Consider the following 288,358-nt stretch of genomic DNA (forward strand, 5'->3'; position numbering starts at 1 on the left):
AGTTCTGTATGAGTCTCCCCGAATCAGTGAATTTTCCCCATTGAGCTTTCTGCTTCACTCCTGCCCCCACATACAACATTGAGATCCGCTCCCGCATGCACTTCCACACTTCCTGCCAGTACACAGTGCCAAGTCCTGCAGACATGTTTGGCAGGTATGCTTGGAGCAGGGCTTTTTCTTCCCAGTGCGGGCTGTGCTACAATCGACTCTGGGTATTGGTGGAGGCGGTAAGTGGCAGGGCCAGGTCTTGAGAAGAACAAGCCGTGGAGAAGGGAGTCTTTCTGGGCCGGAGGATTCAGAGGATTTGAAGGGTCAAGATGCTCATCCATCAGGATGGACATCCCTATCCCAGGTCTCAGGGGCCTGCTCTCCCCATCAGGGTCTAACTTTGCCACGGAAGCCTGTGAAGGCTACGCCTTTAGTGTCCTTTGCAGTTCTACTGCCTTGTGACCAGGTCCTGGGCTTGATTTTAAATCCATCCTATCGTGGCAGGAAATAAATCTCTCTCTTACAGTTGCCACGGAGGCGCTCTGGCTTCCAGAGCATTCCATGAGTTGGTAATTAGCTGCTCTGAGCTTGTCATTGTTTGTTTCCAAGGTCTCTGGTACCTTATAATTATCATTATTTCCAAACTGAGTGAATGCCACAGCTACTTGATCTCCTGATGCCTTGCTCTCCACCCAATCAATGCACCCCAATTAAACACAAGTGAAAACTGTGGTTATTGTGTATCAGAGTTATTACCACCTCTCTTATCACTAGCAAAGGGGTCTCCATTGATTACAGACAGGTAGGAAATACAACGCCAAAGTCCGTCCTGAGAATTTGCTTTCTAGAGCCACTGGTGGAACCAATTGTCTGAGCTCAGTTTCCCTAGGAAACAGAATCTGAAGCAAAGATTAAGTCTGATTGAGTCAGCAGCAAGAGAGCGAAAGGGGACATGGGGTAAGCCAGGATGAGATGCAATGCAAGGTGCTGTTATCAGGCAGGTAAGTTCTTTATGACCAGCATCAAAGAGCCATGGCAGGTTCCTCGGTAGATACTTCTGCTCAGACAGGCTGCGTTGGAAAAAACCATGACTCCAAACGGTCCATAGAACAGGGGAAGGAAAGAAAATGTATCTGCCCAGCTCCCTCCCATCTCCTGTTTCTTATTGGTCAAAAAGCTCCCCATAGGGAATTAATTTCCTCGGATGCATCATCCTGCCCCTTTGGTGGCTGCTTAAAAGCCACATCCTGTAGTGTGGCATTTCCTCTGAGTCCAGAAGTAGTGGAGGGGTCAGAATTCCAGACATGTGGCTGGCCAGCCTGGCTGTGCAGCAGCAGCCAAGAAGAACTTGGCTGGGCCAGTGACTAGTCAGTCCCTGGTGGCTGAGCTGCACAGATTTAATTGGCTGTGAAGGTAGCTGTGGAGCCAGTAGGAAGACAAGGTCTAGCCAGTGTGAGGAAGCACAGAAGATGTGTCTGATATGCTCATTAATAGGTTATTAACATCAACAAGTGCTGGAGCTAGAAAAATGATCGGAACAAAAGCTGGCACTGAAAAAGAAGATGCGATTTAAACTCAGTTTTTCCTGTTCCAAACCTTCCCACTACACATCTCTGCTATACCAGTTGTTATGCCAATGAATGGAAGCGACTATGCCCTCAGAGGCTGAGCATGTAGTTACCAGGCGTCCCTGTTCAAATCACGAGTTGGCTCTGTCCCAGTATGTGCACATATGGCTACGTCAGTCTTACTAACTACCTGAACATTCAAAACCCATAATCTGTCAGGCCTGGGTTCATCTGCGCGTTCACTTGAGCACAAGGAAAGGAAGAACAGAGTTGGCCGGTCCATGCAACTAGCCCAACTCTAAAATGCAAAAGAATTCTGGAAAGAATCCCTTCACTGGGGCAGCACAGTTCACTTCAGACGGCTTTTGGGAAAAGCAGCTAAATCTCACAGTTCTTTTCATGTCACTTGGCTCCCCACTGCACCCCACCACCAGGGAAGAGGAAAACAGAAGAGGAGAACAGACAGACGGAATATTGGACATGAACAACCACAGTTTTTCCCTGAACTGTCAGGGAGTCCTGACGTGCCTGGGGCAAGAAGATGAACCGATAACCTACTCTGGTCCCTCGGATTTTGATTCCGGCAAAGCAGGATCCAGGCCTTGGTTTAACAGGGTGATAGTAGTTGTTTGGACTTGGCCTGAGTGAGTGGGGACACTGGGAATTGATACGAGGGAAGGTGACACTTGCCAGACATTCTTCGATGTTCACCAACTGGTCCGATCACTTGAGCTTAGAGCTCAGTTTTCTCCCGAGGGATTGTGAGGCCAAATTCCCCTCCTCTGCACACAGATCTTCATGCTGAAATCCTAGTCTCCTGGACTTGGCAAGTGTGGAGAAAGAGATCGATCTGAGAGATGAGTGAGGAAGGAGGGAGGAAGGACGTTTGAGATGAGAAAATGGCTCGCACGCTGAGGCATGTTTTCCTTTTATCAGGAAATGAAAACTGAGGCAATTATATGGTGGGAAGATAATTTTTTTTCAGTTTCCTAATGTTTTTCAGGTTTACTTATTCCACTTGAATTATTCAGGTTATTTCCTGAATGGGCCCATTTCCTTTGTCTCTGTGGACCTATGTTATTCTTACTGTTGAATTTATAAGATCCTAGGCATGGGCTCTGTCTGCAGTCATGCAGGACTGGTCCAGAGTCAAGGTCTCCTTGCCCAAGTCCTGGCTCTCAGCTACACTCCAGGGGCCTTTGCTGGTACTGGTCCCTCACCGCCCCCTCCCATTGAAGGGAAGTTCCAGAAACTGATGTCATCAGTGGTCTTTGTCAATTGCATTCTTAATTCTAGCTTAACTCAGCATCGCTATCACAACTGCTTCACTCTGCTGGCGTGCTGGCTTGGAGTTTAAAGAGAAAGGATATCATGGCCAGGTTCCTAAGTGCCCATGAGAGAGGAAGTCAGAGCATCACAGAGGGACAGACCTTGGAGAGTGAGGGGCCTGCTCTCCTCGTTCAGAAAGAGAAGTTAAGGTCCAGAACAGGCAAGCGGCTTGTCCTGGGTCACCCAGCTTAGCCAAGTGACAAGCCTGGACTTAGTGTCAGCTATCGGGTCAGTAGTCTGGTGTTCTTTCCCACCTCACTGTGCTCTTCTCTTTCTTTAAGGCGGTAGGGGTGGGGTGGAGGGGGCTGGGGGTGGGGAGGAGAGGGGGTGAGAAGGCCTTCAAGGAAAAGGTCTTTTAGTAGAGAGTGTGGAAGGGCCTCCCACTGCACCATGGCTTTGAAGCAGCGCTTTATCCCCTCCTCTAATTCTGCAGCTGTGACAGAACTGTCAGGGCCTGGCCGACCTCCCGGGTTTTAGTGTTGCATATCAGCTTGGGTTTAAATGGACTTTATTAATCATGACTAGCGTCAGAGGACACATGCCTGTGCTCCCTTGTTAGTTTTGGAAAATTTGTAATGCGAATTAAAAAAAAAAAAAAAGATTTAGTTTTGTCCCTTCATGTGGGCAACCCCTGCTTGACCCATCCAGCGTCCCCTGGTAGCGGCAGGTGACTGCGTCCAGCCTTCCTCAGGGAATGATCTTCCAACGACAAGCTTTCCTCTACCTCAGGGTCACTTCTCTGGTGACTTTACCTCTCTTCTGCTTCCCACGGTTGCAAACCTTCACAGCACCACGACTCCTGGGAAACTCTGTCTTAAGTCCCTAGGACAAACGCTCCCGCTCGGAGGGGCTCCCGGGGCACGACAGCGATCGGATTTCGCGTGGCCGCGCAGCGCCCCCTACTCCTCTCCCCTCCCGCCCGGGAACCCGCGGAGCCAATCAGAGCATCGCGGAGCTCCGGGTTGTAGAGTCCCGAGTCCCGGACCCGCCCCTCTTTGTTGCGGTGGCCAATGGATGCGTTCGGAACATCGGCGGCTGCCCGGGTGACTCGGTTATATGTCACAGAATAACATTCGAGAATGGGACATGGAATGAGGGGACGGTCGCAGCAGCCCCAGCAGCCCCAGCCCCAGGCCCAGCAGCAGCAGCCCCTGCCGCCCCGAGAGGCGCCGCAGCAATGAGGCCGAGCGTCCCGAGGTAGGGTCCCAGAGCTGCGGCGCGCGTCCCGCGCCCCGCCTGCAGCCTGTCCCCCCGCGTGCTTGGCGCGGGAACTCGGGGAATGGGGGCGGGTGGGGCTATGTCCACGGGAGCCTGGGAGCTCTGCGAGGGCTTCTTTGAAGAAACGCGGCCGCCTTTGCAAACCCAGGCTGCTCTGCGCCCTCGCGCCGACCCCTGGCGACCAAGCACTGCGTGGAGCCTTGCGGGGACCTCCTGTTCCCTCACGCTGCACGAGCTGCCTACCTTCCCCCTACCCCGTCCACTCCGCATCCTCCACGTTCCTTTATTTCCCTCCCGGTGTTTAGGTGTGCGTGAAGCTCTGTGGCAAAGGTCCAGTCGCCTTTCGAGGTAATTGCAGGGCTGGAAGCTCGTGTTCCAGTCCTGGGTGAAAGCGGAGCGGGGGAGGGGGGGTGTCTGTCAGCGCTGGGGGGAGTGACGTGGGGACACTCCGAGGCCCTACCGCCGTTGCACGCGGTTCCTCCGGGTGTCCACTTACCGCGGTGTGTGCTGTGTCTCCACTGATTTCAGGCACGGTCCGTAAGCAGAGCTCCCGCCGCCGCTCCCCCTTGGCGCGTCCTGCGGCAGCGCGAGGCATGGAGGCGGCGGCCCCCGCGGGGCGCTGATCCCCGCGCGGCGCTCGCACGCACACGCCCCCCGCCGCCGCCGCCGCCACGCGCCCCCCGCCCCGCCCTCCCGGCTTCGGCCCCAACATGACCGGCTCCGCGGCCGACACTCACCGCTGCCCCCACCCCAAAGGCGCCAAAGGCACCCGGTCCCGGAGCAGCCACGCGCGGCCGGTGAGCCTCGCCACCAGCGGGGGCTCGGAGGAGGAGGACAAAGACGGCGGGGTGCTGTTTCACGTTAACAAGAGCGGCTTCCCCATCGACAGCCACACCTGGGAGCGCATGTGGATGCACGTGGCCAAGGTGCACCCCAAGGGGGGAGAAATGGTGGGCGCTATCAGGAACGCCACCTTCTTGGCAAAGGTCAGTGGCTTCCAAGGAGGGGGTGGGGTGGGCAGTGATGGGACCGTTTCAGCCTGTGCAGAGCAAATAGAGGCAATTTTCATCTTCTGGTCTCCTACAAACTCCCTTTTACTCCCCGGTCTTCCCCACAGCCCTACCCCCTTTGCTTTATTGAGACGTTTGTCTTGGAAGCCTTAGAAATGGGGGAGGGGGAGGTGGGTGCTTGCTGTCCTGGGACTGTATGGTCAGGTTGTGCCAAGGTTTCTCTGAATCTCGAGCCAAAGTCTTATTTATTTACTCACCCGCATGTCCACCCTCCTTCAGCCAGAGCTGTAGCACCAGCCATGCCAAGAATGCATAGGCCCCTAGGGGTCCCATCCTGCTTTTCCTGTCTGGAGTTCCTCCCCGCTTCCCCCGCCCCGCCCCCCTTGGAAATGATTTATTAGACTATGAATGAATTTGCACTCAACCAGACTTCTCAGCGTGAATCATTTCTAGACTTTTTGCCAATTTTTTTCTCTTTTTTTAATGACGGTGACTTTCACCTCTGAAACTTGTGAAACAGTGAATTCTCTCTTTTCCTGGCTTATCTGGGCTCCAAGAAAAAAAATGGAGCTTTGGCTATAGCTTTAAAAAGGACTGACTTTCCAGACATGATGAATTAGTCTCACTGGACAGGGAGAGAGGCCCAGGAGTGAAACTGTCTACCTTGGAGAAAAGCCAGTGAGCTGATTTGGTTTGGTGGCCAAGGATAACTTAGAAAAACGAAGGGAGGGAGAGATGTGCAGGGGTCACTATATGAAACATCAAAATGCAAAGTGGGGGAGAAATGCTGCAGAATCTGGGGGGCTCGTAGCGTGGCAGATGGTTTCCCCTGCACCCTGGGGACACTGGCATGGCTGAGAAAGTTCCTCAGCTAGTCTAGGAATGCCAGACCTGAGACTTGGAAGGCCATCTGGTTGAGTCCCCAACCTGGAGCATCTGGTGACCTGAGGATCTGAGCACTGCAGGCCAGAAAGCTGTGTGTGCCCTTGAGGGAAGTGACAGAGCCAGTAAGCATCCTGCTGCAATCAGTAATTGTGTTTTATTACTCTTCTGGTCAAGGAAATCTTCACTGTGCCCAACAGAGTCTTGCCTGCTTTAGTGTCAGCCGTAATAACCCTTACCGAGTCTTCCTTGAGCATCTGAACAGCACTGGTCCTGGTGTGCCGCTATGACTTCTGGATTTGTCTTTACTTAAGTGAGTCTTTCCTTGCTTAAGGAGGAGATGGCAGCCCTTAAACCTGGAAGAGAGGTGACCACAGGGGACAGAGGCCTTTTCCTACTGTCCTGTGCTGCTTTTCTAACTGAACGCCCTCAGTACTGACCATGCTTTTCATTGTGGCTTCATCCTTTTCCCAATCTTTGGTGTGAGGACCCCCTTCTTTATGGGAATCAGGGACTGTGTGTGCTGGTGGAGACCAGTTTCCCACCTTTCAGCAGAATTCCTTCCTCTTTCTGAAGACCTTCTGGGAAGGGGCAGGGGACAGGGGAGCAGCTCATCGTCTCACGGGGCAGCTGGTCCCAGGCCTGGCCAGATTTGATTGGTGAGAAACTCTTAGACTGAACAGAAATCTTCCTTCTCCGCACCTAGTCACAAGTCACCACTGATTCTTGGGTCGCCCTTTGTACCAGGGTAGCATGTGTCGACGTCCTTTGCTACTCACAAACCCCTTTGAATGTCACGAGATGGGGCTCTTGGAGTAAAGAAGGGACTGAATTTCAGTTCTGGCTGTGTTGTTACCTCTAGCCTGTGGCCTTGGCCACTCGACATCCTTGGCCTCAGTTTTCTTATCTTTAAAATGAGAGTAGATCAGACATCATGTAAAGTTCTTTCAACTCTCAAATCCCATGATATTCCGACCCTTGAGTCTCTGGTCTCTAGTTCTGACCCGCATGACACTAGACATGTCTGTGTGACACTGGAGGTGCAATGAAAATTGATTCCTCAGAGCTGTGACTGTCAATCTGCATCTTCCTTTAGTCTTCTTTGTCCACAGGCAACCCCTTTTACCTCTTATTATGTGTCACAGTTCCCCGATCAACTCACTCTCCTCATCCTCTTTCTAGAATAATTGCTAGTTTGTCAGCAATTAATCCCCTAAAATTAGCACATATGACACACAATATTCTAAATGTTGTCCGTGCCGCTTAGGACACAGATCACTATTTTCTGAGACTTGTACTCGATGCTTCCATTACTATGGCTGAATGCTGTGTTCTTAAAAAAGAGTGGCCCCTTTTTTTTTATAGAGTGGCCACATCACATTGCGACCTGAAGGTCACATGTAAACTCCGGCCAAGCCAGGACAAGCCCAGCTTAACCTAGGCACTGGCTTTTTGGACCTAAGAACTTAATATCTCTCTCTCTCTCTCTCTCTTACATTGCATCATATAACCATCCTCAACCCCATCATGGCATCCGTCTGTCCCTGGTCCCAACATTCCCCAAACTGACCCCTATAGGCTCTGAGATGGGGACAGCTTCAAAAGCTCTTGTTTCCAGGGGCCACTCCTGTCTGATTCAGGGGCTATTCCTGCACTGGGCTTGGCAGACTGTTCCGTCTTGTGCCAAGTTCTTTGCTCCTTTAACCAAATCAATGTCTTACTGAAGACTTTGCCCAGAAGAGGAGTGGCCCGTAATGGTGGAAGGGTTGGAGAGTTTTAGGGAGATTAAGCTTTTTTGGTAGTTGAATTTGGCAAGGAAGTGGACAGGGGAAGGTGTCATAGGTCTAAGTGGAGGACTGATTGATACTTCCTTTGATTGCTAAACATTCTGCTAGCAGCCATGGTTAAGTTCTGCCTGGAGGTTCAGGTGCTCACACCTAGTGGGGAGGGGACCTACCTGCTCTGCAATCCTCCTCAATTTGTGGCCTCTGGTTACTGGGTCTGAAGTTCACAATTAACCTGGTGAAGGCCAGCGTTTTTCAGGGATAGTACAAGAAAGCAACTCCAGTCCGATGGAGGATGATGGAGGCTGGAGTGAGGGGCAGAGAGGAGCCCACGCTGGGGTTGTTTCTTGCGGACGTCACATCCTTGTGCCTCGTGCTTACATTGATCACAAATGTAATCAATCTACTTCACATTAGAGGATTCAGCTTTGCCCTTGTGAAGTGTGAGTGCTGTGGGGTGAGGCTTTGCTGCAGTCAGGGCTCCACTCCTGCTGGTTCGCTCCACAGCGCCCCCCCTCCCCTGTCCTGCATTCCTCTGCTTTTGCTGCTCCTCTGGAGGTTGTGACCCCTGGGCCTTTGTACCAGGCCACTACCCACAGATTCCTGGCTGCCCCTGATGCAGGAGCCGGGGGCCCATCCTGGGCTCACGAGTGATGTTCCGTGCTCTCCAGGATGCCGCAGGAGATTCTTCTGCCTTGTGCCCGCCCAGTGTATTTTTCAGAGCAGGGAGGGCAAAAGGCTTTGCTTTCTCCTTGTTCTTTATTATCAAAGATTCCCGATGCCAGGGGCTCTCGCTGCCCTGGCTCCCTTCTGGCTTCCCCCTTCTCCCCCACATGGTGATGCCATGGCGATGATACACACTTGTGTCCATCCCCATCCCTTCCCCTTGCACACTTCTGACAGGTCATCATTGTGTTTGGCAAGAATGGGGTGACAGAGAGCTTGTCTACAAAACCCTTGCCTGCGGTTTGTTTCATTGTTCTTGACTAACCAACTTCCTGTCCCCTCCACTCTCTCCTTCTACAACCCCATCCCCAGGTCCCCCACCCCTGGCCGTAGGCACAGTGCCTGTGTGGAGAAGGCGGTTTCGATCTGTGCCCTCTAGATTCCGCCTTCATCAGCGGGGCTGTGGCCTGAGGGGGCTGGATGCAGGTGGCATGAGGCAGGAACCTTGAGGGGGAGGGTCCATGGAATAGCTCGGTTAGAGTTTCAGGGGAAATAGGGCAGGAAAATAACACAAGGGACTTTCAGGATCCCCATTAAGGAGAAGACAAAAGGAGTGTGCCCTGAGATCTTCATAAAGAGGTTCCTAACCTGCCGTATGAGAGTACCCTCACCAACAATGAGTATCTACATATCGGAATATCTCTGCTAGTTGGAGAGGTGAAAAATGACATTTTGCTTTAATTTGTACTTCTTAAAGTATCAGTGAGCTTGAATAATTTTTTCAAACATTTAATCACTATCGCATGTCTCCTTTTGTAAATTGTCTTTTCATGGCCATTTGAGAAATTATGGTAAAATATGCGTAACGTATAATTTACCATTTTAACCATTTTTTGGAATGTACAGTTCTGTGCAATAAGTACATTCACGTTGTTGTGCAACGTCACCTCCTTCCATCTCCAGAATCTTTTCTTCTTCCCCAGCTGGGACATTGTATTCATCAAACACTAACTCCCCATTTCTCCTCCCTCAGCCCCCGGCAACCATCCTCCTTTCTGTCTCTATGAGTTTGACTACCGTACGAACCTCATATAAGAGGAGTCATACAATATTTGTCCTTTGTGACCAGCTTATTTCACTTAGGATAAGGTCTTTGAAATTGATCCATGTTGTGGCATGTGTCAAATATCCTTCCTTTTTATGGCTGAATAATATTTCATTGTGCGTATTCACCCCGTTTTATTTGTGCATTTATCTGTTGGGTTGCTTCCACCTTTTGGGGCCATTTTTTTCTTTGCGGCCTGAAGACTTTTCTTATCACCTTGTGTGAACTCTTCATGACTTAAGAAGATTAACTCATGGTGTCAGGGATAAGTGGATGTTCTCATCCTCTTTTTTGGGCATAAGGAGGTGTCTTTGTGATGCTCCCCATGTCCAGGGACTCAGGCGCTGCCAGTTCTGTTTTCCAGTTGCTGGAAAGGGAAGACCTTTCAGGCTTCCCCATTCTAGACCCCCGAAAACACACTGCTGGTCAATAATAACACAGCTAACACTTAAAGAGCACCGAGCGCCAGGCCCCAAGTTGTTTGCTTTATACATTATGCCATATAATCCTCATAACCAGCCCAGAAGGCTTGAAGTAGGTGCTATTCTCCTCTTTTATCACAAAGGAAATGAAGGCTTAGAGAGGTCATGCAGCTTGACCAGGGTCTACAGCCAGCAGGTGACAGAGCAGGGACTCAAACCTTGTTGTGTGGGATGTGTAATCGCACCCCCAAGGAGCCCACCTGGTTAACAGTCCATCGTGTCGGGGCACTGGCAGCTCAAGGGGCTGGTTGGGAGCTGAGCCGCAGCCTGAGCCCCAGGCAGGGTGGGTGGTGGCGGATGACATCAGCCCCTCAGCAGTCTCAGCTCCTCTCTCCAGGGCTCTGCTCCCCAGCTGGGGTTTGGGGAATGTGGCCGCAGCTCCTGCACTCACTCTCTGCAGGGGCTGAGGTAACCAGGCAGCTGTTTTTAAAAGCCCTTGGGCGCCACAGAGCTGCTAGTCTAAGGACCAGCTGCCGCCTGACTTCTGCTCCACCATCCTGCTCTTGTGGTCTCTGTTGGGCTTGGGGGAATCAAAATAATTTGGAGGTCAGCCCCCACAGCCGACTCAGAACCCCGTCACTCTGGCCACATCAGGGCTCTGGCCAATGACACCCTGCCTCTCGGGATCCCTCAGGTGGCCTGTGATTTTATGGGGCATTTCCCCATGCTTATCAGATTTTCTATTAAATAGATACCAACAGCGCTTTTCTTGTAGAAATATGCTCATGCCTTAATGAACTGTGTCATCTCCCCGCCCCATGTCTGTGTCCCCTCCCCCTTTGTACTTGCTCTAGGGCTTGCAATATACGGGGTGCTGAAGAGTTGTTCATTCACATCTCCCCCGTCTCCTCACTTCTCTGTAAAATCTCCAGAACGTTCTAACACAGAATTCCATGTTTGGGTAGATCGGTGGACGTTACCGCAAAAAAAAAAAAAAGAAAAAAAAAAGACAAGCCAGATACTTCCTGGTGTTTGTTAGGGCAGAAAACAAAGGATACTCTTCATTCTTTGCTGGGGGTGGCAGTTGAGCAAATGTTCAAATTAGAACATTTTGCTCCCAAAATGACTCTTCTAGGCAGGAATGTGATTTGAGTTGATATGTTGTAATCAAATGTAGTTCACAGAACAGCTGTGTGTGTGCACACACACTCTTACATTCACACGTACACACACACACACGCGCGCGCGCGCGCGCGCGCGGCACCTTGGCTGTGAAGTGGGAAGTGCGACTAGTTTCCTTTCTGTCGAAGGGGCAGTAGGAAGTTTCAGAGACGAGAGAGAACAGGCACCGAGAGGTGGCATTTTACGCGGATGCAGCGCGCAGCGCAGGGCACAGGGGTGTGTGAGCGCCCCGCCCCTCAGGCCAGGTGGGGGCGGGGGCGAGAAGTGGGGCAGGCGCCCTGCGGCTTCACTGCGGGCCCGAGCCCTGAGCCCTGGGGTCCGGAGAGCTCTGGTGCCGGCCATGCTGCTCAGCACCAGCCCCACGTCTGTCCATCAGCAGCTTCATCGTCCATCAGTTAATCCCTAAATCCCCAGGGCCCCCCTTCCCTCTCCTCCTGGGATAGAGCTAATCTGTCCCGAGGCCCCTTCTGCTCCTCCCTAAGCAGCATAAGCCTGGAGGGGCCTCCTCTCTCCATCCTGACAGCAGAGCCGCAGTGGCCAAAGGCCCACGTGGGCTGAGTGTCTCTGTCCCCAGCAGTCCCACCCCACCAGAGAGGCAAGGTAAAGAGACAGACACACATAGGGGAATAAAGCAAACGCCGCCCCTCGCTTCCCAGCAGCCGTCTGGTGGGCAGCCCGGGCTAGTTCTCGATCGCGGCCGCCCCGCCGGCAGAGCTGCTCAGAGCCAAGAGGTGTCTTAGCTCGAAGTTCCAGACCAGAGGCATTTACTGCCCCCTCCCCGTCGTCCTTCCCTGCATTGCTCCTTTCTCTTCCCTTAATGCTGTACTCAAATGCACTCGGTGAGTGTCCACTTAGTGGCAGACTAGGAAACGAGGAGGTGACTGAGCAGCCAAGAGGGGTAAAAGGCTGAGATCTGCTCATGAGTCAGAGGAGCCCCACGTAGCTGGGAAGAGTGGGGGCGGGAGGGGAATTGTTACTAATTCATTTGGGGCCCGCCTTGGGGAGAGGACACGGTGGGGGCGTTGCAGGGGGTGGGAATGAGGAGAAATGGCAGCCCTGGTGCCATGCTGCATTTCTTCCGGGCACCATTCACCCCGTATTCAGTGGCGCCCTGGAGTGGAGCACGTAGGGTGGGTCACGCCAGCCATGCAGCAGAAGGTGTAGATGTGCAGTAAGTGGGAGGCTTAATGGCACACCTCTGCCAACATCCTAGTCCATGCTCAGGGACAGGGGGTGGGGTTGGGGGAGGGGATACTTTAGGATGTGGTCATGCTGAGGCTCCCATGGGGAGGTCGGTGGTGTTTACACTCATGACACAGAGGGCCTTAGAGAGCCATCGTGACCTCGGGTGTGACCTCGGGCCGAGTGTGTGTAGTTGGAATGCTGAGGGAGATTTTTGGCAGGAGCTCACAGGTGTGGGAGGACCTTGTTCAGGTGGCACCGCTTAGCAGGTGACCATGCCAGGGTGGCCACCTGCTCTCAGGAGGAGCTCTCTAGTGGTCTCCGCCCTGGGCCTGTCCCCAGGCCCTGGCCCTCAGAGCGTCTCCTTGATAAAAAGGTCTCTCTCTACTTCTCTGCAGCCTTCAGTGCCCCAGGTTCCAAACTACAGGCTGTCGATGACCATCCCAGACTGGCTCCAGGCAGTCCAGAACTACATGAAGACACTACAGTATCCTTCCAACCAGGGTCTGAGCAGACCCAGCCAGGGAATGGGCGTGGTGATCACAAGCTTGGTGGCATGTCTGTCCCCAGCTGGTCAGCAAGTGCTCTCTAAGGTTCGTGAGGGCGGGCACGGAGGGATGTTCCTACGTGAGAGCCTAGAAGGAGCGATCGTAGAGGATGTAACTGTGATGATAGACCCTTCTCCCTTTAGGCGGGATGGCAAGAGGGCAGTGGGGCAGCGGGGGGCCACCTTGAGCCCAGAGCCTTCCATCTCCTCCTCTTTCTCCACCTCCTCCTTCTGGTCGTCTTTCCCTCCTCTCTTTCTTTACTATCTTTCTCTGTCTTCACCCCTAGTCTTCCGTTCCTTTTCTTTCTCCTCACTTTTTGCCTTCATCCCGACCGCTCATAATCTCCATGAGGCCCACTTGCCTTTGGCCCCCCAGCCAACCCAGACTGGTGGCCTTGCTCCATTCTGCATGAACGAGTGAGGCTTTGGGATGGGGGCCCTCTCCCCTCACTCGAGCTTGAGGAAGGGCCAAGGAGCCCTGTGGATCCAGACTGCGTTCAATCCAGACCGTGGTTCTTTTCTCCGCCATTGTCCTGAGGTCATGTGCAGGCAGGATTAGATCAGTTCCGAGGGCCCACGTGAGCGACACTGTAGAACATAGGGGCCGAGGCGGATGGTCTGCTGGCCGGTTCTGGTGTTTTATCAGGAATAGGAGTCAGATGGGAGCTGGGCAGGCAGAGGTGAACGTGAGCGGGACAGGCTATTTGCCCAAGCAAGTCAGCAGCATCTCAGAGCTAAGCCAGCATCAGACGCCCTGCAGAGGCAGCTGCCACCGCCCAGGCCCTCAGCGCATTGTCCTGGAGGTCAAGCCTCTGCTGACCTCTGTCCTTCCTCCTCAAAGAACTAAGCAGAAAGGATTTCATGGGGGCGCTGACACATGTCCACAAGCCCCAGAAGCGGCCCCTCCTCTTGGTGCCATAGGCAAGAATCTTTCCTGTGGATTTCTCTGACTTCCCTGAAGGGACGGGTCCTGCTAGCTGGGAATAACACCGGTTCCTGCTCTTTTGAGTAGGCAGGTGACTTGATTAGCCTCCCAGTTCCCACGTGACAGATTACGAACTCCCCTACGTGGCCTCTTCCCAGTGGACTCTGAAGCAGTATTCCAGGGAGAAGGTAGCGCCAGCCTCCAGGTGTGGAGCAGACAGCCCCAGCCATGGGATGGCTATCTGGCGTGCTGGCTCCCAACTGGAACCTCACATGGGGAGCCCCATGTGGTCCGGGAGCACCAACTGCTGCCAGGGTAGAAGACCTGGACCCCAAGAGCTGAGCCTTTCTGGATGTGACCGAGACCTCACAGAATATTCCAGAAAGTGACAGAAGTTAGAAGGGCTCCCCATTTCTGCCTAGGACACGGTCTTCACAAGGACCATTGGGCAGAGATCAAAGAGAGCGAGCCTGGCTGGAAATGCACCGATGGGAGCAAATCCGCGTGCGCCTTACGCATCATCTGCTCTTTCTCCTATAAACCCTGCAGCATGTGCTCAGCCGAGTTTTCACTGTTGTCCTGAAGCATCTGCTTTTTAAATTTATTTTCTCTTCTCTGATGGGTTATGACGGTCACTGACCTAGATCACGGACTGTAGAGAGGGCGGAGAAGGGAGAGCATCAGCAGGCTGCTGGGACCGTGCTCCCTGTCACCTGGCCACCAGGGCCGCCACACAAAGGAAGCAGAGTGTGGCCTCTTGTTCCGCCTTCTTACATTTATTTAGTTCCTTGGGACTTCCTACTGCTTTGTTCTGAACACAGTGACTGGTGCTAGAGTATGGGGACCTTAGGGCCAGCCCTGACTGTAGATGTGCTTGGCTGGCCGTGGGGACATGAGAGGACAAATCCTGCCTTTCTGACAGCTTCAGATCATTGGCTACCAAGAGTGCTGATCTTGTCTGGGGTTCTGGAAAGAGGTGCCTCCTGAGCTCCGTGTGGGAGGAGCCTTCTGAGCGTGGACCTGGGCTCAGTGAGTCTCTTACCCTGAAGGTGATGTTTATAGGAAGCATTCTTCCCAGCTCACTTTCAGGGGCTACTAACTGTTAGTAACAGAGGAAAGATGGCCAGGTAATTTTTTATTATTTTATTGTAGGTTTGTCTGACATTATGCATTAGATATATAAACTACATATATATAAATAGGGAAAGTTGGGCATATACCTTGATTTTTTTGGCAATTGAATTCTATTTTAAATATATCAGGAACCTCACTGTTTCAATGAAATCTTTTGTACAGTAAAAAAATAAAATATAAAATAAAATAAAATTAAATTAAATAATAACTCTACAATGAGACTAGGTAGCTCCTCATTTTTCTCTTTTACTTCCAGGGGTTCGTATATTATATTTTTTAAAAGCCGGGCAAGCCTGAATTTGTTCCTGGTTATTATTATGGCCATGCCAGTAATTTCCAGACTGCTGGTGAGCTTGTTCAAACTAGCCGCTGGCCCTTATCCTGGAGCTTCTAATTCAGCCATCCGAGATGGCGTGACTCTGAATGGCATCTAGGGTTAAAACCATGACCTGAAATCAGAATCTTCGGGAGTGGAGCCCAGAATCTGCTTGTAACGAGCTCCTCAGGTGGTTGTTATATGTGCTTGTGTCTGAGTGGAATCCCAGCCCGTCTCAGGAGGGCGTGCAGTGTCTTTGGGTGGTCAGCACCACCCGCCTTCTGCATTGCCTCTACCGCTGTTGGTGGGGGCACACATCTAATCTCATACACCCACTGCATCTGGGTTACCAGTTCATGTTTCATCAGCACCTTCCCAATATGCACTTTCCTATGGGATTTTGTTTGAGGCAGGATAGGGAAACATGCAAAGCAAACTTTATTTAGGCTCTGAAAAATTAAGATCCACTCTCAGAGATCATGGCATCAGGGAATCTTTGGTGTCCTTAGGGTGACCTGGTGCAGGCTTGTCGGTCCCCGAGACCTTCTAGGCATCCAGCTAAATCCCAGATTGTGGATAATGTTGTGATCTTCTCAGGTTTAGTAATCAATGTCAAGTGTTCAGGCCAGGCATGGCATGAAAACGATGTCTCCAGAGTAAGCTCTATTGCAGAGTCTGTGTGCTGCTGAGAAACCCTATTGCCACCCATCCATCCTTCTATCCATCATCCTTCCATTTCTTCTATTTCATCCATCCATCCATCCATCCATCCATCCATCCATCCATCCATCCATCTATCCATCCATCTACCCATCCATCCATCCACCCTCCCACCCACCTTTCTGTCTATCCATACAGCCAGCCCACTTTCCATCCATCCATCTTCCCTTCCATTCCATCAATTACATTCATCCTTCCTTCCTTTAATCTATCCATCCATCCATCTATCCTTCCATCCATCCACTTACCCTTCCATGCATCCACACATTTATTCATGACCTGTCCACTCATCCCTCATTCATTTAATAATATTTGCTAACCGGAATATGTTGGCTTGTGCCAGGCCTTATGGGTGATATGAAGATGAGAAATAAATGGTCCCAACTCTCAAATGGCTTGTAGTCTAGTTGGTGAATTAAGACATGTATTCAACTAACCAGAATCCAGAGCAGGTTGAAAATAGTTATTATAAAGGTCCGATGTGCTCTGGGGCCAAAGTGAGGAGTTAAGTTTTTGGGGCAGGACAGTGAGGAGTCAGAGGCTGTTGACCGCCTCTGGCTATTGGACACTATCTGGGAAGTCGGCATTTCCTCATCCCACTGAGAAACCAATGCATCGCTTCCTCTGCTGGATTCCCGGGAACTTCGGAGTTTTCTGTCACTTTCCCTTTACATACTTCACACAGATACAATCATACAGGGACCCAGTTCTTTGAAATTAGGAAAATGAGACCGCTGAGTGGGTAAGTGGTGCATGATCCGCGGGCAAGGCGACCTCTCTCCTACCTGAGAGCCGCCAAGTCTTCCTACGCTCCCACCCTGCATCTCAGGGCTCAGATATCCTACCTAGTCTGTCGGGGTGGAGAATGAAGGGTGTCTAGGGCCATGCTGGAGGTGGGGCTGGGGTCCAGGCCACTCTGACAGCTAAGCTCAGTGGTGGAGACTAACTCTTCCAGGGCTCGCGGGAGACCTGTGAAATTTGTTTCCTGTGGCCCCCTTTACTTGCTTTGTGTCGTGCTCCGTGTCCTGGGGCATGTGGGAGGAGGCTATGGGACATGGAACATCCAGGAACTAGCTCTTGAAGAGGGAGGGGCAGAGAATTTAGGATTTGGGTTGTGCTGAGAGCAGATGCTCCTGCGAGATGTTCTTCCTTTCCCTCCGTTTTCCTGCATGGTACCTGGTGTGGAGACGGGCATGATGATGGCTTGACAGACCACCTGCATCAGTAAATAAGTCCTGAGATCCTTTGCTGTGCTCTATCCTACAGGTTGATGGAAACAGCGAAAGAAATGACTCGAGAGTCCTTGCCTATCAAATGCCTTGAAGCTGTCATCCTGGGCATGTATCCTTTAAGTTATGTTTGCTTAAGTTTACTCCTTAGACAGTGGTCTCATTATGAGGCTGGTTGTGCCTTTAACATCCTAGATCCACAGAAATGATGGCTGTTGTCTCCTTGGAGGAAAGTATCAAACTCTCCTGATGCTTCTCTTTAACTTCCACCATCTGGAATTGAACGAAATCAGAGCTTGGCTCCTTGGACCATCATCAGTGTAACTTGTTAGCTAAGGCCTGCATCAGGGCCAGCTCTCAGGCCAGCCTCGCTAGTCATAAGGAGACTTTTAACTTAGAGGAAATAGAGTTTATATCATTGTTTTTTGCATTGACCTGGCATTGCAACAGGAAAGACACTTAAGGGGAAATGAGACCCTCCAAACCCATCTCCAGAGGAAATTCTGAGAGCGGGTTGTGGAAGAGACCATGCAAAGTCCTGACTCTATGGGACGCAGAGCTGAAACAAGGATCTCATCTCTCCCACACTTTCTGTCCTGACTCCTGGACAGATTCAGCCTGAGGTGAATATGGTCCAGAAAACTGTGACGGTGCTGACTTATTAGTGGTGATGGCAGTAGAACATGATCTGATGGGAGAGCCCAGTCCTTTGGGGTGGATGCCTGGAGGGGACAGCGACCAGGGAAACATGGCAAGTCATGGGCTTGAGAGGAGGTTCCAGGTAAGACCAGTTCGGTCCTTAGTGCTATGCTAAGTGTGACCTTTTTCCAAAAGGCATTGGGCAGTCCATATGACACTTCAGAGAGGTAGCTCTTGGTGCAGAGAGGAGGACAGACTGGCAAAGGCTGGGGATGGATCTGCAGAGCCAGTTAGAAGCTGTTACATGATGGAAATGGGGATGGGAAATGGGGATGCCTGAACCGTGGTCCCGGCAGTGGGAATGGGTTTGAGGGGACAGTGTCAAGAAAGATGGAGGCAGTAGAATTTACAGGACCTGGAGGCCAGCTGAGTGTATTTGATGAGGAAGGCGTCATCCCACGTTTCTGGATCCGATGAGTCTGGAGGACGGGCTGCAGAAACGAGAGCGACAGAGAGGTGAGGTGCTTCGGCATAGACCCGGACTAAGACGGCAGCAGCGAAGGTGGAGGGAGGGAGCCGGAGGTGTCAACACCACCTGCAGACTTGTTCGATGTGAGGAGTTAGAGGAGACAGAGGCTGTGACTCCACTTTTCTGGCTTAGAAAACTGGGTGATCGGGTAAAGATGCCAATCTGAGGGAAGGCCTTACAATGGAGGATCAGATTTATGGGGAGGTGAGTTCAGATTTGCATGTGTTGAATTTGAAGTTCCTGTGGATATCGGGGTGGAGTATTTCCAGTGTGGAGCTCAGGACGGGACTCCGTGCTGGAAATACAAGTTTGGGAGCTGTGAGTGTTTAGGGGATGGTAGATGATGTTCAAGGAGTGAGCAAAGATGAAATCTCACTATTTTTTCGTCTAATTGGGCACAAAATGCCCATGCATGAGACTAAGAATGGCTCAAGAGGTAGAAGGAAAACCAGGAAAGGAGATGCAGCAGTCGGCAAAGGGATGGACGGCTCAGAATCAGACTGGGGACAGTGGGACACACCAAGTCTGCTTTCCTGGTCTCCTGGACATTTTTTATGGAAAGAGGAATTTCTGTGCCTCTGTGGTCCAGTCCGCAGAGCACTGGCAGCCCTGATCCAAAACGGTTATCCCCAGGTGCTCGGGCTGGCATTTGGAAAAAGGAAACTTGAGCCTTATTGAGGCCCCTCCCTAACCCACGTTTCAGACCTCCTCTTTGCTCCCAGCAAAGGAGATGTACCTGGGGAGGCCAGCGGGATGGCTGGGGGCAGCAGATGGCTCAGCTCTCCCACCTGGTGGCAGGAGTCAGCCACAGCTGTTGGGCAGGGCCTCCTGCAAGTTTAATAGGGTTGAACTATATCAATCTTTGGGGATTTGCTGGTGGAGATCAGTGGGGGTGGATCACAAGCGCAGGCCCTTCACCAGGTGGACCAGCTCATGCCAGAGCCGCTGCTGATGGATGTCTGAGTGCAGCTGGACAGAGGTCGTCTTGCTTTATGTAGCAGTCGTGTGCATAGTAGTCTTGTGTCTGCAATTTTAGAAATCCGAGCCTTGCAGTAGGTTACAGGAATTACCTAAAACTTTGTGGGACCGTAGGGACAGACCCGTGACCAGCCTTGGCCTGTCCAAATCCGAGGACAGTGTGTGTTCTTGCTTTCCCTTTTTCCTTACCGGTGTGACATTTCGCTAAAGTGCAGGGAGGGTGGAGAGGCCCAGCTCGCGGCGCTGAACTCAGGGAAATTTGACTCTTGGACACAGACAGGAAACAGACCTGAATTCTAAAAGTTACAGCCTCTTCGTCTTTGCTCTTTGCTCTGTGTCAGCATCTCTGTGCCCTGCTTTCTTCTCGGGCACAGTGAAGGACATGACTCAGGTCCTGGGAAACAAGTGGTGACAACCCCGAAACAGGTCTACTTGGCGGCTGCTTGAAAGCCCACGTCCTTCCTTGTTCTCTCTTGGTCGACGTTAGCCCGGAGGTCAGGATTCCTTCTCGAAGAGCCTCTTCTTTTTTTCTTGCTTGAGTGCACGTGCACTTTCGCATGTGTGTGGAGAGAGAGAGAGATCTTTGGTTCCAGATAGATTATCTTCCAAATTCTGGCAGTCCTTTGAGGGCTGTCGCTGACCTTGGTGGGGCCTAATCGTGGTCCTAAAGTACTATAGTTTGCTCACGGAAGACGTACGTTAGTGGAGGCAGGTTACACACACCCCTGGCAGGCTGGACGCGGGCAGGTCTTCCCGGAGCTTGGGGCTCGGCTGTTCCCCCTTCCGTAGGAAATCTCAGGTGGAGTCCCCGTCCTCGTCCACCCTTCCTCTCCCCTCCCTCTTGGTTCTCGGTTGTCCCCAGGCTTTACTGATGGCTCTAGTGATGGAACACATTCTAGAGATTGGTGACTTGTGACGGATCGTCTCTCCTGTCTCCTCCCCACTCCCACTTTTCCATAAGGCTGATTTTTGGGCCTCTCCTCTCTTTGAGGTCTCCGGGCTTGTCTCTTTACAGCATATATCACGTTTTGTGTCTGTGTGTGTTTTAGGTTTAATGAGATATAATTGACGTACAGCGCCGCGTAAATTTAAGGTGCACAGCATCATGACTCGACATGCATATGTTGCAAATGTGGGATTTTAAAATTGTGATAAGATATTCATAACGTAAATTTACCATTTCGATTATTTTTAAGTGTATAGTTCAAGGGCACTGAGACCGTTAACTGTAGTGCAGCCATCACCACCATCCATCTCCAGAACTTCCTCTTCCTCGACTGAAACACCACGCCCACCAAACACCGACCCCCAGTTCCCCCTCCCCCCAGCCCTTGGCAACCACCATTCTACCCTCTGTCTCTGTGAATCTGACGACTCCAGGTATCTCATAAAGTAGAAGTATATAGTATTTGTCTTTTTGTGGCTGGCTCATTTCACTAAGCATAATGTCCTCAAGATTCATCTGTGTTGTAGCAAGTGTCAAAATTCTCTTCTTTTTTTTAAGGCTGAATCATATTTCATTGTATGTGTAAATCACATTTGTTTATCCATTCATTCATCCATGGACATTTGGGTTGTTTCCGCCTTTCGACTATTGTGCATAATGTGGCTATGAACACAGGTGTGCAAATATCTGTCCAAGTCCCTGCTTTTAATTCTTTTGAGGATACACCTAGCAGTGGAATTGCTGGATCATAAGGTAACTCTATGCTTAATTTTTTGAGGAACCTCCATACTGATCATCGTGTGTCCACTTTGAGTCTGTCTCCCCACCAGACTTCCAGAAAGGGACTTCGTTCTTTAGTGCCCAGCCCTGCCCAGCAGGCCGTCGGCACAGGAGCCACCCACTCAGGAAGTGTCTGTTACACTGACTTAAACAACTCGGGAATGCCCTTATTCCAGCCCCAAAGAACTCGTCCCAGAAAGCAAGAAAGAATTTAGGTAAGAGGGCTCAGAAGGATGTGATTTCACTCCCTGACTGCCAGCTAATCTCACATGATGAAGTGGAGAGAAAGCAGGTAACCGCTTTTACAGAGCGGAGCCTCTGTGATTACATTAAGGGCAGAGGACAAGGCTGACTTCATGGCTGGATTCTGTCAGCTGCTTTCTATTAAAGGTACTGGGATGAGCCCCCTGCTGAGTGCAGTCCTTTTGAGTAAGGAAATGGATCCTTACCATCTAAGGTTCCTTCCCTCAGCAAGCATTAACCAAGCACTTCTGTGTGCCAGGATCCTGCTATGCCCTTTGGATGGAAAGATGCGCAATTCCAAGATACAAACAAACAATGAGAATGCTGGGTGAATAGGAACGAGTGCTATGCTATCGGAGTTTTTGCAGGGGCGGTGGTGGTGGAGGAAATACCTCCTGGGGGCGAGGAAGGTCAGGGAAGGTGTCACACCCAGCAATGGATATCAGTGGGGCTAGGCTGGTCCAGTCGGGTGCAGCCTGTGTGAGCCCCGGGAGTAGAGGGAGCAAGCCCACAGCATCCTTATCACTCAGGATTCTCAGGAGACCCCAGAGATCTCTGCCGGGTTTGAATCCCCCAACTGTAAAGCTGTTGTGTGAGTGAAGCCATAAAAGAAGTCCTGCTAGAGCAGGGACATAATGTAGTATAGGGTGTGTTTAGTGGCATGTTTTTTTTGAAAATGTCATAGATCACTTTGATCTCACAGCTTTGCTATGTAAAGGTCATTTAAACGTTGTTTAAATTTTTCAGTTATATTTGGCCTTGTATTATGAGGGAATATGTATGCCAAGGGCAGTGGACACAGACCTGTGATATTTTTCTGGTCTGGCGTATCCTTCAAAAATGTCACAGGTCTGCTGTAGGTCAGGGTGCTAGGCCAGGGAGTGGGGGAAATGAGATGTACGAAGAGTGACGAGCAGGGACTGAATCATGGCAAGACTTTGCTAAGGGATTTAATTGGCTCAAGTCCCGGAGAAGATGAGAGACAGTGAAAACTTAAGCAGTAAAGTGACATGTACTGAATGCCTTCAATAGATCATTCTGGCCGCTGTGTGGAAAGTAAATTGGAGTAAGAGCAAGAAATGGTGAAGACAGATTCTCAGAGAGTGAAGAACTGTACCCACGTGCCGAGCACTAACCCTGCAGAAGCCACCCTTTTAAGCACCTGGATGATTATTTATCATAGGAACACTCGCGTGTGACCAAAGATTTTCAGCAGATGAGTGACTTTACGAGTTTCCAGTTTTCCTCTCCAGAGAAGCTGGGTCCTCGTGCCACCGCGGCCTTGCCAGGGCTGTCCAGGCACTTCGAGATGGTCTTGCGGATGTGGTGCCTCTTGTCTCTTGTCCCAGGACATGGAGTCAGTGGGGCAGTTACTGGGAGCTGCGCCCTGAAGGGTTACTGGGCCTAAACTTGAGGTATCAGTGAAGAGCCTGGGTTACTCCATCCAAAAGGGGCAGAAACGTGGAGAGATCTGAGCGGTGACGCCAAGTGTGTTGGGGACGGAGGGGAGCCTGAAGTTTGGGTGTTACAGACAGCGTTCTGTGTGGTACCCAAAGCTGCTGTCATGGCTGTGACGGGGCCAATGGGAAGAGCAGACGAGGTGCATGTATGACCCATTCTGATACCTTTCTGTCCCTTACCGTCTAGAGAATCAGCCAGTCTGTCTCCTTTACAGCTCCGTTGCCTTGTCTTGATTCTGTTTGTCGTTTCTCCCCTGAACCATTGCGGAGACCTTTAATTCCTGGTCTGTCCCACATACTCCGGCCAGAATTCACATGTCATCCCAATTGCACACACAAAAAACCCTTTAATAGCTTGTCATCCCCTGTAGAAAACCAAGGGAGGCAAACGTACCTTGTTACTGTTATGTTTTACCTTTATTTAGTTACTAAAGAAGATGGCAAGTTTTTCCTCTTTGCCCCATATTAATTTGGCTTTGGCTTGTACCATGTCGTATAGGTACTCCAAGATGATCGAGTGAATGTTTTACAAGAGGAGTAGTCAGGAAAGGTTAGATGTGGGCCTGCTCAGAGGCAGAGGAGTGGATTCGCTCACCTACGGGCCACTTTCGCTTCCCGGGAGTCCAGGCTCTGAATTTTCAAGGCCTCCTTTCTCTTCCTTAACTCGGATTGTCTAAGATACTTAACCAATGGACAGCCTTCCATTGAGCGCTTCCCCATCAGCTTTAAAACCTACTTCTCAGGAAACTACTTTCACCATGTTGTGCTGGGGATTTACTGCGACGGTCGCTATGGCTCCCTGGGCATGAGCCGAAGGGCCGAGCTGATGGACAAGCCATTGACTTTTAGGACTCTGAGTGACCTTATCTTTGACTTTGAAGACTCCTACAAAAAATACCTGCACACAGTCAAGAAGGTCAAGATCGGGCTGTACGTCCCCCATGAGCCTCACAGCTTCCAGCCCATCGAGTGGAAGCAGCTGGTTCTCAACGTCTCAAAGATGCTGAGGGCCGACATCAGGAAGGAGCTGGAGAAATATGCCAGGGACATGAGGATGAAGGTAGGTGCCAGGAAGGTAACTGAGCGAGTGATGCGAGGGAGCTCTCGCCCCATCTCTCCCCCTCTCCCTCTCCTCCCTCCCTCCTGCTCTCCCACCCCTTGCCCAACGCACCATTTTTCTGGGATGGTCAAAGGTGCTTGAGGTTATCTTGCTTGGTAGCCGCCCTATTAAAACAAAAAGATAAAAGTCATTTGCTGTTTAACATGGGCTATTAAAGTCTCTCTTTGTATACATTACTTCAAACACCGGGGTGAAAGTCAACTTAGATGTTATATTTAAAGCAGTGTCTTGGCCGGCGGTTCCTTCTGTGAAATCAATCTAAAATGTTAGTCACTTTATCTAGGGCTCTGGTTTTTGTCCTCTTTGGTTCTGTTTTGTTTTTCTGATAGAGTGGCCAATCAACCCAGTTTCCTTGAAGCTGAAAGGTTTCCTAGGACATGAGATTTTCATTCAGTACTTGAAGCCAGGGAAGGCCCAGGCAAACCAGGATGAGTGGGGCTCCCTGCTTTGTTACCTGTTTCAGAGCCACATTTTACTTCTGCTTTGCTTTATGAGTTGCAAAGCCCTTTGGCAAAAAATTCTGACCTGGTGTCACAATACCAACCAGAGGAGCGTGTGCCGTGCCGGCTGTACATAAACTGCAGTCATAAGCCCTTCTTCCCCCCGACCATGTCACTTCCAAGGTGACATGATGCCTGCTTGTCCGTGTCCCTCCAGGGCTTGTGGAGTCACTGAGAGAAAGCTTTTGTGGACCCTGAGGACCACAGGGGAAAAGGATTATCTGAATTCAGGCTTGGTTATGTTTAGCACATGAGGACTTGTCATCTTCGCTCTGCGGGACCTGGAGTGGAGATTCTTGATAAATTGAAACCACTCTGTGCGTGTGTGTGGGTGGCAGAGTCAGGGGAAGAACCAGCTGGTTTCTGGGGCACCATAGCTGGGACTTTGCCTTCATGAGAGAGGAACTTGCTGAGCAACCAGACACAGCCCCCCGAGGCTGAGGCGCTGGGCTCTGTGCCTCTCTCTGCCATGGAAAAAGGGGCACAGTGTAATCACGTCCCCTGGGAAGTGGTCCCTTTGCTTCTTGCCAGTGCAGAGCGAGAGAGGAACATGTGTGTCTTGACCTCCTCCTGGAGGTCTTCCAGCTCAGCGCCCTCTAAGCCATGGGATTGTGAGTGGGCCGGGGGCTGGGACGTGAGGGTGGGCTCCATTAGGAACCGGTGTGGTAATTCGTCATATCTCCTTCAGATCCTGAAGCCTGCCAGTGCCCACTCTCCAACCCAAGTAAGAAGCCGGGGAAAATCCTTGTCCCCCCGAAGGAGACAGGCAAGCCCCCCGAGACGGCTCGGCAGGCGAGACAAGTCGTGAGTAGTGTCTCCTCAAAGCCCAACTCGGGGCCCAACGCACACATTCCTGGGGTTGTCCTGGCCCGTGGGGACAAAGCTGGGTCTCGGATGGGGCGTTTGAACCAAACAGGAGAGGACTGCCTCTCTTTCCAGGGACATCTCTTATGGGAAAGGATCCACCACATCACCCCCATTGCTCTCGCTCTACCGACCGTGAGCTGTAGGCACCGCTGGAGGGATGAGCCCCAGACAGTGAGAGATGATAGTAGCCCGAAATCCTGGCGGCATGACAGGAGAGCCGGACTGAGAATTAGGAAACTGGGTCTGGAGCCAGCTCAGCTACTGATGAGCTACGCGGCCATAGGCGTGTTGTGAAACCTTTCTGAGCTCAAGTTCTCTCATCCCAAATGTGGGATTGTTACAGTTGATAAACCTTCCTAAAATTCTGTAGCCATCTGTGCCCAGCAGAAAGTGTGACTGCCCTCTGTGGGTGGTGGCATCATAAACCCCACAGGCTCATCCTCTTCCTTGGCCGACTCTACCCTCCCCTGTTTTAGCCCCGAGGCCAGTGATTCCACGCCTCCTTTTTAGGTCAAAATGACCCATTTAAGAAATGACAGATCGGAGATGCTGAGGATGCCAAAAGTAACCAGAGATAATCCACTGGCAAATGTTTGGGCCATAATTATACTGAGAAAAAATAATACTTTTATTAATAACGGCAGCATACTGAGTCACATGAGGTTCTCACTGTGCTGGGACCATGTGGCACAGTGCACAGAGGTCCAGGTGAGCGGCCTGGGCATGTCCTTCGGGAGCCCTTGTTTTCTCATGCGACTAAGGGCATAAAAATTCCTTCCCTACCTATCGCACAAGGTGTTGTCAGCAGCACGTTAGAAGATGCAATGAAAACAACTTTTTAATGATGAACTGATTTTACATAATATTTTTGTCACATCGGCCCTGTGGAGTAAGCAGGTAGAGTTTTATAATTTTCATTTTCCAGCGAAGAAACCAGAATACAAAACACGTTTGTTATCTTGTCCTGAGTCTTGTAGCTGGTCAGTGAGGGAACTGGGGCCAGAACTCAGCTCCCCGTCTCTGGGAAGGTGGGGGTGGGGGAGGGGAGCGTTGGTTCTGTCTTTGGAAGAAGAGGACAGGAGGAAGTGTTGTCCCTGCTAAGGACGCTTCCCTGTTTGTCTCCGTGACGGCTCCCACTGCCGGTCCCAGGTTCCGATTCTACAGCCAGGAGGGCCTGGGCTGAAATGCCTGGAGTCCAGGGTTTGAAAGGGGAGAAATGAGGAACTGGGAGGGTTGGGTGGTCCTATCGCAGGAGAAGCTGGAATTCAGGATGATTTCAGCATCGGTTTCTCCTTTTAGGGAGCAGGATGGCTTCAAACATTTCATATCTGGCCTTGACCCTAATCCCGCCCCTGATGTTGACCACTGCCCTTGACCCTTGACCCTGATCCTAACCCTGTCTCTCCTCCTTTCTGGATTCAAACATTCCTCTGTTGCTTTCACTGAACAAAATAGCAATTGTCTTAGAGGACTATAAACATGCAAACTCTCCCCAGAGGGCCATTTAGCATGGAGTGAGTGACCCAGAAATAGGAATCTGGTTGCTCATGAAGCAAGGGAGGGGGGCCTTTAATCTGATTTATTATCCTTTCTGCCTGAGGAGGGCTGAGTCCTTCCCTTAGGAGCTCCCAATCTTCAGCAAACGTTGAGTAGTCCACAAAGCCCTGAGAACATGCTGTTCTAACAGGCTTCTAGGTGCTGCCGATGGGCTGGCCCAGGGACCACACTCGGCGATCCACCGTTTGATCAGTCAGAATGGGAGAACTGGAGGTTGGCCTTAAAAAATAACAATGTCAAGATGAAGGTCTGCTGGTCTGCTGAGAGGGGCAGATGAGGCTGTCAGGGATTCAGGGGCTCAGCCCCGCCCAGCCCTGCCTGGGGCTCTGGATAATGAGGTTGCTGAGGTGAACTTAGAGAGAGCGTGCTCCAGGCCTGGCCGGGACCGACCGCATGCTTGGGACTCGCTGAAGTCGCTCTGGGAGGAGCCCAACTGCTCTTTTTTCCCGGGGTCCAGCTAGAGAAACCTGGCTCCCCGTCCTCCCGCAGGTCACACGCATACCCTAATCTCTGGCTGCTCTGTCATGCAGCCAGGGCAAGTGTCCCTGCCTGTGCCCACGGGGCCAGCTGAAAAATTGCTGCAGCTGTGAGTGCAAAGCTTCCTTCCAGCCTTGGGCCCCACTGCCCTCTCCCCTCCTGCCCCGCCCCCCAGGCATGGGAGTAGGCCTAGGAATGGGGGAAAGATGAGGGGGAGGGCAGCAGGCTCCGGAGTGACCAGGAAGGAAGACTAGCATTGAGGGGGGGCTTTACCTCCACCCCCCTCCTCCCTCCATGCCCAACAGAGAGGCCCAGGAGCACAGAAGTGATGGCTCACGGTTCACCCAAAACAAAAACTTTTCCAAAATGGTGAACCACCAGCCCCTGAATCCCCCAGACCCACACCCCTTCCTCACAGTCCTTTCTTCCAGGCAGAGCCCTAATTCTCAGGACTTCTCCTTCATACACTTCTCAATGGGTTAGAATTTGGGGATTTTTCCACCCCCCACAACTAGAACCAGTTGGGCGTGGGAAGAGTTTGACCATCAAGGGAGCCCAGGTGGCTTGTGGGTAACTGGACAATTTGATATGAGCAGACCCAGTAAGACCACGGTTATTCTTGGGGGCAGAAGCCCCTGCCACTTCTTTTCTCTTCTCCCCACGCGTGGAGCTCCAGAGGGGAATCCAGAGGGCAAATATCTTGGCTGAAGTTTCATAATAGATTGAGGTGTTACAAGCAGAGAAGATTCTCCACACCCCCCGGCCCCACCTAGTTCCTCCTATATCCCAACTTCTGAGCTGCGGGGCTGGGTAAGGGATTACAGGGGCTGCCGTGTAGGAAGAGAGGGAAGAGAGAGAGGGAAATGAGAGTAAAACGAAGGGCTGCGAGAGGTGGGGACCGCAGGAAGGACCCAAAGACCGAGGCCCGCCCTCCCTCTCCGGATCCCTGCGCCCGCCATTGCTACACGCCAGGAACCCGGGGCGCCCTGGTTCCTGGGGGTGTCTGGAGAAAAGCAGCTTCTCAGCTTTTCCCCGTGGCCGCCTCCAAGCAGGCTTTTCTGCAGGTGATCTTGCTTTAGGTGAGGACACAAGAAAGCGACAAATTTGGTTCTGACCCAACAACTCCACCAAACTCTGAGAATCCTCCTGTAGAACGGTCAGGACTCAGAAGAGTTCGGTGACTCTGTCACTGTCTTATTTTAGCATTACGTAAGGCCATCGAGTCATTTCTAAATGTGTTGGGTACCATAACGAAGCTTAGGAGTGGCCCAGAGAGTGGAAAATTACTATAACAGGCAAGAGGCCCGTCAGCTGTGGGGTCCCAGCCCATCTGTGTGTGGATCATTTTAGTGGCGTTATATTCCTCACCCCCCTCCTCCCTACAGCTAGAGCTACTTCCAGCCTTGCATTCCTCTCCATTTTTGCACTTGTCTGAATAATCCTTCTGGAAAGGAGGATCAGTGTCACTGGGTTGACAAAAGAGCCAGCTGAGTGGGAGGGCAAGTAGCAATGGCTGCACTAGCGTCAGCTAAGACAAAGTTCGAAGAGGGAAATAGGGACGTCCCCGCTCTGTCCGCAGCCTCAGTGGTTCTCAGCAGGGGCCAGGACGCCCTCTGGGGGAGAAGCGCTAGAAGCGCAATGCGAGGAGAAGCGAAGAGGAGCGCCCCCCCCCCCCCGCCGCCCCGGGGCCCAGGGGCCAGGGGCGCTAAATGGCCTACAGAGCTCAGTAAAGAACTCCCACCGAAAGTGCAACGGTGACCCCGCTGAGAACCCCAAGTGCTCTCTGGGGTCCTTTGCATCGCCGACAGCCCGCGGCTCTTGGCCTGCTGCCTGCGACCTGAGCCTGGGAGAGTAGGCGTGAGTGGACGGTGTTTTTCTGGCTGGACTGCTTGCATAAGCGTGGAGCAGCTCTTGCCGGTGGGGTGACCACGTGGGTCATTCTTCTCACTCGGAGCAAGCGTCCCTGTGAGCGCATGACGACCCGTCTGCTGTCCCATCAGGCTCCTTCTCCTCTGTCTCTCTTCCTCTTGTCTTTGCTGTTTATGATTCTTTTCCTCTTTTTTTCTTCCTCTTTGATTTGCGCTTTTTTTTTTTTTTTGTCATCTCTCCTTGTATGGAAGAAACCCAGTTTTTTATCAGTGTAAGGAAAACCCCCACAGTTCTTCCCTGCCGTTTCTCTCCTGTGTGTGTCCTTTACTAGTCACACAGAACACTTCATTTCTGAAACTGCTGGTCACCAAACGCATGGAGGATTTTCCCCCACACCCAGCAATTCTCTGCGACACCCACTGGGTGTCCTGCAATTTAACTCAATTCTGACGCCGTCTATAAGGAGGTAGTGTCAGATCCCACAGGTAAAGGACTCAGTTCTATGAGACTGCCTCCGCCCACCCCCACGTCAGATGCCTGTTGAGTGCTCAGGTTGTCCCTGGTGCTTCTGACTGGCCAGCTGTAGATGGGAGGTTCCCGTGACCCCATCTCAGGTTCAAGTAATTCGCTAGAGCAGCTCACAGAATTCAGGGAAATACTTACTTACATTAAGCAGTTTATTAAAGGGTATTGTAACAGATACAGGTGAACAGCCAGATTGAGGGGTACGTAGGGCAGGGTCTCAAGTGTGGAAGCTGCTGTCCCCGTGGAGCTGGGTGTGTTGCCTCGGGGGGTGGGGAGGATGTGTTCACTAGCCCGGACGTTCTCTGAACCTTGTACTTTTGGAATTTTTGGAATTTTTATGGAGATTTCATCATGATTCCTTTCCAGCCCTTCTCCCCTCTTTGGAGGATGGGATGCAGGGCTGAACATTCCAAGCTACTCATCATGGCTTGGTCGTTCCGGTGACCGGCCCCCATCCAGGAGCTCACTCAGAGTCACCTCATTACAATAAAAGATGCTCCTAGTGCTCTTATCACTAGGGAATTTACAAGGGTTTTAGGAGCCCTGTGTCAAGACAGAGTCAGAGACAAAATGTTAGAGTTAAGAGCTACTCCTGGTGCTCTTGTCACATAGGAAGTCCCAAGGGTTTTAGGAGCTCTGTGCCGAAAACAGGAATGAAGATCAAATGTGTGTTTCCTATGATAAATCACAATGTCACAATCTCTGTGGCAGGTCGTGGCTCTAGTGGGCCTTGCTCACCCTGCTGGGGACCCTCAGGGTTGCAGAGGTCAATAAGCCCCACCTTAAGATAAGGTCTCCCTTTCACTACTGGGTCATAAGCTGGACAGTGGCACTGCCGCTTCGTCCCGTCGTGAAGGGTCAGGAAGCTGTGACCAGGCATCTGGTCAAGTGAGGGCGAGGTCTGGTGCCGTTTAATGAATCAGGGAGAATCCAGGGTTTAATCCCACTGAAGACATTTTGAATGGGGCCCAAGAAGTCATTCTCTTTAGATCTCAAATGAGAAATTGTCCGCAAGGGTGGAAAGGAGAAAATTTCCGTGGCATGAAAGGTAAAGGGCAAATGAAGAGAGAGAGAGAGAGAGAGAGAGAGAGAGAGAGAGAGAGAGAGAGAGAGAGAGAGAGAGAGAGAGAAGAAACTAAAAAGGCTATAGAGGGAAAAGTAAAACCTCCAAGATGATATGGAGTTTCTTTGCAGAAGCCCAGAGAAAGCAGTTTCTAACTCAGAGGACTGCCCAGCTTAGTTCCCCCGTGGGATTTCACCTGGTCCAGGGTCCATGGGGATGCTCAGAGAAAACGAGATGGAGCGAGGGGCCTTACAGGAGAGACTGCCTCAAACAGAGTGAGCCGAGGGCCTCCAGAGCTGACTGCTGTCTGTGGTCAGGGTTGGGGTTCCTGGAGGGGTTCTGCTACAGAAATGAGAGGTGAGATCAGAGCCCTGAAGCTGTGCCCTGGCACCTCAAGCAGTGGGTCTGTGGCTCTTGGTCTCTGGCTAAAGCCTCCCACTTGGGGAGGGCTTGACAGAAAGGGCAAAGGGCTGGAGAGTCTCTTCTGAGCCAAATCTCTCTTGGCCGAGACCTATTTAGATAGCGGGTCCAGCTGCCTGTCCTGTCAGCGGTCAGCAGTGGGGCCTGCAGTCCTGGGAAGTAAGGAATGTGGGTGAAGAGACTGCTGGCCTTGGATGAGGGTGACAGGTGTGAAGGAACCACACTCCCACACCAGTGTTCCTCTAGCTGAGGCCTACCCAAATAGGCCATCAATCCTACCTCAGGGCCTGGCCTAACCTGACACCTTCCAGACTAGACAAGAGAGGAGGGCCGGGGGTTAAACTTGTAAATGCTGGGCCAACACCACCCCTGATATGATCTGTTCCACATGCTTAACAGCCTAGAGCTGTTAAGCTTAACCCTAATGTTAGGGTTGCACCTTTACTGCACATCTCTTTCCAGAATCATGACTCCACAGAGAATATAGCTGAAGTGTGTGTGTGTGAGAGAGTGAATGCATGTGAACACATGGTCACGTGCACCCCCACCCAAGGGCTTGTGACCTCAGTGGGGACGGAAGCTAGAAGCATGGATGGATTGTGCGAACCCATCAGGCAGCCCTGAATGGACGCAGATGGGCTCTGTCCGTGAAGTGTCTCACACCTGAAGGGGAGAAGCAAGAGGTAAATTTGCATCAGAAGAAAGAGAATGGCTTTTAGCTCTGTTGAGAGCAGGAACTGCTGTGTCTTAGTGACCCCAAGACCTAGAAGGTTCCTTGCACAAAGTGTTGCTTAGTAAATTCTCGTGAGTGAATAAGTAGCAAGCAAGTTTCAGGAGCCCTGCTTTCCTGGCTGCCACTCGGGCCCCCTGAGCATCCTGCCAAAGGAGCGGGTTGGGGCGAGGGGGAGGTGTCGGGAGGCGAGGAGAGCTGAGGCCCCAGCACAGCCTGTAGTCAGAGGTGCCAAAGAGGGAGAGGGCGGTTCAGGGGGAACCATGCAGGATTTCCTTCCACTGAACCGCTGCTTTTCTTAAACCCAGCCTCACATACACACAGACCAACTTGTATGTTCAGCCCCAGGGTGCGATATCGCCTTCACCTTAGTTCTCAACATGCTGTCATCGCCCTCTGGTTTTGAGGCTTCTCGTGGCTTCCCTGACGTCAACATCCAATCCAGCCAAGCTCTTCCACTGCGCTGAGGCTGCCTCAGGGTGTGTGAGACTCATGGGGTGCCTGGCATGCTAGGAGATGGTTCTCTCTCTCCAAGCTGTCAAAGGTCTAGGGAGCGGCGGCGAACACCAGTCACATTTCCCACAGACTGCCTTCTCTCTGGACCCACCACCTGTCCTTCCCGACTTACCCTCCCATCCCCCCGGCTCTGAACGGCCTCTGTCACAGCCGACCCTGGAATGCAGGCCTGACGTTGGGGTTCAGGGTAAATTTGGAATTAGACCATCAAGCAGTCACCCTAGTTCACCCCGGATGCATTGATGTGACAACAAACGAGGCTGGGATTTTCCCTTCGTGTGCCCCCTTCCTCCTCCCACCACGTGCATGAAAAGAAAGTCCCCTGTCCCTCTTCTCCTCAAGCAGAAGGCGGCCTGAGGGCCTCTCAAAGGGAAAACCCCTTGATTTCTTTTTCTTGTTTGGACTGGGGAGGGGTTTGGAGAAATAAATGGTTCAGTCTAAAATAATCCCGGATCTGATGAGAGGCTCCGGGCAAGTGCGGACCCGGCTGAATCATCATCCTGGTGCTCGTTCCCTAAAAATAAATCCCTTTGCAATGTTCTAATTATAGCCGGGGGAGCCCTTGGAAGACGCCGCTCCCCACACGACAGCTCGCCCAGCTCTGGCCCTTGAGGTGCTGGCAAGGACTGAGCAGTATTTCTGGCCGGGCCGCACAGGCAGGTGGCATGCTGTGATAACCCACTTCTGCCCCTTGCCAGGCCGGAAAGTGGCAGCCAGTGACTCTATGAAAGAAGAGGGTTTCGTCTTCCAGGCAGCTCACCAGGCGTCTCAGTTTAACTCATTTCCTGCCAGTATTAGCCTTTTTTCCCCTCATGTAGGTTCTGGGTACCCAGGGGGCGGTAGGAGGGGAGAGTTCATTTCCTCTGGAAGCCCTCAAGCCACGTTGTTATAGAACTATATTCAGCTTCCCAAGTAGGCAGGTTTCCCAAGTGGCTTTCAGAGGTTAGGTAGAGCGTCTCCGACACAGAAGAAAACAATATTCTTCCTACTTGTTGATTCTTAGAAAGTTGTCATGGTGACTTGAATTCCTAGCTTAGGATTTCTTCTCCGTTAAAATAAAAAACAACCCACCATAAGGTAACATAATGAAGCCCAATCAGCCATTTACACATTAGTGAGAACTTAACCAAAGTTTATTGAGAGGCTCAGGATATTCAGCCATGGGGATCCATAGATGAGTTTACCTGAGCCTGCTTTCACAAGGATTAGGAACCTGCAGGATTCTCGCACAGACGTACAAAAAGAAATGCCGTAGGAGACAGAGCAAGGAGCAGTGGGTTGTAAGGGAAGGAAGTCAGCAGTGGTATTTGGGCTGGACCTTGAAGGGATGACAAGGAGACATGGGGGGAGGGCATTCCGCAGCGCAGGTGCGGAGGCAGGAGCGGCTGTGCTGGCATTCTCAGGTGCTCGGCAGGATGCTGTGTGGAGTGCGGGAGGAAAGGGGGCAGTTTGTCTGCGGACAGCCTCTGGCTCTCCCACTCGCTGACCATGTGACTTTGCTTTGAGCAAGTTCTCTGTTTTCTCCTCTGTAAAATGCGTAGTAATAGTATCAATCCCATAAGGTTTTCATGAATATTAATTAATCCATAGACCCCTCTTAGAACAGGTAGAAAACATACAAAGAAGGTTCAGAAACTAGGTGAGTGACTGGGCAGGTACTGCAAGGACCACGGAACAAGGGAGCCTCTTGTTAAGCACGGGCATTACTTCATTTTCAGACAATGGGAGATCTAAAGAGCTACCATGGCTTAGGTCCTACAGGGGACCTAAAGGTTCCAGGGAAGAAGATTGACCCTTAGAAATGAGTCTCTGGACTTCACTTGAGTGTGGTTGTTTATCTTGAGTGGAATTATAGAGAACTTGCTAGAAACATGTTCTTCAAACTCCACATACTAACTTACCTGAGGCCCCCCGCTCCTGGCATCGTGTCCGATCTAGCGTCGTATGAGTGAGTTAGTGGAAGAAAATGGGACCAGTTAGGTTGGCTTTGGTTATGGGGAAGGTTAGGTGGAAGCTGTGTCTCGACCATGATTCGCCAGAATGTGAAAGCAGCTCGAGAGGTAGCGGGGGCTTCTTACTGCTCCGCCTCTTCCGTGTGCCACCTCGAGGGCCCCAGCCGTCAGTTCCGCAAGAAAGAAGAGAAAGGGGAAGAACAAGATGAAGGGCACATGCCAGCTGTCATCTGAAGAGGTGTCTTGGTAACTGACAGCCACGCCACACTTCCACTTCAATGTCATTGGCAACAACTCGGTCCAAGGCCATGCCCGGCTTCAGGGAGGCTGGGAAATGTAGTTTGTATCCTAGGGGACAGTGGGTGTTCAGGGGCAACTGGCAGACTCTGTCACTTACTTAAAGATATCAGCTAAAAACATCATCCAATTCGAGTGTAATTTATACTTGAGTAAGGAATATGTTAACAGTTACAATACCAGGAGTAGTATGGAAATCATATTTTAATTGCTCTAGGAAATGACTCCCATTTAATCCTTTTCCAAAGCAAGGAATAGACAAGTACTTCAAGCTTAATCTTTGAAAAACTGAATTTTTGATTACTGAATTTTCTAAAAGTAGGGCACATGGAGAACACACAGATGCTTAGGTGTAGTTGTATATTGGAAAGTACTTTACAAAACGCGTTTAGGGGAGAGTGATGTCTTGCCACTGAATGAATCTGCACATTGACATGCTTTTTCAGATGAATGCCAAAAGGGTCACCCTGAGTTTATGCACTCAAGTCTGGGATAGTAACCCTCTCTCCAAGATAGAAGCCTCTCTCCAGGTGTCTCTTAATCACGAGCTGCCTTGTAGCTGCTGGGCTTCCCCCAGGACAAACACTAGGAAGCCAAAGTTTCAAGGAGAATGTGGCTCAGATTTTTAGTTTTACTGTAGTATATGCTACTGTTTAGACCCTTGTAAGTTTCACAGATAGTGGGTTTCAGTTATAGTGTGACCAAGTTCAGGCTCAAAGTTGGAACAAACTCATTCGGCAACCTGTAAATTGTTTTGAACTCTAGATTGAAAGCCTATTAAAATGTTCCTTAAAACCTAGAAAGATAGATTTACAAACAAGAGCTGGGAACTAAGGCTGGTAGGGGTGGGGCAGATATCAGAAGAGTTGGGGAAACTGAGCAGAGGCCTCTGAAAATATGAAATGTTCTTTCTCCAACCCATCTCCTCCCCACCACTCCTCTCTTTCCCCCTCAGGCCCGCGCTGCCTGAGAAGAAGACTGATCTCAGCACTCTGAATGAAGTGGGCTACCAAATCCGAATTTAAGGCAAGCCATACCAGCCAGCACGAGGGCGTCGATGGTGCTTCTCTCTGCACTTTACCCAGCATCTTCAGGAGGAACTGTAACTATTTATTAAGAACTCGTGGATTTTATTTTTAAGGATTCACTTTGAAATAGAATCTGAGTGGGTGGCAACAACTTTAGAAAATTCACAAAGGGGGCGACCATGTAAAGGCTAATGTCACAAACCCCACTGGGGTTGGACTGCCTCCCCTCCAAATGGAAAGGATAAGACCCTAACTGTAGCTTTATATTTTCCCACTTACCTACATTCTTTTACTTGCTTTGAACATTATGTTCATTAACTCCTCCCTTCCACTTTTGATATAGTAAGGTAACTCAATCAGTATTAATGTTTTTGCAGCAATAACAGAGGCAAAGATTGGTGGGGTTTTTTTAAGCAGTCAATATTACCTCAGCATCTTGACATCAGATATGCAAACTAAATGGTGTTTTGTTTTGTTTTGTTTTTATATTCTATTTGTATTATTTCCCCAGTATTTCCCATGGGGATCTTCACAAAGTTTGGAATTTTTTCCTGGTGCATACATGTGATGAGATTTAAGGTATTATATGCAAATGTTTTGCTAAAAAGCACTGAAATTCTGGCAATACGGGAAACCATTTTCAGAATCTTAGAGTTACTTTTTTCTTAATCTTTCTTAAAACATTCACTAACAGCAGTTTTTGTTCTTTCAAAACAAAACAAAAAAGCACATTAAGAAGCTAGTCTATGTCCTGTCATTAACATTTAAACTTTGCAGACTCTAGCAAAAAAACACAACAGGCCATGAGCTATCACAAAAATTTAGCAGTATTACAATTACTTCTGACAATAACAACTCAGTAAGGTCTTGAGAAAGAGATAACCTTTCTGTTCACATTTCACCTGACTTTTAAACTCTGAATCTGGCCTTGATTCTGATTACTATTAGAGACATGCTCTGATGTCTTATATTAAGACCAAATGTGGAGTGATGCGATTTTCCAGTACCTGGTCTTTTGGTACCACTTCATGACACTTAGAAACTGGTGCTGGAAAGGGCAATGAATTAGAGAAGCAGAACCTTTTTTTAAATGGAAAAATATTCAAGTAAAATATTATTCCCTACAGAGTGACTTAGTCCATGAGGCACAGAATGACTGTCTGGCCTATAGTTACAGTGTAACTTCCGGCTGCAGACCACACAGAATAACAGTATATTAAGTCTGTATGTTATCCAGAGTACAGCTTCTATTTCATTTGTTTTTCCTAGTAACCATGCCAACCCATGAGACCAAAAGGCATATTTAAGTGAAGTCTGCTAGTCAACAAAGGTTTAGTCACAGTGCTTCCCTCCGGCTTTCTTTGACCGAAGGGGATTTTAGGAAGGGAGTAAAATAATAAGAATCTGCTCATTGAGCTTCTTTACCTATGAGGGAGAGCAAAAGGACTTCATCCTCTAGCCATGTGCACATGAGCCCACTTTACCCTAAAAATCAGTATTATTACTAGAAAGTACTGTTTCTTGAAAAAGAACGAAGTCTAATATCCTTTACATGAATAGGAACGAGTAAGTCTACATCTCAATTAGATTAAAATACAGCGTAAGTTAAAAATTCTGAACGTAATCACTTTCTTCAAGTTAGCAGAGTTTAAAATGAGTTGTCTTTGTATATTCTGAGGCAAACCCATCTGCAGCCCCATGGCCACATGTATTTAAGATATTTGTAGTAATCGTTCATTCTCATTCTAATACTGACTCTTCTCTAAAAGATATATAAATATATATGTGTATATATAATATATATATCTTGTTTATCAATCTGAAACTTTATTATATCCAGTAAGTAGACTGCTTATAACGTTGCAGTTACTCTAAGAGCTTGGAATAGGATTGTCCAAGCATTACATAGGTACTATCCCAACTGAAATAAAGTCAATAGTTGCATAGCCTTGTTTCCCACCAAAAAAAAAAAAAAAAAAGAAAAAAAGGGAACAATAATAGGAATACAAACAGTTTCTAATATACTGATGTATAAGCCTTAAAGCTGCCAAATGGCTTGATGATTCAATTAAGTAACCCAATTTCTTCCACGCAAACTTCTGTTTTAAGATTCATTTTCCCAAAGCAAGAGTTAGTCGCAGGAACATGAAAATTCATTGAAAATGTTCTTAGTTGTCATTCTATTTTAATGCCTATGGAATGTTAATTTCTAAAAGATAAGAGAAAGGCACCAAACTCCTAAATTCTACTGCAGTAATTCAAATGATACTAAGGCAAAACAAAAAAACACTATGACATGCTTTACCACCCCAAATTGATTTTTAAACTGGCTATAATTCAAAAGATTGAAAATAAAATTATGAAATGATTTGAAATCTAATTTGGAAGTTATTAATGCAAGAGAAATCTGATGCTTAAGCCATTACGGCAATATATGCAAAGTTTAAATGGTGACAGGAATCTTGATTTTAGACTACATGTTGTGCTGTTTTGAATACTTTGTTTCAGAAAGCTGTATTTAGTATTTTCTAAACACTCTGAAATCATGAGCATTTCACTTTTTCTAAGTAAATTATTTCATAAGGATTTTATTAATAGATATTGGTAAATAGAACTTTGGAAATCTTAATTCTGTATTCTTACTATACCCAAGGCTTTTGTAAAGTATAGTTTTATGTACAACCTTGTACAGTTTTTTTGACATACAATTCAGAATCTTGTTTATTCTCCTGGACTTTGTTCTGGCCAATACATTTTTTTTAAATCTTTTAAGAAAAACTGTGATTGTTTTAGTGGGTATTTTTCTAAGTAAATGAAAACTTGTATAATGGTATTTTAGAGAATGCCAGATAGTGCATGTTTCAGGTTAATGTTTTTCTCATCACTCGTATGTTTATACAGCATGGGAATTTAATAAAACCATTCTGGAAACTTAAGGATTGTTTTTCTTCTAAAAATGTAAGATGGTGTAATCTTTTTTTCTTGTCTTATTATATGCTTGTCCTAGTAAATTAACTTAATCACTCTCTCACACTTGTGTTCTTCCACAATTTTCAGACTCTATATTAAACACCACTCTATTTCAGCACATCTTAATTCACTTACATTTTAGCATCAGCCTAAGTAATAAAGGCTGAAAAGGGTAATGAAATAGTTTAAAATAGTTTAAAAGAAGCAACAGGCAAGCTTACACAGCTTAGTATGCCTACCACAAAACCTTCAGGCACAGGTATACTAGTATAAGAATTTATTAGGTAATTTACAGGTACAAAGTGCAAATGATGACATCTGTTTCCCCAATCCCTCAAACTCTCTGGATTCTAAGTTCATTTTTTGGGAAAGCAAAGGGTTAAAAGCAGACAGTTGCTAAATTTTAAAAAAATAAGATAAGCTTTCAAACATGCATATTATCTTGATATCAAAAGGCATAGTCAACCCAAAATTTCATTACTCCACAATATCCCTTTCCATTTAAAACTTGGATAGTGTAGCACTTGAGGTTGTAGGAGACTTGGTTTTAGTGATTAGCTAGATTTAATTGCTTTTTGGCAGGTAAACACAAGGCCCCAACACAGAGTTACCAACTCTTCTGACCAAAAAAAGTAGACAGGTAGATAATTAATTTTAGTGGAGTTTTAAAAACCTATGACAAAGTTACATTGACCCTTTGGCCTCTAGTCCATAAAATACTACTTCAATGTGTAAGCTAAAGTAGAAAGCAATTTAATGGATTAACTCTATCAAAGTGAAGCACATGAAATGGGCCTAAAATCACAATATATTAATCAGGATGTAAAAAGCTAAATTTTCAGTTTTTCAGGGATGTGAGTTTGTCAAATAATGACCTTTATATAAAGTTATTTGTTAATAAATTCACATAACACAAAGCAGTAATGATGAATTTTCATTTTTCTTTCCCTAATACTAAAAGGGGATAATTATACTATCTGTTATTATTTGATAACAATATCTGCTAATTAGAATATATCATAATATTCTGAAAACTGTGACTAGAAAATAGAAAATCCAAGGATATAGTTAATACCGTAAGTAAAAACCTCAAAAAAGTGGGAAATTAAACATTTAAAAGTTTACAATTTTTACTAGGCAAATCCTTATAACCCCACATGCCTTTTTGGGATAGTCATCTGTTTTTCTTTCTTTCTTTTTTTTTTAAATAATAATAGTAAACATTTTAGTACAAAACCTTTTAAAGTCCAAGACTATAAAGTAACTACTGCTCTCTACTTTAAGATGAAGCATTAAGAAAATGCTTATAAAAACGTTTATAATTCAGGCTAATACAATATAAAATTACTTAGTAAAAATCACATAATTCTTTGATTCTCATACCTGAAAAGGAGGAAATTTTCCCTTCATGTTTTACAGTTTTTGATTCAAACACTCATATAGAGCTAACTACAGAATTATTAGGCCCGCTCTTAACCACTTTATAAGAAAATATCAGCATCATCTCACCCCGCTGCATCATGATAAAAAAAAAAAAACAAACATTTTAGAAACAGAACCACTAAAAACAGTTGTAATTTCTACTAAAGAGTATTAGGTCTCCAAGTTGGTATCTCCCCACTAGAGTTTTGCTGGCTTTCTCAAATTTCTGAGACAAAACAGAAATATAGCTGCCACTTTGTTCTAAAGACAAGTTTCCTAATGAATTTCTACAGAGTTGGGTCACTAAAATAAAATCTCTCAAAGGCATAACCCCAAGCTTCTCTCTCTTAAGCATTCTGTAATGGGGTGTCTGTCCAGGATGGAAAGAGTGCACTTGTGTAAAGTATTTATTGTGATGACCTATAATTCCCCAACAAAATGCAGATATATTACATAGCTTGGGATAGTAATAAGATGGATTAAGCAATTTGTACAATTTTAAAAAGCATTATCGAGCCCCCTCAGAAACAAATGAAAATGGTTGGTTGGACACTTGGGAATGACCCAATGAATTCTAAGATGAACTAATTAGGTCTCAACAAACATATGGTTCTCACAGCTTTCGGGAAGAGAAATGAGTTGTGGTTGGCGAGAACTCAAAAATATTTTAGATCCACTGTTAAAACTTGCCAAAAACATGAAATTCTTTACTAAGAGGACTAAATAAGATGCACTATATTTAAAAATCACTGTCAATTTTACTGGGATTTAGAATAAAAAATATATACAAGCCTTTTATAGTAAACAGCATTTAGATCTCACTTGTCAGGAAAATATTCTTTCATTATTAAAAAAGAAAATTGTTGTAAACTTGCTGCTTCTGATTAACATAACCTCTTCAGAAACACTACAGCACAAAAATAAACAACATGCAAACTCTTAAGAACAACTTTACATTCTTTGAAAAAGAACATAAATTGGAAAGAAAAGCACGTATGTAATCAAAGAAGAGTCAGAGCTCAAGTCTGAACTTAGCCAATAAAGGGAGGTGATCTGAAGAGTTGTTTTCATTTGGAAGTCCATTGACAGTCCATAAGTCTTGTTCTGTAAGAAGTGACAGTCTACCTAGAAGTTTCAAGCCACCAACCAAAGCAACTTCAGCTCCTGTGTTAAAGAAACACATACCCATTCAGTGAAACTGTGTCAATAGGTCTTTGTAAATTAATCATACAGTTCTTTTTTTTTTTCTTTCTAAACAATGATATAGAACTTGAGACCCCTCTGGAAGTCTAATATGAAAGGTTTCAGAGTATGATTAAATTTTTACTGAGTAAAAGCTAACTATAATTCTCAAATACACAGCGGTTTCGGATCCTTGTGTTTTTCTATTGCAGAATTTTTTCTAGTTCAAGTTCTGGTAATAATCTTTAGAAGAAAATGTCAATGTTATACATAAGAATGTTTAGAGTAATTTGAGATTGACAACTACATAAGAAATTCATCCATCAACCATTTGACAGTTGTATAATAACAAACAGACCCAGCCATAGCTAAGAAGGGAGTTTATAAGGTGACTGAAGCACAAATTAGCATAATTTGGTTCCAGAGTCAGTACCCACAAAGAAGAGTAAAAGAAGACATATTCTTAAGGTTAAAATTTGAGACGCGGGTCCATGACACACTTCAGCCACCTAGTGAATATTTACGGCACAACAGCTACCAGAACCTTACTGCAAATTCAAAGCAGCATATTTTGTAGAATCTATCCAGTGGGGAGGAGTAAGCCTGAGTATTACTAGTAAGATTATCCCTCAGCAGAAAGGAAAGAACAAACAAAAGGAGAAAAATAGCATAAAAAAAATGGAAGATAAAATGAAAAAAAACAAAACAGCTGCCCACATTTTGGACTTCCAAAGTTTTCCGAGTGGTATTTTTTCCTTTTCAGATATATGAAACCTCATTCTCTTTTCCACATTAAATCCTTTGGTTAATATTACAAACCTTACTTTCATTGAATCATTCAAGGGAAAGTGTTTTATTGCCTTTGTGTTTTGAAAGCTCAGTCATATTATAGACATCTCTTTCCAGAAAATCCAATATTCCAGAGTCAACATGACAAAACTGTCTATTGTTGGCAGTATAAGCAAGGTGCTACAATGAAGGCAGCATGCCTTAGTAAGATTTAAGTATAAACTATATCACGTTGCTGTCAAAAGAAAATAGTAAATTTATGGCAAGCAAAACCAAAGAGGGAGGGCAACATGAAAGACCCAGAACTCAGGAGGTGACTGGAATTGGGAGGATACAGCAGAGGATATATAGTTCTTAGGCCATAATTTGCTTTGAGGTGTTTCACTGCCTGCATCTTTTACAGGTGATTAACTGATTTATTCAAATACATTACCAATCTGTCAAATATATTACCAATTCAAAAATATTTTTAATTAGAATCTAGAACTTCACCTAGATGCTGAGCCAACTTTCTCGACTTTGGCCTTGTTTTGTTATTGTTCATTCTCAAGTAGAACTTAAGATTACATGCATTCTTTACCTGGCTGCCCAGCGACATCTTCCTTTTCAGCAGAATAGAAAATATAATCCACGGTTATGGCACTTCGGGAATGACAGGTGGTCACTTCTGGAATTCCAGTGTCAGGAAAATAATGTGAATAAACAGACGACAAGCTGAAATGGTGCTGTAAATTTGAAGATAACCTAAATTGAAAAGAAAAAGTACTTGGCATCCAAGTTTTTCATGATTTATAATCCCTCCTATTAAAGCACTTTTTCATTTAATTTCCAGACAAAGCCAGACATTAGGACAAGCATTATTTAAATAGACGACATAACAATCTGGCATTCATTTATTCATGCAGTGATATCCTTAACCCTTTAACAAGGCTGTGAAACATGGGGGAGAGAGGGAAAGCTCAATAATTAACATACTGTGATTTTTAAAATTAATTATGACATATTTGATAGCCTCCATTTACTAATAAACGTATGTGCCGACGCTTCATAAATGGAACAAAGCCTGGATGACAGCATATCTATTTACATTGTTTATAAAATATTTTACTCCCACTGTTGTGACTTATTGCTCAGAAGATTCCTTTCGAAATATCACTGCTATTGACAATGTACCTGATCACGCATGAGCTCTGATGGAGATATACAATGATTCATGTTTTCGTGCCTGCTAAAAGCATCCATTTTGCAGCCCATAAACCAAAGAGCAACTCCAACTTTCAAGTCTTCTCATTTAAGAATACAATTCCTAAGGCTATGGCAGCCACAGGCAGTGACTCCTCTAATCGATCTGTTGAAAGTAAATTAAAAACCTTCTGAAAGGATTCGCCATTCTAGATGTCACTGAGAATACTTGCGATTCATGGAAAGAGATCAAAAATCAACATTAACAGGAGTTTGGAAAAAGCTGACTCTAGCCCTCATGGATGACTTTCAGTGGTTCAAGACTTTAGAGAGGATTTAACTGCAGGATTTAACTGATGGAAATACCAAGAGAACTAGAAGTAGAGCTTGATGATGTGACTGAATTGCTGCCATCTCAGGATAAAGCTTGAATGGATGGGGAGTCGCTTCTTATGGATAAGCAAAGAAAGTGGTTTCTTTCTTCTTTCTTCTTCCTCTTCTTCTTTCCTCTTCCTCCTCCTCATCCTCTCCTTCTTCCTCTTCTTCTTCTTCTTTTTTTTAAAATAAGAGTTGATACAAGCCAAAGTGACAAGAAAGTTGTTTCTTGAGATGGAATGTACTCCTGGTAAAGATGCTACGAAGACTGTTGAAATGACAGAAAAGGGCTCAAAATATTACATCATCTTAGCTGATAAAGCAACGGCGGGGTTTGAGAGGACTGATTCTAATTTTGAAAGAAGATCCACTGTGGGTAAAATGCTATCAAACAGCATTGCATGCTGCAGAGAAACTGTTAATGATAAAGTCCATTGATGCAGAAAATTTCATTGTTGTCTTATTTTAAGAAACTGCCACAGACGCTTGAACCTTCAAGAACCACCATCCTGTTTAGTCAGCAGCCAACAATAAGGAGGCAACACTCTCCACCCACAAAGATTAGGACTCACTGAAGGCTCAGAAGATGATTAGCATTTTTTAGCAATAAAGTATTTTTTAAGTAAGGTATGTACATTTTTAAAGACATAATGCTAATGCACATTTCAGAGACTACACTATAGTGTAAACACAACTTTATATTTTGGGAAACCAAAATATTCATTACTCACTTTGTGGTGATCTGGAACAGAACCTGCATTATCTGTCAGGTATGCCTGTATAGCTTTTTGTTATTTTCAAGAAAGAAAAAGTGGCCCTTAGGAATGCTATTTATATCCACCAGACTTTTGATGTCAGAGGGGCCAAATTCTTCTATGATTATTCTTGCTGTGATATATGAGATAATTTTGTACTGCACCTTAAAATAGCTTCTATAATGGTTTACATTTACCCCCCCACCACAAATACATGTGATATTACAGGTAAAGGGTTTAAAAATCATTTCCTACTAACATTTCATAAATTTTGAGGATCTTTTATGTCATGAAAGATAACGAAGTTAAAAAAATTTTTTTTGACTCATTCAACATTTACCAAACGCCCTAAGTTCTATGTTAGCTGAGGATCCACAGATGTTGTTGCCCTGGTTTTAAAGAGCTCCTATGTCAATGAACAAAGGTAACTGCTTCGAAATGTCCCTACTTCCAAGTTTTAGAAACTTTTTATTTCTAAGGACTTATATTTACAATATTATTAAATGTAAAATAGGTATCTTGCAAACTATTATCTTACTACTAACTTTTCAGTTTATAGATTTAAACTGCATATAAGCATACTGTATTTACGTATGCTTTTAAGTATTACAAGATACTTAAAAGTATCATCGTATTCCCCATTTTGTTATAAAAATCTTAGAATTACTCAAAACTAAGTCTGTTTGTAAGATTAGCTTTTTTATTAATCTTACTCAGGGAAGTTTTAACTATTTGAAAGGTTTAATCAAATTTTAAAGTACTCTTATAAAAATTCAAAAAATTTTACTAGATTCTTAAATATGAGAGAGTAATTTCTCGTAACAAAGTATAGAAAATAAAGTAAGACTGAAAAAAAAGCAGATAATATAAATGAGAGATGATTCTAATTTTGTCCCTAAATTTAAATAAAAATCAAAACTGTAAAAGTCACAATATAAAACAATTAAGACATTTAAAGAATCTCTCAAAGAGACAAGATTTAAGTCTCCAAACTATTGTATTAACATACATCTGTTTTCAACCATAGTCTCATTCATGCTTCTTTAATAATAAGGAATCCAGGAATCTTTGCCCCTCTACCTCTGATGACCTTTTCTTGTAGTTTAAGAGATAAATATAAATAATCATCTTTTCTACTGACATATTCTCTTTTAGATTAATTCTCTGATAAATTGTTTTGAGATCCGGGAAGTCAAAAGGATCCTCTTGAAATCTGAAAAACATTTTTCTGTGATCTTGACTTTGTTTAAATATGTAATAGCAATAAATTTCAAAGAGTACTAACTTGCTGGTCCAGGCCCATGGACAAGCTGTTTTCTTTAAATAACACTGCTTAAGTACACACTATTTGTCAAATATTGAACATTACGTGCTTTGTCTCATGTAATTCTCACAACGACCCAAATTATAGGTAAGGAAACTGAACCTCAGAGATGTTATGTTTCTTGCTCAAAGTCACAAAACTAAAAAGCAGCAAAGTCATGATTGGAACTGGGGTCTATTTGACTTAAGAGCCAGCATTCTTCAGCAGCACAGAATGTCTTCATTTTTTATCCAGGTGATTTTTGAGAAATGATCAATAAAAGTCAACAAAAGTTTACTGCTGCTTTCCAGAACTCACTTTTCAGCTGTCACTAGGACCTCTGTCTTGTCCAGCTGTGTTTGTGTCTGATCACTGTCTGTAAGAACAAAGAGAAACATTTTAGTACTATCACTATATTGTTTTGTTCCAGTTTGCCTTAGCACGGTCCTCTTACTCTAGAAAAATATTTAAGACATATCTAGTTCAGATAGATACCTAGTTAAATGCTCCATCTAGAATCTATTTTGATGAGCTCCAGAACTAGCAAACATAAAATGCGAACATTTCCAAAGTAACATGCAAGTAATTCATGCAAAGATAATTTTGGAAGTTCAACTTAAAAAAGGTAAATTTAGAGCTCTTTAAAAAAAGGAATGAGCAAACAACTATGTTTTTACATATGAATTTTCATTCCTGAGATGTTATTCCTTTAAAAATTTAGTTTTATGTCTTCAAAGGGAAACTTATCAAGAAGACTGCCAAAATGTACTGCAAACACTTACCTGTCTTTTCTACTTTTGGTACCTGCTGTACCTCATACACACAGTTCTGTGAGATACCTAGGTTTGGGGGCCAAATTGGAATAGATAAAATTCTTTGTCCCCGTGAAGACTGTTCCTGGCCAGATACCTAAACAAAATTTCAACAGGTACCTTAAGTGAATAGATTTAAAATAGTTTATATATTGAAAAGTTTATGTCTTAACTGAAGGGGAATCTAAGAATGGGAAATATTACCCTTTATTCATTATGTTGTTTATGAAATCTTGTTCAAATACAGTTCTGAAAGCACTTTTTACATGAAAATAGCAATCTTTTCCTATACTTGTTTTCATCTAATTTGGACATCTAAATGATCTAGAGCTTTGGACTAAGGCTTCCCTCCTTTTTAGCTACCTGTAATAAGTTCCTATTATAGAAAACACTAAGATGAACTCTTATTAAATTTTAAACTATCACTCAAAACTCAGTGCTGAAAAACTTATTTTGGTTAAATATGCTCAGATGATCTAAAGTAAACATAAGAAAGCACAAATAAAAACAAGATAAATTATAGTCAGCTAAGGAATTAAAATATTTATTATTAAGTCAAAGAAAATTACATAATAAAGTAAAATGAAATTATTGTTTTGCCAACTGTATTGCCCCTAGCCAGCATACAAAATTCTGTTCTGCCACCTTGTGAGTAGTTCCTTATTTATGAAATATTCATGTCAACGTTTTTTTTTCCTTCTCCCCCCTTTTGGGTTTTCTGCTGCCTGCCAATTCCTCCAAGCACAATGTTGCCACAAATAGATGGAAAAGATGAAATTTAACCAAGTGAATATAATGACTTATTTATAGTTGCGGGAAATCATCATAGCTTGGTAAAGTGAGAGTACTGGACCATCTGAGGTTTTCAAAGAGCCCTGTGATGACTATCCTCACGTTACAGTGAACAGAGGACTAGTCCGACTCTTAACAGTGATGAAGTGAGCACTTACCTTTCCTATGGCCAGTCCTTCATAATTCAATTTTCCTTCCTTTATGAAACTATAGAGCGGAGAACCAGGAACAGAATTAAAGTCACCACACATAACAATAGGGCAGAAGCTGCCATCTTTCTGATGAGCAACACTGGAAATCTCTGCTAGAAGCATTGCCAATTGGGTCAGCTTAATGTCACCTCGCCTTGGATTATACAACAGATGTGTGTTAGCTATACAGATTGCAGGAGAGGCACCACTTGCAATTTTGGGCTGCAAGAGTAACACTAAGCCAACATTGTCTCTGTCTAACAGAGGAACATCAGGGCGGTAGAATTCCACTGGATTCACTGATAAGAGTGAAAATTTGGAATGTTTGAAGCAAATGGCACAGCCATCAGGTTTCCTTCCTGTCCGAATCTTGTATTCACAGTGATAACCTATAAAAAAGAAAGAAATTTAAAACGAGGGACTGTTTTATGCGCGCGCGCGCGCGCACACACACACACACAAACACCAACACATAGCTCTTCTAATACTTCAAAAATGTATACCAAAGTATATTCTGTAAAACATTAGTAATGCGGGATGTTAATAAGTGTTGGAATCAAAAAAAGTTTAGGACTAATAGAGTTTACTACTCTTTTCTGGCAAACTTGTCTTAAACATGCTAACATGTATTATCATGCTCTCATTTCTATTCTAGTCAGTAAGTCAGTCTCGAAAAAGACAATAAGGCCTTATTAATAATCCAACTGCCACGAATCTCTGACCTTTTTGCCTCCAACTCTTCCCCCACTGCCTCTCTTGCTCCACTCCACACACAGGGCCCTCCTCACCTGCCTTAAATAACTCTAACCTCAGGGCCTTTCTCTTGCTATTTCCAGTCTGGAATGCTCCAGGCATGGCTTGTTCATTCACCTCCTTCAAGTCTTTGCTCAAATCTCACCCTCTCTGATCATTTTGTATAAAACTGAAAACTGACTCATTCCATTTTCCTGCTTTTCTCCAGAAAACTATCATTACCTTATGAACCATTTACTTATTTATTTGGCTTATGGTCAGCCTTCTTTACTAGAACGTATGCTCCACAAAGCAGAGACTTTTTATCTGTTTTGCTCATCACTGTATCTCCACTGCATTGCATGGTGTATGGTAGGCACTCAAAAAGTATTTGCTAAATGAATGAATGAAAAGTAGGCAGCATCTCTCAAACAGATAATCTGTTTCTAGAAGTGTTCATTCATCAAAGAGGTTTTTAGCTTCTATCCATTAACCCTGGTAGGCACTTGTGCTACAATGACCTAGACAGAATTGTCCCTGATTTCATGGAGTGCAGGATTTTAAGAGTTTACTGGTGGGCAGAGCCAACTACTGGAAAGGAAGCTATTAAGAGATTCTTATACACCCTTCCCTATGAATTAAAATTATATATCCACACAAAAGTTTCTACTTGAAATACCTCAATCTTTTCCTGACCTTTTAGAATTGACATTAAGTTTTTTCGAAATTAAGATTTTTGGCTCAAACATGCCACACATATTTGTTAGTAAGTTATGCTTTAACAGTACACCGATCTTCTAAAGAAAATTTGGCTAAAATAAAAGTTATTTTGTACCCAACGATTCCAAACTTGGCCTGATCTCTGTTCCATAATGATCTTCTTGAACTTCTTGCAAACAAAGTACCTAAAGGAAAAATATGGCATGAATTAAAACAAAGAGATACAAATATGAATCTTATGGTGCTTCCATCTTTAAAAACAGACTTCTAAAATTCTAAAAGCCTGATGAAAATAGAAGTGAAATATAAATCCTTTTTTCTTGTAAGTTATAGATCTATCAAATTAAGGTTTCCAAATCTGATCATCCCCCAAACCCTGGCCCTTTATCAGAAAAAACTTTTACTATCTAAAACTGTGAACCATTTAGTTCACAAACGAATCAGTTAACTCAACTTTCTCTTGTATGAAGAATTTTGATAATATTTTACACTTACATCTGCATCAAAGTGTTTAATTTCTTTCAGAATATTAGGAAACCTAAAACTCCAGTGTAATACTGGCCGCCGGCAGTGTCTATAGAGGTGTGAATTATCTTCCAGTAAATTTTGTGAAAGTATATTATAGGACATCACTGAAAAGTCAAACTTGTTCTCACTGTCTTCACATTTGCAGTCAATATTTTTGTCTCCTAGGATCTTCGTTTTTTCTTTATTATGGTTACATAGGTATTCCCAATGCCTTTTTATTGTGCCTGTTAAAACATATTGGATAAAATATAAAGAATTAATAAAAAACAGACCATATATTTTCCTGTAGGTAAGTATTTTCTTGCCTTTTTAAAATTCCCATAGGCAATGAAAAAAATGTTTTTCCCTGGGAAATGGATATATAGCACTGACTACCAAGTAGTTGTCATCAAATTGATTAAAAGGCAGCAAAATGATATACTGACTGACTGAGAAGTATACAACAGACTTAAAAGGACCTAGCAAATCATTCTGGAGCCTGAGAATGAGTATTAATAAAATAAAGACTATAGAGGGGTCATGGTTTCTCACTTGTTTATGGTTAAGAAGTGGCTCTGCCATACAGAAATTCTTAGCAACTTTATAACCATAATATGTTTGTATGTCACAACTGGCTTTTCAATAAGATAATTTCACATATTTTTATCCCCTATTACTAAGATAAGATCAAGTGATAAACAAGTTTCAGAAACAACTCATCTGAGAATTTTGCTTTAGACATGAATGAAGGGTGTGTAACGGCGATGCATGGAAGCAGTATTTAGTGTCTAGAACACTAAAGTGGAAAAGGCAAACAAAATGAACAAAAGAAATCTTTTTAACGCACATCAAAGCAAAAGTTAAGTGGAACATGGTTATAGGATGCTGGTAAATAGTAATGGCTGGTTGACATAGCATGTAGCAACCAGAAATGTGTGATGGTTTATGATCTGCAAAGACATCATGTACCCTGAAAAAGTGAAGAAAAGAGAATTGAAAAGCATGATATTTTGCAATTATAGGCAGTCCTCAACTTAGAAATGATCACTCTATTTGTGTACATATATATACACACATACATACATATACATGTATATTTCACCACTGATATTGTCTCTGTCACTCGACCCTCAAAGTGCACACTTATATTGCCATGGAAGTCATGAAGAATAATGTGGAACTTTTTGTACAATCCATGAGTTCAAACAAAAGAGGAAAAAGAAATGGGAAGAACTTGGAAAAACAGAATTGAAGATGGACTCCCAAGCACAGATTATATGAAGAAAAAAAAATCTCAGCCCTTTTCCTGCATGAAGGCTTTCACTTCACTGGACTACAATGCCTAAAATTCCACCAACTAAAAAATAAATTGAGGAAAAACATTCTATACGCAAGAGAAAATAAAACTAAAACAAAACACACCGGTATTTTCAAGAGTAGTTATCTCTGAAGGGTAGAATGGTGGAAGATTCTCCCATATTCTATACAATGATGATAAATGTATAATCAGAATACCAATACACTCTATAAAAATGCCAATGAAATAAAGTTTAAAAATACTCTATACTAAATGAGTTTAATCAGATTGCTTCCCTCAAAATCTAAATGGTGATATATGCAGCATTGAGGAAACAAAAATTGTGATCAAAGGACGGATGAGGAGGATAAGTTTTATGAATAGTGAGGTCTGAATGGAACAAGGGAGTTGGAGACTTATGATACCAGAAAGGTACTCAGAGCCTGAGAAGGGTAAAGAAAAAATAAAGGTGTAAGGAGAGAAAAGCGAGCCAAACAAAAGCCTTCGACTATTACAGAAGTTAGCTTAGAGCTTGTCCTATGCCCAAGAAAGGGAAGAAAATTATCTCCTTCCTTTCCCTTCAAAGAATAAGGAGAATCCTAACCCCGAAGGCCCAGAACTAAGGCTAATTGTACTAGCTCTGCAGAGCTACTTTGAGTTTTATAACAGAATTTCTATGGAGAAAACAGAACTAATGATCAACAACTGATTCTCAAAAACTGATGATCTAGAACACAACTCATTCATAAATTGGGGAGTGCCTATGATGTTTTTAGCCACAAATCATAAAGTCTTCATATGCATACAAGATGGAAAGTCATGCAAACAAGATGTAAGCTATCACCACAAAGTTATAGCATTACCCTGATATCGCTACCACATTCAAATACGAAAGGTGAAAGTGGAGAAAACCCATTTATAGTCTCTCGTAAAATATGTGTATGTAAAGACATACAAATGCATTAAGATTTTTATAGTCTTGGCAATTAAGCATTTGTAAGCCAATTTGTTTAGCAATTCCATTTTCTAAATGACAGAGACCATCAGATTATCTAATTAATACAGTGGCTTTTAAACTTCTAGAGCTTGTACAACCTTTGTCGTTACTTTTCAGGTCATGAACATCGAATCCTGGTATGCTGGGACTGGCGCTCAGATGATGGGGTAAACACATTTATCCCGACCACATTTGCTTTGAAAAACATAAAGAAATGTGTCTGAATGCTAGAGGTCCATGGAAGACAATCTGAAAACTATTGATGGAGTAAACAGTCTTTGGCCTTCATATACTTCACAACATAAATTCACACTACAAAAGATTATATACCTTCCATGTCAGGAGGAACAAGGTGATCACAGCAGAGAAGACAGATGAATCAAAGAAAGTAAGCAATAGGCCTGATCAGGTTTTTAGGGTGCCTAATTAAAAAGTCATAACTGTGTCACATAAATCCTTCAACTACCACTTTAAAGTGATAGGCAAGTTAGCAATGCTGTTCTCTTGATTGAAAAGTATTAGTGAAATATCAGAAGTCACAGATATGGCTTAACGAAGAGCATTTTCCTTATTCACAATACCTAGGAAGAATGGACACATAGAGTCAGGTTGCAATCCAAGATTATCAGTGTGTAAATGTAATTCCCCATCCATTAAAGGGAAAACAACATCACCACGATTTTCTGAGTACCCACTATGAAGCCAACAGTGTGCTGGGCACTTTGAATCTCATTTCATCTTTAACAGACTTTCAAAGTAGACACTGTTTCACACTAGGAGACCAAGGAGCAGAGAGGTTCAGTAACCTGTCCAAGTTCACACAATTAGTGGAGCAGAATAGGAGCAGGGAGAGGTTCCTAAGCCCATGCTAATGTCACTATGCCACAGCAACACCTGAGAGCTACCAGATCTACAAAAGGCTAAACAAGCGTGCTGACCTGATGAACAATGAGTATGTGAATGAAAAGCACTCATGTCATCATATAGTCCTAGATTTAGATTATGGATTCTTCTTAGAAACCTAATTTTAATGCCTCTAAATACACCTTTCATTCATTCAAACAATATTTGTTTATAAACACAAGCTGTGGTCAAGTACCAAAGAGATTTTTCACTTTTCAGTGCTTAGAATTCCTACTTAAAAGAGCAGTAGCAAATATTCTAGCTCTAACTTCCAAGTGAGACTCACCATGAACATTTTCTCTTGATAAACTTATGTCTACTCCCTACCCATTAGTACCCACACAACCTATTTCTAATATCTTTGGAGGAATTATCTTCACTGAAAACCATAGCTCAGTAAGAAAGACAATTCCAAATTCTACGTAGACAATTCATGCGGAGTGGGAAGTGGCCAGGACCGGTAGCACAGAGGAAGCCTAGTGAACTGTTTAAATACGAGAAAAATAGAAATAATTAGCATATTTAGAAAAAACTGTCAAAGCTGAATAAGATGTGGCACCCTTTTTAAAAACTTAAAACTTCCCACACTCTCAAGATTATATCTCTAGACCCCTGTATGAGAAATACAAATTGAATAACCTAAACTCTTATTCTGTAAAATATTTTTCATTTATGATTGTTTTTATTTCAAGATCTTTTGTCTTATTTTTAAAAGTTAGCATTAGAAAAATTAACATTAAAAATGAAAACAGAAAATTTAATTTTTTAAATAGCTCTGTGGACTCCCAGTAATATATCCACCAATTTCTAAGGTGTCTAAGAACCTTTGTTTCAAGAACACTGGATTTGAAAAATACTCTTAAATTAAACTTAATGTTTTAATCTAGTCCTCTATTCTTTTCTACCTTATTCTACATGCAGAGTCACTTCTATTTTTACTGCCAGATATACATAATTAAAGATAAAAATACAAACGTATTAAAAAAAATTATTTCCTTTTTCCTAAAAGAAAACTACTGGCTGAAAACAAACACCGAATGCCTCTAAAACCTGCAGGAGGTTTTCTTGAGGATTAAATATGAACGTTTCCATTAGTCTATGGCTTATGTCTACCTCTGCACCAAGATACATGTCACCTTTACCTTGGTGTTTTCTTCGTTTTGATGAAGGCTCATCTCCCTCAGAGTTCATGATGTAACTAGAGAGATGAATCAAAGATGTCTGGCTCAGGTTGTCAGGTCTCCAGTTCCAGTACTGAAACTGAGTTCCAGACTCAAACAAACAAGGTGGTCTCCAATTTAGTGAAAAATGCCTACTACTGAAGTACGGGTAAGGAGCACGAGAATAATGTCCAGGCCACCTCATACAACTAGAAATATGTCTGTTCCAGCAACACCTCTGCAGATTCTCCCACGGTGTAGTCCAGTCTCTGCCCAGACTCTTCTGGTGATGGGGTAACATGGGGTATCTAAAAGAAATAAATACACTCCTTGAGGCACCACTTTTTGTTCAGCTATCGTACATGAAATCTAAATCTGTTTCCTCAAGGGAGGACAATGTCTAATATTTAAAATCTGACTTCTAAATCTGTGGAGGACAGAGAGAAAGCAGCCATGATTTAACTATGAGCAGTGTATCTCAATACTCTCCCTGAACAACTATAAATGGTACTCTAAACAATTAACTTAGAATCCGCCAGGCTCCCGAAACACCACCTACACTTCAAAAAATCCACAGTTCAACTGAGAGATGAATCGACTATCAAACTGGTATTCAGAATAGCTCTCTAGCATCTAATAACACTCAATGGACAAATAAAATCCACAGCAAGTTAATACTCAAATCAAATATGGGACACGTACGCTGATTACAATTAAAGAGAATCTCTCCTCCAACTTGGGTTTGGAATAAAAACACATTTCTGAACAGTTTGTTTTTTTTATACCAAGGTTATATTTTCCAAACATTGGTATAACTAAGAAAACAAAAGCCTATCACAACTTCTCAAAACTACCTCTCTTGATAATCAGCAGGTGGTTAATTCATTTTTCCATCTTTTTTAAAAAAGCATGCTTCTCCTAGAGGGAAATGAAAGAGGATAAGTTACTTGCTAGGAATTCACCAACACTCCAAGCCCAACAGCACCACTTTAACCTATCATCCAAAATATCTTCAAACTTGTGGTGTTATGTTGAATAGAAGCTGCTCTCAAGATGTCTTAAGCACCATATTCTTATCACACTACTCTGGCAAAATGTTAAGATTGAGAAAGACTTCTATCATTTCCTCCAGAATTCAATAAAGGTATGTTTCAAGATAGTGTCAATATCTACTATTTCTATCACCAAAGGTAATACTGTATACTGTATTTTGTTATTTGACTTTTACATGTTCTTTTCAACAATATTAAATTTTATTAGTTCATGCATTTTCCAATTGATCTCTAAATTCAACTAATTGTAAGTCTTTAAAGGCATGACATGGGCAGACTATCCTGCTTTGTGACAATTCTGAAAGCCATAGAAATTTGGGCACTTGCTCCATACATTTTCTATCCCAATGAGGTACTGTATGAAAGTATACTACTTGTACTACGAAACTTCTCTGTATTTGCAGTTATTTATACAGATTTTTTTTTTTTCTCAAGATGATGAGCTCCTTCAAGGCCAGAACTTTCTTAATCCTTTTAATCCCAGTTTCTTCCCAACTGCCTAGCACAATGCCTGGCACACAGCTGGTACTCAGGAAAACATTGAACTGAATTGTCATCAAGTCCCAGGGGTATAGGAGTTAAAACCAGACACCCATAGCTTATGTAATACAGTGCTGTGCTTCCCATGTGTGGTACACCAGTCGGTTTCATATGGCACACAAACTTTTGTATTTAATATCTCAGTATTGATTTTAAAATGTCTTAGGAAAAATAAACCAATCAGTACATCAAACCCAAGATTTCGCAGATAACAGTTTAAGGCGAAGCCAATGCAGGCAGCATCTACTGAAGTGCTTTTTTTTAAGTGAGTCAATTTCAAGAAAAATATCCAGTAAACAATACAGGCGTGAACGGAAATTTGGTAGTAATCATAAAGGTTGGTATACAAGTGACTAAACTTTGACAGACACTAACACACCAACAAATCCCTGGGCGTGTGAGCAACGCGCGCGCCTCCCTCGGGGTCAGGCTGCCCCGGGACCTACTGCGACAAGCGGCCTCCCGCGTACGGTCAGCTCCCGGAAGGTGCTGCAGAACCTGGGGAGGAGGCCGGGGACCTGGAGCTCGGGGACCTGGAGCTCGGGCGGGCTTGGAGGTGGAGAAGGGGGAAGTGGGCCGGGGATCTAAGGCCAAGCCTGGACCGGAGGGAATCAGCCCGGCCAGTGGCGGATGCGCTCGGCCCCGGGCCCCGTCGGCCAAACGTCCCGTCGGCTACGTGCCGGTCTCCTTATCCCTCGAAATCTCCGGGGGCTCGATCGGTCGCACTACCGCCCGGACCCCTCTTCCTGCTCTTTCGTCCCCCAACCCACCCCGCCCCGCCCCGGTTCTCTCGGGCCGCCCGCCCCCGCCCCTGGCCGCGCCTCCCTCGTCCCTCCCGCCACCTGGCCCTACTGACCGGCCTCTCCCCACTACACAGCGGCCGTAGCCCCTCCTCACACAGCGCCACGCTTCCATCTTGTGGTTGTCCAGGTCTCAGGCCCCGGGCTTAACCTCAACCTTTACAACCGATTTAGCAGCCGAAAGCTCTAGGGACTCTCCATTACTACACCTCAGGCCTCCTGGCCCTGCTGCAAAGCATGCTGGGAGATTCAGCCTCGCTTGCGGCCAAGTCCCCATCTTGCGCCGCGAAAGCCACTGAATTGCCGCTACCCAGAATTGCGTTCGGGTAGCATGCGCAGAGCGTGTGAAGCATGGGCAGCCATTTCGGAAGAGGGCAAAGCACCCGCCCTCCTTCTTAAAGAGACACAAAGGAATAAACTGCTGACCAGCTTTAAGGCCTATGGCAGGATACAGTGTAGTTACTGTATGAGAGCTAAGAAGAAAAAATAAATATTTTCGCGTATTTTTATAATGTCCTTGAGAAATTCGGAAGGTGGATGCCCAGGTAGGGACATACCCGTCTCTGGGTTCCTATAGAACTGAGGTACATGTGTTTTTGCAATTAATTTTCCACAGAGCTCACTTTTAAATGTACCTGTGTGTTGCTTGTATCCATCTCTGTCATATTTGTTATAAGATTCGATACTCTAGATTCTTAGGAAACACTGTTTAAGTGGAGACCCTTCAAAGAGACAGAGTGAGGAAGAATAAAGTGGAGAGAGCAACGGGTTCAAGAGTACTGGAAGGCAGGACCACTGCTTTTACAGCTCCTGGGAGAACATGGAGTAATTTCTTGGGAAGGCTTATTTTTTTTTTTCCTTCTTATGTTAATAAGGCAATCAGATGCATTTGAAAAATACTTTTCCTTTAGTATTAATATATTCCCCTTATTTGAGATCAATATGTTCTACAAAGCTACCGCCAACACAATTAGTGAATCCTGAACCATTGCTCCTAGAGGAATACAGAGCTAGGTTCCCGTGAGCCTCTAGTCACAACACTTTAGTCACCTGATCAATACATAGCCTTGTTTTATGTTTGTTTAAAGATATTTTATTTAATATGTATTATTGATTCATCAACATTGAATTCATGGCCAATAGCACTGTAACTAATGTCTGAAGTTTATCTAATGCGTACATTTTTTCTATAAGGCACAACTTGCTTTTTATTCTCAACATCATATTTTAAGATTTACCCATATTTAGACCTCTAATTCTGGTTCATTCATTTTTCAGTGCTGTATAGTATTCCAAACACAAGCCACAATTTATTAATCCTTTTTCTGTTGATACACAATTTTTGTTTATTGGTTTTTTGCTATTTTCCTGTTATGAATATTGTATATCTCTCTGGTAATATTTGTGATATTTCTTTATATGTTCCCGAGGGTAAAATTATGGTGATACAGTCACATCTTTACTACATATTGCCAAATTACTCTTCAAAGTGGTTGTACTTCCACCATGTGTGTGTAAAAATTTCCATTGCTCCAAATACTGATTTTTATTTCTATTTCTAACGAAACTTAAAAATTTTGTGTCTATCCACTTTCTGACTTTTACTGGATTTTAATTTTTCATTAAATATTTTTGCCCATATTATTTTATTTTATTTTGTTCCCTCAAAATGAGTCTTTTAATAGTAAACTCACCAACATATCTGTAACAGTTTCTTTGCTCTTTGTTGTTTCTCCTTTTAGCAAATGTCTGTGGGTGTTAAAATCTTTTAGTTTTTCTGTCACTGATAATATCTTTATTTTGGTTTCTATCTTGAGTGATAATTTGGGGTTTGGTATAGTCTGAGGTCCATAGTTATTTTTTCATAGTACTTTTGGGATATTACTCACTGTGTGCTAACCTTTACTGCTGCTGATTAAAAGGCTGTTCTAGGTCTACATGTCATTCCTTTGCAGCTAAACTGTCCTTTCTCTTGTTAATTTTAAGATCTACATTGTATATATGGAATTGTTTTTCTTCATTCTGTTTGGCACTCTGTGTACTTTCATTCTGAAGATTAATGTTTTTTTGTTCAATTCATAAAATGCTGACTCCTGATCTGTTTGAATATTGTTTTTCCACTATCTCTATTATATTTTTCTAGAATTCCTATTAGGTCACTATTAAAGATGTTTAATTCTTTTTCCTCTTGATTACTCTTAATTACTCCTCTTCTTTCTCCTCTTTTCCTTCTCCTCAACTTCTCCTTTTTTTTTTTTTTTTTTTTTGTTGTTGTTGTTGTTTCTTTATCCAATCTCTCTATAATAAGGTATCTGGGTGAATTCTTCAGTTCTTTAAATTTACTATTTTTTCTTTAACCGAGACCAGTCTGGAGTGCATTTTGTCTAGTGAGTGCTTATTTCCCAGATCCCTAGCAGATGCTTTTGCACATCGACCTTTTTAAATATATGCTTGCTTTTACAATTCCTTGTTCTTTTTTTTTTTTACCTTTTAACTCTCTCAGAGACTACTAAAAATGCTTATTTAAAACTTATTCTCAGATTTTTCTGTTATGTTCATTTCATCTGGGATGAATTTATCTTCTCATTTTTAAATTTTGTTCGTTGCTTTTTTAAGTGTGAATTTCCTCATGTGTTTTGGAATTTTGATGTGCAGACATCCTGATAAGGAGATTTGTTTTTCTTTTCCCTCTCTCTCTGTTAACTCTGTCTTGATTGCTTCCATTACCCGACAAAGGACTCCCAGACTATAACCAGACCTTATATTGGTGGCTAAGGTCTATCTTCCAATGCCGTGGAGAGAGATCGCAAATCCAGTCTCTAAGCTACAAGACAGCTTGATCCAGGTCTTGGACATGAAACTCTGTCGCTTTTCTCCTGCTTCTCTAGGCCATGGTTCTGGAAGCAGTATTTATAGTTCTTTTCAACATTTTTTTTCATGTGTGAAGAAATTCTTGGTTTTAGCAGTGAACCTGAATCCATCTCTTCCTTTTCTTGGGAGAACTTTTGGTCTTCAGCGAGCAGGAGCAAAATTCCTGGATGGGGAGCCCCGTAGTGCTCAACTTTGGTGTTTCTGAGCCTCACTGAGGTTTATATTGGTTTTGAGCATTATAGTGTTTTTTGTTTTTATCTTGTTTCTTAATTTTTCTTGTTACATTTATCTCTCATTGCTCTGTGTAAAGCAGAGAACATCTTCAGTGCAAGAACTTATAAGATATCTCAACTGGAAATACAAATATATTGTATTATGTAATGTCCTGAAACAATTTCTTTATAAGTTCAAAATCTGTGCCTCAGGAATCATAAGGACATTGAGATTCAGTGTGGTACAGGAAATGGGAAGACTCTTGAGAGTCAAATAGACCTGGGTTTTAACACAGACCCTGACATTTGTCAGCTATGACATCGGCAAATAGATCACCTCTTTGATTGCACTTACTTCTTCTTTAAAAATGGAGATAATAGTACTATTGAAATATTGTGAGGATTAAATAAAATGATAACTGTGAAGTATCTAAGACACAGAAAAGCAGAAATGTGTTTTTTTTTTTTTGCATCAACTTTGTATGCGAAACAAACTGGAACACATATAATTGGCTAAATAAACTGATATACTGAGTAAATAATACACTTATAAAAAAAACTTTATGCAGACCCTTTGGGAAACTGTCAGAGGAAATAAAAACAAAATAAAAATATTGTAAAATTAAATAAAAAATAATATAGATTAAATATATATGGTTTCCATTTGATACTTTCAGGACTTTTAGCCAAGAATGGGTATGCTAATATATAATAGTCTATTTTGAACTATTGATATGAATTTCTCCTATTCCTCAAGAAACTTTGTATCCTTTGTTAATGAAAACCTCCCAATTAATGAAGTTACATAATCATATATGTATGTACATGATGTACATGACATTTATACATAAATATGGGGTATAAAAATTATTTTTGCCCTTTTGCTCTTAAAAACAGGATTTGGCAACATGTGGATTGCAAGGAGAAGCTAAAAAATAAAGATTAAGAATCCAAATTTAAAATGTCTCTCTACTCCCACACATACTTATACTTCACTCTCGACCTCCAAATTCTGGAAAATGTTTCTGTATAACCTACCAACTCTCACAATAAAAATATCCTAGGTTGTCATGGTGACATAGTTCTTTTCCCCTGCAGAACCTTGTAGTCTGGTGCAGTGGTTTCCTAATTCCTTATGGTTGTAGAATCTTTCCTTTTCTTCCTACTGTTTCTCAATTTTCCAGTCTAATACTACATCTCAGCCTGCCAGAGTGGTGACAAATTAAAGGTTTAATTAGGAACAAGGCAGATTTACTTAGTAGTCTTTTAATAGTAGATCAGTCTGGAAAGCTATGAAGTCCTCCATGAATATATGTTCTGTTCTGGTTCTCGAAGAAAACATTATAGCACTCAGTCCTTGCTACGATTTCTCATTTATTTCTTACCCTGTTCGGGCTGATTAAATGAAGAACTCTTGAGTCCAGGCTTTTAAAACAGTGGTGCAATGATAGGAACTTGATAGTCAGGATATAAACTTCAGGTTAGCCCTTCTCTTCCCTCTACCTCTAAATTCTTTCCTATCCCCGTTTCTAAACTCAGATCTGACAAATGATCTTGCTACCTGGCTTGGTCTGTTTTAGGGCTCCTAGAGTTGTCTTTTGGAGAAGGTATTCGAGAGCAAGTACAGGTCTCAGCAGGGGTTCCTTGGACACAGAGGGGTATGAAAAAATGGCACAGCAGAGGAAAGCATGAGAAAGCTGCATGTAAGAAAGAACAACATGCTCTTTGTGGTTGTCTATACCCATTTGAGAAGAGAAACCATGTCTTTTGTTGGTCGACACAATGAATAAATAAATGGCTATTTGGCGGTAACTTTACCTTGTATTTTGACTTTGCCCATGCCCAAACTAGACATTAGTTGGAAGCAATATATGTCCTTCATGAAGACTAACATCAAAGTGTAAGGTATGTGTTGCTCTATTCTCTTTAATGAATCTTTAGTTCATAAATAGTTATCCAGAAGTCTGGGATCCTAGAGGTCAAAAAGAGATTTAAGGGAGTCTTTGAGCTATGATGATATTTTGAAAAATCTAATAGAAATTGAAGGAAAGCCTGCAATAAGCAAAAGTTTACCAAAACCTCAAGTTTCTTTGCTTTTGACTGATAGTACATATGAGTCTAATATGGGTGAATTCGTTACTTCATTCTGGTCAGAAGCTGAGATCAGATGTCAATGACTTTGTTGACTAAGGTAAAAGAATAATTATAACTTAATATATTTACTTGGATTGGCAGGAAAAAAATCTTTAGAGCCTGAGTTCATGCATTCAGCAAATACATACCTTTTATCTTCCAGCCACTGAGACAGATACTGAGGATAGGAATACAAAGGAAGAATAGTCCCTGTAAGCCTTTAAGGAAATCACAGTATAGTGGGATAAAAACATATCAGTACTAAATTAGCCTGCATAACATTGCTAACCCCAGAATAGATGCTGTAGTTCAGATGTGGAACAGAGGCGTGGGAGCAGAGAAGAGGGAGCACCTAATTCTCCTTGACAAAGAAGATGGCGGCTGTGAAAGAGGGCTGCGGAGAGAGAGATTAGTCCTTGAGTGAGCCGATTCTTGAAGGCTAGTTTGGGGTGGTATGAGATGGGGATTTCAAAAGAAACCGATGGTTTGAAGATCTGGAGGTGAGAAATTGCCAAGTGTTTGGCCGAAATCCAGAGAAATGAGATTGAAAGGTGAGCAGGGACCAGACCTGTCATAAAAACTATGACAGAGAAATCGTGGCAACAGGATACCCTGAAGAATTGTACAGAGAAGTGACATAATGACATATGCTTTTAAATGGAAAGTTTTATTGGGACCACCACGAAGAATAGATTGGAGGCTAGGAAGACCAGGGGAGGTTTTTATTTCCTTATATTTTAAAAAAACTTATTGTGGTTCATATACACACTTAAAGTGCATAAATCTTAAATGTTTAGCTTGATAAATGTTTTCATATGTATGCAGTTATGTAACCACTAACCAGATTGTGAACTATTCCAGTGTCCCAGAGGGTCATGTGCTTCCCAGGCAATATCCATTGTATCTACCACTCCCCACCTCACATGCTATGGAGAGCCTCTATTCTGACTTCGATCACCAGAGATTAGTTTTAATTGTTCTTGACTTTATATAAGTGGAATCATAGAGTATGTAGATTTACATCTGGCTTCTTATATTCAACATTATGTAAGATTCATCCTTGTTGATGAGTATAGCAGTTCATTCTTTTTAGTTGTATATATTCCATTATGATTTTATACCACATTTAACTTATTCATGTTACTGCTGATTGACACTTGGGTTTTGTCAAATTTTTGGACCTTATGAATAATAGTGCTTAGAACTTTCTTAGGTGTCTTTTTTTTATTGGATACATCCACTCACTTTTCTTAAGTGTATATCCAGAAGTGAAATTGTTATTATCAGAAATGTTAGTCATTCTGGTACCATGGTTTGTTAGGTGGACTTTTGGAACATTTTCATTTTGGGGCTTTATTATGAATAAGGCTGCTATAAGCATTCACATATAGATCCTGTTGGGTAAAGGAATGATGTTGTTGGGACATCTGGTAAGTAAGTGTATGTTCTTAAGAAATTGCCGAACCGTTTCCCGTTATGGCTATATCATTTTGAATTCTCATTGGCAGTCTATGAAAGTTCCAGTTGCTCCTGTCCTTGTCAACATCAGGTAGTGTCAGTTTTTAAATTTTTAGCCATTGTCGTAATTCTAAAGTGATATATTATTGTACTTTTTTCACCACCACTATCTAATCACCAGTTCAGTAGTTTTACTTGCTATTCAAATGTTCTCTCTCTTTTTTTTTCTTTTTGAGCCAGTTTTGGTTTTGGCTTCAGCCAGTTTAGACATGCTTTCCTTTAGCTCTTTGAACATATTTATAACAGCTTATTTAAAGTTTTTGTCCAGTAAATACCAACATTTGGGATTTCTCATGGACATGTTTTAATTGATTTTTTTCCCCCATGTATGGGCCATACTTTCTTGTTTTTTAGGATGCCTCATAATTTTTAAAAATTATTTATTATTTATGCCTACAGCACCTGGTCTTCCTAGGTGGTCTCCCATCCAAGTACTAACCAGGCCCGACCCTGCCTAGCTTCCGAGATCAGATGGAATTGGGCTTGTTCAGGGTGGCATGGCCATAGACCATGGACTGTGGCTACACTGGGGTGTGAACCCAGGACCTTCTGCATGTAAAGCAGATGTGCTAACAGCTATACTATGGAACCACATACATAATATTTTGCTGAAAACTGGACATTTTGAATATTATTACAACTCTTGAAATCAAATTCTCTTCTCTTCCCAGAGTTCACTGTTACTATTTGGATAATTCCTACCTTTCTTTCAAGATTTATCCATAGTTTCCCCTCTATCAGAAAACCTTAGCTAATCTTTCATTCTGAATTAGATGTGCTCTATAGCTCTCCATATATACATATGTCATGGTACTTGTCACGATATACTTTAATTGTCTTGTTTTTTCCTACTGGATGGCATTAGAGAGCAGGAACTCTTTAAGTCCAGTGCCTAATTAAATGATGTCTGGCACATAGTAGATGAATTCCAGTTTAATGAATGAATGATAATTTTAGGCATATGTAGGCTGAGAAGAAGGAACCAGTGGTGAGGAAGAGATTACAGGTAGAGAAAGCAGATATTGATGAAACAATGTCTGCCGAAGAGCGTTTAGGTGCAGAGATGGAGTGATTAGTCTTAAAAATGCGGAAGGACTATGTCTGCACCTCACATGGGAATAGAAATGTGAGAAGATGGAGGGATTGTTACTAAGGGCTCCTTCTTTTTTCCCCTGTGAAGAAATGGGGGCTAGGTGCAAACAGTAGGCAGGCAAGACCAAGAGGAATGGAGGATTGAAGAAAATGGCAAAGACTTAGAATGACTGTTATGGGGAATGAGAAAGAATCCTGTGATCAGGAATGGTAAAGGAGTTACCAAGAAGTGGATAAGCAATCAATTGAAACGGGAAACTCTTATCTTCATAGTAGCTTTGAGAGGTTGTTTGACATTTTTTTTCTCCCCATCTCGACTCAGGGTCCCACTTTTGGAATCTGAGGGGATGAATTTTAAGATTGATGTAGTGTTGGGGCTTGCTGTGGAGGTAGAAAGACAGGAGCACAGATGGATGGGATTAGAAAGAAGGGTTATGTCTGTGAGAGTTCAGATGTTGTATTTAAAATGATAGACCGCAAGTAGGGAAGGAAAGAAGATGCTTGGCAAGGGTATCTTTCCATCCCTTTACAACTCCAAATAAGTGTGTACAAGGGCTGGGCAGTGGTGTGGAGGACCAAGCTCTCACCAGTGTGTAGTGACCACTACGACTGTCACGAAATACAGAAGTGAGGGAGCTAATGCACAAGAAGACTTAGTGGAGATGTCTCGGTTCTCCGAAGTAAGGAGAGCGGCGGTGCAACCACCTGGTGCATGCTGACTCGCAAAGCCCAGGGCTGGATGCTGGTCAGAATATAAATGAAGTCTCCGTCCTGCAGGATGCGCGATGCGGCCTGACCAGGAAGCTTCTCTGCCGACCCGGAAGTAGAGCTGTGCGCCGGCGGCGCAGCGGTGGAGCCGCCACACCTTCGGCGCTCTGCCTCCTCTTGGGGATCCCGGAGAGCTGCGGCGCCGGGTTGCCCTAATGGTCCCCGGCAGGCGGCGGCGGCAGAGGTGGCGGGAGGATGACCTCTCCCCGGGAGCGGGGTGCCGACCTGGCCCGTTTCTACACTGTCACCGAGCCCCAGCGACACCCGAGGGGTTACACGGTGTATAAGGTCACCGCCCGGGTGAGTGCCGGTGTCGGGCGGGGGTAGGAACCTGAACTGGAACTTGAGGGGCTCGGGTGGGGACCCTGTGGTGGAGGTACCTGACCACGGGTCACAGCCGAGGGTGGGACTGGGTGGGCCTCCTGCCGGTGTATAGGTCGGACGTGGGGACTTCAGGAAGGCGGGGGTGGGGACTGAATGTAGGATGCGCGAGACTCCACTGGAGAAGGTTGGGGTACTGTCCCCATTCCAAGGTGGGGCAGAGATTGATGGTTTTCAATTGATGACTCAGCCCCCATCCCATTTGGACTTTCTGTTCTGTGGCTGAGATTTGCAGAAGTGGTTTTGCTTGTTTCCAAGGTAGAATACAGGTTAAAGAAATAATTTATGTGTTATTTATGTAATAGATGATATCTCTTTTCTCGGTTATTTTTACAGCATCAGGTTTGCGCTGAGGCAGGCAGATTCTAGAGAAGGATGTCAGCTCTGGGCCACCAGCCTAGGACTGTTTTCTGTCTGTCTTTTTTGCTTTCGAGTAGGAGACATGAGAAATTCTGTTGAAGGTGTCTTGTGTGAGTTGTCTTGAGGGCATATTTAAAAATTGTGAGTCTTCTTTATATCAATTAACCGGTCCAGTTTTTAGTACCTACTTGTTTGTTTTTCATTGCCCTTGCTCCTTTTTAGGAGAGTTTGCATCTCCCTTCTTGGAAAATAAGAATAATAAGATTAAATAAGTCTATATGTATATAATGTATGTACGAGTATGTATGTGTATTAGGCATGTTGTACATATCACCCAATTTAATCTTCATCTTGATGAGGAAACAGGTTCAAGGAAGTTTTGTAACTTGCTGAATTTTACATTGCAAGGCAGAAGCACGTCTGGGATTTGAGGCCACTTCTGCTTAACTCCAAATTATATAAAAAGTTAAGAATTGACTTTATTACTATTATTAATTGTTAAAAAAGACAGGTGTAGATAGTAATAAATAATACAGTATACATTTGGAGGATGTAGTAAATTATGTGTGCTAGAGAGTTCAGCAATTAGCCCTTGAGAAGAAACTTACAGGTTAAGTAGATTTAGAGAAGCAGAATTTTGGTCAAGGTTTATGGAAATTGTGCAAAGTTAAGCCAAACATGAGAAGATGTGATGAACAGGTTTGTTTAAAGAGTTAGACCGGGGACAGCTGGATCTTCGGGTGGGGTAAGTGTCGGAATTAGAGATCGGCAGGAAGTGGGATCGGTGAAGATAAGTACTAGTTTTGGATTATGACTTGTTTTCTCACTTACCTTCTTTAAAAGAAGAATGTGGTGGCCATTAGCCTTTGTTTCTGGCATGGGGCTGGGAATGGCCTACTCACACTGTCAGTATGATTTCCAGTCACAATATCTTCTACAATATGTCAAAGAACAGGAGCAGTGACTTACACCTGAGAACATCCCAGTGGGAGGAAAGGAGAAATCATGTTTATTCCTCAGGAATACTCAAGGGCCCTGGAGTAAGCTGACGTTCTTCTGTACCAATTTTATCAGCAGTGCTTTAAACTTCAGCACACTGTTTATGTATTTGAAACCCAGTCTGTTTCTCGTTTTGTGTTTTCTCTCTGGAATTTGCAAGGAGGTGGTCTTAAAAGAAATAAACAAAAATAGGCAAAAAAAAAAAAAAAAAGAGAGAGAGAGACCAGGCCTGGCTATTGCAGAGGGCTGTAGTGAGACTAGAGGGCAATTTGCTACTCCCTATTTTGCAGGTTGTTATGTAGGTGTAGTGTTTTAGGTTGTGTAAGAAAATTTTTCAAAATTAAGGGGCACTTATGCCACTTTCGAAAGCTTTGTAATCATTGGGCCCTTCAAAAAGCTAGACTTAGTTTCTTAACACAATTAATGGAATTAGAACAGTTTTTAACATACATAATGTTTCCCTCATAGCACCTTGTTCATCCCTTATTATAACATTTGCCACAGTTTTGCTGTATTATCTGTTTATAGGTGTGTATCTCTAGTAGATTTAGAACAAGTGTCTATCATTGGTATTTATTTCCTTTTATAATACCTAAGGCAGGGGTGGATGGCACATAGTGTCTGAAAAACATTGTTGGATGTTTTCCTCTCCATTCTAGGCAACATGCCCAATAATAAACATTTAGTTCCAGGCACTAAGTGGTATGAGGAATACAGGCTGAAAAAAGTATGGACCTTTCTTTCAAGGATACTCGTCATAGAAGAGAGTATAAGACAGAAAGTGCCATAGGACTAGAGAAAAGAGCTGTGGGATTTCAGAAGACAGAGATTGCTTCTGGTGCCAGGGATCGGGGAACATGTACCTATTAAGATAGGTGTGAAAGATGGGAAGAATCCAGACAGGTGGGATAAAAGGAGAGGGCACCATACATGAGAGGGTATATAGAGGGGAGAGAACCCCTAAAGGCTTGAAGGTATACATGTGTGTGGAACTTGAATAGGAAACACCAAGTATGATAATTACTTGTATTCTTACTTTACAGAAGAAAAGGTTAACCCAATTTGGATCTTAAATATCTTTTCTTAAGCTGTGAACTGCTTACTAAACTTTTTATGACAGCAAGAATTGGAACATAAAGTGGCACATTGCATTAGAACTAACCAAATCCATATAAAATGCATGCTATGTATTACTGTAGTTATATGAACTTGAAAATTGCTTCACTGCCTTTTTTTCTTTGTAAATGTTTATGTCCTTATTTATTGCTTATGTTACAGATTTTAAGTTTAAGGTTTGAGGGTCAGTATAGATATATACTTAAAAATAACTGTGCTTAATATCATAAAGCAAGTAAAATATTGTTTTTTTAAGACTTAAGGAGAAAAACATCTTTCCTCAGGAGAATTAACCAGGTAAATAGTACTCTCCTGAGAGAACTTCATGATACAAATTAGGAGACTTCTCTGTGTCTCCTACTAGTGACTTACTTTTAGCTTTAAGGAATAATCTCTATATTCTTGATCCTTGCAGAGTTCTTTATGGAGGAGTATGGAGGAGTAGAATTAGAATCATTGAAAGTACCATTGTTGTTACATTTTGGGTAACATAGGAGCTCATTCTTCTTAAATATCCTTTATACTTTTTTTTTTTTTTTTCTCCCTCCACAGTTCTCTGGAACCTGGCAGGTTTAGATAACCCTGTGGCCAAGTTACAAGCTTATTGAACTCTGTGTTCCTTATTAATTTTCATTTAGAATAAGTACCTCTATTCAGAATTGGAAAATTCTTTTGTAGGTTTCCTATGAGTCTTCAGTTGAAGGCTCCAGGGATATTAAAGAACCAATGGCAGTTTTGGTTGTTTTATAACTCTGAGTTTACAAAATTTCATATTGTTATGTAGATTTCTCAACATTAGGTCAATGGTAATTCTTGCCTTTATTCTTGCCATGAGTGTGGAAAGCAAAAGGTATGCCTTTATTTAAAAGACAGTGTTGCCTTAACATTGGTTTTATTTACGTACAATAAAATTCACCAATTTTAAGTGTACAGTTTGATGATTTTGGACAGATATATACACACACGTATGTATGTGTGTGTGTGTGTATAGTTGTATAACCACCACCACAGTTTTCCCATATTCCTTTGTGGTCAGCCCCCTCTTCACTCCCTGTCCCTAGACAACCACTGGTTAGCTTTCTGTGTTAGAGTAGGTTGTATTTTCTAGAGTTTCATATAATTGAAAAAATTTTTTTTTGATCTGGCTTCTTTAACTCAGCATAATAATTTGAGATTAATCTTGTTGCATGTTTTTATTACACTCTTTTATTTCTGACCAGAATTCCATTGTATGGTTATACCACAATTAATTCACCCATTGATGGATAGTTAGGTTGTTTTCAGTTTTTGGCTATTATGAATACAGCTATTAGGAACATTTGTATGCAAGTCTTTGGCCATGTGTTTTCATTTCTCTTAATAGCACATAGCCTTGTTTACTGTAGCTTTATACTAAATCTTGAAATCATGTAGTCTAAGTCCTCTAACTTTTTCTTTTTGGCTATTCTAGATTGTTTACATTTTCACATAAAGTTTAGAATCATCAAGTTCTGTAAACATGCCTACCTAGGTTTTGATTGAGATGCATAGAAAATGTTGCTCAATTTCAGAGTTGTGTCTTAACAATAGAGTCTTCTGATCCATAAACATATATCTTCCATCTATTCAGCTCTTCATTTTTCTGAGCAATGTTTTTCAGATTTCATTGTGCAGGTCTTACACATATTTAAAGTAATTCAGGTTTGTTTTGAAAGTATGAAAATACAGAAGTCCTCATTTTGCATAGCTAATACTTGTTGAGTTATAATAGTAAACACTTATATGGTGCTTTCTATGAGTCAAGCACTGTTCTAAGCACTTTATGTTTTTCACTGCAATCCAGTGAGTAGGTGCTGTTATTTTTCTTACATTATCAATGAGGAAATTAAGGCACAGGGAGATTAAGTAACTTGCCAAGGATCACATAGCTAGCAAGTGGTAAAGTCTAGATTTGAACCCAGATTGCCTGGCCCCAGTCATAGTGCTTTTAATGGTAGTGCTATGCTGCTGAATACCTATATTATTTCATTAGATGATGTGGGTGTTACACAGGGACACCTGTTTATTCCCATGGGGTCTTACTATAGTTTGGCAAAAGGGATGGATATATGGGCAATACAATGACTATGATGATGTGAACAAAGGGGAATGAGTGGAAGAAGTACTCAGCTTGACACTTCTCTCCCTTACAGTATTTCTTCTTAGCCCCTGGCAACCACTGATCTCTTCCCGACCACTACACTTCTGTCCTTTTCGAGTATTACATCAATAGAATTGCATGGTATTTCACCTTTTGAGACCGTCTTTTGCCCATTTTTTTTTTATTGGGTTGTTTGCTTTCTTACTGTTGAATTTTTTTTTTAACAGAAAAGAAAAGCTTTATTAGAAGGGAAAGTACACTTCCAGATGTAGAAGCTGGCCCGAGCAAGAGAAGTGGGGCTCAAAAGGCCTGCTGTTGAGTTTTGAGAATTGTTTATCTGTTTTGGCTATAAGTGTTTTGTCAGATAATGTGCTTTGCAAATATTTTCTCCAAATATATAGCATATCTTTTAATTTTATTAACCGTGACTTTTGCAAAGCAAAATATTTTTACTTTGGTGAATTTCAGTTGATTATTTTTTCTTTTATGGAGTACGCATTTCATGTCATGTCTAAAAACTCTTTATTAGCCCTAGGTTACCAATTTTCTCTCTGTGTTTTATTTTGGATTCTGTTTAGCTGTATGATCCATTTTGAGTTTATTTTTGTATAAGATGTGAGGTTTAGGAAGTTCATTTTTTTTTTGTATTTGGATGTGTAATTAATTGTAACAAAACACCATTTGTTCAAGAAACTAGCCTTCATTGAATTGCCTTTGTATTCTGTACGTTGGCCACATATGTATAGATCTGTTTCTGGATTCTCTATTTTGTTCCATACCACACTGTCTTAATTATTGTAGTTATATAAGTCTTAAAATTAGAAATCACAAAAATATGATTCCTTCAACTTTATTCTTCTTTTTCAGAAAACTGTTTTGACTGTTTTAGTCCCTTTGCTTTTCCATATAAATTTTAGAATCAGCTTATCTGTATCTATAGAAAATCTTGATGGGATTTTAATAAGAATTGCATTAAATCTGTAGATCATTTTGGGGGAGAATTGACATCTTTACTATATTGAATCTTCAAATCTATAAGCAATTTGTCTTGCCATTTAGGTAGTCTTTGATAACTTTTATCAGCATTTTATAGTTTTCAGTATACAGATTTTGTACATGTTTTGTTAGATTTATTCCTTAGTATTTCTTCTTTTTGTAGCTATCGTAAATAGTGTGTGCTTTTTTTAAAATTTAGTTTTCAATTTTTTTATTGTTAGTATAAAGCAGTTTGGTTCATTTTTGTGTTGCCATTCTTTCCTGTTCATAGGAAAGTTCATCCTGTGAACTTTTCAGGGTGACTTTATTAGTTCTAGGAGTTTTGGTATGTAGCGTTCTTGTTTTTTTCTGCATAGACAATCCATGTTGTCTAGCAACAGGGATAGTTTTATTTCTCCCTTCCAATCTGTATGTCTTTTCTTTTTCTTGCCTTATTGCACTGGCTAGGACTTACATTACAGTGCTGAATAGAAGTGGTGAGAATGGACATCCCTGCCTTGTTCTTCATCTTAGGAGGAAAGCATTTAGACTTTTACCCTTGAATGTGATAGCCATTGTGGAGTTTTGTATTTGAGTGTCAGCATGTTGTAATTTTTAGTGTTGTTAGCTTTTTATTTTGAAAGTATAATGAATATTCATAAGCTCTTCAAGTAATAATTCAAATTACTTTAAAGGAATACAAGAACCCACCGAATTTTAACCCTTAACCTCTTACATATTCCAAATGGTGAGTGTTAAAACAGTAAGAATTAGTTGTTAAAACAGTAGGTCTAGGAAGATTTCTTGAAGAAATACTTGGTTTTGGTTTAATCTGGAGATATTTTCAGCAAATAGAGTAATCATGGTGGTAGGGAAGGAGATTAGTTCGTTGTAAAATATATTTATGCTTAAAAATTTTGAAAAATGATGGCTCTCAAGTTCAGTTTTCCCCCAGATTCCTGTTTTATTGTACTCTTTTTTTGTTTTTGACTCTTAGTAATGTTTTGTGGAAGATTATCTCATACACCAAAAATTTTAGTGAGTTTTAAAAAATTCCTTTTTAAATCTTGTTTATTGACACCTTGGATGCCCAGATATTAATATTTTATGTTAAACTGCAAACCTCTTTTTAACATTAGGGATTTTGATTTCCTTGAACTTTGATTGGAAAATAGTTTACTTTAGAGTGGTGCTATACTAATTGGTAAAATTTTAAGTGAGAAAACAACTTCAGCAAACATTTTTTGAGTATCTAGAGGTAACTTACTGTTAATAGCGTCTTTAATCTTTCTTGAGATTTTGGAATTTTAATAACGTCGAAAACAGCAGTTCCTTACTTTCAGTGTATTACTTTTGTAAAAATTATTAGGAAGTTGAATGTCTAAAACATGTCCCATTGACTTATCAAATTTAATGTGGAAGTTCTTTCACTCCATAGAACTAAAAATTGTAGAATGTCTAATTATAGTTTGTGCAGGTGCTGCCTCTTGGGTCCAGACTACCTGGCTGGTGGGTGACAGCCAACCCAAATATTCTTGCCAACCAGTGACACCTGCAGCTCTGCAGGGAAAAGAGGGAGAGAGGAGCTGAGAGGCAGGTAATGGGGTGGGAGGGAGGTCGAGTTTGGTAAAGGGACCTTTGCCTTTGTGAACTGTGTGCTTTCAAGTACCTATACTTCTTGCAAGAGTTGTTAGTATGAATGCAGTTTAAAGGTGTCAGTGTATTTATATAAAAGTAGAGATGTTATGGAAGTCAAATGTCTGAAAGTAAGGATTGCGTGTATCATGTTGATGAATGTGCCATTTGCTTCACCTAATCACCACAATGGGAAGTGTTCAGTATAGAACATTTTTGTATATCTGATTATACCTGTCCTACATTTGTACAGTGATATCTTTGAGAAATGAAGAGTAGGCATGGTCATTTTTGTGCATATTTGACTATTTGTATCTTGACACAGTTTAAAAAAAATATGTTACTTTTGTAAACACATTATCCTCTTAGCTTTACAACTAAACTAGCAGCTTAAACTAATAGTGAAACAGCCATCAGACGACAACATAATAAATTGCTCATAAAAGTACTTTCTTAAATGTATATACTTGTTTCAAAAGGGACTTATTTTATGATCTTTTTTGGTAGGAAATATAAAATTAGATTCGAATAATTTTTATAGTTTTGTTTTCCAGTACCTGTCTCTTAATCTTAAAACAATGCTTTTGTACATATCTGAGTTAAGAGGGTGATTTCAAATCATTATTATAGTGGTAATTAGATAAAGAATGCTTTCGACTTGATTTTTAAGGAAACTTGGTGATATTTATTAAGTAGATAAAATAAGTTAGCATACTGGAGAGGACTTAGAGGACTTAACGACAGTATAATCTGTTAATTATTGTGGGCTTGTGCTAGGCTAAGCCATAACATCTGGTCTTTGTTTTACAGATAGGCAAGAGAGCTCTTTTTTTAAAAAGAATTTTTAAATTTTCAGTTATAGTTGGCATACAATATTATATTACTTTTGGGTGTACAACATAGTGATTAGACATTTATGTAACTTACGAAGTGATCACCCTGGTAAGTCTAGTACCCGTCTGACACCACACATAGTTATTACAATGTCATTGACTATATTCCCTATACTGTACTTTACATCCCCATGACTCTTTTGTAACTACCAGTTTGCACTTTTTAATCCCTTCTCCTTTTTCACCCACCCCCTAACTTCCCTTCCATCTGGTGACCCTCAAATGTTCTCTGTATCTACGAGCTGGTTTTAATTTTGTTCATTTTGTTCTTTAGATTCCACATGTAAGTGAAATTATATGGCATTCATCTTTCTCTGTCTGACTTACTCTACTCAGCACAGTACCCCTTTGGTACCCCATGTTATTGCAGATGGCAAGATTTCATTCTTTTTTTCATTGTCTTTTTTATGGCTGAGTAATATTCCATTGTACATATGTACTACCTCTTTTTTATCCATTGATGCATTGATGGACACCCAGGTTGCCTCCATATCTTGGCTATTGTAAATAATGCTGTGATGAACATATGGACGCACATGTCCATTCAAAGTAGTATTTTGTGTTTCTTCAAATAAATACCCAGAAGTAGGATTATTGGGTTTTTTTTGGTCTTTTGTTAGAGCCTTTGTTTTAAAGTCTATTTTGTCTGGTGTAAGTATTGCTATTCCAGATTTTTTAATTAGTTTCCATTTTCATGAAATATCTTTTTCCATCCCTTTACTTTCAATCTCTGTGTGTCTTTTCATCTGAAGTGAGCCTCTTATAGGCAGCATATGAAAGGGTCTTGTTTTCTTATCCATTCAGCCTCCCTATCTTTTGATTGAAGCATTCTTTTATATTTAAAATAATTGTTGATAAATATTTAGTTATTGCCATTTTATTCATATTTTGGATTTTTTTTTCTTCATCTTAAAGAAATCTCACTGACATTTCTTGTAATACTGGTTTCTTGTAATACTGAACTCTTTTAGTTTTTTTTTTTTTTTGGTCTGGAAAGATCTTTATCTGTCTTTGGATTCTAAATGATAGCTTTGCTGGGTAGTTTTGGCTGTAGGTCCGTGCCTTTTATCACTTGGAATATTTCCTGCCAATCCTTTCTGGCCTGCAAAGTTTCTGTTGAGAAATCAGCTGATGGGAGCTCCCTTGTAGATAACGAATTGCTTTTCTCTTGCTGCTTTTAAGACTTTCTCATTGTTTTTAACCTCTGGCATTTTAATTATGATATATCTTGGTGTGGGACTCTTTGGGTTCATCTTGGGTTGGACTCTGCTCTTCCTGGGTTTGTATGTCTATTTCCTTCACCAGATTAGGGAAGTTTCCAGCCATTATTTCTTCAAATATGTCTTCAATTCCTTTTTCTTCTCCTTCTGGTACCCCTATGATGTGAATGTTGGTATACCTGATGTTATCCCAGAGACCCCTTAAACTAACTTCATATTTTTGGATTCTTTTTTCTTTTTGTTGTTTTGGTTGGGTATTTTCTGCTAGTTTATCTTCTAAATTGCTGATTCAGTCTCTGCTTCATGTAATCTGTTGATTCTCTCTAATGTATTCTACATTTCAGTTATTGTATTCATTTCCGACTGGTTCTCTTTTTATGTTTTCTATCTCAATCTTTATATTTTCTATCTATTGAAGTTCTCACTGAGTTCCTCTACTCTTCCCTAAATTCATTGAGTATCATCATAACCAGTGTTTTGAACTCTGTATCTAGTAGATTGCTTGTCTCCATTTTGTCGAGTTCTTTTTATGGAGCTTTGTTCTGTTCTTTCATGTGGGACATGTTTCTTTGTCTTCTTGTTTTTCTCTTTGTTTGTTTCTGTGCATTAGGTAGGGCTTCTAAGTCTCCTGGTCTTACTAGAGTGGCCTTATGTCATCGTAGGTGTGCTATGTGGGTCCCAGTGGCACTGTCTTCCCTGGTCACCTGAGCTGGGTGCTCCAGGTTTGTCTCTTGTATGGGTTGTGTATGTCCTCCAGTTGTAGTTGAGCCTTGGTTGCTGTTTGCATGTCAATGGGAGAGAATGACCAGGAGGGCTCATTTTAAATTTCCTTTTTCATTGCTTTTTTTACTGACCTGGTGAAAGAGCAGTTGATGGCTAGTGCTAGAGCCAGTATTCAGATTCCTTTTTTCTTAGTTCATTCTATCCTGCCAAAGTGCTTCTTCAATTTTGAATTTTTGATTAATTTACATTTCTTTATTAAAGACAAAATGGGTTTACCAGCAGGCATTAGGAATATTACTTGCGTACTTGGAATTTTAATCTCTAGGAGGGCCAATTTAGTTATGTCCTGGGAAGAGCACTTTATTTGGAATCATGGAGTTGTGAGATCTAGTCCTGTCCATTTTTGATTAATACGATTAGTATTAGTATGTTACTGAGTGCTCTTGGGCCTTGATTATCTCATCAGGCAAGATTGTTGTGATGATCGAATGAAGGAAAAGCTTTAGTTTCTTAGTACACTAAGAGATAGTTACCTTCACTATAGGCCCTTATTTGTTTTCCTAAATTCAGAATTTGCTTTTGGTATTAACAGAGGCAGATGGACTACAAACATTGCAATAGCATTCCCTAACTGTGTTCTAAATTTTAGTAGCTATCACACTAAATAAATAATGTTAAATAAACAACATATGATAAAAATAAAATGAGTGGATAGATGACCTTGGGAAATACTATATATCTTCCTTTCGGAGATTTACGAGGCATAATAATATATTATGTGTTTCTTTTTTAAACAAGCAAATTGAGTTCATTCTTAATCCTTTTCTTTGAGATCACTGATTTTAAAGAATACTGGTATTCCATATGGCATGGTTTGTGAAGCACTGCTTTAGGGTAATTTTCAAGATGACTTGGCAGTAGAATTCTCTCTCTCTATATATATCTTGAAAAATTTCAAGATATATATATATATGTGTAGTACTTACTGAGCTATAGAAATTTATTTGAAAGATACCACTGCTTTAAATTCCAACTTTTGTGGAATTTATTGGCTGATTTTTATGACAAAATACTGAAGTTTACCCAGAAAAAAATTACTAAAAGTTAGCAATGTATATCAGGATGAATTTAAGTGTTTTTGATTTAGAATTGATACTACTTCTTGAAATAATTGGTAATATAGTATTAAAAGTTATTAATATTTGGGTTTGAAAGAATAAATAAAACCTAATATTGACAGGGTTTTGTGGAATTAAATAAACTTAATTATTGCTGAAAATATCACAGATACATGGAGGGAGGCAGAGTACAGTGAAGAGCATTAGATCAGGAGTCAGAAAATCTCAGTTCTAATTTCGTATCTAAAGGAGAATAGCCATGTGGCGTTATACAAATCTCTGGGTCTTGTTTCCTTGTCTATAAAAGGGACACTCATAATTACCACTCCTGCCCAATTCATAAGTTGTTGAAGGAATAAAATGAATTATTGATGTAAAATGCTTTGTAAATGTAAATGTACAAAGTCAAGGTTTTCCCCTCTATGCCTAGCACAGTGTCTTGAATGGTATTAGCACTGATAAAGACTTTCGCTCAGTAATAAAAAACGGGCTAAGAAACAAGTCTAGGATTGATTCTTGGAGCACTCACAGTGTGTTGAGGGGTAGAGGGAGGAAGAGGAACCAAGAAAAGGGAAGCAAAAGAGCCAAAGAGGAAAAAGAAAGGAGAATCAGGAAAGTATAGCCCTGTACTTTCCAGACTTGATTTTCACTAAGCTTTGTTTATGCTGTTGGGGAAAGGGATAGTTAATACTCAGAAAACAGCTCTCATTTTAATATTCTGAACTCTACCTAAATGAATTTTCTTCCCTTCACTTGAGAAATATTTGAGGGTGAAGAGAGGTGCCTCTCGTAAGCTTAAAATTAAAGACCTTCACGTAGGTGGTTTAAAACTACTTAAACTTTTATTTTCTGTATTTCCTATAATAACTTAAATAACTTAGTATTATGAAAACATTAAAAGTCTTAAATCATTAAACTGTGTTCTCGACTGCTTCTGGGATGCAGTTTGCTACCATGATCTGAGCAGTGAGCATTCGTTGTCATTGGAGTGGTCTAGGATGAAGTACTTCCCAATCTGTTGCTTAGCGCACTCCTCTTCTCTGTGATACTAAAATAAGTTTGGGAATTACACCCTTACCCGCCCCATACCCACAGTCACCTGCACCACTAGACAGACTGTGACCATCGTGAAGGCAGGGACTTTGTTGCTGGTATCGTAGCCCCAGTGCTAGCAAAGTGTGTGGGCCACTAAGTGTGCATGAAACGTCATAATCAAACTGATTATTTCTGGTAAGCTGGTTTTAAAATTGTAGATATTGTTAGCGGATGGTTAATATATTTTCACCTATGAAGTACACATAAATTCGATTTCCAGTAATGGCTTACCCGAAGAAAATCCAAAATACAGTACTTCTAACATGTACACCAAACCAGGAAATAATTTCTTTTGTCATGAAAAGATTATTTGCACATGTAAAGGAAGATGACTTAAAATAGTGAGATACCTTAGTATGTTTATAAAATGATTGAGTTGTAAATTCAGGAAATCTATTAATTTTTCAGAAAAATTTAACTTGCAGAATGTAAGGTACACCTGAATAAACCTTTTCGCCAGTGATCATATGTTGACTGTTTTTGGTGGGTGGATTGATATCCCCGACTTTCTTCTCATTAGCTCATTTTATAAAAATGCAAGAAAAATTTATAAGACAAAATTACTTTATTATGTGAAACACCATGATTGGGAAAGTGTGTGTGTGTGTGTGTGTGTGTGTGTGTGTGTGTGTGTGTGGTGCGATGGGGGTGAGGTGTGTGGTATTTGAAAATAATAACTAAAATCTAATGTTTGAGTACTATATGGTTGTTAGTTAGCTATTCTAGCCTTTTATTCTAAATCTATGTTTTCTAATACGGTAGCTGTTAGCCATATGTGACTATTTTTAGTTAAATAAAATAAAAATTCAGTTTTTTAATCATGGAGTTCATGCTGTATTCTTTTTTGATGTCCACAACAGCCAAGTTAAGCAGGGAGTATTATCCCCATTTTATAGAGGGTATCAAGCCTGTCAGTAGAAGAACTATAATTTGAACCCAGGTATGTTAGACTTCAAATGGTAGTTTTTTTTGTTTTTGTTTTAGACCTCGGAAGTTGTGATGAGTTGATTGTAATACCTGGTTCGTGCTGTTATCACTAGTTATCAGAGAATTTTTCTTTCACCCATGGGCAACCATTTTTATGTGTTTGATGTCTTTTTGTTTTTGTTTTTGTAAAATGCATAGTGTGGCATTATGTTCATGAATTTTACATTTATATAGATTGCATTTTGTATATAATGTGAGATTTTCCCACTGTACAATGCCATTTGATGATTTAAGTACCCAGCCTTCTTTTTTTCAAAACTTATGTGCGAAAATCTTTCTAAATGGTGTTAGATTTTTAAAAATTTATTTATTTATTTAGGTGTTAGGGGTTTTGCTTTTGTAATTAGAGAAATCTGAAAGAACCCCCTCTCCTCTTTGCTCAGAGAATATAGATAGATATATATTAGGTATTCAGTGATTTCTTCTCACAGATATTTGTGTGGCTGAGCATTGTGGCTGCTTTTTTTTTTACTGAAATTTTTATCGAGCTAATTGTAGATTCGTATCCAGTTAGAAGAAATAATGTGGAGCAGTCCCTTGCAGACTTTATCCAGATGCAGCTGCTTTTTGTGCTTCTAATTTATATGGAGGGTGGAAAGGGGAGTAGACAAGTTTGGTAGAATTATGTCCCGTAAGTGTGAAGGCCTGAGGCATTCTTCTGTGGCTGTGATATGGGAACTTTGGAATGTGGACTTTATTTCAGCTCTGCCTTTATGCTTAATTTTTTAGTGTGTTTCAGATAGTGAAGTTATTATATAGCTGAATTCCATGTAAGTGATATAATATGGTATTTCTTTTCCTTTAAGCAAATAGATTTTTTTTTAAAAATAAAAATACTGTCAAAAGTACTTATACAAATGTGAAATCTTAAATTTTGATAATTAGATATTTCTTCTATGTATGTTTTGTTTCAGGTTGTTTCACGAAGAAATCCAGAGGATGTCCAGGAGGTAACATGTTTATCCATATGAGTTTTATTTTATATATTTGACAGAAATTTAATTAACCACTTTATTGTTGAAATGAATTATTTGTATGTCAGTCTGTATTTGTATGTTTGTGTGGATAATGTCTTCAGCTCACAAAACAGTAGTCGAAGTGTCTTATTTTAGACCTGTTAATTATGAGTTAAGTTTTAGTAGGTGTTAAATTATATAAATAAGAATTTGAGAAGTTACTCAGACCTATTAAGTATGTGTTAAATTTTAGCAAGTGTTAAGTTATTTAAATTAGCATTTCAGGACTTATAACGCTGTTAATAATGTTACTTTTTCTGATCAGTGGCACTCATAATAAGATTTCAGTATTAGTTAAGGGCCCTTATTTACCTGTTTGATGCTTAGTTAATAAAAAATGCAAAGTATTTGGTAAGTAATATTAATTTAAAAGATTATCATAATAAATGGGTTTCTTTCTACTTCCATTTTTATATTGAGTTGACATGTTGACATCTTGGAAAACTACTTTGGGTGTAGATGTTTCTCTTTAAAATTTTGTGATAAGTTCTTTTCAGAGTTTTCCCCTCTCTAATGATACCAGCTTGTTATGTTTTTGCTTAAAACTGTGGAATTCTCTATTTGTATTTACTTTGTGCTCATTATATACTTTTAGGAATCCTCACTGAGGAGCTTCTTTTAATGTTTTTTGATTTACTTTCATTTTAGTATTTGTTCATTTTCTTATTTGTTTTTTTAAAAATTAATATATTTTCCAGTTACTATTGACATATAATATCATATTAGTTTCAGGTGTACAACATACTGATTAGACATTTATTTATATACCTTGCAAAGTGATTACCCCGATATCAGTTTCACTAAGATTAGGATATATGTTGAGGACTTTTTTTTCTTACTAAAGTGTTTAAAACAGGCATTGCAAATTAGCAGTCTTGATTCTGCAAAAACACTTGTTTGTTTGTTTTGTTTTTTCCAATTGAATTTTAATATCTTTAGGTGGGGTATGTACTTTCTTTTTAGCCACAGCCCCATTACTACTCCTTATTGACAAATCTGGCCTGATTCATATAGTTAAGCTGATTGTTTGGTACTGGTGGATTTGAATATGTGACATCAGGTTTATTTATTTCAACTTTTATATGTTACCATTTCTTACTGTAGCTGGCCTGAAATTTGTTTTTGTCCTATGGTTAAAAATAGTTCCATAAAAGGCATATTTTTAAAATATTTCATATTTTTCCTTAGGGTTTTAAGATGTCTTACTCCCTCCACTCTATCCCTAGTAGCTCTGATGAGAATATTGTAATATTGTTATTTTGGAAGAATAGCATATATCTCTCTCTCTCTCTCCTAGAATGGCAGTGAAATTGCACTGTTGATTAATTAAAGTACTCTTCTTTACTTAAGTGTCAACTTGATTAGTGTGAACTATTCTTTAGAATTTAGAACTCTTTAGAATGTCGAATTAATAGTCAATACCAGGTTATTCTGCTTTTGAAAATTTACAACTCTGTTAAAATTGAAAGTGGGTTGTATTTCTTTTGAATACATTGATTGCTGTGCTGTAGTTTGTAGCTTGATGTTCCCCTTTTCCAGGGAGAATCCTGAATCAACCTATCCATGAACATACTTTCTGCCATTTCCTTAATCATTTTTTGGGAAAATCTCTTTTATAATAAGAACTGTTGGTGAACCATTCATCAGAAAACTCTTGTAAGTGTCCTTTAGTTAGATGATTGCATGGTCCTTTGTTAGAAATGCTATAAAATTAAAAAATAATGTCTTCTGTCTAACTAACTTCTTAAAATATAGAATAAACTGGAAATTATAATAGCACTTTTTATTTTTACACATATTTCCTTAAACATTGAAATTCTCATTTAGGAGAGGAATTCACCCCCTAGAATTTGTTTCCATTTTCTTTCACTTTCTCTTTCTGTTCTCTGATACATCTAGTTATTGTTTTAGAATGTAGTCAGGCTTCACAAGGGCTGTTGAGGATTAGTAGATGCACAGTTAGTCTAACCAAATACAAGGCCAATAATAGGTATTCCTTATAAAATGTTGCTGTTTTTTTCCCTTCATATGCCTGGGCACATGCTACCAGACAGCAGTGTTTTCTTCTTAAGAATGTTGAAATACTCACATGGAGTAAATAATTTAAAATTATCCAGGTACCTTTTTTTTATTTTTTTAAAATTCCTCTAAATTTTTATTTATTAAGAGCAGCATGGGCGAATCTGTCAAAGTATTGTTTCTCCATAGATAGTAAACCTCACTTGTGTCAGAAATGTGTCAAAGGAAAGAAAAGGCTCTTGAAAAAGGGAAAGGAAATCCATAAGCAAATAGTATGATATGATGTTGGTTGCCAAAAAGACGATCAAGCAAGATTTAAGTACTATAGGAGAGTAAAAAAGACAATTGAATTGAGTGGTTTTATGAAATACAGGAGATCTAAAGGTTTTTGGTATTACTAAATAAAATTATCTTAAAAGAAATTTTTTTTTACTGTAAATTCTTAAGAGAATGTTTTTAATGAAAATGAAGCTTTTATTAAATTTATAGTCTATGACTGTCACTGAATTAATATTTAATTGAGGAATTTTATTCAGATAACTTTAATGAATAAGAAATCTCTCTAGAGTTGGTTCAATAGAACAATAGCAATAGGAAAAAATCGATTATTAGAGAAAATGATTTTTGCATATATCTTTTGGTACTTTGTGTAGTCCAATTGTAAACATGAATACTTGCTGATGTAAGCGATGTTTGCTTCTGTTCACTTTTCTATTTTGAAGATTTCTAGAAATGTTCGAGCTTAGAAGGAGTAAGAAGAAAGGAAGCAGTGGATAGTGACATTTTGTGATGCTTTGGGTCCCCATATTTCTTGAGGGTTTATATTTGCTCTCTGATATTTCAGTTTTATATTTCTAGAGCTGAGAATAAAGAATATATGAGTGAATAAATTAGGGCATGGTGAAACACAGATGCTCACCTTGGGTCGAGGAGTTCTCATTCTTACCTGACAAGCTATCCACTGTTTTATGTACTATGGTGTCATTATCATTATTGTGATTACATTGTTAACTTTTGCTCCTTAAGTTCCTCTGCCTTTATTTTAAAATGACCCCATCTAGAATATAAATTTTATCTGCAGAGTTCGTTGTTTCCATGAGCTACAGTCCTTTGAATAGCTCTTATGTCTAGTTCATAATGGCTTTAAGGATGGCATAAGTCTATCACCTAGTTTCCCTTTAAGCCCTTGGTAATGTAGCACTACTATAATTTGATCTATTTTAAAAATATAAAACTAACATTTTTTTTTCCCATGACAAAATTACATTCATGAATTAAAATTAGAAACTATAGAGAAGCACAAAATATGAAAATTAAAATCACTATAATTTCACTAGCCTAGGACTTTTACTTTTCAAGTGTTTGGTTTGGCTCTCTTAATTTCTCTTTATCTTTTATTGGAATTACTGGTCTTTTGCTATCAACACTTGTCTCATTTACATCCATTTAAAAATACAGTCTCTTCTGTCCAGGTGGCCTGTCTCATGGCACAGCCAAGCTGCTTAACACTTACTTTGCTCTTGATTTTCTCTTTCCTACTTCTAGCTGGCCCCTCCATGTTAGAGTTCCCCATCATTCTGTTGTTAGGCTCCTTATCTTGTCACAAATACTGAGAAACCTTTCCTGAGTGATTGATTACCACCTCTCTGCTGATGACTCCGACATTAATACATCTTGCTTGGTTCTCGCTCTTGAACCCTAAACCCATCTATCCTGTTGGGACATCTCCATTTGGATGCCTCACAAGCACCTAAAGCAAATATGTCTAAAATTGAACTTTGTTCTTATCTCTGAACAGCTTCTTCTCCCTTGGCTTTTCATCTTAGGGAATAGCATCACCATTTATCCAGTTGCAAAAGCCAAAATTCTAGTAATTATTTATTTGGCATCTTGCTCTCCTATTAAAAACTTCATCGACAACCCCTTCTCTCTCTATTTTTGTTGGTCTGATCACTATTTCCCTTCAGACTACTCACCTAAGATAAAACTTTCTGTAAAGCCTTATTAGACCGCATGGCTGGTTGTAGGTGCTTTTTCCTTAACGGATATCCATAGGCTGCCCTTCCAGCATTTACCATGCCGCTGTCTTGTGATGTAGTTATTGTGTTGGCTTATTCTTCCTGACTGGACTGGGAACTCTTTGAAGGCAGGAATTATGTTTCTCATTTCTTTATCCTTTGTGCCAACGCAGTGTCTAGCACAAAGGAAGGCCATGAAAATATTTGTTTTGATGACTATTTTCGTTGTTGGTTACCTGCTTGGCTTAAGCTTTGCTTATTAACATTGCACTCTAATAGTGAATTTGTTAGAACTGAGGTAAGTGGGTTTTTTAGAAGTAAAGGCCCTAGTATACCAGGTGACAGAATTTAAAACTCACTTTTATTCTCTTTAGTGGAGACTGAAAGATGAATCAGTGATATCAAGGCCATGTGTCACATCCTTTTACTTTATAAAGATTTTTTTCTAGTTTAATCTCAACGAATTTAAATGATAATTCAAACTAATGAAGGTAAACTTTTAATTTTTTTTTTTGAAATATACTAGCTTTAATGGTTTTATGATCAGGAGTCACCTTACCTCCAGAAATCTTATTACTACTTTAAATTAAGATTTATATAATAAAGTTTATGTTAATTAGTTGTTGTAAGGCCATTTCTTCTTCATTGGTATTTACTTTATCCTTTTAGGCAAATATTGAGTATGTACTTCGTTTTGAAAAATGGTCTAGATTATTTTTTGTTTATTAACATGCTGTTTTTGCAATAGAATATGTATTTTGACATCCAGCTCATTTCTAGGCCAATAGTAATTGGCTTTCGAAGAGATTAAGTAACATTTTATGTAGTATAGGCTGTTGTATTAGAGTGAATATTTTTCTAGTATGAAGAAAACAGTACTTGTTTAACGACCAAAACAGAATATTTGGAGGAAGAAAAACTATTTTATATTTTTAAAGCAAATATTATTAATTTCAGACAGTTACCATATTGGTTAGAAGCAATATTTGTTTACCTTTGCATGACCATTTTGAGCACTTAAATGAAAAGATTATGTGTTGTTAGCTATCTGAACCTAAATATTTAGTTTCACTGTGAAATGCACATTTAATTTTCTTCTCTCTTCAGATAATCGTATGGAAGAGGTACAGTGACTTTAAGAAACTACACAAAGAACTATGGCAAATTCACAAAAACTTATTCCGACATTCAGAATTGTTTCCTCCATTTGCCAAAGGAAAAGTGTTTGGTACGTAATTATTTTGAAAGTGATTTCAAAATAATTTGTGATTTTAAAAGTGACGATTAACCAGTTATGCATATGTGCTAAACCCTGAAATACTGTGCTATAAATAAAGTCAGAAGCCCTTTTATTTATTAAGGTAATTCCTGTCATGCAACAAGCACCTGAAGTTGTTTTTCATGTTCTTGGTATAGATTCGCTAATTCAGAATGCATTTCCTTTTCCTTTCCATGAAACAGCAACACAACAACAACTCCCAACTCCAACCAATCAAACAAGTGAAAAAAACTGTAGGATCGTAAGAAAAGATAATGTTGAATTATAGTTTGGAATTTTTTTGATTTTTAAAATATGTTTCTTGCAAATGTTGACCCATTTCATTATACAATATCAAAAAATAGTTAATATTACAGATCTCTAAAGGAAATTTTTTAAATATTGGGGGGGGCTGGGTATCAAGTTCATGGTGACTTGACAGTTTGAATTCCATCATTGAAAACAATGCTACTGGTAGTTTTTCTTGAAAGGTCAGGTTTACTTTATTTTTGAGAAAATATCTGCCAGCTATCCTAGTCTGAATATTTGTTTTTTCTGTATACTTTTAAAAAGAAATGATCTCAAGGGTTGGGATTTAATAAACAAAATTAATAAATTTTCTGCTTCATCAAGTACATTCTTAATTGAAAGTGGCATTTAAAAAAATTTAATGCAAGTGAGTGGCAGTGAGGAAATACAACGATTACTAACAAGTATAGTTTGGTCTTGATTCATGCTAAGGTCAGCTGTTTTACTGCCATTGCTTTTAGATTATCAGTGCAAATGTCAATGTGGTGAAAAATGCAACTACTGCCTTAGGATTATGAAAATGGTTTTGACCTTGATATCTTGAAAGGCCCTTGAGGGACCCTCAGCAGTCTGTGGACCACACAGCCACACACATATGTACATACACATGGGTGTTCCTTGCAGCATTTTCAGTAGAATAAAACTTAAACTGAAATTTCTCAATATGTGATTGTATGGATGCACCATAATTTAGCCAATTAATAGACTCCTTCAGCTATTTGAGATCTGTCAGCATAGAAAGGTGTCCAAGATATATTTTTCAGAAACAGAAAACAAATGTTGCACAGCAGTATGTTTAGTAAGACCCCATCTATGTTTAAAATAGATTTGTGTGAAGACATACCTACACACGTTTGTATAATGTGTGAAATCTCTGAGGGCATGAAAAGTAGGATATTTTTACCTCTTAAACTTTCTGCACTGTGGAATTTAGCTGTGCACGCATATCTTTAAATTGAGCGTTGGAAGATACACAGCCTGGCTTCATACATAATAAGCTTGTTATTGTATGAAAGGAAATCGCTTCTAAATTGGTTCTTAGCTATTACTTCTGTTGCTAATGGATTATCTCCAACTTTCCCCCACATCCTTACATATTAAAGAGTGAAAGTTTTTTTTTTATTAATCTTAATAAGTAAGCAATTTATCACTCTCAGTAAATGGTACAGTCCATTTGTAATACTTGATAACTGCAGTGAACCCTGCAGGCAGCAGCTGTGGTCGTGTCGGGGGAATTGTTGGTTAGTCATCTGTTTTTTTAGCTACTCTCACATTTTTAGTATGTAAGCCTCAGCAGCAAGAGTCTTACTGTAATTTGCCGAATCATCAGATATGTAGTGAGTGTTCTGGTGTTACAGTAAAAAGAACACGCCTTTTGTAATTAGATAGATTTAGGCTCAAATCTTCTATCCACTATTTACCAGTGGTGTCATCTTGTACCAATTAATATGAGTCCCTTTTCTCATTGGTAAGATAGGAATAATACCTTCCTGTTCTGAGGATTTCATCTGTAGTATGTTTAGTGCTCGACGCATGTCGACACCTGTCGTTACCTATCATCTGTTGCTCAGTTTACCACACGCTCTTTAGTGTTGCACTGCTCCTCTGTGAGGTTTCTGGTTAGCCTCTCCCAGACTTGTAGCTGTCTCCTAGGAAGTTTTCTTTTTCCTTCAGGCTGAGTTAGTTGTTTCCTTCAGTTCTATATCTCACCAATATAGTACCTAACGTATTTTTCTCCAGTTTTTTTTTTTTAATTTGCAGAATTATCCAATTTATAGGAAAAAACCCCCCAAGAGAATAGTATAGTGAACACTTAAATAACTGTTGCCCAAGTTTACTGATTAACGGTTTGCCACATTTGTCTGTAATTCTCTGTGTGTGTCTAATTTTTTTCCTGAACCATTTGAGAATAAGTTGCAGATATTGTGACATTTCACCCCTTCTTCCCATATTTTCCCTATAACCATAATACCGTATCACACTGAAGAAATTTAACATCGATACAATAATATTATCAATTATGTAGTCCATATTCAGATAGCCCCAGTTGTCCTAAAAATATTTTTTTTAGGGTTTTTTTTTTTTTTTTTTTGTCTAGGATCAGGCCCTAGGTTTCTTTAATGTGGAGCATTTCTTATGCATTTTTTTCTTTCATGACATTGACATTGTAAAGAGTATAAGTCAGTTGTTTTGTAGGTTTCACACTCTAGATCTAATTGTTTTCTTATGATCAGATCTTTTTCCTTTTTTCCCTTTTTCGTTATATCTCTCATCATACTAGATTTCCTGTGAGAAAGAGGATAGCAGATCCTGACGGCTGAGAAAGAACTGGCCTGGCACTACCTATCCATTTGGCCTCTGGGTTTCTTAGAGTTGACCTGGCACTCACAGCTAGGCTGTGTTATTCTATTAAACCTAAACAGTTGCACAGAACCCGTACATTAGACAAGGCCACTCTGTGTCTTTGGATTAAGATGAAAACAAGATTACTTCATGATCATGTCTAAACACAGACAAAAACATGAATGTTGTTCAAGTCACAAAAATAAAGACACAGCTTCTTTATAAATGATAGCCTTAGCCTTTCTTCAATCTTCTTGCCTCATAGGAAGATTTTTTTTAAATCATAGAATTAGAATTCATAGTCATAGAATACCTAGACTTCCTGACAGCATCTAAACCAGGCAAAGCTCCATTTCTTTGAGCCTTTCCCAAAAGCACCCAACACAAGCCCAAGTCCTGTAAGTCCCTTCTAACACCTTCTTAGTGAAGTACCTCAGTGTTCCCAATAGTGTATATTCTCCCTAGTTACAAGGAGTAATAAATCTTGTTTATTTAATTAGAAGGGTGTTCTTGGTACTGTTGAATAGAGGGAATTCACAGCTGAGAACTTTGGCCTCTTCATTTTACTCTGAGTGAATTTTTGATATAGTTAAGAATCAGCATCAAGCTTTTCTGGGTAGTTTCATACTGGTTAAGGATAACTTAGTTGCATATAACCAGTTTTTGATCATTGACGTTTGCATTTTAAAAAAGTTATAAGCTCTGTTTTCTAGGAGTAATAATAGTAATAATAATAAAAACAGAGAAGATCCTGCAGTCAGCTTGTAAATCAAAGAAAGAGACTTATTTCCGATGATTTACCAGCTTTGTTAGAATGTTTGAATTTATCACTCCTTCCTTCAGCTTTTAATAAGCAAACCATTATTGAGTAATTGGAAGCGGTGGAATGGCTCGTATATAATATATATACACACACAAATGATATACATAATATATAACATTGCACATTAAACTTTCTCAGGAAAAATTGTTTTGCACTTTCTATCGTAAGTTATATATCATTTTTTGACTGTGTCAGCAGGAAAATAAACAATGACCCTATGAATGGAAATTTAAACTGATTAGAGAAGCACTTGATTATGATATCCCACTGTTTCTGCCTTTCAAATGAAAGTTTTGATGATATTAAGGGATTAACAACTAAAGAATAGAGTGTTGTCTACCATTAAGACGACTGTTGAATATTGCTACTTTTTAATTTACTTTTAAAATTAGGTGATTTTTGTTATATATTAGGGCCAGTAGTTATTGCATTAAAATTCATCTACCTTTTTTTGTTTATGTTACCAGTACTATTTTCTTTTATTCTGAAATCTTAGGAAGAAATAAGTGAGAATGTTCTTTTATCACATTTGTTCTGATGATAGGATTCAGTGTAATTGAACCTTTCAGTGCATAAGCCTTTATTTTTGGTTGTTCTCCGCTCTGAAAGATGTTTTAATTCATCTCTGCTTATCCAAGTTTAGTGGAATGGAAATGCAAAGATCAATAGAAGTTCTACAAAGGCATGCTTTTGCCATATATATTCTATTTAGGAGTTAATATACTTGTTGCTTAAGCATTTTAGTCTAATTTACCAGGAAGGTGGGCTGAGTCATTGATCAAATTTTTATATATTTGTTTCAGCTAGTAAGTAAGATTTTTTAAGAGCATCATCAAATATGAGGAAGATTTTTATTAAAATTTCTCAATAAATGGTTATGCATTTAAAGATAATACTATGTGGTCTTCTGGGTTGAAACATAATGTATAATGTGTGCATTTTCTGCGTTTCTGTTCTAGGGTTATAGATGCCCACAAAATTACTAATAGGCCCTGGAATTTACTTTTTTGTTTAAAGGATAAATATGTTTGGATGATAATCACAAGCACTGGTGCATACTTGATTTCCTACTTAGGAAAAAAAGGAATAATGGACGTTTAGCTGCCATTTTAACCTTTTTGGCTAGTGTATTTTCCCCAGGATTGAGTAATTTAGATTGTTTTCAGACCCGAGAATTTGCTCTATGTGTTGGGGCTCTCAGAAGTTTGTTTCCAGATAATATTATTGATAGGGAAGCCAGCAGTGTCGTTTAGATGTGCCTTTGTCATTGGGATAGTGGGTTTAATTGGATTGTTGGATATGAACTGTGAACTAATAGAAAAACATATAGCATAATGGATTCTGTTAGGTTTGGTTACTTGTGAAAAAACTTAAAATCAGACAGATGTTGGTTTTATACTCATGATATAAGATCTGGAGGTAGCATCAGGCAGGGCAGCTCCACAGTAGTCAGGAATCAAAGATCCTGCCTTGTTGCTCTGTCATTTTTTTAGCTTCCATTTCATAGTCCTTTTTGGAAAAGGAAAGGAGAAAGAAGGAGAGGGAGAAGGGGAAAGGTATATATTGGATGTTTCTTAAACAGATTTCCCTGCTGGGCTGCCTGTATCTAGTTAGAAATTGAGGATTCTTTTACTTCTAGGAATATATTGAGAACAGATTGAGATGGCAATTGGAAGCAGTATCCTGCATGTTGGGAATCCTCTAATAGACTTCTGTGTCCCTGCTAACCTGTACAGAGACCTGGGTTCTTTGGGGATGCTGATAAAAGTTATAGACTCTTTTCCTAGGAAATTGTGCCTATGGACATATGCATGGAATTTTGTGGGATTGTTATCTCCATTAAGCCTAGGGGGCTCTTTATGGACTTGTTATCACGATTTCTTATTAGTGAAAGATTACTGTCTTCTAGGATAGAATGTTCCACTAAGACAGTTCTTTTTGTTAGAAAATTTTTCTAAGTTTTCATTATTTACTCATAAAGTCAACAGAAGTTTATTAGCATGTTCTGTATGCTAGACACTGTATAATAGTACTTGAAGATTCAAAGACACCATTACTGATTTATTAAGTACCTACTGTGTGCCTGGCATGGAACTGGGAGCCTTAACTACATTGTTCATCTTTTCCATTTTATAAATTAAGAAATAATCTGCCTAAGATTTTATAGCTAGTGAATGATGGAGCTACTATTTGAATATAGGTCTAGTTATCATGAGATAGACACTTCACCGTAAGACTGCGACACACTGAGCTTGAGGTATTTAGAGGTTCAGTTTCAAATTCTTGCTTTGGGTAGTATACCTAGGAATCTTTTTGTTTTTTAGTTTTCTCTTAACATTTGGCAAGCCACTGAAACTATTTAAATATGTGATGATGCTACTCTTTTGAGTTTGTATTTTTTAAAAATCTGTATTGTATTCAGTATGAAACATGGCATGTGTCAAATGCCAATGGGTAATCTGATATGAGAGTAGTAAAGAATGATCATATTTGAAAATGTCTTGTCAGCATTCAAATTGTATATGTTATTTAAAGAATTCTGTGAAAAGCACCTTTCGATCACCTGGTAAACCAGAGCTCACTCGTGCCCTGTGTGTTCTCTTTTTTCCCACAAGCACACTGTCATACATGCTGCTGACAGCATTACATATGGAATTCGGCTTACGAGCTTTTTGCTTCAAACTGAGGCTATTGAACCCATTGATATACAGATGTTCTCATAATTTTTTCTCTTCAATTCCTTTATAAATCAAAAAAAGTATGAAAGGGGAAATTATATGAGTAATTACAGTATTAAATTACTATAGAAAACCGTCAGAGTTCTTTATATAATTCTCTTTTCAACTTCAGTTTCAAATCGCCAGTTTTTGAAATGGTAAGTTTCTTACATTGACAGGCCTTAGATTATGTTGGCAGCATTAATTTATCAGTTGACACCTTTGCCTCTTGCTTTATCTGAAACATTATTTTCTTTCCGGTGAGGGTGCTGCTGATTCCAGTTGTGGAGACAAGATTTAATTTGAGAAGATCGCGTAATTAGAGTAAATAGGCAGTGTTGTGATAGGCCTGCTGCTGCTCTTTATGCTGTGAACACGGACTATTATAAATCCATGTTTGAGTCTTCTCTACTTAAAGAGTTGATTCTTATTTAATTCTAGGACGATTTGATGAAACTGTTATTGAAGAGAGGAGACAGTGTGCTGAAGATCTACTGCAGTTTTCTGCCAACATTCCTGCTCTATATAACAGTAAACAACTTGAAGATTTTTTCAAGGTTGGTGGTCTTTCTGAAATATTTTGTACTTTATTAAATATCTTTGTTTTTTAATTCGTAGTAAAGTTTTTTAAACAAAAAGTTGTTTACTTTTGGATTTTATTACTCACTAAAATAAGCAGACAGTAGCTTAATAACAGTGTCTATGGCATGCTTTCTATTTGTAGTGTAGAAATGAGTTAGATTTTTGATTCATTGATTAAAAAAAATGATGCAAAGAATTTAAAGGTCATCTCATGCACTTCATCGTAACTGAAATACATTAAAAAATTTTAATTATAATGGAACTCCAGTAGTTACCTTCACTTTTTGAGATTTCTTTCAGTGATAGACTTCTTTTTGTGAGCGAAACCACTGTAAGTCCATATTAAATGTTATAATTATACTAATTTGTTTAAAGATAGAACAAAAATAGTCACTGTAGAATTTTAGAGAAGTAGGCTAGTACAGATTTTATTATTGGAGATCATTGGATCAGTGTTTTAAGTTTCTTGATGTGCCTTTATTCTGAGTTATTTTTAATAATAATTTTGAAATTTATTTTGAACTGCACCTGCAAGTCGTCAGTTGATTTCACTGTCTTTAACAACCACAGTTTTCCTATTGCATTTAGCCTTCTAGAAAAAGCTAGGTGATTGTGCCATAATTGTATTTTTTTTTCTTCAACTAAAAATCTACTCATTTATATAAATGTAATTTCTTAGACATGTAGCCAGCAAGGTATATGAGTAATGGGATTTGTTATTTTTCTGAGGCTAGTGGAGCTACAAAAGGAATTTATTTTTTATGACCTATTTTAGTATACTGAAGTTGATCTTTTGAAAGATATTATAATACAAACTTATGACATATAGTATTTAATAGAAATAGTAATAGAAGAGTTTGTGGTAAAATTAGAAATTCTACTGATTGACTTTTGTTGCTTAATTTTTTATTACTCTGCAATCTAGGCCAAGATGATGTATTTGGCTTCTACTTATGACCTAATGGAGATCTTTAGGCTCAAAGGCCAAGTCAAACTGATACAGTATTTAGCCCTTTGCTGTTCTTAGTTACAATCGATTCTAGGCAGCAAAGAGTATATACTTATAGAAAAAGGCAGCATTGTTAAGCAAGAAGATTATTGCTTTATAGAAATTGTGAAAGATAGTTATGTAAATTAACACATACCAAGAGCTGAAAAATTCAGTCTAGGGATGGATTTAGAAATCAGATCATAGACTTTGGACAATTTTAATGAAAGTTGTTTGTTTATTTTCTTTTGGATCTGGGAATTCTTGTTGGACGACACTTATTTTTAGGCTTTGTGAAATGAGAAAAGAAGGGGAAGAAAAGATTGGGAAGTTCAAGAGAAGTAAAGCTAACTCTCTCTATCTAGAGATAGTCGTTCTTATATCTCATTGGCCAGAACTGGTCACAGGACTATCCTTAGCTTCAGAAAGTCTGGACAGTGACTCAGCTTTCTAGTTTTGATTCTGGGTGAAGGTATGTAGGGGGGAGGTTTTTGAATAGCCAGTCCATAGGTTGTGCTATAATACGACAGTTTTTTTTTCTTTGTAGAAACACTGATGGTAGATACCTCATGAAAATAACCATATAGTCATTTGATTTGATTTTTCAAAATATACGTTAGAGTAGAAGGAATAGTGTAATGAGCCTCCATTACTTATTAGTCAGCTTCAATAATTAATATGTCACCAAATTTTTTTTTTATGTTGATAGAAATTCAATTTGTTGGCGTAAAATTGTTCATCGTATTTTCTTATAATGTTTTTAATTTTTCTAGGGATGGTTTTGATGTTCCTCTTTCATTCATGATTTTGGTAGTTTGTATCTGGTCTATTTTTATTTTTTTTCTTGGTCATTGTTGCTAAAAGTTTAATATTTTTTTGATCTTTTTATTTATCTTTTCAAAGGACCAACTTGGTTTCATTGGTTTTTCTCTATTTTTCTGTTTCATTTCATTGATTTATACTTTAGACTTTATTTTCTTTCTTTTGCTTGCTTCAAATTTTCTTTGTTCTTTATCTGATTCTTTAATTCCTTAAAGTGGAAGTTTAAGTTATTGATTTGAGATGGTTTTTGTCTAACATAAGCATTTAGAACTATAATTTCACTCTTGGCAATTCTTCAGCTTCAAATCCCGTAAATTTTTATGTTTTTGTTTTTATTCCATTCAGTGTATTCTCTAATTTCTTTTGTGACTTTTCTGTTGACTGGTTACTTAGAAATATGTTCTTTTATTTTTTTATTTATATTTTTAAAAACTAACAAATAGATTTTTTTTACTCTAATCTTAGACCAACAAATGTGATTACTTGTAAATACTGATAGTCATAAATTTTTTCTTTTATTAATGAAAGGTGGAGTTTAATATTTTTAATTTTTTAATTACAGTTGACATATGATATATTAGTTTCAGATGGAAATATTCATGGATTTTCTAAAGTCTTTCTATTGTTGATTTCTAATTTTGTTTTCTTGTGGTCATGGTCAGAAATCATGTTGTATAATTTCAGTTCTTTAAAATTTATTGAGACATGATTTATTTACTAGCATATGATATATCCTGGAGAGTGGTCTGTGTGTGCTTGAAAAGTATATGTATCTTCTTGTCAGGTGTTTTATGTAAATGTCAATTCAAGTTAGTGGTGTTATCTTCTGTATCATTGTTAATTTTCCATCTAGTTCTGTTAATTATTGAGAATGAGGTATTGAAGTCTTCAATTGCTGTATTTTCTATTTCTCCTTTCAGTTACTTTAACTTTTACTTTATTTTGGGGCTCTGTTGGCATGTACATGTATTTTATAATAGATATGTCTTCCTGATGAATTGAATTTCTTAGCCTTATGAAATGTCTTTCTCTGTCTCTAGTAATGTTTGTTTTAAAGCCTTATTTTGTATGATCTTAATGTAGCCACCCTAGGTCTCTTATAGTCACTGTTTGCATGGTGCCTTTCTTTACATTCCTTTGCTTTCAATCTCTTCGTGTTAATTGAATCTAATAGTTTGATTTTATTTATTTATCCAGACTGAAAACGGCTGTTAATTAGAGTATTTAGTTGTTTTATATTTAATTATTGATATGATTGAATTTTTGTCTGCCATTTTGCTATTTTATGTTTCATATTTTTGTGTTTTTTTGTTTATGCCACATTTTGTATTAAATAGATATTGTTTATTATACCATTTAAATTTCTTATGTGTTTTTTTAAGTTATATTCTTAGAGATTGCTCTAGGAATTAAAATATGCATTTTAATTTATGACAGTTTATTTCAGGTTTGTACGAACTTAATTCCAGCAAAATATAGAAAGTTTGCTCCATAAAGCTCTATTTACTACCCCCTCCTTTGTGTTATCATATGTATATACTTCAAATATAGTATAAACCCAACAATATATAGTGTTATGATCTGATGACTTTTCAGAAGTTAGAAGAAGAAAAGAGGAGAACGTATTTATATACTCTTTTATATTTATCTTTTTTTGGTGTTCTTTATTTGTTCAGGTAGATTTGAATTACCAACAGTTGTTACTTTCTTTCAGTTTGAAGGATTTCCTGTTGTTTCTTTTTGTGTGTGTATAAGGCAGGCTTGCCAGCAGCAGATTCTCTCAGTCTTTGGAAATGTTTTTGTTCACTTGGTTCTTTTTTATAATTTCTATTTATTTTTATTTGCTATTTCATGAGTCATAGTCCCCATACTTTAATTCTTTAATATGATTCCATTTTTAAAGGATAGTTTTGCTAGGTATATGGAATTATTGATTGGCAGTGTTTCTTTTAGCACTAGAATTTATCATCCCACTGCCTTTTGTCCTTCTTTGTTTTTTATGAGAAGTCAGCTGTTAATTGTACTATAGTTCCATTGTATAAGTCTTTTTCTATTACATTCAGAATTTAGCCTTTGTCTTTCTACAGTGTTAGTCTAAGTTATTGATCTCTTTCTGTTTATCCTACTAGGGTTTAATTTATTTTCTTGTATTCATATATTAATTTTTTTTTTTTTTTGGCCATATGGAAGTTTTCTGCCCTTATCTCTTTAAATGTATTTTTAGCCCCTTTCTTACTCTTACATTTGATACTTGTATTATATATAAGTTGTTATGTTTGATTTTATCCCACATTTCTCTCTGCTTCTCTTGATTATTATTTGTTTTTTGTTTCTATTTTTCACAGTAGATAGTTACTGTTATCTTCAAGTTCATTGGTTCTTTCTTAAATCTGTTGTTGAACTACTCTAGTAAATTAAAAAAAAATTGTTAAAATACCTTTCAACTCCAGATTTCCATCCGGTTCTCTCTTTTTTTTTAATTGAGATTAATTGATGTAACAATATTCACCATTTTAAAGTGTACTCTTCTATGGCTTTTAGTATATTCATTAGGTTACGCAACCATTATCACTATCTAATTCCAAAACATTTTCATTACTCCATAAAAAAACCCATTAATAGACCCATTAATTACTCCTTTTTCACTTGCCCCAACCCGTAGCAATCACTGGTCTACTTGCCATCTTGATGGATTTGCCTAGTCTGGACATTTCTCATGAATGGAATCATATAATACGTGGCTTTTTGTATCTGGCTGCTTTTGCAGAGCTTAATGTTTTCAAGATTCATCGGTGTTGTAGCATGTCAGTATTTCATTTTTTTTTTTTTTTATGGCTGGATAGTATTTTATTAAGTGAATGTGAATAGACCGGCCACATTCTGTTTATCCATTCAGTTGGTGGACATTTCGATTGTCTCCACTTTTGGCTCTATGATAATGCTTCATTTGGTTCTTTTTTATAATTTTCATTTACTTATATGTGCTATTTCATGAGTCATAGTCACCATACTTTAATTCTTCAATAATGATTTCTTTCAGTTATTTGAACATATTTATAAATAGCTGCTTTGAAGTCTTTGCCTTCTAAGTCCAGCATTTTTGCCTTCTCAGAGTTAGTTTCTGCTGACTGCTTTTTTTTCTCTCTCTATGGAGTGCATACTTTTTTATTTCTTTGTATATTTCATAATTTCTTTTTTATTGAAAACTAGAAATTTTGGATAATATAGCAACTCTGAGTTCTAATTTTTATTTTCCCAGAAGGCTGTTGCCATTGTTTTTTTCAAGTTTGTTTAGTAACATGTCTAAATCTATGGAGTCTGTTTAATGTGTAGTGTGTAACTGCTAATACTTATGCTGTTTTTAATTTTTTAATTTTTATTGCATTTTTAAACACCGTTTAGTAGGGATTAACCTTGTTATCATTATCGCTTAGTGGTCAGCCAGTGTTTAGTCTTGGCTTGTCCTTGAACACTTTGTTTCGTCACGTATTTCTCCTTATGCTGATGATTCTTTGTTTTCAAAGTTCAAGCAGTTTTTAAGTTTGCCTCCAATTTTACTTTCCTTTGGGATCTCTTCCATTCCTTCTGTGCATGTGTACCATCTCATGGTTTGCTAGAGATTTCTAAATAGCTTGATCCCTCCCTGGTCTCTTCTGCATGGATGGGTAGAGAGCTCATTGAGAACCCCTATTGCCGTGTTTTCTGGATCTCCCTAATAAATGTCTGACTAATGTGCTGGTCCTTTCTTGCTGCAGCTTCATGCTTGCTGAGCCGCTGTTCTTGCCATTTGTTTGGCACTGAGATCGCTACTATTACTGATAAGGCTCTTTGGGGTAGATTTTTTTTCTGTACTTCAGTCAAAATCATGCCAGCTTCCTCTAAGTGAATCTGCTGGGTTTCAAGCTTTGCCTTACTCTTGTATAATTACCATGGTAACCCATCTGGGATGGAAAATGGAAGTAACCCCAGGCAAGAATGCCATGGATTCCCACAGTTTCTACCTGTGGTTTTGTGGTTTTTCATGAGTAACCACTTCTTCATTTGCTTTATGTTTTTGGTCAATTTCCAGAGCTCTCAAATGGTTGTTTTGACAGTTTTCTCTAGTTATATATATTATTGTCTTTAGGGGAGAACATTTGCTGATGTACTTATTCCATCATACCTGAACTCTTCTCCTGTAGATTGACATTTCATTAAAAACTTTTGAGATGCTATGTAATAGAGTTTCTTTTTACTGCATAATCAGGAACACTCAAAGGTTAATTTTTTTGAACTAGAGATTTAAAATCGAATTGTGGCATGTTCTCCAACTACTTCCCTTGAGTTCTAAAGAACAGTTCTTTTTTTGTTTCATTAAAGATTCTTTATTTTGTATAATACTATTTATTTCTTTTGTATAATTTTTTTGTTAAATCAGGTAAATAAAATTTCTCTAGGATTAAGAGCCAAAACACTTTTTCACCTCTTAGTTTTTTGTTTTTATTTTATCTTATAAACAGATCTTGTATCAGCTAATGATAATAGTACCAAAAAATCACTGAGTGCTTACATTGTTCTAAACACTTTATATGTTCGAAATCTTTTAGTCCTTACGACTTCTTGAGTTACTTATAAGGATTATTTCCAATTTAAAGTCACTACACACCTGGCGTTGGAAAGGGAGATTAATTGAAAGGTACTTTCTGTTAAGTGAGATTGTAAATAAAATCAACTTTGTTTCTCAAGAATATTTGCTTAAATTTTGGTTTGGATGTTCAAAGGATGGCTTAATCTAGAAAAGATATTCCTCTTTTTGGAGAAAAATTCAGATCTAAGTTGTGATTTGAATATTTTAATAAAGAACAAAGTAATTCTTTAAAGAATAAAATAAATTCTTATTTCTAAAGAATAATTGTTTATAAAGCCTCAGTTCATTTAACCACTCTTGGAAGTAAAATTTTGTAATTTGAGAATGACCATTTCAAATTTCCCCTTATTAAAGATAAGCTGGCAGGGAGACTTGATTATGTAATATTAGTTTGGAATTCTTGGTGTTGATGTAAAGAGGGAATAGGGTCTGGTATTTCTTCTGGATTTCGCTATCCTATCCTGGAACTAGTGTTTAGGGGCACAGAACTGTTGGTGGAAGGAAAGATGTTAAGGAGCAGAAGAGCTATTATTTTAACTAGTTATAATTATTTAAGGATGATAAGCCCGTTCATGATTGGAGCAGTGCATAAGGTCACAGTGCAAAATCACACCACGACCACTTGCCTGATAATAGCATTCTCTTGTTGCATGTAAGAAGAAACGGTCTTTGAGGGGTGAATTTGTAAACCTAAATGTAGAATTAAAGTGATCACATTAAGAAGTCAATTTTGTATTTACTAAACTATGTCATGTCTCTTTAATAAAAATATCTTAAAATTACTTAGTTTTGTTTACATTGTATTTAAGTGGTTTTCAAATTTGTTTCTGGAATCTTCTGGAGGTGCTATGTGATATATTGTGGTTTTTAATTTGACAAAATTAAATGACTTCCTAATGGAGTTCATTTATCACTAATTAGAACAACCAGTCACTAATGATTCTGAATAATATCCGTTAGCTGGAAGGTGTTCTCTTTTTTTACATTTTTTTAATGAGTACTTTTGAGAGAGAAAAAAATACACTTTTATAAAGTCATGTGTTTTATAATATGATAATATTCCTATTGACTTTTTAAATAATAGGCTTTTTTTTAGAGCAGTTTAGGTTTACAGAAAAATCGTGCAGGAAGTGTTGTTTCCCCATATCCCTCTTCTCTCTTACAGAGTTTCTCCTGTTAACATCTTGCATTGGTGTGGTACATTGGTTGTAACTGATGAGCCAATATTAGTATTCCTATTGATTTTTTTAAAAGCAATTGTAATCTAGGTGAATACTTTTTGTAATCCTTATACATACTCAGTTGAAATAACTATTGTTTATTTATTAATGACTTTTTAAATATTCTATTTACAATGAAAGATAATTACTTTGCTCTCTTTAGGGTGGCATAATTAATGATGGCTCTGAATTGATTGGTCCCGTTGAAGCTTATTTGGATTCCCTCACTGATAGTTTTCCTGAGTGTAGTACAGAAGGTAAGAGATTAATTTTTTTTTCATTTCAGTGATTTTGATTGCAGAGGATTATAAATCATATTTGCATTGCAAAAAATAAATGGATATTGAATCCCTTGAGAGTATTCACTAATTCTAAGATGGTTTTTTTCTTTACATTTTAATATCACTGATATTGGGTGCATGATTTGGGTCAGTGGTATCTTCCATTTAATTGACAGCTTTTTTTCTTTCTTAGTGTGATATATAAAATAATCATTCCTCCTACAATTAATGGCACCTTCGATTTGATGAAACGCGATATAATGAGTTAAAAATTTGCATTCTATAGAATAAGAATGCCTTCCTTAAGTTTATTTGGCAGCATCTGACTTTTAGACAATTAATATCAAGACTGGCTTTAAAAGTTTAGTTATATACCCAGAAAGAATAAACTTAAAGCAGTTATAGTATTTTTGATATGTTTTATAAAACATGAATCTAAACCAAAGCAGTTTTTCTTTTAATCACTCTTAAGAATGCGTAATCTCTTGTTTTATTCCCTATTAAGCCATATTTGAATTTTTATGATTTAAAACATACATTTTTGTTTTTGGATTTCCTTAGCTAGTTTTATTCCAGGGAAGATTTTAAAATTAAAAAAGATTTGTGGATAAGGATGAGGAGAGTCTTTAAAAATAGGTAGATTTGTTTGATTTGGCTTAGATTTGATTTACATAAAAGTAAAATCATAGACTAGATATTTTTTGATCTCTTTCATAAGTAAGAGTTTATGGTAGAGAAAGATGCTTGGGAAGTAGCCATAATCTCATTGCAGTGATGTTTTTTGTGTGTGGATATATACTACTATCATATGTCAGCAGACATATTGACATAAATCTGTTGCAGTAAAGTCCCATCTTGATTTGGTAGGAACAACAGATTCCCATCTATTATGTAGGCTGATGCACTTAAATTGTATTTTTCTTTTGGTACTGCCATACTGAGAAGTGCTCAATTTTTCTTGTTGTATATGGTTGTTCATGTTGACTTAAAGGCAAAGCCTATTAACTTATACCCAGTGTCCTGTGTGATATATGGGGACCTCAGGCCCAGGGTTCCATCCTGAATCAGCCAACGTCATAGAAAAACATTGGTGACAGTAATTTTACTTTACAGTCCATCATGTTTTTTTGGAAAAATATATCCTCTATAATGTTTTGATCCGAGACCCTTGCTAGCTTTGAAAAATTTAGTCCCTGCTTGGGATCCCATGAGAATCTCTAATTAGATCTAGTTCCCTTGGAAGGTAACCTGTCTGGGATTACCTGATCTGGTTATTGCCTCAGAGGTACCCTTCTCTTGAGAAAGAAGGAAAGTGTGGTTTTTTTGCCTATAAAACGTGCTGATATGGTGACATCCAATAGAGAAGAAGTAGGAGAGTCAGAAATATTTATAGGAGGATATTCAATGAGGAGTACAGCTCTCGGAAATTGCCCAATGTTTCTTTCCTCTCTCTGGTTTTTGATACAGGCCTTTTTGGATGTGGGATTTGTGAGTGGTTATATATATGATATCTATAATAAGCCTTTATTACTAGGTGAGAGTCAGCCATGGTGAGAGAAGTATGTTTCGGGAGCCTATTTTAGTGTTAGGTAATCATGGATGGGTACAATGTGGAGGTCTTTTGTCCTTTGCTGCAGTCTAGGAGGGATGAAGAAGAGCATTATTATTAGGAAAAACTGTTCTTGAGATGGTGTTAAACAGATGCACAGCTGTTCTGAGTAAAAAGTTGGTTGTGTTAATGTTAAAGGAGATATAACCTAAAACTAGGGTGAGTTAGTGATTTATTGTCCAATCTGCGATGCTTCTTAGATTTAAAAAAGATACTTTGAACAAGTTCAGTAAGACAACAAGCATAAACCAGGACTGCCTTGGACGAACTGGGCAGTATGGGCCACCCTACCTAAAGCAGTTGTTTCAGAGTTTGCATTTGAAGTTTCAAAACGATGGGTTTTCCTTGGAAGAATTTCTCTTTTAGGAGTATGCTTTTATGAGAGAAATTGAGGGCCACAGTTTTGTTAAAAATATAGGAAAAGACTTATACTTAAAAGTAATATTGATATTTTATTCTTTCAGGGCATAGCTTAATTGTCCAGCTATATTACCATCTCTAAAATACACTGTGATCCATGAAGAATGAAAAACATGGAACTGGAAATGCTATCTATTAATGCTTGTGTTTTTTACCTCCTCCCTTTAAAAGCCTTTATGTTTGGCTAATCAGTCCTTCTGAAAGATACCTGTTGACAAAGACAGTTCTGAGTGTCAGACAGCTTGCAAAGTCATTGCTATTTGAGAGGGGAAATGACTTTTAAATAGCATGAGATTGTCTGGCATACTGGGCAAGCGTAAGATCTACCTTCATACCAAAAGGTCTGTAAACCCTGGAGACAACCACGGGAGAGGGCCTCTAGTAGCAAGAGCAGGAAAGCCAGCAGCCAGCCAGGCCCCACAGTTATGCAGTGAAACAGAGTTGTAGAGGGATTGTGGTTGGCAAATGCTTGTGGTTTGGGTTTAGAGCCAAAATGCAAGGAGGTGATTCACTCCATAACAACTCCTCTGAGTGTAGTATTTTAAATGGTGTTTTGAAGGTAGAGTTATTTTTCAGACTTGTAATTTAGTTTCCCAGTGGAATGAGCCAGAAGGGCAAATCTTAATATATAGTCTGCTGTTTCAAGGTTCTTCCGGTGGAGTTAGATTGGCATGGCAAGTGTGTCACCTGTCAGAGAACAGATGTAGAGGCTAAGTGATCGTGATTTTTATTAGTACAATAAAAATGCAATCAATAAATTTTAAGTTACCTTGAGAGAAAGTTTTCTGAGGAAAACATAAGGACCTGGATTAGTGGTTTAAAAACTTTACCATTATTTTATAGTGCAGTGGGATGGAGGAAACCCCTTTAAAGTTTCATAAAACCAATAATTTGGTGATTAACTGGTAAATTTATTTTATCTAATCTGAATTTAAAATTATGAAGTTATTCAGTAGGTTTTTAGATGAAAAGTTAGTATCGTTTTATGATTTTAAAATGAAATGCTGATTACTCTTGATCTCCTTTGTTCAGAGAAATTAAACTATATATTTTCCCAAAGATAAAAGGTTTAATTGATTGTTAACATCTTATTTCCTTTTTAAACTTCCATCTTTTGTTGAATTAAACTTAGCTATGAAGTTGCCGTGACATGTGTGGAAACTTGGCCAAAACGATGCATGGGAATTGAGCTCCTTGACATATTTCTCTCATCTGTTGGCCTGTTTGAGGGATGTAGGTTGCTTTACTGCCACGCTGGCCTTGATATTGGAGACTTTGATGTTGGTACAGTCTCATCTGGTAACCTGTGTCATTTCCTCTTCCTAATACATTACTTTACTTCCTTTGCAGTTTCGGGAGGGACATTTTCCAGGTGTATGCAGCAAATAGAGAAAATAGGTGATCATAACCGCAAATACAAACTGAGAGATTAACTTATATGTAGCAGAGCTTATGAGTGAATATTCTTAAATTGGAATAGCCAAATCTACCTTTTTTTGGGGGGGGGGTCTGTAAATACTTATTCTAACAGTTTTAGACTCAAGAAAGGATTTATTAAGCTGTCTTGAATTGGCCATTTTAGAATAAATGAGATGTACTTTTTGAGGATAATAGCATTTACTGCTGGTCTGTGTAAAGGATCTCTTAAAATCATTCCCAGTTCAAGATTTGTGTATTTATTTGATGGCAAAGTAGTAATTTTCTCCATTAGGTAGATAAACACGAAGATTATAATTAATATGTGTTAAATTGAACAATGTTGATTATATTTAATGTCTTAAATACTGTGGGAATTATTGGAAAGGTATGTAGTTAAGTTTGAGAAAAATTCTTTTGTATCAAAGTATTTTTTTATTATATTTTCTTTTAATTTTTATTATTTGTGTTACTTTCATTTAAAGTTGATGCTTTGAGGCAGAATCACTTGAAAAAGGAATATCCTTCAGTTAAAAAAAAAGTTAAACTAAAAGTAATTTAAATTTAAGTAGAATTTATAGCAAATTTCCACTAGGTGGCACCATGAGAACTCTAAATGTTGTTACTGGGCTTAGTCTAGGGCCTGTATTATATTATACTAGAATATTTTTCTTTTAAGGGCTTATCTACTTAACTTTTATTCACTGTTCCTTACTAGTTGAAATTTTTTGGTTGGGTTGCTTAAAATAAATAGAAAAAGAATAGGTCATTGCTAAGATAAACGCAAATGAGAATGTGTCATTGTGTGTATGTGTGCATGTAAAACAGATGATACAAATTATAAATATTTACTCATAAAACCCTAGGGCTATTGAAGATAATGTTGAAATTAGGACTTTAGGTGTTGGGTGAGGCAAATTAAAGCACATGTTGTGGGAATGGGTTTTAGAGTAGAAGAAACATTAGAAATGATGTAGATAAAAATCCCTTATTTTCCAATTAAAATTGGAATTTCAGAGAAGTCGAACCATGTGCCTAAGGTAGACAAGGCACTCCAGGTCTTTAATAGCAATCACAGAACTATATTATGTGAGATGATGAGAATATGTTTCAGTGGGAATATATTTTTGGCATAGAAGTATAGTGTGAGCTACTTGTGTGCCGGTAACAGCAAACAGGTGTGATTGGCAGAGAAGATTATGGAGAGTAGCAGCATAGAAAGTTCATTAGGGAGAAAGGGAAGCCAACTCATAGATCTTTGTTCTTCATGATAAAATAACGGTATTAGAGTTGTAATTGTGATGAATGTGTTGTTTTCTGAGCTCATTCTGTTTTTCACCAAATATACAGTAGAGATTCTGATGGTTGTTTTCATAAAATTTCAAGAGTTAAGCACAGATATGTCCCAAGGATGTTATAAAAATGTAAAACATCAAAAGAATGATTCTTTTAGTTACAATAATATTACTAAAGGTTGAGTTGGTAATCACGTACAAGAATTTTAACTAGCATTAGAATCTTAACTAGATTTAGATTTAGATATTCACTTAAAATCATGTTTATAAGGGCCTGTTTCTTAATGGAGATTGATATGAATTTCTTCTATCTCAGGGTGATCTTTGTTGGCTAGATACCATGCTTTGTGTGTGGAGCATGAGTTATTGCTACTAGGAAAAGTAGAACTTCTCTTTTGTTGACTGGCAATATTTGAACCTCAGGGCTTAGTAAAAGCTGTCAGCTAATAATAATGAGGCCATGTATTTTATATATAGTTGACCACGAGAGACCACCTGTTGTTCTAAAGAAAAATGACATCTTTTTGCAGATGGTCTTCAAATATAGATTTCTGATAGTTTATAGTATAAAGATTTATTCTGTGGCAACCTTTTCCTCTGTGGCAACCTTTTCCTCTGGTGCATGTCTTTCAGAGATGGTGTCTTAGACAGATTGCACTGTACTGCCCTACTCTGAGCAGTTCAAAGCACAGAAGGTGAGGATAGGTAGGTGAACTGGGATGCTAAATAAACCCCTCTTGTCTGTAGCTGCTTTTTAACCAGTCACCTGGGGCCCTCTAATAGCCCTGAGACTTGAATCCCTGTGAAATGGATCTGGAGGCAGAACGCTTTCATAGAACCTTTGACTCCCCATCCCACCCCGCTGCCCTCATCCCTTCCAAAAAAGGCTTAGGTTTTTGATTTGATGGCATTGGTGAAGAATGTACCTTTTACTCTCATGATAGCCCAGAGAGCCCCTTTAAACATGGATCGACTTCAGGTTGGTTTAACTTTTGACAAATAGTCTCTGTATTGTCCCTTGTTGCTCTGCCTTAGCCACAGTTTTCTCCCTACTCTCCTTAACTGAGAACCTCTTGTTTGCTGTTCCTACATCTTAATTGTTAACTTTCTTTCTGGGTTATAGGGAGCTTGTGCCCACTTCATGTGATATTTATATGTAACTTTGTATAAAGCAGGTTGGATGACAGGACTGTGATTTCAAGTAGTTGAGCAGGTACTGTATTAAGGAGACATATTAAAGATGTAAGAAGAATAAACTAGCTGCTGAATATATATATACACACACACACACACACACACACACATATGTAATTTATTGCTGCAGTGGTGAAGGGGAGTGTTGTCGAGCTGTTTAGCAATACTTGATTGAGAAGGGAATTTAGAAATTGCTTAAATAGGGAAAAGAAAGATATCAGAAAATATTAGGAAGGATGATTAGTTGCAGTGTAGGGTCAAGGAGATGTGATAAGGTTAGGCTTTTTAGGTATGGTAGGGTGCATTTTAAGAAGAGAATTAAAGGAAGAAGATAGGCAAGGAAGAAATGTCAGGGGTTTTTGTGCCTTAAACAGATCTGTCTTTATAATCATTTCTGTCTTCTCTCTTGAGTTAGAAATTTCTTGGTACTGGCTGCTGCATAATTCATACAGGCCTGTATTCCACAAATGATGTCTAACATATCTTTAGTCTCGGATTCCCAGTTTTAGTCCTTGCTGTATCTCTTTTGATATCCTTCCTGTACAGAGCCTTAGGGGCTTGTCATACACATGCAGGAAATATAAGAGTCGTTGGTAATCCCACCATACAGAGAAAATTACTTTTAGTGTTTAATAAACCATTCTAGTCTTTTTTCTGTGTTTATGTTTTTAAATGAGAATTATGGTATACACACACACACACACACACACACACATACCATATATATATAACACATCTCCACACACACTGCAGTTTGTCATTTTTTTACCTAATAGATCATGAATACTTTAGCATCAAACATTCTTCTATAACATAATTTTTAATAGCTGTATAATGTTTTATCATAGAGACGAACTATACTCTCCTATTGTTAGAAATTTATTTAAAAATTTTTACTGATTTTTGTGGTGTATCATCTTATACATAGATCTTTTTTCTTATCTCTGATTGTTTTTGGTATATTGCTGAATTTCTGGGTCAAATATATAAGCATTTTTTGCATCTGATCTGTATTGCCAAATTGTCCTCCAAAAAGGTTAAAACCAGAAGTCTTTTTGTTTCCCTTTGCTTCTCCTAGATAGGCTAAAAAATTTCGCATTCTAACATGCTAGTTTTATTTGCTTCCTTACTTTGAAATATTTTTTTTTTAGGATTAGGTAGAAATTGAAAAGGAAACAATTAATATAGAATATTTACTTATTACTTTATTTTACTATCTGACTTTCTCCTGAGGTATTTTGATAGTCTTACTTTTCTGATCTAATTTCATGTAATCATTATTTCCTTTGCTAATAAAATGAGATTAGAAAGGTAAGAGGAAATATGACCATGACACTAGATTTTTGTGGTCAAAAGCCAAGAAACTGAGTATACATAACTTTACCCTTTTGCCCTTCGCTGTTATTGTTCTTGTTAGAAAGGAAAATCAGGCAAAGCGTGAACAGTGCAACGTGATAGATGATGTGAAGGTTATAGTGACAAGACACAGGAGAGCTGACAAAAGATCTGTAACAGCATTTCCTTTCTTTTGTGATTATCTGTGTAAACCAGAACATTTCTTTTAAACTTTGTCTGCTTATTAATTTCAGTGGATTAGGTTATATAATGGTACCATTTAAGGAAATAAATTTGCATTGAAATACATAAAATATTTAAAAATTATTTTAAAAACCTCTTAAAGTTTATTTCTCAAAAACAGTAGGTAATTTTATAGGTTGCTATAAAAGATTTTGGTTTTGAAGTACTATCTACACAGCTGTACTGTCAGAGAGAGAATTGAAAAGATTTCCACCAAGTCCAGTGAACCTCATCTCAGATTGTGCTTTTAATGAAATATGTTGCTTTTAAAAAACAAAATTAAATCTATTTTATTTTATTGAGGTATAAGTAACACACGACATTATAGTAATTTCAGATGTACATCCTAATGATTGGATATTTGTATACACAGTTGATCCTTGAACAACATGGGTTTGAACTGCTCAGGTCCACTTATAGGCAATTTTTTCCAATAAATGTATAGTCAGCACTTTATATTCCCGGGTTTTGCCACAGATTCAAACTTTGGATCAAAAGTAATATTTTCTATCTGTGGTTTGGAATCTGTGGATGCAGAGGACTCTCTGTTTGCATTGTTCTGCACCATTTTATATAAGGGACTTGAGCATCCTCAGATTTTGGTATCCATAGGGGGTCCTTGTACTAACCCTCCCATAGACAATGAGGAACTGTAGTTAAATTTTGGGTGAGTCATAAGTTGTATGCCGATTTTTTAGCTGAGCAGAGGTTGGCGCCCCTAACCCCCACGTTGATTATCACAATAAGTCTAATTAATATTTGTCACTGTACACAGTAATTTTTTTCCTTGTGATCTACTCTCTAAGCAACTTTCAAATATGCAATACAGTATTATTAACTGTAGTTGACATTGCTGTACATTATATTCCCATGGGTTATTTTATAACTAAAGTTTATACCTCAAAATTAGTTCTTTATGGAGATTCTGAGGATTTGTTAAAAAACCTTGAAAACAGTATATCGACAGGGAGCTAAAATAGTGTGTTAAAGCTGATTCAAAATTTGAGCATAACTTCCAGTAACATGCTTTTACCCTACCTTGCTTTATTTGATATGAAGTAAGCATTTTGAGTCTATAAAAGGGCTTGACAAACTATGGCCTATGGACCAAATCCAGCCTATCACCTGTTTTTATATGACCTAAGAGCTAAGAATAGTCTTTATATTTTTCAATCATTGACAGAATTCAAAAGAATATTATTTTGTGGCACGTGAAAATAATATGGAATCGTTTTCAATATGCATAAATAAAAGTGTACTGGAACGCAGTCATGCTCATTCACTTATGTGTTGTCTGGCTGCTTCCGTGCTACAGCAGCAATCTTGACTGGTTTGAAAGAGATCGATGGCCCACAGAGCTTGAAATACTCACACTCTGGCCCGCAGAGAAAAAGTAACCTGATCCCTGATCTAGCATTGTATAGTCTAATCTGCCTTTAATTTTGACTTACTGAGGGAACAGTTTCCTTCTTAATATATAAATTTTTTCCTGAGAAACTTGGCAATCAATATTCAGTGGCGATACAGATCTCATAGTTGTTCCAAAACCTGATTTTTACATAACCCTATTAACGATCTTATTTAATGATACAGATTAGTGGCTCTCAATATATGGTCTTTAGGCCCCTAGGTATTCCTGATATCTTTTCAGGAGGTCACCAAGGCAGAAATTGTTTCGTTAATCATCTAGGAAATTATTTTGCCTTTATTTTACTGTGTTGACATTTGCACTGATGATGCAAAAGCAGTGGTGGGTGAACCTCTCTCTGTGCCTGAGCATGAATCAAGACAGTGACCCAGGCATTTAAAAAAAAAAAAAAAAAGACAGCAACCCCGGACTGGGACGGTAATCATCACACATACTTGCAGTAACACCAGTGCTAATTTTACCTAAGAATGTCCTTGATAAAACTGTCAAAACTTAACTTTCTTAAATCTCAATTTTTAGGTACATGTCTTAGTGACGTGCTTGCTCTCTTATGAAATGGAAGTATACTAAAACACTGCATGCTGAACTACCATGGTTGTCTTGAGGAAAGTACTTGTGCAATTGTTTGAGCCATAAATTAGCTGCTTTTTTTCCTGGAACAACATTTTTGCTTGAAAGAACAATTGACAGACAAACTGTTATTATTCAGACTTGGATATTTGGCAAATATTTTTTCAAAAGTGAATGAAGTGAGTTGACACTTTAAGGAAAACAACTGACAGTATTTATTGCCAAGAATACAATTCAGGTTATCAACCTCAAATAAAAATTTTGGAGAAATTATGTCTGCTACTTAGAGCTTGATAGTTTTCCAGTACTTAAAGAATTTTCTGGTGAGGTTGGTGATGATAGTAACAAATGTGTTTTTTTGGGTAATATTGTAATAATGAAATTTGTCACCATTTGGAAGATCTGTGTGACTCAGGGGACCAATATTTTCAAAATGACCACTGAGTGGAGTTATAAACTCATGATGGATGGAAGATTTATTTAGTGTGCAAGACAGACCAATGCATTTGAGTGTAGCAAACAAATTTCATTGATAGGAACTTATATTCTCCATGGCAACTAAATTTTAAGAAACTACCACTTGTCAGGTTTTGGTGTAGTATCAAAAAACAATATCCACAGTTATTTAAAAAGATGACTAAAATATTTACTGCACTTTCACCTACATAGCTATGTGACATTTTATTCAGATCTTTCAGTCACAACAACATAAGACAACAAATTGAGTGCAAAATTAGAAGAGAATCTAGTCATCTTCTGTTAAGATTTGCAGAAATGTAACCATATCACTTCTCTCACTAAATATTTTTTGCTTTGGAAAAAATTATTTTTATAATTTTTTATAAAATTATGTAATAGACTTTAATGTTTAAAATTTTCAGTCTGCTAAATATCAAGATTGGTAAATATTTACAGATATAATCCACATAAACAATTTCTTTGAGGTCTTTAAGTATTTTAAGAATGTAAAGGGAGGGTCTAAGACCAAAAAGTTTTATAACTGTTATTGTAGATCATGCTCATTTACCGTGAAGTCAGTAATATGGAACGAGAGAAGTCATTTTCATTGCTGAAGATTTCAGTAGCACCTATTATTCATTTTTTTTTTTTTGTCAGAAAACAGATACAGATATAGACCAGAGTTCACTCCAAAAGCTTTGGAAGAGGCTGAAACAAAAATTTCTGAATATTCAGTTCTTTAATAAATAAATAAATAAATGGCATATATTTTCCAGGTATGGGTGGTGACCTAACAGCACACATCTGAGGATACATTGTCTGATAATTAAATAATTATTGTATAATTGCTATAATATAGTTTAATGGTAGTATATTATGTTTTGTACGCATTGACGCTATTCCTTGTTTAAAGCCTTGCATGACAAGTAATTGTATTAAGCAACTTGCTGTTGGTCATGCAGTAAGTTTTAAGAGCTGGATTTCAAGGACCTCTTTTTGTTTTATTCTTTTTTTTTTTTTATCATGATGTTCACAGCAGTTGTGTGTACAAGCATCAGCTTTCTATAAGTGGTTTATGTGATCTTGTGGTAAAGGCTCTTTTTGACAACAAGGCCAGATAAAGACATTTCTTTAGTTTTAGTTTGGTAATTGAGGCAAAAAGATGATCTCCCAGAGTTATAGAAAAGACAGTGCAAAAATGAATGAACTAAGCTGAAATAAATTGCTAGCCACTGACTTCCATCAGTAAATTACAGCCTTCCTGATTGACTTGGATAGTATGAAAAAATGATTAGTCAGCATGATTTGTATTCTTTTGGCTGATTCTCAACTTAATATCTGTTTATTATTGTGATCATATTTCCAGGCTTCTCCAGTGACAGCGATCTGATATCTCTTACTGTTGATGTGGATTCTCTTGCCGAGTTAGATGATGGAATGGCTTCCAATCAAAATTCTCCCATTAGAACTTTGGGTCTCAGTCTTTCATCAGATCCTTCAGCACTAGGGGCTGTTGCTTCTGACAGTGAGCAGAACAAAACAGAAGAAGAACGGGAAACTCGTAGCCTTTTTCCTGGCAGTTTGAAATCCAGGCTTGGCAAGAGAGATTATTTGGAGAAAGCAGGAGAATTAATAAAGCTGGCTTTAAAAAAGGAAGAAGAAGACGACTACGAAGCTGCTTCCGATTTTTATAGGAAGGGAGTTGATTTACTCCTAGAAGGTGTTCAAGGTACAATTTTATCTGTGTTAATATGTTTTAGCATGTCCTTATGTTGGTATCTGGAAAAAAAGTATATGCCTATAGCTGTATCTTGTGTATAATCTTAGGTACAAACAAGACTGAAAAGGAGAAATTGCTGAAGATTAAATGACCTAAATATAAATATACACTCTTAGTTATGTGACAATATCAGAGGTACTTAACTCTCTACTTTGATCAGTTAATCAACAAAAATAAGATGAAAAAAAATCAAGTGTCTTCTATGAATAATAGTCTGTTTTTTCTTTTTTTTCTGATATGGCCATGTTCACTAGCCTTCACCTCTCAGGAGTGTTCACAGAGCTTTTTTAGTGCATTTGCTCTCAATGGCCTGAAGAGGCGAGATGAAATGGGCTTTTAAACTAGGAGTGTAAAGGGTTCTCAGATTTGCCTACTGTTCTTCATTAGTTACAGTAAGCTCTCAGGTAATGAATGGGGGTGATGTGGGACACGTGGAGCTGAATGTTGCTGAATATAAGCACAGCTTACCTTTTTTTTTTTTTTTAAGCATCAATTTTTGTTTTAATGTTTTGCCTTTTCCTTACAAGAGCAGAATGAAGCATGCTACAATTAGTTACATGATTTCCTGGATACAATAATCAAAGGTTGATGGGACCTGCTACCAATGGTTTTCTTTCCAGAAAATTATTATTTTCATTGTTTGGCTATGGTCTTTGACCTGTTGGATGACCACAATCTCCTGCGTTCTTAACACTTTTTTATTTCAGTACTCCTGCCCTCGCTCTGTCTGGTGTCTGGTAATCTAGAAGCCTTCTGTTTTACTTTTTCTAGAGGATAAACTTTCAGTCTTCTAACATGGTGTAAAGATGAGTAAATACTTGGCTGTATGGAGTGGAAGAGGGAGTGTATGTATTGGCATCCTAACTGCTTTTTAACTGCTCTTGACTAATTTTCAGTTTTAATCCTTCATTCTGATCTAGGGCCACCAGTTCCTGAATGCTGGGAGAGAGTTGCAGTGCCGTGTGAGTCAGGCCGCTTTCTTCAGTTTCCCAAGTCAATAAACTCTGATCTATCTACTTGCTAACTTATACATTTTTGTTGCAATATTTTCTCCCAATCTCTTTGTCCTTGTGGGATTTTGCCTTAAAGATATTCTTTTATAGCCATGTTAATGGAGTTTCATGGGGAATATTCCTCATGGAGTGACTGCTATCTCATTTTGATACAAATTTTTGTTTTTTCAAATAGTTTCATAATTTTTTGGAGGTTTTTTTTTTTTTTTTTTGCTAGTGGAGCATTCTGGTCTTACACATCTACTCATTTCTCTTCTTTGTCTTAATTCACATTTGTGTTGAGCGTTCAAAAAAGAGTTGCAAACAATTGGCTGGGATATTTTTCCCTTTTCTTTTTACATAATTTTTGTGTTAAAACATCACTAGTATTTAATTGATATAGATAAAACACATGAGTGTGATATCTTTTGTCTAAGTTATTTGCATTTAATCCTAGAACACTTCATAATGTTACCACTTGATGGCACCAGAAAAGTAAAAATCTTTGCTTCAGAATGAGAATGATGGATGCATATCAGCAAATAACAAAAAATATATCAGTTAGTTATTTTGTGATTATGGCGGTGAATTATTTCTCCAGTAGAACTTGACACCAAACCTGCTAGGACTCTGTCTGAAGGAGTGTTACCATTTAAACACGTATTCCTACGTAACGTGTGCCTGTCTTTCTGACATCACAATATCCATTTCTACTCTGGACTGGTTTTTGTTGTTAATGTGCCATCAAATCCAAAAGGTTATAATAGACTAATTGCTTTAAGCCTTTTATTGTTTATTCATAATGTGATCAATTTTTGTTTACACAAACTGAGAGTTGTAATCACAGAATTCTAATGTTTAGCCAATATGTAGAATAACCTGTTTCAGTCCTCATGGTTATAGATTTAACTGTACGTCGGATGTAATGTCAGGGGAGTGCTTCTGGCCTGCGGATTATATAAAAGTATACCAGTCTCCTCCTAACAGGCTCGTGGACTTTATTTTAAAAAGTTTTTTCGTTTTATTGAGATATAATTGACCTATAGCATTGAATCAAGGGTTTACAATAATGATTCATACATGTATATATGGTGAATCGATTACCATAATATGTTTAGTTAACATCTGTCACTTCACATAGTTATACATTTTTTTCTGTGATGAGAACTTTCAAGGTCTACTTTCTTAGCAACTTTAAATATACAATACAGTATTGATAACTATAGTCACTATGTTGCACATTCCATCCAGCAGAACTTATTAATCTTATAAATCAGAGTTTGTAACTTTTGACCACCTTGACCCATTTCACCTGCCCTCCACCCCCTGCCTCTGGACTGGCAGCTACCCGTCTGTTGTCTGTTTCTGTGAGTTCAGTTCATTTTAGATTTCACATGTAAATGAAATCATGTAGTACTTGTCTTTCTCCGGTTGACTTATTTCACTTAGCATAATGTCCCCAAGGTCCATCTGTGATGTTGCAAATGGCAGAATTTCGTTCGTGCTTATGGTTAAATAATACTCCGTTTTTTTGTATGTATGTTTACACCACATTTTCTTAATTCATTCATCTATTGATGGCCAAGTAAGTTATTTGGCTATTGTAAATAATGCTGCAATGAACATGGGAGTGCAGATGTCTCTTCAAGACAGTGAATTTTTTTCCTTTGGATATATACCTAGACGTGGAATTACTGGATCATGTGGTAGTTCTTTTGAATTTTTTTGAGGCACTGCCATACTGGTTTTCATAGTGGCTGCACCAGTTTACATTCCCACCAATAGTGCACAAGGGTTCCCTTTTCTACACATCCCCTCAAAACTTGTTACCTATTGTCTTTTTGATGCTAGCCATTCTAATAGATGTGAGGTGGTTCCTCATTGTGTGTTTTTGTGGATTTCCCTGATGATTAGTGATGTTAAGTACCTTTTCATGTACCTGTCGGATAGGTATATGTCTTCTTTGGGAAAGTGTCTATTCAGTTCCTCTGCCCATTTCTTAACCGTTGTGTGTGTGTGTGTGCACGTGCTATTGAATTTTGTGAGTTCTTTATATATTTTTGGATATTAACCTCTTATCATATATTTGATTTGTAAATGTTTTCTCCCATTTAGTGAGTTGCCTTTTCATTTTGTTGATAGTTTGCTGTGTAAAAGCTTTTAGTTTGATATAGTCTTATTTATTTTTGCTTTTATTGCCTTTGCTTTTGGTGTCAAACCCCCAAATTCATTGCCAAGACTGATGTCAAGGAGCTTACTCACCTATGTTTCCATCTAGGCATTTGTGGTTTCAGGTCTTGTATTCAAATCTTTAATCCATTTTGAGTTGATTTTTGTGTATGGTGTATGGTAAGGGTCCAGTGTCATTCATTTTGCATGTGGCTTTCCACTTTTTTCCGGCACCATTTATCGAAGAGACTGTCTTGTCCCCAGTGTATATTCTTTGCTCTTTTGTCATAAATTAATTGACCGTGTATGCATGGATTTATTTCTGAGCTTTGTATATGGTTTCATTGATTTGGCTGTTTTTATGCTAGTATCATACTGTTTTGATTGCTATAGCTTTGTATTATAGTTTGAAATAGGAAATGTGGTGCCTCAAGCTTTGTTCTTTCTCAAGATTGCTTTGGCTATTTGGGGGTCTTTCATGGAGCCATACAAATTTTAGGATAGTTTTTTTCTATTTCTGTGAAAAATGTCAATGGAATTTTGATAGGGATTGCATTGAATCTGTAGATAGATATGGATAGTATGGACATTTTTAACAATATTAATTTTTCCAGTCCATGAGCATGGGATGTCTTTCTGTTTATTTTTGTCTTCTTTAGTTTCTTTCATTTGTGATTTGTTGTTTTCAGATCTTTTACTTCCTTGGTTAAATTTATTCCTGGGTATTTTATTCTTTTTGATGCAGCATAAATGGGATTATTTTTTAAAATTTCTTTCTGATAGTTTGTTAGTATATAGAAACAAAATTTATTTGTCTATATTGATATTGTATCTTAGAACTTTACTAAATTCGTTCATTAGTTCTAACCGTTTTTTGGTGATGTCTTTAGGGTTTCTGTATATGTCATCTGCAAGTAGAGACAGTTTTACTTCTTCTATTTTGATTTGGATACCTTTTATTTCTTTTTCTTGCCTAATTGCTCTGGCAAGACTTCCAGAATAAAGGAAGTATTGAATAAAATGATGAAAGTGGGCATCCTTATCTTGTTCCTGATCTTAGAGGAAAAGCTTTCAACTTATCACCATTGAGTATGATGTTGAGAATAATGGACATTATTCTTTAAATTGGGGAAAATGAGGGGCTCTAGCTTGTGAGATGACTTGACATTTACGAGCAGAAGAGGTGTGTCCTTAAGGAAAGTTTGTTCTAGTATGGCAGAATTGTTATTGAAACATCACTGTAACCAGTAATACTTATGAATCATTTTAATTTAACTTTTGCTATAAGAATTATTACCTGTGACCTTGGTTTGGATTGGCATGCTTTAGAATAATTATTTCTGGATATATGATAATATAGAGAGAAAAAATGTGGTAAGTAGGAGTGCTTTATACAGAGGTCCTTATGAGTTGGCAGATTTTGTTATTCTAAATAGTAGCTCTTCATCCTAACTAAACTATTCATCCTGAAGGAGTTTATCTGTGTTATTTGTAGATCAGATAGAGATGGCTTGATGTTTTTCTTACTTAACTGGTGTTTGCACAGCTGAGACTAGATGCAGAACACAATAGCAGCAGTCTTATTTGCCCATTAAGCAGAGAAAAAGCATAGGCTGATAGTGGTAACTTTGAATTCTCCTTTTGAACCTGACACTTCACCTATTCAGTCAGTTTAGAAATGGCTCTTGAAATTAAGGTACATTCTACTTTTCTAAGTCCTCAGGTCTTTGTGAATTTAAGAGAGAAAAATTCAGAAGTCAAGATTGAAGGAATCAACTTGAATTTTTGAAGAGAATGTTTTAGTACATATCTTTTCATTTCTTTCTTGTTTATATATTTCTGCAAGTGGCTGATATGATTGATATCTATTGCCAATTGTAGGCTTATTAGAATAATTGTGATAATATAGAATGGCAAATGGAAGACATGAAGGTATTAATGAAATGTTTAAATAAGAGTAATATTTATTACATGTCTGTCGCTGTAGAAGGGGTTTTTCCTGTTATTTTTAACTCTTCGAACAAGCCTATATATTAGACTATGGCTGATTATATTGAGCTTTGTCTTAGGACCACAAAATTTAGAGGGTACAGACATGTAATATAATGATTTTAAAAGCTTGACACCTAGTTAGCAAGAATAATTATTTAAAACAGGAAGCCACCAGATGGTGAACGTTGTTTGTAACACCCATCTGTGGCTGCATTATGAACTTCAGAGCACATTCGGGAGCTGGTTTGTTTGGTGTGTTCTAGGTGCAACAGTCGCTGGTTTCCTCTGCTTGTAAGGTAGATACTGCAATCCCCGTTTCAGAGCCAGAGAAAACCAAGATTTACATAAAATACACAATTCACTCAATGGCACAAGCCAGCAAGAGTCTCAGCCAGTATTTAAATCTAGGTCTTTCCGAGTTTAAATTTTGTCTCATTTCCATAATGCCATGCTGCTTCTCACACATTCCTCCCTAATTAGATTAGCTTTTTAAAACAGAAGTAACAAGTCTTCTCCAATATCAAATATTTTTGAACTTTGAGTGTTTGTTCTTTTTCTTTCTACTCATTTGTTTGCTCATTCAGTCATCTGTTCATCTAGTTGACCATTCAATCAGTTTTTATTCCTTATATGTACTGAGGTACTGAGGTAATGAATACAAAATGATTTTTTGTAAAAATATAAAATACAGAGTGACGGGCCTTCAGAATGAGATCTCATCTCTTCTTTTCCTTTCTTTTCCACCCCTTTTCCTTCTCTTCCCTTTGCTTCCCTTCTACCTCCTGAATATATTATCAATCTCACAATGAAAAAGAATTCCTGGATGTTATATCTCATTCATTTTTGACAGTTGATATTTTTGACCAGTGAGACTATTTCTGATGTCAGCTAAGAGATGCAAACAGTCTTCTACAGTTTTCATCCAGGTAAATGGTATAATAAGCAATACCAAGCCATTTTTTACAGTTTACCCCATCCCTGGATACTAGGCGCTCAGGGTTGTCCACACATATTTCAAAAACTATGATCTAGTGTGCTGAGGTACTACATCATTCTAGGTCTCTTAGTGGGTCTCGAGTCATCTTCGCACAATGAGGAATAGACTTCCTGGAGAAACCACAAACCTACATATACTTCTAGGTTTCCTTTGAGTCACTTAGACTAGCTCAGAATTGTACAGGTGGCTGTAGAATGTGTCTAGCCCCTATGAATGTGGTAAGTTTCTGTGCACTCAGCATATACTCAAGTGCTACAAAAAAGTTTTGGCCATTGATTTATTCCTTTGAATAGGAGTTACTGAAATATTAGGAAACCCAAAAGATAAACTTGTTTGCTCTAGAATGGATGGATCTCTCAGAAGAGGAGTGGCAAATACGTGTTTGTTAAAGGGAAGCAAGTCACATGATATCTTATTGCCAAATTTCAGAAATGAAAATGTATAACTTTAAAAATAAAAATAATTTGGCTTGTTTATGGTGTTTTTTAACTCCAAACATATGTAAATGTTGTCTAGCCTACTTTAAGGGATTGCCCTGTTTAGTATAAAATTTAGTATAGTGTAAGGCTAACTAAAAGCTGTATTATTAATAGGCATTGATGGTGAGAACTTATTGCCTTCTAATGCATTGGCTCCTAGTTTTTTTCATTTATGCTCCTTTGAAAACTTTATTGTTCTTTTTCTATTTCGTTTTAGCTATTGGGGTCCACTTTTAACAATAAATTTTAAAATTACCCTTTCTTTTTTTAATTGAGATATAAATGACATTCTTACTTTTTAAATTTATTTTTATTTTTATCAATTTTTAGAAAATCATCTTTCTGCAAAAAGGGTTGTTGCAGTGCTGATAGGAATTGCATTAATTTTGTAAATAAATCTGGGAAGTATAGGCATTTAAACAATATTAAGTCTTTCGATCTACGAACATAGAGTGTGCCTTCTTCTATCTTCAAAGCCCACAACGTTGCATTTGTCTGACCAGTCTCCTTCAGATCCTTAGCTAGGAAGGTTATCTGATAATAAGGATCCATATGATTTGACGGAGCCTGCTCTGATAATCCAGAATACTTGCCCCATCTCAAAATTCTTAATCTTAATCACATTTGTAAAGTCACATCAGCCAAGCGAAGTAAGATTTTCACAAGGTCTTGGGTTAGGACATGGGCATCTTTAGGGGTCCGCTAGTTTGTCTACTGAACGTATGGATCACTTCTAAGTAATATACTTCTAAGTATATCATAGGTATACTATTCAATTTTTCAACAGTTGGTGGTTTTCTAATTATCTTTTTGTTATTAATTTCTACCTTAATTCCACGGTGTTCAAAGAACTTCGTCTGAATGATTTGTTTTTCGAAATTTGTCAAGGCTTTCTTTATGCCCAAGCGACTCTATTTAATCATTTTAATACAGGCCTTGAAATGTGGGTGCTTATTAATAGATTCAAAAAAGTGTTTGAGGGTTTCACGATACTTTCTATAATGTGGCTTTCTTTTTTATGCTTGTAGGACATTTTCTTACCTTTTAGTAGTCTCTGCCTTATTTTTGGTAGTTAACCAATTGTTACAGAATAGTCATTCTGTAATAGTCGATTATAGAAGTCTTAGGTCCTTATGATTAAATTGATTTTTGAACTATATGAAATGTTATTAAATTATTCTCCAATTAATAAAAGCGTATCTGTTTTATTGGCTGTCAATGAGAAAAGCTCACAAATACAGCAAAATCTTGCTATAAAACAGTTAACCTTGAATCAGTTTATATCAGTGATGGCCCCTTTCCTTATAAAGGAAAAGCAGTTGTAGGTGATTGGTTTGGTACTTGGAGGGGGAATAGTACCCTGACTTGCACTGTTAATAAAAGATCTGTCTTTACCCAAGCATCAAGAAGCAAGGTTGGAGGGAATAATAATAAGAGGCAAAGATATGACATGTAAGCACATGGTAATAATCCTTTAAAATTAAGTGATCCAGTAATAAAAGAATTTGCACTGTATGACCCAGGCTGTGATTCAGGAAGAGAGAATCATGTGGTTACTGGCAAAACCTCCAAGTTAAAGAGATGGAGCTGAGAGTCTAGAATGACCAAAGCTGGAGTTCTCAGAGCTTGCAAGATCATTGCTTGTTGCTTAGTGTTTTATCTAAAGAGGAGATGACAGTACAGAGATTTTCAGAGTGTTTTCTGGAATATTCAACAGAGTACCAATTAGTGCATGGATATGGGGAAACATTCTGGGCAGGATTGGCAGTAGTATCTTTCCTTAACAGGTAGTCTTGAAAACCTCAGTCATAGGCTTTCCCAACCTTTTTGGCACCAGGGAGCGGTGCTCCTATGAGAATCTAATGCCTGATGCACCGAGATGGAGCTGAGGCAGTGATGCTAGCGCTGGGGAGTGGCTACAAATACAGATGAAGCTTAGCTCACTCATCCACTGCTCACCTTCTTCTGTGTGGCCCAGTTTCTAACAGGCCACGGACTGACACCAGTCTGTAGCCCAGGGGTTGGGGACCTATGGGGTAGAAGAGTCTTGTCTCAGTGGAATGGAATAATTGTTAGCTGTACTCTAGGCTCACTCTAACAAATCTTAGAAGCAAAATCCAAAAGGATTAAACTGCTTTCGGGAAACATAACCGTATCCCAGACAAAGCTCAATAATATTTATAGTATTAGAAAAATATCTACCACCTAATAAGATAAAATTTGCAATGGCTGGCTTCTAATAAAAATTTTCTAATTATTCAAAGAAGCAGAAAAAATATGCCTTATAATGATGAATAAAACGAATGAGTCAAAACCTACCCAGAAGTGACACAGATGTTAGAATGATTAGATAAGGATTTTAAAACTTAATTTTTATTATGTTCAAAAAGTTAAGTAGAGATGCGAAAGATTTACACAAGAGCCAAATTGAACTTATAGAGATAAAAGCTACAGTATTAGAAATGAAAAATATAAGGGATGAAATTAGTGGCAGATTAGATATTGTAGAAGAAAGAGTAAATGAACTGGAGGATATAGTAAGTAATCCAAACTATAAAATGGAGCAGAGAGATTGAAGAATAAGGCAAAACAATATAGCATCAGTAAGGTACAGAACAACTTTATTTATAATTGGAGCCTCTGAAAGGGGGGAGGTTGAGGGAGACAAAATAATTTGGATAAATAATGCCCGAAAAGTTTCCAGACTTGATGAAAACATGCTACAGTTATGTGCTGCTTAACAATGGGGGTATGTTCTGAGAAATGCATCATTAGGTGATTTTGTCATCGTATGACCATTGAGTGTACTTACATAAACCTAGATGGAATAGCCTACTGCTGTAATTGTATGTACTGTACTTTTATATGACTGGCAGTGCTGTAGGTTTGTTTACACCAGCATCACCACAGATACCTGAGTGATGCATTGCGCTATAATGTTATGATGGTGATGACGTCACTAGGTGATAGGAGTTTTTCCGCTCCATTATAATTTTATGGGACCACCATCATATATGTGGTCCATCATTGGCTGGAATGTTGTTCCACGGTGCATGACTGTACAGGTCCAAGAAACCCTACAAACCCTAAGCATAAGAAACATGAAAACTACACCAAGGCACATTATAATCAAATTGCTCAAAACCAGTGATAAAATCTTAAAATTAAAAGCAGTTGAAACAAAAAAGGACATGTACAGAAGAACAAAGATAAGAATTTTCTCAGATTTGTTTTCAGAAACAATGTAAACAAGAAGATGGTTGACTAACATGTTTAACACACAGAAAGAAAAAACCCTGTGAACTGCGACTTCTATGCCCAGTGAAAATACCTTTCACAAATGAAGGCAAAATAAAGAATTATTAATTGAGAGTGATGGATATGTTCATTATTTTGATTGTGTCTTCTCCCTGTTTTGCTTGGTTGGGCTAGTTAAATGTTCATTTTGTTGATCTTTCTAAAGAATTAACTTTTGATTGTTTTTGATTTCTCTCTATTTTTTTTCTGTTTTCTATTTCACTGGTTTCTGCTCCTTCCATTGCTATCTTGTTGCATAGTTTATTCTTCACTTTTTAGATTTCATCTTAAGAGGTAGAAGCTTTGGTTATTGATTTGAGATCTTTTTAATATAGGTGTTTAAAGCCATAAAGTCTTTCTAAGCACTACTTTTACTATATCTAATAAATTATCATATATTGTTTATATTTTCATTAGGCTTGTCATTCTTCCTAATTTCCCTTGTGGGTTTTCTTTTTTTTTTTTTTTGACCCACCTGTCACTTAGAAATGTTTAATTTTCAAATATTTGTGAATTTCTCCAATTTTCTTTTGTTGTTGATTTCTATTTTAATTCTCTTGTGGTTGGTGAGTATACTTAGTATGATCTAAATTCCTTTAAATTTATTGAGGTTGGTTTGTTTTGTAACCTAGCCCATGGTCTTGGAGAATGTTTCATATATGCTTGTAAAGAACACATTCTAGTGTTGTTTGAGTGGAGTATTCTGCCAGTGTTAGTTAATTCAGGTTGGTCAATATTGTTGCTCAGTTCTGCATCATTGCTGATTTCCTGTTTGTTTTAGCAATTATTGAGACAATCTGACTAATGTCGAATTGTCCGTTTCTCCCTTTATTTCTGTCAGTTTTTGCTTCATCTGTTTTAGGACACTTATGAGCTACGTACATGTTTATAACTGTTATATCTTCTTTATTAATTTAACTTTTTATTAATTTAACTTTATTAATTAATTAACCTTATTAATTTAACATAAAATGTCTGTTTTTGTCTCTAGTAACATTATTTTTGAAATCTTTTGTTTTGGATGTTAGTATGATTGTTTCACTTCATTATTTTTTGCATCATATATCTTTTTCCATCATTTTATGTTCAACATATTATTTCTTTGTATCAAAGTGTGTCTTCCGTAGACAGGATATAGTTGGATCCTTTTTTTAAAAAAACTAGTCTCATGATCTCTGCTATTTGATTGGCATGTTTAGTCCATATATTTTTAGTGTATTTAATGATGTGGTTGGGTTTATGTCTGGCGTATTGCTACTTGTTTTGTGTTTGTCTCATGTCTTTTGTTTTTTACTGCTTTCTTTTGTGGCAGGTAGATATTTTTCTAGTGTATCATTTATTTTCTATACAGATTGTATTATTTTGAGTTTCTTTTTTCCCCACAGTTGTTCCTCTAAAGATTATAGTAAAAAGCATTTTAACTTAAAACATTCTACTTCAGATTAAAACTACCTTAATTCTAGTAATATATAGAAAGTTTGCTTCAGTATAGCTCCCTTTCCTTCTTGCTAGTATTTTCATATATGTTACATCTTTATATAAGCCCTACAGCATAGCTTTATAATTGTTGTTTAAATGTACTTTTAAACTGGTTTGGAGAAGAAATGAGGAAAATGTATTTATACTGTCTTTTATATTTATGTAATTTCCTTTATTTTTTCAGTTAGAGTTGAGTTACTCTTTGGTGTCATTTCCTTTTTTGCCCCCAGTATTTCTTGTAATGTAGGTTTACTAGCAACAGCAAATTCTCTTATTTTTTAGATGGTAATGTTTATTTTGCCTTTATTGTTGAAAGATAGTTTTGCAGGTTATTGGATTCTTGGTTGACATTTTTTTCCTCTCTCAGCGTTTCAAATATGCCATCCTCTTCTGGTTTCCATTTTCCTGATTATAAATCAGTTAATCTTGTTGAAATTCTCTAGTTCATGATGAGTAATTGTTTATCTCTTGGCATTTTTAAGATTTTCTGTTTGGGTTTGACAGTTTGGCTGTTATATGTTTGATGATTCATTGTCTTTGTATTTTTTAAATTCCTCAAACATGATTTCTTTTAGTTTTTTGGACGTATTTATAATAGTTGCTTGGAAGTGTTTGTTAAGATTTATATCAGACATTTTTTATTGATTGCTTTTTTTTCTGTTTATGAAACATTTTTGTTTCTTTGCATGTCTCTTATTTTTTGTTGAAAACTTGACATTGTAGATAATATAGCAACTGTAGATTCTGACCCTCACTCCCCACCTGCTAGTGAACGATTGTTTAGATACTGTGTTTGAACTTCATGAGTCATTGAGACTTCTGCCATTTACTGAGAGTGTCTGTGTGGGTTAGGACATTCAAAGTTCAGGCAGGTCTGCTCTGGCTTTTACTTTCTGCTTATGTAAGGCCTCCCATTCACTAGGAATGAGCGAATAGTTGGGGCCCTCTGTGGTCTCTTTGGTGCATGTGTGTAACTTTCAGAATCCCCAAGAATATGTGGGAGCTTATCAAAGCATACCGTTCTCAGAGTTCCCTGTTAAAATTTGGGCTCGTCTCTTGTTTGTCATTGATTGCTGTTGATTTCAGTAGCATGGAGATTTTCAGTGGTCATCCAAAGTAGGCCAACTCTCTCCAGCAGTAGGAAGGCTGTCAATCTCCATCTACCATTGCATTCTGCTAGGGGTGGGGAGGAGTAGCTCCGTGTTAAAACACTCTTGCTTCTCCTACTGTAGTTCAGTTCTTTTTCTTATATAAATATTTCCCAATTTGTTGTATGACTCTAGTCAATTTCCAGAGTTGTTGTTTTTCATAATCTTGACTAGTTTTGTCCTGGGAGAGGTTTTGCCAGGCTCTTCACTTTGACATTCTGGAAGTCTAACTTTCCGTCATCATTTCTACAACTTTACAATTGGTTTTTCTCCTTCTGCTCTTGCTTGATTCTAGAATATTTTTTTTCTACCAATAGCTTGAGTGATCTTTTGAAAATGAAGTCTAAACTTGTCACTTTCTTGCATTAAACCCATTGCTTTGATGATAAAACTTAAACATCTTATGGGCTACTGAGCTTTGAATAATTTGGCTTCTGCCTCCTCTCCGGGTTCATCTTGAACTGCTCCTTTTCACTTCTTTTTTAGCTACAGTGGCATTTTCCCTCCTGGAAGGACTCAAGGTCTTTCCCAGGTTAGAGCTTTCATGTAAGGTGTGCTCTGAGTGCTTTACTGCTTCTTCAATTGCTAAGTCTTCCTTGTTCAGCAGGTCTCTATTTCAGTGACATTTCCTCAAAGAAACCTTTCCTCACCTCTGTTTAGAATAGATTTCCTGAACTTTGTTCTCATTGCACATTGTTTTGCTTCAAGTACTTATATATATATAATGAAATAATTACTTGTGAAATTATTTATTGAATGACTACCTATTTACTTGCAGTATCTTTGAAGGCAGGGCATTTTTCATTATTGTATCTTCCAGCATAGTGTCTATCACATAGGAAATTTTCTATAAACTTTTTTGAATAAGAATGATTTTAAAGATAGATGTAAAGAAACACTTGACTGCGGGGAGAAGATTTATAGGGAAGGCTTCTTGAGGAGGTGATAAGTAAGTTGAATTCTAAAGCAAGTGTATTAAACAACCAGTATTCAGGTAGTTTATGAAAATATCAAGTAGGCTTAAAATGCCCCTTGTCTAGTATTTCAGTCCTCCACAGGGACATCAGTTTATTTCTCCCAAAGGTTCGATATTGTGTAGAATTCAGCCATTTGAAGGGGCATTAATTATATGCATTATTACATTTATAGTTGTAGCTATCTAAGCAATGGAAGTCAGTCTTGAGGCATCTTGCATAGCTGGTTCTGACTTTGATTTCTAGCTTTAATAAATACGTTTCTGCCTTGTTTTCTTGTCTTGGTCTTATATATTCTATTCCAGCATGTTTGGAACTAGGGCTTTGTTCTGTTTGATTAAACCCAACCTCAGATTCTCCAAAATAAGCATTTGATCTAAAACTCAAGCTTGGCAGCTGGGAAACTATCATTTGATTTGCTATAATACTTTTTTTATGTTCTTTTTTGGGACAAGGCGGGGATAGACAGACAGCTATAGCATATTCCAGTAGCTCATTAGACACCTGTAGGATATTATGGTAGTTAATATTTAAGGGAAGAATAGAGTAGCTCTTTTTAGAAATACCAGTATCAAAATAAAGAGTTACATAAATTTAGACCTGGAAGGGCTAATTTTATACTATCTTTAAAAAATTTGATGGTGAAAATAAACAGAAAACCATGTTTACTAGTTCTTTTTAACCAAGTGTTTTTTTATACTACAGGTAATTACCATAGATGTTTTAAACATTGCCTTTTTAAAAAAGAGAAGGGACCCTAGAAAAATGTTATAGGGTTGTACTTTTTTCTTGATTTTAGACTTTGTTGGCTCTGGAGACGGAACTTTACAGATCACATACCTTGGGCCTTCAGAAATGTCCATCTGAGGATGCTTTTTGGTATGCAATGTTACCGTGTAACAATAATAATGACGATCTTTTGCTAGTTAGAACTCAAGCATAATACATTGAATGTGAAACTGTTTGGGGCAGGACTTGATTCTGCATTCGTTTGTCTCATGTCAAAGATACATGTGTGTGATGGGTTTATGTGGAATGGATATTATATATCAAAACAATAATGAACCTTCTTTGGATAGTCAGGAGGGTTAGCGTACTGCAGCCCAGCCGATTGGCATAAAGTGCTGTATTTCCTGCAGGGTTAGAACCAAAGGAAGAAACCTTGGGTAGATATTGTTGGCATATGCTTCTTGAACTGTTGGCTATTTTGGTGTTAACTTTTATGTTGAGAGTTTCATGTTTTAATGCCAAAAATATTTACTGGAAATGTTTATTGGAAAAGAGAACCACTTTACTGCTTCTGTGAAAAGCTAGGTAAAGCATTGCTGTGTGGGGTAAAGTAGCTGTGGAGTTTTATATTCAGATTGTATGAACAGTAAACAGAGCATCTAAAATAACCATTTGCACATTGCAACAAACACATCATCATTTGCTTAAAAAAGAGTTATAATTACAGTTGACGAAGCATGGACACCATAAAAAATGCATTAGTTTGGCTTGACACATTAATTACCTGTTTTTGCAGATGTTTTTATGTATTGTTGTGTGAACAGTTTACAAAATAATTACAGGAAAGTCATATGGAAAATAAACTAAGTGGGTGGTTTCTCATCTAAATATTTTCATTCATGTGAATTTGTGTGAGGCACAGCTGCTCTATAGCAAAAGCAGAGAGATAGATGAGGATTTGCGAAGGGTTTTTTATTAGATGGTCTGTCATCAGTATCACCATATTTTTATATCTTTAGCAACACAGCTTAAAAACATTAAAATGAGAGGGTTGCTTAATCCCCATGATTACTGAAAAAACCTTGATTCTGCTCAGAAGAAATACAGATATCTCTGAGTATTTTAAAGTAAAACAAATAAAACTAAAAAACTCAATGGAAAGCTATGTCTATTTCAGTACTAGCAGATTATTAGGCACTTTGAGAAAGTTATTCGTTGTTTTGTAATTACTTGAGTTACATAGTTTTATGTAATTTAACAGTTTAAATTATGTCCTAATAATTAAACAATGGGTCTTGTAAAAGAAGTTTAGCTTGTCTATATCTCTTTTAGGAAGTATTGAAAACGTAAATCTGCTTTTCCTCAGAAGCTTACTGTGTTACTATTAGTGGTCTCAAAATGTGTTTCATTTAAAAAATAACCAGATCAGTGTGCAGACATACTGTATTTTCGAAAAATGTTAAGGAGCACATTTTGCAAAATTGTACTTGTCAAACAATAAAAAGAGTTTGTAGGCTTCATTCTGTTTTACACAATGGTTTATAATTAGAATATCCGTGCTGTATTTTCCTTATTAATACTGTTATGAAAATTTTTCATAAAATTAAATCCAAATGTAGATTTTCTTTTTAGTCCCACTATGCCACTTCTATTCATGTTACTCCGTATTCCTTTTTTATGCATTTCACTTACACAAATGATAGACAATAATTATATGCACTTTTTGACATGCATTTTATGTAACTCTTGTTTAAGTTAGAGAAAGGCACTAAGTTATAGAAGTAATTAGAGCATCTCATCATGAAGTTATAATTAGACTATGCAATATTGGTGCAAAATCTGTCATTTACTTTTCCATTCATTTAACGAAATTTTTTTGAGGGTCTATGATGATGGTCTATGATGATGCTGAAATGACTGTAAACATTGAGAAGAACATGTGTCTTGAACATAATAGATGTTCAATAACTATCAGGCATTTCTTCTTCTGAAGGGTAGGAATAAGTGGTGTGAAGAACTTGTTGGTGGCTTATGTAAAAGAAAGCCAATTGCTGGGGAGGATTTTCTTTATTATCCTGAAATGAGCTTTAGATGTGATCTACTCTGAGAGTATTGCTTGGCACATTATTTGAATTATTTAAGTGTGTGTGTGTGTATATGTATATGTACGTATGTATATGTACGTATGTATGTATGTTTGTATATGTGTGTGTGTATATCTCATGTTAAATCAATCCGAAGAAAGATAGAATGGAGTCTGTTCTAATTCTAGTATTTACTAAGTCAATTTAATTTCATCTTTTTTTAATTAAAAGTTATTGGGATGACATTGATTAATAAAATCAAATAAGTTTCACATGTACAATTCAATAGTATGTCATATATATATTTCATTGTGTGTTCACCACCCAAAGTTAGATTTCCTTCTGTCACCAAATATTTAACCCCTTTTAAGTCAATTCAATTTTTAAGGTGGAGATGCATTAAAGAAGTGTATAAAACTTTTAGGATTGAGAAGAATTAACTGCTTTATAATCAGTAATTCTTTTGGTCACTTTACATCATCTCAAAGGAAAGATTTGTGATCAGTAACATGACATCAAGAAAACAGTTGTTGAACTTTAAAAGTCTTCCATGGATTTGTTACTTCTCTTAAAATGTCTCTATGGCCAGTGAAAGAATGAGCATGAGCCTTTGTGGGGTTAGGGGATTTTCCATATTTACCAGCATGGCAGAAAAAAATTCCTCAATATATGGAGATGTTATTTTATTCCATATTATGAGGGAAATTTTTTGGCTTCTTGATTTTAATTTTTTATTCCTTTTTCCTTCAGTATATCTTTAGAATTTTTTACCTTAGTATTTAAGAAGCCACTTGATTAGAATGTAAGAGACACTTAGGGGATTAGCATCATCCTAAAAGACATTTAGGAGATTATTTATTTATTGTCGAGTTTATTGTCATGAAGAGACTGGCCAGGCAATGTTGTTTTGAGGGGATTGAATGATTAGTTTTTGGGTAGATCCCTCTAAAATCGCAAAACAGAAAAATAGGTTAGAGATCAGAAAGAAATTGTCGAATCTAAGAGAAGCCTGTCTCTGGGCACTTAATACTGTATGGCCTAATGATGTGTTAGTTTTCATTCAGCTTATTGGTGGCAGAAAAACAACATTGAGAGCAATTATAATCGAGGCAACGCATGGGCATGAATTTTATTATGACTTTTGGTTTTGCTTCTCTGGTGACTCTTTGAACTCGGTGGCCACATAACTTGGTTTTGTAAAAACATTTATAGGGGCTTGGTTAAATGCAAAGGGGAAGCAGATCCACTGACTGACTGGATTTCTGTCATACACAGGTTGATGGCTCCAAAGTTGTGGCACACGTGTAGAACAATAAATTACTGTTCTTCTCAAGGTCACCTTTTGTTGTCAGAACACTTAGCATAAGTCATGAATGGTAGGCTGTACCTGAAAAGAACAAAATACCATTAAATATAATAAATCAGCACTTAAAAAAAACTATAACCATCAAGGCCATCTCAAACAGGCTTATTCTTTTATGTGACTAAAGTTGTTTAAAAAAAAAAAAAGCACCAACAAACAAAACATTCCAGCAAACCCAGGTTGACTTGGATGTTCTTTCTAATGTGATAAATCTGAATGAAAACTAAGCAGGGTTGACCAAGAGCACAGTGGCTTGGGGCCTGATGGAGTGTTTGAGAAAGATAAGAATATAAGATGTGACTAAGAAGGATCTTATGTGAGATTAAATTCTGTGTATGTGATGAAAATCAGGCATAGTCAAAATTCTCTTAAAATTTTCTTAAAATTTCCCATAAAATACAGATGTATTTCTAGAAGTCTAACATGGCCAGTTCTTCCTCCAGCATTGCTTTTTTTTTTTTTTTTTTTTTTTTTCGAATCAGTAATGAGGTATTAGCTATATTCTTCTTGGTGACTAAGGGTAGAATAACAGAATTGGAAGAACTACTTTTTATTCTAGTTTGTGAAAATGATTTTCAATAGTTCCATGCATAAAAATGTTTTTTTGTTTTTGTTTTTGTTTTTTTACTTTAGGGGGGGGGGTAAATGAGAAAAGGCCTTTATTTTCCAAGGAAATCCTTGGGTAAAAAGGATGTTTGAGAGGCCAGTTTTTCTCAGAAAAGCCCATTCTCTTTTACATAGTGTGAAATTTATACCTCTTCGTAGCTCTCATTTTCCTGTACGCTTGTCTGTCATCTTCAGTCTTTCTGATTCTTCTCTGCTGTGTTGTCTTATAGGCTCCTGTCTGAACTCCTTGTTTATCTTCTCTTCATCTTTCTTCCTGTACTTGCCAGTACTTGTCTTATACTCTGTATTTTTTTTGTTCTACTCATTAAAGGTAGAATAATCTAATTCAAATTTAGTTACCTTAAGTGTGGCGTTAAGACCTGGTTTGGGTTTAGACTGTTATATTAACTTCGTGATTGAGAAAGGCGTTTAATATCTGTGAGCCTTAATTTCCTTAGTTTTAAAAGGAAAGCAATATATCTTTGTAAATAGAATTGATATAATGAAGGAGTGCCAAATGGTGACAGCTTCTTGGATAAATTAGAATTTCACTATTCTATTATCTGTAGACTATTCCTTCAATAACACTTCTCTTAGTAACTTAAATCAGTTGGTGCTCTGAGAGATACAGGGTAGGCAGTCTAGTGCTTCTGAAGGTTTCAGTGACAATTTTGGACCTTTTCATCATTTCTATTTAGCTATATTATCTTCTTTTCACAGATCACACTCAGTAATCACCCTATATTCATCCTCTCTCCTGATCAGAAATTGATAAGGTAAAGAAATACAGGTTGACACAGTATATATGCCTAGATACCTTTTATGGTACACCAGAACTTTTTGGCACAAAGGTGGCTATATAATGGAAGCAGTTTTTCTCTTTTGAATGCCAAAGCCAAGTGGAAATTCTTGCTGTATCTGAATGATTAACAGAAATGTAGAGAAACATTGAAAATACTGGTTTATCTTTAGGCGGAATGTAAAATATGTACCCATTTTTAAGAGCATTAAGTGTCTTACATGGATATATACTACTGAAGAAATAATAGACACATGATCTCATAATAGGATTAAAAATGGAATTCTAGATAACCTGGTTATCCTTGAAAAATAATTATAGGTGATATGTTTTAAAATGAAAATTAAGAAATTACAGTTAGAGCCAATTAAAAATTTTAGTCAAAATCTGTTTAAAGGTCACATCTACCAATAATTCAATCAGAATTAATCTGAAACTATAGATTAATCTTTTCTTTCTAGTACAGTTCTCTCAAACCTCAGTAAGTACCTAGCAGCAGAAAGCTGCAAGAGGTGGTTTTCATCCTTGACTGCTGCTATGGATCAGCAGTGGTTGTGACCTACTTTTAAGGAGCTGATAAGGAAGGAGTCATGGTATGTATGTTTAAGGTTACATTAAAAAGCCTTCCAGTATTTCCATTACTTCATTGTTGTTTCCATGGAAGCGGAACCACTATCATCAGCAGGACTCCATTTTAACTGCTGGCTTCCGGTTCTTGTTCCTCTGTTCCTATGGAGACTGCCTAGAAAGCAGCAGAAATACCAAAAGTTTAAAAAACAGCGATTTGATCACAAATACATTTTTAACTCTAGCTTTAATTAGGTGTTCCATAATCTTGGCATTTTTGACTTTCGAATTATTTTGGAAGGCAAGTTGATTTTTTTGAATAAAGCAAAATTTGAAGTTTTATTAAAAGTTTAATCACTGAATGAAAAAATTAAATTACTGCAGTTTCTACTAGAGTTGAGCCTAAGAGGAATCAAAATTTCTGAATGGGGATTTAAATTAAGGCTTGGAAGGCATAACCTGAAGTGAGAAAAGGGAATGGGAATGGGAATAGCATTTAGGGTCCATAAATAGCAAACCCCAAACCAAAGGGCTAGTAGTTGTAGAAACAGAGAATGTTTCTTATTTATGTGGCAAACTATATCCTCAAAATACGTTATACTTGGGTGATTTCCACAGATTGTATTCACTTTTGACTGAGAAAAATAAAAATCTTGGGTTTGAAAGTCAATTTTAAGGACGGGTAGGAAGCATACTGATATTTTAACTGAGTTTGAGGAGTTGGAGTGTTAATATAGGTTATTCCACAGTTAAAAAGCAAAAGAGATTATTTTTTCTTCACTAAGACCAATTACATTTGGAGAGAAGAGATGGAATAGTAAAATAAAAGCTGTGAATGGAAAGTTATTCGGCAAAATTGCAATGACACCTTCATTGCAGTTTTTCTTTGAGGTCTGTATTCGGTCAGCATGCTTTGGTTTGCATTTGACAAAATCCACATTTGATCTACCTTAGGCGAAGAATGGCAGGAATGTAGGTTTGGTTGAAATAGGGACCCAGGTCACACCAGGGTTTTTCTCTTTCCTTTTTTGTCTCTCACGTCTGCTTCTCTCTGCCAGGTTCCTTCTTTCAGGTTGGCTTTTTCACTTTGGCAGAAACCGGCTGCTGGCAGTTCCCACTCTTCTTCCTTCATATCAATAAAAGAGCAAAACTGATTGGCTTAGTTTGTGTTGGGCCAGTTCCTCTCCCTTCCAACCATGGCTGAGAGGGCTGTGTTCTGTGATTGGCCCAGCCAATCTGGTGACCCTTGTTTAACTAGTAGTGACTGGGGACTGAAATCTGAGACAATGACAGCTTTCATTCACCTCGTTGTGGTGGGGTTGGTAGAGGTGGGAGGAGGATAAAGGGGAGGACAAAAGAGCATTTCTCAGAAGAAATAGAGAGAAGATGCTGTTCCAGGAAGAAATAGGAGTTTTTTCCACTAGTAGTCTTTTGTGGGATAACGTCTGTTTTACTGTAATTCAATTCACTTCAGTTCAGCAAGCCAGGTTTTTTTGTAGGGTACAGTTCTGAGAGAAAAATAAAGATCGAAAACGTTTATAATTTTTATGTCTCTGTTATAGTATCTTTCATGTGTGTCTCCTTTAATCTCCACAATCATTTGAGGTGTATATTTCCATTTTAGGGAATGAGGAAGAGCTTCATAGAGTTGAGACGACATCATCGGTCACATGACTAATGAGAGGCAGAGCCAAAATTCAGATAACCTGGGTTTCTGGAATGTAATCCAGGGCACTTTCCACTCCGTGATACTTGGTTTTTGATTAATTTCATTCAGAAAGATGCTTAGGGTCAGTTGTAACAACAGTACTGTATGTGAAGTACTTTGGTAAAAATGAGTCATGAATAGTATGGAATATTATTTATAAAAGGAATCTTAGCGATCATAAATATTACAGTGGTTCTCAAAGTTTTTGACTTTCAGCCACAAAGTGCTCACCAAGTACCATATAAAATGAATAAAAGCATAGGATCATCCTGCTCTGGAGAGGAGAGAGTCTAGTACTCCGTGGGCTGGACCACCTCTTTTTTGAGGTCTGGAGTTCTCTGGAGGCTTCCCGAATACCTTTTGTTTAGAGAAACAGCCAGACAGGATAAGTGAATTGTCACTTTCACATAATTATATGTTACAGGGATTTCAATCACATTCTTGTTTTCAATTGTAAAGTGGGTAACAATTTGTTGTTAATGAAAAAACTGCGATGCTCACTCTAAACAGTCATTTAGAGTGAATTCAGTTACCCTAAATACTTTTATTCTCTAGTTTGGTGGTACTTTTACAGCATGTCATATCTATGTCACAGATCTTATTAGACATCTATTGTACTTAGTCCTATTTGTTGAGTTGGACAACTGTACTGTCTGGACTAGGCTAGTATTTTGTTTGCAGATCTTTTTACACTACATATCTTATATATTGACTCCTATAAAATATATCAAGTTCTCTATACGTATTTCAATAGGAGCGTTTCAGAACTGGGATAAATAAAATTCATACAGATAATATGTAGACCTTGCCAGTATTAATAACTTTGATGTCCTGGTTTTGAATCTCCATTTAGAAATGTGAACAAGTGATGAATTAGATAAAAAGAAGTTAATCTTCAGATTGGATAAAGAAAAGCTAATGTATTTTTCACATGTCTTGACTTCTGTTTTCTCTTTTAGGAGAGTCAAGCCCTACCAGGCGAGAAGCTGTGAAAAGAAGAACAGCAGAGTATCTCATGCGAGCAGAGAGTCTGTCTAGCTTTTATAGGAAACCCCAATTTGATGATGTATCTCAGGTATGTCTTGTGTTTCCTTTTGTATTTTCTTTAGCCATTTTTGCTGTCTTGTGTCTTGGCTTTATTTTTAATTAGAATGTTGGATAATTTTGGTTTTTGGAATTTTATCAATAATTTTCTTAAGTTATTGGTAGAAAGAAAAGCATTAAAACGAACCACCAAAAGTGCATTGAAATGGGATTTGCTTTCTCCTTCTATTTTTTGGCCCTTACTCTGGTTCCTTACTTTGCCCCTAACATCTTCCTTTGTAGAATGACAAAAATTTATACTGAACTTTATTTGAATTTTTAAACTCAAATTACGATTCTTGAACAAATCTTGTAGTTTTATTGATTCATGCCAAAACTAATCATTTAAGCATTAGTTCTACAAATGGCTTCTATAGATCACCTAGAATTATAAAGGCATAATTCTAACAGGGATATTTAGGTTATTTGGGACTACCCTTAGTCTTGTGTAGAAAGCAGGTAAATGCTTAAAACATTAGAAACATTGTGGCTTCTTATTATTAATTAATTAATTTATTTAAGAGAATTTTGATAAGAGTTGATTTGAGCCAAACTAATGTTGAGGAGCAAGATCTCAGATGCGCCAGAGAATAACAGTTTTGCAGTTTCTTTCATGCATTTGAAATTAAGGGGGGTGTGGCTTGTTGTTCTTATGTCATAGCTATCTGAATTTGGTAAATTTCTGAAAGAAACTTCTGCTACTTTTTTCTTTATATTAAACTACGTAGTTTTTTTCCTGATGTAATTTAAGAATTGTATTTTCTAGAGATAGGATAAAGTATTTGTTTTCTTAATTCATCTTAGAGGCAGGCAGTTTTGTTCATATTTCCAACTCTGTCATTTGAAGCCATGGAAGATTGGACAAGGTACTTAACCCAAACTCTTAGCTTCTACCTCTGAATAATGAGGATAATAGTAATTCCTTGCTGGGTTGTTAGGATTAAATGAGTTTTTAAAAATCACTTATATATATATATATGGACATACACACACACAGACACAAATCTAAGTGCCTACCTCAGAAAGAGGCCAGCCTGTTAGCCACATTTATAAGATTACATTAGTCTTAGTCCTCTTTTCATCTCCCCTTATATACTGCTTTTTATACTTTTTCCCCACAATTTTAATACTTATATGCTTTTTGAAATTATAAAAAATATCTCTGTTTTCTAGTTTATAAACAGCCCAATATTTAATCTTGGTCCATTAAAACTTTTTTTGCTGATTTTCTGAGCCTTTTTTATTTTCTTTGGAACTTTTTAAAACATGCAGTTATTAAAACTGTGCTTATTAGTGAGAATTTTTGATGTGTTGGACCACTTCCTTTAAAACAAAATGATTCTATTATATTTCAACTTGGGAGGAATGTACTTTTGTTACATGTTCTAACATAATGAATATATTTTGAATAAAGTATCTGCTGACTCATTTCAGATTGTTAATTATTGTGACTTCTATATTGTTTGCTAATCTTTTCCTATTTTCTTTCATCATTTTAATTAAGATTATTTCCTTTAACTTCACCATTGAGTTTTATCTTTTTAAGTAGAATATTTATCTAAAGATTGCTTGGAATTCAATTTTTATTTTACATGGGGTTGGCAACCCTCCTTGTGTGCAGTCCTGGTGTGTACTTCCTCAGTTCTGTTTTGGGGGACATAGGTAAAAGTATTAAATGGGTCTCTATGAACTTACTTGTTTTACTAAATCCATCTTGTATATAAATATTGTAAAAGTTATAGGGAGTCAAATTTACCAGTATTCTATTCTTTCCGTTAACATTAACTTTAAATGTTCTGACTACTTACTCATTCAAAATCCCTGTTTATGCATCCCTGGTTACAGTTTCCCATAATCACTTCTATGAGTACTAATTTATTAGGAAATTAAACATATAAAGCTTGCTGTAAAGGTTTTGACTTGGAGAAAGGAACCAAGAAGTATCAGTCAGAATTTCTCTTCAAACATAGCTTCTAATGAAAATAAAATGAGAAGTATAATATAGGAAAGTTGATTGTATTATTCACTAAGCCTCTGTTAAGACTGTATGTACAGTATTAAACTAGATATACTTTGGAGTTATAAAAAAAGATGACACAGTCTCTGCTCTTGCAAACCCTATAGCATATTTGAGGACCCAAAATACATACATAAAAGAATAAAAGAATAGTAAGTGCTGTATAGAATAATGGGAACTTGAGTCAGAAAAGGTAAAAAGGGGTACCTCGTGAATCAGTTTTGATATAGTAGGATTTTTTCAGTTCTTAGGTAAGGAGGCTGGAGGAGAATTTTTCTTGCTAGAGCAAAATTTTTTTTTCTTTTATGATGAGCAATTGCTCTTTATTTTCACTTTATATTTTATTCTATTAAATCTGGTCCTTATTTAGGTCAGGAAAATGCTTGATTATTTTCTTATCCATAATTTAACTTAAATGTCTTCTAGAGGTTCTTGATTAGCTTGGTGAATAAATTATCCACTTTAACCTTCTCCGGGCCTCAGTTTCAATGAACACAGTGGGAAGACTAGTATAACTGATTTCGAAGCCTTTTTAGCTCTTCAATTCTGTGCAAAGCAGATATAATTTCTCTTTTGAATCCCTGTGCAAATAGTTCTTTCTAGCCTTGTTGATTAAGAAAATAAAGGAATCCTTTCTGGTTTTATAATTTTTTGCTGATTACCGGTTTCCCCTTTGATGTACTCTAGGTCATGACACTCCACCTGAGTTTTCTGTGATGCTTTAAGCTTTTGCTTTATTGAATTTATTTGTGAACTTTTAGGTGGTAAATATAGTTCTGAATTTCCCAGTCATTGATTGGAATGTCCTTTTAAAAAAAGGATGGAAAGTACCAAAAATACTCTCCTACTGTTATTTTTTTCTTCATTACTTTATTAGCACCAAGAAAAGAGCAGTTTTTAGAAAAAAAGGAAATGAATTTTGTTTGAAGTAAGGGTGAAACCTTAAATGAAGGAGACAGATTTTTTCCTTTTTTAATAAAATTGTAGATGACTTTAAATCATTTAAGAATTAACATTAAAAGGAGATTTCCCTGGAAAAGACTAAGAATAGCTTTTTTTTTTCTTTCTATTTTTAGCTCTAGGAATTTTAAAGTCAAGATCAATGAAATTTAGAAAAATAGTCTAGATTTAGGACATAAAAGATTGTGTTGTTTCTAAAGTGTAAATACATTCTTATGTAATTACAAGGTATAAATAAAAATTAATATGTAGAATGTATGCCTTTCCTTCATACCTTATAGATTTTGCGTACAACTACTATAATAATATTAAAAATATTTTTCTGTGCCTTTCGTTTGCTGGTGTTGTTGGCATTTCTTAATTCTTCAGAAAATATTTTTAAATGATTATCGTGTCACCCTTAGACATGACCATGCCTAAGCAGAGATGGCAATTGGGGGGTATTCCAAATCAGTAAAAGGACTCCAATTAAAAGTCATGCTTGAAATGTGATTTAACAGGAGACTGGGTATTGAGGGGTCATATGTTCCCAATGAAAGTCTTGGCAGAGCCCAAAATCTATAGACGAAGCCAAGTTCAGAAACTAGTGTGGTTAGCTATCAGTGTTCAGAGTGTGGGTTCTGGAGAAGTTCTTTGCAATGTTTTTCTTTGCCCTTGATTACTTATTTTCCCCCACACCCCCAAGTAATGATAACTTACTCTCAGGTTATTTACGGAGGAGTAGCTGATCCTACTCCAGATGTGGTTGCTAGACCAGCAGTATCACATCACAGAGGGAGCTTGTCGGAAATGCTTAGCCCTCCCACGCCCCACCCAGACTGAATGGATCAGAATCTCCATTTTAACAAGGTCCTCAGTTGATACACACACAAGTGAAAGTTTGAGAAGTATCTCATTCACAGATTGGTGAAAATAAAGATAGATCTCTTTGAGAACAGGGAATCATATCAAGTGAAAAAGATGGTGGGCTGGATAAACCGCAACTTTAAAAAAACCCATAAAACGAAAACAAAGATAAGCTTCACGTAGTAATTTACAGAATGTAAAACAGAACTAGTAAGTAGGTTTTATGAGTGTGCTAACTAATCCTCTGGTAGTGGCTGCCAAGGAGCACTGTACTGTGAGAAAGTGGGATTAACAGAGGTCTCTGCCATGAGCTTGAGCATTTGAGTGATACGTACTTGCTAGCTTTGGTTTTGAAGATTGTTGTATCATCATACATTCTTTCCTCTCCTACCTCCTCACCCCCTGTGTTTAGATATCGTATAGATGAGTGCAGGTACTCCTGACTTCTCTAGGTGTCTTCTGCTATAGTGACTAGTACATCTAAGTGAAAATTTTACATTTTTCATTAAAGAAATAAGCCATGTTGCCTAGAAATACACTGTATTTCTCCCCCACCCCCATAGCATTTGCTGAAGTTTCTCCAAACGGTGTCATATTTTATAAGTAAGATTTAATCCCTTTTTATCTATTACCTAGTTTTGTCATCTTTAGACAAATTGCTTAACCTTACTACTTCTCAGTTTTCTCATCTAAAAAAAAAAAAAGAAAATGTTAGACTTGATCTCTGTCTCTTTCTGTTCTTAAAATTCTGCAGATTTATGTTTCCTTTTGCCATCTGAAAAAAGGAATAGATCTATAGGGATTCTACCCAATTTAAATGCTGCATATAAGAAATACGGGATTTTTTTATTGATGATTTTATTTTATGATCTTTCTTTGTTCATTTCTTTGATCTTAAACTTTTATAGATGGTTAAAGTAGAAAGAGAACTTTAATGATCACTTTGCCTTTGGTCTTTCCCCATTACAATTTCACCATTCCCATCTTTGCAAAGGTAACCTTATTAAATCACTGTTTTCATTGGGTTGTTTCTTGTACAAAACTTGTTTTCTAGATTCTGGAGAATATAGTCCAGATTTTCTTCCTGGCATTCAGGGCCTGTGAAAACTGACCCTAAGTTTGTTCCATTCTGTAGTTTGGCCATTTTTTTCCCCAACCAGGCAAATTTCCTTTCAAACTTTTTTCCTAACCTTATTTCCACATAGCATTTTAAAAAATCACCTTTAATTCCACTTCTTTCTGAGACCACAGTTTATCATACACTAACTAGTGACTTGTCTGTCTGATACTTTTTAAAAGAAGTTTTATTGTTATTTAACTTTTTCATGTATTTGACTTATTTCCTCCAATAAATTGTAAACTCCTTGAAGCTAGCACCTGCCTTTTTGATAATTTATATCCTTTTCAGTTATCGTGCACGTAGTAGACACACAGTATTTACTTACTGAAAGGTGCAGTCGAGATTTTGTTGTTTGCTATCTCTTTGCCGTTGAGATTGCTAAAGTGAACCGATAACTTTCTTTGGAAACTGATAGATCCAATGACATCAGCACATAAGGGGACAGGGATGTTGGATGCATTTGGCTGTATTTTCAAAGACGATGTAGTGGATAAATGATCATTTCAAGTGTTCTTCTCCCCCTATAACTTTTTCTCAACATTCCTTTTACCCGAATCACAAGCAGCTTTTATTTTTGATAAAAAAAGTAGGACGAGATGAATTTTTAATTATCAGACTCTGTCGTATAGTGAAAAGACTGCAAGCAGTAGAGTTGGGATCTTCCACTGTTCTTTCTGACTGCAAACACCTGACCTTCTAAACTTCCCTTTATGTATCTGTAAAATGGGGATTATGCTATCTTTTTGTAGGTACTGTGCTTAGAGCAGGGTGAGGGATGAAGGTAGAGCAATATAAATTAAGAGTGACTGTTTCTTTTATATGTCTATTAAAATACCCTGCTAAATGTTTCCATATCCTAAAAAGTTCCCCTTGGATTTTAAGCTTTTAGGGAGGTAGAGACATATCTGTTTGTCAGCACCTCATGGAATAATATATTAAATAAATATTTTTTGAAACATATTGTAGAAGTATACAGTAAATCAGTTTTAAGAGATTGTTCAGTCCAATTGCCAGTATCACCAGTATCACCAGTGTTCTCAACTATTTTTCAAAAAAAAAAAATGCCTTTTTTAAATCAAACATCACCTCTTCAGAAGAATGAAGTTAGTAATTACTTGCTAAACTTAAAAACAAAACATTTTCAAAGTGATTAGAATAGCTGCTTTTAGAAAATGTTACAAGTGATAGTTTTCCCATTTGTAAATGACACCTGATTTATCCCTGCCATCTCCCTTTCTTTTTTCCCTCCCCTCTTCCTGCTTTATTGTGCTCTTCCTCTCTCCTTTCAGCTAACGTGCTGGGGACTGACTAGAAGGATAAGGCATATTCGTGATCTCAAGGAGTTTATGTCTGGTCACGTTGCTCAGTACAAGGACTTGATGTACCAGAAATGGTGTCTCAGTAACTCTTAATCACGGCCTTTGATTAACCAGGATATTTATCTTCCATTCCTGGGGGAACATATTTCCTATGTAGTCGAATAGATTTTTGACAATAAAAAGATCTGCTTTGAAGATATAACAAGGCTTTGTGTCTCCTGTCATCCATTGCAGCATCACCATTTTATTATATGGATTATATAGCCTTGCTTTCTGGTTGTAGATGCCAAATGGAGGTGTCTTTGGAGTTTTTCTAGTCTAATGTCTTACTTTACCGATAGGAAAAACTAAGACCAATAGATAGGAAGTTAGGGTTATTCTTTTATTGTGTGTGATACTGAAATATTCCTTCCTGTGTTCACTGATCTTTTTGGATTTTTTCGTAGCTAACAGATTAAGTGTTTCACATCACAGATGTTCAAATATGTCAAAAAATTTTCTTTTATCATCTCCTGACTAGCTTGAACAGTTTAGTTCTAATAATCATTGGTTATGTGATGGAGTTTCTTAATTTTTCACCATTATTGGCAATTATGGTTGAACTTGAATCTGCCAATCCCTCTTAAAATACTTAGTTTATAAAGTAAAATTAATGGACTATAGTTTCGTGATGAAAGAGAATGACTTGTGTTCCCTTCCTCTCCAAGTTTATCTGTTATTGCATTCGTTTTTAGTTCCCTGTTCTAAATTATTCTTGAGCTATCTGGGGGTAAATATAAGGCTGTGACTGATTGTCTCAGTTTTCCTTTTGTTACAAAGTTTCATTATAGTTGTATAGTTCTGAACTGAATTATTGCCTTAAAAACTGTATCAGCTCATTAATTTTTCTTTTTAAAATTTTGTTTTCAATGTTTTATTTAGTTGCAACTTTTTTCTTGCTTTTTCTTTTGATTTTCTTTATTTTTGATTTTATTATTTTTTTTATTTTACATTACAGACAAACAGAAACTTCTCCTTTCATCTTTCCATTCTCTGATTTATGATAAATTTAGTTTCCTTTGGCCTGGCATTTGCTTCAGCAGGCAGCCTTCTTCAAGTACCTCCCTGATTGATGTGTAATCTTTGATATCTTCCATTAGCCTCCAGGATCACTAAGTTCAAGGCCCCCTCGGAACCTAAGGAGCCCTGCCGAGGAGCTGAAGGCCTTCAGAGTCCTTGGGGTGATTGACAAGGTAATTCTTCAGTGTCTCTTCAAGAGTTCGACTGCATGCTGACATTATGTCTTTGAAGCTTTGGATCTTAAGGATATGAAACAAAAGGAGAAAATGACTCAAATGCATCTGCACTTTAAAATAACAAAAGCAGAAGAGAAAAAGCTTTTATCTAAGCAATTCATGTAAGGTCATGCAAAATATATTGGAACTAAAGGAGAAGAAGGTGCATATTTGTTGGCATTCAGTCGAGTAAGGAGTTTGGTTTTTTAAACCTGTTATAGCAGAGTAAAAAGATACACTGTATTAGTTACAGAAACTTTTGAGTCAGTAGTCGTTCAGCATTAACTGTTACAGTCAATCTAATGGTCAAAAAGAAAAATGAAGTGGCATTCTCCTATTAACTATTATTGCTTATTGAGCACTTACTATATGTCAGACTATATATTAGACATTTTATATAAAACAACTTATTTAATGCTTCTCACAACTGTTACTTGCATCTTGGTGGGAAAATGATGTTTAGAATAAGTAAGTAACTTGCCCCCAAATTACATAGCTAATTTAGGGTAGTGCTGGCATTCAAACTTAGATCTTTGTGACTTCAAAAGCTGTGCTCTTTCCAGTACACTAAGCCTACACACACACTACACACATATGCACATACACACTTTTATATTAGAAATGAAAATACTGAGCTAACAGAGATAGCTGCCACTGAATTCTCCCCAATTTGATGACGTCTCAGATATGCCAAACGTTACCAGTACTGGCCTCTCAGAGAGTTTACAAGTGTAATTTAAAAACCATACACAATAAACTATGTTTTAAAAACATTTGATCAACCATTACTTGTCCTTTTAAAGAAAATGCATTATATAATATTAAGGTATAAATTAATTTAGATCATTTTTACATTAACCATCTTTTATGAAGCACTTCGGTGGTCATTTATAACTTAATGTCACTGGATACTTCTTGTGTTCTAAAGTATGCATGTGATTCCATGTTAAAATTGAATAATATGCCAAGTAATTTATATCTCAAGTAATTTAGACAGTAATTAATAGTTCGAGGTATTCCAAAGGGAACATTAGGTTGGATATTACATGAAGCTGTCAGTGTCTATTAAATTCTTACAAGCATCATTTTTCTCAAATGACTTAATTTTAAACTTAAAGAATTCTAAGCAGTAAGAATTTTCAGCCTGAAATAATACCATAACCATGTCTTCCCTAGCTTTTCCAGTTTGGAGAACATTCTATTTGAGAATACAGAAAAGCAAAATAGAAATTGAGTAGTTTGTAGGTTCTTGGATTTCTGTTCAGGCAAATAAACTTTTTTGATGTGCACTACCTGCTCCCTCTCTTAGATCTGTTTGTATTGAAGTGCGTCCTCAAGGCTGTGCTCTAATTATAAGTCACCTTGAAGTCTTGGTTTATTTAACTAAGGATTTTTGACAGTGGAGGAATTCCTTTGCTGAGGCATAATTTGTTACGGTTTTTATTCTGTTTCCCAGGGAAGTGTGTTTGGGGTTTAGAAGGTGACATGTAACTTTTGTAAGTAGAGAGATAAGGAAATATGTATGGAAATCAAACTTTGCAAATAAGCCTTTAAAATTTGTAACACAGTCTCCACTTTGTAAGAACATGAATAGTTTTAATTTTGAAAAGTTGAACTACCTTTTAACATAAATTTCTATTCATTGTACTGAGGAATACCTAAAATTTGGGTTTTAGAAACTTGAAGTTCAGAAGCATTGAATTAATTCAAACAGAAAATACACAGGATACGTTTATCTAGCCTGTGTGGAATAGTTTCTCTGATGCTGTTTCATTTTAGTATTTGTTTTTTATGAGTTATTTTGAGTAGTATTGTCTATTAACTTAGGAAAATTAAATTTCCCTTGGAATAGGATTTTATAAAATTTTTTATAGAAAGTGGATAAAGCAGATGTGTTCATTACTATCTAGTCTATGAGCTCCCGAGAACCAGACTGTGTCTGTCTTGTTCTCTTCTGTGTTCTCAGCACCTAGAATCATGCCTGGCACATAATGGGTGCTCAAAAAATATTTACCAAATGAAACAAATAACTTTAAATGTATTATATGTAGAGTGACACCTACTGGAATAATGTGAGACTGCTACCTAGTACTGGTTCAAGACACTCGGGTGTCTTTACCTAGAGGGGCAGTAATCTGTAGCTGTATCTTGGTCTAGTATTAAAAGGTAAATAAATGACTTTCCGTTCTTTAATTGAGATTAGAAAATCCTTCATAACATGTATATGCAATAAGGAATTTAAGCATTTGGGCTTTTGGATTATAAATAAAGTACGTATTCAGAAGCAAGAATGATAAGGCTAACAAAGGCCTTTCAAATCTTCTATAGAGAATGGCTGAAAAATGAGCAGTGATTAACCTGGTAAAAACATATGTGGTCTTCATATTTTTTGTGGGCGCTTCGGTGTAGAGGGGCTATATAATGTTTTGTCCAAATCTTACATGTGAAGGGATATGAATTATGCAAGAACAACATATGGGGCAAAGCAGGATGTCTGGTTTTCTTGTGAGAAAGGTAGTAAGGGATAAGACTTGCTTGTTAATTTCCTTTTAGGATACAACTAGAAATAAATGGGTATAAGTTGTCATAATTTTAGCTAATGATTAGAGAGACCTTTTGAGAATTAGGGTTGACCAAAGGCAGACTAGATTCTTTCATATCTTATTTATTTCATGTCATTAGAGATAATCATATAAAGGCTGAAGGATGTTGTAGAAAGAATTCAAGCATTGAATGGATTTTTATGTTTTATAACTTTAAAAGGTTTCTTTTAGTCTTCAGCTTCTTTTACACATAATCTTAATGTAGTAATAGCAGAGGAAAGTAGAAATTAAGGAAAAACCATACTTTGATGAGAAAGATGGATTGCTGTTGTTTTCATATAAGTTTATTCATGTGGGTACAAGCTTTTGTGTTTGCGTGCGTCAGTTACGAATATATAGGGTGTGTACATGTTTGTGTTTATAAGGATGATTTGTATATAGGTAATTTGTAGTCGAGTTAGAAGTATAAATTGGTAGTTTGGTGAGAGGATGTTCAGGTGTTGGGAGACTTTCTGAGAAAGTTTACTATTGTATAACTTATTTATAGAAAAGATAAAGGAGTCCATAGGCTAGTAAACAGTAGCGTACTAATGCCAATTTCCTTGTTTTCATATTGTACTATAGATAAATAAGATATCACCATTAGCAGAAGCCAGGTAAAACGTACGTGGGAATATGCTATTTTTGCAACTTCCTGTGAGTTAAAACAAGAGTTTAAAAAAAAAAAAGGCTAAGAGGAACACTGACTTGAACACCAGAGTAATAGTATCAAGATGTAATCCCCTCGTGTTTAATTAACTCTTCTGGTTTGTGTGTAGCCAGAGAACCATCCAGCATGTAGGCATGTCTATAGCATCCACAGGGTTAACTGGCGAAGGTTTATGGCTGGATTGCCAAAATTCATTGTCACTTCTTGAAAAACAACTTCAATAGGACGCTTTATAAGTAAGTCATTGTTAAAAGAAATGCCACATATTTTGAAAAGTCACTGTTTATTATGTCAAGTACCTTGGCATTTTGTACTCAAGTTAGCTTCCCAACTTTATCTGATACTCGCCGGGAAGAAGTTTTAGTCTCACTTGTCATAGGAAAAATACAGCAGTTTCTATTTTGTAACTAAAATATGATTAAGAAAATTTGTGGTGATTTTTCAAATTGAGTAGATGCTGAGCGATTGGTACTCATTTTTTTTTTTTTTTTTAAGGTTCCTAAGTAATTTTCTCTGTGATGACATGGAAAAATTGTTCTCATTGGGAGCACGAAGTGTCAATATTTGGGTATCTGCTCATCTAGGGGACATTGAGTTGAACTATATTAATAGGAATTTGTCCTTTATCTAAACAGAGTGGCAAAAATATTACCTAGTATCTTTAATGATATCAAGTTATAGGTGTCGACTTTTGCTTTTGGAAGCTCCTTTCCCTATTCTTTCTTGTAAGTACAACTAAAAAGTCTGGGTATATGTAGAAAACAAACATAAAAAGTAGAGAGTAGAAGGAAAACTGGCCGGTGACCAGGAGACCCAGTGGACTTCATGGTGATGAACCCCTACATTTTTTTTGCCTCACATATTCCGGATTGGATGTTAGAGAAATGGGCAACTTGGAAAAGCCAACGGGCACAAATGAAAAACGAACCAAACCAAAGCCTGCTCTTTTTAGCCAAAGGACTAAAAAAGAGGCAGCTTAGCAAGACAGAAAACTTTTAGATAGTAACCACTCTACTCTAGCCAAACAGCACTGCAGATGTTGGCCCTGCCTCACCACCGCTAGCAAAGGTCGTGTGAGGCCCGTAGACTTTCATCCTTAGTTGGATATGTATTGATTGACTTGGAGATGTAGCATCTGTGCCCATTATCATTATAAAGTAGCATTTGTTAACTGAGTATACACTGTTCCAATTAGGAGTACTATATAAAAACTGTGGACACATTTGCTGCTTTTTAGGGACTAATGTCAGTTTTCAGGGCCTATAAATTGATTTGAGCATATTTATAGAGCACACCTAGCAGCAGAATGAAAATATTAAACCAGGATATGAATAGGCATAGTTTATGTTAGCACTAGAGTGTGTTAGGTTTTTATAGCTAATGCAAATAAGATGAGATCTAAAGCTAAATACAACAGACTATACTTTTAATTGAATTAATTTTCATCTAAATTTAGCAGTGTCAAGTCATTATCCTAAGTGAACTTCAGAATTCAAACCAGAGAAATAGTATAAATGGTTTCATTATGAAATTGAATGGCATGAGCTGAACTTGGTCCTTTAAACCCAGAACTTCAGAGTTTTAACCTCTCTTTAGCATAATCTCTTTGTGGCCTTGGGCAAGTTGCTTCACAAAAACAGAAAACAGACAATCAAAACGAGAATGACAAAGGTGTAGAGATCTAGCTTTTAAAAAGCCTTTGGAGCTGAGAAGAGCCTCCTAAGTGGATGTTTTCCCTAGCTCTTCAGCATTTCTGTTTTAAACCCAATTTTTCTGTCTTTTATATTCTGCCTTCTGCTATATTTATATCCAGTTTTCTTACAAAGACACACCATGTCCTTTGGAAGCAGGTTTTCTGAAGTAGTAGGTATATAGGCCTAGGATTTTAATATTATACAAAGTGAAACTCTTTTCACATATGTATCTGACATTTCTGTGATAACTTTATTATTCACTAAATCATTAACTTCACATCCTAGTATGAGACTTTATTGAGGAGTAGCTCACCTTTATTGACATTGGCTAATAGGAATATAAGAAATTTCAAATTAATGTTTGTGGTTGAAATAATTACTTCTCGAGCTATTTTTCTGGAGAATAATGTGTACTTTGCTTTGCTGTAGGGAAGAACTAGATTTAGCTATTTGCTTAAAGGTAACTAACCCAGAGGTTTGGCCAAGTGGCTTTTAAGTTGGAGTGATAAAAATCCTTTTTATGTTTTCTCATCCTGATATTAGTCTGTCAAAGAAAACAAACTTTGCCAACCATATTTCAGTGCCCCTTGAGGGAGTTAAATAATGTGGGTTTGAATTTTGAGCAGATTATGTATATTTGCAAATCTGTTTTAGTACCACCAAAATATGCTTATTTTCTTGTTCTAATTGTATGATTCATAATATATTCATAATATATCTTAGAAAACCAAATTATTCCGGTAAGCATTTACTCAAATTTTAGCTATCACAATGACAAACTATGATCCTTAAAAAATCATCATGGTTATTATTGAAGTTACTGAGTATACAAAGGCAGAAATTGAGTTCACGTGGGATAAATACATACAGTACAGCATTGAACCATATCTACTTGCATTCAACAGGTTATGGTTGTATTCAGTTTACATAGAGGACAGGACAAATGGGCTTCATTATGACTTTCTTATTGTACATGAATGTTTAATAATGTCCTAATTTTAAATTAATTTATAACTAATTCCCTGTGGAACTTTTGAAGAACTTAAAAAAATCTGGATCATATAATTATAATTATGTTATAATTAATGCAAACTAAATGCATCTCTTGCCGTTTCAAACTAAGAATAAAAAAGATGCTTTTTGCATTTTCTAAAAAATATTTTCTATATTGATTTTCTTTTGTTTTCATTTAAAATACTGAAAAAAAGCAGAAAGCAAATAGGAAGCACAAGAAAATTTCATATTAGTGAATTTCTTTTAGATAAATATATCAGTTATTCAGGATTATAATTGATTATAGCCAGGTTATTGAGATTCTCTGGTTTTATATTTTGAAAGACACCACAGTATTTTATTTCTATATGTGGTATTATGGTAAATGTGATCATTACCCTAAATAAATGGCATTTTTGAGTAGCCAGGAATTAGGGTTTTTAATTAGTATTTTGCGGATTTTATAAACCCTTGTCTCAAAGTACATTTTCCTTGGATAATATTTGGATTGTGGGTGTGATGGTATCCAGAAAACAAACCTTTCAAAACAAAGTGCCTTATTTTATAACTACATAAAAATAATAATAAATACCTTTACTATTAGTTTTCATAGGTTAAAACACCTTACATTTTATATTTCATTTTATTCATTGTAAGCTTATTTTGAGTAAAATCATAGGGATTTTAAATGTGACTAGATTCCCCCCTTTTAAAGAAAAATGATCACATTTACTTAATTACTTAAGTAAATTTCATAGAAGTAGTATTTCTCTTGTCATTTTGTTCAGCTGTTAGAGTCCCCTGTGACCTTGGGTTCCTATTCTAAGGGGTGACTGATGGTTTATGATGTTCTGTATTTTCTGGTAGCTTGCCTATTGCCTGCCTCTGGGTTCATCGTCTCCCTTATGCTAACTTAGGCAATATTTCTTCAGTCTCTTATCTTGGGGCTTTGATGCATATGTTCTGAAGGTGGCCACAGTGACTTTGGGTAGCAGCAGATGGTAAACCTTCAGGCTGCCGCTGGCTATGCTGGTGTTAAGTTGGAAAGTTAACGTTTGATGAAGAATCAGTAGTGCATATGAAAGAGCTTTCACTGCAGAAATATCTTTTAATTAAAAAATTAGCATACTAAAACCTTTGCAAATAGGCATTTAAAGAAATCTAAAGTTAGTTGTTTTCTTGTAGAGAAATCAGTTATTTACCAGCTTAGTTTTGTTTTGCTTGCTCTTCCCAATGGGTTCTTTTCCTTCTGTCCCTGCTCCAATTTCTGTAGTTAAGACAGATAAGATAATTAGGTAAATTCAAATAGGAAATATTTTTTAGGAGTTAAAGGAGTTTGGACAGACATTTAGAGTTTAATTTGGATAATGGTGTTTTGGATTTTAATAACCAGAAAGAAATGTGGATCTTGAGTACTACCTTCTTACAGTATTGCAGATTTGGTCTGTTTCCTACTTTTGAAGATATTTCTAGGTTATATAGAAGCTTGAAGAACTCACTCTGCCTCAAAGAGATATATTTCACTTGTTCCAAGTTGGTTGGTGATTTTTTTGACTGCCATCAATCCACAAAGCACTACCCTTTTTGACTTTGTCCACTTCACGATAGTGTGTCATGTTGAAAATTCTAGCACGAATAAAACTGATACGACTCCAGAGAATTTTTTTTTATGTTCCCCTTAAATCCTAGCAGTACCTTTTAAACTTTTCCCTATTGAAAATAGATCCTTAGGAATAATAAATGAAATCCTTTTCACTAGAGGTTATAAGTATCCATATTGAATTTTATTCTTTATACTTAAGTTCTCATCAGTGAAACAACTTTTGTGAGCATATGACCATCAAGAACAGATTGGTTCATGGCATAACATGAGAGAAGTGCCTCTACACAGTCTAGTCTGTTCATGCTGATGCTCCTGACACTGCAACTTCTGATGGGCTAAAGCTCTAGGCTCAACATCTTTTGCTTTTGGAGTTGCTGGGCAATGATACAGGGAACACTGCTTGCCTTCAGATGCCAAAGAAAGAGACAATTAGACCCCAGTGGGGAGAATTGTTGGTATTAAAGGTCACCTATTCTCTGTTTTCTGGTAGTTGAATTTTTATGAGATATCTTGTGAGAATAATGTATGGAATTAACAGTTAGCAGTAGAAATACATTTTGAATATTATAAGCGTACAAAGTGATGGGGTTTTAGTGGTAACTATAAATAACATTTGATTTTCTTATGGTATCGGGGGGAAAGCAAAGGTCTAGTGCTCTGAATTTGTTGTTCAAAACCATTTCTACAGACAAATAATATTACTAGCTCCTGTAGTGCTGCCAAGGTGAATTTAGTTAATGACACACCGAATAATGATCAAGTGTGGACTATTTTAAAAGTATAGTAAGTATAATCTTACTCATCTGAAACTATGTGGAGAAAAACTGTCTAACTTGCAGACATGGAATTACATATTTTTTCTGGCTTCCTTATTATGTTGATCCCATTCTTTTGTAGTGTGTTTATTTATGTGTGAACTCCCAGTAATATAACTTGCACAACTGAAGTCCATTCAGATTGTATCTAGCAAACATGAATAGTACTGTGACACTATTAAAGGAAAGACCGTGTTTGTTCAAGATGACTCTGTAGACTTTTCTTAAACATTTTTCTAACTTTTATTAATTTTTGTTGAGTCCTGTGAAGTAACAGGCTGCAAAATAGAGATAGATGTTCCCTAAAATTACCCAGCAATATTTCTTTTTGAAGGAATTGGAGCTAATGTTATTTTTAGAGACTTACAGATTTCGAATGTCAGCATTTGAATTAGATATCCAAAAAGATTCAAGAATGGATGGAACTTAATTCTCACCGAAGGGGACTCCCCATACTTCCTCATTGTGTCTTTATAGTAGCATCTGTATCTTTTCTCCAGATTTATTCTTCATATGTTTTAAAAATGATTATCTTTTGACGGTTTTGATTAACTCTCCACCCTCCTGGCTTTCTGAAGGTGGTATCTAGTTACGTATTAGGCCTTCCCTCTTCTAGGTAATAACCCAGACCTATCCTTGGTTGGAGCTTTTCCTACTACTCTTATGAGGAGTGGGCAGGTCTCATTTTGCTGGTGAACTTGAAGAACAGATGAGGCTAATCCTTAGGGGATAAATTGTCTGCTTTTTTCCCAGTGAAGAGTAGTCACTGTATATATTACTACAGGCCGAGATGGACTAATCTCTTCTGTTAGACTGTATGCTAATATAGTGCCGATAAGTAAGTGTGAAAAATGAAAGGAAGAAATACATTAATTGTCATCTCTCAATAAGGTATGCCATGCAAGATAATTATTTCATGACAGTTTTAGTTATAGTACTTGTTATATTATGAAATAAAAGATGGTTTTAGCAGCCTTTTATTGGAAAGACAATTGTATCAAATTAGTACCAAATTAGATTTTTGTCTTTATAAAGGTGAGCAAACCCATGAGCAGTTTTTAAATTGATGTGTTCTAGACCACAAATGAACAAATTCGGTTTGAGGGTTAAAGAAGCTATTATTTTGTCCTTTATGCTGACAGCTTCATTACAGATTGGCCTACTGTTGGCATTAAAAAAATGTTTGGCTCCTTATGATCTTTGTGCATGCAACTATAATATTAATGCAGCGCCACAGCACTGTTCATTAAGAAATGACTTTAAATGAGGTTGAAGCATGTAAATTTGGAAAGATACAGATGTTAAATGTAGTCGTTTGTCTTTGTACACAGCCGTATGGCTAATAATTTCCAAGTGGCTAAAGCTCTTGTTAGCAGGAGTGCTGGTGTGTTAAGAATGGCTCTATAAATAACTTTAAGAACTGAAGTTGAAGGTGCTTCTTTTAAAGACTATTGTTAACTAAACATTATTGCCAAACAGATGGAAAGCATTCACCGGCCTGATGTTTTTAGGTCTAATTATATTATCACCAGCCCTGTACGGCTCAGTTGAAGAGGTGTATCCAGAGGCCAATTTATAATCATTTAGCCAACACCTGTTTGGGGGAAATTGACAGTCAAAGGGCACATTTAAAAAAAATCACATATGTTCTTGTGTTTATTGCCTCAATGTGAACGTTGTCTAGCTGCAAACAAACTTGGTAGGAGAAGAAAGTAAATGTAAACAAAGCGGCACTTCCCAGCCACGTTTATCGATCTTAATTTGGCCTTTTTATCTGATCCACTTCATGCTTCATGGCTAAGTGAGACCGGCAAAGAGGTGTCACTTCTGATTTATGCATGTATATTCTGTTCAGTCTGTTAAGAGGCTGCTGGTAGGAAAAAGTTCTTTCCTTTGTACTGCTTCCATACATTTTTAGTGAAACGTTTTCTATTTCATATGGACGTGTCTCATATCGTATTTAAATCAGATTGGCATTCTGGCGAATGGCTTAAAAGAGTCAGCAACTTGATCTAAAAGCAAAGGAACCCTAAATGTCTTCACAGACACAGTGTTCATCGAGTCCTTTTTGCAGAGAGAGGCCCCTGGTTCCTCCCTTTGCTCCCATGATATGTTAATATAACTGTAAAGGTTCAAGTTTTTTAAATGTATTTTCATGCCATGTAGGTTCAAGATTGATGGTGACCGTAGCTCAAAGGGAAGTTATTGGAGAGGAGAGGACTTTTCTCTCCTATCTGAAAATAGTTTGAACCTGACGATGCTGCCAGCTCTTTCATTTTAGTGTTTTTCCTCCTTCTGACATAGTTCTCTGTTAAAAGATTTATATATGTTACCTCCATTTTCTTATCCCCCATCATTAACTCAGAGGAGTCTGGCTTCTGTCCCCCCAGTTCACTGCATAATGCCTAATGAAAGTTACCAGTGGCTTCCTAAGTGCCTTAGGCAGTAACCCTTTCTCTTCCCCCTTCTCATGGCTTCTCTTTGTTGTTTGGCTAGATGATTGCTCTCATCTTCAGCATTCTCTTTCCCTGACATCTGAACCACTATATTTCCTGGTTTTCTTTATACTTTTCTCACTGTACTTTTTGTCGTTGTTGTCTTACATACCCTCAGAATTCCAACTATGTATAATTTTCAAAATTTAGACATAAACAGTATAGTTTTACAGTTTAAGAGGAAGAACCATAGAGCCAGATTGCTACTGTTTGAATTTCACCTCTACCACTTCTTAGCTTTGTGAGCATGGGCAAGTTAACAGTTTTATGTTTGCTTCCTCATCTATAAAATTGGTTAATAAAAATGTACCTACCTCATTGGATTTTTGAGTTCATTACATGGTTTAATTCTTTTAAACCAAGCACAGTGCGTGGTATTTATTAAGTAGGTGTTCCAGTGGGGTACCTTTTCATGTCTTAAGCTGTTATCTTCGTGGAGAATGCTCAAAAAGAAATCTTTAGTCTCTCCTTATTTTCTAAGTACCATTCCCATGTTACCATCTACCTTTCAAACTTTTATACCTGAATTTATTCACTTATGTTTATTGAACATATACTGTGAGAGATACATGTGTTGGAAGAGGTACAATTTGTGCCCTATACAGATTTCTGTTGCTATAGTAACAAGTTACCTCAAACTTAGCAGCTTAAATCAAATAAATTTATTATGTCACAGTTATTTGAATCAGGGGTCTGACATGGATGACATTGGGCTAACATCAAGGTGCTGATAGGGCTGTGTTTTTGACTGGAAGCTGTGGGGGAAACGAAATCCACTTTTAAGCTCATTCAGGTTGTTGGCTTAATTCCCTCCCTCCCTTTCTTCCTTTCTCCCTCTCTCTCTCTTTCTCTCTCTCTCTTTTTTTGTGATTGTGGGACTGAACTCTCATCCTTGCTTGCTATCAGCCAAGTGCTGGTCTTTGCACTTAGAAACTGCCTTTTTCCTTTTCCTTTGCATGCGATGAGCTAGAGACCTCTCTGTAGTGCTTACGTGTGGGCCTCTATATCAGAGCCAGCAGCCATGCATTCCCCTCATACTTCGAATCTCTTGTATGTCCTCCTCTGTTACATCATTTCTGTGCTTTCCACTTCTGGCCAGACAGTTCTTTACTTTTAAAGGTTCACGTGATTTGATTGAGCTCACTCAGATAATCTACGATATTCTGTTTTATGGTCTGCACCTTAATTATACCTGCAAAGTTCTTTTTGCCAATAGCATGACATAGTCACAGATTCTGGAGATTGAAGTATGAACATCTTTGGCGACCATCATTCTGCCTACAGCATGCTGGTAAAAAGTTTGAAATCTGGTTGAGAGATAGTCAAGTAAACGTAAAACCAAATTAAAGGGTTAGAAATGCTATAATAGTAGTTGATACTATATACAGTGGGAAAACAAGGGAAGAAAAAAGTCAGTGGTACTGAGAGATAGACATTCGAGCTGAATACGGAAAGATGAGTACTTGTTTGGTTAAGTGGCCGGGGCAGCATTTCAGGAAGAAGCAATAGTAATAGTGATAGCAATAATAACTGGCTATTCCAAGCACTTTTACAGGATTATCTCACTGAATTCTCACATATGGTAGATACCATTATTACCTACCATTATAGCATCTACAGACCGAGCTCGTATGCCTTCTCCATGGTGAGAGTAGGAATGGTAAATCTCATTGGATAGTTGAAAGAATTAACTGATTACACAAGGCTACAGCGTAGTACATAGCAAAAACTTAAAGCACTGTAGGTGAAAGAGTAGAGGGTAGATGAGAGAAATACTTAGGAAGTAGAATTGACTGGACTTGGTCACTGGCTATGAAGGTAGGGGACAGGAAATTCATAGTGACTTGGGAGCTTTTTGGTTTGGGGTGTGCCACAGACAGTAGTGTTATTTAGTACTGTAGGAGGAAAAACAAGGTTTTGTTTTGTTTTTAGTAGGGACAGGGCTTTGGGAATAGGAAGGAATGAATTCTGGGATCCATGGAAATATTCAATTGAAATTAAAAGACCAAATAGTATATCATGCCCTCAGGAGAGGTCAGAGATGACCATTGTCACGATTACTTCAAATGTATCAAGTCTGAAATGGAATTTACCATCTTCTTCTCAGACTGGGTCACCATCTTAACTCCCCTGTTTCTTCTTGTCATTCTTTTGTTTTCCCAAGCTTGACATCTTTTTTTCATCCTTGACTCCTGGTTTTCTGGAGTTGAGGGGAAAAGCCCTGGTACAGTGTTTGCAGATTTCCTGGTGTGCACACACCCCCCGTGGCCCATTTCAGGCGGCAGCTGCTGTCGCGCTACAGTGGCAGAGTTGAATTGCTGCAACAGAGACCACATGAGCCTGCAAGACCTAAAATATTTGCGATCTGGATATTTATAGAAAAAGTTTACCAACTTCTGATATAGTGTCTCCAATATAATAAAATACTAACATGTAGGATAATTCTCTATGTCTGTTCACTTTTTGTATTCGCCAAGATTGGGTGGGGGGAAAGTGGGTAGTTTGATGGGTCAATGTGTGAGATCATAAAGGGTCTCGAGGTTATTTTTTGGATTTTCTATGAATGAGAGGAGAGATATTTAAAACAAACAAACAAACAAACAAACAAAACTCGGGCTGCTATTTTGAGAGTAGACCATAGGGCAGCAAAGATGGAAGCAGAAAGAGCTATTGGGAGGCCGCTGTGAGAATACAGGCGAGTCTTTGTTGGAATCAGGGTAATAGCGGTGGAAGTATTAAGGTGAGTTTTGGATACATTTTGAAGCTAGAGCTGCTAAGATTTGCTGTTGTAAAAAGAAGTGTTAAGGATGAGTCTAGGATGGAGAAGTAGTTAGTACAAGAATGACTTAGGCTGGAGCCTGAGTTATTGATATCACATTATAGCAAGTTGTTAAATAAGGGGTTTTAGGAAGAAAATCAAGACTTTATCAATTCCTGTAATTTTTTTTTTTAATTCTTAACCATAAATGTTTCACCAGGAAAAATTATTTATCTAAAATAATTTTCCTCTACTTATAAGAAATATAATTTAAAATAAATCTAGGAAACATAGTAATGTTTCTAAAATATGGCAGTTTTAGAAAAGGAAACCATAATAACCCCACCTTAGATAAGACTCTTTTAACCCTGCGATTTGGTGGCTTTAAAACACATCTGTTCAGAAATTAACAATCTTGGCAGTGTATTTCAACACTTCCCCCCAAATTCTTAAAGTATAGTTTTTAAAAGTTATGGGTTAATATTCCATTGTATTGTGAATAAATTATAACATATCTTTTATGTAGGTTTTACTTGTAATGGACTCAAGGACAGAACAGACATTCATTTTAAAAGTAAGTGGAATTTGTTTAATGAATTTGGAAATCTATTTTCAGATTATGCTCCTGAAAGAAAAAAATATTTAATATTTTTTTCCTGGGGTGTTTGAATGTTCTTTTATGTGTGATGATTTCTATTTATATTATTTTTCTTTCTGCCATCACTGTTGATAAATACTCTATAGCACAAATTTAAAAGCATTTTAGGTAAGAAAATATGGAGGAAATAATATGGATAAGTCAAAGACTCATTTCATGCTGTTCAAATGTATAGTGTATAGTTTAAACACATCTCTAATGTATTTTGTATACTTTATGAAGACCACAGTCTCACCTTTAATTGTGATTACAGTTCTTAAGTGCTGAAATTTTGTCTTAAAGTCTTTGTTACAAATATTTGAGAAATGTTATCAATATCCCAGGTCCTTTTTGATCTAAATTCAGTTTGATTCTCCATATAACCCAATTTTAAATTAAATGGAAAAAGAAAAACTCCTCAATTTTAAAATTTTGAAATTGTATTTGAAGTAGATTGTGACAGTACATATTCAAAAAATATCCCACTTTAAGCATTTCCATAGCATCCAGAATTAAATCAATTTTAGATTAATTTTATATTTCTTTTTCTGATACTTTTGCTTTTACTTATCAGTCTGGCAGTAGGTCATGTTGACATATATTGAAACAAATTTCTTTTTATGAGTATACCTTTTAAACAAAGATATGACACCAGAAACTATACACATCTATTTCTAAGGAGAAAACTTAATCTTTGTACTTTTGGGGAATAGAATTTTTTAATTGCCTGTTTAATCTAGGAATACCTCTTGTGGCTCAGGAATTTGAATTGATTTCACAATGTCCACTGCTTTAAAGATATACACAAGTAAAATAAAACTTAAGAAAAGGTCATAGAGAAATAACTGTGTGTCATCCTGATGACTTAGTTTGAGAGCATCTCTAATAAAAACACTGACCCACGTAATTGATTTTAATGGCAGCTTTGTGGCATCTTCTGTTCTCTGGATTCATGCCAGATGCCATCAGCGGAGCCTCCAGGGACTGAGGGGCATAGAGCAGCAGATGAGTGGTTTCTCTGAAGCCCAGAGTAGCTCGGATAGATTAGTTTGGTTGATAAACACAGAGCACAGCAGGCTCCAAAGGCAACTGAGGGTACAACTGACCTTTTTGTTCTCTGTCAGGGTCTAAGGAAAAGCAGTGAATACAGCAGGAACAGAAAGACCATCATCCCCCGCTGCGTGCCCAACATGGTGTGTCTGCACAAGTACATCATTTCTGAGGAGTCGGTATTTCTTGTGCTGCAGCATGCGGAAGGTTGGTTTGTACTTTAAATTGTTTATCTAACAGAGAATATCGCCTGCTTAGCTTTTTAGTTTTTCGAACGCCCTTCTTCTGTCATTACATGAATGGGTAAAACATACAAAACACATGCAAGAAACTGTTTCCTTACTCCTCTGCTCTCCCTCCCTACTTTGAGTTAGGAGGGAGGATGAAAACCCAGGTGAGCAGCAACATTCTTAGATGTATTTAACTACATACTCTCTCCTAGAATTAGTCTGAAACGATGAGAACTTTCAGGTGGAATGGGTGCTAAGAGAGCCAGGTTTTATTTTAGAGATCTTATTTCATTCTCTTGTTCTCTGCTAAATGGATACATGAAAGTTAGATGACTGAAATAAAAAGCATCCCCTGAGGAATTAATTAATTACTTACTTTTTCAGAAGGCATGGGTATTTGGTTGACATTTGACATGACCTAGTTATTCTAATATGGATTTTTACGAATGCAGCCATTGGCATCACATATGGGTACAAAGCAGAAGCATGGTACTCTGCCTTCAAACTATTTATGAAATTTCAGCTCTTAATAGAGGGAACAGGTGGCAAAAAACACTGTGTTTTGATTTGTTTTTGCCCTTTAACGCCTGAATTTAAATAATAAATAGTCTTATTTAGAATGACTGAATATAGCATATAAATATAAATCCACATAATAAATAATTGCCTTTTGGCTTTTAAGAGGTATTCTCAAAATAGTGAAAAAAATTAAATTATTTTTTATATTTCGTGAAGGTGTTATTTTTACATTACTAAGAGTAAAGAACTATTGTGCTTTACTAATAGGCATAACATTTGAATATAATGCATTTTCCTAGGAAAGTGAATCATTGCTTTGTGGAATGAGGTCTCTTATGATTACTAATGCAAAATTTTTGACGGGGGCAATAAACTATTAATATTGTTTATTATGAAGTACAGTACACGATAACTACAGATGGAGGGAAGACCTCCATATGTGGTATTTAATAGGAAATTCAGAAGGGGCTCCCTGGTCTCTCAGGTATTAAGAGAGTTAATTGCGTGTGTGAATTGGATAACTAATTCACCTTTGTTCAGACATTATAGACAGCTTTTATCTGAGGATACCAGTGCATTACAGACATTATTGAATTAGAGGTCATGTCATCTGATAGCGGAATACAGCCACCTCTGGTGTGGAACAAAAATAACTTGCATAGTAATAATCCATAATAATTTAGAACAAGGTCAGTAGGATGAATGTAATTATAGTCAATATTCTATTACCCAGGGTGGATTATTCATGTTGGAGATTATCCGTGGCAGATTTTCAATCCTAGTTTACTTCTGCTATTTGCAACTTCCTTTTCCTATTTTTCTGTACCTTCCCCAAATTATACTTTAGTTTTTCTTCTGCCATCTTCTCACTTTTTCTTATACTTCCTAAGGCTGATATTTCACCTAAATTTACTTCAGTACTATAGAAAGTCTTTATAATCGCTCTTAACGACGTAGACATGTGGCTTCCAAATTTCCCACTGTTTCATATTATCTTTACCAAGTCTCTTTTCCTGTATTGTTGACCACTTCTGACTTTGAATGGTCATATGACCATAGAATTTTTCCTGGATTATTTAAGCTTTGGGGAGGGAGATGATCTCTTGACTGTTTCAGATGTCTGTCGTTTAATGTTAAGATTTTACAATGCAAAGATATTAAATTATAGCGCAGTTAGGGACTCTGGATTCATTTAATATTCAACAAATTTGTTGAGCATGTATTATGTACTAGGCTCTCTTTTAGGTGAACAAAACAGAAAAAGAGCCTGCCCCTTTAAAACTTGCTGTGGAGAAACAAACAGGAAAATATTAGACAGTAGTAGATAACAGTAGGGACTATACTGATCTTCCACACAGCTCTAATAGATGATGACTGGGGGACTACTTTACGTAGTCGAGTAAGTCCCCTCCAAGAAGGTAGCATTTAAAAGAAGTTCTGAATGACAAGAAATAATCATTTGACTGTACGGGAGAAGCACATTCCAGGTACAGGGATTAGTGTAAAAAATTGAAGGCAAAACAAACTTGGAATGTTTGAGGAAAAAGAGAGGAGACCGTCTGGTTGGAGTGTAGCGAGTGACACAATAGTGGAATGTGAAGCTATTGGAGAAGCAGGCGGGACCCTTCTACGGCAGCGTGAGGACTCTTGCTTTCATTCAAGTGCATTGGGAGACCATTGGACATCCGAAGCATTGACAAGATCTGATTTATATTTTGAAAAGATCACTCTGGCCATTATTTGGGGAATGGATTATAGGAAGACAAGAATAGAAACAGTGAGAAGGCTAATAAATCGTCTAGGCAAGAGATGATGACAGCATGGCTTTCTGGGGTACCAGCAGAGATTCTCTGAGGGTAGAGTCCATAGGACCTGTGATGGAATAGAGGTTTGGGAGAGAAGAATCTAGGGTAATGTCTTGGATTTGACTTGACCAGTCATGTGAACTGAATGATGGACAGTGTGTTATTGTTTACATGTTAGTGGTACTTTGTTACCTCTGTGAATTAGAAGATTGTGCATATATCATCAAAACATCACTTTCTGCTTACAAAGCTATTCATGATTCACATGAGTCTCAAACTCATTTTCTTTTCATTTCTTTCAGTCAGAAATGTATTGAGTGCTTTCCAGGATACAGGCTTAGTTCTAACATGACAGTGAACAAAAAAGACAAAGACTCTGCCCACATGGCGCTTACATTATAAAGGCAGAACAGACAATAAGCAAACACATAAGTAAATATATGTCAGATGGAGATAAGTTAAATAAAAGAAGAAGGAAATGCTAAAAGAATGAAGTAGGGATTACTATTTTATAGAGTGGTTACCTTATGAAGAAGAGATATTTGGCCAGTGACTTGAAGGAAGTGAAAGAGAGAGCAGTGTGGATACGCAAGGGAAGAATATCTTGGCAAGAGGAAACAAGTACGTAGGCCGGAGGCAAGAGTGTACTTGGTGCACAAGAAACAGCAAGGTCAGTGTGGCTGGAGCAGGACGGGAAGAGTGGCTGAAAATGAACTGAGGGACGTGGTGGGGCTGGTGGGCAGATCCTGAGGGGTCTTGTAGGCCACTTTAAGAACTTGATTTTTAGTCTAAATAGGTAGGACGTCATTATGGGGCACTGAGCAGAAGAGTGACAAGATAGGTATCCCTCTGGCTGCTTCATGGAAAATAGAATGTGGCGGGCGCAAAGGCAAAAGCAGGACACCAGTTTGGAAGATGTTGCAGCAGTCCAGGTGACAGTGATGGGTCTAGGGCGAAGTGTTAGTTGTGGAGGTGGTTGGAAGTGGGTATTAGATTCTGAATGTATTTTGAGGATAGAGCTGACTTGATTCTATCTTGCATTACTCCAAGGACTTTGCTCAAATGACTGAAAAGAATAGAGTTTCCATTTACTAAGATGGGGAAAGCCATGGGAGGGGTAGATTTAGAAGGAGCAAGCAGAGATTTGGTTTTGGACGTGTGAGTTTGAGATGCTTATTAAATCTAGGTGGTATTGAGTAGGCAGGTGGATATACCAGACAAGATTTTGGGGGAGAGGTTTAAAATGTTCATTGTTTCTGCTAATGAATCTCTTTTGTTTTAACTCTAAGGAAGAAAAAGTGAGAAAATAATTGTATTCAGTCAATGCTATGAGTGTTATAAAAACTTTAAAAATTTTTAAGATTAGGGATTATGTCATATTCATCATACATATCCCAGCATTTAGCAGAATGCTTAGTACATAGAGGTCCTCAGAGTGTAATCGTTGAATATATTGAGCAGAGAAAAGCCGAATGACTAGGTTAGATGAAAACGATTGGAAAAGCCTCCGAGTGTGGACACACCAAGTTAGATGGGGAATGGGAAAGAATTTCTCCCCAAATTATTTGGGGGACCCAAGGGGTGAAATGATTCTCCTTTTATTAACTAGTTTAAAAAATTATAAAACTAACATATAAAGAAATCAATTTGAACTATGTAGAAGTATACAAATTAAAATGAAAATTCCCCTTCTCTATTCACTTTGAATGCCCAGTTCCATTCTGTAGAAATAGAGGGAAAATTTCTTACGTATATAGGAAATATGCTCCCTACCTGTTTGCTTTAAAAAATAAATAAGTGGATCTTACATGTTGTCCTGTAGCTTGTTTTTTCCCCTCATCTTAACAGTGTAACTTGGACAGCTTTCTTTTTTTCTCTATGCGTCTGCATTAAGAGAGACAGAGTAGGGTGGATTCTGGAGCCAAACTAACTGACTCTTCATTTTCTAGTCATGCGACCTTGTCACTGGAGTTAGTAAATTGACCTCTTTGTGTCTCTGTTTCTTTATTTGTAAACTTGGGAAGATGATAATTATCTACTTCATAGGATTGATGTGAGCATTAAATAGTTGCTATCAGCATAAAATATTCATAATAGGGCCTGGTACATGGTAAACAGTGTGTAAGTATTTGCAAATATTGCTATACTTTTTTTGAATAGATACACAGTATTTGGTTGTACAGGTTTACCATAATTTAACTCTTCCTCTGTTAATTGGTATTTAAATTGTTTCTAGTGCTTTTACCTATATGGCTTTCTGTATTTTTTTTTTTTCAGAACTATTTGTAGGACAAATTTACCGAAGTAGAATTTTGCTGGGTCAAAATTAATTTTGATTATTGGTTCAACAATATTTTATCACATATATTAATGTAAAGTCCTAATTCTGGTTAACTAAATTTAACAAATTTTCTTTGCTATCTTTTAGAAAACCAATAGTTTAAAATCTGATGGGAGATAGTTTTTATTAAGTCTTATGAATTGATATTTTCATAGCTTAAAATAGCTAATGTCTACAATTTTGGTTGCTTCGGTAGGACTTAGAAAGGTGTCTTTATATTCCTAAATATCCTAACTATGTTAGATGTTTTCTATTTATATTTTGTGGTTTAGTGATAACAGGTTTTTTTTTTTTTAAAAGGTTAATGTTTTTAATGTTACAGTAGTAAAGTTGACATTTGTGTAAGTTTGTCTATTGGGCCTGATCTTAACTATGTAGAAAGTAGAACCTATTCAGTTTTTGTCGGTGAGAAACATCAGTGGGAATGAGGTGTTCTTGTAAGTTGTGTGGCTTTATGATTTTGTAATTAAAAAAAAAAAGGTGTAATAGGACCAACATTTTTGTTTCTGTAGCTCCATGTTGAGCATTATATTTAACTGGACACCCAGCAAAGAGTGGAGAAGAGCTAAAATAGTTTAGTTATTTCTTCAATATATAGGTTTTTTTTTTTTTATAATTCAGTTTGTGTTCTTGTTTAGGTGAAGAACAAATTTTATTTAAAAAGTGTCAATAATCCCATTTAGAAATTTTGTCTAATAATGAAAAGAATGACAATGAAATAAGATGCTATATTTGAGTAATGAAATTGGTAAACTTGCAAATATTCAGTATTAGCAAGTTGCTGTAAAGATGGCACCAAGGCACATTAGGAGTGGACTCTGGGACAGCCTTTCTGTAAAGAATTAAAAATATCCATGCTCCTTGATCTAGTTCTTGATCATTTCTGGGATTCTGCCCTGATGAAATAATCAGAGATGTCAAGTATTTGTACGTAAAACGATAGGTTATTTTAATTCTTACAGTAAAAGACTGGAGTATCTTAAGTGCCATCAATAGAGGAATATTTAAATACATCATATCTATCACATGGATGTGCTGTAAGCTATTCCAGTTTGTATTCTCATGAAAATTGGAAAATGTTTATGATATGACGTTGTGCATAAAAAGCCTTAAAATAAATGTACTAATAGTTAATAGTGGTTAGGGGTAATTTATATTCAGAATCTTTTATTTTCCTCCTTCTTTTCTGTATTTACCTTTTTTTTTTTACAACAAAACCATATATTTGTATTAAAATAGGAAGAAAGTATGACCAAAAATAATGATATTATTATTTATAGACCCCTTTCCTTGAAAGGTTTTCAAAGAATTTGTAAAGATACCATCTTTTTATAACCCAATATAATACGTATTTACTTAATACCTATTTTTTAAATGATAGACAGAATTCTCTTCATGTAGTTATGAAGACCCTGCAGTCTAGTAAAGGAGATGATAATAAAGCGTAAAAACAATATTGATATGAAATAGAATGTTGTAAATGTTGTAAGAGCAGTGAAGTGATATAGAGGATTCATAGAGTGTAGGAACTGTATCCAGTGAGGGGATACAAAAAAAAAAAATTCTGAAGGGCCTTTGGTGATGGGTGGGATTTTGACAAGTAGATATTGGGAAACTAATAGGAAAGAAACTTCCAAGTGGTAGGTGTGGTTTGAAGACAGGTTCGGTATGGGTTAAATGGAGAGAAATCCAATTCAGATGAATTATGCGGTGAGTTGAGGGAGAGGGGTTCAAATGCCTTTATGTAGTTGGTACATCGTTCAGTAGGTGGAGGAGATTTGGGTTCTTGAAGAGAAAAATGGCATCATAATATCTGTGCTGTAAAGGAGGATTAATTGGGCAGCAGTTAGTGTGGTAGAGTAGTACAGGAAGGTCTTAGCGTAGAGATCTAGTTGTAGCTATAACGTTATTCCAAGAAACAGTGGTCAAAGGAATTAAGAGGAAGACTATGAGAAACATTATGCGTAGATCTTACAAGACTTGGAACTTGTCAAATGTAGACAGAACAGAGAGAGAGAGAAATAACCCAAGTTCGGTCCAAAGCTTTTATGCCAGAGTGCTTGGAAGTCAGAGGAAGTGATTTGGGGGACAAAAATGAAGAGTTTAAGCATATAATGAATTTTAGATTTTACTAGCTGATCCAGGTGGAATTGGCCTAAGAATGAATAAAACTTTTCTTAGAACTTTACTAGATACTGTTTCTTGCTGGTCGCTGGATCTTCACAGCTGTAGATCTTTACATACTGGGTCCACTTTGTGATGGCACATCTCATTCTGGTGAATTGTCATTGACTGAATGCCTGTCATGTCCTGCATACTGTGTAGGCTGTAGGTACACAAAGATGAAGAAGACCTGGTTCTGTCCTCACAGTAGTCACCATCTAGGAGAACTGAAAAGAACACGCATAATTTTTTTTTTTTTTGGCTTGCATACAGGAGCACCAGCTTCAGGTTTAGGCATTATTGTTACTGTGCCACAATAGTGGTATTTGTGATAAAAGGAGTGTGAGTACTGTTGTGAGAAGACTAAAAGAAGATGAAATCAATGCAGAGCTCCTTTTTTAAATGAGTGAGTTTCAAAGCCATATATGAATTCTTAAACTTTAGTTTAAATATGGGAAAATAATAAACACTGGGTATAATCTAGTGAGGACAGAAAGTTAGCTAAGAAACAATGAGAAGGAAGGTTAAAAGACAATATTCTATATCACTAATTGTTATCAAAATGGGAGACGGCCGTTAACTAGATCGCTGGTAGAAGAGGTGTGTATGAGTAACCTAGGATTAATATGACAGTTACCCTTTATTGAGCAGTTATTCTATGCTAGGTGTAGTATCGGTGCTTTTATGTATTTATTGAGTTCCTCTACATGAAATGAAATACACAGTAGAGGAAGATTTTTCGGATGCTTTCATTGACTTACATGTATAATTGACCGTCAGTGATTATTTCCCATATGATTGGTGCATGATGCTTAATGACAAAATTAAAAAATACTGAAAAAGTTGCCTTCATATTAATAGAGGGATTTGTTTTTAACACATCATTTCTGATTTTTGGAAACTACAGTTACATCTTCAAAGTATGCTTCTGTAATTACTGTTAAGGTTTTTAGATCAAATTGAACTTTTCTTTCTTCTTGTGATACTGTTTCTAGGCAGCAGAGCTTTGGTAGGTTTTTGATACTTGTAGTTTGTTTATTCAAAGAGTCTAATTAGCAAAAGAGGTTTAATTTTTAATGGTTAAAATAAAACAAAAGAAAAATTAGATGAAATAGCTACCTCAAAGATATTGCTGGTAAAGCATTGGATTATTTTGTGTTTGATTTCTATGATTTCTGTGAAATTGACTTTTATGATTTCGGTTTTTATAGTTTTATGATATATATCAGAATATAGAATCAGAATTAATGGCTGCCCAATTCATATTTCTCAATTACATGTGGTCTCATACCACACATGATGTGTATGTGGAGGAGAGAAAATGGGAAAAAATATTATCAATATGTCATTTATAATGGCATAATTATATACCAGATGCCAAATCTCCCCTCTAATCCTGGATGGGGCATTTTCAAAATGGAATAATATTTTTGATTTTTTTTCCTCAGTGAAATATACAATTTTAAGCAGCACTTATTTATGGATTTCCACTTGACCTGAGGGGCCATGCTTGAAAAAATTATTACATAAACAAATCAGAACATAATCAGATGTTTCTAAAGCTAAATTATATTTTAACTTTAAAGTAGAAATTCAGCTGTAAGATTTCATATTAGTATTTGTTATAACTAATTTCCCTTCAAAGGAAGAAATAGGTTGTCATTTCAAGAATAATTGATATTAGGCGATGTGCTTGAAACTGTACTCATCAGTCAGCAAGATGGTATTTTATGAAAATTCTTGTCCTAAAGCAAACTTGATGTATTCATGGGTATCATTGACTAGCTCTTGATTGATTTTCAGTATGCTTTTTGTTTTTCTAATGGCTTCAATAAATAACCATTAATTTGGGGATCTTAAATTTGTTTTTGTTTTTGGTTATATTTTTTCACAGGTGGCAAACTCTGGTCATACATCAGTAAATTTCTAAACAGAAGTACTGAAGGAAGCTTTGACACTGAAGAAGTGAAAAAATCTGCACTAACTAAAGTTCACCTGCAACAGCCAACATCTAGTCCTCAGGACAGCAGCAGCTTCGAATCCAGAGGAAGTGATGGTGGATCCATGCTTCAAGTTCTGCCACTGAAGACTAGTCTTACTCAGAGCTCTCAAGATGAGAGCAACCAAGATGATGATGGCCAAGATAGCTCTCCAAAATGGCCAGATTCTGGCTCAAGTTCAGAAGAAGAGTGTACTACTAGTTATTTAACATTATGCAATGAATATGGGCAGGAAAAGATTGAACCAGGGTCATTGAATGAGGAACCTTTCATGAAGACTGAAAGGAATAGTGCTGACACCAAAGCTATTGAAAGCATCCCAGCCCACCTTGCTGCTGGCAGTGACAGCCCCAGCACACAGCCGATAGCTTATGAGCGGAAGTTCTTCCCTGGAAATGATGACCTGGAAGCAGTTAGTTCTCCAAGAACATCAGAGTCCCTCAGTAGATCTAAAAACAGCTCCATGGAATTCTTTAGGATAGACAGTAAGGATAGTACTAGTGAAATCCTAGGACTCGATTTTGGGGAAAAAATGTATAGCCTAAAGTCAGAACCTTTGAAACCATTTTTTACTCTTTCAGATGGAGACAGTATTTCCAGGAGTTTTAATATTAGTGAAAGCAAGGTTATAGCTCAGGACACCATTAGCAGGGGATCAGATGACTCTGTCCCAGTTATTTCTTTTAAAGATGCCGCTTTTGATGATGTCAGTGGTACTGATGAAGGAAGGCCCGATCTTCTTGTAAATCTGCCTGGTGAATTGGAGCCAACAAAAGAAGGTGCAGCAATGGGACCTACTAAGTTTACACAGACTAATATAGGCATAATAGAAAGTAAACTGTTGGAAGCCCCTGATGTTTTATGTCTCAGGCTCAGTACTGAACAGTGCCAAGCTCAAGAAGAAAAAGGCTCAGAGGAATCGAGTGGCCCTTCTAGGCTTGAATCCCATAGTATAACAGAGAAACACTATTTGCAGAGGGATCTGGGGATGTTATTTATATCGACTGTTGATCATAGTAGTGCAGGACACACGTCTTTGTTACACAGCTCAGATCCTGACTTTCAAGGACTTGGAGTGGTCGAGTCAGCTGTAACTGCGAATAATACAGAAGAAAGCTTACTTCCTATTTCTGACCCACTCTCAGGTGCTAATGAATGTAATGCAAACACAGACACTTTAAAGACTGAAGAAGTATTGCTGTTTACAGATCAAACGGACGATTTGGCTGAAGAGGAGCCGATTTTATTTCAGAGAGACTCTGTGACTAAGGGAGAGAGTGGGTTAGCACTAGAAGGAGACAAGGAAATACATCAGATTTTTGAGGACCTTGATAAAAAACTAGCACTAAACTCCAGGTTTTACATCCCAGAGGGCTGCATTCAAAGATGGGCAGCTGAAATGGTGGTAGCCCTTGATGCTTTACATAGAGAGGGAATTGTGTGCCGCGATTTGAACCCAAACAACATCTTATTGAATGATAGAGGTCAGGAACTTTTGCAAATGCATTTCTTTTTATTCGCTGTTGCTTCCAATTAACTGAGTAGGCGTTTTATCTTGTAATTAGTATCTTCATTTCCTGTCTAGAGCTTCATTATCAGTGCAGCAAATTCACCCCCAGTAATAGCTTCTAGTACTTAATGATGCCATTATTCTTAATGATACTGTTTTTAGCTACAAAAGGAGTAATTACAGTTCACTTCTGCAGAAAATGGAAGAGAAAAATGTTTTGATTTCTCCTGTCGTTTTGTTTTTAGGACACATTCAGCTAACGTATTTTAGCAGGTGGAGTGAGGTTGAAGATTCCTGTGACAGCGATGCCATAGAGAGAATGTACTGTGCCCCAGGTTAGCATGATCTCCTACAATATCTCACTTGAAAAAGTAGTTTGGAGGCTCTCATTTCTTTTTAGAAGTTGTATTTTTCGCTACCAGTTCACGTACTTGTTGGATTTGGTTATCTCTTTAACTTTCAAAAAAGAAAATTGGGTTATAAAACCATTACATATAGTCCATAGCTGTGTGTGTGTATACATATTTGTTGTTAAATGCATTTGTACTTCGTGTAGGACTGGCAGTGAATTCTTAGAAATGTCTTAACTTAGTGTTTACCCTGAACCTCTTTAAATGGATGATTTTTATTAAGATGTGAGAAGTGGTTGGCTAAAAGGGTAAAATTCCTAAGGCTAAAAGTAGGTAAAATGCAGAATTAAAAAAAAAAAAATACAAATTTGTGACTTCAGTGATGAGCCAAGTTGGCATTTTAGAGCAGATTTTAAAGCCTTTCTATATTTGAGAAATTTGAGGAAGCCTGTTCTTGTTCAAAAATGGCCTAGTTAGCCAAATATTTGACACAATAGATTTTTCTTGTTTTTCTCTATTTTTATTTTTTAAAAATTAGAAACATTATCAACATTTTTGTTGATAATCAAGCACGTGAATTGGGTTTGAGTTAGTTTCTTTCTGTCATCAGTGCAGATAGGGCTATATTTGAATCCAAAGTTTGTTCACCTTTTGCCTGGCAGTCAGCCTCATTGGACGGCCAGAGTTTCTTCACTTATCACCCCGCTGGCTTTCAAAGGAGGTTCAAGCTGATTATATTGACATGATCTGCTTAGTTGTTGATTAATACAGTATTTAATGCTTACTAGCGGACCAGTGTATTATTGATGCTAACATTGTTTCCGTGCATAATGGGAAATGATTATAATTAGGATTGAAAGAGCTATATTGTTTTAGTTACAGCCTTCATTGTTAAGAATAATTTCTCTATTGGGGAATAGCAAAGTTTTTTCAACCTGCAAAGCAAATATCCTAAAACTATTTCCTGAAAACAATGATTTGGATTTTCTTCTTACTGTTGTTTTCTTTCTTTCTTCTTTCTTTCCCTGAATTAGGGCTGTTTGTTTTTATGTCTTTCCAGGGACAATAGAGCATGCCTACATTTTTTGTTTTTCTCAAATAGATAATATTTAATGCTGTTTTTTGAAACCTGATTAGTGTGATTTAGTTAATAGGATAACAAAAAAATTTTCATAGTAAAATGACTTTATTATGGTTATCTGGTTTTGTTTTGTTTTGTTTTTGGTAAAACAGATTCTCCCTTTTCTAATTTGATAAAAAAATAACATTTTAGGTACCAATATACAAAAATAATATATTTGTTAATTACAATGAATTTGGAGGTTTTAGAATCAAAATTAAGTATGTGAAGTTTTTTTAAGTTAAATCCTGAAGTCAAGTGCAGTATCAACCTCACTTCAAAACCAAATATTTGCGGAGCTTCTTTAATGTTTATAACATTATTTTCTATTGGTATTGTTCCTTTTTGTTGAAAACTATCTGTAGGATTGTATTTTGGTATTCTAGCGGATTTTTCTTCAAAGTACTGTCATGTTTACTTTAATATTATATAGCATGTTGACCTCCTGAGAGTTTTGATATATGTGGAATGAAACCATACTATATTCATTAATAGATATATACTTTCAATTTTGTGTACCAAAATACTGAATTTAATCCAGATCAGTTTCCAAGTTCTAATTTTGAAGCCTTCTCCCAGAAATCACAGTTCTTACCAGTAGCCAGCAGGTGGCAGCCTACCATTAATAGATTTTTGCTGTCATCTTCCAGGGTGTCCTTCACTAATGTTTGAAAAAGGCTGCAGTCTGAAGAAAGGCTTTGTTTTAATTATTTGCATAAAATAATTATACTCTCAAGGTTTGCGAGTTGCAGAAGTATGCTAGTATTATGGCATTCATTGAACAATGTGGAAATTCTCTTCATTCCTTGGGCCTATTAATTTTTTTTTTTTTAATCACCAGGATAAAGGAAAACCAGCAATGGCCTCAATTGAAAAGTAATGCAAGGGTTCTAATTTAGATGATCTTAAAACGAAAGAGTTACAGAACTCAAGTTTATGCACTCTTGCCCCTTATAATGCAAAAAGAATTAGAGCAAAAATTTGTAAATTACTGTTTGTCCCATAATTGAACAGCAATGCTTCTGATAAAAACTACAAGTAGGCCTTCCTCCTCCTCTCAAGAGGGTGGGACTAATGATAATATATTAATATTTCAGTGCCTAAAAATCACAAATCAGTGACTACATGGGGACGTAGAGTACTTAGTCCTCTTTCGATCTACTCTTAGAAGCACTAAGTGTTGAAGTATTTCTCCTCCCCTCCTTCCCTCCCATTTCCCAGCTCTACCCTTAGAATTATTGCCCAAGTAAGTCTAAAGCATGTTAAGCATCTGATGTTTGGTTAGAAAGTAAAGTTGTCACAAGGTTATGGTGAGAGCGATTCACTTCTGTTTAAACAGCATGCAACCTCTACCCCTACCACTCTACCCTCCTGGGAATCCTTATCACATATTTGTCCTAAAAACATTATCCACCTGCCCTGTGCTTTATACTGTCAGCAATGTATCTTTTTATCTTGTGGATGATGTGCCTTTATATTTTGAGAAAAATTTCCAGTAACAGATTCGATACATGGACAGAAACTTGAGCAAATGCCAAACTAGCAGGGGGGCCATTATTCTGTTCTATAAATAAGTTTAAAAAAGAAAAAACACACACACAGAAACCTGTGAATCAACATGTTTTGGTCTAATTGGGGGGAAAAGCAAGATAGATAAATTTTGAAATGCAAATGATCACCTTCTGTTATTTAAGTATAGTTTCTCCCAACTTTACAATCTTAGATTTTAAAAAGTCATAGTCATTTCAGCAAGGATGTCCAATAGTCACAAGCTTCTACAACAAAACAAAGAACTTCAAAAACAAATTGCCACTTTTTTATATTAAAGAAAATAAATCCAACAACAAAAAGACAAAAACCATGGAGCGTTCTCTGTCTACATCTGTGAAAAAGCCAGCAAATAAATGGCTGCAGCTGCAGGCCCATCAAGAGGGTCTTGAGAATACGAATTCACTGATCAAACCCAGCCCCGTTTTCAAAGTAGAAGCCATTTCTTTTAGGTTCACTTTGTATCCTTAGATTATCTAGGACAATTCTCTAGAAAGGTTTTATTTTAAATAAACATCATTCATGTTAAATGGGTTCCTTTCATACCAGAGATACAGAACGGAGTTCAGGAAGAGAAAGAGCAAAGAAATAGTCCCCAAAGTAGGAATAGATTGTATAGCATGACGGTATAATGTGTAACAGAGTCTAGTTTCCATATTAGGAGACTTTTAGACAGGTTCTCCTATTTTTTTTTTTTTTTGTGATTATAGAACAAAAACAGGAGTAAATTTGTTGTTCTTCTTCAGAGGACTCCCTTGTAGTTGCTCTGATTTTATTTCTATTTGTGTACACAGGCGCACATGCACTAAAAGGATTTTATGTGTTCTGTCATCGGAACTATTTATTATAATATAGAATAAAATTTTGTTATAGCACTTTCAAGGAAAACTAAAATGTCAAAGTATTTTTTATTATATCAGTATTTTTTTTAGCAGTCTACTCAGAAAAGCAGCCAGAAAATAGAACCGATAATATTAGACATATCAAATGCAGAAGACTGTATTTGAAAGTTTAATATCCAACCTAAGACAAGTAAAATTGTTTATATGTTAGTTATTGTGTAAATATCATCAGTTAAGTTCCCTGTCTAGTCTTAAGAAGTCCGTATGGTATCCTATTGGTGTGTGTCCTTCACCTTTATTTTCCACCCCATTGTAAGCCTTTATAAATGCTTGAAATTTACATTGATATTTCTCACTGAATACTTTTCAGACCCGAAAATAAATAGGTGAATATGTGTGTAAATTGAAGAAATGGGAAATGCTCTTCACTGCAGCCCAGTCTCCACGCTCCCACATGTCATGACAGCTTTGCTGCTTCTCTTAGGCAGTTTCACACTTGGAAACAGCTCACAGCTGACGGGCGAAGTGAAACATAGAAAAGTCATGCTGAAAACTCTCTGTAAAATTCAGTTCTAGAGCATGAGATTTATGTACTACCATCCTTTGCTCTTCTAGCGCGACTTTATCAAATAGTTCATGAATACATTTTTCGAGGGTAGTCTCCTGCCCTTTTCCATAAACATGTTTTACACACAATTTGTTATTTTTAAGCATGGTGCTCTGTGTAATAGTGATGTATTTGATAATTAGATCTAGGACTCAGACCGTGGGTGGTTTAAAATACCAGGAGGTCGTCATAAGTTTAAAATTTAGAATGCTGAGATGGAATTGAAAATTACCAAACCTCTGTATTTGTCCCATATCAGTCATTAACTCTGCATGACCTCGTGCAAGTTATTTAAGACTGGCTGGTCCTTAATTTACCGGTAGTAAAATAGGTTTGTTGAGTATAAAAAAAGATCACAGATGTCAAATCATCATTAAACAAAATTTTATACAAATTAGTCAAAATTCAAGTTTATCTTATGAGGCAAGATTTTTTTTTCCCCAAGTATAAATATTGATTTCTTGTCTAAGGTTAAAAGAATTATTTCACTTGGAGGACTTTCTAAGTATCTATTTTTACTCACTTAGAGAGTTTGTACACAAAGTATATAATGTAGAAATGAGGGCTTTATGGAAAAAATTTTTATTTAGAGGAAAAAAGCCAAGACGGCTTTTGGGTAGGGTGAAGTTTGAATGCCAAGATTTTCAGCAAATAGATTGTTTAAAGAAGAATCATTTAGGTCTGAGAATTTTGGGTTCCTGGGTAACTTTATCAAGCACAATTTTAGGAATGCAAAGTTGATAGAGAAAGCAAACAAATACAGATGTATATTTTGAAATAATAATGACATAACCAGGAAACATGGCTATATCCCTGGTGTAGTCTTTTTTTTTTTTTCTTTTTTTTCCCCCTGCCTAAAGGAACAAGAAGAAAAAGGCAAGAGGGAGCTTTAGAAATAATTTTAAAAGAGTAAAATATTTGTGGTTAATATTTAAACATTATGTTTCAAACAGTAACTCTTTTGTTTGATTTACCCTTAAGCAAAACAACAGTAACAGTTCTTGTACATAGTAAATGTTTTAATGTTTTCTTTGAATGATTAGCAAGTACTTTTAATCTTTTGCCTTCAGTCGCTATTGTCACAAAAACTAAATCTGTATCTTCAAGAGGGAACCAGTAACTTTTCAAGTCTATGATAGAAGAGTGAAAATCTTACATTGAGGGTAATTGCCTGGTATAGTGCCTGTGTATTAAAGAGGCTTGTGCCCTAAGTATAGGGCCATATTAGGTCTTCCCTTGTCCAGGCAAGGCCCTTCTGATGGAGCAAGGATTAAGGGATTGCTGTATATAGGCTCGAGGGTCTGGAACCTCGGGGTCCATCCTTAGGTATGATGTATCCTGGAACCTGCACAGGAAACAGGTGATGGGCCAGTTACTTTCATCTCTGCATTAATGTCGTTCCATATTGAAACAAATCCATTCTAAAATCATACCTGTCATCAGGCCAAAATGTGATTTTCTGTAGTGATGGGAATGGGACCGAGAAATAGCAAAGCATTCAGTTTCTGTTATTTGGCACCTCAGTGAGTAACACATTAGCCCTCTCAAGAGAAAAAATTCTTCAGCTGTGAGAAGTAGTGAAAGAATTGATACTGTATTTCACTTCTTTTGTATGAAAACATTATCTTTGTGTATTTCATAATGCTACCTAATATTGGAGAGTGTGAGATTTACCTCAACTTTAAATTAATTAAAAGGAAGTTAATTTTCACCTATTATTTGCTGCAGACGCTTTTCTTTATGGGTTTAAACATTTTTTTAGAAGAGGAACAGCAGACTAGATACTTGTAGTTTTAAATGATAGCTGCAGTGTAATGCTTCTTAATTTTCAAGTCTAAATTGATTTTTTGGCAACTCTTCAGTTAATTGTTCTCACCACCATATTATAAAGAAGAAGGTGAACTATCTCTTACTTCCGATATTTAACTAAGAAGATGCCGTGCTGAGTTAAACATTATGCAAAAAACTATTGGCTGGCTAGTTTGATGACCACATCATCAGTTTCTGTACCATGTAAAATCTTGTCAGGAGCATACATGCGCACGGTGGCTGCCAGTTTTACAGTTTTCAGTTAGCCTTTTTCTCGTCAATCCACTTTAATGGCTTTGGTTGAGTAATGCTGTGACACCCAATGGCTATGCAGAATAGAGTTGTTGCGATGTGATCAGTGGAAAATGGAGCACGCTGTTGGTTTTTGGTACTAGAAATGCACGGTGAGAGAGTGAGCAAGATCGAATAGAGCCGAGAATTATAATCAGTCAACCAGAAGTCATATGGGAGCTATCTGTTTCTTATTTCATCTCACAAGGAAACAGTGTAGTAATGATACCTATAAACTCCCTTGAACAAGTAATTCTTGGCTCTGAAATGCTGAGTCAAGTTACATCAAGGAGTTTTGACTAAAGTTGTGCAGATAGTTGCGGGAAAGCTCAGAACATGATTGCCAGGTCACCACGACAAGAAGAAATAGAGAGCCGGGTAGTGGGAGAAAAGCAGCATTTGGTATTTTGTAAGCCTAGCCCAAGTTAGCCGAGTGTGGTGGTGTACTTACGTCTGAGTCCCCATGTGTAATAAATACAACAGGCCCAGGGTATCAGGTAATTAAATTACCTGAAAACCAGCTGAATTAATGTGGTGGTGTCAGGAGGAGACTGGGACGAGCCAAGAATGCGCGTGCGTGAAGGGTGGAGCAGCACACCTCTCCCATCGCCTGGGGTTCCGAGAAGAGCAGAGCCCAGCCGCTGTGGGCTCTCCTCTCTGCAGGGTGCTAGCCTCTGTCCTTGGCCTTCTCTGGATAATGCTCTAGCAAACTGGAGTAAGTGATACTGACAATTTTTAAACAGTGACAAATATGGCATTTGAATAATCAATTGAGTACAGTCTTGGAGGGCTTTATGGAATGTAGAAATGCTAATTGGGCAGCCAACATCTTCTGTTAAAACAGGAGCAAAGTGCCTATTTGAAAACCCGGGCCAGGAAATGCACATTCCAGGCTCTTGTTATTCGCCCTGAGAATTAAGATCTGCACAGAGAGTTGTGAGACCATAGGCAAGTAAATTTCTTCTCTGAATTACTTCATTTTAGATACACAGACTCTCTAAACACTTTCAGGTTATTTTAAACTTTAAACTTCAAAACTTTGATAATTTAGTTATAGGTATTAGAGGAATAATCCCAACCTGCAATTAAAATGAAATTTTATTCTCATAGTTGATACGGCTTTTAGTTTTACTTTCAGTTGAAACATTTTGGCTACTCTTTGTGGAAACTATGAAAATATGTCTCTATATCTGAAATAATACCTTGAGGGAAAACTAGGTAGTATAGTTGTCCTATAGTGTACTTAAATGAATTTGATTTTGATAACATTTAAGCACAATTTCTGATTCTAATTATGTCACCAGGGCAGCATCCAGATAAACCAGTTTCTACGTTTGTAGCACATTTGATGTAATCATGTGCCTGGATTTCTTTGAAAAGGGGCAGGAGAAACCTTTAGTTATCTCCCAATCCTGTCTTCTTCCTGCCTTCAGGGCTTTTCAGCAATTTGTCCTTGCCATATGCCTTTTGTGCCAGAACAAACTGTAGTGGTCCCTGTGACCTGCAGAGGGGAGCGCTGGAAGGTGTCCCTCTAGTACCCCACTAAAAACCAGCACCATCTCTTGCCTGGACCACTGCAGTTGTCAGCTGACTGGCCTCCATTCTCACCCTGCATTTCATCTAACAGAGTGTGCTTTAGATAACATTTGAAACTTTGTAGCTTACCATGTGTAAAAGTGCAAAAGGACTTGATGTAGATCTCTATACTAACGAGACTTAAAGAAAATGAATGTGATGAGGGCTTTGTAGGTGCTTTGAATGCCTTGAATGAGCAGTGCTACCAAACAAGATTGATATATTTATTCAACAAGCGTTTGTTAAGTGCCTCCTGTGTCCTAGGCACTGTGTCTAGGAGCTAGAAATAAAAGACATAATTGGTATAACACTGACAGTTACTTTTGGAAATTTATATTAAAAAGGAGAGTACTCAAACAGAAGACATATACCACTGGTTAATTAGGACATTAATAGATTTTTAAAGGTGAATAGTTGTATTTAAGAATGGTGATTTACCAAGCTAACAAAAGGTAGGCTTAGCTGTCCCTTTTCTTGCAGTTTGGTTCCGTATTTTATTGGATACAAAAAAATTTCTTTCTTCTGTGTTTCTTTTTCTTTGCTCTTTAGTCATCAGCTGTAGTGGAAGACTAATGCTCAGCCCCTGCATAGAAAATCTTTATACACAGCAAGAGCTGGTGAGAGAAATTGACTAGAATTTTGTAATTCTAGTCCCTTTCAATTAGCAGCAGATGCTGTAGGAAAGACTGGAGGAGCACGGGAATAATGTTTCCACGCTCTAGCTGGCGTGGGTGCTCATTGCAAAAGAAAGATGTTCTTTTCCTTGGTCCAAGTATGTCACTGATGACAGATCAGGTTTTTTATTATTATTTTTTAACCTTTCTCTACTCCTACATAAGGCCATTAAATGAAGTCTGGCTCACTTGGAAGAAAGTTAACAAATTTTTGATCATTTATAACAGCATTTGCAATCTTATTGAATATTAAACACTTCATGGAAAATTCACTCTAGCTTTTTTTTCCCTGATACTTTGAAAGTATACATGGTATTTAATTTTAAGGTTTATGAGAATGTAACTTAATTTTTATATTGTCTTATTCACTGAAGATCTCTCTTTTATTCCAAAAGCTAATGTACTTTTGTTAGTTACATTTCTTTTCCAAAAGAAAGAGTTGGAATTCTTAAGGTCAGATATTTAAAGTTAATTTTTAAACAATATTTTTGGGGAAAAAAATCCTGTGGCATTAGAAAAAGATATTTACCCTCCCCCACCAAAATACACTTATTACTGATTATTATTTTATGTATAGGTCTGTGCCTTTAAAATTGTCTGTCATTCTGTTAGTTGAATAAAGTGCCATGTCATTTATGTGACAGTTTCTTCCAGAATTGAAATGTTGGTTCAACTATTACATAAACACGTATTTGCAACAGTTGCTGCTTTTTCATTGAGTTTCATATAGCCTCTTAATAACAGTTCCCACAGTTACTATAACTTTGAAAGTGAAAAGAAATGAGGCTTCTACAATTTTGTTTTTAAAAAAGTGTAGTTAAAGAGAACAGTTTAGGACAAAAATTTAAATACTTGTCCTCAATTAAAATAGAATTTCTCTATATGTGAAATTCTTGTCTAAGAAAAATCTGAACTTGATGTATTTCTTAGCATACCCTGGGAGGAAGATAGCAACCACGGAACATACTACTACCAAGAGGAGATTATGGAATTGTCTGGAGATTTTTGGAATGGGTGTGAGTAACTGTGTTATTAGTGTTAGTAGAGGTACATGGAAAGATGAGATGATCTGTGTGTCTGCTTTAGTGGAAAAACCAGTCATGTCACCAATTTGAAGGTGTGCCTCAATAAATCCATCAGGAAGTACATTGGAATGTGAGATTCCCTTGTTTATCAAGCCTTGTGGGAGTAATGTCTTTGAAAGAAGAGTGAATTCTGAATTTGGGATGTTGAGGGCGACACAGCTGCTTGAAATGCAAGATGATTCATCTTTATATCTTAGTAGAAAGGTCGATCTTCATTTAAAGCTTGAGTTTGAGACACATTTTCTAGCTTTTTCCATTTTTCTTTACCATTTCCAGCATAGTTTTAGCATTGTCTTTGGTTATTTTTGAACCACGTGTTTGACAGATCCGTGTGGTTTAAATTGTATAGTCCAAAAAGACAGGGACTATAGATAGTAGCCGTCATGGTTTCAGTGATGCTGGGATCACGTGGTCTCCCCAGTGTCTTTCAGACTTCCTCGAGTCTGAGTGGGTACTTGGCTTCTTTCCCTTCACTTCTCATACAGATACAGGCGTTTTGCGGTTCCCTGAGTCCAAGCTTTCTGTTCTCATGCTCCTTTACTTTTCAGGAGCGAGGCTTGCTATGGTTACAGTTTTGTGGTCAGGTTAACATTATTTTTGGCTATAAGAGAGAGACTTGGTAAACTCCGATTATTATAAGGAGTATAAAACTCTCTTATTCTGCGTTTTAGCAAACCCTTTGCAATATAGGTTACCAAGGAAGCATTATTTTTTTGAAAAACAACCTGGCTTATTGAAGAGTTCTCTGAGGTATTAAACATGAGTAAAACTAAAGTAGGCAAAACACATTTTATGTTGTGGTTTCGTTATTGTTTTATGCAGACTTGTTTATTCACGTGTGAAATAAAATAGTTTAAATCATTAGTATGACTCAGGAAGACTGTATATTGTACTAGAATATGAGAATTGATAGTGCTAAAGATAGACATGCAGAATTTTGCTAAACTGTTCTCACACGTTTGGTGTCCTTAAAAAATTTTGGATGATTTGAAATCTAATCTGGAGCTGATTCTGTGTCTCCATGACATTAAAAGATACTAATGGTTAGTTTTAATGACACTGATTCATTTCGCTTGCCACCGGGCCTCTCAGGGAAGGGGAAGAGTGAGGAGTGCTGGCTCGTGTTAGCATAATCCCACTCTTTGGGCATCTTAGGTTAATGGAGGGAAAAGAAGTTATGAGAAAGGCTCATGAGTGCTTTTGAAAACACTTTCAGGATCATAAAATTACAGGTAGAAAGAATGTTAGAGGTCTGGCTGTCCTCATTTTCGCAGAAGCTTAGTGATACCCAGCCAGGCTCAAACAGTAATAACGTAGCTAGAGCCCTGTCAATACATTTCTTTGACTCAAAGATAAAAATTCAGGATTCTTTGCTATTATCATCTCTTTTTGAGTTTTTGTGGGAAGAGTCTGAGAATTTGTTTGTCTTTCTGGGCAACAGCTTTTCCTGTCACTTTGCTAAATGCCTGTAGTCCCACTGCACTCGTGAGACTGCGGATACTGTCGTTTCATCCCGGAAATTGCAAATATAGAATGTAGGGCGGCGGGGGGGGGGGGGGCATGCACAGAACCTTAACATGTTGGGTTTTACAGGGAAAATATTTCAAAAATTGACAAAATATTGGTAAAAATTTATCTTTTAAAATGTGTTTCTGCTTTTTTCAGAGATTAAAAAAATTCAAGACAGGAGTTTAAAGGGATTTCCCAGCTTCACCATGTTATATTTTTAAAATTTGTTTAAAAAATTTGTTTGGTATTTCTTTATATTCTCTACTTTTGAAGTTAGACACATATACCTGACAGTTCACCTGGTGTTTGTAGTAGCTATCATGTAGCTTTATATGTAAACCAGTACTCTTGGTTTATGCTTAAAATTTTTGTATAGATTTTCCAAGTAAAGCAGCTTCAGAGCAGTGGTTTGACAGTCACACAACCTCAGGCTGCTTTTTAACAATGCAATTTCTGGCCATGTCTTTACAATTTTAATCTATGAATTAGAATTGGAGTTAATTTATAATGTTATATTAATATGATATAATATCAACATAATATAATATTAATAATTCAGATTGTAGCTCACTAGATAGTGTGACAGCCCATACTTGAAGCAGCATGCTGGTCATTATCTACCTATTAAGGACTCTGACAGAAAATTGTGAGGGATTTCAAAGCAGCGTAAAACCAATAAAGGAATATACCTTGTCTGTCTCATGAATTTCCTCTCAAACTTTTCTTGTCAAGTACTTCTGACTGTGGAGGTGATATGAAACAGGTACCCCAGGGGATTAGTGAAATATGATCCAGAAGTTCTTTTGAAGTCTTTTTATCTTGCAAATCAATGCAAATTTTACATTCTGTTTCATAATAGATCTGTGTTTCTTTTAATAGTAAAACAATATTTCACCCCCTTCCACAGATATAAAAATCTTTATCCTCAGGAAGATGTACTGTGCTTATCTGGTAGTTTTAAGGACCTCCGCCCACCGCTCAGCACACAGAGTGACACATTTCATGCCCAGTACACAGTCCCAGAAGTGATATGAGAAACAGGCTTTTGATGCCTAGGCTACAGTGGTAGTGACTCTTTGGGCCTTTTTGCTGAATTTAAAAGGAGCCTATATAAATTATAGTAGCCATTGATTACATCTTGTAGACTTAGTGGCCCTTTGCTCAATTCTAACAGGACACCTTTCTGAGCAGAGTCTCAGAGTATGGCTCAGGTTTAGTGCTCCTCAGGGCATGTTGTTAGACCCTGTAAATCCATCTCGTTAATTTTCACAACTTTCCCTGAGCTGATTGGGTCTGATGTTCCTCTTTCCCCCAGACACACAGATAACAATATTCTTTCTCTTCCAAAGTCACCTATCTAAGTAAGCTCTCCATAAAGTTGCTTGGAAATTTTAAATAACTCATGGAAAGTGTTAGACACAGTTCCTTACGTGTAGTAAGCCATCAGTGAATGTTAGCTGCTATTTTATCGTTGCACTCAACCATTATTGCAGTGTGTACCTACTGTGAACAGAGCAACAGATCATACACAGAAAGCAAGACCTGTTGGTGGCATATTCAGAACAGATGGCTGATCAGTCATTTTGGGTCTTGACTTGTGAACAGATAGCACCTTTATTATAAAAATAAGAATTATATTACTATTTGCTGCACAGTTAAAGAAAATGGAATAACTTAAATTCTTGAGCAAATTTATATTAAAAGATAAAACTATGCTAGTGGGAAAACTGATTTTAGTTTCACGTTATTTAGCAATGCAGCCAGGGCATGGACTTCTCTGGAGTACAGCCTAGTGCCTAGTTTGTGCTGCTTATGTGTGTTGGTTGAGTGAATCTGTTAGGTTGAGACCTCATTGTGGAGGCCTGATTATATACTTACCTGATTAAGCAAGATATTTGAATGTTATTTAATTGTCAAGGAGAAGCCATTTCAGAATTTTGAACAGGAAAATGATATATTGCTTGCTTTAGATGAAGGAAATATACAAAAGGTTGTATTTGATGACAGGACAATGGTAAATTTACCTTTCTAAAGTTTCTAAAAACAGACACCTTTTCTGAAGTTTTCAGAGCACACTTATGAAGAGTGGGGAGGGTGGGAATGGGGTGGGAGCAGTGTATTTAAATCAGCACTTTGAATGAGAGCCCCCAAGGAATGGTTCTTCACGAGAATCACTATTTTAGGAAATCCTTGGGTGTCAAAATTACGGAACTTAGAGCTGAATTTAACCCAAAGGCCCTCACATCTAACCCTCATTGGTAAATGAGATTGAGTGCATTTCCTAAGGCTCCTAGCCCAGACTCCTGATGCCTTGTCAGTCTTTCTCTCATGTATACATTAAAGTCGTGGGGGAAGCCATGGAGGTGAGCACTCAGGCAGGCCTGGCCTAAGTGCCTTCGTCTCCCCTGCTCCAATAAGCCTGAGTGTTTTCATCTTGTTATATATTTAAAATTGTACCATTTAGATATTCATGTAGGTTAATAAGGATAGGAATGAAAATAAAAGCCTCACCAACCCTGAGGCAAATTGCTTAAACATTTTATCATGTTTTCTCACCAGCCTTTAAAAAAAATACATACTTTTAAAATTAGAATTCTATTGTTTTATAGCTTGTTTTTTTTTTTTAAATTTAATATATCCAGACACTGACTTATATACTTAAACCTCGTATGACTACATCATTTTAAATGCTTATATAATAGTAGTGTATCATACAGATGTGCCACATTTTGTAAAATTAAATCTCTAGGTAGTTCTCAGTTTTTGAAACCAGCTGCTATTTTACAAGTGCAAATGGCTCTAGAAGGATTAGAAAACTTTTGGTCATTCGCACAGTAGTCTGCGTCAAATATCTGTGTTTTGTTTTTGCCACCTAGCTGAGAGCAGCTAGTTAGAGAATGGGAATTGTGATCTGGCGGGAAGCTCAGTAGGGAGAGGAAAGACCCGGGAGGGGCCTGTGTGAAGGTGTGTAGTTCTACCTACCTCATCTAAAACCCAGAAGAAGCGTGTGGGATATGGAAGTAGGTTGCAGAAATGGAGTAATTTCAGCATTTTGCATACGAATGGCTCTTTTTTTCTTTGGTTCACAGGACCTTTTCTTCAAGCATTAACGCTTATGCTGTTTTATGAGTTTTGTGGTTTTACACATAGCTTTACTAAGTACTGTTTAAAAGGCTGGGCACCTGAGCACCACTTCCAGTTACTACTTTCCAAGTTCCATCCTAACCGCTTAAGACCTTTGGAACTTTGTTATGAGGTGCGCGCTACCAGCAGACAGCTAATAAGTGTATTTTGTCAGTCAAATGGAAGTGAAAGGGCAGATTCGACAAGGCTTAGTGACTAACTGATTGTCTTTGGGAAAGAACAAGAAAGAATACAGGCAACAAGACTTAAGGGCTAAAAGCCTCAAAATGGTGAAATGAGTTTTTGCTGATTTGTGGAGAAAACTGAAAGATGAAACCTGAAAACTCACATTTCAGGAACTTGTGCTGCTAAGAGATACAGATAACAGATCACAGATAAAATCATAATTTGTCGATATTCTAAAAGCCCTTATTTTAGCCAGGAGTTTCAGTCATGGCTTAAAACAACATATCTATTTGGACTTCTGAATAACAAAATGGGTAAATTTGCATTTCGCATGCTCCTCTTCTAGTTGAAAACAGTTGATTATGTAGGGGAGGGATGGTATGATAAACTAGGTTTTAGTTCTGCTACTGATTTGCTGTATGACATTGGACAAGGCATTTCACCTCTCTGGTTTCTAATCTGTAAAAGGATAATTAATACTGGTTTAAATGACTTTTGCAGTTCCTTCTGAACCTAGGGTCTTTATTTCTAAAACAAAACGTGACCTCTGAGGTAGGGTTGGCTATACTTTCTCGAATTTGAAAAATTAAGCAAAATGCTGATCTAGTAGATTCGGGTAACTTAAGTATACCATCTTGAAGGTGTCCCTCTATCAACTAAAGAACAAATGTCTCACTTTAATATATGACTGCGTCAAAAAAAAAAAAAAAATGCAGCCACAGTAGGTGACCAAAGGGATAAGTAACTTTCAGGAATTTTGAAAGCCCAGTAGTATTTAGTATATGCTCTCTCAGCATTAAAAAGGTCACCTTGCTAATACATGTTAATTTTGAAAGTTTAATTGACCTTTGGAATTTTAATATCAGCCTTTTTTGGTGTGTGTAGAGGTTGGAGCAATCACCGAAGAAACCGAAGCCTGTGATTGGTGGAGTTTGGGTGCTGTCCTCTTTGAGCTGCTCACTGGCAAGGTAAGCAGTGACCTGGGCGTTTAATGAGTTTACCCAGATGCTACCTTGATTTCAAATTGAGAACATTTAGCCTTTGCCTTTAGTTTTTAAATCAGAGACTAGGTAAGAAAAATTTTGAGATTATATATTTATAGAGTGAGTTTATTTCCTTTAAATTTCAGATTTAAAGGAAAAATAGAATTGTATTACATTGAATAAATTGGTGGTAAAATTCTGTTATGTCATAATGTTAGTGCACAGTAAGATATAAGACATTTTTCTCTTCATTTCCTATGATTCAGTTTTTGCAGAATTAAATATGTAAGGCTCAAGTCAGGATGTGTTAGAATTCTCTGGGTGTTTTAAGCATCATTTCTCAAGTCAGGAGGGAATTCTCATTTTAGAAAATTAATGTAGATATTAAAAGTGACATCTTTTTTCTCAAACTGAATTTTTCCTATCTGTTCTAGCTTAAGGACAGAATTTATACTCTCTGATCAATAACTTTTAAGTAAGATGTTTGAGGCTAATAAACTTTAATAGAATATTGTGCAGATTGTCTCCTGGGAAGAAAATAGAGGAGACGAGCAGTCAGCCTTTTGTTAAGTCGTCTTCTGCCTTAAATATCGGTAATACTGAACTCCCAAGGTTGTCTTGGAATTCACAAGTCACCTGTACATACAGTTTAACCATAAAGTGCAATACATATGTAAAGTATTATTATTAACAAATTCTAATCTTTGAAGGTTTTTAATAACATTAAACAATTTTAGAGATATCAAGTCCCTTTTTAGTTTTCACGTATAATGTTAGCTTTCATATTATGAGCCATTTTCTTTGTAAGGGAAAAGGTCTAGTACCATAAGCTTATGATGTGATTTTGCTGCTTGCCTTCATTCCATAGCCTCAGAGCCCTTGTCCTAAGCCCTACTTAGGAGGTACTGTGTTGATTACGACACCACTGGTTAAGATGGTCATTGAGCTTTCTGTACTCGCTGTTCATAAATCCTGTGATAGAACTGAATATAATGTTATTTGAGATAAGAAGTATACCTGGTTGACTGTTTCAGACTCTGGTCGAGTGCCATCCAGCAGGAATAAATACTCACACTACTTTGAACATGCCAGAATGTGTCTCTGAAGAGGCTCGCTCACTCATTCAACAGGTAATTTAATTGTCCTATTGGCTAAATATATTAAATTAGCAGAACCCACAGTTCCAAAACCTTAAAGAAATTAGTTTTGGGCAAGAAAGACTCATTACTAATGAAAAAGTCAATACTAATACTGTATATCTTTGGGCTTCTGCTCTTACCTAAGTGTTGTTGAGGTCAGAGAAAGCACTTAAAGTTTATTGGTGCGAGAATTTTTTCCCTGGAAAATCCGAGTAATGTTTAGTCAATTCCATATATTTGTGTAGGTGTGAGATTTAAGCACTGCTTTTAGCTTGCCTGGTGCTGCTCTATTTTTGCTACTACATTTTGTAACCATATATGACTATTTTCAGGCTTTAATTTATATTTACCAACTTAGGAGTGGGCTGCTCATGTTGCTCAGGAGAGAGGTGGTGGGAAAGCTTGCCCGGTTTGATTCCTCCTAGCTTCATCCATGAATGGAACTTGGGCATTGGTGTCAGCTAGTGCATTTCTGGTGGCTTTGAAGAAAGAGACTATTGATTATTAAAGTTCAGTCCCCCAGAGGTAGGCTTGGAACTCTGGTGAGCTTTTTAAATTGATTCCTAACATTTAAAATGCCTCTCTAGTTTTGAATAGTGCATTCGGTGAGTACGCTGAGGGTTGTCAGCCTTGTGGTATACAAACTCACAGCAAATCAGCAGTAATTGTCAAGCCTGGGAATATAAAGGGAATATAAAGGGAAAGGTTATTTTAAGAAGATTGAGAACTAAAGTTTTTGTTTACTGAAACATAAATTATTTTTTTAATCAAAGAAAATGATGAGGATTAATCACTGGTGCAGTGGTGGTTTGTGTAAGGAAAGTTTTTGTGTAGTGTGTGTGTTTGTTATTCTTGTGGAACGTTAGATTTTCGTCATGGCAGGGTTGCATGTCGGGGGATAGCTAGGTGGAATGAACAGCTTCAATATAGGAAGGATTCGGAAAGACTCACTTTTGGAAATCAAAAAGTTTTTAAAATTTAGAGTAGAGGGATGAATATAGGGACAAGTAATGGTAGTAATAGAGCGTGGAAAGATAACTTGGGGTTCTCTCATGGGGTTCTAGCATCATGAACGCCAGGATAGGGTGATAGGATTTAATTCAGTAAAAAATGGCGTTTCGGTGCAGAAGAGTGAAAGGATCAGAATTGTGCTTCATGAACATTAATTTTCCCAGAATTTGTAAAATATAAAAAAACATAATCAAGTTGGAAATAACTGGGATGAGACTACCCTGAGCACTTTGCAAAAGGATTGAGAGATAATGCAAACATATATAAAACATTTCATTCTAATGAGAAAAAAGACAGCTACTCATTTGATTTTATCTTACTTGTTGTGGCACAAAAAGGTAAATTCAAAGTATTTTTTGGTGAATAATTTAAGGAAGGCTAGCAGCTGCCATTTTTGGTTTCTCTTCCTTAAAGAAGCAGTTATTATTATGTAGCACTGAGAATAGAATTTTCTGCATCAATTTATAAAGGTCTGCCATTTCTGTATTTGTCAGAAATTATGTTGTAGAGGAGACTAGGCTTAAAGTATGGTAAATCCCCGAATACAGACACGTGGAGCTTATGTAGTAAATCAGCATTCTGTCATTGGCCAGCCTAAGGAAACTACCACTCATGCTGAGGAAACATCGTCAGGAAAGGGAAAAGGGGTCTCTTGGCGTGATTAGCAATTTGTCATTTTTACTTTTCCTTTTCCACTACCTCACAAGTCAGAGAGGTCATTTTAAAAAAATCACAAAATGACTTCTATTGAGATCATTATTCTACTTTGGGGAGATTTTTCCCTTCTTTGGTCTGTCATCTCTTTGCTTCTTAGATTTCATAATCCCCTGGACCCATGGTTCAATCATCTCAGTCAAGTAAACATAGTTACATTTTAAATGCAATTTAAAAAAAAGATATTTATATTTTGCAAATCCTCAGAGCATGTATGTTTGTACTTCCCAGTGTGCATTTAGTTAATTATGACATAGTTACTTTGTCAAGATATATGAGAAAAAAAACCTTCAAAAATTTCTGTGGGTTTATTGCTCAGCTTCAGGAGAAAAGAGGTTGGCAGTGACTATCTTGGATTTGCCACCGGTTGACACATTCTCATAAGCAGTAGGGTCTTTGCATGATCTCTCTTGAGGCCTGGTGTAGTATTTAAAATGGCAAAATATGCAAGATAGTCATGAGTAAATTATACTTTTGCCTATAGATTTACACTTGCAAATTTATAGGAGAGTCCATGAGCTAAGTAAATTGACTATAGTAAAAATCAAAATATGAATGTTAATTGACATTTCATGATGAGATCATGTTTTGGAAAGGAGGCGGAAAAGCCAATTGTAACAAAGAAGAAAGAACTTATATGTTTTCTGAAATAGCAACAAAATATGCTATCATTATAGTTAATTCTTTCCAATATTTGACATTTTAGATTTATATTAAAATGCCTGATGCCATCTACATTTCAATTAGTAGACAGAAATTGTCTGATTTTAAAAATGCATTTGATACATTTAGAAAATTCTTATGATTTTTTATAATAACTTTTCTCTTAACACATTTTAGCACCTTCTAATAGAAAAATTCTTTGAGCAGTTAGCTTTAATAAACATTAGTCCTTTTGAATGCTAGATACAATGATTTCAAATGAAAAGACTGTGAGTGTTGTCTTTTGAAGTATATGCTTCACTCCCCTTGTGGATTTGGTAATATCAAAGTGAAGTAATAGATTCTTGGCATTCTCAAATCACACACTCATGAGGTAGTGTAACATGTGGTTAAGAGCATGGATTCTGGAGCCGTAGTGCCTAGGTTTAGACCTTGTCTTTCTGCTTCCTACTTGTATGATCTTAAAACAAGTTGTTGAATTTCTCTGAGTCTCAGTTTTCTCATCTATAAAAAAGAAATAATAGTAGCTATTCATAGACTTGTGAGTTAAATGAATTAACCTATATTAAGCACTTAGAATAATACCTAGCACACCATAAGTGTCACATAAATGTTTTGTATTATTATTATTGCTAAGACAATATTGAAGGTCCATGACATATAGTAATTTGTAATTTGATGAGATACATAGTTGAATTATAGGTCTGCTAATGTTAAGAATGAGGCAATTGCGATCCAGGTGAAAAGGTCTCAAAAATTAGTGGACTGTCACATTATAGGAAAACAACTGATATTTTTTTTTATACAAATAATTGAATGAATGAATCATGAATAAGAGAAAAATAGAAATAAAGGAAATAAGAGAAGAAATAGAAGTCATGGTTAAATTTGAATGGTGAGATTTCCTAAATGTATAATACCATTAATGCAAAGAAATTATTTAAATATTTCAGTTACGGTTGACTGAATTCCATGGAAAAAAAATTACTTGCTATGGGAATATTCTCAAATTTGAATGATATAGTCATATGAGAAAATTGGCAAATTCTTTTCTCAAAAAGGAAATTATACAGTTAGACAGAATTGGCAAAAACAACCATCTCGGTGTTCTGGAAATTGATCAGAGGGATACAACAATCTGAAAAGTGTTTGTGCTTAAAACCCATGGAACTGTGGGGAAGAACAATGGGACTCTGTGGCATTCTTTCCTGGGGTTGCTCCCATTCTCTCTTCCCTGCTTGGTCAGTTACGAGGGTTCTGTCAGATTGGGGCACACTGTGAGGACCCACCTTGAAGCTTCATGCCTTTGCATAGGATCAGGGAAAGGTCTCAGTGGGAAGTAAAAACCAGGGCAGACTTGAAAGTGGCCTAAGTTTTGACTGTGTTCTCTACCCATATAAGCTTTGGTGGCTGAGATATTTGTTTGTCCCTGCCACCCACTTTCCTCCCCTTAGGCAACCATCAGTTTGTTCTCTATATCAGGGGTCTTTTTCTGTTTTGTTTATTCATTTGTTTTGTTTTGCTTTAGATTTCACGTTGAAGTGAAATCATATGGAATTTATTTTTCATTGTCTTACTTATTTCACCTAGTATTACACCCTCTAGGTCCATCCATGTTGTCATAAATGGCAAGATTTCATTCTTTTTTATTGCTGAGTAATATTGTATAAATACACACCACATTTTCTTTATCTATTCATCTGTCAGTGGACCCCTAGATGCTTTCATAGCTTGGCTATTGTCAATAATGCTGCAGTGAACACAGGGGTATATATATCATTTAAATTTGTGTTTTTGTTTTCTTTGGATAAATACCCAGAAGTGGAATAGCTAAATTGTATGGAAGCTCTGTTTTTAATTTCTTTGAGGAATCTCTGTACTGTTTTCCATAGTGGCTGCACCAATTTACAATCCCACTAACAGTGTACAGGGCTTCCTTTTTCTCCACATCCTTGCCAGCACTTGATATTTGTTGATTTTTTGATCATCTTCACTCTTGACAGGTGAAGTGATATCTCATTGTGGTTTTGATTTGTATTTCTCTGATGACCAGTGTGATGCTGAGCATCTTTTCATATGTCTGTTGGCCATCTGTAAGTCTTCTTGGGAAAAATGTCTTATTTAGTTCCTCTGTCCATTTTTTAATGGGATGGCTTTTTTTTTTTTAAGGGAATGTTAAGTTGTATGAGTTTCTGATATATTTTTGATATGAACTGCTTATTGGAGTCCTCATTTATGAATATATTCTCCCATTTAGTAAGTTCCTTTTTGTTTTGCTGATGGTTTCCTTTGCTATGCAAAAACTTTTTAGTTTGATGTAGTCCCATTTGTTTATTATCTTGTTGTTGCCCCAGGAGACATATCCAAAAAAATATTGCTAAGAGCACTGTCAAAAGAGTTTACTCCCTGTGCTTTCTTCTAGGAATTTTGTAGTTTCAGGCTTCACATTTAAGTTAATCCATTTTGAGATTATTTTTGGAAATGGCATAAGAAAGTGGTCCAGTTTCATTTTTTGTGTGTATCTGTCCAGTTTTGCCAATACCGCATATCGAAGATACTTTCTTTACCCCATTGTATATCCTAGCTTACTTTGTTGTATTTGAATATACCCTCTTTCCAGTCATTGGTTGACCACTAAACTACATAGACACAGAAGTGAACCGTAGGACGTCAAGCTTTAAAACAAAAACAAGAAAGAAAATAAGCAGAGATATCAACAGCTGCTTGTTAAAGTAGGGTGGAGGAAGCAAATGTACAGATTTAGGTGAAACAGGTTACTAAGCAAAAAACAAACCATCTAACAGCAATGATAATGGTCTTCGTTGGAAGAAAATCAGACTCCAGAGTTACTAAAATGTATTCTCTAACATGCCCCTTTTCCAGCAAAATATAAGATATGCACAGAAACAAAAAAAGTATGATCAATATACAGAGGGGGAAAAAGCTGTCAATAGAAATTATCTCCAGGTGTCCCCACATTTTGGGTTTAACAAAGACTTCAAAGTGGTTATTATAAATATGTTCAAAGAACTAAGGGAAACCATGCTTAAAAAATTAAAGGAAGTAAGACAACAGTGAATCAACAAATAAAGATTCTCAATAAGGAGATAAAAATTATATATTTTAAAAAGAAACAAAGAAATTCTCAGGTCGAAAACTATATAATTGAAATGAAGAATTGGCTAGGGGAAACAAATTCGTTAGAGTATCTCAACAGTGAATTTGAGACGGTGAAGGAAGAATCAAAGAACTTAAAGATAGAACAATAGAAATTATCCAATCTGAAAAACAGATTTAAAAAACTGAAGAGACATGAACAAGGTTACAGAGACCTGTGATACAATATCAAATATATTAATATGTATACAATGGGAGTCGCAGAAGGAGAAGAAAGAGGGAAAGGGGCAGCAAAAATGTTTGAGGAAATAATGACTGAAAATGTCTTAAATCTGATGAAAAAACATTGATATGCAGCCAAGAAACTCAGTGAACCTTAAGTAAATACAAAGAATACACAGAGATCCACATCTAGACATATTATAGCTAAATCAAAAGACAAAATCAAAGAGGAAAATTTTGCAAGCAGCAAAAGGAAAACAACTCTCATATATAAGGGAACATTAACATTAATGTCACACCTCTCTCCAAAAACAATGGAAGACAGTGTTAACTAGACTTACTGCAGTGATCACTTCACAAAATCTACAGATTCCAAATCATTATGTTATATACCTGAAAAATATAGTATGTCAGTGTTAACTCAATAAAAAAGAAAAAAGCCAAGACAGAAGACAGTGAAACAACATATTCACAATGCTGAACAGAAATGACTGTCAACCAAGAATTCTATATCCAGCATAATTATCCATCAAAAACTAAAACGAAGTAAATTCCCCAATAAAGACAGAAAACTAGCAGACCTGCCTTAGAAGAAATAATGCAGGAAGTTCTTCAGGCTGAAGGGAAACAATATTATTTGGTAACTCAAATCAATAGGAGAAAAAGGAAGAGCCCTAGAATGTTAAATATGAGTTAATAGAAAAGACTAAATACATTTTTCTCATTTTTCTTCTGAACTTTAAAAAACTCATAAGATTGTGTCAAATAATAATTAATACACTGTACTGTTGGGTTGATAATATATACAGATGTAACATATATATGACAGTAATAGGGCAGAAGGAATGAAGCTTTGGTGGAGCAGAGTTTCTGCATTTCATTGGAATTGAGTTAGTATTAATCTGAAGTAGATTGTGATATATAAAATGTATATTGTAATCTTTACAGCAACCACTAAAAATAGTAAAATAAAATTGATAGAGGATTCGAAATAGTACCATAAAAAGTATTTGACACACAAAAAAAGGCAGTAAAAGAGAAAAAAGACAGTAGATGTAGAAAACAAGTAGCAAACAGCAAACGTAAACCCACTGTATCAGTAATTACATTCAATGTGAAAGTCTAAACACGCCAAACAAAAGGCAGAAATCGTTAAATGGGATAGAAAAAGTAAGACCCATGTATCTTTTGTGTATGAGAGACACACCTTAAATTCAAAGACACAAATAGGTTGAAAGAAAAAGGCTAGGAAAAGACAAACCATACAAACAATAACCATAAGAGAGCAGGAGTGGCTATAGTAAATACCTGACAAAATAGCTTTCAAGACAAGAGACTTACTAGAGGCTAAGACAGATGTTTCGTAATGATAAAATGGTCAATACATAGAAAGATATAACAAATATAGTTGTGTTGCTCTAATAACAGCCTCAAAACATATGAAGCAAAACCTGACCAAATTACAGGGAAAAATGGGCAATCCAATAATAATAAATGGAAGCTTCAATACCCATTCTTGATAATCGATAATCAGCAAAGATATAGGGAAGACTCAAACATTATCAAACATCTCTAACGGACATATATAAAACACTACACAGTGATTGCAGAATACATTCTTATCACATGCACATGGAACATTCTCCTATATAGATCATATGATATGCTATGAAATAAGTTTCAACATCAGTAAAGAAGAAGGGTCTCAAAAAATCTCACCTCGCACCTTAAGAAACTAGAGAAAGAAACTAGAGAAATTATAAAAAGGAAAGGAAATCGAAAGTAGGCAGAAATCAATGAAATAGAAAAGAGAAAAATAAAAGTGAAGTTGGATCTTGGAAAAGATGAGTAAAATTGGGAAACGTTTAGCTGACTCCAAAATATATGTGAAAAGGCAAGGGACCTAGAATATCCAAAACAATTTTGAAAGAGAAGAAACTTGGAGGACTTAAACTACCTGATATCCACAATCAGTGTAATTACTTACTTACTGTGTTATTAGAGCAAAGATAGGCATATAGCTCAATGGATTGAAATTGAGACTCTGAGAATAAACCCATACGTTTATGGTCAATTGATTTTTAATAAAGATGCCAAAATAATTTGATGAAAAAAATCTTCTCAACAAATGGTGCTGGGAAAATTAAATAATTACATGCTAAAACCAAAACGAACTAAGACCCTTACTTCGTACCATATGTAAACATAACTCAGAATAGCTCATAGACCTATGGGAGCTAAAACTGTAAGAACTGTAGAAGAAAACATCGAAAATCTTCATGACCTTGGGTTAGGCAAATAGTTATTAGGTATGGCACCAAAAAGGAAAAAATTGGTAATGTGGGCTTTATTAAAATTTAAAACTTTCGCATTGGATAACATTAGTAAGAAAATGAAAAGACAAGCTAAAGACTGGGAGAAATATTTACAAATCATGGAACTTACGATAAAGGACCTGTATTCAGAGTATATAAAGAACTCTTATAAATCAAAAGTAGACAATTTATTACAAAAGCAGTAAAGACTCACCAAGAAAGCTAATAAGGACATGAAAAGATGTGCCTGTCATAGTCATTAGGGAGTGCAAATTAGCACAATAATATGAGACCACTAATGCCCACTAGGTGGGCTGTAATGAAAAAGATAGACTGTATCAGGTGTTGTTAAGGATGCAGAGAAACTGGAATCTTCATGCATTGCTGGTGAGAATGTAAAATGGCACAGCTACTTCAGAAAAGTCTGGCAGTTTCTTAAGTAGCTAAACATTAACTTACCACATGACTTAGCAGTTCCATTCATAGGAATGTCCATAAGAGAAATGAAAACATGTGGCCACACAAAGACACATATGTGAATGTTAATAGCAATTTTATTCATTGTAACCTCAACCTGGAAAGTCCCTGTGTCCATTATATAGTGAACAGATTAACAAAATGTGTTATATCCGAACAGTGGAATGCTATTCATAAATAAAAAAGGAATGGATTGTTGATATCTGCTACAACATGGGTGAATCTCAATAACATTATGCAAAGTGAAAGAAAGCAGCTGCAAAAGACAACATATTTTATGATTCCATTGACATAAAATATCCAGGAAGGGCAAGTTTATGGAGACAGAAAGCAGATCAGTGGTTGCCTAGGGCTGGAGATGGAAGTGAGGATTAACTGCAAACAGCATGAGGAAACTTTTTAGGGTGATCAAAGTGTTCTAAAACTGGATAGTGGTAATGCTGCTACAACTCTTAAATTTACTAAGAATCATTGAATTGTACATTTACAATAGGTAAATTTTATACTATATAAATTATCCCTAAGCAAGGCCGTCGAAACAAAAACTTGAAGATGCATGAATATCTCAAGCCACATTTTTCTAGCACGCCTAGGGTCCACTAAAATTATATATGACTACTTCTGTTTTCCTACACTCAGCAGTTCCGTTGCATGTAATAGTATTAACTTATTTTATACATGATTCCTAATAATGAAGAACTCAAACATGTTTCGCTCAGTGGATCTAATTATTTCATGTGAGTCAGCTATTCCAAGAAAGTGACTTTGGAATAAGAATTGACTAATTCAGACTTTAGGTAAAGCTTAGTCCCAGTGCATATTTATTTATTTCACTGAAAGACTTACTGTGCCTTTGAAGCTTTCTAATCATGAAAGGAGTAACTGGACCTCTCAGAATTTGGCACAATATCAAATTAATGTCACACTGTACTTTTGGAATAGGAAATTGATAAGTTTAACTCTCCTACAAAACTTGAGGATGCATGAATATCTCAAGACACATTGTACCACACAGTGTACCCTAGGCATGCTATCTGAGGATGACAGAAAGAAAGTGAGTTACTCAAGGTCATGTTTCAAATCAGTTGAAAAGCCATAAACTCAGATGTCCTTCATCACTTCATGGCTAGAGTGATGGGGAGACATAGCTTCCTTTCAGGAAAATGTAGTCAGTTGGTTGTCACTGGGGTTGAATTTAGAAGTTCTTGCATATACTTTTGTTTTCCTTTGATTCGTTCGTTGGATTCCTCTTAGTCACTAAATCCTCTTTTTTAGCTCTTGCAGTTCAACCCTGTGGAGCGTCTTGGTGCTGGAGTCGCAGGGGTTGAAGATATCAAATCTCATCCATTTTTTACTCCTGTGGATTGGGCAGAACTGATGAGATGAACACAACGCAGGGTTGTCTGCACGCAGTCTGAACCTTTCTGGAACAGTCGTCTCTAGCACAGAGGCAGCTCTGCCTCGCAGGCACTTATGAAGCACCAAAGCATTGGAATAAAGACCTTAGAGGAAATGGGGGAAGAAAAAGGCCTAAAGAGAGTAATTCCTTTATAATTAATGTCTGGACAAGATATTGGCTGCACTTGCAAGGGGCCGTTACGTACGAACTGTATTTTATCTGCATGTAGTGCTGCAGATGAGTTGTAAACCCCACTGAAAAGGAATGCCCTCCAAGAACTTCCCCTGATAAGAAACTTCAAGTGTAGAATTAAGCATTACTTGAAAGGAGGACCTTTACATGGCAGCTAACCATGTTTTCTGCTAACCAGGATTGGTTTTTATGATCAAATTAATATTGGCTTCATGAATGATGCCATCTGTGAAACCTAAAAAGCGAGGAAAAAAAGAATATACACGCCACGTTTGACAGGAAACATGGATCATGATGCCATATAAGTGATGTATGTCGAATGTGGTCCCAGATTGTTTCACGCCTTCAGAAGTCCACATGAGAAGAAAACACTTCATGACGTCAACTTTATACACGTTTGGTTGATACTGCTTACCGAAGGGTTCACATGAATACTCACTCTGTCCCTCTCTTCAGCCTTATCTTTCCACTTCCTAAACCCTTTGCTTATACCCTCTTATCCTCTTCTTCCTACCCCTGCTAATACATATGCAACAAAAAAGGGAAGGGAGTATTTATTTACCCAAATTGTATCAACTTAATGACTAAGAAATCATGATGTAAAATAAATGTGGTAAAAATTGAAATCTCTCCTTCATTTAATTCCTGAAGATTTTTTTTTTCTTGTAGAAAGGCCTCTCATCCCTTCGTCTTGGAATGTTAGCGATTTCTGCTGCTTCCCATCCTTGACTTTCTCTGAGGTTGTCGGCTGAGTGTACTGAGAACCAAAGGGTCTCATTTAAATGGAATCAAATAGCAATCCCATCTTATTACTTATAGTGCTGGGATTTTCAGAGTTGACCTCCTAATCTACTTGACAGTATGTAGAAAGAATATGAGTATTTACATGTCTCCAACATTTGTATTTGTTATTTCTTTATGTTGCTAAGATAACTCCTTTAGTCATGTACTGTTTACAACAATTTACAAACATTTTAAAAGTGTACATTCTTTTTTTACCTTTATCCAAAGAAGAGAGAATAAGGCACTATTTCCAAGTTAGGTGCCACCAGAAATAACGAAAGCTTTCCGTATGTTTTAATCCTTTGTGTTTTTGAGATATGTGTGAGAGCCTACCCCTATTCTAAGAGCATCTGTACAGCTTCCATCTGCCATCGGCCAGGTCATCCCATCAGATTCGATGAGAGCAGAAAATGATTTAGTGAAACAAAGGAAATCTGCAAGCATTTTTCCTTTTGCTCTTATCCTACTCCCCGTTTTTCCTTTTCGGTTCCCTTATAACCTGAACCCCAGCTGAAGGGCTGCAACAACACCAGGATGGGGAGCAGGTCACCAGTTCATTCAAGTTGACATCACTCCCTGGAACTGGATTTCAGCTCACCAGCCTCCTGGCTTCATAACAGGAATTCATGCAGGTGAGACCCAAGAATGACTTCCTGCGTAGGACTGGTAGGAAATCTGCAAGTGCTTAGAGCTGGCCATCGCAGAGCTTCCTTCCAGAAGTGCCCTGTGACCTGAAAGCAGGACTTCACCACGAAGGTGGAGCGCCCAGTCCTCCCACGTGGTTTTGGTCCTTTTGGATTCAGAGGATGGCAATGTCAACAGATGGTTGCCGTGTGAATGTGCTGACACCATTCTGTTGCTTTGATTTCTCTCTCTTTTTCTGTATGTTTGTTTGGAACTTGTACTTAATTTAAATATGTCATTCATTATCGTGGTGGACATGAATTATTTTAGTAATAAACGGAGGATAAATGGCTTTGGGTTGATGAACCCAAGTCTGTTTTTATTTGGTGGTGTATAATTATTATTAGAAATAATATTTCTAATGCTGTGGCTGATACTGTTTTTATGTTTGCTTGTTTTTGAGCATGTCATATAGGTCAAAATCATAAAAGAACTTGCCACTTAGTATTTATTTCTCTTTTTTTTTGGTATGGTAAAATATACATAACATAATATTTACCATTTTAACCACTTGTAAGCATACAGTTCAGTGGCATTAACTTCATTCACATTTTACTCACCAGCCACCACTGTGCACCTCAGAACTTTTTAATCATCCCAAACAGAAACTTCGTACCCATTAAACAGTAACTTCCCATTCCTTGTCTCCCAGCCCGCAGTAACCGCTATTCTGCTTTCTGTTTCTATGAGTTTGACTCTTCTACTAGGTGTCTCATATACATGGAATCGTATAATATTTGTTCTTTTGAATCTGGCTTGTTTTACTTAGCATAATGTTTTCATTATGATGTACTATATATCAAATTTTTTTTTTTAAGGCTGAATAATATTCCATTATATGTATAGACCACATTTTGTTTAGGCATTTATCTGTCAGTGGACATTTGGGTGTTTCTGCCTTTTGGTTGTGAACAGTGTCGTTTGAACACTGCTGTACAGACATCTGTTCAAGTCTCTGCTCTCATTCGATTTTACATTTTTATAGGAAATTACCAGTGTCATTGACTGTTATATACTGTGCTCTTAATATGAGCTTTCCCAGCAGGTTGCCAGTAACATGGTGTGTTGCCACCTAGCTGAAGACATGATATGAAAATCTACCGTTTCTATTTCACATATGAGTAAGTTAAGCTCCTTAAGAGTAAAAAGGAATGCCATCATTTGAGCAGTTTGTTTTAACTATGACGCGAGTTAATACTTTTTGAGACAGATCTTTTCAACTTGTTTGTTATAATAACTGAACTCTTGATAATATATTTAAATCTGCCTTTTAAATATTTTTAAATGGCTATAATTCTTATGTTTTGACACAAGCTTTTTCTCTCCTATCTTATTTCAGAATCGTTGTGGACCAGGATTGAGTTTTGCTTTCATATATTGCTTATACTGAAGAGTATTAAATTTATAAGTAATACTCATGCTATGACCAGTAATATCATATTAGGACCCCACACATAGTTGAAATCACTGGCCCACCATTTAGGAATCCAAATAGAAAGAAATCTGACTGTAGCACTGAAAGGCTCTTTGCATTTCAAGGGGTGTCTTACAGCATCTTTATTGGACCGACCTAGGGATTACTTTATAGCAAAGGCCAGAGGATAAGATAGATGATCTTTCTTAGAGTAGTCGATTTAACCTCTGGTGTGTCTAAATGCTCTGAGTAATGAAGCCTGGTATTTCAGGCTCTTTCTCTGAGGATCAAGGAATGTAATGGAAAGGCTTAAGAGTGGTGTCCTGATCCCATCTCTCTGACTGACTAGCCTTTTAACCTTAATTGAGTAACTATCCTAGACCTATTCCCTCACCTGTATAGAACAAACATATGATGGACTTTCTGTTTTTCAGAATGAACTAATTTGATAAACCAACAGAGTAGAAAGACAAGGTTAATGAAAATCTTAAATTGGTACTTAACTATTTTCCTCTAATTATTTTTCTGGTAATCCCAGGCACTTACTTGGGTTGCTGCCACATACCCTCTCAGTAGCATAGCCCTTCGTGGTTATGTGATTATAAAAATTATAAATAGAATGAAATATTAAAAGGTTCGTTCTCAGTCAGCTCTACACTGGAGAAGGAGAGTTAAAGGTCCAGATAGAAGTATGTAGAGGTGCAAGGAGGTTAGGACACACCTACATTTGCTCAGTTCTTAGACCTTTCTCAATAACTGTGATGCTGTTCCTACCCTATTGCCCTCATCTATCATGTTTTATGTGTTTATCTGACTCAGTTCTTTGGCAGGCATAATCAGAGTACAAAATTGATACTTTCTGCTTCTGTTTAATGCAGAACATTAACCTCTACCAGTCTAGGTAATTTGGACTTTTGAGTATTTGATGTCTACCAGCTCATTTAAAGGATTTCATGTTAAGTCCTTATTTTGAAGGGTTACTACCTGGCAAAAGCTGTGAAGTCAGCTATTTCTAAAGAAAGGTGTACATAGAATAGCAGTAGAGAAATGGGAAACCAAGTGCTACAGGTTTTTGTGACTTGGCATCGCTTATTCTCTCAAGGACTATAAATAGGAAACTGAAGCACACGCTTCCTTTTGATGAAGATTTACAATAGTGGTGATATCTAGTCAGATGATATAGCTTTGCGTCTTTTGTCCCTGTCATGTGACTTCTTTCCAGGGAACTCATTTCAGGGAGAAATTGAGGCAGAGAAAATTTTCGGAGGTGTAAGAAAGGAAATTGAGGTGGTCTAGAGAAATGAAGCAGGGCCCTTGTCAGGTGCGTTAGCCCAGGTTCCTGGAGCAGTTGAGAGCCTTCTTTGTTGAGCTAGATTTAAAGTCAAAGGAGGTTTGATGAATGTGAAGGGACTCGAGCCTGTTTCAGTGCTAAAAGAGTGACCACAATGCGCTGTTGCCCTTATCACATGGAAGAGAGATAGATATATATAGATATATTCGACTCCATAGCGACATAGAAAATAAGAAGAAAGGGAGTTATACTGTTGGCAAGACAAAAGAAAATTTGTACCGCTATTCAGTTTCTCAGAATTGTCCTGGAAAGAAAATGGTATAGTCGAAGGATCGAGCTTCAGCCAAAAGTTCCTGAATGACTAAGAACACTTTAAAACTGAACTTTCCCCCTCACCATGTGCTCCTACCGTCCTCTCGTTTCTTCTCCTTCCTCTCTTCCTCTTCTTTCGTCTACCTTTCCCCCACCTTATGCGCTTCACTGGTCACTGAACAAAAGACGTGGTTCCTGCCTTCAAGGACCTTATGAAACTTGAGGGAAAGAAAGCATAAATAATAAGTAGGTCAGAATGTTGCGTTACAAGGGACGGGTAGAGTGTGGTGAGCGTACAAAGGACAGAACCGAGGGACTGCAGGAAGGCTTCCTGTGTGGGAGCAGGACCTTGAAGTCTGAATAGTATTTTTAAACATAAGGACTTCTTTTTTTTTCCTCCAAGATTTTGTTTGAGGAGAAGAAAAGTTTCCAGGGGAACAACAACAACAAAAAAGACAGTTCTGTACAAAGGCCTGGAGATGGGAATGTATACAGCTGTGCGTATTTCATTTTGGCTGGTTTATAGGTACATGAATTTGAAAAGTAAGTTGGGGCCAGATTAAATGCCATGCCGAGACATTTGGGCATCCTTCTCTCGGTTGTAGGGACATAGTCAAGGGTCTTAGAGAGCCGACATTATTGCAACCTGCCATTAGATAATTTAGGGTTAGAATGGAGAGTAAATTGGAGAGAGCAATACAGGCACAAAGATCAGAAGTTATTGCAGAAATTCAGGGAAGATACAAAGTCCTGAGCTAAGGTAGTAGAATCCAAAGGTAATTGTCCTCTCATCTCTCAAGTGTACGGAGGAGAATTTCCCTGTCAAGCGATTGCTTTTTTGCTTTCTTGAAGCCAGTTAATACTAGGCGTTTATGTATTTGTCGTTTGTAAAATCACCCGCACAGGAATCACCAGAGACAAATCAGGAGAGCTTATACACTTTCCCCCATTGGTTGATAAATGATATTTACTGTTCAGATCTTAAAACTCCTGGATCCCAACTCACTTTCTTTGATCATTTTGTGACACTTCTTCCCATATTTTGCCTTTTTGTTTTTTAAGAGTCAAAGGACAGTTTATTAGAAAAGGGGTAACACTCCACAGAGTGTGGTCTCCTCTCAGAGGCAGAGTGAGAGGGACAGTGAGAGACAAAGAGAGAGTAAAGGCACCGAGAGGGACCCTATATTTTGCCCTTAAGAAGTTGGTCTGCTTTCTCTTTGGATGGTTTTCTGTGCTCGCTCTTAGCAGGCAGTGCACCCTGCTGGGTGGTGGTTCTCTGCACCTCTCACATGCATTTCGTTTAGCTCAGTGGTTCTCAAAAAATGGTCCCGATCTGGGTCAAGAGAATAAGGTGATCTTTACTGTTCTTGTGCCTTTAAGTTTGAAATTATTCTCAAATAAAAAAGTTTCAGAGAAATGAAAAAACAAGTGATCTTCAGACTATCATTATTAGCATGTGAAAACCTGTTAGAAGAAATGCAAATTCTTGAACCCTATCTCAGATCTACTGAATCAGAACAGAGGGCCTGCTCAGAAGCCTGGTTTTACAAGTTCTTCCAGGTGATTCTGATGCAGGATCAAGTTTGAGAACCATTGGCTTAGTTTAACATCAGCTTGTCGCCTCTGCCTTCTTTGAACATAAGTATCCTTCCCTGTGGTATGTGTTTTGAGTTTGAAGACAATTCCCAACACAGCGTGTTTCCCAGGAGGCTGGTCCACAGGGTCCTGGGATCAGTGGAAACAAGGCACAGGAGAAGATAGATAATGAGGAGGAGGAGGAAGGGAAAAGGCAAGGGGGAAGCCAGCTGGATAAAAAGAGAATCAGGAGGTGGCAAGAGGAGGAGCGCCTGGGTGGCATGATTGTCAGTTCTCTAGAGTCAGATGACCCACCCTCTATTGACGGCTTCTGTTATCTCAAATCTGTCTTCGAAATAGAATAAATATCAAGTTACAATTACAGCTTCCTGGATTACTTGTATATTATCGGTTTTTTTTTGTTCCTTAAGCAGAGCAATAGTGGACATTTAGTATTTGGTCCCTGCCTTATTCAAAATCTAAATGTAAAGACTCTAAACCAAGTTTAGCAAAGACACAAGAATGTTCTCACTGGAGTCCGATGTGTGCTGGATCTGTTCAGTATTCTGTTTAGAACTGAGGCACTCAGCTGGGAATGCTGTCTGGGTAAACCTAGCTTTGCCTTTTGAAAATGGGCATCAAGCTTCCCGGGGGTAAAGTGAAATGTATTAGATGCTCCCTGAAGGTAGAGCGTGTGTGCGGCAGTGCCAGGGATGTGGGTGCCCCGCCGTCCTCTTATTTCTTACTTTAAGACCTGTTCTAAGGTCCCAGGGTTATTAGATGAGATGATCAATGAAATATGTTTTGGCCAAGTATACATTTGCCCTCTCAGCATCTACAAACTGGATGATTGTGTGTTTTCGGCAGGTGGGATTTAATGTCAGCAGCTTCTTCCTCTGTCTCTATGTTCTTGCTACGTCTGGAGTCAGCCTCAATAGTAGTGTTCTGTCCTTTTTTAAAAATGACTTTATTGCTTAAACCACCATCAGTAGGACATGCTCTGCACAATTTTTTCTAATGGTAGGCAGAGGTTCCCAGGAACACTCCCACTGCCTGCTGGCGAGTGACCCTCGGGGCTCTCCCCCCAGCCTTCTGACCGCAGAGGCAGCATCTTTTCCACCATGCAGTCTGTCTCTCATTCTCTTGCTCCTGTAACCTGTCTTTCAAGCGGAAGGCCCTGAGCAACCCTTGACAAACGCGATGTGTGTAAAGGGTTTGCTGGGTGGAATTTGATATTTTAAGAAAAAACTGCTGCTTGCTTTTCATTCTATCACTTCTTACTTCAAACCCTAAACTTCCTTCAGTTCGAGCCACCCCTCCTGGGCCATACCTCCACCTAATATGACTCCAGCAGGACCTGAAGCTTCGCTCAGGCCTCTGTGTATCTTAGTATCAAAAGTCACTTCAAGGCACAGGGCTTCCTTTTGCCTGCACCCTGTTCCTGTGACAAAAACACCCCTGATCACACTTCTGAGTGTAAGGATTTCCTTGAGACCGCTGGTCTGGATCCCGCCCTCGCCCTTTAGTTGGCCTTCCTGGCACTGGTATGTCTTGGCACCCAGAAAGCAGAAAGTGACAGCCATCCTTACGTTGCCACTGACCGTCCCTCCGCTGCAGATTTAAGCTCTAGTCGGTTGCTTATCTCCACTGTGGGCGATCACGGTTCGAGGGAGAGGAGGAGAGGGTGCTTGCTGCCTGCTGCAGCTGTCTCCTTTTGAATCAATCACCCCCACTCCCCAGGTGCCAACACAGCTCGCTGGGTTTAGAATGCTCCCCATCGCTACCTCTCCCGCCCATTGCAGCGCTGGTAGCAGCTTTCCAACGAGTCTTTTGTTGTGGAAGCTCTGAATCCATGGTAGGGAAATTACCAGGAGACTCTTGCACATTCTGCCCTCCCTCCCCTTGCTCCGTCTCTTTCTTTCCTTCCTTTGTCTCCTTCCGTAGCTCGGGTCAGAATCCCTAGCCAGACTGAGAACATGGTTGCTATTCCAGGACCCAGATGCCAATATGTGGCAGCATCTGGCTTATTGGCAAGCGTCGCCGGCAGTTGTGCTGGCTGCTTCTAGGCCTGTCATGTGGCTGAGCCTGCTAATGGGGGTCCTGTCACAGAACGGAGTTTCTTTGAGAATATGGTTTCAACCAAGTTGCCCACCAGAAAACAATGAGCTGCACCGGGAAGACATGAATTATTGGGCAGGGTGACTGCAGACCGTAGCTTTGATGCTGATCTTGGACCTGTTTTGCAAAGATCCGTTTTTCATGCTGTTGGAGTCTGCCCCTCGGTAACCTTACCTTCTTGTGCCGTTAATGTTTCAGGTGCCTTAAGGCATGGAGCTCCTTGAAAGAGAAACACAAATCACTAAAAATGTTGAGATAAAATCCTGCTCCTCAGAGGCGCCTGTTTGGCACGGGGAGAGCATGATAACAGCTTGCTTTAGAAAGGTGACATTTCTGCTGAAGGCTGAATAATAAAAAATGCATTTGAAAAACTCAGCGCTTCCCTGTCTTCTCATGGTTGACTTTTGGAGAGGAGGCCATTCCTTCAATGTGAAGGGTCTTTTTGGGGCTAGCCTCTCCAAGCCCCCAAACATGGACATATTAACTCGTCGTCATTGATGAAACTGAGGCGCTTTTAAAATGAATTACCACATAATAGGGCTGTAAGTACTTTCTTCAAGGTGTGGAAGAATATGCGCTCAGAACGTCAAGCTCCTCCTCGAGGCACTGAGGGGCAGAGATGGTGGATGCACACGCAGGTCCGGCCCCCAGGGTGTGGGTCGCCGGTGACCAGGTTACGATGCTTGCATCATTTCCTTTCTTCTCCACAACCTGTACAGTAGGATAGGGCAGGTGACATGCGCTGTGTTTTACAAATAGAGACACTCAAGTTCCGAGAAGTTGACTTGCCCTGGTTCATGTGGCAAGCTAATAAGAGCTGTGACCTGAAACTAGGTAGTATAGTTCTGCTTCGCGGAGCACCTGTGTGTTAGATTCTTAGGTTATAAGCTCCTAAGGGCTGGAACTGTGTTTTCAACTTTTTTCAAATCTGCCCCCAATTAGCAGCCTCCACTCACTCATGACCCACTTTCCACACGTCTCTGTCCCAAACACACACAAATATATCCATACGCATACGTGTGTGTGTGTGTGTGTGTAAATATAAACATAGGGGCTCTTTCCAAACAAGGCCAAGTCCTTCCTGTGACAGGCTGAAGGAAGGAATCAAGGAAAAGTACATAGCGAAAATTAGCTGGAATTGGAAGATGGTGATGATCCTGGAAGGATGACAGGGGTGATGGCAGTAGCGTACTGCCCACGGAATCCCACATAAAAACACAGAGCAACTCAATTGCAAAATCAAAAATTCATAGACAACATTCACAGCAAAACTAGGTGGCAAGCTACCGCAAATCTCAAAATGCAAACAGGTGGGGCCAAAATCCCAGTAACCGCAAGACTTGTGTGAGATGAGCATCCTTTCGGGAGACAGAAAGCAGCAACGGTGTAGCTTCTGACTGAATCTGAGAACAGGAGAGCCCCAAAATAGCCAACTGGTGCACTGAAACTCAGTGGGCCAATTTGAGAACAGCGGCGGAAGGTGAAGGCGCTTTGCCTGCTCTAACACCTGGGAAGTGCAAAGAGCTTTCAATAAGAAGGATTAAAGGCGCCAGCCCTTTGAACTCTAGAAATTGACCTGCCAGAACTGCCTTCTAGGACAGGGCCCTACCCTGAGGAGAAATTGCTGGGAATGGAATCAAAATTGAGCAGGGTAAGGACAAGAGAAAGGCCCAGTTCAAAGGAAGAGAAGAACAGCCAGGAAATCTCAGAAAGCAAGCTCTCATAATACTTTTTTTTTTTTTTAACACTTCACAAAAACAACAGAAGAGGGAGCTCTGTGAAGTTAGAGCCTTTTAAAATTCAACCTGCTTTATTTTCAGTTTAGGAAAACTAATTTTACATAAAAATGCACAACAGAAAAGAATCAACATCAAGTCTCATACAAAATTATTATAAGAAAAAATAGAATTAAGAATGTAATAATATCCCGAAGGGCAATAAAAGCATTCCAGAAAGATGCGCTCACAAAACAGATCAAAACGAATTTACTGTTTCAAAATGAACTGAAAGACATTAAGAAAATTATATAAGACATGAAAGAACAACATAAGTCACAATCAGAAAACTCAGAAAATGAGTTGGCAACTCGGAAGAATTTTAAAAATCGAAGACAAAATTTCAGAAATGAAGACATTTTAAACTAGGAAGAACAAAAGCGTGAACAAACAACATATAATGCCTTAAGAAAAATACGAGACAAAAAAAAATATACTTAAAATGTTTTTTTGTTTTTTTTTTTTAAATTAAGGCAGTGTAGTTTCAGGTTCACAGAGATTTCCCACAGACCATCCTGCCCACCCCCACCCCCCATACGACCTGCCCCTTTATCAACATCCCTTACCCGGGTGGTACGTTTGTTACAACTGATGAACCTACTTTGATATCATTATCACCTGATGTCCATAGTTTGCATAATGATTCACTCTTGGTGTGGTATGTTCTATGGATCTGGACAAAGGGATGAGGACATGTATCCATCATTATAGTACCTCGCGGAGTGTTTTCCCTGCCCCCAAACTCCTCTGGGCAGTGCCTGTTCATCCCTGCCTGCTCCCCTCTCACCACACACCCCTGGCATTTTGCTGTTTCCATTAGTTTTGCTTTTTTTCGAATGTCATATGGTCGGAATCACACACGTAACCTTTTTAAATTGTCATCTTTCACTTAGTAACATGCGTTTAAGCTTGCTCCATGTCTTCATGGCTTGATAGCTCCTTTCTTTTTAGCACTGAATAATCTTCCGTTGTCTGGATGTACCACAGTTGTGTTACCCACTCAAGGACATCTTGGTTGCTTCTGAGTTTTGGCAGTTATGAATAAAGCTGTTATAAATATCCATGTGTAGGCTTCTGTGTAGACAGCAGTTTTTAACTCATTTGAATAAATAGTAAGGAGCACAATGGCTGGATTGTATGGTAAAACTGTGTTTAGTTTGGTAAGAAGTTGTTAAACTGTCTTCTAAAGCAGCTTTGTCATTTTGCATTCCTGTGAGCAATGAATGAGAGTTCCTGTTGCTCCACGTCCTCCTCAGCATTTGGTGTTGTCAGTGGTCCAGATTTTGGCCATTCTAGTAGGTGTGTAGTAAGTAATATCTCATTTTAATTTGCATTTACCTGATGACATATGATGTGGAGCATCTTTTCATATTTATTTGCCATCTGTATCCCCATTGGTGAGTGTCTGTTTAGATCTTTGGCCCATTTTTAAAGTAGGTGGTTTATTTTCTTATTGTTTTATGAGTTCTTTGTATATACTGGGTAACAGTCTTTTCTCAGATTTTCTTTTGCACATTTTCTCCCAGTCGGTGGCTTGTCTTCTTATCCTCTTGACATTGTCTTTCACAGAGCAGAAGTTTTAAATTTTAATGAGGTTCAGCTTATCAATTCCTTCTTTCATGGATCATGCTTTCAGTATTGTATCTAAAAAGTCATTGCCATACCGAAATTTAGCTAGCTTTTCCTCCTACATTGTCTTCTAGGAGATTTATAGTTTTTTTATTTTATTTTATATTTAGGTCTGTGATCTATTTTAAGTTACTTTCTGAGAAAGGTGTATAGTTTGCATCTACATTTTTTTTTTCTTTCACATGGGATGTCCATTTGTTCCTGTCGATTTAATTTGCTCTTTTTTTGTTTTCTATTTTCCTAAGATGGAAACTTAAGCGACTGATTTTAGATCTTCTTTTCAGATCTTTCTTCTTTTCAGATGTATGCATTCAGTGCTATAAATTTCTCCCTAAGCATTTTTGCTGCATTCCACAAATTTTGATTAGTTGTGTTTTTATTTAGTTCATAGGTTATTTAGAAGTGTTTTGTTTATTTATTTAATATCTATGTATTTTGGGATTTTCCAGTTACCTTTCTGTTACTGATTTCTAGTTTACTTCTACTGTAGTTTAAAAATCGACACTGTATGATTTCTATTCTTTTAATTTTCTGAAGATGTGTTTTATTGTCCAGAATATGGTCTGTCTTGGTGAATATTCCATGTGAGCTTCAGAAGAATGTATATTCTGCTGCTGTTGAAAGAAACAATCTAGAAATGTTTATTACATCCAATTGATTGATGCTGGTGTTGAATTCAACTATGTCCTTACTGATTTTCTGCCTGCTGGATCTGCTCATTTCTCATAGAAGGGTGATGAATTCTCCAAACATGTTAGTGGGTTCCTCTGTTTTTCTTCACAAGTCTCTTAGTTTTGTTGTTGTTGTTTTGTTTTTGCCTCATGTAGTTTGATGTTCTGTTGTTAGGCGTAGGTTCATTAAGGATGTTTATGTGTTCTTGGAAAATTAGTATAGCTACTTTCTTTTAATTAGTGTTAGTTAGCATGGTATATTTTTTCCATTTATTCAGTTTTAATCTATATATGTCTTTATGTTTTTTGTAGACAACATATAGTTGGTTCTCGTTTTTTCATTGACTCTGATAGTTGTCTTTTAATTGATGCATTTATACCATTGACATTCAAAGTGACTATTGATATAGTTGGGTTAATATCAAACATATTTATTACTGTTTTCTATTTGTTGCCCTTGTTCTTTATTCCTATTTTTGTCTTTCACTCTTTTTCTGCCTTTTGTAATTTTAATTCAGCATTTTATATGATTCGATTTTCTTGCCTCTTAGCATGTTAGTTATACTTTTTAAAAAACCTTTTTTTAGTGGTGTTCTTACAGTTTGCAATATACACTTACAATTAATTCAAGTTCACTTTCAGATAACATTGTAATGCTTACAGGTAAGGTGAATATGTTATAATAACAAAATAATCCTAATTTCTCCCTTCTGTCTCTTTCATTATTACTATCATACATTGCACTTATATATAAGTATACATAAGCATATATATCCCCAAGCATGCATAATTGAATACACTGTTGGTATTATTTTTGAACAGAGTGTTCTCAGATCAATTAAGAATGAGAAAATAAAGCTTTTATTTTACCTTCACTTATTCCTTCTTTGTTGTTCTTTGTTACTTCATGTGGATCTGAATTTCTGGCTGTATTATTTTCCTTTTTTTCTAAAGATCTCGTTTAAAATTTCTTGCAAGATAAGTCTCCTGGCAACAAATTTCCTCAATTTTTGTTTGAGAAAGTTTTTTTTCTCCTTTATTTTTGAATGTTAATTTCTCAGAACACAAATTTCAGGTCTTTTTTTTTTTCTTCCTTTCAACGCTTTAGATATTTTACTCCACTGTCTCCTTGCTTCCATGATTTCTGAGAAGCAGTCAGATGTGATTCTTATCTTTGTTCCTCTATAGATAAACTATTTTTTTACCTCAAGCTTCTTTTGTAATTTATCTTTGATTTTCTGTAGTTTAAAATGATATGCTTAGGTATAGTTTTTGTTATTGTTGTTGTTTCAAGCTTCTTTCCTCTGGATCTGTGGTTTGATGTCTGACATTATTTTGGGGAAATTCTCAGTCATGATTTTTTTTTTCAGATATTATCTCTGTTTCCTTCTTTCTTCTCTTGGTATCACCATTACACATGATTTACGTGTTCTGCAGTTACCCCACAGTCCTTGTATATTCTGTTCTGTTATTTTCAATCTTTGATCTCTTTGCTTTTTGATTTCACAGATTCTATTGAAATATTCTCTAGCTCAGAAAGACTACTCACTCATGTCCAGTCTACTAATAAGTTTATCAAAGGTATTCTTCATTTCTGTTATAGATTGCGATTTTTGTTTAAGCTCTAGCATTTCTTTTTGTTCTTTCTTAGGATTTCCATCTTCTGCTTACATTGCCCATCTGTTGTTGCATACTGTCTACTTTTCCATTAGAGTCCTCAGCATATTAGCCATAATTTTAAATTCCAAGTCTGGTAATTCCAACATCCTTGCCATATTTGGTTCTGTGCCTGCTCTGTGTCTTTAAATTTTGTTTGTTTGTTTGTTTGTTTGTTTGCCTTTTAGTATTCCTTGTAATTTATTCTTTATGGAACATAAAGAATAATGTGCTGGGTAAAATGACCTGCTGTAAATAGGCCTTTAGTAATGTGAGGTGTGGGTAAAGGGAAAGTGTTCTATAGTCCTGTGATTAGGTCTCACTCTTTTAGTGAGACTGTGAACTTCACAAGAGTTTCTCAGCTTCTTCAACCCCCTTGGGTAGGACAGGATGGCTAGAGTGGCCTGGAGTTGAGTATTTCCCTTCCCTGGATCACTCAGGCTCTGATAACACCCTAGAAGGTTAACTAGTTTCCTTTGAGGGCAGGTCTTGAGAAGAACGGAGTGCTCACAAATATTTCAAAATGTCTTCCCCTCCCTTGCTGGAAGCACAGAAGCCAGAGGGGATTTTTCTCAAGTAGTGACCGTGGGAACCTGATTCAGCCCCTGGAGGCAAATATCACAATATCGCGGGCCTCCCTCATGACTGAGTTCCCTGGAGTTTTTAACTCTCTGATTTGCCACTGATTTGTCAGTCACAGTTCAGGTTTTTATTCCATGGCCTTGGTTCCCACAGCATTTTCTCTGTTCAAATAAGCCAGGACGCCCTCAGGTAAGCCTTGACAGCCCGGCTTCTCCTGTCACCCTGGGGGGCAGTGGTTTGCCTTGTGTCCGCTCCCCTCTCTTGTAGATCCAAGAAGAGGTGGTTCCCCGCCCCCCAATCTGTTCCAAACATTACTTGCTGTTAGGATGGAGTGGTGACATCCAAGTTCCTTACATGCAGAACTGGAAATCACAAGTTAGAAAACTTTTAAAAATAAAAAAAAGTAAGAAAGAGTGAAAAAAGTAAAAAGGAGTCAAGAGAAAGTGCCAAATATCGGAGTAGGCAAAGAAAATTGAACATGTGGTTGGTAGGAAATCACAAAGAAAATCAAAGCAAGGCAACTGAGCTATAAAAATAATTCCGGAGAACTTTTCTGAAGTAAATATTGAAGCTACAAAAGGAAAAGGCATACTGCATATTCAAGAATGTTGACAGTATGACTAACGCCAAGAAAAGGAAACAATCTAGATGCTTTGAGCACCTAGAAGAAAAAGCGTATATGATTTATGAGGCAAAAAAGTTAGTTATCATTACACTTCTCAACAGCAGTGCCTTATTGGCGGAGGGAGAATGACACACCATGTAAAACAAGGAAAGAAAGTGAGCCAACGGTTTCATCCCCAACAAAGCTTGACTTTCGTATAAAGGGTGCAGACAGTTATCGACATGCAAGTCTTGAAGGGAGTATTGTTTCCATGAGCTCTTCCTGAGAAATCTAGTAGAGGAAGGACTGTGGATGACCGAAGTGATGAGAAAGACACCAACGTAAGAACTTAAGCATTAAATAATAGTTCCTGTAGGACTAGGGCTAAAGGAGGACCAAAGGGAAGAGCATAGAGTGTAATGGCTGTGTGCTCTGGCAGTGTTGATGTAGTAGAGCTATTTCCTCCCTCCCTCCCTCCCTCCCTCCCTCCCTCCCTCCCTTCCTCCCTCCCTTCCTTCCTTCCTTCCTTTTTTAGCTAAGGCAACCCTTGCTTGACCTCACAGATTGCAAGGACTTTGTCAGCTTACAATCCCTTACTTTTTATTTTTTATGCCTACAGCACCTGGTCTTCCTAGGTGGCCTCTCATCCAAGTATTAACCAGGCCCGACCCTGCTTCCAAGATCAGACAACTATTTTCTAAAATGGGGCAAGTAGGGAGAGCATATGCAAATTTTAAAAGATGTTTTATAATTATATTGTTGATGATATTAGTATTGTCATTCTGAGACTTGCTGTGTAATGTCGGATAAAACAAATTAGTAATATTGGAATGTTCTGATTCTATCATCCTTTTTGCTTTTAAGAACCAGGATTCTCGGAAGGAAGGAAGGAGATCCCGATATTATAGAGGAGTGGCTGAGTGAAAGCTCTCTAGTGTTGAATTTGAATAGAAAGTATCAAATGTATTTATGAGATGTTTTATTTTTGAATCAGTATTTCCTAGTTTATTCCACTGAAAAATCCTAGAAACTATATCTAATTTAGCAAAGAGCATCTCTAGCACCCAGATTGTAATGGTTTTGAAATGCCATTTCTCTGTAAGATAAATTAGGTCTTTTTGGAGAAATAAGTCTGGGGCAGGAAGGTTACAAAATGAAGCTGGAACATCTTAAATAACAAAGAAGCTATCAAAGATTTCTACAGTCATGCCAAAGGACACAGAACCTCCTACTGGCCAGAGATGGGATGATTTGATCTTCAATAACAATAAAACTTGAAACTCATCATATATGTTTAATCCATAATTTGACAATGATATTAAAAAGAATTGATCACCTTTGGAAAATGATAAGGAACCAATTTATTATATAGAAAACTGGAAAATAAAGAGAGTCAAGCATTTTTCCTCATTTTTATATGAACTGTACCACTGGGTATCCCAATAGTAAATAGGGGGCAGAGTCTCTTTTAAAACCATTTCAGTCGCAGAATGACAAAGAAATGATAAAATTAGAATATCACCATTATGTAACCCCCAGCGAATGGACGCAGGCATTAAGCATCGATGTCTGCTAAGACCACAAAAAGAACAACTGACATTTTGTGCTTCCTGTAGTATCGCTAAATACCACCTATAGTCTTGCTAAAGGGACCCAGCCTGGGTCTGATCCTGAAGTGCACTGTGCTTCCCATCCGCAGGAGATACAGGGCACACAGGAACACGTTGAACTTTTTCTTGAGTATGCAGCCAGCCGCATCAAGACACTAGGAAACTGCAGGTCAGATTGCCTGAACTCTTCGGCAGTTTATCAAGAAGTGAAAAGGGTAGTGGAGAAACTTGTAGATTAAAAGAGAATTAAAACATAGAAATTTTTAAGAAGAGCAGGTCTAAACAGTAGTGTTTAGAGATGTACATTTGGGTGATAAAATGATTTTTAAAATACAAAGAGGTGATAACTAACAGGATAATTGTTACTTTGGGGGAAGGGAGGGGTTATAATTGGGTGGGGCGCATAAGTAATAAAGATAAGAGAGGTTGCCGGTTACCTTGTCCTTTTATTAGATATAGATTTCTGCCAGCCTTTATTGGTATCTTTGTGCAATTTAGAAAAAGCCTTTCTTCGAGGCATTTACTGCTACTGGCCAGCGATATGAAAGGTACCTCTTCGATGGTGCTCCCGTGCAGTGGACAACTTACACAACTTCATGAAATGGCCTTGAGTCTCTGTTGGTTTAAGCTCATCTCTTCAGTGTTATTAAAGAAAGGGATTTTTTTTTTTTTTTTTTGCAAGCACCGTTTTGTTCTTTGAGGAATTTTACTTCAATGCGATTTAGCAATCCAGCGGGATAGAGAAAGTGCTATTCTAGCTAATATTTCTCTTGCTCATTTTAGCACACAGTATCCCTGAGGTAGAATTAAGTACTTCCTGAGATGTTATGCAGCGTTAGGAGTGTTTAAGCGGGCTGGCTGGTCGCCGAGGCAGAAAGTTCCATGGTATTTTACCCCTGCTGTTGCTAGCACAGTTTGGGTCCTAGGCGTCCCCGGGCCAGGTCCAGAACTTGCTTCATCATAATCATCAAGTTTAGGATGTTAGACCCACATTAGCGGAAGTTTAAGAGATTGTGACATAAATCAGAATGTAGATTTATTAATTTTCCATGATTTGTAACTGCTAAATGAATGAGAGCACTCGTGTTAGCTCTCGTCTCTCCCAACGAGGCAAGCGCCTTTGCAACCAGAAGGTTGATGGTTTGCAGAGGGTGGCGGATGATCCTAATGGTTGGTGACATTCTCATCATATTCAGATCCAGCCATCTCCACTCCAGGGAGATACCTGCCAGCTGGACCGAAACACTTGTGTCAACCGTGTCAACATCGTGCGGTACACACACTCGCAAATTCTTGCTTTCCAGCTCGTCTTTTCCCAGGCCGCACATAAAGGGAGAAAGGGAACACCCAAGTCAGCTGAGCATCTAGGTCAACCCTGGTGACCAGGGGCATGACAACTGAAGTGGCTAGCCCACCTTGCCTACGAAGAATTTCAGGTAAATGAGTCTAACATGAGCGCTTTCCGTGGACTAGACAGGAAGAGGAACAGCAATGGTTCCTGGTCTTCGGTAGCTTACAGCCCGGTAGGGCCAGAGTTAAACATCCTTCGCCTGCTTCTCCTAGTCTATATATATACAGTGTGATTGAGTCAAAGGAAGCATCAGAGTAAACTTCGGCGTGGCTTGTGTCTGAGCTATCTGAAACTCAAATTACTGGGTCTCTGCCTAAATAAAGTTTCACTGGATTTCTTTTCTGGGATTTTTATATAACAGGATTGAACTATACCTGAACCCAGCCTATCATTTTATTAGGTGGGATTAGATCTATTGGGTCTTACTGGATGCAGCGTTATCAGGCAGAAGCCTGCTGCTTGGTTGTGTATTTAGAGAAAGAGCGGTAACTTTCCAAAGTACTGAGAAGTGGGACTACGTCTGTCCACCCTTCCTTTAATGCTACAGGTCTGTTCGGCCGGGTTTCCGTGTGTGCGTGTGTGTGTGTGTGTGTGTTTAATCCGGCGTAGAACATGGAAGTGTTGCTGCTGCTCCAGGTTTCCGGGCTCGTCCCCGTCTGAGCTCAGGGGACCGGGGGTGTGAGCCCCCTGCTGCTCCTCCGGCCGGTCAGCCACCAGCCGCCACGTTATCTTCTTACAGGCCTGGCACCAGGTCTGGAAACACAGTTTCTAAAATTAAAGACTTCTTTCCATTCTGGAATTTTGAACTCACCTTTAGAACTTAAATGAGGGCTTGGTGATGACAGCAAAAGAATTAATCTGGAGAGCTGGGTGCTCAAAAAGAAGACTTAAAGTCCCATCCGTTAACCGTACTGGGCTTGAAATGGAGACGATTATGTGTATTTTGGATTTAAAAGAATTTTGTAAAGAATTTTTTTTCCCCCACAAGTTTTTGGTTTAATTGCCTGGCAGGGTAAGAAATCCCAACACAACAGTGTGGAATTGGGGCATGAAAAGCAGCAAGTGAAAAGGATTTATGAAACCCATAAATAAAAATGAAACTCATTTCATTGTCCAAATTGAGTAGAAAGGCACAGTCTGTCCCAATTCTGATAAACGGAAGAATTGGACACACATAGGGGTAAGTTCTTTCCATTTTAATAGAGCAAGATAATGGGTGTAACATAACTGAGGAATTTCGGAAAAAGGGACATTTCGTTTTGCCAGACTTGACCAAGGCGGCATGTTACCATGTCTACTCATGTTACCATATCTATGGGGGAAAATACACTTTCCCAGAAAGACGTGCAATCAACTGCACGTTCAAAGAGCGCCCAAGTGAGCATTTTCCTTTAAAGGCAACAACAGTGAAAGGAATGAGAAGCCAAGGCCAAGGTGGCAGCCACGTCAGGCAGGAAGAACTTGGGGGATAGTCAACCTTTTGCCATTCTCTCCGAAGAAGCACATTGGTACTTAACTGTTCTTTGAAGCTGTTTATTCCTGTGCGGACTGGGTAAGACTGAGGCGAGTGCCAACCGCAAACAGCTATATTAAAAGGGGTGATGCAGAGCGCCTGCAATTTGACTGGCAGGATATCTGTGCTCCGTAGCTCCTCGGTGAGCTTCTGGCCACTGTCTGCTTCCTTCTCCACACTGATTTCCAGCCCCACCTTCAATTCGGTCTGTTCACTTTCCAACGAAATTTCCTGGTTTTTTAAAAGAGATTTTCGTTTGTAGTTTTTTGTTGGTCAGTTATCAGCCTAGTTGTGACAAAGACAAGTGTGCAAGTTGTTTGGTCCGAATTAATAGTGAACACTTGTCAGACTCATTCTGCTAGGCATTGTACATGATTTAAAGATAAATTCGACCTGGGCCCCACCCTCAATAATCCCACAGCAAATGGCAGAGTCTTTACTTCCTCTCTCAGTTTTCCTCAGCACCCCCAGGCCATTCCAAGATAACAGTCAATCCAGATTGAAATGGCATGTGTACTTTGCAAATGTGGCTTCCAGCCAAGTTCTCTAAGCCCCTTCAGACTGGATTGCTCCCTATACCTGTCTTAAGTAGAAATTCTGAAGCTACCAGAATCTTCCAAGCAGACACTGAAAATGCATCTGGCAGCTAAAAAGACACATAATCAAACCATCTCTTCATCTCTTCATTCACGCACAATGCCCGGCTTAAACAGAGGCTGAGCAGAGGGAAGGCTCCCTCCCACTTCGTGTGAACTGGAAGTATCCTGCTACCTTTTGCACACTAAGGAGAAACCACCCCACTCTGGGAGATGATGAATTCTCTTCCATCACCTCTTCCCGCCATCGAGCTTCAAGAATCGACTCTGAGGCAGCTTAGCCACCTTGATTTAAACATGTCCAATGTGGACTCCTGGAATTGACCTTTCTTGTTTGGTGCTTTTATCCTGGGATCACTAGAGACCATGACTGTGAACAGGTACTCCCGTGGTGAGAATTTGGCTAATTAAGTTACCACAACGGGAGGAACTTGACTGTTAGATAAAGCAAAATGTGTCAGGAAGTGGAAGAGGAACTTGAACTGAAAATCGGAGCCCAGAGAGACTAAAGTCAGTGTGTTTGTAACACGTTGCAAGAGGCACTGAGTGAGTACAAGGGATCCAAGTGCTTTGACCACAAGAAAGAGGTTCCCTGCCGTGCGGAGAGAGAATTCCATTGGGTGTTCTAGCTTCCCAGTTCTGATTTCGCGTTCACCAGGGCGGCTTCCTTTTCTAAACGCTTTGATCTGGAAAGGGAATCACCTGGCTTGGGAGCATGAGAATTCCAAGCTCTAGAAAGGAAACGCTTGAACCCCACGATAAATTAGGGTTTATTGATCAATATCATATCAATTTTGTTAGAATAAGGCCCTCACCAAGCAAACCTGAACTGTCCAGTCACAGAGCAGCTCCTGGATCCTGTTGCCCAGAGGACCCCTTTCCTGCAGCCACCCCATGGCATCTCCCTAGATGCCCCCCCCCAAGTTCCCAGCACATTCCCCATCACTTTTCACTCAAGTATGAGGCCATCCATCAGACCATGCGCCAGTTAGGCCAGTTAGACTGTGGGTTTTAAGGATTTTATGTCTTCCTCCTCCTTACCACCTTATGACAGGCAATACTTTCTAAAAGAAAGTAGGATAGAGGGAATAGGATTATGCAAATTAACACGATTATTAAGAAACAAAGGAAGAAACAAAGGCAGGCCCACTTAACTCCTGACTGGGCAGTGGTTCTGACTTGCTGGTGTGGACTTGAATAACACCTCTCTGACCAGTGAGCGCTCCCCAACAATATTCCCCGCAAAATGGGGGGCGGGGTGGGAAAGAAAGAGAGCAGCTCACCATTAAAATCCGGGTGACCTCCTTGTCGAATCACTCTGACCTGGATGAGGGAAAAACCCAGAAGGGGCGAATTCGAAAAGTTTACTTCAGGCTGAGAATTTCTAATTCCACCACTTTTGTGTGTGTGTTGTTGTTTGATAGACATGACAGCATCTCATTATTATGGAAAATATAGGGTTGGTGGTAATTGCTATCTGAATATGAATGGGAGCAGAAGTGGGCATAGCCTGCTCTGGCCTTTCTTTGACAAGGTATAACTTTCTTCTGAATTTCTGTGTTAATTAATGCTTATTTAAAAACCACTTTAATTGGTAGTAAACACCTCAACTTTTTGTACTCATTAAAATGCAGCCATTGATGTGTGATGGATTTTTTTTAAAGCTTAATTAACTTTCCTTCTGTATATATAACCTATAATAATGACAAACATATTGGGAAAAAATTACCCCTGCTTCTTTCCCCTCTCTCCCTACCCCCATTATAAAGACATTTTTAGCTGTGGATGTCTCTCACTTTGTTAGGATTAGATGCCATTAATTTGGCATTTTGGAGACGCGTAGGTGGCAGGAAATCAAAGCTTTTTGAGACGTTGGTCATTTCTAAACCAAATATTCATGTTTCTATGGGAGAAATGGTCTCTCTGTCTCTGTCTCTGTCTCTGTCTCTGTCTCTCTCTCTCTCTCTCTCTTTTTTTTAAGTAAAGAGAAAGTTTAAAGAAACCAGTACCCCAGATGAGTCAAGAACCCACCCTTGGAAATCTTTTTTTAAAGTGGTTATAATCGTTTGGGAACACAGTAACGCATCCCTTCCCTTTTTCATTAGGAGATACAATTACTATTAATATAACTACCGTAGAGAAAATTTGGAAACTAGGCAACAACTCTTAATAGTCTCACTACCCTAAAAAACACAGTTAAAAATTTCTTCCTTAACCCCCTTGCGTTCTTTGTCCCCAGTAGGCACAAAGTTGCCAATAGTAGAACCACCGTCAGCAGGTTCCAGAAGGAACTGGCCAGGGCATCGTTAGGAGGGGCGATTGGGGGAATGAGGGGAATCGACGCTGTGATTTAACAGCCACTGGACAGGAAATTTGGGTTTTGTTGAGGGGCCAAGTCATACAAGGGCCACAGCGGGAAATTTTCAGTCACTTAGAATCTCTTATGGTCCCTCTTCTTGGTCAACGGGGAGACCAAGTTCCATAAAAAGAATCAGAATCTGATTCTTTTCCCTCAAATTATATAAGTAGTGTCAGTCTCAGACTCATTGGCGAGGACTGCTATCAGAGTTCCTTGTGATTTTTGCCTTTCTAGTTGAATTTCAATCTTTTATTTTTATTTTTTTATTTTTTTTGAGCAAGTGGCCGACTAGAAACATTTAAGACTGGAGAGAACACAGTGAATGGCTGTGGAAAATTCTGCCCCTCCTGCCAGTGTCAAGGCGACCTCTTCTGTGTATCCCTAGTTGTAGGACTTCTGTTTCGCTAGACTTCAGAAGGCTCTCAGTGATGGCGGTTCTGTAGTTTAGTTGTAATTTTGATGTGGTCGTTAGAGCAGGCCAACACATCATTTACCTACTCTGCCATCTTGACCAGAGACATATATAGTAGAAGCTCAGCTAGTTTTGGGAATAGTTGGTCAAAGATGGTTCTCAGAGTGAGAAGGCTCATCCTTGTGGTTTAGCAGCCATTGGTTGGGCAATTCAAGTTGATCAAAAGGGGTGAGCCAAAAGTTATGAGCTAAGGTCAAGTGAAGGTCATAGTGAAAAATTTTCAGCTCCTTGGGATCTTGTATACAAGGGTGTTTGCTACAGTGACAAATTACTAGTGCGATGGGCAAGGTAAATAAAAGGGGAAGAATCTTCCAAGCGGCCCTCTATGTAGCAGGTTTTCCTTACACAAGCAGGGAGGGGGTGCTTGACTCTTCTTCCTTGATGCCTCACCACATCTCCACTCTACTTGTCTCCAAAATCTACCATAGCAGCGGGGAGGTGTGATGCTGATTTCCAAAGAGGAAGCTATGAGCTGAATGTGGTGCCTGTGAGGCAAGGGGCAGCCTATCACTGGAATGAGGGCATGGCTCTTCCCCAAACACGGCCCGCGCTCTGGCCATGCTTGCCCTGAGAAAGGCAAGTGTAGGATGTGCCCAAAGCCTGGGCACCTTCCTCCCAGTCATACCGAATTATTATAAGAATCCTTGGATTTTAAATTAACTAACTTTTGAGTATAACCTTGCATTGCCAAAAGCTTTTATAAATAATTTAACAATGAGGCTCTGAATAGTGTTATAATAGTATTTTATTTAATTATTTAATATATCTACTGAAAAAACAAAAATAAAGCATCCCTTCAACAGAGCCATCATGTTGAACACAAATGATCATTATCTAGGATTGTATTTAGAAGGTATTGATGGTTGAGCCAAAGCTTTTCTCACCCCAGAAGATATCCTGGAATAATGAAAATCGCTAAGGCCCTGATGCAAATTTAGTTTGTTTAAAATAAAAATTTCCCCTAATTTAAAATGTTTCTTAAAGAGAACTCGAAAACTGTAGACACTTTAAAAGAAGAAATAAAAATCACCATAACCCACCACTCAGAGATAATCACTGGTAACATTTTTAATATATTTCCTTCTAGAGTTTTATGCATGTTATGTGTTGTTATGTAAAATTGAACTTATTCTATCTAGAAAATTTTGCATATTTTTGTTTGCTTAACAATATATTTTAAGCATTTTTACATCCACTGAAAGTTCTTTGAAAACAGCATTTTGCTCTGCCCATAATATTCTGTGACATGGATGTCTCTGGTTTTCTTTGTTTGTTTGTTTTCTAATGATTCTTCTTTTGCTATGCACTTAGATTATTCTAATTTTTGCTGTTACAAGTAATGCCATAATCTCTTTTCCTAGACCCTGTCTTTGGGGACCAGTCAGAAATTGATGCAAAATCTTTCTTATTGCATCAAGTTAAGATTTAAGCTCAGGACTCTTGCCAAATACTTGCCAAACTAATATCTGAGGTTAGGTTCTACTTGCTCAGGCTTTATGGAACCAGTTTTTTGAAAAGCACAATGTCAAAACCCCAACTCCAATCAGTGGACTGTTCTGCTTCACTCGTTTTAACTCAGTGGAAGGGAGATGGTGCCCATGGCTGAGCTCGAGGAAGGTATCAGAAGACAGAGTAGGGGAGTGGAGAGGAGTTAGGAGTGATGGCTGGGGGTTTACTTAGATGGTACCAGTGTTTCTGGTGTCTCAGGTAAGGTCAGATCCCACTGGCCAAATGTACACCACACCTTCCCTGGGAATGGATTCCTCTCTCCATCTTTCCCTGTCCTTTACAGCTCCTGTCTCCTGAGTCCTCTGCCCTCTCCATCTCTACCTCTTTTTCCTACCGGCTGATTTGCTCTTCCATCCACTGTTTTGACCCTGTAACTTCTGAGAATCTGGTCCCCTCTCCAGGGTGGACTAAAGTCAGGGGCAGATATTTTATCACAGTTGACAGACCTCATTTATTACTGTATTAGTCAGGATAAGCTAAGTAATGCTGTGGTAACAAATAGCACAAAGTCTTAGTGCATTTATCCAATCAAGTTTTCTGTTTGCTCCAGTAGCTGTCATGCAATGGGGTGTGACTCGATGATCCAGTCAGCTTGGATTTCTCGGCACCTTGATCTTAAGACATGATTTCAGAATGACCATAGCAGGTGATGAGTGTGCAGAAAATTGAGCATTGTGTCTTAAGTGCTTTACCCTGGAAATGACACACAGTTGCAGCCTTCAGATCAAAACTAAGAATGTGACTTCACCTAATTGCCTGGGGTCAGAAAAAAGTGATCATTCGTGTGTCAGGAAGTAAAGAGAACTGGAAGTGCTGGTGAGCATCTCGATGTCTACCTGAATTACCAAAAAAAAAAAAAAAAAAAAAAGAGAGAGAGAGAGAGAGAGAGAGATCTTCACATATGCCCCAAAACATCACTATTAAATATTTGTAAGCAGCATCGATAAATAGTGACTTACTAGAGCATCCATTATATAGACCTTATGTTTCAAACAGAATTTGTTGTTTACAAGCATGTGAAGCTATATGCCTCATGGTTAAAACAGTTGCAACAAATTAATTTTGATTTCATGATGGAGCTCAAGGTAACCCAGGAAACTACCTATATTTTCAGATACAAATTGCATCACTTAAAAGAAGAGTGTTAGGATTTAGCTGATCATGAAAGGATGGCAAGCAGCTTTCGATTTGTGAGCCACGGCTGCCCGATTTGATAGTAAACCTTTGCAATTGCTGTGTTGGTCAGGACTCCAGGGCAGCATCTCGGGCAGTGGGGAAGTGCAGTGATTCGTTCATTCCACGGATTTTACTAAGCACTTACTGCGTAGCAGGCACTGTACCAAGTGCTGATGCTTGCAGCTCATACGGAACTTACCGCATCAATATCAGTTAACATGCCTGCGTGTGCGGCGGGCCAGGGAGGCGGAGGCACATTTTCTTCATACTTCCATCTCTGAGCTAATGTGACTGTTAGTACCAGATTAATTCAAGCAGCAGACGTAATTGCTAACTGGCTGTCTCTCGTATGCACTCCCGTAAGAAGGATGTAGGTTTTGAAGTGTTCTTCCCTCATCATGATGAGTCCTGCAGAACTAACCAGATGCTTCATCTCTGTCGCATGTGTTTTAAGGAAACTAAAGGTGTTAATGGAACACCATCCCCTTTTCTGTTTCTCGTTCGCTGGCTCATTCCTCCGGCTGCTCTGTAAAACCTTGTTCATTCTTCCTGGTTCCCAGATTCCATTCCCTTACACTGAATTTTCTGTTTTCTTAACCTAGCACATGGGATTGCTATTAATTTCTCTCCTCCATTCCTCTAAGTATATATATATTTTTTAACCTGCTCATGATGGGGCAGGAGGAATGCCACCTTTTCTCTCCAGGTGCTTCAGCGGAAGTGATATAAAGACGATGGGGATGTCCACAGGGGCTCATTCTCAGCCGAGGCTCTGGGATGGTTTCTCCATAGACTCTGTGCCACAAAGCTCAGGTGGAACGGTGAGCAGCAAAAGGAGCCTCGGCAGGACCAGCATGGTCAGCTCACTGGCTTCCTGTCTCCCTTCGTTCTCGTCAGCACGCCCTCTGAGCTCCCCAGTCTCTCTCATTCCAGAGAATGCAGTACATGCTTGGGACCTTCTCCCGGATAGCAGAGGGCAGCAAATCAAGGACAATGCCAGCCTAGAGTAGCAAAGAGCTATTAATGATATTGGGCTATTGTCCACATTAAGAAGAAAGAAGAAAAATGCATTTATTTCTAAAGAAAAGTAGGAAATGCATTGTTACACATTTTCCTCTCATTATTTCTATGTCTATATAATAAATATGATAAGTCTAGGAACAGGTTTCCCTAAATATTTTCTCTGTTGGCATCTACTGAATCTTTAGTACTCCTAATTATAATGATACATATAAACAGATTTGAAAGCAGATTTAAAACACCATGCACGTTAAAAGACGTGTCAAATCCATGATGGGAAACTTTATGAAGCTGCTTCATTGGTTTAAGGTTCTTTTTGTCCTCCGAGTATTCATTATCTGACTCCCCAGTTGCATACGGAAGGAAAAATCATTCTAACAAGAAAATTCTTGGCAATAATTTGGCCACTTATAAAATCAGTCTCCACTCAAACGTCCCTCTCTGTTTAACACTAGAGTTTTAAACCTGCCCATTGGGTCAATATTTTAACATTTTTGGCTCTCGGTCCACCTCAGCTAATTTCAGGGTATGGGAAACATTTGACAACACTAATGAAAATAAAATATAAATAGATGGCAAAAAGAAAGTGGAAATCTTGCAGAAGATCCGAGTTTTCAAAAAGTCGTTGGTAGCGATATGGAGAGCTGCTCCAGACACAGACAACACCTTTGGCACCTGGGCATCAGGCAGAGCTGGACTCATTAAAGACTGAAGGAGAGACCGTGGAAATTTTCTTTCCAAGCATAGCTGTTTGAAAAGAAAATCATTTGAACCCCGAGAACACTGGTGATGCTCTGCTTTATGACCTTACGTCATGCTAAAAATGAAGTGAAAAATGTCAGTCCACAGGAACGTTAGAATTCTTCAGTCCACCCGTCTTGCTTTAGAGCGGAAGGAGACCCAGAAAGGTTGAGGATGTGGTACAAGGTCAGGCTGCTGGTGCTGGAGCAGGACTAGGCTTTGGACCTGCCCGCTTTGCCCGTTCTGGTCATTTCAGCTAGAGTTGTGTTTGAGTCCCCTCTTCTCACACCTCACGTCTCACCCATGAGCAAATCCTGTTGGCCTCTCCTCCAGGACATACCTGGAACCTGACCACATCTCGTCTCCACTACCCCATCCTCCCAAGACCTTCACCTGGATCGTCGTAGTAGCTTTCTCTCTGGGCTCCTGCTGCCACCCTCGGCCTTAGACTGTCTGTTCTCTACACGGCAGTCACTGTGACCCATTTAGAACAGGTCAGACCTTAGCCTCTCCTGCTCAAACCTTCCAGCAGCTTCTCCTCTCCCTCATAATACAATCCCACATCCTCCCTGGGGTTATACAGCCCAACCAACTCTTGCCCGTATTGACTCTCTTCTGCTCTCCCCCATTCCACGCTCCTCCTCGGCCCCGTGTCCGGTCACCTGTTGTCTCTGCTGGCTCTCAGCTCCCAAGTGTGCTCCCTGTTCAAGGTGGTCCACTTCTTCCCTCTCTGCCGACAAGGCTGCTCGTCGAGGTATCTCACGTCCTTCTGGTTCTTTTCATGTGTTCTGAGCACCTATTCAAAGGAGCACTCCACCTTTTCTTCATAAGGAAAATGATCAAGACCTGACATATATATATATATATATATATATATATATATATATATATATATATATATATTTATACATTGATTATCTGCCTTCCCACATCAGTGTATTCATCAGGCATCTGTATCTCTTGTTGGCAGGTCCTGTTAGAACATTAACATTGTTAATAGATACTAAATAGGTAATTACTGAATAATAAATAGCATGAACGATGAAATGAATCAGTTCTATTATCTACACGGAGGTGCCACGTAAGAAAATTGTTTTAAAAGCCAGAATGCTTTGCTAAGTTTCTCCCCCTAAAAGCATTTATCTGTCCTTTGTCTCACCCACTGTGCCACTGAAGCCTTGGCCAGGAAACCAGAAGGCCATTCAGGTCTCTGCTAGTTTCACTTAGTTTCTGGGTGATTTGATGGGGGCAGAGCTTCAAGACGACAGGCTTGCAAGGGCCCCAGGAGTCTCGCTCACCCAGGGCCACTGGGGTTGGGAAGAAATTACGTGGACGAAGGACTTTTTAAAAATTCTAAATTTAGAATGTAGGCACCTCTTCCCTTGGTCAGAGATTAGTTATGTAGTTTCTGGGCGTTTGGCCCCTCTGTACTCCTGAGTTTTGGTCAGAAGGAAGGAGGGAAATCTCCCCTAAATTGTCAGACTTGGAGCTAGAAAAGAGGTTGAACTTCCTGGTAAAAATCTGCCTTCTTGAATCCTTTTTCTTTTTTCTGGCGGGCATAGGGTTGGAGGCATACCAGAGGGTTGAGCGAAAGAGGGAGGCTTCTGTGAGTGTGCTCGTGCTGTTTGGGCACACTCCTTTTGAAAGTGTGGGAAACATTTAAGGAACTTTGGAGGATAGGCGAGGTGAGGAGGTGGAGAACTCAGCAGAGAGTAAGAGCAGTGATTACCGCGAAGGGACGTTGGGCCAACCTTCAGGAAGACGTGTGTCGCTTTACGCTCTGAGAGAGGCCAGGGGTGTCACCCCAGGGCGACTGAGCAGCCGCTTCTCTCTCTTCTCAGGGGCTGTAGGTGTCTGGGAGGCAGAAGATGGCCTGAGGTGGCCCATTTGACTTTTATAAGTCTTGATTCTGGGTTATTCCCCTAAGTTTCGGGGTAAACAATACTTAACTGATTATGTTGGCAATCGATCAGACAAATTGGCACCTGGGAGATTTTCAGGATAGGAAGATTCTATTGTATCTCTGGTCCCCTCCCCCACGACAGAATCAACCTGAGAAAGTTTAGAAAGTGGAGCTAGAACTCCATCTCCTGCCCTTGGCTCTGCCCCATAAACACTTGCCCATAATAGTCTGCGGTATGGAATTACTGTTGCATTATAGATTGAAAGCGAGCCTGGCCCTTCCCTCAAACCTCAGTCCTGATTGAAAGACGAGTGAGCCTACTAACTGCCATCTCGAGCAGCTTCCTCAGCCCCACAAAGTGAGGACAGGGTAATGATGTCCAATTTCGCACACTTCAGATCCATTAGTAGCAATTACCTTTCTCGGGGTGTTTTGAGTTAGTTTTAACATAGCATTCTTACAGTTGGTGGATAATGACAGTAATAATGTACACAACATTTTCAAGTCACTGTTTTTAGCTACAATAACACCATTAGTAGGTCTATTTAACAGATGCATTTCATGCTAAAAGTTAAGGTTCTCATGATTCCTTTCCCTTCCCCCATGCAAACCTTAACTGCTATTTTATTCAATAGAGATTTTTACTCCAAAGTCTCATATATATATATATATATATATATACACACACACAGACACACACACACGCACATGCACACGCACACACACACATATGTGTGTGTGTGTGTGTGTGTGTATTTAGTTCGGGTCTTCCTATCTAAATGGGATGGTCGCATAACTGGTTTGACCTAGAATTATTGTTTAGTTGTTTTTATTTAGCTGTCCTTTTAATGACATCCAAGCTGACCCAGAAATTCAAAGCTCACAAAAATGGAAAACGTGTGTGTTTTCTAAAACTCACTTGGGGTGTCTATGAGAGATGACTGGGTTTTACATGATGCCTTCAGGGCAGATGGGTGACCCTGAGCTGCCCAGGGGAGAAGGGAGGTATCAGCCTGTTCTGGTGACTCCGTCAGGGGTGTGCGTGCGTGCGTGTGTGTGTGTGTGTGTGTGTGCGTGTTCCCCCCATGGCCCAGAAGGTCCGTGTTGACATCTCCCCACCTCCCCACCTCTTGCCAGATGTCCTCGCTGACCACCACAGCCACCAGAGAGCTCTCCTCCCCAGCTCTGCGTCTTTGTTTTCCTCTCTCCTTTGTGGACACTCTCTGACGCACCTTCCTTCCCTCCTCAGCTCTTGTCTAGTCGTTGTTCATTCTCCATTTTGTAAGGCCAGTCGTTCGCATTTCTCCTCCTCCGGCCTTACTTTCCCAGAGCCGCCGCAACAAACGGGTGGCTTGCAACGACAGACATTCACGCTGGAGGCTGGAAGCGTGACGTGCGAGGGCCGGCGGGGCCGCGCTCCCTCGGGTCCTCTGGGAGAGAACCGCCCCTTTCCTCCTCGGCTTCTGGTGGTTCTGAGCGTCCCTGCTTGATGGCGGCATCACCCCAGTCTCCGCCTCTGTCTTCACGTGTCTCCTCCTCGTGTGTCTCTGTGTCTTCGCATCCGTTTAATAAGGACGCTAATTGTACTGGATCAGGGCCCCACCCTACTGACCCATCTTCACTCGGTCACATCTGTAGAGACCCGGTTTCTAAGTAAGGCCACGTTCACAGGTCACAAGGGTTAGGGCTTCAACATAGCCTCTTAGGGGGCACGATTTAGCTCATACTGTCCCTCAAGGAAGTTGTAACCTTCTTGAAGCCCGGAGCGTCTGATGTACCCGCCTTAAGCAGTGTTTCCTAAAACCTTGACTGCGGAATAGGAATCCACAGGTTCTTGTTAAAAAGAGAAACACCGTATCTATGTCTCTGGCCTGGGGACTTAGATGCCTGTTGGCTTGTTAAAGGCGCTGAGACCTCTTACTTAAACTTATTTTTACTAGCTTTTTTTTTTTTTTTTTTTTTTTTTTACCACAGGGATTTTTTATTTTGTTCCAAGTTTCCTCCGTTAACAGTAATGGAATTTACTTTTGGGGGAAATAGGCTTATTGAATGTTATTTCTGCCATATGAATTGCCCCAAATGAGGTAAGCAAAATACCATGGCATTTGCTAAACTCTGTGTGTGTGTGTGTGCGCGCGTGTGTGTGTGTGTGTGTGTGTGTGTGTGTGTGTGTGTCTACATCTATGTATGTATGAAATGGTGAGAAATGGGCGCTGAAGAATAGGGGTGATTTTTTAAAGACTCAATGCTGAGTGATACTTGAATTCGGCCAACAGTTGGACAACGGCCGTGTGTCACCTCCCATGCTCAGTCTATCCACCTGACCCCTGTATGGTGAAAATGGGGACAAGCATGTATCTTAAAAATGCACATATATAACTACTATTTGAACCCAGCAATGCAACCAGGAAAATTCTCATGCTATTCTGTTCTTTAAATCACAGTGATTTTAGATAAAGTGATAGAATGATGAGCTAACTGCCTGGGGAAAATTTCATTTTCTGCTTATATTTAAAAGAACAGAATGATGATAGTTTTTCAGCAGCGGCAGCAGCAGCAACAACAACAACAACAAATCCTCTTCTTGACTCTTTCAACACCATGTGAGTCTTCACACATCTTTTTGGAAAAAATTTAATGTAACCTTATGATGGCTGTTTCCTCCTCCTTTCTGTCCATTGGTGTGATTTGAGGGGTACAGATCCATTTCAGTACTAGCCTGGGCAAAGCCTAATTAGGAAGGTCGCTTTCCTGGTGAAAATGTCACACGTTATGTTATAAAGCCAAATAAAACTGTTTTTTGACTCATGGGCACGTCTTGGTTTAAGATAAAGCGGTGTATTTATCAAGGATAGATACATGAGAGGGTTATTTTATAAAAAGCATTATTTTTTTTTAAAAATATATAAATTGGAATTCAAATAATAAATATTCCTATTGTATTTCAGTTAAGACTTAATTTATGGATATCTGATTTCCATATAGGTTTTCAGATTCTTTCAGTAGATTTGTGGTTAAGAACGTGGACATTGGAGTCATGTGACCTCAAACAGTTATGGTAAGGACTAAATGAGATTATGTTTTTAAAGCTCTATTATTGGCATGTAAAAAGTTTAGCTTAATGTTCAGCATATGTACATATAATGTATATAAAAAGCTTAGCTCATTGCTCAATACATGTAGCTACTATTATTATCTGCTACCTTATAATCGTTTACATTTTTCATTCATTAAGAAGTACTTGTGGAGTATCTACTATGTGTCAGGCACTTTTGAAGTTGCTGGGGACATGAGAAAGAACAAATCATTTCCTGCCTGTGTGAAACTTCTGTTTTAGGGGGAGGCAGACTGTTAACAAATTGGTAAGCAAATAGTAGGTCAGATGCTGAGAATTTCTATGGAGAAAAATAAAGGGGGATAAGGTAGGAAGGGCATGCAGTGTGCGTGCGTGCGTGCGTGTGCGTGCGTGCGTGCGTGTGCGTGTGTGTGCAGGGAGTCATGAGTTATGTAGAATGATTAGGGAAGGCTTCACCAATAAATGACATTTTAGTAGAGACAGGAAGTGAGGGGAGAGCCTTCAGGCATAAGGAGCAGCAAATGCAAAGGCCCTGAGGTAGACATGCGCTTGGCAATGTCTGAGGAGCTGCTGGGAGTCAGTATGGCTGGGTTGCAGTGTGCCAAGGGGAGCGAGGTCAGAGAGGGAGTCTGGGGAGCCCGGAGGGTCCTTGTCGGATCTGGTGCACGGTTGGGATTCTATTCTGAGGGAGATGGAGCCACTGGCAATTTTTATTTTTTTTCAAATTTTTATTACATAGTACATTGTTTAGACGTTTATATAGTTTATAAAATAATCCCCCTAATTGCTCTTCTCTCCTCTGGCTCTCCACCTAGGCATTACATTAATGCTGACTGCATTCCCTGTGCATCGGCAAGTTTTGAGCAGAGGAGTGATAAGATCGGACATTCTTCAAAAGGAGCAATCTGGCTACTGTGTTGAGAATATATTATATTAAAATATGAATGTAACTTGTGGTGTATATAAATTTAAACGATTGGGTCTCAAATATAACCTTCTGAAGAAGGCCTTCTCTGATTCATGGCTTGCCTTCCTCCTCCCTTCCTAGCGCTCGTCTTCAGTACCCTATTAAGCATTCTTGTCTTGTACAAAGCTGCCCATTTCCCAAGGTAGCTCAATGTCACTGATGTTTAGGGCAGTGTCTGAGTGCAGGCTGCCATAACAAAATATTGTAGACCGTGTGGTTTAAGTTATAGAAATTGATTTCTCACAGTTCCGAAAGTTGGCAGTCCAAGACCAAGGCGTCAGCAAGCTGGGTTTCATTCCGAGGCCTCTTCCCCCGGCTCGTAGGCAGCCTCCTTCCTGTGCCCTCACAGAGGGAGACCCCTGGTTCTCCGTGTGAGGACACTACCTCTGTAGGATCCGCCCTTATGGCCTCATTGAACCATACTTGCCTCCACAGCAGCTCTGTCTCTATATACAACCACGCTGGAGATTGGGCCTTCAAAATATGAATTTTGGGGAAACACAAACATTCTGTCCATAGCAGGGAGGAAGGGACATGTTAAGAGTTCAGTTCTTTTTACCGGAACTGAGAGTATGCTCACTTAGTTAAAGTAAGACCTGCCTCCCCTCTGTCAGGAGAAACCCAGCAATCACCGTCCTTTGTCATTCTGAGGCGTCACCTAGCGGAGCTGCCCCAGGTGTGGTGACACCTGCCAGGGGATGGAGAGCTGGTGACCAGGACCACATCCTGAGGGTCTCTGTGGGGATGAGTTGACCAGCCTGCACTTCACCATGAGACGCTTGAGGAGGGGACAGTCACCGGCACCCCAGCGGGGCCAGTCCAGGCGTCGTGCAGGTCACGTTCTATACGGGGACCTCCCACGGGGCTGAAGTCCGGCAGGCTCCTTTCACGTGAGCCATGTGCCCTCGTGGGCCGAGCTGGCCTGGAAAAGGGTGCCCCTTTCTAAGTCACGTGGAGGTACTTATGGACAGCAGCAGTGTCCTGACTGCAAGGGTTCAGGTGGACATTGAACAACGTCTTCTCTGTCCCCAGAAGAAATTTGTCTGTAGAAATAGTTGTGCCTCCTTTGGGCTCTGGGTTCGTATTATCTTACGGGTATTACAGCTGCACTGCCGTCCTCCCAGGGACCGCGATGGGGCGAGGCTGGAGCCTCCCCTCTAGCAAGGAGAAGGGACTGCAGGCAGGCGCTCGGGTGCCACGGGCCCTTCTCCTGCAGGATCCCTCGCATCTTTGAGCACTGTGGGTGGGGCCGAGACACCTTGTAAATTTATAAATTCAAGAACATGTTTTATGCACTGATTGGACTGAATCGAAAACTGAGTTTGGTCTGCGTGCTTTAGGTGATTATTATAAGTTTGCATCCATTCCATAGATATTTTTTGAGTATCCGACTCTGTGACTCTGCACTGGTCACATGGTGTGGTGAAGAAGACAGGCTAGGGCTCTACCCTTAGGAGCTTGTATGCTAATTAGGGAGCTGGCCAGTAAACAACTGAACTAGGTGATTACAGATTGAGACAGTGCCCTATAGGAAGCAAGCAAGGTGTTCTCATGGAGAATTACCGTGTATGGGTAGGAGGGGAAGAGGAGGGGGTTTTTTGGATAGAGTAAGCAGGGAAGGCTTCTAAAAGAGCGTTAATTTACTGTGATTTAAGTCCTTAGCTTGATGCCTGACACATTGTAAGTTCTCCGTTCACGATAACTGCTATTAGTATTATTATTGTCATCCCTCCGTTATTATATGCTGCTCAGTCTGTGAAAGCAAGAAGAATTCATTGCCAAGTTTAAAGAGATGTGAAGGCTTTGCAGACAAGCCAGCCCTGGGTGGTCAGGGAATTCCCTCTGCATGATAGCTGAATGTGCCTTTCCCTCTTTTCATCTCGGAAGGCAAGCCTTCCTTGTTGGACGGCATTCAGCAAAGTCATTGCTGTACATCTCATCTTGGATTTGTCATTTGAGTCCTCTCACCAGACCATCATCCCAAACCATTAATCTACTGCAACTGCCTAGTGTCTTTAAATCTGTATGTATTTTTTTTATCATTATGGTAGTGCAAGTTTCAGTTCATGTCCATTTAGAATTGAGTGCAATTAAATCCTGAAGTAATTTGAGAGCAATGACTAGCAAAAGGCCCTTCCTTGCAGAGATAATATTCAGTGTACAGGAGAGTTAAGTGGATTGAAATATATCCCCTCTAACTTCGTGTTTTTGAGCCTTCTCTGGGCGAGGATAGTCAGCCTACCTGATGGAGGAAGATGGAGGGATTAGAGCCCGAGGCTGGGAGTTCAGGTGAAGATAACAGGTGACTTCAATGTGTTTCACCTAGGAGTGATGCAAGGCAAATCAAAGCACGTGAGCTAACCTTGTCGAAGTACCTGGAAAAGCGGAAGACTGCCGTCTTGCCTTGCCTTGGTTTCCTGAGGGAATCCACTTACGACTCTATTACCCGGCAAATTAGGAGAGTGATTCAGTCAGGTATATTTATCATGAAGAGAACTGAAGATAATTAATACACTGCATTGAATGCAAATTGCACCCACAGCACTTATCTCATTTTCAATTAGCACAAATGTTACAGCACTGCAGGCTTGTTATGGTTTTACCATGGGCTGGGTAATTAATTTCTGTGAGCCACATATCAGGCACCTGGTAATGCCGTTTATTAATAAATGTCACCCCAGGTATCGGTTTGTTAGAAGAGGCAAATAAATGGAATGCGCAGTTGTCTGCCCTGTGCAAATCTATTTTTACACCTCGCTGAATCTTTTCACTTGTTTGTTTATTGAACAGAGTGACTACTGAGATGACAATTGCAAACAAAGGAAAAGCCCCACCCTGACGCAGCTCAAAGGGGGATGCCTTCTTCTCCTCCCTCAGGGATGGTCGGGCTTGTGAGTGGCCTTGTCGTAGGTGAGTTTCTGGTGCTTCCGAAGGCATTTCCCACGTGAGAGTCAGGAAGGAGGGGCTTCTCCTGGACCCCCGTCCTCCAGCTGCCTGCGGACGCCTGCACTCAGGGGGCAGCACTGGCCACGCCTCCCCGTCTGTGAATCTTGGGGTTACGAGAGTTCTTCCAGGCCCTTTGCTGTGCCCGCGTCCTCCCTCATGCCGGCCTCCTCGCTCTCCGTCTCCTCTGTTCTCTTAGCTGCCCACACACCGCGCCACTTGGGCCTCTCACATGAGTAGGTGGGGAGGATTGAGCAACTTTTGGCAAGGGCGGGTTGTTGAGTGGGAGTCCATGTTTCTGTGAGCTTGTCCTCTTTCTCTGTATTGGCAGGTGATATTAGACTTTTTTTTTTTTTTTAAAGGCCAATTAGCAGATTCCGACTGCATACTTACTCTGGGTCAGACACTTTCCAGAGCTGGAGGGTTATTGGCTTCTACTTCATTTTATCGACACTCTTGTGATGACATCAGGTTTGCCTAGTAAATAGTTTCCTCTTTTTGCCCTGAACCAGCTGGGACCTTAATCAGAAATCAGCAATTCCCATCCTACGTGTTGAATTTTGTTGCTCCTTGAGTTCCTTTGAGCACCCCGTGTGAAGAGCCGCTGCGATTTGATTCACTGAGTTAATAAAAGCGTTTACTACAATGCCTGGCACTTCCCAAGTACCCAGTAACTTAGCCGTGATTCGTATACTTGCTGTTGCCGGTACCAGTTATATTGTCTCATGGGCTCCTACGGGGAAAAGCCAGCGGAGAGTCATCCATTTAGCAGATATTTATTGAGCACCTGCAATGTTTTGGTGCTGCAGATAAAACTGACCAAAACCCTGGTCCTAATGAAGTATATACATTCTGTTGGAGACAGGAAATCACCAGACAGGTAAAACATACGGTCTTTCGGAGAGTTCGAGCACCATACAGAATCCTTGGTAGGGAGGGAAGACGGGCAGTGGACGCGGTTTCAGATCTGAGCGTTCCGTTTTATTTTATTTTATGTTTTTCCAGGTCAAACAAGTGAGCTGTTGTGAGATTTCATCACGATACTCAGAACACCGCCCAACTTATTTATTTATTTGTTCGTTCATTCATTCATTTTCTTTCTTTCTTTCTTTCTTTCTTTCTTTCTTTCTTTCTTTCTTTCTTTCTTTCTTTCTTTCTTTCCTTCCTTCCTTCCTTCCTTCCTTCCTTCCTTCCTTCCTTCCTTCCTTCTTTCTTTCTTTCTTTCTTTCTTTTTCAATTTATTTTTATTATGGCGACATTGGTTAACAAAATCCAGTAAGTTTCAGGTGTTTATGAGATTTCGGTTTTAAATAGGGCCCTCGAGGAAGGCCTCACCGAGAAGGTGCCATTTGAGCAAAGACATGAAGGAGGTCGGAATCCAGCCCTCGGGTGTCTGGGGAAAGAAGCCTTTTAGACAGAGGGCAGAGCAAATGGAGAGTCTCTGAGACAGGAGGACACCTGGAGCCCCAAGGAGAGCAATAAGTGGGAGGAGAGGGCAGGAGAGGAAGCCTCAGAAGTTGTGATGGGGAAGCCAGGTAGGACCTTGCGAGCGATTCTAAGAACTTTATATTTTACTCTGAGACAGGATGCCACAGGAAGATATTGAGAGGGTGATGGACACGATCCGACTTGGGTTTAAAAGGATTGCTCTAGCCTTCGTGTTTACAAATAGACTGTAGAAGGACAGCTGTGTCCCTTCTGGAGGCTCTCGAGGACATTCCATTTCCTCGACTTCCCCAGCGTCTGAAGACTGCCTGTGTTCCTTGGCTCACGACTTCTTCCTCCGTCTCCAATGCCAGCAGCACAGCATCTCCAGATCTCGCTTTCTCTCGTTTGCTTCCATTGCCACATTTCCTTCTCCGACTCTGACCCTCCTCATTCTTTATAAGGACACTTGTGATTATATTGGACCCATTTGCATAATCCAAAACAACATCCCTGTCTCAAAATCCTTAACTTAACCACATTTGCAAAGTCCCTTTTGCCATGTAAGAAAGCACATTCACAAGTTGTGGCTGCGTTCATCTTTGGAAGACCATTATTCTGACTTCCAGGGAAGTTAATCTTTAATGTAGGCGAAGGATGAAGGTGGCTTGGGCAAAGGTGGTGAGAAGCAGTTGGAGCCTGGTGATGTATCGAGCCGCCTCACATCTTGGACCAATTTCAGTACGGAAGCCTCCAAAATTCTCTACGCCTATGGCACGGGCATCCCCTCTTTCCTTATCATTTCAGCTGATTTGAGGTCTGCTTCTTATCCCAATAGTTTGCTCACAAACTAAGGAGCCATAAACAGTTGTCATGGGAAGGGGCTGTAGAAGCTTGAGTCCCCATTATCAATTTATAAGTTCCTGCTTTGTCCTTGGACCCATTGAAAACATCTTGGGTAGTTTTTTCCAACTTTATCTGTTTATTCTTTTATTTATTCACTGAACATTTCCTAGGCATCTGTTGAGCACAGGGCACTGCTATGTGCTATGTAAAAGTAGAAATAGAGATGTAAGGGTCATCAAATAAGGATCTATTTATAATTTCTTTAAAAGGAATCAAAAAACAATTATAGAACTAAATATAAATGAATAAAAAATTAAATACAAGATAATGCAAGGAAGTGAGGAATGTGAAGAGGCTTCCTGGAAGAAGAGGTCTTGGGTTTTTATTTTTTAATTGAGAGCCAGTCATAGAATTGTCAGCTTTTAATTTTGCTAAGAGTATACATTACTAACATTCTTAGCATCTCTTATTATCATCATTTCATAATAAGTAGCACATTTAAGCATCCAAGATATAAAAAAAAAAATAACATGATCTCAGAATAAAGGAGAGTCCTTTGAATTAAACACATTTCGCTTGATAAAAACTCAATGCCCTGGCTTTATTTTCCTCATTTTATCGAGGGTCATTAAAACTTCGCTGTGGATTGGCACAGGTCTCTGCGCCTCAGCCCGGAGACGAAGGCTGTTTGGGTTGTTTATAGTTTGGACTCCTGACTTTATTGACCACGCTTATCTCTCTGTATTTCTTTGGGCTCTGACATCGGATAGCTGGTGACCAGATGACAAGGATCTAGTGTCTTACTCGTGGAGGCGAGAAGGGAAGAGAAACACAGACCAGCTGGTGTGGGGGCATCTGGTCAGCTTGTGGCGAGCCAGTGGTCGGCTCAAGTGATCATCTAATTCCACACTGAGATTTTGGGATTTCCTGTGGGTCTCAGTCATCACACTTATGTTAGTTTCCTGTGGGCTGCTGTATAACAAATGACCACAAAGTAGGTAGCTTAACACAACAGAAACTTACTCTCTCAGAGTCCTGGAGGCTGGAGTCTGAAACCAAGGTGTCGGCAGGCCCATTCTCCCTCCGAAGGCTCACGGGGAGGATTCTTCCTCACCTCTCCCCAGCTCCAGGTGGTGTGCCGACAATCCTTGGCGTTCGTTGGCTCGTAACTACATCACCGCTCCTTGCCTCTGTCGTCACGTGGCGTGTGTCCCTGTGTGTCTGTGTTTATGTCCGTTTTCTCTTTTTTAAGAACATCAGTCATTGAATTGAGGGCCCCCTCTAATCCAGTAATACCTCATCTTTACTCATTACAACCGCAGAGGCTCTATTTTCAAATAAGGTCATCTTCTGAGGTTCTGGTGAACATGAATCTTGGGCCGAATTGTGTTCCCTCAAAATTCATACATTGAAACCTTAACCCGCAGCACCTTGGAATATGACTGTTTTTGGAGATAGGGCCTTTAAAGAGGCAATTAGGTTAAAATGAAGCCGTTTGGGTGGACCCTGATTCAGTCTGACTGGTATCCTTACAAGGAGAGATCAGGACACACTGGTGGCAGGGATGCGTGGGCGCAGAGGTGAGACCGTGGGAGGACCCAGCAAGGAGGCAGCCGTCTGCGAGCCAAGGAGAGAGACCACATCTGCCGACGCCTTGATCTTGGACTTCTGGCATCCAGACTGTGAGAAGATGAAGTTCTGTCGTTTAAGCCTCCCACTCAGTGGTATTTTGTTATAGCAGCCTGGGCAGACTAATAGAGACACGACAACCTACTACAGCGTCTGATACCCTTTATTTTTAGCTTAGACACCTCAGTGTGTGACGGGAGGGTTCCAAAATGGGTTTTGTGATGTCCGTGTTCTACCTTCGTTATAACCTTTGTTATAACTTGCTCCATATCTATTCTTACTCATGGAACAGATATGCTGCACTCGGAGGGTGGGTTGGGGGCCAGCGAGTGAGCACTTTGCACGAGATGTTGTGAGGTGGTGGCACCCAGGTAGACATCTGGAGGCTGCTGTCACTGGGGAAATTCTGCTTAGGAAAATGATGGATTCGCCACATTGGGAGTTCTCTTTAGTCCCAGGCTCAGCAGATGTGCGTGGCCGTTGGGGGGCACGTTGAGGGGGGAGGGCTGGAGTGGAGGCTCTGACGGCACTGTGTTCCCTGCTCCCTTCCTCATTATCACTCTCCAAGGACTCAGTCTCAGCCAGGCCAGCCCTGCCCCCTTTCTGCACCCAGTACACATCGCCGTTTGCTTTCTCATAAATATGGATTTCCATCATCCCTCACGATAGGGATAGATGCTGGGGGTAGAGCTGTTGAGTACATATCCAGCCAATCATTGCCCATTAGCCAGGGAAGAGCGGTGGGCATTATGCCTCTTCAGTGAGAAGCCATTTGCATTTGGTTGAGCCCCACTTTCTTTCTGAGCATCTATGGACCCTCAGTGCACTCAATTACTCCTGCATCCGGCTCTTCCTCTGAGATGCTTATTCTCTTTCTAAGTGTCTTGATTGGATTCGCCAAATAGCTTGGTGCTAACTACAGCTGTTTAGCATATCCCGGGGTGGAGGGCGATAAGGACATCAGGGCTTGGGGTGGCTGTAACCAGCAGGAAACAAATACCTTTTCCTTTCCCTCTCTTCCCGCCCCCTCCACTGAAAGAACCGCCAGTTTGGAGGGAGTAGCCCCGGCAGGCAGTGGGGCCATGCTCCTACATTTCGCATCTTTGTAGGGGAGTGCCGGAGGCCCTTCCAGAGTTTTCTGTCCAGTAACCTTGCCCCTGGGGTGCTGGTTTCCTGACTGCTTTGGGTGGGGGAGGGAAATCTGTTGGGTCAGGCACAGATCAATGCTGGGTTTCCCTCTCCACTTCTACTTCTGAGAAAGAGGAGGTAAGAGGGTCTAAGGAGAGCCCGTTGGGGAAGCAGCCTTCCCTCCTTTCTGGGTGTGCCAGCAGATTCGCTGGGCCATGTGGGAAAAATGGAGGCTTGACCTGGGAGGCAGGCACTTTCAAATCCTGGTCACAGATCTTCATAATCAATAACGTGTGAAGACAACTGGGAACGACAGAGGGTCTCTTGCTTTGGCAGGATCATGTTATTTGTCACCCCCTTCCGGCTGCCCACCGTCCTCTGGAAAGCCCTTGTCCAGAGTCACAGACGTTCGTTTGCGCGTGTGGAGGCGGAGCCATCCCCCCTCCCCCGTCCGAGCGTCGCCATGCGCCCCTCCCCCCCCTCAGCTGTGGTACCAGGGACGCAGTTTTGTTTTCTTCCCTCTTTTGTTTTGCCTCTTTAAGAAAATGAAAGGGAGCACCTGAGAAGGGGAGAGAGGGAGGCAGAGAGGGGGAAGAGACTGTTAGCACCAAAGGATCTGAGAACCGATAAAGGAAGGTTACCTGTGTGTTTGTCAACAAGACGAAATAAATAAGAGCAAAAAAAAAAAAAAGAAAAAAAAAAGAAAAAAAAAGACAGCAGTCAAAGGCAATCAAATATGTATTTAATTAAAGCAAACATAAAAATAAAAGTTACATGTTGAATCAATAAACAGCACTTTTTTCTACATGCATTTTGAACAAGACAGATCAGAATCTTGCATGATGAAGACATAATGTGTCATAATAATTAGGAACACAGACAAAAGAACAGCTAATCAGCATGCAAATGTATGCAGTTCTGGTGATTCAGATGAGGCAGATTTCTACCTCTTTTTTGCTTGATTCATCTTCATTGCTAATCATCTGAAGGCTGCCAAATGTTCACTGACACTAATGTATTATAGGTCAAGAGAGGCAGGTCTTCACCTATTACCCCCCCGAACAATATGCTTCCCTTCCCTGTTTCCTCTTCAGGATTTTCAGCAATCACTGCCAGATGCAATCAGACTCCTTGAATAGGAGCAACTGAGGCTTGTTTGTGGCTCAGATTCATTAGAATCAGGAGGCTGAAGAAAGGAATAAATTACTTAATTGCACAAAAAAGTTGCAGCCAAAGTGATGGTGAGAGAAAGTGATTGTGTAGATACGCATTAGGCCACTCTTGGAATGGGCGTCTTAGAATAGCTGGTAGTTTGGCCTCACAGATTCAGGCGGATTTGGGTGTCCTCCAAAACAGATGGCTCCACATTCCATCTATTCTTCTCTTTGTCAGGTTTCACCATTTATTTGATCTTGGTCCCTCCCTGATGCTGGTTGTCTTAGCTGTAACACAGATATGCATTCAGATCATATCCATTTAGTCTGGCCTCTCCCGATTTTTATTCTTCATCTTTCTTCTTTTTATTTATTTATTGTTTTCCGAGGAGATGACCAAGGTGCATCAAACCATCGCTGTCCGTCTCCTGAACGCTCCTTCGCACGAAGTGCAGGAAATGGGAGGACCGCACAGCCCGCAGGGCAGGGGAGTGAGCCCGAGCTTGAACCTGAACCGAGGAGGAGGGAGGAATTGCTCATAAATGGGGCAAAGAAAGGAAGAAGGAAGTCACTCCATTTTCCAACCACTGGGATACCTTTCTTGCCTCAGACTAACTCACTCTTACTCTGTTCAAAAAAAAAAGGGTGGGAGGGGTGGGGGCACACTATGAATCAGCGCTGTTCGTATAGAATCAAGGAAGAAGGAATGAACCATGTGGGACAGTCCCGCGAATGCATCCTCCCTCGTCTCTGACACGGGCGTGCGCCTCCAGCCCTGGGGCCTCTCGGGCATTCCGCTCAGGGTTTTGGTCAGGTGCCCGGCTGGCGGGTGGTCTAAGGTCTTGAAGAAGAAGCTTCATTTTCTCTCCGAAGTCTCTCTGTGTTGCTAGTAGTTGTGTGTGTGTGTGTGTGTGTGTGTGTGTGTCTCCGTGTGTGTGTGTGGTGTGTACGTGTACATGGGGGTGTTAAGGGAAGGAGCTGATATAAGACAAGAGGCCTGGCATGGAAGAAACTGTGAAAGAAATAATTATGGTTGGTTTTTATGTGGGGGGAAAAAGGATTCACGAAGGTGGCACTTTTCGGGTACTGTTGAGAAAGTAATTGGCTAAGCCGATTCGCCCAGGTTCGTTCTGACGCTTCTCCCCGCAATTTCCCTGTGCTCTTGCCTGACGACCTCTTCCCCGCCAAATCTTTCCAGGGCCGGGTCCTCTCATCACACGGGTCTCAGCATCAATTCCACGTCCTCGAAGGGGCCAGCCCTGCCCTCCAAGGCTCAATTAGTGGTCGCTCTTCCACACTCATCTCTATCTTGTTACCACGTTTTTGTTTCCTTTATAGCTTTTACTACTATATGCAATTTCTTTGTATAAGCGTTATTTACTTATTTATTTAATTTTAGTAACATGCATGTTATTCATTGTCTCTATCAGAAGGTAGGTTCGTGAGGATAGGAATATCGTCTCTGTTTTGGTACCGTATTCCCAGCATCTACAGCCGGCTCTGGCCTTCAGAAGGCATACAATACATATTTGTTGTTTAAACAAATGATTTTTGAAAGTGAATGTTGCCTAGAGGCTAGATCTCATTAACTGTCAACTCCAAGAGGTCACTCAGGTTGTTTTCTTGGGCTGTGATACTGCAAGAAAAATTTTCGGGAGATGAAAACGTGGACTACTTACTGATCTCCTTTCTTTACAAAGACGTTTTGCCCAACTCCCCATTTTAAGTCTGCGGCTCGTTTGATGGCTAAGCGCGGTCGTGACTTCTTGGAAAGGAAAGCCATTTCTTTTCCTGAATCCGTCATCTATGCTGTGTCCACTCGGTGTGGGCCGGGAGTCAGCCATCTTTATGGTTCTGTGCAGACCTGGGGTGCGAGTGGGAACCGCTGGGAGGTCTGGGCCATGTGAGGAGAGGTGGGGAGGAAGAGAAGGTCAGATGACAAAAGATCTAGACGAGGGAGGCTTAGAAGGCCCCTCGAGGCTTGACATTGCAAACCTTCGAGACACTGTGAACTAGAGACACTGCGAGAACAGGACCCCACAATGGCTGAAATACTGAGCGAAGCGCCAGGTCGATCTCTGTTAAATGAGTGGACATGGACAACTGCTTTTTCCCAGGAGGTGACTAAGCCAAGAGAGTCACCGGGAAAGGCATTTCCTCCTCCGGTGTAATCACGTCCTTTAAAATTCCTGTTGCATAGACCAAGGTCCCAGGTGCTGAGTTCCACCTCTCAGCCCCAAGGCCCTGACCGGGGCTGGGTGTCAGCTGCAACTCTTTGTGGGGAAGTGAAGGAGAAGTCCTTTTCTGTGGGTTTATAGATCACGTGGGCCATTTGACACAAAATAAAAACAAAACAAGTTCTTTTTGGGGGGGAACTTCCCATGACTGATAAAAGTGGAAATTAAATTCATCTTGGGGCTTGTTTTCTTTCTCCATCTTACAGTTAGAATGATCCCTTTCTCCCAGGAAGCTCAGCGAGGCAGCTCCCACTGGCCTTGATCTCATTTCCAACTTCAGGGGACCCATGGGGTCACGGATTTATTGGGAGTGGGAAGCAGGTCCCGAGTGAGTAGCTGAGCTCTGGGTGTTTTAATTCCATGTGGAGTTGGCAGGGAGATGGCCGGAGCAGGCCCCAGACCATCTAATCCCTTATCGCAAGGGCTCCAGCTCCGTGCCAAGAACTCGACTTTTGGAGAATGGCAGTCATCTTGGGGGCGGCTCTCATCTCTGCAGGAAGCCAGCGGGCAGAATGGACACCACCAGATAGAGCCTTCTGTAGCCAATCCAGAGGCATCTGATTATTCAGTGGATGATTTTTATTTTTTTTTTCCCCCGGGTCCACATAAGCCTCCTGTTCCTTCCTCAGAACAAAGCTGAACTTCCCCACTTTCCAGCCGGCGGAGTTAGCTGTATTAGGCTCCTTAGAAAAAGCTCCATGGTTACCTTTCTTTCCCTTTGCCTTAGATCTTTTTGTTTGTTTGTTTGTTTTCTTTCTCATAAAGTAAGAAAGACATTCTTCTGTGCCTTGGCAGACAGCTGTCTGAGGTCCTTCCTCCCCCTGGGTCTCACTGTCGGACCCCCGGCCCCTCCCAGTCACGCAGGCGACAAAGGCTCCTCCTGCCTCGCCTTTCACACACCGTGTCTGAGGCAAGGAGCCGATCCCGCGCCAGCAAGTGAAACCTTGGCACCCTCTCAAAGAAACCTGAAGTGAGAAGGGTTCAAGAGGGAGGTCGCTTTGTGCGGAAAAGCGCCCGCCGCAGACCTTCCACCGGCCCGTCTGAGGGCCTCCCGAGGGGGCCCCGGCGAGATGGAAACCCGGTCACACGGGGTATTGTGTCCCCCCAGCTCCTTTAGCCATCCCTTTAAACAGACCCAAGAAAAAGATTCCCATGGGATGTAGGGGGAGCCCAGCCCCACTCCCCTCCTGTCCCTGTCTGCTCTGGATTTGGGATTTTAGTTTCACAATGCCTCATGTTCCCTAACAACCAAGTTGGTTCACCGACCCTCTGCCTGGAAATGCCACGACCAGCTGGGCTCTCTGTTCATGTCTCAGGTTAGTTAGGATTTCTTTAGCACAAATATGTAAAATTATTTGTTAAATTATTTTTTTGCCAGACACTGGGGAATCAGATAATTAAATCACATCCCTTTCGGAGTCCAGTAGAGAAAAGAGACCTAGAGACAATTCGCTTCCAGTGCAGTGTGGTAGGTGTCTGGATGTCTGTGGCTGAGGCTGGCGGCCCCACCCTTCTCGGCCCCCGGCAGGGAAATCGGTGGTGCTGAGACCCAGTGTAGTGACCACCGAGAGGACAGAGAACTACCCTGACCCCTTCTCATTTCACACACGCAGGGTGGTGACCCGTCTGGAGGCTGCAGAAGGAAATTTCCGCAGTATCATGGAATTGGGGTGCCGTCTGCTTCCCACTCTTCCTCCTCTGGAGAAGATGACCAGCGAGGACTCCATGGTTTACATGTCTGGCTCTTGGGGTTGAGTGTCTTCATTTTCTCCCAGGAGGACAACTTTTCACGCTGCTTTCAGAAGGAACTGCTAAAGTATGAGGAGACTGTATTTCTGTCGAGCGAGTCGCAAGGCAGGAAAACTATTGGAAAAGCCGAATCGTTTTATCTTGGCACACGGAGTTAGAAACAGAGATGAGGTGGTGGTCGGGGTTTTATTTTATTTCTTTTAGGCAAGGCAAACCTTGGTTGGTCTCACAGATTGCAATTGCAAAGACCTTGTCAGCTTATGATCCCTTATTTTTTAAATTTAAAATTTTTTTTATGCCTATAGCACCTGGTCTTCCTAGGTGGTCTCCCATCCAAGTACTAACCAGGCCCAACCCTGCTTAGCTTCTGAGATCAGACGGGATTGGGCATATTCAGGGTAGCACGGCCATAGTCAGTGGTTGTGGTTTTATTTGTCATTTGAAGAAAACTGAGAGAAGCGAGCATTTAGCCATCATTTTGTCCAGAGTAGGAGGCGAACAAGTGTCCCTCTGGGTGCTGACACCCTGGCATAGGACACTCATGAACTAAAGTTCCCCTGTTTTAATGACGTATGGAGGATTCGTGTCTAGGAAGAAGGTTGGACAAGATGAACTCTAGGTCCCCATCCGCCTCTTAAAGTTCTACTCGGCCACGAGTTAATCAATAACACTGACTGGGTGCCCGCTCTATGTAGGAGGGTCTCCTGGGTGCTGCCCCTCTTAGCTGTGGGTGGATGCTTTGCTGTACTTGGAACTGAAAAAACTTGGACCAGGAAATGAGAGCGAAGGGGTACAGGTATTGGGTGGTGGGGTCAAAGCCATTTTCAGTTCGGTTCGGTCAATGAGTAATTGAGCCGCTATGTATTATGGGCCTGGCCCAGAGGTGGTGCAGGGATATGAGAATGAAGGAGACAAGTGAGGGCCCACAGGGGGCCTCTGCGACGAGGGGGGCAAAGCTGGAACAAGGCCTCCGCACCCAGGGCCCACGGCACCCCACGTCTGTTCCTATCTGGGGGCTGGTAGGCCTAGAGAAGCAGGGTTAGCTGCCTGGGTAGGTTAGTATATGGTGCTGCTGTTATTTGGGTTTGAAGGAGGACATGACTTTTGTGTAACACAGAGGTGAAAGGCTGTGGTCCTTGTGTGCGTCCATGGCACTACGTCACCGGCAATTCTCTGAAGACTCCTGAGGAACTTGTGCCGGCAGATAACTCGCGGCCTCCCTCCGGGCCTCCTCCCTCGCTGCCCGCCCAGGCCGCCTTTGTTTTCACATCTTTTTACTCTCCTCTCCACGTTTCCTGTTTTCGTGGGTCTTCCCCTTCTGCTGTATTTTTCCTGTGTCCATTTGGTCTCCCAGATGTTGTAGCCACTGGTTATTTTGGTAGCTATCTGGGCATCACAAGATCTCAAAAGCAGAGCAAAACAAAACGAAACAAAATACAATGGAAAAATCCTATATTGGAAAAAAATTTCCATACGTGTGTCCCGGGTTGCATAATGGGCTATTCCAAGGTTTCAGATGCATAGCTTGGGTGTCATTTTAATGACAGAGCCAACCAACTGAAATATAGTAAATTCAGTGAAAACATCCACAATTCTTTTATATTATGACACCTCCTTGAAGCGCATTCCGGCAACCCACACATAGTTGGCTCTCACTAAACATTGGCTGAGTTAAATTTATCAAGCACTGGACTCTCCCTGGAGATATATTTTTAGGTGTGACAATTCACAGACCATTTAAACACCTTTTCTCCACTAGCTGCCCTATTGGAGAAAATCCACTAATATAGCAATCCAGTCAAATGGGGGCCATGCTCGTCTGTATGTGCAAAATAAAAGAAATGCCACAGAAGACATATGCTGCTCTGATGGGGACTCTAATGGATCTCTGGCACCGGGACGGCCAGCAGTGCCTGGGAATTCGGCCTGAGAAAGGCCTATAGGAAGAGCCTCATTAGTGATTCCATGTGGGCCAGATCCCGCCGGTAGGTAAACTGTTTCCTCAGACACCGTTTAGTCGGCTCCGCTGCGGGTAGCTGCGGGGGTGGCGCAGCTGGGCTGTGGACTCCGTTCGGTGTGGAGGGGGGTGTCTTCTCTCTGCCCTGGCTGCAGACCGCGCTCCAGTCCAGGAGGCCGGCCTCGGGTGTGGGGGTAGGACACCCTGCTCCTCATACGCCATTCTTCCACGCCCACCATGGGACGAATCCAACATAACAATGGCCATCTAAAAAAATTGACAGGAAGACACAAACTCCTCGGTGGATTTCCCCACCATTCTGTAGATTGGGTAGAGGAGGCTCTTTCATCTTGTTTGGTTAGAAAGAAAGTCTGGGCTCCAAGAAGCCAAGTGGCACAGCTGAAAGAGAGAGGCCGCCATTCTAACTGGGCCCTGCCTGTTCTTGAACCCCTTGTCCCACCTCCAGTCAATGGAAAAGTCCTATTAATTCTACCTGCCACACTATTTCTCAAGTCCATTTCTTTCTTTCCATTTCACAATCATAGGTGACTCGCTGGCCGATAGTTACATATTTAAAGAGAAATAGCTTTTCCAGCGTTTCTCCGTGAGTGGACATGGATCCTCAAGTCTCTACAAGAGGACTTGGAAGAGGAGCCTGCCTATTGATCCTGCAAATTTCTTGTCATATTTGTGACCATAATTCCTGGTATTTCTTTCATTACATGGGATCTAGCTTCTAAAAGTGAAATGCTGAATTCGGTGGCGTGAATGTCACAAATTAAGGGAAAAGCCCGAAGCATCACCTGCGTCGAGGGGATAAGACTTGCCAATGTGGCGATGGTCTTGTTTAGTAAAAACATCCACATTCATCATCTCACATACACAAGAGACTTAAGTTGACCTGCAGGATAATCAACCCCAGTGATTTATCCAGCTGCATTGAAATGCCTTGTGAGGTGCTCAGGGTGAGATTTTGGGGTGTGTGTTTATTTTGGCTGCTTGATTTCCTGCAGCTTCATGAAAGGTACAGCTGTAGAAATGTTCGTGAGCTCTTTTCTTACATCCCTGTGATAGTCTGTGTTGTAGATCATTTTGGCCACAAGAAGGACTGCCTTTTTTATGGTGACTCACTGGAGAACTTCAAGGACAAGATTGATACCTCTTGGGCTCCAAAAGGGAAGCAGACCGAAAACTCTTCCTAAGTCAGGATGATAATAATAGTAGCAGGAACATTTTACTGATGTCAGGACCCTGTTCGATGTGCTTCATATGAATTATCTCCTTTAATCTTTACACTAACCCCATGAAGTGGACACTGTAATTTTCCTTTGATGGATGAGGAAACTGAAAGCAGAGAGAGGTTGATTAGATTGCCCAAGGTCACACAGTGGTTCCAAATTTTGTCAAATTTGGGAACATCTCTATTAAGTTTTTCTCACATACTATCTTAAATACTCTAGGAATTGATGACATTAGGTGTATTCCCAGGAGCAATTCCTTCACTAGGACCACTAGTGATTGGTGTACAAGGTATTGCAAACCACACAAATATATCCCACAACCTGAAACTAAATGTATCACCAACTCAGCTTTCCAAACCTAGCTGAATCCCCAGCTAAGTTAATCCTGCAGCGATTTCTCCACCATCTGAGTGGAAGCTGGAAAACAGTCAGAGTGAGAGGAAAGAAAAGTCTTAACTGAATTTGCATAATATATCTACTTCTGCAAATTTTATAAAAAACGTGATCATGCGAACACATTGCGAGGGCCTCTCTCGGGGTCTTTGAAGTAGTCTGTATGAGGGAGGGGCTCTGAAGCCTGTGCTCATTAGCTTTACAATGAATTTGCTCCTGGTCATAAGATATTTAGATATTTATATGATTTACCTGTACACACAGATGGTAACAAGATGCACATCTAAAGTTGTTGATGGCTGTCTTTCGGAGCCAATCATATTAGGCCTTGCTGTGACAGGGATAATACTTCATTTGGAGATAACATGAAAAGGCTACATTCGAAACTCTTTGAGAAGTTAAGGCTTGGATAAAGTGACTTTCCCGCCCGGACTCTTTCTCAAACAACGTTAGGTGGGAATTATTATCCCTATTTTGCATATGCGGGAGCTAAAGACGTGTACAGGTGAAGAACCAGCTCTGACAGTCACTTTTTACTCGTAGGAACTAATGATGGCCTCTATAAAAAGCACAAATAAGGATCACATTTCACGGCCTCAAGAGGATAGGATCGCAGAGAGCTTGTTGCTTCTTAGGGGAAGTTAAGTACATAATGATAGGTTGTTATATTAGTTAGGATTAGTTTTGGCTGCAAGTGGCAGAAATCCCTAAATAACAGTGGTTTAAATCAGACCGATGTTTATTTCTCATTCATGTGAAGATCCAGGTAGGTGGTCTACCAGCGTCAGGGGCCAAGTTTCTTCTATTTTATCGCTCTGCCATCCTCCACATGTAACTTCTAATTCATAGCCCAGAGTGGTTGCTATAATTTCGGCCATGAGGACTGTATTCCAGCCAGCAAGAAGAAGAAAAGGGCAGAAGGAAGATAGACTTCTTTTCGGATACACTTCCTGAGAACTTTGTGTCTACATACATGCACAAACTTCCACCCCCATCTACAATCCCATTGGTCAGAAGCTTGTCATATGACCACGTGAAGATACAAGGGGGACTGGGAAGTGTAGGTTTTTTTTGGGCCAGGATATATACAGATAACACTGCGGTAAAAGAATGGAAATGATGTCAGGGGGCAACTCGCACAGTTGTGCTGAATTTCATCATGTTTTATTCTTTATCTTCTCAAGAAGATGGCGTTCTCTTTGAAGGCAAGGATTCTGTCCTGTACTCATCCATAAAATCGGAGATGTTTCAGGATGTGAAAGGGCCATGGGAATAATCCAGTTCAGTGATTTTTAAACTCGTTTTTATCAGTATATTTTCTTTTTTTTGAAAGAAATCCTTTATGGGACTCCAACAAGTAAGATATAAAAGCAATGTATTATTAAAATAACTTTTAAAGTTTAAAGTCACAACATTTTCTTATTTTAAAATCAGTGAGGACTCCAGTTAAAGCATTGAAGGTATCTAATGTGTTAGTATTTGATACATGATAAGTTGAGTGTGTCTGTTTTCTCGTTTTAAATAGCTTAAAACCCCATTTTAATAATGAAATTCTATGCGGTATCTTCAGAACCTCTTCAAACTTGAGCTTGACAATGACCAGTCTAGCCCAAACTTCTCGTTGTAAGGCACGAAGTGGTGAAGTGATTTGGTAACATCACAGGGCTAGGCAGTGGCAGAACTAGGCTGACATCAAGTTTATGAGTCAACAAGTATGGGCTAAGGTGCCAGCACGGTGCCAGGTGCCAAGTACTCGTTATTAAGTCCCTCGATGTTGCCTAGGAGACTGTTGGGCACAGAGAGGCTATGTGATACATATTTGTTGTAAGAGAAAGACCTTCTCTTAATGATGGAGAGTAGAGACTCTTAGGGTCATTATTTGATATGGAGGGAATGTCAATACCTAACATTTGTTTGGCTCTTTACATATTTGTAAAGTACTTTGACATACCTTATCTCATTTGATCTTCTCAAATCCTTTTCAACAGTTAGGGCAGATATTACTCCTATTTTATGGAAGAGGAAACTGAGGCTCAGGTTGTTGAATGACTTGCCCAAGAACACAGGGTAAGTAAGTGATGGAGCCAGGAGTTGCATCTGCATTTTCTGACTCAAAATCTCTGTTTCTAGTTATCAGCCTCCCTGCTTGTTGAGTTTTCATACACGCACTGTCTTTTCCCGTGTTACATAACTCTGGAGGTGACCATTCCCACTGTAGTCTGTGGAGTTTTGATCCAGTTTCTTTACATAGACTACAATGTGAATGGTGCCCTTACAATGGAGGGGGGTAAACCTTGCCCCCACACCCACACCCACTCCCACCCAAGTCCTGCCCTTCTCCTTCTTGCTGGCTTAATACAGGGTTGGGCTCAGAGTTCTCACTCAGCCAGCCCATGTATTGCAGCAGCACGTGCTATAGTCGGCTAAGCTCTGATCTGAAGCCAAAAGACCTGGGTGTGAGTCTCACCTTCCTGATTAATGAGCTGTGTGGCCTTGGGTAAGTCCCTTTGTCTCACGGAACCTTAGCTTTCTCCTCTGTAAAAGATGAAGATGCTCTACCACTCCACCGTGTATGGTTATGTTAATAATCACACGTATCCAGCTCTGGGTCTCTAGACGGCATTATTTACATGCCACAAGCACTCTGGCCCCGCCAGTCTCTGGAGGACACAGGAGGTAGAAGTAGTGAGTGCAGAGGGATGCAGGTTGGTGAGGTTGGCTAGTTTGTCCTCCATGTTAATGCACTCAGAGGATGATCATAAAATGCCAAACCATTTCTTCCACTGTGGTTATTGATTTTGTTACTGTTCTTGGTGAAGACTGGACCCAGCTGGTTCATTCCTGGGATACAGTGTACATCCCTTTAATCATTCACTTGTTCAACAGGTATTTATTGAGTGTTGGCTACATGCCAGGTATATTCAGGTGGCTGGGGAAGATACAGTTCCACACAAAATGAATCGAGCGCTTGCCCTCATGCAGCTTCCAGTCCTGTGGGGGAAAAGAACAGACAGACAAGAAGCAAAAACACACAAAAGTATGTAATACAATGTAAGGCAGTGAGTGACAATTTCTTTGAAGATGATAAAGCATGGTAAGGGGTTAGTGAAGGGCGAGGCTCCGTATATGTGTTCGAGTGATGCGTGTATATGTGTGTATGTGTGTGTGCGTGTGTGAGATGGTTAGGTAGACCTCCCTGAGTAGGAGACCTAAATCCAGAGGAGTGAACTGTGTGGTTAACTGGGAAGAGCTGAGTCCCTAGGTTCTTGGGAAATGTCTGGTTAATATTAAATAAATAATCATTCATGGCTCTTGGGCCTACTCTGTTCAAACTCCACTTTGCCTTGCCATGGACCCCCATGTCAAGTTCAAAAACCTCCAGGGTCCTTTCCAGTGCGAACCTCATTCTCTTTGTCTGATTGTCTCCCTGCCTCCTACACATCTAACCCATTCTCACCACCCTCTTTGGCCTGGTCTATAACTGCCTCTGTCTTGGCTGCTCCAATCTTGCTTGTTCTACGATGTCTTCTCTCGTTATTCTATTGGTCTCTCCTTTCTGAGCATTTTTATTGTACTCACAGTTTGTGTGTACTTTGTTTCTGTTTCATTCATGTTTGTTGGCTTTGCCCCTTCAACTGCCACTCAGTAGTTTGGAGGTGATCTGTCTAAAACCTCTGGGTCGCCCGGGCGGCCTCTCACAGTGCGAAGTCCATAGCAGGTGCTCACTAAACCCTCAGCTGTTGATTAATTGAAGAATTAGTATCTTCTTTGAAAGAACTGATTGGGAGTTAGCCTGCTGTGATGAATTGCAAATAATGGCACAAACTTTTCCCATTAGAATATGTGTCTGTTTTCCCAGCCCTTGAATCTGGGCTGGACTTGTGAGGTGTTTTTGACCAGTAGAATGTGGCGGAAGACACACTCTGCAAGTTCCAGGTCTAGAAGCCTTGCAGATTTTGATCTTGGGCTGGAAATATTTTTGACGTCGAAGATGGCAAGGCTAGCCTGGTAGGGGATAAGAGGCCACATGGAGAGGGGTCTTGGCTATCCCAGTTGTGGCTCCAGACATGAGAGTGAGCCTAACCAGAAGAACCGAGTATGGTTCAGACCAGAGAGGTCACTCAGCTGAGCCTGGCTCGAGTTGTCCACCCACACAATTATGAACTAAAGAACATGGTCGTTGTTTTAAGCCACTGGTTTGGGGTGGTTTGCTCTGTAGCACTGAGTAACCAACTCTGTGAGCCCACTAGGGTAGCAAAGCGACGTGGTTCTAGAAATAATCCCTTGCACTCATATAATGAATTCATTATATACTTCAGATCGCTTTCATGTCTATCATCTCATTTAATTCTTATAGGAAAGTTTTGAGGAGATAGGCAGTCGTCACTGTACATATTTTGCAGATTAAGAAATCAAGACTTAGAGAGGTTGCCTCAGACATTTCTAGCTGGAAGAGGATGTAGGACTTGGCCCGCGGTCTGGCAGAAGTCCTGGGACACGTGGTGGCCTTCCTTGTGGAGGGCAGGTTAACCCTGAGGGCAGTAGTCTGAGTTAGACAAGGAAAGTCGAGACCCGGGGGCCCCACTCTGAGGCTGCCTGTTCTAATGAGCCCTGCTACTCCGATTCCTCTCACCTGCAAGTAGGAAGGTCGTATAATGAGAAACTCATAATGAGGCTTAGCAAGTCCTTGTTTTTTCCAGAGTGGCTCTGAGCCTTTGCTTTGCTGCTAGATTCTGCTTGTGAAGGTTTCTAATTCGGGGTCTTAATTTTTGTAAAGCGTGAATTACAAGAAGTCAGAAGAATGATGCAAAGAGCATTTAATAATGCACATTCACAAAAGAAGTGGTGTAACTACATTAATTAGGCAAGTCTTGCGTAAAGATGCAATGTAATTATATATTTGAGACAGTTAATTAGGGAGCTACTTGGAAATTTCAGTGAATATTAAGGTAATTATACATAAATACTATAACCATTAAGACTGCACCCATAATGAAAGCAATAACTAATTACATAAATAACAGCATACTTATGTTTTTACATTACCAACACCTAACAATGCTTCCTCTCCCCCGCCTCCCTTCACCATGCAAATGACAAATCTTCCATTTTTAACTCAGATATTCTTGCAAATGGTTGGGAACAATGACCTTTCCTCTTCTTTCCTCTATTTTGACAAATCTGGGCCCACAGCAGGAGCTTCCAGTGAATGGACAGAAAGGTGGGAAGTGAGGGCCGTTTGGCCCTGCCTGATTCCATCTGAGCAGTTCTGGGCAGCAGCAAACCAGGGGAACCCGGGCGGTGGCTGGAGAGGGGCAAGGCAGTGCAAGTCGTGGGCTTGGGAGACCTGGACTGCAGGCCCGTCCTGCCGTTCATCAGTTGAACCACTTCAGAAAAGTCACTTAGCATCTCTGGGCCTCTTTATATCAATAGGATGATAGTAATCCCTGCGTCCCAGGGCTGTGATGGAGAGCAAATATAAAATTGTGAGGTACCATCCGGATCATTTGAAGCTCCTGGTCATTGACCAATGTGTCTTTTGCTCCTTTCAGCATGTCCCTTTTATCTTCAGAGACCTTAGGTACTCATCAAGCTGCCTACACCACGCTCCCTGTGAAAGAACCTGGAGCTCATTCACACTTCAGTGTGACTGACTGATGACTTAAAGCATTGAGAGGGCCTGCAGACCGATGGAGTGTGGTTATATTTTAACAGAAAGCAAAGCCTTCAGCTACTGCCCTGTGGAAGTCCAGTCTCCAGGTATTGGGGCAGGAGCACTTCTGGGCACTCCAGCATCTCACAATGTGGGCATTTGCCATTCTCTTTGAGAGCGGCCGCATGGACCAGTGGCTAAGAATGGACTGAGGAGTTCGAGCTCTCTGGGGTTTATGTATTGGTTCTACCACACTAACTACTTAGCCTCTCTAATAATAATAAAAATTAAAAATCTGTGTAGAGGTGGACCTGCACAGATCAAACCTGTGATTTTCAAGGGTCAACTGAATTTTCGAGCTGTCTTTTGGAATCCGAGTATGCAGAGGGCCCAACTGGTAGTTATTCGGGGATTTTTGACTGCAGGGGGGTTGGCGCCCTTTACTCCTGTACTGTTCAAAGGTCAACTGTTCTGTTTATTTTTTCAAGAATAAATTATTTTGTTAAAATATAGTGTATATTCAGAAATCGAAGGGTATAGCTTAATGAATATTATTACCTAGATTATGAAACAAAACACAACTAGCGTCCTAAAAATGTTCCAATTACTCCCTCAAAATTGTCAATCTTTTCTTCTACTTTCTTAAACATAATAAAAAAATTTCAGAGTTCTTATCTGAAACTCCAATATTTGGATTTCCTATGGGTCTGTTTTGCTTGTTTCTTTTTTGATAGACTATTTTTTAGAGCAGTTTGAAGTTCACAGCAAAATTGAGTGGAAAATACAGAGAGTTCCCATATACCTGTGTTCTCCCCACCACCCACAGACTCTTCAGCTATCAACATCTGGCACCAGAGTGGTACATTTATTACATTAGACAAACCAACACTGACATGCTACTATCACCCGAAGTCCATAGTTACATGAGGGTTCATTCTTGGTGGTGTTCTTCTATGGGTTTTGACAGATGTGTAATGACATGTACTCACTATAACAGTATCCTACAGAAGGGTTTCACTGCCTCCCTTCCCGCAAGCCCCTGGCAAACACTGATCTTTTTATTGTCGCCACAGTTTTGCTTTTTACAGAATATCATATAGTTGGAAGTATACATTATGTAGCCTTTTCAGGTTAGCTTATTTCACTTAGTGATATTCATTTGAGTTTCTTCCATGTCTTGATAGCTCATTTCGTTTTAGCACTGAATAATATTCCATTGTGTGGATATACCATCGTTTATTTATCCAGTCACCTATCGAAAGACATCTTGGTTGCTTCCAAGTTTTGGCAACTATGAATAAAACTGTTATAAACATCCATGTGCAGGTTTTTGTATGGACATAAGTCTTCAGCTCCTTTGGGTAAATACCAAAGAGTCTGATTGCTGGAGCATATGGTAAGAATATGTTTAGTTGTGCGAGAAACTGGCATACCGTCTTTCAAAGCGGCTGTACTGTTTTGCCTCCCTACCAGCAATGAATGAATTCCTGTTGCTCCACATGCTTGCTAGCATTTGGTGTTGGTGTTTTGGATTTTAGCCATTCTAATAGGTATGTGTCCTGCATCTCACTGATGACACATGATGTAGAACCTTTTTTCTTATGCTTATTTGCCATCTGTACATCATCTTTGGTGAGGTGTCTAGTAAGATCTTTGGCACGTTTTTAAATTAGATTGTTAGTTTTCTTATTGTTGAGTTTTAAGAGTTCTTTATTTTGAATAGCGATCCTTTCATAGATATATCTTTTGCAAATATTTTCTTTCAGTCTGTGGCTTGTCTTCTCACTGCCTTGATGGATCTGCTTTTATGGATTTGTTATTTCCTCTTCTGTTCATTTGCTCTTTCCCATTATTATACCAAGTAGTTTCTGATTGAATTATGAATGCTGTGAAATAGAAGTTGTACAGGCAATCTGAGGCTCCGGATGATGTTTTCTTCCAGAGATGGCAGGTGGTAACCTGGATCCAGACTAGGATTAAGTTTATTTGAAGCTGGGCTTCAGTCTTGGTAAAGACTGGTCTGATTTGGTTTGCCTTCCAGAGATTATCCTTCTGGGGAACACTGCGATGTTTTACAGGACTGCTCTATCTTGATGGGCCCTAACCTCCAATTTTCATTCTTCTAGGCATGTGAGGTTTCCTGGAATGCTGCTTAGTCTGTCAGCCTTGGGGCTGTTGCTTTCTGTCCTGCCTCTCTGACCCTCTGCTTCTTGGCCTCTTATCTATCTTTAAGAACTGGCAAATACTTGACGCTAAAAACTGCAGGGAGAGCTGACTTTCTTAGTACTTACTTCTTTTTGGTATGTTGGCCCCAGAAATCTTATTGTCTTGGCAGCTTTCCGGAGCCTGTACATTTTTTAAATAAATGTTTTATTATGGAATAACTTTGGATTTACAGTAAAGTTGCAAAAATAATATAGAGACTTTCCATATATCTCTCACCCAGCTTCCCCTAATGTAACATCTTACATTACCATGGTGTGCTTGTCTAAACTGAGAAACTCACATTGGTATATTACTATTAACAACATTTCAGACAATTTTTCTACTCATGTCCTTTTAAAAAATTACCGGATCCAATTTAGGATATCACATTGCATTTAGCAAATTTCTTTTTTTAGATCCAACTCTTTAGTTATTCTTAGCATGAATGCTGATCTGTTACAAGCTAATATGCCATAGCTGGAAGCAGAAGTCCTATTTACTGGTTTTAATTTTTTCATAATTAATCCGTAGATAAGATACAGAAGACACTATCGGATATCCATTACTTTAAAGGTAACCAATACAACGATGAAAAAATATAACCAGTAAAAATCTGGGAATAGATGTGAGGTAGGAGGTAGTATAAGGGGATTAAATTTTCTCATTTTTAATAAAAGAGAGTCAATTGATACCATCAAATTTACGTCATAACACAGAATTATGAGAATTATGATGAAAATGATTAGAAAACAGAAAATAGAAAGAATCGATTATCTCTGAGTAATGAGACAGCAAGTTGTGAAGGCATGAAAATTTTGCTTTTCTTTAATTGAAGCTGATTTGCTTAAAAGTTTTCTTTTTTTCAAAAAAAAATGAAGTAAATTCTCTGTGTACTGACATAATGTGATGCCTATTACTAAGTTTAAGTGGAAAAGACAATGGGCAATAGAGAACGTACAGTGTGATACTCGTTACATAAAAACTGCGTGCATGCATGTGTATGTAGTATGACTTTACTAACATACGTGTGCTCTTGAGCCTCTTTTATCCTCCTGAAAAGACACGTGCAGTTTCGCAAGACACACGGAGCAGAGCCAGTCTGCAAACTTCTTGCAGGAGTCTGGTCTGAATCTGAACTGCTCAGTCCTTCATTAAGCATGACAAATACAGTCATTACAAACTTTCCTAACTAACAATAAATATAAGCAGAGATAATATTTTTAAGTGCTGAGTGACTATAGCTATTAACCCAGATTCCATAGCCAAAAAAACTCCCTCTAATACTCAAGATTTAAGATGATACATATACCTTTTCACACATACAGGAGCATTAACCATCCAAGACCTCTCCAGAATATATTTAAAAAGGATTTACTTCAAAAGAAGAAAAAGGATCCCAGAGGGAAGGACTTGAATGCAATAAAAGTGGAATAAATGAAAAGAAAATCTGTTGGTAATAAGATTAATTATTGTAAAAACTTTAAAAAAAAAACATTTAACAAAAGGGCCAACGAGAAAAATTAAGGTTATTGATTCTCAGGAGATAGTTAAATCGTTTTTGCTTTTTATCTTGGAGGAAATTAGAGACATTGAACAACTTTAGAACTGGGAAAATATATAGTTTTTTATATATATACTAAAATATGTGGGCAACTAGGATAATAGAAATAAAAGTCTCGCTTTCAAAAATCGGAGGAAAAATAAAAGAGTAAAGACAGCTCTGTCAGTCCTGGATTGGGTAGGGAATGGGAACAAAATGTGACTCAATCACAGCCGCCAAGTCCCTGGATGTAGCCATAGGTTATGGGGATAGAATATACAACCCTCCGGGGAACTGTTATTCGACCTTCCCAGGAACATGAATGCAAAGACCTGAGGTGAGAAGCGATTGGCATATTCTAGAAGGACAGTCAGAGTAGCTGGAGTGAGCAGGAGTGAGGAGGGCAGGTGGGAGCCACTCATGTGGGCCCAGGAGGCTGCGCTAAGGACCCGAGTCGTCTCTCTATAGGGTCTGAGGGAAACTGGACTTTCAGTGCTGAGTGCGCTATAGCATGTATTGATATTGAAAGAGAATGTTTTACACCTGAAACTTATTTAATGTTATTAACCAATGTTAACCTCGATAAACAAAAAAGACCAAAAATAAAAAATAAATAAAAATAAAACTCGAAAAAGTGAATATACATTTCTGCACCCAAAAGATTCTGATTCAATAGTTCTGAGGAAAAGCCCTAGAGACTCAAACTTTCTAAGGCATCCCAAATGATTTTGGCGGATGGTTCCAGGGATCAAACCTATGCTCTACAAATGAAAACAGCACAGAGGGTTGTGATGATAAACACCGTCCGTCTAACTCTTGTTCTCCTTCGTCTTCACGGTTGCTTTTGTTCCCACTGCCAGTGATGGGTTTTGGAAAGCACATGTGACCTAATTCTGGCTTAGGAGACACAGGGAGAAGTCTTCCAAAGATGCTTCTACAGAAGTTGTTCTTGCTGTTAGAAGAAAAACTATCTGGCTATGGCAGCCATCGTTCTGTCATCTCGAGGATGAGGCCAACACCCAAGGGTGGCAGAAAAGAGACATGAAGATGAGACTTGGCATTATTAAGCTGCCGATTCTACCCATCCTGAGCTCACCCCATCTCTGGGTGTTCTGCTGTGAAAAATAATGCATCCCATATTGTCTAAGGCGATTGGAGTTGGCATTTCCATCACTTGCAGCTGAAGTATTCCCCGCAGATGCAGCAGGAATGGCTCTAGCTTTTCTCAGCTGCTCCATAGCAATTCTTTTGGGGAGAATGGAAAAGCTATAGCTCTTTGCTTCTCTCCCTCCTTTATATATCGATAAATCCTATCAGGCAGGCTTGTGAAAGGATGAAATGAGATAACACCTTTAAAGCACTTAGCACAGTGTCTGGCAAAAAAGTGCGTAATAAATGCTCCTTGAATGGAATGAAGGAGCGAATAGGCGCGTGAATTTGTTGGAAGGTTGTAAGAAAACATAGGTGTTGACACCACCACATACCCATCGTCATTCCTAGATTCTTCTCACATCAGGATGGAGGATTGCTTTGGCTTTCTTTGGCAACTATCCTCACGTGCTCATGGATACAACACATTTTCTATTCGCTTAGAAAAGATTTAACCAGAGGCAGGTCTCGTGGGTGTGTTTTTCCCCTGACCCTCTGCCCACGTCCTGTGCCATTTGTCACCACCTCGGCTGACCTGTAGGAGGGTAACGCATTACCACTGGGATGATCCGGGCTGGCAAAGGGAGGTACGATGGGTTTAAGCTGTATGATGCTTGGGAGCATTATCAAGATGCTTATGTGACAAACTTGTTTTCCCCGCCCCAGGTTTCTCCAAGTTTCTGGACACTTTGCCGGCTTACAATAGTTGCAGCAGGCAGACTCAGGCTGATAGCAAATGCTAAGGCTCATCAGACCCTTCGAAGGAGCACAGATTGGCCACCAGGTCCTAAAGACAGAAAGGGGATCTCCTAGGTAATTCGCAGTCTTTTTCTGTGTGACCCTAAAGTTGTAAACCTGAAAACCTTAGCAAACGCAAAAACACAGACCACATGGGAACCAAAATGGTACTGTATTTAAGTATTTAAAAATAAATTGGAAAACAGGCCTCTTGTCCTTTGTAATAAAGTTGCTTAGAGTTAGCTGTCCCACTGGACCTGGCAGTGATGAACGAACTTGTCCCGGCTATGAGCATGTGATAAAACATGGTAATATTAACAGTTCTGTCCCCAGAGACAGAGAATCTCATCATGGGAAAGATAAACATTTATGTTGATTATTAGACTGTTTTCATATTGAAGGTTATGACTCTATACCCCGCCCTCACTCAAATCCTCTAGGTAAGGATTCCTGGCTGACCTCTGGGTGGGCCGACTACTCTATGTCCCCAGAGATTTGGGATCTGGGTAACTGGGGAGGTGTGGATCTAGGCCCACCCATAGAAAGCGATGAGATAGTGTGTTACTTCATTCTGCCTGGCTGAAACCTTGATCCTGAAATCTGTTCCCTTGCCCTAAGCTTGTGGATGGCATTATGACTCGAAGTTCTTCTCCTCGGTGCTCTGCTTCTTTCTCCTTCTTCCTCTTTCTTCCTGCTCCCTCCCCTTTCCCTTTTTCTCTCTTTCCGTGATTAAAGTTTTACATCTCTAGGATCACATGTGGATGGAAAGTAAATCAGAGATCAGTTTTGTAGCTTTGCAATCAGAATTGACTGTTATTTCTTTTTTATGATATGCATGTACAGCTACCTGGTACTGTAATATTTTGATCTGGTGCAAATAGAGCATTCTTTTTTTATCAGCAATAGAGTATGTAAGGGTCCTGGTAAATAGATGGACACTTCTAGGGCAGATGTGGCTGAATGTGTGTGTGTGTGTGTGTGTGTGTGTGTGTGTGTGTGTGTGAGAGAGAGAGGGAGAGAGAGAGAGAGAGAGGGAGAGAGAGAGAGAGAGAGAGAGAGAGAGAGAGAGGGGGAAGGAGCTGCCTCTGAGAGTTAGAAATCAGATTTCCCAAAAGTGGACACCTGGGAAATCCTGTGCCATATTGGCTATTGCTTCTTAAGAATGACATAATGGAGCTGGAGAAGATCCAGGAAAGGACAGCTGAATTAATTAAAGAGTTGGAATGGTTTTTAAAAACACTTTTATTTTCAGATTATAAAAATAATATGTATTCATTATAGGAAATTTGGAAAAATATTCAAGGCAAAAAGAAATTAGATTATATATTATTCTACCACCCAGAGGGAACAGGATTTAACATTTTCTTGTATTTCATTTCTGTCCTTTATGTATACAAAATACGTATAGCAAAATTGGTATTTATCTACCCATTTATATACATTTGCATCCTATTTGGTATGTTTCTTTGTCATTAAATATTTTTTGAAACATTTTCATGACTGTACAATACAGCAATTTATGGGTCTACAAAATCGTATTTGACTACTCATATTATTTAGATTTAGTTTATTTAAGATTATATGTAATAAATTAATTACATATTTATTTTTACAACGGAGTGGTTTCTACTCAGTCCTTCAAGGGAATTTCTGATTATGTCCATAGATCAATTCTTAGAAGTAGAATTATGAGGGCCAAAAGTTTTCGGCATTTTTAAGGTTCTTGCCAGATTGTAGTACAGACATATGAAACGAATTTAGAAGTTGAGGACTTGACAGCAGGAAAAATTAAATGCCAAATGGAGACACGAATGCAGTCTATAAAAGCACAGAGGGTTTCCATTGGTCAAGTAGAGATTTGCTAACCAAATCCTGAAATATTGCTAACAGGCAGCGATTTTGAGAATTCAGCAAGGGTAACTTTGGAGCCAATGCAACAAAGGTATGATTTGCTCGGCGGAAGGGGCATCTGTGTAATTCTTTGTCTTGAAAAGTAGTAACTGGCTAAAAAATACAGCAGACTCCGTGAGAGTTTAGATGACGGTTATGGAGACGGAAGGGTGTTTCGGTGGGGATGTCGTTCTGAGGCAGTGTCGTCCGGCGCCTGGAATTGAATGGCACAGTGGCTATAAATGTGCGTTTTGACAGTGTGGTTTGGTGCTGAGTGAAGGGACCGTGAGATCTCTGTAGCCTTGATATGGGGAAACTGTCAGAGGGCTCTTCTAAACTTCCCGAAATGGCTTCTAGAGCCCTGAGGGTGCAGGCAGGAGCTAGGATCGGGTTTTGGCAAACACTCTGTTCTTCGATGGTGGAGACGGCATTGCTTTTGTGAGTCTTAGCTCTGAAGATGTGATTCAAATATCTACCCTATCTTCTTAGGGAGAAGTGATCATCGAAATACAGATACTGGCATGCTAAGCATTGCGTTTATTAATACCAAATGCTATCCCAGGCTGGGGCCAGAGGTAGGACACTTTAGGTCTTGTTTTTTATTATCTGTTTTTTTTTTTTTTTATGTGAGGAGATTGGTGGTTTTTTTCTTATGGTTCAGGAGGCAGAGATTTGGCACGGCTCAGTATGTAAGGGCAGAGATTTCTGAGAGCCAGCCTGCCTGGGTCCATTCCTGGCTCTGCCGCCTGTTAACCGTGTAACCCCGGACAAGTCAACCATCTTCCGGCTCAGTTTCCCTATCCGTGAACTAGTTTTTAAATAGTACTCATCTCATAAGATTTTTATGAAAATTAAATGAGATAATGTGAATAAAGTATTTAGAATAGTACCTACACACAGCAAATACTCAATACAGGTCAGCCCTTGATATGTGCGGGACAGTGGGCCAGGAGCGGGGGATGGAGCTGCAGCAGACGATGCCCCTGAATTCTTAGAGCTTGCCGTCCCCGTGGAGAAGCGAGCCCGCTGGCAAGTAATCTGCAGTAAGAGTGATGCACAGAATAAAAATGGGGCAAGGTGTGCTGGGGGTTTTTATAGGCCTCCAATCGATACTCGGTTTCTGTTTTCCTATTTTATTAACATAGACCGATGCGTTTAGCATCATAGATTCTCGTGGTTGAAAAGCGCTTTCAAAGGTCGCTCTTGCGTTTTGTGACCCATGGAAAAACTTCCTTTAGGTGACACTGTGATCACATGTGCTTCCTTCTCCTGCTCCATTACTGTCATAGAAGCTGCCGTTCCCAGAAACTGTCGACCCAGCTTGGGGCGGCCTGCTTTCAGCCACCCCCTGTCTGAGGACCCAGGGCCTGTCTGGGGCAGATGTCCTCTGCACTCATCTTTGGAAACAGCGCTGCTCCCTGTGTCCATCTGCGACCCGTGACATCCTGGTTCTCAGACCCGGGCATGATGCTTTGACCGTTTTCTAGGCCTGTGGCTTTTGGTTACCCAGACTGTTGTGAGCAACAGGACAAGGATGGGCAGGAAGCAGGGGCCAGGACCAAGGGCTAGGAGGGTCATGATCACCTCCCACAGGGTGCTCAGCCTACCGCCCACAGACCACCTGCATCAGGATGGCCTGCAGTTACTGTTTAAAATGAAGATTCCTCATTCTCAGACCCTGTGGGATCCAGGAATACACATATTTAAATAAGCTTCCCGGGTGATTCTTAGGAGACCACCGCCCAAAAGCTGAGCCTCTGTGCCTGCTTGGAGCCGTGGCTGGCGACAAATGCCTTTCCTTGCTGGTTCCCAAGTGTTGCACGCCTACCCCATCTCCTTCCTGCTGGGTTCTTCAGAGCCCTAAGCCCGGCGCATAGTCCCACGGTCTTCTGGGCCTCCCTAGATGCCCTTGGGAGGGGAGAAAGGGGAAAGGAGGAAAGGAGGGTAGAATGACTGGCAAATTGGGGGTGGTTCTATGGATCCTAGAATCACACAACGCTGGAAGTGGAAGGCTTGGAGATGCACTCGTCCAAACTGTTCATTTTCTGGTGCAACATCACTCCTGGGGCAGTCAGGGGGTGCACCCGAGGTCTGATGGCCTGTAGGGGGCTGGGCCAGGGCCAGCAGGCAGGCCTCTGGCTCCTTGTCAACCACAATGGTGATCCCTCCGGGGCCGCTCCTGGTCTGGCCCATGCGAAGCACAGACATCAAAGAAAGTGCCGTTTTGTTACATCTGTCGGGCTTGCACTTTGAATTATTTTGCCAACATTCGACTGGGCCACACCAAAGTCGGCTCCATTTGTGGGTAGGAGCAAGTTCAGGAGACAGGGGAGCCAAGCCAGGATTCAGGCCGGGGTCCAGACGCCACCGGGCTGGCTCTGCTGTGCCGGCGTCCTCCTCCGGGGTTTCCAGGGCTGGTGGTGAGGGGCGTAGCACTGCACTGGACGGACTGGCGAGCTACTCTGGTCGTGATGAGTATTTGTGGTCATTCTTAATTCTCATTCGGCCGTGCATGTGAAGACACCCCCACACAGTTCCAGGAATGAGAAGGCCTCTGGGGACAGTGTTTTCTTCTCTGGCCTCTGATGATTACTGGGGGGGGGGGTGAGGAGGGGGGCTTTCATGGGCGTGTCTATTGCAGGCCAGACTTTGGCTGTGAGTGGCAGTGGATTGCCCTCTGCAGTGTGTCCCATGCAAGAGTGTGTCTCTGTGTGTGTGTGTGTGTGTGTGTGTGTGTGTGTGTACTCTGGGCTGTGTGTGTGTGTGTGTGTTTGAGACTTGCACCCAAACGACTGACAGATGGTAAATTATTTTAAAAGCTTCCCTCCCCCGCTTTTGTGAATAAGCTTCACCTCCGGCTTGTTGTATGCCAAGGTACCAGCCCTGGACCACGGAGATATCAAGTTTGAGAACTGGAATCTGTTCGAGGAGAGCCATTTGTGCAGAGCGGGTGGGTGCAGCAAAGGGGTGGGGGCTGAGGGGGAAGACACGGGCGTCCAGATGTTTGCCGAAGGTTTCCAGCACTCCCTGGAATATAGTGCTGCGGGGGTTTACGCTGCACGTGGAAGAACATCACAGGTGAAAAGAAATTTCGCACTTTCTTTCTTCACTGCATTACTCTAGGGCTTCCTGTCTTCACAGCTCCAGCTGTAAATTGGGCCCAGGCACACTGAGTCACGTGGCGGCTTTAAAATCCTTTCCCTGTATCACATTTCTCAGGGTGAGAAAGACTCGAAGATGTCAGTTGGTTCAGTACTCGGCCTTCAAGCAAAGAAGACCCAGAAAACCAGGATAAGAAGGCTCAACCCTATTTTTAGACTTCCAGGAGTGATGAAATCAGCAATTTAGTTTTGATTAGTCAGAGCTTTATCACTTGCGGGTGACAGAAACCCAACTCAAACCAGCTTAACTGTAAAAGAGAAGGCGGCGTGTCTCCCGTGTACAGGGAGCAGCCTGGGGAGTGACAGGCAGAGCAGCAGCGGGGCCTGCCCTCAGGGGCCACAACGCAACGTTGCCCTCCCCTCTGGGGGCATCTGTGAAATCCACTTGCCTCACCTGCTCTCAGGTGTTGGCCTCTTTCCTCACTGCAGCCTGGCTTCCTCCATGCAGCTCAGAAGATGGTGGCCGACAATCCGGGTTCACACCCACGTAGCTCTCACTCCAAAGGAGAGAGAAGCCCTGACCTCCAGTTCAGAAACCTCTCGGAAGGATTCTGATGGGTCAGTAGCTGCAGAGAGATGAGATGCTCGGATTGGGCCAGCCGGGCCTGTGCACACGCTCCCCTACCTGCTGCCTTCCTCATGAGAGATGGAGAATAAGGTTAAAGGTCAGTGTTCACTGTGATTCACAGCTCCACCAGGCCATATAGGAGTGGGAAGAAGTCCCCCACCTTGCACAAAAAAAAAAGACATGGTAACTAAAAGAAGAAGGGTGAGAAGGAATGCTGATCAGTGAAAACTAAAAATTCTAAAGTATACTATAGATAGTTTTGCAGTTAGGAGATTAGTTTAAATGAATCTTCAAGTTCTCTTCCTTGGGGTGACTGAGATGATGTGTTATTATCTACACGTTTGGGACCTGAGGGGGACCAGATTATAACAATGGATACCATTAACAAGCAGAGTAATAGCTCTTTATAAGTTTACATCTAATAAAAGGATTATATTAATTTCATTTAAAAAACCATGTATTTCAAATTACAAGTGAGTATGCCATGACAATATCTCCCATCCCACATGGCCTTCTACTGTACAGTCTTGCCTCTCCTCCATCAGGAGGTGGGATCTGACTCCTCTCCCCTCAAATTGGTGGGCTCGTGATTGTGATTTTGTGGTTGTCCTGTGACTGTTAATTCTGGGTCCTAAGCGGCTATGCAGTCCACCTTGTTCATTGGCGTACTTGTGCTAGGAACCCTAAGCTGCCACATTGTCGGGAGCCATTTTGGAGCACTGAAGAAGTCAGGTAGCTGATAGCCATGGAGCAGCTGCTGAGACTGCTTAACAATGGTTCAAGGAAGCAAGATGTTAACTTAAACATTACTGACCCTGGTGGGGAGACTTGCATCATAAAGAAACCCTTTTAAGATAGTGGAATGTTTTACAGCCCAGAAAAGGATGTTCTACCTTGAGGGAAGGATGTATAGGAACTTATGTAAATGTCAGCATTCCTATGGTAATGTACTTTGTGCTTTGCCATTGTACTCTGTACCTTACTACTGTTTCCTGTGCTTTACTATATTGTACCCTGTGCTTTGCTATTGTATCCAGAAACTTATATAAAGGCTGTGCTAAATAAACTCGGGGCTGCAGCAGTGACTGTATGCCCTCCCGAAGCGCTTTCCTGTCTTCTTTTCTTCTTTTTTCTTAGGCTTCACCCCCCTCTTTCAGGTACTGATCGACTTTAGCCGGCTGGCTCCGGCACCACATAAGGGTCTGACTGCCCTGCAGCCACCAAGCTGTGAGGAAGGCGAGCCATGTGGAGAAGCTGCCTGTGGACGCTCCTGCCTGATCTTTGAGTCCTTCCAGCTCAGGTGCCAGACGTGTGAGTGGGTGAGTCTTCCAACCAGCCCAGCCTCCAGCTGTCTAGTTTCCCCCAGCCTTTGTGTTTTTCTAGATGAGGCCCCAGATATCATAGAGCAAAGACAAACCATCTCTCCTGTGCCTTGTCCAAATTCTTAACCCTCGAACACCATGGGTATAATGAGATGTTTGTTTCAAGACACTTAGTTTTAGGCATAGTTACATTGTAAGAGTGGAAAATTCGTTACTGCTTATGTTGTACGCACCATACGCGAGACACTGTTCTAAACGCTTTTAAGTCATTTACCCTTCACAGCAACTCAGGTATGTGGCTATGATTACCTCCCTTTTCAGATGAAGGAATTGAGGCACTGAGGAGTAATTTACCCAAAGTCACACAGTTAGATGTGATCGACCCTGGTCATTCTGGCCCCAGAGACTCTTTGTTTTCCTTCTGAGCTCAACTGCCATGCCATAGGTACACATGTGGTCAGCGTGCCAGGTAGGAGCTCACATACGTGTTTAAGTCCTGGTGGGTACACCTGGCTCCGTAACATCTTCAGAGCCGGGTCATCACAGCAGGGGCCACGTATTCCGGTGGCCCCACGTCTGGGACTGACAAATCATTCTTGACCTTGTAGTCTCCCCGAGGCACATACCGCTTCTTCAGTTGGTCAGTTAATCTCACTCTTACTCTTGCCCGGACTCGGCCTCTACGTCTTCACTCAACTTGTTAGACTCTGACACCATTTTATTTATTTTTTAATTTTTTAAACATTTTAACAGTATTTGGAAGTTCATTTTAAAAACGAAGTTAAGGACAACCTGAGAAAAAATTGCAAAGAATGCACTCATTAAATAAGTATGGTGATTAAATAAAAAATAAGGGAAATGTGTTTTTTTCTGTAACTCCAGTAATGAGTGGTCATCCTGAAAGTTGTCATATTTCCAAAATGGGAGAGGGGAAATCATGGCAATTAAAGCTGCCTCTCAATCGTGTAAATCTACAGTAGAAACCAAATCCTTCTGTTCTTCCCAATAAGTCAGTTTTGATCATTAAATGATGACTTTTTTTTTTAAAGATATGATGCTAGAAATTTAATGGGATTTGGTAGTCTTTCCTTTGCAAGCAGAGCACAACTGATCCAGGTAGGCATGAGTTGGCAAAGACCGGAGATCCACGTTCTGTTTTGACGATTTTTCTGAATTAATCTTCTCATTTTCCACTCTCCTCTCGACGTTATCTGTGAGGCCGTACTCAGAGTGCTGACTTTCTGCCACCTGCGTCTGCCCCTCCAGCATCTGATCTGACTCCATGGTGGACCTTGCAAGTCACAATCCTGAGCCTCCGGCTCCTGCGAGCCCTGCGCCATGCCACCGGCCCTGACAACACTTTCTTTCTGTCTCCTCGATTAGCTGGGATTCAGTTCAGCTGTGAGTATTTGAAAACTACTAGAATAGGTAAATGAGGAAGAGGTTAATTTTCATCACATAACAAGAAGTATGAAGGTACTTAGAACATAACCCAGTGCTGGCCACCTGCTCAAGGATGTTAACAAGGACCGTCTCCTCTGTCCACCAGCTCTGCCGTCATCAGGGATGACTCTGTCTTCATGGTTGCGAGACGGCTGCTGCGTCTCCGGCTGTTGCGTCTGTGTTCCCGGCAGAAGGCGCCCAGCAGAGAAGGGAGAAGTAAGGATCGCAAAGAGCAGAGTTCTTTTCCTTAGGCTTTTCTCTTTTTTGGAGAGGAAAGAAGGACTTTGGGGAAGAGAAAACCTCTCTAGAAACTCCTACCTGCATCTCGCTGGCCAGAACACTTTCACATGCTCCCCTCCCCCGCCCCCACACTCACACACAGCCATAGAAGAGGCTGAAGCTCAGTATTTTGCTTTCTGGCCTCTAAAGTAGAAGAAATCAAAGCATAGGTGGGGGCAGAAAATGGTGTTTTATGAAGGGGTCAGCAGACTTTTTCAGTAAAGGGTAAGAGAGTAAATATTTTAGGCTTTGTGGGCCATATGGTCTCTGCCTACTGTTGCAGCATAAAAGTAGCCATAGACGATACATAAATAGATGACCGTGGCTGTGTTTCAATAAAACTTTATTTAGTAAAACAGGCAGTGAGCTGGATTTGGCACATGAGCTATAGTTGCCAACACGGGTTTAGTGGTTTAATCTACAGCATCTGCCATTGGACCCAAACATTTCAGCCAAAATGTTATTCTCACAAATTGGGGTGTAGACATCCCTGAAAGATGCGAGTGGAGAATGGATCTCATAAGATGATCTGGTGATTCCAGGGTTGACTCAGAAGGCTGGTAGCGTACTGGAGTGGCCCGTCCCTTATGTATTACTCGCTGAGTGTCCCTCTCCAAATCACAGGACTGGTCAAAGGGATGGCCAGTCGGCACCCCAGGTGGGGAAGGAAGAATAGTAAATGCTGTAATTAAAACTCTGAGGTTTGAATGGGCACATCAGAGCCATCGAGCACCATAAATATCTGTTTCCTTATTCGTGAACCCTTTGGTATCCAGAGAATAAACTGACACCGGATGTTTGGGGTGGGGGTTAGAGAAAGCTCCTCTAATTTTCTCAGCCTCACAAAATTTCACATTTGTATCTGGCTCTACTTTTGCTAGAGTAGAACCAGCATCGAGACAGTATGTGTGATATAATCTCACATCAAAACTTTGTGTTTATCATTAAAAATATAGCAACATCATTGCGGTTATAAACAGTTACCAAGGAAACCAGTTTATCATAATTAACTATTTATTCCCTCTTTTCTCTCTCTCCCTTCCACCTGAGCTTTCTTTGGGCTGAAAGGTATGATAAGCTGTTATCAGCCTGGGCTCAGTGGCTAATGAGGTCCTAATACTGATTCATAGAATTACGTCGCTCTTTTCCATAACCATGCTGTAGTGCATTGTCTATGCTTATTACAAACAGACACAGTGATAGAAAAATTGGTTTATTCTATGTGTTTTAAATAGTCCTAATAGCTGTTCCCAGGACAGTGGTATATCAAAACTCGAAAGAAGATAAAAACTTATGGTTTACAAAGATTTGTGGCTCTTTGCCTTTCATTAGAAAATGGTCGTGAAAAGAATTGCTTCCTGGATGGGGTTTCCCAGTCCTGTGGGATTTTTCTTATTTTTGTTATTCATTGCAGTAGAGTTCATTACATTAGCTGATGTTCATGGTTCACATTGATGCCCTTAGAGCAGGGGTTGGCAAACTTTTTCTGTAAAGAACCAGACAGTAAATATTTTAGGTTTCGCAGGTCATATGCCCTCTGTTGCAACTACTGAGCTCTGTCTTTATAGCAGAAAGACAGCCATAGACAGTATGTAATGAATAGGTGAGGCTGTGTTGCAATAAAACTTTATTTACATAGACAGGTGGTGGGCCAGATTTGGCCCACTGGTTGTAGTTTGCTGATACACCTGTCTAGAGACTCAATCCCTAATGTTGGGAATGAATCTGCAATTGGGCCTCTTACAGTGAGAACACCTGGGGAAGGCTGGATGCACTAACAGGAGCCTATATGCTCCAGCTCTTCTTTGTGTGGGTCTCTCCCTGCTTGCCATTTTCTCATCAAGAGGGGAGGTTCCTCATGGTGGTCTGAAAAGCTAAGGAGCTGACTCTAGAATGCACATAAAAGCATTGCTTCGAGGAAGTCTAAGCTTTGTGACAGTTAATGTGCAGTTTGCAGAGAGGCTGTTGTCTTTAGACTGCACTTGGACTAACGTGTCTCCAAATGACACTCTTAGATCTTGATTGGAACCCTAGAAGCTGGTTTAAGGAGGGTAGATGAGAAGAAAAACAACATCTTCAAAAAGAATAAAAAGGATCACAGTGATTTGATGAAAATTATCCTTGAGATTCAGTCTAAGTTAGAGTCTTGATGGAAGTTTGGATTTCAGTGATAATTGCATGCACATTTGTTGATTTCTTAATTTGTGAGAGGCATAGTGCTAAGCACTTGGGTTTATAAATTTAAGATATGGGCTGGGCCATAGTTGTGGAGCATTAAATGCAAACAAATTGTAGCATAGGCTGTTGGTGGTCACCCTCAATATCATTCTCTCCTTTGACCTAAGTAACAGAATATTGATTTTTTATTTCTGAAAGCGACGTTCTCGTGTAAAAGACCACATGTCCCAACATTCCTTGCAGTTAGACTTGATCATGTGATTTCCAGCAATCGTCTTGTATCATGATAGCCTTAAAGATGGGAGTTTCCTGCTGTAGGATGTTGGAGCAGAAAGACAGAAGGAGCCTAGATCTCTGATGACGTTGGGTAGCCTCCAGTCCTGCCTAATTCTGGGCTTCTTTTACATGTGAGAATAAACCCTCGTATGTTCTAGCTTCTGTTATATGCAGCTGAACCTCATCCTGAATGATATGAGAATTTGATACATGGAAGGTAGTTGAAGCAGAATGTAAAGTGCAATATTGACTGAGTGGAGGATATGGGAAGGCAAATATGTAGAACTCAGATTTTTGCAAACTGGAGAGCTGGAGACCCTAATGATGCATTGGCAGAGCATTTGATTGCCTTGTTTCCTGCTGTAACTGGGAAAGCAAACCAGAAGTTGACTGAAGCTCTTGCTTTAGGGGAAATGGCAGGAAAATTCAAAGTATTGGTTTGCTGTCTCCTTCTCTCCACTTCTAGCAAAGTCCTGTGAAAGAGAGCCATCCAGTCTGAGGTAGATGAGGAAAGACGTACTACTTTGCCAAGGATGGAGGTGCTCTCTGCCTCAGGCCTGCAATCTAAGTTTATTGAGAATCCTATAATATGAAACTTTGTTGCTTTTTTTTTCTTAAAGTTTTTTTTTAAATTAAAATATAGCTAACATACAATATTATATTAGTTTCAGGTACATACCTTAGTTATTCGATGTTTATATACCTAAAGAAGAGGTCACTATGATAAGCCTAGTAACCGCCTGACACTGAACGATGTTATTACGATATTATTGGCTATACTCCCCGTGCTGTAGTTTACATCCCATGCCTTATTTATTTACAACTGGAAGTTCGAACCTCTTATTCCCATTTACCTCCTCCCTCCCCTTCTTTGCTGGCTTTTTACGGTGGCTCCAGAACCAGCACCTTAGCAGGAAACAAGGCTGGAGCCCACCACAGCGAAGACGGGGATCCAGGGTGCTGTCTTTCTCCGTGTGGACTGCCTGCCTCTCACCCTGTTTGTGTTAGAGATTAAAGCCATGCCTTTAAACTTCTGAGCTTTTGGATTTTCTGTTTATGCAGTGAAACAGTTGATATTCGATGTCTGGGGGCCTTTTTGTGAAAGTTTTCGTCTGTCATGCTGAGGACTTGGTACACGTTATCCTCTGGGCAGGGAGAGTGGCATGGTAAAGCCAGATAAGAGTGGTTTTGGGGAACTAAGGAGCGGGCGACCTCTAAGATGGTTTAGGTCACAGGGTATGGACAAGGTCTCCTATACCACACCTTTCTGCACCTCAATACCTTTCTGCACCTCAGCTTGTTGGGCTCTTGAAAGTCTACTGTTACACTAGTATTCTTTTAATTTTAATTTTTGGAGGCATTTCGGGTGTTGAAAGTCTCTTCTTGATGAATTTCAAATACTCAGTAGGGGACGGACGCCAGAACGCTGCAGCTCCTGACAGCCGCCCAAGACCCCAGCCCTGGGGTCAAGCTCCAGGGATCGAGGTGGCCATGCCTGGAGGGGGAAGGGCACCAGCGGGGAATGGAGAGGGTGTCACAGAGAAACGTGACCAAGCTTCCAGTCCTGCTCCAGGCTGGTGTCACCGAGATGCCGGGGGACCGGGACGCGTTTCCAGTCGAGCCCGTTCTCTGAGGCAGAGACTGCACTGCGTCAGTGAAGTGGAATTTGATCCATGTGGACAGCTGATCTGGACATTTTTGGCCTGGATTATTTGTTTGGCTGTCTCCACTGATCAAATTAACTGGATAATTGCCAAAACTCTTCTCAGTTGTGCTCCCTTAGGCAGCTGGTGCAGCCAGCAGGATGGGGTGGGCCTCCAAGGACAAGCCAGATTAGAGAATTAGCACATGCCTGCTACCTGGTCACCTCGGGGAGCCAGCCATTTAATCAGGAGTGGGAAGTGGGTGATAGATGGGTCTCCTCTCTCGGCGGCTTCACAAACAAGAAGGTAAGACAGTGGTACGGCTTGCATTCGCCCAAGTAACCCTCCGCACCAGAGGAGAAGGCGGTGCCTAATTGGAATCAGGGAGCCGCCCCAATTCTGCCCCTCCTTACTGAGGTGTGCGCATCAAGGGTATCCCAGAGTCTTATCGCTCAGCAATTGCTGTGAGGGGAGATGGGTCTCTTAAACTCTAGGGCCAAGAAAAGCTTAAAAGAGACTGTGAAAAAGACAGGGAAAGAGGTCTCCTTGCTCTTACCCCTTCGGAGTGGTTGGGACCCCAGTCTCAGCTTGCCACTGGCACACTCTGGGCCTTGACGGCTTCTCTGATTGTTTGGAGTGTGTCTTGCCTTCTTGACCAAGGTATGTTTCCTTTAAGAACATGGTTCTTTATTGATTTCCTTAGCACCTGGGAGAGTGTTCGACGCATGAGCACTGTTCAGAGAGCTCGTTGGTCCGTTGCTTAATTCCATAAGATTTATTGAGCACATATATGTGCTCATGCACTAGGGGGAGAACAAAGATGGTCAAGGCTAACATGTGAGGAGACCCCCGTTTCACGGAGTGACAAGTGATCACAGCGCAGTGTAGGGAGAGAGAAGACAGTTTTGAATGGGAGCGCTCCAGTGGTGCAGAATGGCATTGGAGGCCAACGCACTCTCGTTGAGCTTGAGCCCTGCGAGGGCTGAGGGAGCGAGGGAGGTGTTATTGGCCCCATTCAACAGAGGAGAAAACTGAGGTTCAGAGAGATTCAACGACTCGCTCAAGATCATGCCACTAGTCAGAGTAGGAGCTGGGCTGAGAAACTCCGCTTCACTGACTCCCTTTGCATCTCTATACCAGTTCTCTTTCGATGGATTACATCTGGGCATTCTGGGGCAGGTGGGGGCCAGCACAGTGGGTACCAGAATGAGGCAGAGATCTCGAATGTGTGTCCTGCAGACCAAGTCAGTCCGAAGTTGGGTTTGTTTGGTTCAGACAGTGTTGTTATTTTAAAAATCAGGGTATTCAGATAAAGATTCAGATCTCTGGCTTCACTTTAAAAAATGAGAAAGTCTGCATAACACTCGGGCATAAGGACCATTTGCTGGTGCCCAGTGGCGGCTGCCCGCCCCGAGATGGGACACGACTTTTCCATTAGCCGTGGCGCACGCTCCCCTCCTCCACTCCTGGCCTGGCTTCTTCGGGCCTTTGAATTTGGGAACCTGGGGTCGAGGGACCACAATGCTGACCTCTGTCCTGTTATCCTTGGATGGTCTTAACGAGCATATTCTCTTAGACAGAGCCCTGGACTGGGAGCCGGAAATCTTGGGCTGTTGCTCCTGCTGTGATTTGGGGCAGATCCCTTTCCCTCTTTGTCACTGCAGGGTGAAGCCTGACCCATGGTCTCTGCACAGCTCCCAGTGATTCTGTGTAATGGAGACAGGCGGTGGGGGTGAAGCTCTTCACGAACTGTTGACTAGAAATAAAGAATAGGCAGGTGGTTGTGCTAAATGAAAGGTTGGAGTCTGTGAGGGTGGGTGCTGCAGAGAGAGGGGCCGTCCGCCTGCACCCCCACACCCCTTGGGCCTCCAGTCTGCCTTCAGACAGGGTACCAGGAAGTGGATGTCAACAGCTGTAGGCCCAGCTACCGGCCAAGTGACCCAAGTGTTGCCATCAGATCCACTGAGAAACCCCCAGCCAGACGGGGACGCTGGGTGCAGGAGGCTCCCGGAGTCCTTTATCAACAGAATCCTTGGTTCCCGCGCACGTGCACATGGTCTGGCCCCGAGGGCCCGTCCTGGCAAGGGGGAGCGGCTGGGCGTCTGCCCGTCTGCTCCCGCTCAGTTCCAGCTCCGCTCGCGTGAGCTCTGCAGCCATCGCCCTCAAACCATTTCTGCTGGACTCCATCTCTCTCGGGAACTTCTGCTTTGTCATTTAAAATAGTTTGGGAACTTTAGTGGTAGTCGAGTGTCAGAGCAGTTTATTTGGTCTGTAGGCGTTTTTGTTTTTAAAATTCATGACAAGTTCCTTGCAACATGTTTTATTATATTTCCACCACCTGTTCTACCTTGGGGGCGGTTTTAAAATCTGGGACTATCTATCTATCTGCATTTTTTTAAGTTTCCTTATTTGCCATTTATGTGTCTTGCAAACACATACACATGCACACATACAATGTGAATTTAAATATAGGTATGGAATATATATATATATATATATATATATATATATATATATATATATATATATATATAGGCTTGACTGGCTTTAAACTGTGGTTATAATGTTGAAGGTATATGTTTTGCCAGGCTAATTATGGAGCTTTAAATGATACATTTGTAAAAGAAGTAAGTACTCAGAAAACCCTTCGTACAGTGCTCTCTCTCTGAACACTAATAGAAAAAAAAAAATTATCACAATTTTTAATCCTCTAAGGAAAAAAGCCTTGGAAGCCTTTACGACTTCTTCCAGCTTCCACTGAAGTGGAAAAAGAGAAGCGATTTGCCCATTTTTACAAATGGAAGTTAAATCCCGACAAAAGTAGCTGGAGGACCAGCGGTGCAGGTGGGGGTGGGGGTGGCCGTAGCATCTGTGTAATTATATGCTGTGTTTCTCTATGTCGACCAGGACAAAGACTATTTATAGCACTATATTGTATTTCCTTTCTCTGAAAATACAAGAACCGCGCATTCAGGTTTAATGATGGTCTCAATTGAGTCCCTGGATCCAACCGTGCCTGAAGCCTGGACTTTAAGTTGTGTGAGCCAATAAAATATCTTTGGGCCTCTTCCATTTGAAACTAAAAAAAAGAAAAAATTTTTAAAACTCCCAAACCAAAAAACAACTACGCTTTTAGAGTTAAGCTTTTAACATATTATATAAATTTTACATAAAAATATCGGGTGGGTATTATCACCTCCAGTTTTTTAATATTAGTTTAAAAAAACCTTGGTGATCTACGTGAACTATCTTATTGCTTATAAAATCAAGTAAACAGGTATATAAGAGTCAAAGGAAATCAGGCTTCTTTTAGAGGAAATTTGAAAGTAGTCCACTCTATTTTCCATAATGCCATTGGAAAGTATGTATTAGGTCCCTGATGTTGTGTCCTGGGTTGAGTCTTTTTGCTGAGATTTTCAAGAAGGATTTCGTTTGTGGCATTGAGACTCTGGCCCTATCTTTATTGCCACGGAAACCGAAGCTTCCCAAGTGCATTTGGAGAGCCCTCTGTATTCTCTGTAGGCCCTCTCCTTCCTGTCTCATGGGGGGGAGGGGTGGTGGCAGTGTGGTGATCTGGTAACATGAGGAACAAGTAGATGCGCATAAGTCACATAATTAATGAAAGCGGAATCTGCAGAGTAATGTCTTGGAACAAATATGAAACCAGGATCTTGTAATGAATAAGAACACGGACCTTGGTGTCATGTAAACCTAACTTAAACAAGTTATTTGACCTCTCGAAGCATCCATTCCTCCCTTTGCAAATGGGAATACTATGATTGATAGTACATGCTCGATAAGTGGTAGCTATTCTCATTATTTCTCCAAATATCTGATCAAATAAATTTGGGATTCAATACACGCTAAAATCTTATCTTGAAGATTCACAATGTTCATTAGCACATTAAAGTCTTAGAGGAATCCACTAATAAAGCAAACTGACTTTTTATTTATCCCAGTGTTTTCAAATTTAACTTAAGCAAATACTTTTCCCCTTCGCTATTTTCTTGTGGAACTAGGGGTCCCGTGGAACACACTTTGAGAAACCCCAGCGTAAGTAACCTATACTAATTGAGGGGGATTCATTAGGCCACCACTAGGGGGTGTGCCAGCCAAGTTTTCTGATTCTCAGTCAGAAAAGAGGGATTGCTCTGGGCTTCCAATGAACAGAGCTTTCGAAGGCTTTGCTGGGAAGGAAGGATAGACCAAAATGGTGATGGTTTAGGAGAGCAAAGGAAGTCAAGAGGAATGGTCGCACCATGGGGAAAGATGAGGGAAGTTTCCCTTCCCTTCCTTTCTGTTAACATGTGCGATGCCTGACCTTCAGAAAATGGGTCAGCAGAGACCCCAGAGCGGCTTGACCTGGCAGCCAGGCCAAGGCGGGGTGGGGACAGTGAAGGCAGGCCCACGGCAGAGGCCACCAGGAGGGGGAGTGTCAAAAAGACTAACATTTTGCAGGGTACGGGTTTCTGTGTCTAGTACAAAGATTTTATACGTATATGTATATGTATACATATATAATCTCCATTTTATATAGATTATACATGTGTTTTTATATTTATATACATATATAACCTTCATATTAGACATAGAATGTATTTAATAAATATGTTTTTTTTTTTCTGGTAACTAAAAGTTTCCCTTTAACCTTGTCCAAAGTATGATGTTGGTATGTAAATGAATTAGAGTAGTAGATCTGGAGGTGGACTCTAAACATCAGATGATAAAAATATTCATAGAAGAAAATATGGAAAATTCAGAAAAGCAGAAAGAAATGAGTTGTTTTTAGATACCCTTCCCCATAACGTTTGGAGATATGTAGGGGGATGTGTAAGCAATTGGGTACTCGAGGGAGCACACATTGGTTAGGATTCTTTTGGTTACAAATAACAAAAATCCAATTCAAATAGCTTAGGTTAAAAAAAGGAAGCTTTATTATAAGGATCTGGGATGGTCCATCTCAGGGACCCTGAGAGCGAAGATGTGACCTGGCCTCAGGAACCAGAAGAGCGAGGACTCTTTTTCTCTGACTCTTGTTTCTTCCTCTGTGCATCTGCCTCCTCCAGCCTCTTCTCTCCGTGGAGCTACTGCTGGGGTCTCTGCCCACAAGGCAAGACACGTGGGCCCACATCCATAACTCCTAGGCACTCTGTCCTCTTGTTTTTGCTGTAAGAGAGACAGAGTCCCTCAGTTCCCATTCCAGAATTACTGGGGAAGGAGAGGTTTGTCCTGGCTGGGGTCAGATGTCCACCCTAGACCAATCAACCGTGGCCAGGAGCCAGCCATCTTGTCAATAATGGCTCTCTGTGCAACTGTGTGTGTGCACGCACGTGTGTGCATATGTGTGTGTGTATGCATGTGTGCGTGTGTATGTGAGGTCCTCAGAACAGTCAAAATTGGGGAGGAGTGGAGGGGATACTGGCAGACAAAACAACGTCTAGTACTGTGTGTATTTTCTGTATTTATATAGTTGAGTTGAAACTATGTAAATGCATTCTGTTTTTAATCAAACATTTTGTCGTCAACATTTCCTCAGTCTTCAAAATCTTTGTGAACTGCATCTTAAATTATTGTGTTATATTCAATTAATTGGATTTATTTAGCACATTTCTAATTGTTAGATATATAGATTATTCCATTAAAATTTTGGGAGGGCTATTATTAGTAATGGTATGATAGGAGGAAATTTTTCTGACTTCATGAAAGGAGTAGCTACAATTGTGAATAAAAATAAATAGAATTTGGCCCACTGTTCCCCTCCCCATTTCACAGCTGATGCAAACATTCTGGATCTCACCCCCTACTTGGCTTCACTTTGCCCTTCTGCTCTTCCCCAAAGTCAAAAATTGTAGTGGGAGTTGAGGATTGAGTACTGCAGAGGTGAGAGGGCAGGAAGACATCTTTGGTGGTCCCCTGGGGGCCTCGGGTCTGCCTTGTCTCTGCCTGTTCCCCTTCTGGAAACAGATCTAGGTAAAGTGAATTGTCTGTGAATAAACCCTCTACCTAGTAACCCAAGAAGTCGACAGCCCCAAAACCAGTCATCTCAGGAATGAGGCTCTGCTTGGTCAGGGCTGGGGGAGGGGATGCACGAGAACCCAGGAATGGGGGCGACAGGGAGACCTGGGCAAAGGCTGGCTCCTCCATCTCTGGAATTCACAACCACCCTGCTTTGAGGAGCAAACGAGAGTCACCCAACCGTTAACCTGCCACACTCTCCTCCGGGAAGGGCGGTCTGGAATGTTCGTGATTTTCAGCCTCCTGTGATTTTTCCCAAGTTGTAGTTAAACATTTGCTCAGGTTGATATGTGGCTTTAAAGGTCCTTTGAGGAATAACAAGATTTCCTGGATGTGGGGTCATGGGATGTTTTCTCATGGAGAGCAAAGAATTCCTGAATGTGATACCCTTAGCTGGAGAGTTTAGACTATTCGAAAGAAGCATCATTGAATGCCACTAGAAAGAGGAGGAAACTAAAAGTGATGTCCTACTGTGTGCCAGGTACCGTGCTGAACATTATATGTTTTATCCTTCTAGGTTTTAAGTGGTGTTACCCTTGCCAGTACTCTCTGTGTCGATTTGAGTGGACATTTAGAGTTGCTGTATTATTTCAGGTGATCTCTTGTTTTGGGGGGAAGGTTCAGAATGTCCTCTGTCATTGTTTTTCTGCATTTCTAACACTTTCTATTTGTGGAATACTATGGTTTTTATTAGATATTCCAGTTCCTTCTGTCCTGGACCGGCTCCAGCTGATGTTTTATCATTCTTATTTGTTTTGAATAATAATAAGTGCATAATAATACTAAATGCCATGACTCCAGGAGGTGGAACATTTCTCAAGCTAGGGCTGTATTTAATTTTGTTTTGGAAACTGCTGAAATCATTCAGTGCACGAGGGGCAAGAGGCACTAAATTTTTGATCGGGTGTAGGGAAATAGGAAACAAAGTTATTCTTGCTTTGTTTCAGAGGAGATGAGCGTCATATTCAGGTATCAAGCCTGAAGATGACACTCCTCTCCATGGTGAGCTCATACCTCCAAGCTTGAGAGAAAATCTTGAATGTAGAGAGAAATCTCATTTATTTGGACTTTCTACTAAAAGTTAAACTTTAGTGATATCAATCTGTATACTTTTACACACTCTAGGGGAAGAGGGTTTGGTGAGCAAAGGACAAATAGGATAGGAGGAGCCATGTTTAACTCTTATAGAAGAACTGCAGTCACAGCTCCTGTTAGGGCCACTCTGCCAGACTCGGTCTGATTAACTGTGTGGTGCTGTTTTCGGCCAACAAAACTGCATTTCCTACAGGACAACCACACTATGACTGTCCCCTAAGTCAGATCTCTCTCGGAGTAAGTAAGACTCTAGCTTATAAAATAATCGCAGAGTTCTCTACATTAATTAGCTTCGTTCAAGGAGTAATAGCGAGTCGCTCAACCTTTTCATTCTGTCTCCTCATCGACAAAGTAGGAATAATAATGGGTCCTCCTTATGGGACTGCCGGGAGGATTCATTGAGCTAAGTAATATGAATTGGTCGAATGGTGACTGGCATGAAGTAAGTGATCAATAAATGCTATTATTTATTTATTTGCTTGTTTGTTTGTTTATTTATTTAGGTGCTGGGCAGGTACATAGCAGTCGTCTGCTGAATCGTGTTGACGTTTTGCCTGCATCAGTATAACAATGAACCTGTGCTCCCTGAGCAGATAGCAGTGATGGCGGGAAGAGAGAGTTCGGAGGCATGTCGAAAAAGAAAATAGGAAACTGGCATTCATTGACCCCAAACTAGGTAGCACGTACCGCCCCACCATTATTTTACAACTAATAAGTGAATTTTGAATACTAAGTGAATGAATGATCATAAAGGACAGAATATTTTGTCTCTTTTAGAGCCAAGAGAAGTGAATCTTGCCGATCCAGCACGCGCTGCCTCCCACACCCACGCAAGGTTCCCTCTGCATGCGCAGACCCCCTGCCTCGTTCACTCTGGGGGAAACGCAGCTTTGTGAATGACCTACTTTGGAATCCGAGGGAGCCAAGTGATCCCAGGCCAGGCTATTCTAGACAAGGTAGCCCACCAAGAGAAGGCTGATTTGAAGATAGACCTGTCATCGGTCCTGGGGGAGAAGTGTGGCCATGGCCAGCTCCCAGCTTTTTAGCAAAGGTTGGGGTGTTCCATTCCGATGACCCTATTGTTGTCTCACTTCAGGAAAAGCCCCCGACCTTTCTGACTCCTACTTTCATTCTCTGTAAAATGGGGATGATAACAGCCACCTTGCAGGATTGTTAAAGGGTTAGAAATAATACCTGAGAGTACACAACAGGGGCATACTAGGTACTCAGCTGTTACAGGTTGAATGGTCCCTCCAGATACGTATGTTGGAGTTCGACCCACAGAACCTCAGAATGTGGCCTTACTCGGAGACAGGGCTGTTGCCTATGTAATTAGTTAAGAAGGAGTCATTGGAATAGCGTGGGTCCCTAATCCAACATGAATGGCACCCTTATAAAAGGGGGAAATTTGAACAGAGACAAACATAAATGTGGGTGGAGAATGCCATGGGAAGATGAAGGCAGAGATCTGTGTTTTGTTTTGTTTCTACAAATTAGGGGACTCCAAAGATTCCCAGCAAAACCACCAGTAGCTCAGAGAGAGTCCCGGGGCTGTGTCTGCCCCACAGTGCTCAGAAGGAGCCAACCCTGCTGACACCTGGATCACGAACTTACAGCCTCTGGGGCTGTGAGACAGTAAATTTCTGTAGTTTAAGCATTCGGTTTATGGTACTTTGCTATGGCAGCCCAAGGAAACGAATGCACCAACCACAGGAGCCCATCATCATCCTTGATAATCGCTGTGGCTCCTTCTCTCTGATCGCCTTCTGGTGACTTCCTCCAAAGCATCCGGTGGGCAACCACACCACCCTTTATAGGGATGCACGAAGGGAATGCATGGTGGGTGGAGTGACCGATTCTAAGCCCAGAGAAGCACCGATTCTACTTTTGTGTTTAAATGTCTTCATCACCCACAGCACAGCCTGGGCAGAGTGTCCCCAGCCTCTCCTCCCTCTGGGCACCTGAGCTCATCTTCTGCTCCTCTCCTGCCTGCATGTTTGCTTCGTGCCCATCTGTGCCATGGGGTCTCAGGGAAGACTATTTTTCTGGGTCCCAGCAAGGCTCCTGGATCCAAACAAGGATGCCTGGCTTGGTGGAGGGATCACAGAGAATTGTCATGACAACTCCCTACATTTGGGAAGTGCTTCTGCAAAGTGCTTTCTTAGCCATCGGCTCTCTGAAGTCACACAGGGCATGGAGATACCTGGAGCAAACTGGGTTCCTGGGAAGACAGGGAGGGGGTCGGCGAGCCGTGAATAACTTTGAAGAGTGAAGAGCAGGAAGCAAAAGAGTAGTATTCTGATTTCTTTCAAATTCAGTCACTCCAAGTGGGGGTGGCAAAGCAAGGACGGTCCCCCAGTAAGGCTTGGAAAGATTTCCCCACCCTTCTTTGCTCCCTGTCTTCTATGAGTTGCTTTTTCTCCTCCTTAGCTGGGTGCTTCCGGGGCCAACCTTCTGTTGCACCTGCTGAGTCCTCCCATTAATCTGATCCGGTTCCCAATGTGTGATTTAGTGGCGTTGTGTGCCCTGAATGTGAGTGGGGGGGGGGTGGGAGGGGGTGGCAGGAGTCGGGAGAGAGAGGCGGGGAGAAAAAAAAACCATCCGATTTGCTAAAACGCACCTTAAGAGCAAACCCATCCACATTACTGAAGGTATCAGCTGGGTCCTGCCTACAGTTATGTCAAACAAAGTGTGCTGCAAAGTGCCAACTCTCCCTTTGTGCTGTGACACCGAGAGCTGCCAAAAGATATTAAAAAGCTTGCATGAACTAGGTGATGGCAGCTGTAACTATCTAAGTTATTGCCTGGCAGCTGCAGCGCTGCCTCACTGCTGCTGGCCGCCTGTATGGTTGGTCCTCCATTTGTCTGCCCTTTCTCCAGCCACCGCAGCGCCGAGCCCACGGTGGGCGAGTCCCCGCTCCGGCCCCCTCGCGGCTGCAGGAGAGAGAGAGGAGGCTTGCAGCTCATGGCCGTGGAGAGACACCCTGGTACAGTTCCTGGGAGAAGTTGTGTTTCTCTTGGCCCGGCCCCAGGTCTGGTTCTGCATGGGTCAGCTCGACTCCAAGGAACCTTGGACGAGCGGGTGGCACCGAGGCGAGCACGCACACCCCGGCGCGCACACCAAAATGCAGCTTTTTGTGTTTGTGTGTATCTTTTTTTTTTTTGCCTTCCCTGTTGGCTCTGAGTGAGCTAGAACAATATCGCCAGCTCCAAGCCTGCCAGTCCTACATCTGCTCCCTAAAACCTCCAGCAAATAAGAATACGGTGGGGTTGTTTAACCAACACTTACAATATACACACTTTGCAGCTTCTCTCCCCCTGGGTTGCCCAGGCTCAGAGATCTGGATGCTGGTGGCAAAGGGTTGAGAGATAACGGGCTAATGATCCCTGTGGGCACCTGTCTCCTAAGCCTCCTTCCCTGGCATGTTGATCTGTGGCATAAAATACATTTCATTGTCATGGGCTTCGGGGAAGGTGTCTGTACCAAGCTGGTTTTTTGTATTCTTCTGTTGAGTTTGGTCTTTTCAGCTGTCTGTTAAATAATTCATACGGCTCATGAAAGTAATATTTCTGGGATGTAGGGGGTTCCATTTTTCCAATTCCCTTTCACTCTATCTTTTTTTTTTTTTTTTTTTTTGAAGCAGTTATGGGGAGAACTTGGCAGGCGTGGCCTGAGTGGTATAATAAAACCTTCTGTCTTCCTCTCACCTCTCCAGCTCAGGCTGGGATGGCATGAGGGGTTGCCGACCTTCACTAGGCCAAGTCAAGGTCAAGGCCGAGGTTCGAGGTCGTATTTCATCACGGTTAGAGCCATTTTTCTGCTGGGAGAACCTTTCCTTTCGGTCTTCTCCCAAATGCTTGCCCAGCGTGGGTAGGTGGTCAGCGCGTGTCCAGCAAAAGGGATTGAACTGAGGCCATTTGGGAGGAAGGTAGGGCCCAGCATTTGTCACCTCTGTTATGGTCAAGTCAGTCAAATAACTGGATTGGCCATTTTGTTTATTTTCACCTGTCAGGTTGGTATTTAGGCTTTGTCATTGCAAAAGCAAAGGCTCTTCCTTCTAGCCCCGCAGAGCCCCAGACCTGGGTTCTGTATCCCACAGAGTGCGGCCCCACTTGCCTCACTGGGTTGCGGTAGCCTAGTCATCTTTAAGCCTCAACTGCACTGTGAGTTCCCTGAGAGTGGTGACCTAATTTACTTTGTTCACTTGGATGACTGGCATCAAAAAAAAAACAAAAAAACAAAAACAATGTTGGACACATAGCGTGTTCCAGAGGCTGCGCACATGCTCGTGACCACTCAGCGTCATGGCACATGGACTTCACAGGTCCGCTCTTCACCCGGCCTCTTCCTCGCTGATGCTCGGGGGCTCAGTCGGAGTTTAGCATGCATTGGGGACTCTCTAGGCCCCCTCCGTGGCTCCACAGGCCTGAGATCTGACCAGCTGAGTGCTCGGTGGCTGATGGTCAGAGAGCAGAGACTTGGCCCGGCTCAGCTCTTCGGTTCCACCACTGGTTCTTAATGACCATGGTGTTGCTTTGTTTTTTCTGGTGTCACTGTCTTTATTATTATTATTATTACTATTATTATTATTATTATTTACCATCTCATTAGATGTTACAGCGAAGTCCTAGGCAAAATGAGGGGAAGAGACCTGAGGGCCGAGCATCAGTTCTTGAATCCTTACCCCCAGACAACCTCGGTATTAAACTGTTTCTGGAGCATCTTTTGTGCAAGGCCTTGGGAGCCCAGCACTAATGAGCGGGACTCAGTCTCCACCCTCAGAGAGCTCTCGGTCCAGGAGTGCGGCAGGCAAACAAGTGCGAAGCAGGTCTGGGATGAGGGTAATTGGGGCATCCCAGGCAGAGCTCCCCTGACAGGCTTCTTCTGTAGCAGAGTTCCTGGAGGGGGTTATGTCCAACATCCCAGGCTGACCAGTGTTTGAGGGGCACTTGGAGCATTTCCTTTCTTGGTATTAATAAGTACATTGCAAGGTTTAGTAAAACCTATAGATTTTTAGGTTTTTCATTTTTACTACAGTTGCCTGGCTTCTAGTTAGCTGCCAGTGGATAATCTGCTTGGTAAATTGCCTGTGGCCAGTTTCTAGGCTCTGACTGACCTATTCCTACCAGTTCAGTTTTCTCAAGTCACCTATGCTGCCTCCCCAGGGACCCTACTTTGCACACATCAAACTTATTCCACTCAACAAACATTATCCATAATGAACCTACTGTGTGCCAGGCACCGCGCTAGGCCTGGAAAATGAAAGCTGAATCAGACACAAGTGAATCAAATCTGATCGTGTCCAAGGAACTCGCAGTCTTTTCCTAAAAAGTTGAGTGTAAATTTTTGGTAAATCTGATATCAAATGTACTAACAGAATTTACTTGTTGAAGGGACCTCCAAATTCAATGATGGCATTCCTATGCATTTTGGTGTCTTCAGAGTGGGGCATACCTGAACTCATATTAGCTGAAGCTAATGAGAATTAGTAAGGCAATGACAGCCATCTAGAGCTGAAGGGACCGAAGCACACGTCCTGCCCAGCTTCTGGAGTTTTACAGGTGAGGCCATTCGGACCCCGAGACATGACACGAATGTGTCTCTGGTGGCTGAACTGGGCCATGGCAGAGCGGGGGCTCACTGTCGGACTCCTGCCTTATGCCCTGCTGCTTCTCAGCCTCCTAAGCCAGTTCTCTAGGCTTTTGGGTTATCTGTTGGCTGGCACTGTCTGCTCCAGGTTCCTTCCCCAGTGCAAAGAACTGGCTGTATAGCATGTCCATAAAACCAATCGGACTTTTTAAATCTCGGGCCAAACTGCCCCCCGAAAGCATTTGTCCTCGTGGGCCCAGGTTCAGGCCCTCGCCTTCCGCTTGGAGCTCATGTGTGGAATTTCGACCCTGCTGCAGCATTTGGCTATTTGAATTCGCTCCACTCCAAGAGTGCGTGTGATGCTGACAGACCTCCCCTTCTTGTGCCCAGAAACCCCACTAAAGGGACAAGGACAGATGCAGCCACCACTGCCCTTGGTGGGGGAGGCCATTGAACAGAAGGGCATGAGAGCTGGGACGTGGCACGCGGAGCCGATTGCCCCAGCCACGGCAGCCCCGGGCACGTCAGCGCCTGTTGTCCTGGGCTGCTACAGCTTGAGACTGTGGTCCTGGAGGCCGCCCCAGCCAACAGTGGCCCCGATGCGAGCAGGAGGCAGGAAGCAGACTCACAGGTTCTTCATGCGACTCTTCATCTATTTTGAGTGGCAAAGTACCGACTGCGGGAGTTTGACTCTCCTTGTAAATGAAAGCCTGAGGGGTTTGGTGATATGAGAGGTGGACCAAGATCAAGAGCCTTTCTTCAGAGTGGCCACCGCCTGTAAGGGACAGCTTGGATTTTGGCTGTGTCCTTGTCGCCCCCAATTGTCTCTCTGGCTGGGGTCCTATGCTAGTCCTGGTAGAGGTGGCATTCACACTACACACATTCAGAGCAGAAAAGGGGGCGAGGGGTCACTCCGGGAGAATCTCGCGGTCCTCCGGAAGGTGCCGATCTTCAGCCCAGTGCCTGTGTCAAACGGTAACAGCCTGGGGAAGAGGAGAGGGGACAAAACCAGGTAAAAGAAAAGACCCAAACAAAGAGCCTTCATTTCAGCTTCTCTATCCGTTTTTTCAGGGGACGACGAGCTACATGATCGTGGTGAACTAGAATGAGGAGGAAGGGGACGGGAACATTCTCTACTGATTTTCTTTCTTCTTTTTCCGCGGACGGGCGTGCGGAGCAATAGTGAGGCGACGAGAAACTTGTTGAAGAGAGCTGTGCAAACAATGGCCGGCGAATGCCAAGGCTGGCAGTCGGTGGTTCTTAATGTTTGAATGGAAGTGGCTGGAGCTGGCTTTTTTTCACCCCCCCCTCCACAGTCAGTGTTGCCAAGAAAACAAGGAGTAGCTGTTTTAAGCATTTACAAATGGTAATGTACCAACAGCTGGTCTCAGTCCAACCGAGCTATTGTAGGGGTATTAAAAAGACAGGCCAGAGTTGGAGATGTACTGCCAACCTCCCTCGCAGAGTTGGGGAACATTTTCCTTGGAAAAAAGAGGTCTTATATTCCTGCAGAGATCGACAGGACGGTTCTCCCGCGGAGTCAGTGCCTTGCTTGGCAGAGGAGGCCGCGCGGGCAGATGAGCCAAATGCTCGGGCGACAGGGAAGCGCGGAGTCAGGGGGCTCGCTGGGTTTGCCGGCGCAGCCCTGCTGCCTCCCTGCCCGCCGCGCGGCGCGCGCACACGCGTGGGGGCGCGGCTGTCCCTCGCGTCTCGGTTCGCGCAGCCTCTGACCGCCGGCCAGTGCCGGTCAGCGGCGGCAGCTACACCGCGGTCCCTCTCTCGCTCTGCCTTGGCTCTCTCCTGTCGATCCATCAGTCCTTTTCTTTCCTTTATATTCGGGCCGAGAAGAGGAAAGGAAAAAAAAAATCGCATGAAAACCCTGCCCTCTCTTCCCTGTTTCCTTGTCCTCGGCCCCTCGGCGACATAGAGAGAAACCCGCAGAACAGCCACGCCACCGTTCCCGCCTGCGCCGCCTCCCAAACCCCCGGTCGGTCTGGGGTGTTCTTCGGGGTTTTGTTCATCTCAGGAAATTGTAATACACAGAGCATGCTTCTTCGCTAAATGTAATTACCCGCGGCCCTGTGTTTATGGATGAGGCATGGTGGAAAGTAATAGAAAATGATTATTTTTCGTTCTGAAGGCCTTCTTTATTAGTGGTGCGGTGGGGACGTCAGCTGCCTTCTCTGAATGGCAATGCAATGTTTTGCTTTTTTTTCCCAGCAAGATAAACGATCTTATTTGTTGATGTTTGGTGCTTGAGATGACATTTATGTGAAATAAAAGGAACCAAATTAATAATAAAAAAAAATGATTAGCCAGACACAAATGAAAAATGTACATCTCTCCCCCACCCCAGTTAAGTTGTTTGTATTTACATGCTATTCACAAATAATGGCAACATGCCCAATAGTTGGACGGCGAGAATTTTTTCCTTTTACAATCGTATGGCTCGATTCCGTTTTCCAGATCTTGTCTGAGAGCTGCTATTTGAAATAAAAATGTTCGCATCCGTTTCCTCATTAATCCTCGCGTGGTAATACAACCTGCTGCAGAGAAATGGCAAAACAGATGCAACAATGAAAATGAAAAGGGATGGACACTTATCTTGGGCTATAAAAGCTGCTAACCATGTAGGAACTAGAGAGGCTTTTGGACAGAAAATATGGCAAATGATAGAAACAATCAGCGGACTAAGAGTTTGCTATTTGGAAAACTCTGGTGGGACATTTCTCTGCTCGTAACGGCTGGAGGATCACTCCTGAGTTTAGTGTACACCAGAGAGTGTGTTTGTCTGCTTTGCCTTGAGGCCTGTCTTCAATATTTGGTGCATCTACCCATCTGGTTTCTCACTGGGCTGGAATTTTCTCGACACAAACAAGCACTTTGCAAAGCATCTATGGACTTCGTGTTTTGAGGGCTCTGTGTTTTGCTCAGAAATACTGCTTCCTGCCCTCTGGGGATCATAGGTGCAGAGCAAAGCTGCTTTGACCTTGATCTTAGTTTTTGCAATGAAATGCATTGTATAGGGGGTAGGCCAAGGGTTTATACCATGTGTAGGGGTGAAGGATCATGACTTTGCATTGCTCAGACGACTTGGTAAAAAAAAAAAAAAAAAAAGCTTCCAATGCACCTTTTTGGTGATATGTGATACCAAGCTGTATATCATTCTAGGTTATTTTTTCCTTATAATTATCTGATATTATCTCATATCTATACTCATCTCCCGAATACACTGAGATTTGGGGTCACAAGTAGATTCGGCCTTTTCGTTTGTATTCATTGAGCATCACCTGTTTGCAGTCTGGGAGTAATAGAGACAGAGAAAGGCAGAAACATAGTTTTTGCCCTTGTACAGATTATAAATTTCTTGGCAGAGTCTGGATTGGCACAATTAAATACATATGAAGACAAACGGCCAACCAGAGCCATGCGCAGGGGAGTTGACGAGCGGGATGAGGACGTGGCTTGGGGCAGGAGCTTTGTTCTGCTGGAGTCCATGCATGCTGTGCTGACAGCACGCGGCTGGTACTGCTCGCCGATGGACGGATCGAATCCTTACAAGCGAACTTAAGCAAGCAGAGGAGATGGGAGCCCGTGCATGTAGGATGTTTGTCCAAATGTGTCAGACCTCTGGTGACTATCTCCTGGCTAGAGTGACACAATGGAGTTCTTTTTTTTTTTGGTCAGGATGATGATGCACTTCGGACCTGTATAGCAGGTCTGGTTGGGGAAGATGAGGGGGAGAGGCTCTGAACCTGAAGCAAGTCTTGGCTCTGCGACCTACTAGCTGTATGTCCTTGGCCTTAATCTTTTATTGCCTCAGTTCTCAAATCTGTGAAATGGGTAGATTTCATGGTGCCTACTTTATAGCAATATTATGAGTATAGCACAGTGCCTAGCAGCAAATAAGTGCCCCCAAAATGTTAGCATAAACAAAGAATTGTTTTTATTTATATATATTTGCTTTGTTTTTCTTTCTATTCTTGTCTAAGATGCAGAGCTGAGTGTGTATTAATTGTTCTACTTGGGATCATCATTCTTACCTTTCCACCATAAGGGAGGCCCCCTCCAAATTCTGTAGCTGAAGGCAGGGAGCTGGGTTGAATGGCTCCTCAGTCACTTCTAGGAATTTGGTTCTTCAACTTTCTGAATTCTTCTGCTTCCAAAGCCTTCGCAGGGCTGGGCCACAGGGAAGTATGCCTTTTGGTGAGTGGGTGGGTAGGCACAGCCCCCAGTACAGAAACAGTCTTGCCCATGGTGTGGTTGGGAGTCTGGTTCTGGTGAGCCATTGCCTCTAGATTTGTAAGCAGTTTCATCGGCAGAACCAGTGATCTGCTCATGGTGCCGTGGTCACTCAGCCCTGCTAGGCAGGCAGCACCATTCGCTCACAGCTACTGAAGGGGGTGAGCAGGGGAGGCAGGAGAAATAGTATCACAGCACCTGAAGCCTGGTCTTGAGCCATGCAGGCTGACAGGCAGACGCAGCAGAAGGACCAAGCTGGCATGGCACAAGCAGAGATGGGTTAGAGGGTGGGAGGATGAGGTTCAGGGCCGGGGCTACTGCCCTTGTCAAGCGAAACTTTAGGGAGCTCGTAGGGAAAGGACCTGAGTAATGTCCTTGTCCGTCACTAACTTGAACGTGAAGATGAGCTGGTTGCACGAGAATTATGGCCTCCTAAATGTTGGTGGGCACTAACTAGCGAGCTCCTCAAAGAGAAGAGCCACATCTTAGGCACCTTTGCATTTATTTCAAGGCCACTCATAGTCTCTGGCCCAGCGTAGGCTCTTTCTATATGTCATCAGATAATTGTGTGAGTACTGCACATGATAGAGCACAAGGGAAGATGGCTTCCGGAAACTGACATTACCTTGCCAAGTTCGGATGCGGTACCAGCGTGTGCAGCTTCCACAGCCAGGAAGAAAGTTTAGGAATTCTTGGTTGGCTGTTATTTCTCTGGTCCAGTACATCGTTTCTAGAGCAAGTTTCTGTGCCTCAAGTGTGGATGTCAGTAGATGAAAGGGCTAGCTGGATCTTTCTTTTCCTTTCTGGGAAGGGAAGAGATGTGGAATTCAATGACATCTGCTGAAATTCAAACATATTTTTATTTATTCATGGCCATGATCAGGGCAGAACCTCTAATTTCAACCAATAATTAGACTTGACAATAGATGTGGAAATAAAACGGTTTTGCTGAACTCACTTGTCATCCCCCCCTGCTGTAGCTGGGGTAACCCAGATGTCAGCTGTCCCCTTATTTCTCTCTCCGAGCTCCCCCTCCCTCGATCCACTCATATTAATGCATTAGCGAGTCTCGTGGCATTTACTGAGGGTTTCATGGGGAGACGGCGAGAGAGCCGACATTGCGTACTTCACAGCCGCCCATTTAAAGATGCCTTGAGGTTCAAGAACAGCTTTCTAGAGGCCTTTTCGTTGCCATTCCTCCAAGAATCCCTTTTCTTTCTCCCCTCCACATACCCAGAGCAGTAGGTTTCAAACCTGCCTGCTCTGCCTCTGCTCCCGACCTCAGATTCTTCCCTTGCTATTATTACGTAGCCTTTGATTTCATTCTCGATTTAATGCCATCCTACCTTCTGCTGTTCACAGCCGATTTTAGGGCCTTCTGAGCAAAAATGCCCACCAGACTTTGCAACGTAACTAGCATTCCTTCTGGAAGTTTTTGGATAACTGCTGTCTTCTGCATCGATCACACAAGCATTTGTTCATGATTTTTGCTATTCGTTGATGGTCATACCTACAGAAAGTCCCTGTTGCTCTTTTCCTGAGCTTTTGGCAGGGCGGGGGGTGGGGCGGGGGGGGGGGTGGGGGAGAAGGTAGGGATATGGGGACCGAAGGGGAGGTGAGGGAGGACAGACGGGGAGAGCAGATGAGTCTCTCAGGAAGTTCGCTTATGAAGGAGAGGAGAGAGATGGGGGCTGGAAGAAGGGTCGAAAGTTTGTTTAACGAAACAGGAAGATATCAGCGCATGTTCCAAAGCTGAAGGGAAGGGGGAAGTGGGGGGGGGCTTGACTGTTAGGCGGAAGAGGGCACACTCATGGACAGATGTCCCTGAGACGGTGGGAGGGCACAGGGTCCAGAGCACCAGAGGAAGAATCGGTCACAGCAGAAGACAAACGCGACAGAGGAGGGAGGGCGTGGGGTTTGGGGCTGCGGACGGCTGCGGGGCTGAGGGTGAGGGGGTCCGGATGAGGCTGGGCGACGGTGACCTCACAGTAGGGTATCTGCGTGCAGTCCGGAACTCTTTTCAGGTAGAGGCTGTTTGTTGGTGGTTGGTATTTACCACGTGTCTTCCTGGACCTGCCTACAGAAATCAGCAATGACCACAAATCAGGGAAAGCGCACCATTGCTTTGAGCTCTGGCTCCTCGCCGCACTCTGGTGCATGGTCTGTCCTTGTCTGCCCTGTCTGGCGCACTGCCTCCCGCCTCCTAGAGTGCACGTGAAGGCTTTGCCCCGCCAGACGTCAGTTAGCATCTTCCCCTGGCCCTGGGGCCTTAGAAGCCTGGAAGGCCAGGTCAAAACAGGGCATGTGTGGAGCGGAGTATGGTTTCTGAGCGACACGGACGCACGTCGCTGGGGGAATGGCTGCACTGCCGTGTGCAGGGTGCTCTGCAAGAGCTGGTGCTCTGTGGAGATGTTTCAGGAAGTCTGGCAAACTTTGGCTTTAATTATTTACTTCTGTGCCTGCATGCGGGCGGAAGAGGGATTTCCCCATCCCTCTCAGCTCCATAAAACACACGCACGGAAGCAAACGGTGCAGCTGCCCCTCTCGCTGAGGATGCGGGCATGGGTGCGGTGGCAGCGTGTAACTCGCCCGCACGGCGGCTGGCGGGGGGCGTCCAGGAGTGGCGATCTTCCTCCCAGTTCTCTAGCAGAGCAGCTGTGCCTGTCTCCTCATCCCCGCCCCCTCCCTACCCCAGCTTCTCACAGCTGCTCCTGCCCTGGCCGCCTCTGGCTCACAGCAAATGTCGGGGAATCTAGGACTCAGGACCCGAAATGTCAAGAGAGTATGATGAAGTGGGGGGAGCCCCACCTTTGGAGCCCGAAGGCCTGGGGTCAAATTTGGTCTCTGACAGGTAATGTCCCAGTGACCCTGGGCAAGGTATCCAACTGTCCAGCCTCGGAGTCCTCCTCTGTGAAGGATTTAACGTGATCACGTTTGTAAAGAGCCTGGCATATGGTGGGATCTCAAAAAGTGCTGGTCGAACGGACAGTGCGGGACTGAGGAAGATTAATGATGGATTCAGTATTCCCTCCCTGCAGGAAACCTTCCTCTTCTGGTCACTAGTCACTGACACTTCTGTTGACATCCCGTGTCTATAAGCTTCCATCACATGCTGACACTGAGTACCATGAAGAACACATTTTAGGGTGTGAGAAACTGGTCAGGGAACGAGATGGAGAGCAAGACTTAAAAGCAGTGGTATGTCGCCGAATGTTTAACAACCAGCTTTTTGGGGACGAACATCCTGATTTGTGGCCATTGCTAATTTCTGTACTATACACACCTTCTCACTG

General features: G+C 40.0%; 4 protein-coding genes and 3 pseudogenes across 15 annotated transcripts; 3 read left to right on the forward strand and 4 right to left on the reverse strand.

The window, feature by feature from the left end:
* Positions 1-3,897: 3,897 nt before the first annotated feature.
* VASH2 (vasohibin 2) lies at positions 3,898-38,639 on the forward strand. Of its 2 annotated transcripts, none has more exons than XM_036234496.1 (9): positions 3,898-4,082; positions 4,409-4,451; positions 4,632-5,089; positions 12,735-12,823; positions 16,664-16,720; positions 17,245-17,319; positions 23,461-23,842; positions 25,091-25,206; positions 35,631-38,639. In XM_036234496.1, the coding sequence occupies exons 3-9, from the start codon at positions 4,814-4,816 to the stop codon at positions 35,698-35,700; spliced, it is 1,065 nt and encodes a 354-aa protein (XP_036090389.1). In that variant the 5' UTR covers positions 3,898-4,082; positions 4,409-4,451; positions 4,632-4,813; the 3' UTR covers positions 35,701-38,639. The 2 variants fall into 2 exon arrangements, with proteins under 2 accessions (XP_036090389.1, XP_016021980.2); XM_016166494.2 differs by having other exon boundaries at positions 3,901-4,082; positions 4,860-5,089.
* Positions 38,640-38,933: 294 nt separating this feature from the next.
* On the reverse strand, positions 38,934-56,482 carry ANGEL2 (angel homolog 2). Of its 9 annotated transcripts, XM_036234493.1 has the most exons (10): positions 55,831-56,148; positions 54,647-54,710; positions 53,775-54,100; positions 49,424-49,680; positions 49,044-49,113; positions 47,444-47,865; positions 46,464-46,590; positions 46,000-46,057; positions 42,647-42,810; positions 38,934-41,259 (listed from the first exon to the last, which is right to left on the reverse strand). In XM_036234493.1, exons 3-10 carry the CDS (start codon positions 54,091-54,093, stop codon positions 41,108-41,110), a joined length of 1,569 nt encoding a protein of 522 aa, XP_036090386.1. In that variant the 5' UTR covers positions 54,094-54,100; positions 54,647-54,710; positions 55,831-56,148; the 3' UTR covers positions 38,934-41,107. The 9 variants fall into 9 exon arrangements, with proteins under 9 accessions (XP_036090386.1, XP_016021972.1, XP_016021974.1 ...); XM_016166486.2 differs by lacking the exons at positions 54,647-54,710; positions 55,831-56,148 and adding an exon at positions 56,241-56,481; XM_016166488.2 differs by lacking the exon at positions 54,647-54,710.
* Positions 56,483-63,308: 6,826 nt separating this feature from the next.
* LOC118613188 lies at positions 63,309-63,427 on the reverse strand (annotated as a pseudogene).
* Positions 63,428-64,829: 1,402 nt separating this feature from the next.
* Positions 64,830-195,779, forward strand: RPS6KC1 (ribosomal protein S6 kinase C1). Of its 3 annotated transcripts, XM_016166465.2 has the most exons (16): positions 64,972-65,078; positions 79,314-79,349; positions 80,955-81,071; positions 84,560-84,680; positions 91,344-91,459; positions 99,305-99,398; positions 110,759-111,121; positions 133,515-133,630; positions 141,040-141,132; positions 155,311-155,358; positions 156,546-156,678; positions 165,424-167,013; positions 167,285-167,374; positions 182,644-182,726; positions 183,776-183,871; positions 193,675-195,779. In XM_016166465.2, the coding sequence occupies exons 7-16, from the start codon at positions 110,830-110,832 to the stop codon at positions 193,783-193,785; spliced, it is 2,652 nt and encodes an 883-aa protein (XP_016021951.2). In that variant the 5' UTR covers positions 64,972-65,078; positions 79,314-79,349; positions 80,955-81,071; positions 84,560-84,680; positions 91,344-91,459; positions 99,305-99,398; positions 110,759-110,829; the 3' UTR covers positions 193,786-195,779. The 3 variants fall into 3 exon arrangements, with proteins under 3 accessions (XP_016021950.2, XP_036090390.1, XP_016021951.2); XM_016166464.2 differs by lacking the exon at positions 80,955-81,071 and having other exon boundaries at positions 64,830-65,078; XM_036234497.1 differs by lacking the exon at positions 80,955-81,071 and having other exon boundaries at positions 64,843-65,078; positions 165,424-166,308.
* On the forward strand, positions 65,263-66,729 carry LOC107521607 (MICOS complex subunit MIC10-like). Its single transcript, XM_036235271.1, is given in 3 exon segments — positions 65,263-65,311; positions 66,270-66,302; positions 66,305-66,729. Coding segments are annotated over 3 exon segments (261 nt in total). The 3' UTR covers positions 66,484-66,729.
* A 45,005-nt stretch (positions 195,780-240,784) lies between the features above and the next one.
* LOC118613201 lies at positions 240,785-240,903 on the reverse strand (annotated as a pseudogene).
* Positions 240,904-263,315: 22,412 nt separating this feature from the next.
* On the reverse strand, positions 263,316-263,589 carry LOC118612972 (annotated as a pseudogene).
* Positions 263,590-288,358: the final 24,769 nt, after the last annotated feature.

Source organism: Rousettus aegyptiacus, unplaced genomic scaffold, assembly GCF_014176215.1.
Source record: "Rousettus aegyptiacus isolate mRouAeg1 unplaced genomic scaffold, mRouAeg1.p scaffold_m13_p_17, whole genome shotgun sequence".
NCBI lineage: Eukaryota > Metazoa > Chordata > Mammalia > Chiroptera > Pteropodidae > Rousettus > Rousettus aegyptiacus.

What these genes read in the sequence shown, in the direction of transcription:
- VASH2 (XM_036234496.1), top strand. Translation starts at nt 4,814, where the DNA reads ATGACCGGCTCCGCGGCCGACACTCACCGCTGCCCCCACCCCAAAGGC. An exon ending in AACTACATGAAGACACTACA is followed by an intron (nt 12,824 to 16,663) that starts GTATCCTTCCAA and finishes TACTTCACACAG; the next exon opens with ATACAATCATACAGGGACCC. An exon ending in CTCGGCAGGCGAGACAAGTC is followed by an intron (nt 25,207 to 35,630) that starts GTGAGTAGTGTC and finishes TTTCCCCCTCAG; the next exon opens with GCCCGCGCTGCCTGAGAAGA.
- ANGEL2 (XM_016166486.2), bottom strand. Translation starts at nt 56,299, where the DNA reads ATGGAAGCGTGGCGCTGTGTGAGGAGGGGCTACGGCCGCTGTGTAGTG. An exon ending in GCCAAGTTTGGAATCGTTGG is followed by an intron (nt 47,866 to 49,043) that starts GTACAAAATAAC and finishes TCTTTTTTATAG; the next exon opens with GTTATCACTGTGAATACAAG. An exon ending in ACCAAAAGTAGAAAAGACAG is followed by an intron (nt 46,058 to 46,463) that starts GTAAGTGTTTGC and finishes TTGTTCTTACAG; the next exon opens with ACAGTGATCAGACACAAACA.
- RPS6KC1 (XM_016166464.2), top strand. Translation starts at nt 64,974, where the DNA reads ATGACCTCTCCCCGGGAGCGGGGTGCCGACCTGGCCCGTTTCTACACT. An exon ending in TCCTTGGGGTGATTGACAAG is followed by an intron (nt 141,133 to 155,310) that starts GTAATTCTTCAG and finishes TCTTTTATGTAG; the next exon opens with GTTTTACTTGTAATGGACTC. An exon ending in AACAGACATTCATTTTAAAA is followed by an intron (nt 155,359 to 156,545) that starts GTAAGTGGAATT and finishes GTTCTCTGTCAG; the next exon opens with GGTCTAAGGAAAAGCAGTGA.